The 288,358-nt window shown below is 37.8% G+C and overlaps 5 protein-coding genes across 11 annotated transcripts in view; 1 reads left to right on the top strand and 4 right to left on the bottom strand.

Moving 5' to 3' along the window:
- Positions 1-61,573, bottom strand: part of arid4b (AT-rich interaction domain 4B) — a 62,833-nt gene extending 1,260 nt beyond the window's left edge. The window contains exons 1-24 of one of the 2 annotated variants that reach the window (XM_055162389.1): positions 61,384-61,573; positions 59,298-59,340; positions 44,701-44,811; positions 35,566-35,631; positions 34,630-34,720; positions 32,918-32,997; positions 32,171-32,262; positions 25,732-25,873; positions 21,452-21,531; positions 16,828-16,904; positions 14,487-14,635; positions 13,904-13,976; positions 13,145-13,239; positions 12,969-13,066; positions 12,084-12,270; positions 10,299-10,486; positions 5,165-5,347; positions 3,892-3,976; positions 3,627-3,819; positions 2,378-3,556; positions 2,198-2,305; positions 1,812-2,039; positions 1,221-1,367; positions 1-915 (exon numbers count right to left, since the gene is read on the bottom strand). The exon at positions 1-915 is cut by the window's left edge and continues 1,260 nt beyond it. In XM_055162389.1, the coding sequence (XP_055018364.1) occupies positions 770-915; positions 1,221-1,367; positions 1,812-2,039; positions 2,198-2,305; positions 2,378-3,556; positions 3,627-3,819; positions 3,892-3,976; positions 5,165-5,347; positions 10,299-10,486; positions 12,084-12,270; positions 12,969-13,066; positions 13,145-13,239; positions 13,904-13,976; positions 14,487-14,635; positions 16,828-16,904; positions 21,452-21,531; positions 25,732-25,873; positions 32,171-32,262; positions 32,918-32,997; positions 34,630-34,720; positions 35,566-35,631; positions 44,701-44,811; positions 59,298-59,303 (3,804 nt within the window). In that variant the 5' untranslated portion in view covers positions 59,304-59,340; positions 61,384-61,573 and the 3' untranslated portion in view covers positions 1-769. The remainder of the gene's footprint in view (positions 916-1,220; positions 1,368-1,811; positions 2,040-2,197; positions 2,306-2,377; positions 3,557-3,626; positions 3,820-3,891; positions 3,977-5,164; positions 5,348-10,298; positions 10,487-12,083; positions 12,271-12,968; positions 13,067-13,144; positions 13,240-13,903; positions 13,977-14,486; positions 14,636-16,827; positions 16,905-21,451; positions 21,532-25,731; positions 25,874-32,170; positions 32,263-32,917; positions 32,998-34,629; positions 34,721-35,565; positions 35,632-44,700; positions 44,812-59,297; positions 59,341-61,383) is intronic. The other variant, XM_055162390.1, reaches the window with a different exon arrangement.
- A 427-nt stretch (positions 61,574-62,000) lies between these two features.
- Positions 62,001-87,581, top strand: ggps1 (geranylgeranyl diphosphate synthase 1). Of its 3 annotated transcripts, XM_055162848.1 has the most exons (5): positions 62,001-62,087; positions 62,165-62,285; positions 65,375-65,471; positions 68,587-68,657; positions 84,639-87,581. In XM_055162848.1, exons 3-5 carry the CDS (start codon positions 65,384-65,386, stop codon positions 85,440-85,442), a joined length of 963 nt encoding a protein of 320 aa, XP_055018823.1. In that variant the 5' UTR covers positions 62,001-62,087; positions 62,165-62,285; positions 65,375-65,383; the 3' UTR covers positions 85,443-87,581. The 3 variants fall into 3 exon arrangements, with proteins under 3 accessions (XP_055018823.1, XP_020777089.1, XP_055018825.1); XM_020921430.2 differs by having other exon boundaries at positions 62,001-62,285; XM_055162850.1 differs by lacking the exon at positions 68,587-68,657 and having other exon boundaries at positions 62,001-62,285.
- A 36,783-nt stretch (positions 87,582-124,364) lies between these two features.
- Positions 124,365-170,244, bottom strand: b3galnt2 (beta-1,3-N-acetylgalactosaminyltransferase 2). 2 transcript variants are annotated; one of them, XM_055162872.1, is made up of 12 exons: positions 169,980-170,244; positions 166,313-166,439; positions 163,105-163,205; positions 145,335-145,534; positions 142,516-142,626; positions 140,075-140,185; positions 139,921-139,999; positions 138,679-138,862; positions 136,011-136,136; positions 134,066-134,225; positions 132,469-132,525; positions 124,365-128,331 (listed from the first exon to the last, which is right to left on the bottom strand). In XM_055162872.1, exons 1-12 carry the CDS (start codon positions 170,086-170,088, stop codon positions 128,194-128,196), a joined length of 1,503 nt encoding a protein of 500 aa, XP_055018847.1. In that variant the 5' UTR covers positions 170,089-170,244; the 3' UTR covers positions 124,365-128,193. The 2 variants fall into 2 exon arrangements, with proteins under 2 accessions (XP_055018847.1, XP_020777188.2); XM_020921529.2 differs by having other exon boundaries at positions 142,516-142,611.
- A 9,257-nt stretch (positions 170,245-179,501) lies between these two features.
- On the bottom strand, positions 179,502-209,881 carry LOC110157143 (guanine nucleotide-binding protein G(I)/G(S)/G(O) subunit gamma-4). The gene is made up of 3 exons (XM_020921411.2): positions 209,782-209,881; positions 206,901-207,008; positions 179,502-180,091 (listed from the first exon to the last, which is right to left on the bottom strand). The coding sequence occupies exons 2-3, from the start codon at positions 206,997-206,999 to the stop codon at positions 179,963-179,965; spliced, it is 228 nt and encodes a 75-aa protein (XP_020777070.1). The 5' UTR covers positions 207,000-207,008; positions 209,782-209,881; the 3' UTR covers positions 179,502-179,962.
- A 951-nt stretch (positions 209,882-210,832) lies between these two features.
- Positions 210,833-285,297, bottom strand: lyst (lysosomal trafficking regulator). Of its 3 annotated transcripts, XR_008633309.1 has the most exons (53): positions 285,213-285,297; positions 279,634-279,832; positions 273,957-274,047; positions 270,403-272,497; positions 268,362-269,295; positions 267,272-267,433; positions 264,769-264,925; positions 260,843-261,054; positions 259,767-259,833; positions 258,972-259,081; positions 257,149-257,518; positions 255,641-255,797; positions 255,393-255,566; positions 254,139-254,299; positions 251,552-251,742; positions 249,839-250,084; positions 248,949-249,122; positions 246,819-246,968; positions 245,984-246,121; positions 245,325-245,523; positions 244,374-244,502; positions 241,443-242,052; positions 240,898-241,078; positions 239,920-240,089; positions 239,236-239,466; positions 238,255-238,421; positions 236,982-237,134; positions 234,794-234,985; positions 233,875-234,086; positions 233,185-233,394; positions 232,606-232,782; positions 232,456-232,532; positions 231,887-232,075; positions 231,335-231,480; positions 231,114-231,210; positions 230,494-230,555; positions 230,269-230,324; positions 228,960-229,112; positions 226,959-227,203; positions 226,332-226,398; positions 225,412-225,568; positions 224,112-224,252; positions 223,392-223,609; positions 222,659-222,889; positions 222,065-222,254; positions 221,050-221,186; positions 219,754-219,852; positions 217,054-217,193; positions 216,185-216,282; positions 214,785-214,941; positions 214,643-214,714; positions 211,917-213,320; positions 210,833-211,879 (listed from the first exon to the last, which is right to left on the bottom strand). XR_008633309.1 is itself a non-coding variant. In XM_055162362.1 (52 exons), the coding sequence occupies exons 2-52, from the start codon at positions 279,823-279,825 to the stop codon at positions 213,182-213,184; spliced, it is 11,283 nt and encodes a 3,760-aa protein (XP_055018337.1). In that variant the 5' UTR covers positions 279,826-279,832; positions 285,213-285,297; the 3' UTR covers positions 210,833-213,181. The 3 variants fall into 3 exon arrangements, 2 of the variants coding, with proteins under 2 accessions (XP_055018337.1, XP_055018338.1); XM_055162362.1 differs by having other exon boundaries at positions 210,833-213,320; XM_055162363.1 differs by having other exon boundaries at positions 210,833-213,320; positions 255,641-255,794.
- Positions 285,298-288,358: the final 3,061 nt, after the last annotated feature.

Genomic DNA, 288,358 nt, shown 5'->3' with positions numbered 1-288,358 from the left:
GCTTTACCCAAGTCATGAGTCCTCAGTAGTCGATTACAGACGATCCAGTTTGTTTAAATTCAGAATTGTTAAATATAGCCTGTCAGACTCATTCATACAGCATTCTTCAGTCTTTGTAAGAGACATTTGTCCAGGAAACCCTATGATTTGGGAAAGTGCTGTCCTTTCTCAAAGTGCCCCATGAACAAGAACAAGAAGGCACTACAGTTTCATTCCTAATATTCGTTTTGTCTGTGGGTGTGCGATGATTTAAAATCCTATCCATAAACAATGATAAGACTCAATGGGAGCATACAGGAGCACAGTCCTGTACTTTGGCCATTAAAAGTTGAACCACAGGAGAGGTTTTTCCAATGAGTGGACAGAGAAACGTGGCTTTGTTACACTGAGGTTGCCCTTGATGCCAATAATAAAAGGAGAGCACCAGCCCCCCATGTGAACACAGAGCACATCCCTAACCTCTACAACTTTATCAAATCAAATTATTGCTTGAAAAAAACTATTCTTATAAATGTTTAATTACGGAGAGTGAAAAAACAAATTGTTTTTTTTTTTTTGACAAATTGAATCCCATACACAATCTTCATAAAAGTGCACTTAAGTGCCATTAGCTTGCCAAGAAACAGTTGTCAATAGAAAATAGTGCTTGTTTGTTGTTTTTTGTCTCTGGTCTGGTTTTTGTGCCCCAGTAGTTACAGTTTGTACTTGTCAGTCTTGTTGGGTGCTGGTTAAGTGCTTAAGTGCAGTGTCTCCGGTGTGGGACGTCCTGTCACCTACACTCCACTGAGACCCCAGAAGTTTGAGAGGATGAGGAGGAGACGGGCGGGTCCGCTAACGTTAGCATCACCGCCGCTGTGAGTGAGCTGGAGGAGGGAGAGGAGGAAGATGAGGAGGACGAGCAAGCCGCCACAGCACCTGGAAATAACAAACAGAAAATCATTTCACATCTAGAAAATATGTCCAAACAACTGTAATTGCTGTATTTGGAAGACAAAGTGCAAATAACTGTTGTTTAACTAAAGTTTAACATTTTCTCTTTCATTTTTGTCACATTACACATCAGTTTGCCCCTTTATTGCATAATTTAAGTCTGTCAAAACCTGCCCATGTCTGAACAGTCTGAAAGAAATCAGATTACTCACATCAAATATTTGGTTTAATTATAAACACAGTTTCTATAGAGTTCCTGCTTATCTAAGTTACTATGAATTTTTACTTACTTTCCCGTTCTTTCTTTTTCATGCGTTTCCTTCGTCGGTCGATGGAGGCCACCTCAGACTTGAGCGAGAGGTAGTGGTTCCTGATGTCCTGCAGCTTCTCCTGAAGAAATGAAATCCTCTCCAGACTGCTCATCTTCTCCAGATCAGCTACAAACACAACAGGTACAAGGTTAGGCACAGTTATGAGCATTTCATATTTATAGCCAATGAAGTAAATCAGATTTAGGTTTCTTAGGCCTTGCTAATAAAACAAACCAAAAATAATAATACATATTTAAAAAACTGTGTGACAGAATAGCTTGCAGACATCATTGGCTGATGCCTCTTCAATTGACAGATCTACACAGCCAATACGGGGTAATGTAAGCACATGGTATAGGATATTCATTATTTAACCAATTTTGTTGCTGCTATATCAACCAGCACAACTGAATTGGCCCAAGTCTGGTGAGGTATATTTAACAAAATATCAATAAATATGTTAACTTTTTAAAATAAACTATCCAAATTTAATTCAAACAAGGAAAAACATAAAAACTTGTACTGCAGTATTTCAAATTTGCAAACCTCCAACCATATAACTTCACTTACACATCTGGAAGCTCCACTTGTAGACCCGTGGCGATCTCCCGTGGTGATGGTGCTCCCTCTGGTGGTGGGAGTGGTCAGTGTCACCCTGCTTGTGGTATTTATGGCTGGATGGAGGAGAGCGCCCGGGACACTTGGGTGAAACTGCAGCCTTCACATCCGATGTGGGATTTTTGGAGGCGGTTGGTTTGGCTTCACTAACACACTGGTCTTCACTGTCACTGCTATTGGCTGCAGAGGAGAAGAAAACAGAGCATTTACCAAATTTACACTTCCAACACACTGTGCAGTCTCTTAAAGTAATAATAGTGAGGTGAATGCAGTGAGCTCTGCTCCTTCTGAAATATGAATGGCCTGAGATGGTAGCTGAATGGACGATCAGATGTTACCTGTTTTCCTGTTCTTTTTGGGAGGCACGCCGAGGCTCTTTCGGTTTGGCTTGTGTTTCTTTGAGGCTCCGGGCTGAGAGTCTTTCTGCCGTTTCTGACTCACTGGTGCTAAAAATGAAGAGAGTTTAGAGACAGTGAGAGAGAAGAATTATACTCACTCTGAAAATGGGATGTTCTTACCTTTGGGTTTCTGCTCGCTCTCCTGCTGACTGCTGCTGCTCAGCTCCAGGCTGCAGCTGCTGCTGCTGTTACAGGACAGACTGGGGTCAAAAGGTTTGGAGGGGGAGCCCGCCCCCTCGTCCTGAGGCAGGTCCTGCTCTCCGCCCAGACTCTCCACTTCCACAGTGCTGCTGTCGGACTCACTGCGGCCAGGGCCCTCCTCTGCGGGGACACCAGGGGGCAGTGGAGCAGAGGCTGGCTCCTGGGGCAGGGCGGGGGGAGTGACGGGGCGAGGTGAGGGGGGTTGAGCGGGTCCTGAATCCTCCACTGCACTGCCCCCTCCTGAAGCAGATCCCGGGGTGGAGGGGGGCGTGTTCAGGACAGAGTTACTGCCGCTGCTCGGAAACTCCGGTTTGTCCAAGTCCATCTGCTCCTCTGACACCTCATCCTCCGGTCCACCCTCAGGATCCTGGGGCCCATCCAGGCAGGACGGGACGGGGGGCGGAGGGGGGCTGGCTGCCTCTGTGTCCGAGTCAGAAAACAGCTCTTTCAGAGTCTTTTTTGGCCATTGGGCCTGGATACTGGACCACACGTCTTTTTGGCCCTTAGAGCGCACAGCAGGACGCTCCTCTGAGCTTGGAGACGTCTTGGGCCTCTTCTCTGGGATCTCCCAGAACCCAGACTGGCGTGCCTTGTTCTTCTCCTTCATACCGTTGTACTTCTTTGAGGGGGGACCTTTGGTTTTGGGGCGGCCGCGCTCGCTGCTCTCTGGCTGGACATCTGTGTTTTCGTCCTCTGAGCTGCTGCTGTCCCCTCCTGGAACCGGTCTGTCCTGTTTACGGGGGGCTGTCCCAGGGAGCCAGTCCGCGCTCCTCGTGCTGCGGGTCTTCGCTTTAGTGTGACTTTTGGGGGTCCGCTCCAGCACCCCGTCAGACTTCCTTTTCCTACCGGTCACTTCTGGCTCAGTGTCATTCTGGTTCCTTCTCTTCACAGTGTCGGTGACCTCTGACCCCACAGCATCCTGGGACTTCCCTGGTGCAGGGGCAGGTTTGGCGCCCTCAGGAGGGGCTCCTGCCTCCCAGCGCTCTGCTGTGGGACAGGTCTCTGAATGGCCCTTCCTGCCCCGCCCCGGCCGCTCCTCCTCCGGGCGCCCTGCCTCCTCTTCCTCACGCTCACTCTCATCTGTCGACATTTCCGACGCTGTAAAGAAACAAACTCTTTTAGTCACAGCACAAACCAATAGCCCCTTCACATCACAAGTGCTCATTACCTTGCAGCCCATTGAGGATAGATGTGATTTCTATGGCCTTGGCTGCAGACTGCTGATTCACTCTGTCCTCGCTGTCGTCCATTTTGGAGAAGACGTCCTGACTCAGACATTTGGAACGAGGGCCACGACTCAAGCCCAGACCCTCCCTTTGATTGAGCCGCTCCAATCTGTCCCGCTCCCTCTCGCCCTTATTCTGTTTGTAAAACCACAGTCAGTACATCAAGTCCAATCGCTTTTCAAAGAACCCTTCTCAAAACCCTGTTACCTTTATTTTCCTGCGATGCTTTATTTTGGTTACATTCTTATTCGCTGGCCGTAAAATCTTGTCTGCTTTGACCCATTCATCATATCTAAAAGGCAGGTACAGAGAACAGGATTTTATCATTACTCAGTTCACAATATAAGCCACATGAAGCACATCTAAGCTTTTCACACTACCCAGTTGTCTCAAATCCACCAGACACATAATTAGCCTCGACAGCAAAGAAGGCAGTGGTAATATGAGGAAAGACAAACCTTTACAATGGAGAAACAATAGTACACCAACCACCACACAAATTATAGTCAACATAGTTCCCACAGAAGCAAAGGGCAGAGGGTCAAATGAGGAGAAGTGAAAGATTCACAACAGCACACACAACAGACAATGCAGAGAACAGCCCTGTGCCTTGTATAAAGGGCTAAAGGACACACCACAACAGTTAAGACAATGAGAAACGCTGTGTATAAACTGATTTCTCTAGTTGGTTCCCTGACTGAGTCTACCCTGACCCACGAGGAGGGGGGAGAGGGTTGAGAGGTAAAGGTGAGTGTAGCTGGCCCTTTAAATATCCAAGAAGTCTTTGACATTAGTAGATTCATTTAAGAAGACTGGATAATGAGAATGTTAACGCAAATTCACAGCTTTGATTAATTGTTTCAAAGCTCTGGTTTAAGAGACAGACAGGGGATTCAGTCTTGTTTCCACTGAAGCAGTAAGACATGGCCTGGGTCAATACGTTTTCATTTAAACTGGTGCAGTGCGCCCCAAATGTACTGTCCTCAACCAATTTAGAGACAGTCCAGAGCCAAGGGGCCAACAGAGTTTTAGCAAACAATGGACTGGGTCAATTTGGAAAATGAAAAAGTTTGACGCAAAGAAGAAAACATCTCAAGGGACGTATGCTTTCATGTTTGGTATTTAATTAAATTGCAGTCATTGTTATTTCTTCTATAGAACTATATATACTATAATTACTTATAATTTTGAATTAGTTATGCCATGGGCAAATGTATCTAGCAGAGGTTCCAGAGGCTTTAACAGAACCTAAACTGTGTCAAAGGGACAGTCCGTGCCGTACCCTCCAGTGGAAACAAGACTTCAGGTCTAGAGGGAGCTGAGGAAAGACTAGTTCAGTTTGACCACTAGATGGCCTTGTTTGAGATCAGAGGGAGAGGATGTGCTGCGTGGCTGCAGGGATCGCTCTGTGAGCTGAGGTTAACAGATGTAGTTTTAGGTGATTGTGGAGTTAGGTGGTTCTCCCCAGGCCCTGTCTTACCTGATGTTCCAGCCACAGTAGTGCACCAGGTAGAGCACCTGTCCCCCCTCCACGTCTGCCTCTTTCACAGTGGCCTGGTACGTCTTCAGAGAGCGGCCTCGCCCATACCTCACCTGCACCTTCATCCCCGGGGGGTAACACTCAAACTCCTCCCCCTCCTCCCCCTCCTGACTGCTGTCATCCCTGCAAGAAAAACAGTTCAGCACTTCCTGGCCCTAGGCTGAAGTCACCAGACCACAGCCCCCGCCCCCCACCCACTATCTCATCTCTCTACTCTCACCTGTCTTAAATTAGCAACATTGTCTGTGTTAAGACTTAATTAGCTTTCCATAAGCCTCAAAACTAATATAAGCTTCACCTAAACCAGTCAAAAGAAAACAACATGGAGAATAAACAAAAGTAAAATTAATATCTGTTCATGGCAAAAAATATCTTATGGTAATTGTATCATCAGCCTCTCACAACACACTCAATCCCACTCACTCACACAATATAGAAAAAGCCACAAGGGGGAGCCAGTGAGCGCCAGAGGGAAGGTGCATTGCCAGTACAGTACAGGCCATAGAAGGCACAGGGTCAGGTTAGCACAGCAAAGCATGCCTTGGCAAGCAGAGCAGCTGGTCTACAAAGAGTTAAAAAGAGGAGCACAGATGTAATGTCCGATTTGGTCCGGTGCCACAACAAACAGCTGCAAAACAGAGCCCCTCTCAAGCCTAACACAACCTTCCTTCTTTTGAACAGTACATTTTAAACAAACTATTGTCAAAAACTGTCGCCAAAAGCACCAAAACCCAAGCCACTATTTCAGTACAATACAAACTACATCATGGCTTTTGTGCAACGAAACTGCACTGAGTCACAAATCACAATAAACTCTAAACTTATTTTTATTTGAATTGTTTATGTAGTGATGGGCTTTATGCTTAGTGACGGGCTTTATGCTCACAATTTTCATTTGATTTGCTTATAATTCTTTTGGGCTTTGTACCTACCAGTATATATTATTTTTAAGTGACAAATTTCGCTTTTATCAGGTTGGACAGTTCAGATGGAAGTTTTCTGCGAGAGCGGTGTTCGTTCACTTGACCTGTGATGCTCATGTGCTTTTAGTCGGATGCTGGAAATACACTCATCTGTTTGTGACTCAGTGTTTGAGCAAAAAAAATAAATAAATAAAAAATAACAACAGATGTGGCTTAGTTCTTTAAAGCTTTTTTGGCACTTGATACAAAATATCTCGATTCAATCCATCTCATATATTGACTTAGACAAACTTTATTGATCCACAGGGGAAATTATTTGGACACAGTAGCTCACATATCATAATATATTACAATAATAAATTCACCAATTCCACCAATAAACCGTCCCTGCCACCAGAATTCCCATTTCTTGAGCATATGACAAGATGCAAATTCGGCTTGGAAAGAATTTACAATTTATCCAACACCACATGAAAGCAGCATAAAGCCAGCTGCTGTTTATGAATTTCACACTTTACTGTGCCTGGTTAACTGTCACTCCCTCGGCACATGATGAGGCTGGCCAATAGTTGCAGTGGATGTGGATAGTGTGTTTCAGCTTAGAGCTGTATTAAACAGAAAAGCACCGAATCACAGTACAACAATTGCAACATCATCAACAACACAGCAGATTGCAACAAGAATGAGATCATGATTTGATTTTAATCGCCGTACCACTCAATGTGGTTAGTGTGTAGGAAAGTGTACTTCAAGTCAGTGCACTAATACCAACAGAACCTTCTCGGAGTCCAGGCCTGATCCAGACTGAAGCTGTAAACCTCAAACACGACGATAGAATCAGAGAAAGTTATTATCAGATCATTATCAGCGCAAGGGCCCGTCTGAACACCAAACACCAAACTCAGGCTCCGGCAGCAGTGAGTGTGAGATACTGAGATCAGGAGGATTCAGTCACAGAGTCTGTCTATCGTCACCATCACACCAGCCTCAGGACAGCGATGCTCGCAGTCTAATACAAACTCAAATGAAGCACAAAGCGAGATCAAACTATGTAAAAGGGAGTCTGGAGTAGTAGTTTTTGTGACAGTTCAATATTCTGATGTGCAACTGAATTGAAACATTATTACATTACACAACATATCGGACACAAGGGCCGCTGCAAGATGTGTCCTAATTGAATCAAAATTGCAATCTAAAAGCAATTAGCAAATCACAAAAAATGCAAATATTTAAGTAACATTATTTCCTTAACAATGACAAAAGCACCTGATTTGAACAGACTAAATACTTGAACACTGTATAGTGGTAAATATAGCGCATAACGGATTCTATAATAAATGTATGGCTTATACGTAGATTATTGATAAAGTGCTTTTATTTCGGTGTTGTTACTACTATTGTCCGTCTTCATGTTAGAATGTAATGATGTTATTGAAAACACAGTTTGAGGCACAGTTGCCAAAGGCTGCAGTCATTTGCACAAAACAATCTAAGAGTCTTTTTACAGAAAAATCTTAGTTTGTAGTTTAAACCTTTACTAAAATGCCCTGAAATGTATACAGGATTGTTGTATTAAGTTTATCAATTCATAGTTTCAATCTTCAATCCAATATTAAAGCTGCTGGGTTTTTTACAATATGAAATGCGAACAAAATCCTACTTTTTAAACATACTGAAGGACTAAACCAGGACTACCTCAGCTCAACCAGGACAGTCAACAAGAACTACAAAAATCATATCCAGAACTAAACCAGGACTAGATTTTAGGACTCAATCAGGAATTTGAAAGCAGGTCTAAAGCAGGCAGGACTAAACCAGTTGAATCAGGATTATAGCAACAAGGACTCGAACAGAGCAGCCCGCATAGTGTCTGCAAAGACTAAAACAAGAAACTAGCCCACAGTGAAAGTCTACAGCAGTGCTCCACTCATCTCTGGTGTAATCCATCATAGACAACACTCACACACGTGTAACATTTAGAGAAGTCGAACATCAAAAGCCAAAGAACACAGAGAGGGAGGAGAAAGGGAGAAGAGAGAGGGGGGAAGAGAGAGCAGAAGGTTCAGGAAAAGGCCAGGAACCAACATGAGCGGAGGCGTGATGTGTACGGACAGTCAGAAAGAGAGGGGGAGGGAGAGAGAGAGAGCGAAGGGGAGTGAGGAAGATGGACAGAAAGATGGGTTAGAGAGTATGAGTGAGAGAGAGAGTGGGGGAGAGAGGGGAAGCAGGAGAATGAGAAAGGAAATGGCAAATGTAAGAGAGAGAAATGGAGAAAGATGGACCGAAAGAGAGGTGAGAGAGGAAGAGGGATAGAGTGGGAATAGAAAGAGAAAGAACAAGAGAGGGAGAAGGTAGGGATAGTCAAACAGAGTTAGGGTAGAAAAACAAAAATGTCCAGACAGACGGAGCAAAGAGGAAAGAGGACGAGGAAGAAGACAGTGAAAGACAGAATAAAACAAGACGAGACAAGAGACAGGACAGAAGAGAGATGAGTGACAGACAAACAGAAAACATGGAGGGAAGAGAGGAGGGAAGGTGTGAGAGTATAAGGAGAGAGAAAGAGCGAGAGTGAAAGCAAGGGTCACAAAGAGAAGGAGAAGAAAGATAAGATGAGAGACACAGGATGTGTGTGACATGTAAGGTGGAGGAGAGCAAGAGGGCTGAGGGATGTCTGGCCCAGCTGATGCCACAGAGAAATAATTATAGCAAAAGGGCAAAGCTCGAGACGGAGAAGCTTCAGGTTAGAGCAGAGAGAGAAGTGCACTACAATGTTTACTGAGGGAGGCTTTGTCAACACATGGTCCAGTAATACCACAGTTTATATTTCATTTTAAAATAGCCGTTCATTCAATATTTTTAAAGGTGCACTTTGTAACTTTACTGGTGGCCGCTTGTCTCCATGGAGGTATTATTGTTTCGCTTGGAATGTCCCACAGTATGGAACTGAACGAATACTAGGTTGAGTGTCCCCCTGGCTTGAAAGTCACAGCTCGAGCATCCCATTCTCCTGCCTCTGGGCGCCCCCTTCTCTCTATACCCAGGAGAGGGGGGACGTTGTCACCGGCCTTTAGTTGGCTGCGTCGTGCTCTGTGATATATTGAGTCAGAAAATTCTATATCATAATAAAATTAAATGTTAATGTAGTGAGACCAAATGTCGGGCCTTGTTTATGCCATTTTATTGATCTTTTTCATTATGTAATATCAGTATAACCCTCATTTGCTCGCAGAAGTTTAATATGAAATCATATTTTAAATATTTCTTGTGCTATAGCATCTGTAACTGTTGATTTGGGAAGAAATATTAATTATTTCTTACCTGCTTGCTATGAACATAATTTGTAAGCAGCACAACACAAGAAACTTAGAAAGCTACAGAATTTGTTAAAAAATCATTCACTTTTAGGAAGGTCTTAACTATATATTTAATGGAAATATGTAAGATAAAAACTGAAACAGTTGTGGCAATCACTCCCACTCACCAGAGGCGATTGAATTATGTCATGTCCAGGTGATGATGATTAAATATGTATATAGTTTAACTAACTTAAAAGTTATAAAGGTTACAACTCAGGGGGACTTTCCAGCTTGGGGACCTTCCAGCCAGGACATTCCAGCTGCCAATTAAACTCATCCATCTCTGACTGTGAGAATGCGTGTTTTTCAAAGTGTAAATGAATTCGTAATAGAGTAAATGAAAGATGGATAAATAATGCCATATTATAATATATTCCAGGCAATGCAATTACAAATCTCCATGGAGACAAGCAGGTAGCAGACCCTCTCCCACTAGAAGAGTTGCTTTGTGCACCTTTAAAAACACCTTTTGTCAGTTTTCTTCTTTGCAAATGATGCCCTGTGTATATTATGAAAAAAAAAAAAAATCTTATTATACATTTGTGTTCTATATTTCTTTTCTTAATTAAACCTTTCAAAATAATCTAATGAAAACAGTTCCTTTTAATATAGCAGCGGTAGACCTCTTGTTTATTTTCCCAAAACAGTAATACCATTGTGTAGATATATTTGGTATATTTGAAACCGTATAAACCTCTAACTACCTGCACATGTTGACAAAGCCTCACAGCGGTGTTGAATTTGGGGAAACCTTTTTAAACCTCATGAAATTCAACAGCCGCATCAGTGACCTACCCAGAGTTGTCTTTGGCTTCCTGCTCCTCGTCCGGATCCCGTTTCAGGTTTTCGGGTCCCAGTCGTCCCATCGAGGAGCCCTCTTCTGCGTCTCCTTTATTCGTATCTGCCTCTTCGTTATTATTGTTTTCTTTTTGATCAGATTTTGAGGATTCACTTTCCACTTTGTTGAGCACATCAGGCTTCTCCTTCCTGGATTTAAAAAACACATTTAGTTCACAGTCACAATGCAAAAATAAGAAATAAATCTGAATAACCTTGAATATTGTTGAGGGTAGATTTAATTGGATACAAGAAAATGACCCTCTAGTCTAGACATCGATTAGTGATAATAGTCCAGCAATCAGACAGAAAAACATCAAATTAAAGTGCTGTTTCAACACTGTGTTTACATTCCAAAACAACCAAGTTCTCTGAATCTGTGACCTCAATCTATAAATTATCTATGAATTATTTTAAATAGACAACATCAAAACAAAGCTCAACATGTTTAAAACTCCCAATATAAACAATACATTTGATGTTTAATAGATGGTGGGAGTGATGGTATTTACAGCTGGTTTTGCATCATCATATCGGCAAAACAAAAATGCTAAAGAAAATCTGCACTTTTTGTAGATATAGGAAGAGGTAAGAGATGTATTGAAAACAGGATTATAATGGATTGCTTGTTGTGTAAACATGACAAATTTGATTATCATCTTAAATTAATACTGTCTTTAAAAAACGTACTATCATTTTAGAAACAAGGGTATAATGTTAATACTCTGCAGTGACATCAAGCTGGGGGTGTTCTACTAGGGGGACCAGATTTGGTTTTTAATGGTTGGTAATAAACTAATTGTTAAATGAGTGCGTAATTAAGGAAAATGGTTATACACTTGGCACTAATGTGAGTCAGTATAGTCACATTTTCTTTGTGTTTTGGTTATTTTTAAGCAGCTTTTCTGTCTTTTCCCTAAACAAATGGCAATTTATGCCTCACTTTACTGTTGGCAGGGATCAGATGTGTCAAAAATAAGAACACCTGGGACAATTCTTGTATAAAACTGGGACAAATAACTGGTTTTGGATAAATCTGTTGGGACAGGGGACACAGGGCTCAAAACTTGGACTGTCCCGGCTAAATAGGGATGTCTGGTCACCATGTTCTTCATATTTCTCTACTGGCAGAATGTTCAGCAGTGACGCAATGCACACATTGGCAAATAAAGACAAAACATTTTTAAGATTCTGAAAACTCAAATAAAAATGCAAACTGGATTGGATTGGATTGATACAACACATTTTCAGGAGCCTGTGATCAATACAGGCATTCATGGCCCTGTTCGGGAGTGATTATCAACAAAAAGGTGACAGTGATTACTTTTATGTGCAACAGACTCATTTAAGAGTACAAATCAGCTCACATTTTATAGTTCCAACCAAGTCAGCTCTTTATGATCATATTGTGTTAAAATACAGCTCCGATCAAGTCTAACTTGTGTAACAGAGCTTCTAACAGTGTAGTGCTTCCCCCAGAGAATGTTGATGATATCAACTGCAAAGTCTCAATATCGTACTGTACTTTTTTCCCTCAATACTTGGACCCCAATCTTGACTGTCTCTCTATATTTTTTTGTCATTGTTCACCCCTGGCTATACAAGACTACGCCTGGAGTGGAAATCAATATTGTACAGGATGCTCTTTATGCACTTTATAATATTGTCCTGTCATACTCTCCCTTTGAGATAATGGCTATGATGTGAAAGAGAAAGACCATAATGTAACAGTACTGGACAGACTACCTTGCAGACCGTGGACTGTGCTGTTCCTTGCTCGTCCTGTGTTTTGTGCTCCTCTGAAGTGGACACGGGGGCTCCCTTCTCCCCCTCGGGCCTCCCCTCTGTCTTTGGCCCCTGTTTCAGCGGGAGGTCCATCCTGAAGCTGATGGCTGTGGAGTTACAGTACTCCTCAAAGCCGTACAAGTACCTGAAGGAAGCAACACAACGTTTTCATTTTAGTCTTTGAACGTGGAATCCTGTAGTGTTCTGAGAGAAAAGTAAGGCTGAAAGAAGAACCCTGAGGTGACCATAAGAGAGGATGAAAATGCACTACAATAGAGCAGAATTTTGAGCAAAAAAAAAAAAATTCACAAATCTAGCTTTGTGGTGGCCCTGTGCAAGACAATTTGGTGGTCTTTATGTTCCCAAATTGAGAGACCCTTTATCCTAAAGATCAATGTAATAATCAATACATTTGATAACGCTTTTGAAAAACTATTTAATTTATAATTTACGTTTTTTAAATGTGATGCCACTTCATAGTGGAGTGGCTGATGGGACACTAGTCAAAAACACTGCCTGCTTATGATAGAATATGTTGATCACTAAAACCAATACGCATGTATTAAAAAAATACAAAATTTGAATATTAGCATGTTTTATACATAATACGACTGCATGGCGATGGGATGTTCTGTTGTTTTCAGAGGATATTGCGCTGTAACTGATATTGTATAATTGCCTTTGTAATTTGTGATAACCATAGCTATTTAATTTGTTAGTTTGATTGGATCGCAATTAATCTTACAACCCCATTCTAACTATCCACACTGTTTACTCTCCATTGTATGAATTGATTTGAAATTAAAGTGGATGAAAGTAGAAAGATCCATCCTGCTTACGTACTTGCGGTAAGCACATTTGACATTGTAGCCAGCCGCAGAGTTGAGTATAGGGATGCCCAGATCTTGATAGACTTGTTTCCAAACGGCGCCGCTTTCAATCTGAGCAAACAGCAGAAGAATAAAGAGTCAATATTGAGCATAATTCAAATCAGAGCCAAGAATCAGGACAGGACTCACATTGTCAAAGCCACCCAGTTTCTGCACCAGTCTGTAGAGCTTAAACAGGTTCAGGTTCCTATAGCCCAGGACGGGGCGCTTGTTAATGGGGGTCCCTAAGGAGAAGAATGAGAAGGTAAAAACGTAAGAAAATCCCATAAGACTAAACATCACATTAACCAACCGTAGCAAAAGAAAATTGAATTCTAAAGAGATTAATCACCATGAGCTGGCAAAATTATTATTGCGCGCTTAGCTTACTCAATATCACAGGTAACATTATATTTCATGAGAAGATAGATTCTTTTACCAGTTAATTCATCATTTAACGTCAGGTATTTTGAATATTAGTAATAATCTTTCTACTATCCCAATAACGATGACATATTTTGGCAATTCATTAGAAATGCATTCAAATGTGTAAGTAAATGTTTTGAATAAATGTAGAACTTGTAATATAGTTGTATTCTCGCATCAAAACAACAATTTTTATGTGATCATGTACACAAAATATTGACCATCTGTATTGCCATTACTTTTTATGTGTGGTTTTATATGTAGGCATCGATCAATTCGCCCCAGGGCAGCTGTAATCACATGAGTAAGGAATGAATAATGAATCTGATGTAAGGTGGCTTTGAGTTTACATGTACTTTCTACACATTTACATTTTGAACTGGATGGCATTTTACCCCATAAAACCATTTTCAAACATGGCCTGGGAGCATGCATAATTGTATGACTGCACAGTGTGATGTGTAGAGCCCGTCTGCCGCTCACCTCGGTCCTCCATGAACTTGTAAAGCTGCTGCAGAAAACTGTCCCTCTCCTCGGGATAGGGCTCCACCTCCTCCTGCTCCCAGCACATACAGACACACACAGAGAAACACAAAGAGACAGACACACACACACACACACACACAGAAACACAAAGAGACACACACAAAAATACACAGAGTTACATGTTGTTTTACGTGTGCCATCTCTACAGTACAGAATAGGACCTAGGATTACACAGTTCATCACAATACTATTATTATTGCAGCTCATGCAATATACTCTCAAATGATGTAAATGAAATAATACAGGTAATGTGATTAATAACAAAAACATATTAAATTGAATACCTAGAGAAGCTTAAAATGAAAATGTGTTGCAACTTAAACAAATAAATAAATAGAATTTTTTGTTCTGTAACATACTCTACATTTAGTCCAAATGTAGAATGGCCTTGGATAAGTTTTGATTTCAACATTTTACTTTTAAATGGCATATTTAAGTACTCCAATCATAGTTATTAAATACATCATTTTTTGTAATATCGTGCAGCCTAAGTCAGTCCTAATGTAAACACAGTCTGTACCTCCTCTTCCTGTGCGTTGGCGTCTTCTTCCTGCTCCTCCTCCTCTTCGTCATCATCCTCCTCGCTGCTCGAGCTCTCCTCTTTCACTTCTGTTTTCCAGCTGCTCGGCACCACCAGCTCCTGCAGGAACTCCAGGGCCGCGTCCAGAGCTGACACACAGACACAGACAGAAGGCTTGTCACGACATTGAAATTTCAAATTTCCATTGTCAAAATGGAAAAATATCAAAACTTGTGACTTGGAGTCTGTTTTAGGTTATAATGAAGCCAGTTACTTCAAGTCAAAGGTCTTATATTATACAAAATTTACTCTTGAGCGTTTTAAAACCATGTTAGAATGCTGTTACCTCATCAAAAACATACCCAGGGTTGTGTTTTCTTTTATTCACACGTTCGAGTAACTCTTTATTATTAGTGTGTCTACATCTCCAAAGCTCAGCATGCCCTGTTCCTGTTTTTTTGCTTTTCATTTTTGCCAAAATAGCTACGAGACACTGCTGAATCCTTCATGTGTCATGCAGTGGCCTTGTTTGAGGGGTAGAGGAAGACAGGACAGGTCAATTTGGTATATAGTTTTTGATATAATTTAAGTATAATAAGGGAGTACAATGAAGTCAGTTCTATTTCTGAGATTAGTACCTGCCATCTGGGTAGTTTTGTTTTTGACAACCTAAACAGACAGTGACATGACCTCTGCCCATCACTGTTACTGCAGACAGGAAACTCCATTCACATAGAGATTATAGTCAGGATTTGAGTCACTTCAAACAGTAAACAAGAGGAGAGCTAATCCCCAGACAAAGACGGAGGCGACGTCGACAGATGTGAACAATTTTAAGGTGTCAATAAAAGGATTACCCTAAGTAGAAACAAGACCAAAAATAAATGTTTATTGTGGTGGATTAACACATTACTTTTAAGAGCTAAACTGACCAGACTGACCACTGCTACTATATCAGAAACATTACCCGTACTTATGTATTGTTTATTTGAATAGGGATAGATACAGCAAACATAGATTAACAAGTGGTCTGATGTGGGTATTTATAGTGTTTATAGCCAAGGCTAATTCGCAGCTCCAGTCCCCAGATGGGCTTTTAAACTATTCAGATTTCACTAAAAAAGCAGTGGGATTATTGGTAGAAAAATCTATAAATACAGTCATTTGTCCAGAGAATCAAATAGTCTTAAAATATCACACACTTAGAAACTCGCACACTCACATTTCACTCTTTCTCAGCCCCCTCTCTCCCCCGTGCCCTCTCATACTCTCTCTCCTTCACGCACACAATTACACTGGTGCTTTGTTTAATTTGTGGACAATTCGCTCTTCGGATCTCAATATTATCGCATTCGCTGCTGGTATAAAACATATGTAATCTATAAAAGCAGGATTCCTCTTTTTAAAGACCACTGCATCCACTATCCAGTTAAGCACATTTTGGCAAAAGGTCCTGTTATTTTGATCAGTTATGTTGACATTTAGGGCTATATTTATGATGACAAAGAATCACAGTGTTTCATTCACATCGTTTCTATTTCATCTGCATGCTAACCACTAGAGGGCTCTGCTGAAAACAATACATGCTCAGAGAATCCTTCATTGCTTTCACCAACGCAATCTAGCAGGCATTCGGAATTCATGGGACCTTTCGTTTTAACATATAAATATTTATTTGAACCAGATTTGGATTCGATTCAAAGCACATACTAAAAGGTTCAATAACGCTCGCCACCTGTCATTTTAGTAATCCAAATTATCTATAGAAATAACAAACCTTGTCCGATTTAAATTATGAAGACACCTAAAAATGAGCAAGCATTTGTTGTTTATTCCCTACAAATTGTCACCTAAACTACCGGTACATATAATGACTGCGTATTATCAAAACTATTTCTGCCACACATGAAAAGACTTGACAAAGCTGACGCAGCGTGAGCTCAAAGCCCCAGAGTCACAGGTGTTTTCAAAGAGACACTTCAGCAGATCCTCATTTTCAGCTTTTGTAACTGCGACGACGGTTCTACTGTGCACGGACCACCTGTGTGCTCCCTGACAGGAAAACACAACGCACTTTCTCAGTGTAATTATGAAAACTGCAACAGGGAAATTGGGTCACAGTTTTTTAAAAAAGCTCGTGAGGACTTCAAATAAAAATAGACTCAGAAATGACAGGAGCTCCAATGCGGCGAGAACAAAACAGAAATTCTCTTTTTACCAAATGCATCCCTCTTTGTGAAGAGCTTCTGTCTGGTGCATCAAGCAACCAGCTCACAGAATAGGTACACTTTGTGCTATAGCTCTGTGAAATACTGCAGTTTTTATGTATTCTTAAACTCACCTGGCTTGAGCGTGGCATCAGCCTTTGGAGGAGAATCTGGGTTGATCTCTTTCACATCTTTTCTTAACACCATGTGACTGAAAAACAAGAGCAAATGAATTTCCATCAATGATTTTAACATTTATTGAAATATTAAGGTTCTTTTTAAGAGAGAAAAAACATTAAAAGGAAGAAATCTCCAAAAGGAAGGAATCTCAAATTAACTACAGGTTGTCTATCTGATTTTTTCCCATAAACATTGGTACTGCATTAGACAGCGAACTAGAATATAAAATAAAGATTTCAGTTTTGTTTGGTCATGGTGTAGTTGTGAATTCTTCTCACAAAAATTGCAACACTAAAATGTGATATACTGACACTCCCATTTGAAACCATTATAAAATATTCAACAAGGGACATGGTGGGGGAAAAATTTATTCAGTCCTTCTCGCAGCGGTCATTACATTATAGCTGTCTGGTGTATGTTAAATATCACAAACATTTCCCAAACTCAAAATATGATATCAACTCTGTCACAGTGTAATCTGAGGAGCAAGAACAACAACTTCCTGAAAACCGCAGTCTCCCTTTCTGGATCTGACCTTACTTTGAGTTTGCCCATGTTTTTCTAAGCCATTGTTTTCAAAAATGGCACAGAGAAGAATGAATGGTTACCGCCAACAATGCAAAGTGAACACAGTGACCTCCAGTTCTGCACCAGGAGCAGAGGAGAGAAACTGCCTAGAAACAATAAACTAGGAGGGTCTGAAACTAAAGATAAAAAAAAGTACTTTACATGTTTATAATTAGAGATGTGTCATTGAAAGTAGAGATAGATTTGCAATATATATTTTAGCATAAAGATCATGAAACAAAGTGCTCCTCTAATGATATTTCCCAACATCTTAATGTAGTCAAACTAGTTACTTACAGTTTAACATAGAAAATTGAAGTGCATATGAGAAGTGCACATCTTTTTATAACTATTAGTTTAATAAATTTGGTGGGATAGTAACTGCGGTGAAAATTTTAGTTTTACATCAGTCAAGAGGCAGTTTGTGAAGAAAGACTTAGAAAAAGGTTGAACCATACAGGAAGTAGCAAGGTTTTCAGGAGTAGGCCATTTCCTCAATTTATGTCCATTAATACACAAAACTATATCCTAAACATGAGACCAATTTAAGCACATAGAACATGTTTGTGGCAGAAAATGTATTTAAGACAAAAACAGGTATCATACATATTGTTTTGTCAATTTAAAATTAATCGAGACAGGCTTACATGTTTTTCTTTTCTTTTTTTTTTACAGTATGGTTTCTTGAGCAACAGTTAGGGAAATAGTTTTACTGCCAATGTCCAACCAGGAAACCAAATTATAAACCAAAATTGGGACCAAAATATGAATTATGTTAACTGTGTTTTGTGAAGTCAGTCTAAACTGTTACACTTCAAATATTAACTACTAGAAACACTGATTTGCCACTTCTCACAATGAAAGAAAAAATCTTATTAGTGCTAGACCAGGATTTATAATAGTATTAGTATTATATAATAGTATAAACATTTAAAGGAGTAATTACTTCTGATATTACGACAGGAAACCTCAGCATCTCACATCAACCCCAAGGCTAAATAATTAGTTTGTCTAATAACTACATTTTGTTATAGGGCATTTTAACACATTCCTTCTACTAAAAAGACATCCAAATAAATAAACATTATCTCCCAAATCTGGTCCTTTTTGGGTAAATTTAGATCAAAAAGTCAAGCAATACTTTTGGCTAAATTCTTCCATCAGAAAGCAACACCAACACATAAACCTTATTTTAGCAAAAACAAGCTGTGATCCAAAACATAAGGAATGCAAATGTTGTTTCACACCTCCAATGGACCCAATATGGTTCCAAGTTTACAGCATATGGAAAAAACAAAGGAAGGTGGTCCAATTTGCGCTTGCACATAAAAGCAAACATTTCACAAGCTCCCACAAGCCTTTGATTTATCACCACTGTTTGTATTCCCAACACGCGTAAAAGAAAACGCTTTCTTTATAGTATTCATATTGGAAATTTTTGTTCCCCGCCTCCAGCATATCTCACATCTCCAAAAACATGCATCATAACTTGTACAGGTGTTTTTGAAGGTGAAAAAAAAATCTTGAAGTCAAACAGAAAACCAGGCCTAATGCAATAAGGTGGGCTTACAGTGAAATGTAAAATTCATGGGTTTCAGCATGACGAAAAGTTAGAACTGTTGCCATGATAATTAATTCAAAATAAAATATATACTGAATGGTCAACTATCCACAAAATAACCCCATATAACACAAAGCTAAAATCCATTAACAGATGTACCTAATTTTACAGTAAACTTTTGTGATACTTGAACCATGACCAAGACATTTGCACACGTTTAACACATTTTGGAATGCAGTAAAAAAAAAATAAAATAAAAAAAAAATCTGATTATAATTATCATGCAGAGTGGTAAAATATTCAGATAATATATTCATTTTTGTCAATATCAACCCAACCAATCAAGTCAGAGGGTCTAATGTGGGCTGTAAAAGGGTGCTGAAATTCTAGAAATTCAATAAAAAATAAAAAAAAACAGAAGATGGAAGTGAGGCCAATTCAGTACATTTTCTTTAGGTTTGTAGATTTGGCCTTCGACCAGTTAATGCACATTCAGTTTAGCCGAGGAAAAAACTTTGGGCACCTGCTCTATACTATAAAATAAAACTAAATGTAAAGTGCATTTTATGTGTCTGTTTATATCACATTTAACTTACTTTATCATTCAGAAAGTTCGAGTTCATAAAGCTGTAACAGATAATACTACCTACTACTGTATAACAACTCACCCTTATGTAACAGATAAGGTCCTGCCAATCATTTTATCATCATTTTCCTACGACCTCTTGTATAGCTGAGATTTTCTATTTTATATTACTTATTTTCTATTTTATTTTGACTTGTACATATACATTTATATAATTATGCTTTATTTAACACATGTCTCTTGCTATCTTTTTTGCTACTTATTATTATTACCATTTATATTCTTTACTCTTTGTTATTATATTATATTGTGATGTGTGAGTTACTGTGTCCAGATAATTTCCCTTGTGGATCAATAAAGTTGGTCTAAGTCTAAGTCTAAGTCTAAGTCTAAAGCTGGTCACAAACTAGAGAATGATTATCTACTAATATTAGAGAGTGTGAATGAGTGAATTAAGGATTTTACAGCTGTTTGGTCACAGCGTCGATAATCCTGAATAATTTTTAAATGGTGATGTTTCTTCTCACAATAATCACAAAACTAATCTTTGATATACTGAGCTTCTGACATCCCCATAGTACAACTATGAGTACTTTGGATATAAAAATCTTCCTGAATTCAAACAGACAGCTGGTGTAATCTTTGCACCAGAGGAGGTACAGTGAACTAAAATCTAGTGTGAATCCCCCTGTATAAAGATTCATAGACATGTCTCTATACAGTAAACCACCAGCAGCCACAGCAGAGCGCTCCTGACAGCTCCTATTCCTGCTCCAACCCCAGACAAAACAATCGGCTGCTCTGCTCTCATGCCGGGAGCAGGCTCAGGGGAACTACAGCGCTGATATTTCACAGCCCAAAGAGAAACACAACCAGGGAGAAACTGTAATGTGGTGAAATTGAGCCAGGATGGCCTTAAGTTTAAGTTAAGTATACAATTCAATTGAATAGTTAGAATCTCTGCTAATGTCAAAGAATAGATTCAGTTGGCCTGGTATTTACACCTGATATATTACAGTGTATCTAGCAACAACCAAAATAACTACTGGTAATTTATTTTAGAAAATGGTTACAACTGTACATATTGTTTAAGGCAGGGTACCAGGCCGTGAAAGCCCCGCTCCCTACACCGCGTGGACTGCCCCCCCTCCCGTACGCCATGTGGACCGTTCCCCCGTCCCGTACGCCGCATGGGCTGTACCACTAAACCAGAACTAAACCAGGTCTAAATCAGGACTAAACCAGGTCTAAACCAGGACTAAACCGGGTCTAAAAACAGGTCTAAAAACAGGTCTAAAAACAGGACCAAAAAACAGGACTAAAACAGGATTTAGCCAGGACTTAACCATGCCACGTGGTCCCCCAACCCCTTCAGTCCACGAAATATTGTCTGATATAAAACCGGTCCATGGCGCAAAAAAGGTTGGGGTCCACTGGTTTAAGGTGAGTTCCATAGAGTAAAAAAAAAACATACTGTGGAATATTGTCTTTGGTAAAGCATTAAAACATGCCTACTTTCATGGTGACAAATAGATGGTATCGGCAGGTCATGGTACGGATCAGATCTATGGAGAGCTCACCATGCTGTTTTTCAGGTAACTAATGTACCTGAATCAATGGGAGATAAATAAGCTAAAACTTTGTTAATGGATCTCCATGATTTTTTGGGAACAACATTAAGTTTTAAACCTCAGAAAACCCGAATAAGCACTGACAAGGCCTAGTTTCAATTAGAGTAGAGAATGAAATCTGAAGTAGGTTGAACCTGAATGAACCAAGGCCAGAAACACACTCAACATTGATAAACAGAATTCATTGTACGGTAAAAAAATGTCTGATTCTGCAGAAATAATGAACCACTCACAATTTTCCGTCCTTGAATGATCGGACGAAGACGTTGTCCTTCTTCAGGGTGACGTCATCGTGGCAGTCCGGGGAGATCACCTAGGCAACACAAAGAGGTCGGAGGTTACCAGGTGCTTTGAGCGAGTGGTGCTGGCACTTACAGTCAGTGAATGAATCTGATTGCAACCAGTGACCATTTGGAAAGATTACACCATTTACCGAGGCAAACAGCAAAAGAAGGACATAAGGTACTAATAACATGGTTAAATAAAATGGTCCTACATTGCAGATGTTGTTACCTCCTCAAAAACATGCCTGGAGTTGTGTTTTGTTTCATTTACACATGCTTCAGTAATCCTGGTTTATTCTTCACGTCAACATCTCCAAAGCTCAAAATTCTTTTCCACCTTGTCATGTCATGAAGAAGTAGGTTTCAAGTTAACAGCTACCTTTTACGTTTAGTTCAGCAGAGAGTAAAAATTCGAGGGCGGAAATCATCCAAATAATTCTAGTGAAGTGTATGGTGTTTAATAATACAGTGGAGCACTTCAGTTTTTGTATTACCACACATCAGAAGGTGGAACAGACTGAACTCAGCCTAAATGTAGGAGCTATTTGCTTATTCAGCTAATTCTAAAATTAGTTAATTATTTTTGTTTATGTCAGTTTACCAATTTAGTTTTGTTAGTTTATATAATACATTTTTGCTATGTTAATATTATGTTTGCTAATTTGTTAGGTTTAATTATATTTACTTATTTACCATAGCACTTTTTTTGTTTTTGGTTTAATCCATGGGGCGCCAAGGGGATAAAAGAGGGTGGTACAGCAGGACCAAAGTGCACCTGGGTGGGCCTATGGTTTTCTTCAGCTAGCAGGAGAGGCAGCAAGTAGGCCTGAACATGTATGCTTGTTGTTTACCTGTTAAAACCTCGAATAAATCTTGGTAAATGCATCTCTGGATCTGGACATTGAGTTTGTTTTACTTTACTGCATAAACCACATACCCATGGTGCCCAAAGGTGATTATTTGAGTTATGTTTGGTTTTAAGTTTGCTCACTGCTTTTGTTTGTTAGTTTTCATTGACAAATAGTCACAACACTAAATATACAGGGTTTGTGTGTCAAACATGTGTGAATGAAACAAAACAGAACTCCGGGTATGTTTTTGATGAGGAAACATTATTTAACATTATCATAAAAAAGCGTAATATGGGTCCTTTTTCGTTGACATTGTGTACCGGTAGAGCAATGGCACTGATGAACATGAGAATGAGTCACCTTATATATATAGAAAAATGTGGGAAAAGTCAAATTTATGCATTATAAAGTGATGAATGGTGAATCAGAACTGAAATCTGGGCGAGTTCTTATCCGTCACTGACTAAAGATGTTTTCATTCAAACAAAGGCCAATTTGATGAATGGCACATTTCTGTTTGTGAAACCGAGACGCACACATTGAGAGAGATGAGGAGACGGGTGTATAGCTGCTGCCATGTTCAGCCCACTCACAGCATGGGCCACTGCTGCTCACTGGAATAAAGACTACAACAGAGGAACAGGAGTAATGGCAGAGTTTAGCAGACAGGAGGCAGCAGCGAGCCCTATTCCCAATCCGACACCTGCCTCCTTGTCTCTACATGCATGATCCTGTTTTGCACATGTATGCCGCTTTTCATAGGCACATCATAGGCTTTGTTGTCAATGTGTACATTTAGGTAGCTTAGTTTGATTAATCCATCTCATTTATTGTTATTTAAATGTAATTGTTTGAGAGAGATCTTTTTGGCAAATGTTAAATAACTTTTAGCAAGTATTTTTTGGCAGTTTCCCAGTGTACCTAAAATAGTGTACCTCAATAACTCCACCACTGACAACTAATTACATTTTTTTTTAATTTAAGACCATTGCTGCTATGGTCTACTTACTATAATTTGAAGCTAAAATTAAATGAGGCACAGTAAGATAATAGAACGTCGTGAATATACATTTACAGAATATTAATGTTGTGCAGAAATACCCCAATATTGAAGTTAGTATTGAAACTATACGCACATTTAAGCAAGTATTAGTATATAATAGTATTGATACTGGAGACTTGATGAATTTTAGTTTTGGGGCAAATTTTGATACTAGGTCATAACAAATGGTTTGGGCAACATGCCAAAAAAAAAAAAAAAAAAATCATATAGCAATTTCCTACAGCGAATTTTATCATAATTTTTGCAGGCATGCTTGTATACGTTTTTAAGAAGTAACTAAAGTCATCTACCCTTTGAGAATCCATACTTCACTATGATTGGTTAAATCCACCTGTCACTCACTCAGGAATAAGCTGCATCTTTGAGCAGACAGCTGCAGAAAACAGACAAAGACTGAATCAACATATGACCAAAAATTCATTTGGTCACAAGGATCAGATCACAATTTGATTCTGGCCCTGCCCTGTTAAAAAAAAAAAAAAAAAGCTCCTATCACTTTGTGTTTAACCTCACTTCGGAAATATCTAAAAACATTTCCCCGGATGACATCATTAAATCATTCCTGCATTTGCTGCTTAGCCCAGAGACCAGCGTGATCACATTTCACTCTCTCCAATCTGCGTAGCTCTTATTTTAGTCTAGAACTTATTTGCATAGATTTTGGCAACAAAACAAACTGACAAGTGTTTTTTGCCAGCCCAGCCTGTATCCCTCTGCACACTGCTCCACCCTGTGCCTCATCCTCACTTACATTGTAAACACTGACAGACCGCTGTATTGTGCACTTCCCCTGACCTGTCACAGGGAGGCAGCAGCGAGCTCGATCGGACAGCCAAGAATAACACAGTGAAGGAGGCGGGGTCACACAAGCTACACTGTTAAAGAGACAGTTCCTCTGCACTGGATCCAACTTGTGCATGTTAGACTTACATAAACAAACAACGCCTGTCACTGCCTCTTGTGCTGCTAACAGAGGCTGACAGCTGAGGGCGGAGACAAGACACTCGCAAAGCTCTACGTCTGTGCAGATAGATTATTGCACTTGTTAGGAAAAAAATACTTTCATTTTTGAGTTTTCTGCAAGCAAAAAGTGGGTTGACACAAATGTATTTTAACTATGCAGCTACAGCACAACTATAGAACTGCAAAAAAGAACTGGAAGAACTATAAAGAAAGGTATTATAATGTGCAAGCCTAGACCTCTGCTAAGGCACTAGTCCTATCTTGCAATGGAAACAAGACAGTGTCCAAAGCTTGAACTCAAATATAGTCTAAAAGTCTAAATAAAACTTTCTCTTGAGGCAATAAAACCTATAACAAAACTGTACTGAAACAATTTGACATTTTCGACATTTAATTTTTACAACAAAAGCTACTAATGTTCTCTTGGTCAAAATATTTTTCACACCTCACCAAGCCTTTGCACTATTATACAATGTGAAAGAATCTAGTGATGGATGGAGCCAACGTTTTTGTTATTTTATTGAGTTGCTGTGGCCAAAGTAATGTTATTTGGATTGGCAGTCTGATTCATACAATGCAAACATGCACAACACAATCCTATAATATGAGAGTTCAACCATCTCTATATTCATCCTACTATCACCCATTTACTTTACAGCAGCAGTGGGCAATAGTGACAAAAATTAACAATTTTTAACATTACAATTAAAGATACAAAATAAAATTTAAATAATGTGCCTTATATGTAAAATGTGTAAACTTTGTAAATTTCTTTGTTGTGTCTGAAATATTGTAAAAAAACAAAACAAAACAAAAAACAAAGAAAAAACATGAATGGACCATAAAATTGCTTCTTGGGGACAAATAAAGTCATCTTGATCGGACTTGATTTAAAATGAACCACAACGGGGCAGAAATAACACATTGAAAGTGTAGAATCCCTCAGTCGTCCAGGTAGAATCCATGGCAAAGGAGAAATTCAATTTGTCAACTGGACAAATGTTTATTTTTCATAGTCCATTCATGTTTTTGTCAAATAAATGTTTGTCCAGGTGACAAATTGAATTTCTCCTTTGCCTATCACCTTAGATCTGTGTTTGGGGATGACACACCACATTTTAGTCTCTTTACATATATTATATACGGAACACTTGATGCATATCTCCAAAATGACACTTGAGATATTATCCATTTTCCTCCACTTGGAAGTAGGAGCATGCCATTACACTAGTACTGTGGTTACATAAGCACTACTTCAGATGCGATGGCACAAGGCACGGACTGTAACAGCAGCAGCAGTGGCCCATGTTTGAATGTGATAATGTAACTGTGCTGAAGAGAAGTGAGCTCACCAGCGCTGGGTACCACGTGGTCTTCCTCTTGTCTCCCGTGACGACGCCCTCCACACACACCACTTTTCCAAACAGATCCTCATTCGGTCTCTGGTCGCTGTCCTCCTCTTCACTGGAGGATGAAGACAGCTCCTCTTCTTGGCTGTAAATCAGATTATTTGGATTATAATAGTGCATTGATAATTTCACCTCAAAACTAAAATGACACAGTTCTTTTGTTTTATGTATTTTAACTTTGTTTAATGGGAAGGACCCTCTTCAAAAATTAGGTGATGCATTTTAAGCAGCTATCCAAAATAAATTAATGGTAAATATTCATGGCAGACCAGAGTTATACAATACAATACAATACAGAAAAGTCCACGCAATATACAGGACCACATTTTTCTTACAGTTTAAACATGAACTTAACAAAATAAGGAGCAAGATATTTTTTATTGGCAAATAATAACTCTTGTGTAAGTACGCACGCTATGGCCTTCTTAAAAGTGTGGTTGCTTAGTAGCAGTTATGGAAACACTTCTATGTACTATATGTAACATCACCAAAACTGTCAAACTAAAGAGAACTACATATATATATTTTTTTTTACAAAATATAGCCATGTTAACATGAAATTATCAGTCATACTCACTTTAACCAGTTGTATTTAGAACTACATCTGATCAGTCAAAACTAGGTTTAAAGGACTGAATCATGTCAAAATCAGGAAAACAAATCATTTTAAATCAATTTTGCTTTATTTGAAAAAAAGCTTCTGAGTACCAGTAAAAACTTTACTTATGGATATCTTATTATTAAATATCTGCACATTTGACCACCAGGGGGCCAGTACAGGGGATATGAATGTCAAACAGAGCTGAGTTTGAATGTAGAGGCTTCATGTGTAATTACAGAGCACATTGTTGGACACAGCACCGTTCCAGCTGAACAATGTGGGACAATTATGAAGTTCAAGTGGACAGATAAAAACACAAATTTGTCATAGTGACTTAACACTGACTATCAAACTAGTATTTTTATTCATTCATCTGCATGGCCATTGTGTCCATTATAGCAAAAGATTTTCTGTTTCTAAATGTCAACAAAGTGACCCAAACCTCTGCATTGTCTTCTCGATTAAAAGTCGTCGTTACATAAATAAATAGGCTTACACACATTTTAATATTCAATATTCTTTTAGTATTAAAATCAAGCAGTTACCAATTACTTGGTACATTGTATAAAGGTGCTTATTATGCTGTGTACTAATAATAAATAAAAACAGCTTCCATGATTACACATAATACGATTCTGAAAGCTCATAATGAAACCCTGTATCACATGTCTCCTGTGTCTTGGCTGAACTATTACCCAAAGACATATCCCACTGACCTACATCTGAGCCTCTCACACTGCAGCTGATCACAGACTGCACCAGAGGCTCGCCCTGCTCCTCAGCTCCTCATTAGGACCAGAGCATCGATCATGAGCGGCTCCTTTCTGCAGCCTGACTGACATACGCAACATACTACTCACACACACACACTCACACACACACACATACAAGTCTTATACTTATCCTATAGAGCAAAAATCGAACAACATTGTATCAACAGGCTGAGTTTTGGGTTAAATTTGTCAATTTTATATTCAGTCTTTATTATTCAAATGTTGTGTCGTACTTAGTTTAACTGCTGTACCTTTTTATTTATTGATTATATCATTAGAATAGTTTTATTGCTTTAAATGAGGACTAGTAGAATTAAATAGAGCTTATTTTGTATTTGCATGGCTTTTTATGTTTATTGTGCAGCACTTGGTTCATAAAATATGCTATAAAAATAACAAGTGGATTGGATGTTTTTGTACTCAGTTTATCTTGCAAATATATTTCAAGTAGTAAAATACAGGAAATTATAGAAATCTAAATTATTAGCCAATCCTAATTGTAGTCCTTTTCCACAATACAAATGGAAGGAGTTAGTTGGGGAAAAGAGCTCCACTAAAAACATAATGGCTCAATTATGATGTAACAATCTCTCATTGGCAGCTACAGGGTCACAGCACTTTTCCATGTAATGTTAGTTATATCACATGCCCACATTTTTGTGACACAGGGGCTTTACAGTTTTATGGTGTTAGAATGACTCCTCTTGGTCATGTCCTCAATATGTTCAGCCTATTCCTTGACATTTTGATGCACTATTTTCAAGTAGTGATGGGCAATAAAAAGGAGTTATGTTTCAGATGCCTGTCACACTGGGTCTAGTATCGTGATATTGATCCGATATCAGTGGATTTTTTAAAATCCTTTTTTATGCTTCTCACATATCTGAACAGCAAGTGAAAATTTTCGATAGTTTTTTAGATTTCGATTTAATTTTCACGCATTTGTCTCTGTAGAGATATTATAGTTTCAAGTTGTACAATTAAATTAAAATATAATGTATCAAAACACTGTATACTGACACATTTTAAGTATGAAAAAGTCTATGGAATTGATATCTTTCGATACCTCATTATCGAAATATTTTTGGTACCAACCCTTTTCCGGGGCTGTGACATTTTGCCCTTTGTATTTCCTGCATGTTTTTGTGGTGGTGCAGAACTGTGAGCACATGTCCACAGTTCCACAGAGTGAGCAGAGTACATCAGACAGGCTTCTGCTGCTGCGACCAGCACCACAACAAATAAGCCATGAATCAAAGTCATAAACAAACACTGAAACTGCTCAATGGAAAAACAACACGATACAACAGAGTCACACAGACGGGAACCACTGCAATCTGTCACACATTTAGCTCTGTGTCTTATTTAAGAATAATACACTTCTTTGTCTTTTTTCCTTGTTGCACACTGATTTGACAGTCTTTTTGTTTTTTTGTTTTTAAGTCCGATGCATTACATTTCCAACGAAGTGAAGTGTCTTGCCCAAGGACACAAATATATCTATCTCAAGTGAGTATTAAACCAAATACCAGTGGCAAATTGTTATGTTTTTGTTGTTGTTTTTTTTACCTTCATTCACATATAACAAGATATAACTTAGCTAATGTAGGTTAACAACGCAGATAGTTTTGCCCATAGTACACTCAAAGTAGGAAAGTGAAAAATCAGAGGCCACATGGTTCCATTTTTACTTAGACATCTGCAGTTTGACCCAGCACCTCTCTATTAATACTGTAGTAACCCAGAGAAGGTTTCCTGGCACTTAAGTGAAACAAAATTCACAGACAATTTTATAGGTGATTCAAAAGGCCTCCTGCTTCCCATAAAGTGTTTCTACGCATATTATTCACTGTAAATTCATTCATTGTTCATTCTCATAATCAACAAGTAGCACCTTAACACCTCTGTCTTTTTTTCCTCTTGAAAATTCAAAATTTACAAGCAGCTGTTTAACTGTGAAATCTGACATTAATGCATTGGTATTGCAAACTTCCTATTTCCTCTTTAAGACAGCAGCGCTTCTCAACATGTTCAAGGCTACAGCCGAGTCTGAGTCAATATTGTATCAATGTGTGGAGTAATATTGACTTTTGTGTAAGTGCCATTAGCCAGGTGTTCCCCCATAAGATTACGTAAGGAGCAGAATGTCGTTTTTCATTGCAGGGGCACGCTAAACCCTCCATACCCCTTCCCCCAAGTGGAGAGGGTCCCAAGAGGAGTCCATCACAGCATAAAACGCCTACATTTTAGAGGAGAACCAGAACTATGCCAGTGGGACAGTCCAATATAAATAGTGCGTTGTAATTGTGATATTATAGACTATAAAAACACATCTGATAATAGAAATAGATTGAATTTCAAAAACAATCTTTCAAAATTCCTGTACAAATAGAGTCTTAAATTAGATTGCATTGTTATGAAATGATAAAGACAAAATTGGCCACTTCAGTTATAAATTCAAGCCATGTTTAGTGTTGATTTTGACCGGCTTAAATTTTGGATCAGTCCATGTTAAGTCCTGTTTGAATATTTGGTTTATCACTAGTTTATTATTAAATTAGGTCAATGATGGTGAAGTACTGGTTGAGTCTAAGTTTGACAGTTTTTAGTGCCTTTCCTTGTTTAGTTTATTCCTACTTAAGTTAAAGCAACACTGATGGTGCGTGACTCCAAGTAAACAGAAAGTTCAAACTACACTTTGCAACTTTCTCCACAGAGATATATAGATTTTATGCCCTATGTGAAATATTTAATCTAACAGTCAAGTTTGCGGAGATGCAAGCCCATACAATAAGGATGCTTGTTTTCTAAAGGTTTGTGTGCAATAAAAACATCCATAATGCAAATATATCTTTTTCTTTCAGTCTTTGTTTTAGCTAAAATGTTACAAGTTGGATCTTTAAATTAGAACCTACAGAATAGTTGCGAACTGGTTTCTTTCTCAAAATCCTCAAAAATTGTTACTCTCTTTAGCACTAGTTCAGTTTTTGCAAAATGCCATTTTTCTGTAGTGTAATGCAGTTGTATCAGAGGCGGACTGTCTGCAGCCCACAGAGGCTCAGAGCGATTAGGAACCGGAGGAGGAGACCAGGCTCTCCTCTGCGCCTCGGGGCCGCTTTATGAAGAGGACGCGGAGAGTACATCTTTCATTTGGACGGCTTTCTGGGGGTGTCCTGCTCATCAGTTTGGGCTAGAACACAAAATCCTCTCCATAAACGAATTACTGGCTTTCCGTTCATTTCAATACAAGCTAGAGCCAACTGCAGAATCTACCACACAAAGCTTAAGCGTTCCACAGTCGGGAAACGCCAAGAGGGAAAGCTGGGAGTCTGTAGTTCAGGGGTAAATGCTACAAAACTATACATAAATGATAATATATTGTAAATCTATTCAACAGCGCATTGGAAATGAAGCTACTCACTCAAAACTAAAACTATTCCATTAAACTTTAAGCGTATTCCAGCAACTTCAGTATTTGGGTTCAATTATTCACAGCTTTTCAACTATGAAAAAGGCCCGTACTGAATTTCTTCGTATGTATTTGAGCAAAACAGTAGAACAGCTTTATTTTGTGATAATCTGGATGTGCACGGTTAGAATGTTAGTTGTTTTTAGCTTTAAAGTGACTGCAAAAACTGCTCTTGTCTCAAAAGTTGTGAGAAACAATTATAAAGTCATCGTGGTGAATAATTATGATTTTAGGAATGCATAAGGTAAGTTAGGAAAAACATGTAAAATAAATGAACCAGTTCTGCTTTTCACATCTTTAAGATAGTAAAAATCAAACACAATCCCTTTAAGATATTAAAGTACAATAGTATATCTTGAATGGATAAAACAAAAAAAACAAAAAACCTTCAAATAAGGAAGGAATCATTTGCCTAAAACCCACAAATAGAACAATAGTTAGCTGCATGCGGAGACATTGACAGACACCCACTTATTTTTACACGGTACTATTTGCAACTTTGGTTCCCTCTTTTGGTTGTACATGCACAAACAGCACAAAGCACTTGCTAACCACACTGTGTGCAACCCAATTGTATTATCCATCCAGAGTAATTGTATGTCAAATCCACTTTACAGAACGGTGGGAGGATTAAGCACTCTTTATATTCAATTCAAGCGTAAATTTAGTACTATTTAGATGCAGTTCAATCTATCAATCTTTACAATCGATTTAAGGATTAGACCTTGGGAAGTGAAAGTTAGCCCACAGCACTGTTCACAATCAGATATAGGATGTTCTTCTTTGTATCAAGCAACAGACCAAATATGGAGTAGTAAACAAACACAGGGGGAGGCACCGAGCAGCAAACAACAGTAACCACCTAAATGTAGATCCACTTAAGACTTTAATCTCAAATATAAAGTGAAATTAGACTTTAGGAAGACTTTAGGAAGTATTGACTCCAACTGCAACAGACACATTTTACGCCAAGTATCACTACCTAAATAAGAAAACACATTAACACTCAGATGGTGGCACAAGCAATCCTTATTTGAATCACTTTATTTTTTACAATTTTGTTAAAAGTTAAATATCATCTACTGCATCCATTTCAACCATAAGAAGTCCCTATGTTTATTATATTACAATGTGTACTTTTGGGTATTTCACATTTGCACACACATCACATCAAAATTGGGAGTAAACCAGGTATAAACACGGAACAAGACCTGGATTAGACCAGATCTAAACTGGAACAAGAGCAGGACCAAACCAAGCCTACAGCAGGACTAAATTGGGCTCATACCAGAAACAAATCAGGGCAAGTATGAGCGCACACTTTGTTACTTGTAATACTATATGGGAGAGGGGAGGGGGGGTCACCAAAGCTTTGATTAATGGGAAACACTGAAACTAAGAGCAATCTGAACAATCCAGGTCTAAACCACATCTCAATTCAAAGAAACTGGGTCTAAACTAAGTCTAAACGAGAAGTCTAAACAAGATTGAATGCAGCTCTTAATCAGGACTGGCTCAGCTTGGGTCAATAATACTCACATGGGGTTGGATCGGCGTCCGCGGTTGCCCTTCTTGCCGATGACAGGTGTGCCGAAGTGCTCTGGGTTTGTGAGAGGCAGTCTATCGAGCGTCTGCGGAGAGGACAGACCAAACAGAGGCTCAGGACCACTTTGTCAAACGCCAAATTAGACGACAAAAGACTTTCCCCAGACTAAATCTACTCCCCAGAATCTCCATCAATAACAGCCCTCTTTCCGACCTACGCAAACATGAGGTATACACAATCGCATTTGACAGTTTTGGTTAGGGAGAATAGGTTCTGATGTGGATGAATTCAGAATGCAAACTGGGATGGTCCTATGTGGATTTTTCTGACAGATACCGATACCCAATATTAGTGCTGCTGCTGGGCCAATAACCGATATTTTCTGTTAGTAAATATATTAGTTTTTAATCTTTCTACAGCAAGCTACAAACTGTTATGAAGTTCACAAATTACCATTTCTCTTTTGTGGCAGTGGGTATAGAGAGACAGTGGTAGTTTAGAAACAAAATATGTATAGTGTATCGTATCGAATCATGATGCCCAACCCTAGTGTTAATATTAGACCAATACCTGGAACCCCCGTTGATATCCCTGAAAGCACTAATAATTCAACCATGCCTAATTGATAGTGACAATAAAATGGTGATTCAGAAATGGGAGGAAGTGTGAATGACTGAATATTGCTCTTGACAGTGTAAATAAAGAGTATTAAATAAAAGTAGACATCGGGAAGTACTTGCCTCGCTCTCTGCAAAGTGGCGTGCTCCTTTTAGGCACAGAGAGGAGCGGCGCAGGGTTTTCTCATCGCCATCGTCAAACACTGAGGATAACACAGGAAAGCGCATGATTAGAGTCAAGTATGAAACATGGGCCGGGTTGAAACACGGTTTACACTGCCATTTAAAGCAATGGCACATCCCCCAAGAGTGATTTTCTCTCTCTTATTTGTTATACTGGAAAGAAGGTCATGCACACAATGTCTTATTTGACTATTCAAAGCAGTAATTGTTTTTTTAAATAAAAAATAGGAGGCTGGGTTATCTGTGTAGCATAGTATACCCAAAGATGACTGACAATACTGCTATGATGAAACTGTGGTATCAGTAATTCTCTGTTTAGTTGTGATAATGGGATGACCACTACACAAATTTAAAGGTGCATTGTGTAACTTTTCTGGTGAAGAGTCTGTCATCTCCTTGTTTCTATGGATATGTCATTGCTCTGTCTGGAATGTTCCACAGTATGACATTAAAAAGCTCTACCTTACATTTATTAAATTACTGGTAGTTTTATACCTCAAAAACACCTATAAAAATCGTGATTCTGATTGTGAGTAGGGACCTGTAATTTGGTCTGGTTTGGTCTCCATGAAGATAGAAAGGTTTAATGCCATACTGTGAAACATTCCACACAAAGCAATAACATCTCCATGGAGAAAAGCATTTGGCAGACCCTCTACCAGAAAAGTTATGCAATGCCTTTAAGGGAAAAGTGATATTAAATGTGCTACACAGCTGTATCTAAATGGTGTATTTGGCTGTAACTGTTGATTGACACCAACTCTGTCATGTTTTATTTAAAAATGATGACACTGTGTCCAACACTTTCTATAAGTAGTTTTTTCAGTCCTAGTATCATCATATCATATCAACACCTACAAATATGGTCTGAAGTGTGACCACAAGTGGGAAACCAAATTACGAGCTGTGGTTTTGGCCACAAAAAAAAAACGTATCAACCTGAGAGGCAAGCCAAGATGCCTTCCTACAGACTCGCAACATTTTAAGCACTTAAAACACTTGAATGCATTTTAACACAACAGCACAAGTCTCCTACACAAAATCACACAAAGTATGACAACATACCATTTAAGACATTTATGCTTTCTTTCTTTTTTCATTGGGTAAAATTGGGCCTCAAAAGGAAGATTTGAAACATAAAAGTTATAAAATAGCACCACAAGATTACTGCTGATACAATATGGGTATTGTACAACAGTTAATTTGTGGGAGCTGGACTCGCACTGCCACCCTGGGGGTCAGTGGATCAGACCGCTCTACCAATGATGTCAAGAGTGCAATTTGAAGCGCCAAACTTAGGATCAGAGAACGAGCACAAGCATCAACTGTGCCGCTCCCACTGTAATTGTTCGATTACTATTCAGTTCAATGCTGTAAATGCAGTCTTCTTCTCTACCCACTACTCCTTGTTAGTCAGCCTCTGTAATGCTCTGAATGAGTGACAGATGGATTACTGAATTACAATCACTTTTGTAATATCGCCCGCCACAATGCACTGAAGCTATTTCTGTTTTAACTTTTGAGCCAAATCTTTTTATACTTGTACACAGTGCTCTCAGTAGGACCAAACTCCAAACAAAACATTAAAAAGCTCATGTACCTGACACACGCAGTGAGTGCAAGGCAGATTCAATGGTGTGTTATTGACTTACCCACGGTGTATATACTGGCATCGGTCAGCTTATTGATCGTGGCCTCCTGGTAAACTCCGTCCTGATTCTTCACCTCCACAACAACTCCCACCTGCAGCAGAAAGGAACTGTTAACACTGAAATGGAATAACCGGTCTAATGAATCTGGATCTGAGTTAATGGTGAGAGTTAATAGGTGAGCTGTTAAGTAAACAGTACTAATGGAAATGTATGCATGTAAGTGCAGACACAAAATACATCAGTGTCCCAGTTTGTATATAGATACATCTTGAGGTATCAGTATAGTAGTCTTCCTAAACATTGTTATTCAGGGGTTTCAGAGTGTGTAATGACATATTTGCACTGTAGCAATTGATAATCTCTAACTAAATATTCCATCTTTTTAATCATAAAAAGAATTCAAAATGGTAGCTATAACGGTGCGGGGGATACGCACTTATAAGCCATTACTTCCGCCTACCCCATTTTGGCTCTATATATTAATGTGTACTGATAATGCACGTGCAATTTATTATGTAAAATTGTGCAACTGAGCTAAACATTAAACTAAAAACTAACACAAGTTAAAACTCATGTTTGGAGTAGTGTGTGAGAAAATGTAGTAGAAAACACCAAATTACTAAAATTTTAAGGAGTGTGCACATAAACTGTTTATTCAAAAGAAAAACCTAACAAAATCACAGAATCAAAATGTCTGTCTAGGATAGATTCCCCTAAAATTACAATTTAGAGCATATATTTATTAGTTTCTCTGCTCTGGTAAATTTGCATTATATTGAATGACTGCTGTAATGTGATGCAATGAAAAGGTTAGAACTATATTAATGAAAGAAGTCCCTACAATTGGCTGGGGGCTTTTTAAGGATAATTTATTTAAAAATATGTGTGTGCCGACAGAGTCCCAGCTGAGCCAGGTAGAGCTAGCTCCTGTCTTACCTTTAGCGGCCCTTTGATGCTGTCATCATGAACCTCGGCCGTGGACAGATCTGCTTTAAAGGTCACCTGAGGAAGAGGAAGCAAAGGGAACGATCAGTCACAGCAAACAAACATCTCCCTACAGGCCGGCCTGACTCACTGATCCCACACTCAGTACAGGAAAACAAGATGAGAAAAGGCTTTATATTATGATGTATTTGAACAGAAAAATAGGTGAAAATGTACGTACAGGAAGTATGCAAGAAAGGATTTGGACAAAATATGAAAGTATATATAAAAAAACAGTAGCCAGGAAGGTACTGTTCCCACTCCTAGTCATAAGTGTCAGCTCTGTTAATACTAGGGTTTCCAGAGAAAAAAAACATTGTCAAAGTTCTAGTTGTCAAAAGGTGCACAAATGATTCTCTCCATTCATATGTTGTTGGGATGCCTGGAGTATTCCACAGTTTGGCATTAAATGTATCCCCCATACATTTATTGAGTTACAAGAAATGCTGAAAGTATAGCTAATGAATATCTTTTGAAAAACATGACATAACTGTGAGCAGACTTGCCTTATCAAGATGATCTGCTTATTTAAGTTTAATGCCATACTGTGGAACATTCCAGGCAAAGCAACACTAACTCCATTGACGCAAACAGCAAACCAAAATGACATAGTGCATTTCTGTGTTGCACTGTGTCATTTTGCCCTAGTATGATTATAACGAACTTTGAATAGAAAGAAATGTTTGGGTTACATGTCATGAACAAATTTGTGGTTAATCATATTTGCATCCATCAAAGATAATTCACTCGAGATAGAATGCATTATGCAATGATGTATTCGCCAATGAGATTTTGTTAGGTCAGTAATTGACAACACTCATTAATCATTTCTGTAATCTTTAGAAAGAAAAGGGCATAGCAGTTTACTAGAGAATTTAACCAATAACTGAAGATACCCATTCGCCAGTTGCAACCATTCGTAACGTAATGCCTTGGTGGATGTCTATTACATTTTATTTCAAGTACCTTATTCTTTGACATCTCTGAGCTCTTGCTTAGATAAGACATTCAAACAATTACTCAGTCTGCTAAAGTGGGAATCAAAATGACAAATCATAGTTCGCACTGCTCCACTTGAAGTAGCGCTGTCACAATACTCAAATTTCAGCCTCTATCTGTCTTTTTAAAAATAGTCTTTTTACACAAAATAATGCTAAACTTAAATATAGCTCAAGATCATAGTAAATCTTTTTTTTCATTAATGTGATTTTTTCAGTAGTGCACAAATGAGTATCTAGTTTCGATATTAGTTTACTCCATTAGTGCCTGTATGGATTTTTTTTTTTTTACTGAAATGGCTTAGTTTGTACTTTGACATAATGTTTGAGCCCAAGCTTAGATAAGACATTCATAATTCAAAAATGGCTCTGCTAAAGTGGGCATCCAAATGACATCTCTTGGCTCATATTGCTACATTTGAGGTAATCATAAAATATTGCAGCAGTATCGCACACAGACCTCTCAGTGACCCTTGTTTGTCGGCCACAGGAGCTGCTGTCTGCTCTATTGTTACTGCACCTCCCCCCTCAGCATCTGCAGCCTCCCGAAGTGAACCACGCAGGGCTCATAATCAGATCAGAGCTTGGTAAGCTTACATTTGCACGGAGACCTGGCAACGCGACCAAACTCCAGCGACTCAAATATACTCACAGATTTTTACTGTCGCATATTTTCCAAGAAGCATGTGTGCAAAGTGAGACATGGCCAGAAACAGCGGAATCTGTTCAGTGTTACAAATATGTCTGTCGATATCGAGTCTCAAATGTTCATATGTTTTCTCTTTGCTTTGATTTCGGAAAAACAAGTAATGTAAGACAATCAGCCAGAGTATCATGACCGGCAGTCTATTGCATACTGTACTATCCTGACTTCATTTGGTTATATTTTGCATGTATAAATTTACTTAAACACACAAACACAAAGCCCTGTTTTAATTAAATAGCCGTTTTTAAATCTACATCGGGTTTGACGAGAAAGTGTCACAAATTACTAAAACAGGGTATCTCCAGGTTTGACTACCCCAAATCTAAGACTTTTTTAAGACCTTTATAAGACCACTTACATGGAAATTAAGACCAACATCACACTCATTATGTGGGCGAAAAACACCAGATCCATTTCTAATAATGGCCAACCAACTGCTATGTCTAGAATCTAAGAGCCACTGTGGATTAAACCTACACATCCCCATGATCCATCCAACGTCGTCCTCCACTGTACTGATTGTTTACTTATTGCCACCAGCGCAAGAAACCAAAATGTTGTATTAGAGATTCATTCACATTACATGATTTCACAATGTTGTTTTGTATATATTAAAAAAATAAAATAAAAATAGGCTAATGAAATTTAAGATCTTTGTGAAAAAAATAAAACTTGAACAACATAATTTAAGACTTTTTAAGGCCTTAATTTAGGAAAATGACATTTAAGACCTATTAAGACTTTTAAGACCCTGCGGCTACCCTATAATAACACAAAGTAAGTGAGGTCTATATTTTATCTACATGTTACTTTTCACAACAAGTAATTGTTTGAAATAATTGTGATTTCAGTTATGAGATAAGTAATAAGTATATTTGTGTTGTAATCCATCAGAACTAGATTTATTTATATATACACTATATTTTTATTAAGTATAGACAAATATTGTGCTTGTACTAAGATGATTTGTACTTGTACCATCTTAATTATGGCAATTTGAATAGGTGCAACAAGTCACGCTGCAATAACGTCCTCAACAATGAAATATTCTGTACTACATAAAAATGAATAACCCTGTAGTTTAGATCTGTACAGACATGTTCTGAAATGTGATTCTTGCATTGGTTTGTCAGTTCATATTTCAGTCTTTTAATTAATTCTTCTGGATGCTTTTAAAAAGGTGAACTTTGAACAGAATCCTTTAATTAAAACATAAATGGCAAATCTAATCACAATTGCAAGGCTCGTTATAAAAGTTGCAATTAGATATTTTTGCCAAATTGTTCAGCCCTAATTTGTACCAGTTTTGCTGTAGATTCTTGAACTTATTTTACTGCTAGTTTTAATACAGTGTTTGATTTTAGTTCAGCTTTTAAGATGATTCTGCTGTACCTTTTTATTGAGCCACTGTGATTTTCCTCAGTATAAATCATTTTTGTCAAGGTCCATGCCAATTACTGGTGATCCACTTTTGATACCGTGTGGCTATGGTAGATTGCCGGATTTTCCAGCTTGTGACAAAATGCGCAATGTCAATGTGGTAAACAAACACTAAAAAACAGGCCAATTTGTCAAGGCTACAAGACACTCAGCGCATCCTCAAAACTGTTGTTCAAATGTGGTATTGGTCTGTAGGGGACGGTATCCAAGGTTTGAAAAGACAAGGATTAGAATAGTGATTTATACGACATGTGGTTTGATCAGAATGCTTCATCGGTGTCATTATTGGTGTTTTTTAGATTTTAAAATGCAATAATGTGGGGGGTGTACTTTACCATGAATTATCCAAAAGGTAAATTCACAAATGTTGCACCTGATTATTTCTATAAGTGCCTAGACCCAAGAACTCTCTGTAGTAGATGAGATATTTTAACAATATTAATTTTAGCTGCCCTACATCGGTGTTAAATATTATTGGCCTATAAAATGTTTTGATGTCATCTGAAACTCAGCCATAGATTACATTGTACTTTGCCAACAGGTAAAGACACGGTCAAATTCGATTTCTGTTGTAATACAATAAATTTATTGGGTCTAGTCAATTATACTGATCAAGTCCAACATTTGTGTCAATTTGTATTAAATATTAATGGCCAATAAAATGTGATTAATTAAAATGTCATTTGAAACCTAATAGTGTAAAAAATATCCTTGATCCTAAGGTTATGGGCTGTCTCTAAAACCACATCTTTTATAGATTAATCTCCTTGACTGGCTGCATTTCTATTGCTTTTTATTTTGTTCTGATTCAGCAGTGCAGCAGGAATAAGACGCACAATATCCGAAACAACCCTCCAGGAAATGCATTTTAGATGAAGCACTTGAGTCATTTTCCAATTTACAACAATGCCAGAAACAGCTTTCAAAGTCACAAAAAGGAGCCAACTTGAGACAAAAAAGTGAGAGATACAGAGTGCTAAGAGATATTGGATTGTCAGTTCATTAAATAACATGGAACAAAGCACATCCCTTGGTGGTGTTTCACTCGTTTGTAGATAATAGTCGAGCTCCCAGATGGGTAAAACAAGTTCATATTTTCACATTGAAGAATCGCTCCACTCAGACACACTACGAGGAACTGTCAATAAAACCTGACCCCTCACCTCAAAGGTCCCCTCTTCTCGAGACAAGAGCAGAGGCAGTGTGCAAACAAGCTCCATCATTACACCACTGCTAACAAACACAGTGAGAAGTCAGGCTCTCATCTCTAGGCCACTGTGAGATTATAAAAAAGGGTGTAGTAAGTACTGGAGTGGTTTTTCAAAGTCAGTTTTTGCATTATTTAAAAGAGGCCATAGATTGAGTTTGCATTGTCTAATCTTGGCAAACATAATGTGTGTCATGTCATGTTTGTTTTGCAATGCTATATTGTAAAGTCGCCTTAAGTCACTTCTACTTTTCAGTGAGTTTGACCTTTTGCATAAATATTTATTTACCCTTTAAGAAATATGTCAATTTCTTTTTAAACTGTTTTTAAAGCTGGGATATTAGCTTTTATCCTTGTATATAAACAAGATTTGTTTCTTCCCCATAGATTACACTGTAAAAGCAGCACTCCTTGATTTTGATAGAATAGGTTTCAGAGGGTAGTAGTCATCTAAATGTTTTCTTTTTTTTAATCGAGACATTTCTGCTTACTATCCAGAAGCCAATATCAACCCAGAGTAAAGATCCTGATATCTCACTTATAGATCTTGTGATTAGTTGGGCGAAGCTGGTCTACCCAGTCATTGTCTATACCTGACGGAAAGTAAAAATGAATAGCAACACACCATAGTAAGACCTCTAGGAACGAGAAGTATTCAGAAATATACTTCCTCTTTTTGAGGTGTGAAAATTAGGCATTAACAGGTTTCATATTACCATTTTTACAATGCAGGAACATTATGCTTGTGTGCCAGCTTTGGGTGGGTTGTTCATATTTTTCTTATTAGATGAATGACCACTTAAAATAGCTGAAAACAGGAAAGTCATGTTGCTTATGAACCAATGGTTCTGTAAAGTGAGTCATACAAGATCATACATTAAGACTGTTTGAGATTTGCTGTTATACATTCTGTTAATAGGTCAGCCATTTCTTAGTCAAGCCAGACAACAGTAAAGTATAGAACCTAAAATGCATAAGCTTATTTTACTGTTGATCACAAAAGACGGAGCCAAGATCAGTCAAACAGCTGTGATACACAATATTCAATATGTTATAATAGAATTTACATTCTCCCCAGATATACTCCAGGCAAGATCTTATTAACTTAAGGCTATTAAACTCAGAGCTTTCAGAAAAATTCCAGTAATCCTCGCTCACTCGATGATAATCCATGTCTATTCCAATCATGTATCTCTCAGCTCCAAAGTAAGCACCCACATTTTTTCCATTTGACCCTTTTCATTCGTTCATCATAGTGACTCAAGTCAATACTAGTTCTAAATGACATATGCCAATAGTTCACTTAACATAATTTCACCTTAAAAACTCTGTAGCGAAATCCTATCCTCCTTTAATCAAGAAGATTAAAAAAAGAAAAAAATTGGATTGTTACCAAAAAAAAAAAAGAGAGTGATTTCATAACTATTGCATAACCCAATCCGTTCGAATCTTGGGATAAGACACTTAAGAAATCAAGTCTATTTTGGAAAGGAATTTACATTAAGAAAAAAAAAAAAAGGAAAAAGGAAATGGCAGAGTGGTTATCCTCATCGTCACCTCCATGTACTCTGTGTGTACACATACAGTATATATATATAGACTTGTTTACATTCAGTCTTTTCTTGAGAAAAAACATTTCTTCACAATTTATGAAGTGTTGTTCAAACTTGGCATGAAATAAAAAGAAAAGAAAAACAAAAAAACAAAACATTTGACATTAAAATCCATATTAATGTCAAGTCATTTTGAAAATTATTTTAAGAAACAAATGTGTGTTGAGCTTGTTACACTGCCTCTGGGCCTCCTCTGATAGAAAAATGTGATAACCATCCATAATGAGCAAAACTGGCATGGCGTTAATTCATTTTTTGTAGTTAAAATTATCGTTGTCATAAATAAAATATGCCAAATCTTTTTAGCAGGTTTTAAAAATCACTCAAAAAGACACTGTTGCATACGCTGCGACTTCTGACTTTGTTTAACAAGCTGACAGAGATAAATGAAGCATGGCGCTATAGAGAAATTGATTACAATGAAAAATTCAGCTTTGAATAATGGCCATGTTACAACATTTGAGACACAAAGCTTCAACAATACGTTTAGCCCAAAAGAAAACGAGTGCTTAATTAGTTTAGTAATTAATTTATGAAATGAGCCTGCGCCATTATCCTCCATTTTGTGTCTGTATGGTTTAGATCATTGCCTCATTTGTGGTGGAGGACAAATGGCTGTATCGCTTAAACTGACTTGGTAGGAGTATATATTATACAAGTGAAGTAATAAGTAGTATGGAAAAGAATTATAATTTTGTAAGTAAATCATGTTCAGTGTTTTATGTTTGTAGATTACGTAAAATGTAATCTATGTTTTTTTTTCTTTTATCTTCATAGTTAAAGGACCTATACCCAAGTCCACTGTGTACTATCTGCATCTAATTAGAAAGCATTTTATTGCTCAAGAATCAGGAAATGCTCGTTAGCATGCTAGTTGTTGTTAGCTTTACCATCACTGCAAGACTGTGTGGAGACTTGTGAAAAGAACTTAGAAACTCAACATGGTGAATAATTATGATGCTCTAAATGCATAAAGTATGTGAGGAAAACCTTTGGACCAGTGCAAATCATTTAAAACGAACTGGTTTTGTTTTTCACATTTTTAAAAGATCAGTTACAAAGTCTTTAAGTCTTTGCTAAAACATAACTCAATCATTTTGTACCTTGAGGTGAGTATTTAATGCAAAGTTAAGGTTGAATTGTATTGATAGGACCTCGAATAATATGCCAAGAGATTTTCAAAAGAACTTCTGTTTAAAGCAAATCTATTATGTGTAGATGAATAATGATGACATCTAAATTGTTACCTAAAAAAGGTTTACAGTAGTTGTAGAACTTGTCATTTTTCTTACAAGGACAATAACTTACCAGCTTCTACAGTAGATGTCGGTAAGTTATTGTTCTTGTAAGGAAAATGACAATGATCTCAACCAAAAAAGACACAAAATTAAGGATAACAGCACAGTTTCATTCAGTTAATTAAGTACTAAACTAATTAAGCTTGCATTTTCTTTTGGGCTAAATGTATTGGTTCGCTGAGAGTAAAAGCATTTATTAACAAAGATGGCAAGTCTTTGTTTTGATATCCTCCACCCGCTAATTTCTTTCAATATTTGTATCATATATTATTTTTACTTTTTACTTTACACCCTAGTTATTATTTAGCTAAACTATTCACTTGTGATATTTGTCATCTTTTACAATTCAATAAATGGCACGTCTCAATCATGTTTTATCTATTTTGAGTAGGGGGACTGTATATCAGTAAATGGTAGCAAGCAGCCAATCTGTGTCCCTCCCACACGCTGTTAGCAAAACGAAAGACAAGCCATCCGTCTCCATTGTGTTATCCAGATGCCGAGGCTCCACCGGGAGAACAGCCACTGCAAGACGTGAATCAAGCAACCCATAAAGACCACTGGGACATCGGAGGGAAACAAGCATCACCAGAGAGGGGTCCCCCGTGGAAGCGGGAGAGGAAGGGGAACCTGCTGGACTACGACAGGAGATTTACAAAGCAGCAGAGTAAAGCAGGACCGAAGAAGTTTGTCGGTAATGCGGTCGTCCAAACAAAACAATTATAAGTTATCTTGATGAAACATAAGCATCAGTGAAAACCCCAAAGGAAAAGACCATTTTAGAGAGGGAACATTGGCTGAAATAGATGTTGAAGATATGTATTACACAGCGGGGCAAGAATGATAGTGACTTTGCAGGAGAGAAAAGGCTGAAACTGGACAATTTGGGCTTTGATATAGTGAAGGTAGAGCTGCACAGTTTGAGAAAAATACCCAATTGTGATTTTCCTGACAAGCATTGTGATAGTGATTGTGATGGTTTCAATTCATAAAGTACAAATTTTAAGTAGAGTCCAGGAGAAGTGACAAAAAGACGTGAAATATGAACTGACAATACTAGTAATAATACAAGAATCACATGTATTTCAGGGTTATATTTTTATGCTGAGTAAGACTGAATATTTTGTTGTTTGTGGAGGAAATTATGGTACTTCAAAAGTATAAGCTTCGCAATTTGTTATTTGCTAATTGCGTCCATTCAAATAGCAATTTTGATTCGATAAGTATTCATCTTGTAGACCTAAAACTGATTTTATATAAATTGGTGTTAAAGGATGTTTTGTAAGTTGGTGCGTATAGAGTGATACTGTAAATATTTTTAAATAGTTAAACAATATGCTGATACAGAAAAAGTAGAAAACTAAAAGTACCAAGCACAGATTTCCATTAAGGCACCCAACCTCAATGTTAAAATGACCATTCAGTTCAAGGGTAATTAACTTTTTAATTCATTGAACTACAAGGCCATTAGTCTTATATGCTAATTGTAAATTGCTAGTCCTTTTTCTGCTGCTATTGACTGGACTTAGTATTTTTGACCTTTACATTAAATGCTATAGAATATTCTAGGATTAAAATATAAAATATATTAATCTGAAACTGATATTTTCTGATATACTGTATACTAATAGCCAAAAATAAATCAAACCCTAGAGAAAATTACAAAAATGACTAAGACTTCATCATCAAATATCCCATACTGTGCTTTAGCCAAGTGTCTTTTGGTCTAATTCAGTGAGTGATTCAGCCAAAACCCTCTTCTCTTCATCCAACAGCAAAGGACACAAAACATGTTTAATATTGGAGCAGCTGAAGAGTGACTTACCTTGGCCTTGACCAGTCTCTTGGCCGTCTTAATCTTGGCCTCGCAGAACGCCCCTCGGTACTTGGCGCTCACGTCCGTCCCTACCGTTAAGTAGGGGGGCTCCTCCAAAGTCTGTGAAGGGAAAATAAAAGTGTTAGGGCTGCTCTAGATGTGTTTATTTTGTTCAATTATAAAAAGGCAAGACTCACAAACATTAATCCATTTTGTTAATCATAACCCAAGTGACAAATTATACCTTTTTAAAAGCATGTCAAAAAGTCAATTATAATTGATCTATCTAAAAGTTGTCCATTTGGATATTTCTTATAAGCACTTAATGGCAAACAGTCATTTATTCACACTTAGAGAGAAGAAAGAAAAGTGATGTCCTGCCCAAAGAAACAATAGCAGCATAATAATCAAATCAACAACTCATTAGGTCAATATTTTCACTTTTTAGTATATCAACCTGCTGCCTAAAGAATACACACTAAGCTTAAGTTGAATGCTTGAGTGTGAAAAGATAGCTGCACAAATAGGGATGTAACAGTAACTAAAATATCGTGATATTGTATCATTAACGTTCTCACAATAATATCGTGGACCATCACAGTACATCAAATTAAAAGTCTCTTTGCTTAAGAGTTATGGCGCAGCAATAGCTAAAAAGACAGAGGGAACGACACCAACCATGATCCTTTGCTCCATTTCAGTGTATATTTCAGTGTAACTATAATAGATAAAAGTGCTTAGAACTGTTGTTTCTATTAAGTTTTAGTTCTTTGGATTTAATCTTGTTAAGGCAATTAAAGAGGAAAAAGTAGCATGTTCACAACCTCCACAAAATATCTCAATAAATATCATACCGTGAGATGTATATCATTAAAATATCGTACAGAGAGATTTGGATATTGTTACGTCCCTAATTGTGAGTTTCCCCACGATATCGCAATAAAAATCGTACCATGAGACTTGGATATCAACAGCTCTCTTGAAAGGGCTATGAGTGAGTTTATATATAATAAATGTAACAAAACATAATTTGGTGAAAATAATCTAAATTTACACTATATATGAGCACAAAACATAAGCAAATCTTATCTACTATTGATTCCATATTCTAAAGAATCTTTCACAAAATTCAACAAAAAGTTACAGGCTATAGGATTTCCCAAGTGTTTTATTCTAATGTTTATTGTAATGTGACTGTTGACTTCTCAAGTATAAAGACCCAAGCTGATCATTGACAATTAAACAAAATGACAGAATCTCAATCTCAATTAAAATTCAATTAATTCCCCAGCCCTAAATCTAAGACATCTGAATAATAAATGAGGCCTAAACAAACAGGTGTACTGAGTAGAGTCAGGGAGGACACAGGCGCACAGAGGCTAGATGTGCTACTCGCTCTCCGTGAATCATCCATAGAAAACTCATACCATCTGCTCCTGCTGCCTGAAAAACAAGGAACAGAGGGGCACTTAGCCACTGCTTTGATGACTGCAGCAACAGATGAAGCCTCCTTAGTCACATAACAACAGATCTGTGCGGGTAAAGATTTTCAAATGGAGGTTACCAGACGGCCAAATGCTGAGAGACCTATAGTCAATATGATGATTAATTAACGCCTTGTATTGATTCTTCCTTTTTAAACGGACTCTGACAATGACTGCACTTTTGAGAACACAATTTGCATTATACATATGGTAAATGGTAATGGACACATTTTTATACTGCGCTTTTCCACCTTCAAGGCACTCACAGCTCTTTACATTAAGGAACCACTCGCCCATTCACACACAATGAGCTACTGTTGCCATATGACATGAAGCAAACAGATAAAACGCTTCAAAATGCCATCAACAGCATTTTTAAAATTGACTTTTACTTTTTATTTGGTAGAAATCCCAATCAATGGCAGCATTAGGAAAAAAAAAAAAAAAGGTAACACTTTAGGTTAGGGACCACATATTAATAGCTATCTAATATAATAATAAGTGCCTAATTACATTTTTGTTAGTATTTATAAAGTACTTTCAATGCATTTTTGCCTAAGGCTGTATTTTGCAAGTATTATGAACCGTTTTCTTCCCATTACAGTAGTGGGGATTACAATGGATGTTTTGTACATACACTGAAATTTTAATAAGCATTAATACGTGCTTGGTAAATACCAACTTATAGCTAAGTAACAGCTTATGTGCATACAAATTACCACTTAGTTAGCAATTAATATGTGGTCCCTAAACTAAACTGTCACCAAAAACATATATATATATATATATATATATATATATATATATATATAGTAATAATTTGCAAGTCATTCCAAGCTAGAAAGGGTTTAAATAGTAGAGATGCACCAATCCAGTTTTTCAATTCTAGCTTTAATTATCTGCCAATTGCCGATATCGATACCAGCGCAGAGACTGAAAACAGCATTTAGACAAAACTGAGTGTTTGTACAAAACCAAGTGTTTGTATAACTTCATCATTATTATTACTATCTGCACTACTAACCTGCATACATACATTCAACTTTACGACATATAAACCATAATGACTCTAGAGCCACATCAATCCGTTTGAGATTATAATGTGTTTAACGCAGTTTTGCGCAAATCTCACAAAAACGAAACTTAAAACCGCATCGCTAATTTGCAGAAACTAAGCAAAGATAAAACTACAGCTCTTGTGTCGCTGATGCGGTCAACTTCTGTTGGATTAAAAGACATGACTCAGTGGAATACAGGTTAGTGTGACCATATTTGCATTTGTCAAAACCAGGACACCGTACGGGAGGTGGGAGGTGGGGACTCGTCATTGACATTGCGCGACTCTCACCTGTCAAAACTTTTTCCCACTGTGCTGCTTTATACACTGTGCACATGGACTCACACTTGTCCCGAACGCAACGGAAAGCGTGGAATTTCTTGTACAAGTCATCGTTAAATACGCATTTGCGTTGCAGACTGACCGACTGTTTGTGTTTGCTCGCTCCTTCTGAGTGCAGAGAGCTACATGTATGGACCCCTGTTTGGTCACGCTACGCACAGCAACCTACATTCGGTTTGTCGATTAAAATGAACGTAATCGATGAAATTCTTAATGATCAATTATCGATTAATCGATTAATCATGCCCATCCCTACTCTGAAGTAACTACAGGACAACTTTGTCTTAATAAAACTTTCAACATTACAAGACTTTATAACAAGAATGTATAAGCCAATCTAGGATATAGATTGAAGTAATATTTTTGAAGCTGAAATCCAATATCCGATATCCGTTATCTGATCCAGCAAATGTTACCAACAGAGCTGATCACATGTACAGACTATGGCACTTTCTCACGCCTGGTGAAACCAAACCTCCACCCATAATGTGGACTGATGAGTGTCTGGAGAGAGTGTGATGTTCTGGAGTGAATGAACTGAATGATGACTTTGGTAAGGATGATGATTTTAAGGTGCTGAGAGAACTGGGTGCGAACAATGATACAGAATTGCTATGATGCTTCAGTCATTATAAAAGACATTCTCTTAGTATGTTTGATTTTTATGAACTATAACATCAACCTGCCCAGGGACGACAGGCGGAAATTAGCATGGGCATTACAACCTGGTACAATGCATCTCTTCTGTTAAAGTGAATGTATATTGTGCACTATCCCTGTCTCATCAAATAAATAAACTAAATAAACTAAACAAATTTCTCAGTACAGGCGCCGATATTAGATGCCAGTATTGAATCAGTGCTTCCCTATTAAACGTAGCCATAAAGTTAAATACAGTCAGATAATCTAATCAATAAACTGTCATTCTGATTATCGATTTAAAAGTACTGGTTTGGGGTGTTGGCATTTATACTGCCCTACGCTCCTCAGAACAGTATCTGGATTGATAATGGCTCTCTGGATGACACCTGAAACATCTTGATTTCAAAAACATTTTCTCCCATAGATCATTCCTGGACGAATGCGGGATTACATAGATTATAGTTTTATGAATTATAGAATTATAGAGATCAATGCACGTCTCCCAGTGTGTACAGACAGCTAAGAAAATGCCATTATACCAATGTTCATCATCTAACACGATCACAATATCAATATTAACAATGAGCAGAATTCCAGAGCCTATAATAAATTCTCAGAGGATTTCAATGACTAGTGTATACATTTTGTCTTGTGGGAACTCTGCCTAGACACACAGCTCCATCCTCTCTGTTTGATTAGACTAAATAAGAAAAGCAAACTTGAAGCAATCTTTAAGTTTGCAATGGCATTCAGTACAGACAAAGTATCTCTCTGGTTACAATTACACACAGCAGAAATACCTCAGTGAGCTCTTTCAGACCTAATCTAATACAAGTGTGTCTAAACTGCTGTGAATGGGAGCTAAAGTGGGCCACACCTCCAAATGACACAACTCAATGGGACAATTTTCAAACCGGCTTCCATGATTAGTAGGTTAACTTAAAGCAACTCCAACACTTTGTAATAAAAAGCGACGTATTTCACAAGAATATTTTAAAACTTTGCAATTCAAGCAATGTTCAAGGACTCTGTAATTATCTGCTACACTAATGCCCTTAATGCACTCTTACAAAGTAGAATATAATTAATAGTAAAGTAGCAGAGTATTAATCAAAGAATAACCACTTTAATACATTTTTCTTTTCCATAAAGATATCTATAGGAGGTTTTCGTAAATGTAAATACTAACTGATTTAGACAAGAATTTTTCACAGTTAAGAATACAATACCGTGAAAAGTGTAACATGTGACCTGTTCCTAGGCATTGGCCCTACTTCGCAATGGTATTCCTTAGCTTCAAAAGAAAGTTTATCATGCTGGTACTCTGACAACTGCTAGTTCAATTTCATTTAACCATGATGTTGTACTACAAAGGCAAATATTTATCCTATTAGTTGATTAAATGCACTCCTAGTTCTATTGCGCCATTGACAAAATATTGACCCATCACTGACCTCCATTAACAAAAATCTCATTTCAGTCTGGCATTTCTACAAGGATAATCCTAAATGAACAGACAAACACTGTAAACAAAGCTATCATATAATGTGCATTTTAATCTTCCAGCGCTATTCAGACCCATCTCATTTGCTACCTGTTGCGTAATTGTGCAGCTTATCTAATGCAATTTCAGGTCAGATCTCAAAAACAGACAAAAACAACAGCCTGCCGATTCATTTCAGTTACTAACTGAGGTCGTACTGTTAAGCCAATGATTTGCAAAGAGAGTGCTAATACTAAACAGGTGTTACTAAAGCTATCTGCCAAATGATCATGCAAACGGCCTTGGAGACTGGAAGAATGATGACTCACAGAGTGCCAAAAATGGATCGAATCAAACATCAAATAAAGTGAGCAGGAAAAATAACGGCAAATTGGTTACAAAATTCATGTTACGGGCAAAATTGCGTCTTCGGTGAGAGGAAAAGTGGGACAGTGTGACAGATGGGGGTCCGGAGCCCACCTCTTCAGATAAACACCTCATTAGTCCTCAGAGCAGGCTGCCACAGACACGGCCAGGCTAACTCTGTGGAGCGGACTCTGTAGCAACTTCACCGAAGAGCAAAACAAAACTGCAGGAGTATATTATAATAAAGCAGCAATTTTCATTTGAAGAAACGGCACAAATATTGGAAAATAGAGAACTTATTTATTGACATTGTTAAATTTGTTAATTAGACTAAGACAAACTTTATTGATCCACGAGGGAAATTATTTGGACACAGTAGCTCAAATTTCACAATATAATATAATAACAATAAAGAGAAAAAATATAAATGGTAATAATAAATTAAATAATAAAATAAATGGGATAATATGGAGTCCACACTTGCATTCTCTCTCTGGTTAAATGTTTAAGTTTAGTCTTTATAACTATTAGAACTGCAAAATCGAATTGTGATTTACTGAAACATATTGCGATTCGATTTGTGATATATGTTTAACGTAGGATTCTGTTCAGAGTGCACTTATTGTTAATGTCTGGAGCATTAACATTCATTTAAGGTAAAATTACCACTTCACATTCAATTATAATGTCAGACTGTGCCTCTTTAAAATGTGTTTTTTTATTTTTATTTGGAAAACTGAAGAAAGTTGTGACATATCCATCTACACTGAACTATGTGCCTTCAAAACCGACTTATATGAAACCAAGTAAGACAAACAAACAGAGATACAGCTAGGGAAAAAAAAGTATATTGCAGCATTTAGAGTAGATATATTGTACAGCCGTAGTAACTATTATATAATGACACACATTTCTATTCAAATCTGACAATGGTCTGCAATGAAAGTGCATGTTTAATACTGTACCAACATAAGCTCTACAATATCAAAATTAATTCATGTATATCATTAGCGAATGTGCAATAAAATGTATGAAGAGGCAGACTGGTTGGAAATATGGACTAAATGTTGATAGCACTGAACAGCAGTAGCACCATTTTTAATAAGCACTCCACGTAAGTTAAACATTTCACCAATGTATTTTTATTGTTTGGTTTGAAGAACTAACATTTAAGTTTCATTTAAATTTGACTTGCCTTCCTGAAGTGTGGTTACTCAGACCTTTATTGAATGTGTAAATAAACCTACAAAGTCAGGCTCCAACCAATTGAATTAAAATTGTGGACGTTGCTAGCACCATAGACTTACTATTAGCACTCATTAGAACTTCAGATGTTTGGCGTCCCTTGGTCCATTACGTTTATGCTCATGACTCACTCACTTGAATGAATGTGCTCTTCATCTATTAAATACTCAGCTGCTGCTTCTGGCAAACTTCCACTACCTTTAAAAACAGGAGTGATAACATAGAACAGAAGCCAGATACACTTTCTCATTTTCACGTGCCAAAATAAACCAAAACATGCTCAAGATACTTTTTTTTGGCATCAATAGGACAAAATTACATTCTACTATCTAAAAAACATAGTGTTTTTTGTGTCACAACACCATAACATATTCATCATTCATTATATAAAAGCTGGAACAATATTTTTGGGGTCAGTATTTATTGTGTGTACATTTTCTTTGCACTACTGGAATTTTATTGTTATTTTATGGCTGTACGATAACATTTAAGCCATAAAAGGTTGAATAAATCTCTTCTATGACTCATTACAGACACAAACTACATATTTAAGTGTTTCATTCTGCTGTTTATTTATTGCAGCTCATATTTTTTTTAAAATATCCTACATTTAGAATAGTTTTTTGGGGGTAATTGTGCTTTAGGGTTATTGTGTCAGTGGCATAAACTAGTTTCAATATTATCATTTATCAGCTATATTTTCTTCATTAGTATATCGCACATCAAAAATTTGTTATCGTAACAGGCCTATTCATTGTATTACTGAAAATTGTTACACAGATTTCCATTACTTAGAATCTAAATTGAATTTGTTACAATACTAAAATTTCTCATCTGTTTATTTAAAACACTCTTGCTTCTATTGTACCACTGACAAAATATGGGCCAATCTTCCAGCTTGTACTAATTTTAACAACAGTAGTGATAACACAGAATAGATTCACTTTTTTTTCCGTGCTCACGTGCCAAAACAAACCAAAAAAATGCTAAAAGATTTGTCAATGATAGCATCCTGCCCCTGTATTCTACTAAACTATGAAAGAAAACCACGCTCAGGATTAGAAAGCACTTTAGCCCACAGCTTTTGTTTTCATTTCTGCTCAAACTCAATGACTGACTATTTTTTTTTCTCTCACTCAATGTTTGTGTCGATTTGTGATGACTAAGAGCACAGAGGCGGAATTCCTGCTTTATCGCGTGGTGCAACATCCTCTCGCCAACGCTAAAGACACTAGAAGGCAGTACAGAGAGAGTCAGTGACCGGATAGCATCATCGGTGTTTGTCATAAACATAAATGAGATGCATGCTGAACTGAAAATCTGCACAGCTTCTTCTTTAGGACAGTGATTCAAGCGTTTAAATCATAAACTCAAGATGTTACAAGAGCCTTTTTGATCGCTCTAAACCAGAACGAAACCATGTCTATATTGGGCTGCAATTATTTGACTATAAAAAGTAATCGTAATCATTCGGCGGTTTTGAAAGTGAAATTATTAAATCCAAATTTCAGTCAAAACTATTTCAGATTTTCTGATGAATACACTTTTTTGTAAACATTCTCTATCTACGGTAGAAGCTTTCTTTACCATAAATCAATTTAATATAATAATAATGATAATATATTTGGAAATTCTCAAAGTACAATAAGAAATAATCGTTTGACTAGTCGACGAATAGAAAAACGTATCACTTAGTCAACAACTAATATAATTGTTAGTTAAAGCACTCATCTACTCTAAACCAAAATAGAGAGACTGAAAATGGAAAACTTTGTAAGGACAAACTACAGTACACCAGAACTAGACCTGACCTTCAGTGAGACTATGCACTTGTACAGCTATAGGAGATGTAGTGAAAAAAGACTGGAGTTTAGGTTTAGCATTTTTTTTAGCACTGTTGATGTGGAAAACTCTACATGATTGTGTGCTTGATTGAACCAGTACCAAAGTGAAGGCAACAGAACGCACCTGCAACCTGTGAAGAAAAGAAGCCCAATTATTTATAAATTGCACATATGGCAAAGTCATAAAAGCAGACAAAATCTATTTTAAAAGTGCACTATCAAACTTTTTTTTGTTGAAGTCTCCACCACCTGCTTGTCTCCATAGAGTTGTTCTAGCTTAGTCGGTTTGCTTGGAATGTTCCACTGTAAGATATCAGCCTAATGTCCATGGAGACAAGCCAAGTGGTGCCACCAGGTCAGGTCTGGACTGTGGAAGAGCAAGCCTACATATATACTCCAACTTAATGCTGTAAAAAAGGTTTGGAGTAAGTTATTTAATGCAAAATGTTTGTACTGTATTCCAATAAAGTTGTTAATTCAATTTTAGTGTCCACAGCTTTAAAAATAACAAACTAGAGGCGCTAATACAACAAAAGTATTGGATGTGTAAACTCTGGTAACTTTACACACCCAATACTTTAGTTGTATTAGCGCAGCTGCCATTATAGACCCAACCAAAGGGCATCTAAAAGTCTAGGTGACATTCATTTTACTGTACATTTCCTCTGAAGTTTGTAAATGGGGCTGTTAGTGACTCAAAGACAACAAGCTATATTTATGAAAACAGCCCTATAAAGTGTCTGAATCTGGCTAGAACCGCTAGGCAAACAAAGCAGGTAAAGTTGCAGACTGTGCTTTGAACATTAGCAAAAGAAAACACTGGAATGGTGCTGGCAACCATCGAATGAGATCAGTTTCTGCTCAATAAAGACTACAGTCATGAAAAATTTAACAGCCGGCTGTGGAGATCGCGCGCTCAAAATAAGCTGCTACCACAGCTTATAGAGCATTTCTGAGACCCTGATTGAGTTTAGTATTTATTCTACAACTTCTAGAGAAAGTGCTGCATGGAGCAAATGACCAGAAATGAAAGAGGAAATACACTTTGATAACAGTGAGTAATGTGAAAGACGACATTCCTGGTTTTGACCTCCAACAACCAGACTATCAAATGCAAGTATGTGTGGCCGATCTGGCAAATCATTTATATCAGTTTTTTAAAGAATAAACCATAATTTCAATTTTATCTTATGTGGTTTATCTTATCTACAGTTAAAATGTGCCTGTCATTCCCTCCGAACTGACCAATAAGATAAGTAAGAGGAAAATAATATAGCATGTATTATGTATTTGCTTTCTAAATTGCTAAATTTCTAAATTGAGGATGAATGACAGACTTGATTAAATGCAAAATCACTGCACTAAAAGAAAGCACAATCTCACATTACAGCTTTAATAAAAACAAAAGAACAAAAAAATCAAATACACAGAATATACCACAAGAGAGAAAGACACACTAGTTTAGTTCATAGTGTGTCATCAGTGAGACCCTGATTGAGTTTAGTATTTATTCTACAACTTCTAGAGAAAGTGCTGCATGGAGCAAATGACCAGAAATGAAAGAGGAAATACACTTTGATAACAGTGAGTAATGTGAAAGACGACATTCCTGGTTTTGACCTCCAACAACCAGACTATCAAATGCAAGTATGTGTGGCCGATCTGGCAAATCATTTATATCAGTTTTTTAAAGAATAAACCATAATTTCAATTTTATCTTATGTGGTTTATCTTATCTACAGTTAAAATGTGCCTGTCATTCCCTCCGAACTGACCAATAAGATAAGTAAGAGGAAAATAATATAGCATGTATTATGTATTTGCTTTCTAAATTGCTAAATTTCTAAATTGAGCATGAATGACAGACTTGATTAAATGCAAAATCACTGCACTAAAAGAAAGCACAATCTCACATTACAGCTTTAATAAAAACAAAAGAACAAAAAATCAAATACACAGAATATACCACAAGAGAGAAAGACACACTAGTTTAGTTCATAGTGTGTCATCAGATATAGCCGCTTTAAAAAAACACAACCATGTCATTGTTCTGCATGTGACTACTATTGCCCTATTACTCTTTATGACAGCACACAGATAAAGCAGATTATTGTCTTGCACCGACTATGAACTACCGTATGCTAGTCTTGTTTTATTTGATTCTATAATTGCTGCTTCCACACTTGTTCAGACTTTATAGTCCAGATGCGAACCTCAAATCTTTTATCTTACCCCTGTACACTTCTCTCTGCCACAATTCTTGCAGATTCAACACAGTTTAAGACATAATAGTGTTTTCTTATTACAATACTGCACATCCTGGATCAGAGGAGATGCAATACAAGGATAAAAACAGACGCAGAATGTCTACTTTTCCTATTGGGAGGCTCATTTTAAAGCTTTCTAGATTTGTTACTTGACAACTAAGCCTATAAAATGCCCAGTATTTCTACATCAAAGGGGACATATGGAACTTTTCCCCATGTTATAACAGTGATACCTTACCATAAGCTTACTCGGGGTTGCATTTTGATTTGTCCTACATTCAAGCCTTGAGTACTCTGAAAATTGCCATTTTCACCTACCCCACCCACTGCTCTGTACTTATTTGTGATTATTAAAAAAATAAAAATCAGACTTCAGGTCATTCATGTTCATCCATTCACATTAACATATAACAAAATGTAAATGATGTTACAGTTTGATAGTAAATACCTGTGGAAAATTCACAATATGAGTTCTTTTCCCACTACAAGGGATTTGACTTTTAATGGACTGAGTTTTGTTGCATACAGAGCAAGCTTATGATCAGAACAAGAGAAAACACAAAGGGGTATACAGGAAAGACTTAAGCTCCATCACAGCAGCTCACACATCCCATAATCCCTCTGTGAATCACCTCTTTGTCCCAACTACTCACCTCCATCCAGGCACCACTGCTTCAAGCTGCCTCCAAACTACAACAGTAAACTTTAACATAAGAACTTTTAAATGCACTTGTTCTCATGCAAATCTGGGACAATTCGATAATGAGTATAATTAGCATCCATTTATGTGACCACTTAGGTTTGTTCTGAAAGAGCCGCCAGAGATAATATAGTGTTAATACATTAATTCAACTTTGGCTGCACACTGGAGACAAGCTGCTCCTCTTGTGCCGTATTAATGACTCATTTATGTCAATGACTGACTAATGCCATTTAAGTCCATGACAAATGTGTTTGTGTGACTGCCAATGGGCCCTCTCTAACTAAAACACTACACAGACAAAGGCCTGTCACAATCATTACCTATATCAACTTATCATTCAACACATGACAGATGGAACAATCATTTTTTTCTTTCTCTTTGTACTAGAGGACCTTTGTTATTTATTTTAATAAGCTCTGAGCTGTAGAGGCTCACATAAATAACTTTTATGATTCATTAGATACAAACTAACAACTTAAGTGCTGCATTATGTTTATTTATTGCAGCTCCTTTTTCAGTTTCAAATGTTCATGAAATGCCATTTTAGAACATTACAATATGACATCTTTTTGGGTGCATTCTCTCTAAATGCTCACATTTCCAAACAAAACAATAATTTTGTTGCACACTAGTAAGGTAGCACAATATTTGACTTGTGAAACAACTGCTGTGTCAACAACATGATTACACATCAAAATCAACAAAATAATCTTCAAATATAAACACTGTTATGGAAAGAATAGTAGAATAAATAAACAGTTATGCCATTATCTTTCAATCTATGAAATAAAACAGGGCAACGCTCTGTCCAAAATATGGGGTCAAGTGCAGCCACAAAATTAAGTTTAGTATGTGGTAAACGTAATCCTTTTTATAGAAGTCTAAATAATAGTCATTTAAGAAAAGTAAAAATATACAGAGACATTTGTCAAACATAAGCTAAAGTAACATTAAGTGCTTAACATCATGAATGAGCCGTCAACAGACTGAGCAGATGCTTCCCCAAACAACCCCACTGCTGCTGCCAGTCGCCGCAGACAAAGTAAATAGACTACAGTACATTTAAAAAAGAGACACTCCCTCTGTCAGCAGAAATGAAAACAGGGCAAAAGGAGCATAATAACCATCTAATAATATAGACCCAGTGCAATGATCCAGCTGCACTTTAATACACTTTACATATTAGGTTTTATTCAAGCAGACACCAGCAGGAGCAGAGGAGCCAGTGTAGCCCAGGGCAGGAGCAGTTCATGTGTTTCTAACCACTGTTGCCTAAACTCAACATTGTGATGTGCACTCAAACAATCAGTTTTATTATGCAAGCCTGATCCTCTGCAGCCAGAGAAAGTCAAATCAACAATGAGGCTCATCTGCACACTTGGCGGACTACTGAATAAATATTGAATTGAATATTGAAATTTTGTGCCACGATAATCATGGCTGAAATAATTGAGATTACCAATAATATAAATTTCCAGACGGTTTAATTATGCTAAGTAAATATATTCAAATTACTATACACACCAACTCATTCAGTTAGAATGCATATCCTATGAAATCCTAGTGAATAAATGTTGTGTTTTACTATTACATAATTATTACATTTTACGATTTACTACTAACTATTATGGGATTATACTTTGTTATAAGTCAAAACAACAAGAAGCTAGCTAACAATAGAACATAAGATAAGCATCTTATGTCTGCACAATCTGGTTGTTTAATGGTGATTATCTTTGTTGGCCATTATCACAATTACACAAAATGTACCCTTTTTAATCATGATTTACCATTGTTTATTGCTCCATCGCAACTGAACACTGGCGAACAGAGATGTTTTAAAGAAGAGTCACTGTTCAACGCTGTGTAATGTATTCATTCAGAAACAGAACTATACACCATTGATGAAAAAACAGCTGCAGCTCAAGGAATGATAAGTCTGTTTACATACAGTCTGACATAGTTCTCCAATTCTAACTGATGTTTAAAGTGTGAACAACTTTTAACACATTGCTTTTAATATCACACGACAAGATAGTGCAATTTGTTTTCCACTCAATACACTCATGGTTTGGCAATTAGAGTTACTACAAACCAGAAAATTTTACATAAACTTAAAATCATTTGATCACAGTGCTGGAAAAGATCAATTTCTGACTCTGGTTTACCATGCTGTTTTGGTCATGCATTTTCTATTTGTACAGTATAGCTGATTTCAAACCTGAATTCTGAAATACAATAAATGATTAATTAGAGCAAAACAAAAATCTGATTAAAAATTAAGTACAGTTGCATTCAGAAAACTATGCACACAGGAATGCATCACTTTATGTTCTCTCTAATGCATGTAATGTACGACATGCGTAGCTAGACTCTGAGTAGCAGTAGTTAAGTGTGTTGTGCATGTTAACCGACTGTGTTAGGCTCTGTTTTACATTGTTTAATTGGATACTTTAGTCGACTCTTTAGCTGTCTATAACGAGCAGTGGTATAGTTTAATTAACCACAATAAGCGTAGCACCATTAGCCGCAAAACAACAAATCATTACAAGAGCAGCCGCTAATTTGTCCGACTCTCTCCGAACTCAGAGTGCTTTCATCTTCCACCTGTTCTATTGATTTTCTGTGATTCAAACTAATGTAATGATATCTAGATATACCAGAACAGTACAGTATTGTTTAAAAGTGAAACAAGCTTACAGCCCATGCACTCCACATGGCTCTCATAGCAACAAATGACAAGCAGGACAGGATGCAACAGCCTAGAGGCACAACATAACTGCAGAACATACTGACAAATAGCTATCTATCACTCCCCAATGGAAACACAATATTGCCACTGCTTAGTGTACATTTAGCACATATTTTCACAGTGTAACAAAGAATTATGTAGCAGGAGTTGATTGTGAGCACGCCAATGTACAATGTATTATCACCCATCTTGGCATGTAATCTCATAACAAAGCATTAAATCAAAAATTACAGTTGTCAAACGGTGTTCGCAAATACAGCTGAAGCCACTAGAAGCCCAATATCATGCTTATCAAAATAGACTGTATGACTTTGGCCAGTCTCCAAAACACTTGTTCATTGTGTTTGAACAAATAGCAAATAATCATGAACACAAAACAATGAAGATAACCCAGTATGCTATAACACTTTAAGAAACATACCTTCATCTCTCTATAAGTCCTCTAGGTGTCCAGTGCCTTGAATCTGCGGGAAAGAAAAAAAAGGTTGAAGTTATAAGGCTTACCGATAGCGTCAAGTTGAGTCTGCCACAACAAGAGACAGGTTATAATAAGATGACATCACTTTTTCTGCTACAGTGCTCAAAGCTCTCAAAGACTGGGGCGGCATTCGCAACACTTTACATTGCTTTTTAGATTTCCCCAAGCTGCTCTGCATAACATAACCACATCGCGTGCACATGGTAGTTTATAATTGAATAAATGTATTACAAAAGACTATTGTAGCGCTTATGACAGGGGTTTATGCTCATATAAGTGCACTCATTATAAGTCGATTGCGATAGATTTCGTGGTAGATTCCCATAAATATCCGTGTTGCAAAGTAAAGCGTGGCACCCTCCATCGCGGAGCCCTAAAGCCGTTTATGTAATGCCCAATGTACTGTAGTGTAGCCAGTCACTCGATCAGCCAGCAGACTTAAGTCGTGGCCAGAGAAGGACGGGCAAACGTGAGAAGTAGCCGCTGATCCAATGCACGGCGCAGTATCGGTCAATGCCAGACAAAAGCACGGGTTTAAGACAGTTCAGGACACGGGGAGGACAGTGTCGACTAGTCTACGGTGTACTGTGTCTGCGAGGCACCGAGTAGCAGCACTACAGCAGAGGATGACGCCATTTCTGTATCTGACAGCGAGCTAAAACAAGAAGTGTTCGCGACAAAGGCTTCAAACAGCTTAAACAGTGTTGGTAATTCACCTGCTCGGATCAGAGACATAGATCTGTGGACGGGAGGACGTGCAGTCGCGGTGTACGGGGTCTTTTTCGCTTCGCTCGGGTCCCTTGTCTAGCCCAGTCGCGCTGCTCTCTGCGGAGTGCACTCGGCAGCAAAAATAAGCGATAACAACAGTGCTTGTGGACAGCTACCACACGACAACACTTATTAAAATGTCACGGGGAGAGGGTGTCGTGCTAACAAAGTACGAACGAGCGTTGCAAGCTCATTAAAAGTCACTTTCTTTCAATACAAAATGTTCCCTCTTTATGGACGGGGCTCTGGCATTTCGCTGACTGTTCACGGAGTGCCTGTGCAGCCGCTGCTTTGACAAAGAAACACGTCGACGGATCGCTTCACAACAAGGTCAAACAAGCTGCACTAAACACTCGTAACACGTCTACACCGCATTAGTACAAGATTTTATTGTTCAAACAAAAGACAAGGTCGGAGTGAGCCCTCGGTTGGACAGATCTGATCACCCGCCCCAGACAATTTCCAGAGTGAATGACTGACCACAAGCAACAATAATATCAACCACACGACCCGAACCTCCGCGTAAAACACCTGCCAACTCGTTTTAATAAAGCCCCAAGCGCTTTTAAACAGCTTTAGTGCTCATTTACGTCCATTTACTGTGACATCGACCGTGCACCAAGTCACGGAAATGGACAAAAACACACGAGTCACGCATGCACTACATTGAGAAATACGACTCTGGCTTCGTCAAGGCACAAATGTTTCAATAACATCGTTCAAGCTGTTTCAATACACTGTACGAGCGCAGAGTGAACCAAAGGGCGACCCATCATGACCAACCCACACTGGTCAATCCAGATAGCGACTGAGGGCACAATAGAAAGCCTGACAACGCAGTTTACCTGTTAACTACACCGTTTAGTCGCTTTCCGTGGCATCTATTAGGCAATCCGAGCGAATACAGTCGAAAATTACCCCGAAATATCACTTTTTGTCAAGTATCCATGCACCGTGACATACGCTGCTCGACGGTAGCTTTTGCAAAGATTCCTCAGCTCTACAACCCACTGTCCAGGCGTCAAAGTATCCAGCACCTTCCCATATGCCCTTCCACATTGTTCACGATATTGTTTGCAACCTATCCAACCAAACACTGTTCGTAAACTTTGCATTTCGTCCCCTTATTCGTCTCATTCATTCCCGAAACACCCCAAAACACACACCTCAATCAGTTAACAAGTTAGCGACGTCAAGGTTGGCAAGCGAGCGAGTGAAAATGAACAAAATAGCGACGGGTTGCAAAGGAAATCGGACTTACCAAAGCTGTCAGTGTGAAATATACTCCTATGCTTCGATAAAAGAGTAGTAGTAATCCATAGGAACATTTATGTAAGAAATCTGACAGGTTTTAGCGTCGTTTGGTTGCCCCTCGTTGATGTTGGATGCGGATGGGTAAAAGTCGTTTTCGCAGGGCTCTTGTTGAGTTGCCTCTCCAGCCCAGCTCTGTGTGATCCTTTCCCCGCCTCATGCAAATGATTGACGGGGACAATAAACCCGCCTCTACCCGTGTTTTGCTTCCCTATTGGATAAAAGAGGAAACAAAATGCCATAACATAATATGATTTGCTGCCACTGTGAAAAATATCTGTGGGAAGGCAAACGGAGGCGCGCTATTGGACGGTTTACGAACGAGAGACGCCTCATTGCTAAAAACTACAAATCCCAGGTGGTGATTTTACATGGGTGCGCTTGTTTTCTTCACCAGCGTTGACCGGGTGTGCGTGTTGTAATGCACGTACAGGAAAGGCGGTAACATCGGGAGAAAATGTGAAGAAAATTTCAGCATCTCCGATGAGTGACAGCGCCCAAATTGAGGCTCCAATGTGCGCATGCGTTTAGAATGAACACCACATATAAATTTAGCATAAAGGCTAACTGGCTTCAGCAGTGTGCAGCAGCGATAGCGGGTGTAGCTTAGCCTGGCATGTAGATTTCTGGGCGTTTTTGTACAGTATTAAAATGGTATAAAACAACGATCAACCAGTGACATAACGTGCCTTCTTGGATTGATTTTAAAAGCAAAGTTTTTATTTTTAAAGGGGGTTAATGCCATGTGGCGTTGTGTAGCTGGCGGCCATTTGTGATGTCTCATGCTAGTTAGCAGCCGTGGCTAACAAAAACATCGGAGTGGGTGACAGCAGCCGACAGGCAGCAGTGCAGGTGGGTGGAGTCAAGGAACCACAGTACAGCTCTGTGTTTTACTATAACAAAATGACAGCTTTTATGGCAAAACTTGTGCTGTGAATTCTTAATCATGAAGTAATTATTTTTTACATTTATTTATTTTTTATTGTAGCGCAGGCATGTCCAAACTATGGCCCGGGGGCCAAATGCGGCCCTCAGACAAATCTTTCTTGGCCCTCAGTCTTCCAGGTGAATTGGCCCAAATTACCTTGCATCAATTAAAAATGTACTTTTTACTGCAAGTTTTTGAAAATTTACCTTGATAAAGCAAATATTTAATATTTAGTGTGTGGTTTTAAGGAACTTGGCATGAATAAAGACTGATGCCTCATTTTAACATGTTTAAACATGTACATATTTCAGTTATTCACTGTATTGAGCTCCAGTCTATGGCCCTCGATCGGCCCTCTTCTTCGTCTGTGTTTAGATATGTGGCCCTTGAAAGAAGTTTGGACACCCCTGTTGTAGCGTATTATTTTGTGAAACGAGTGCGCAATTAAGGAAAATTGTTATGCACTCAGCACTAATGTGAGTCAGTATAGTCACATTTTCTCTTTTGTTTTGGTCATTTTTAAGCAGCTTTTCTGTGTTTTGCCTAAATAAATGACAAAATATGCCTCTCTTTGCGGTTGACAGGTATCAAATTGGTCAAAAATTGGGACACCTGGAACAATTCTTGTATAAAACTGGGACAAATCACTGATTTTGGATAAATCTGCAGGGAAAGGGGACACAAGGCTAAAAGCTGGGACTGTTCGGGGTGAATAGGGATGTCTGGTCACCCTACACAGTACATCTCTGTATATTACTATAACAAAATGACAGCTTTTATGGCAAAACTTGTGCTGTGAATCCTTAATTATGAAGTAATTATTTTTACATTTATTATAAGTACATTATTGTTTTTATTTTAGCGTATTATTTTGTGAAACAAGTGCATAATTAAGGAAAATTGTTATGCATTCAGCACTGATATGAGTCAGTATAGTCACATTTTCTTTGTGTTTTAGTCATTTTTAACTGGCTTTTCTGTGTATTACCTAAATAAATGACAATGTTTGCCTCTCTTTACTGTTGTCAGGTGTCAAATTAATCCAAAATAGAAACATCTGGGATATTCCTTGTATAAAACTGGGACAAATCAATGGTACTGGATAAATTTGCAGGGACAGGGGACACTGGGTCAAAACTGGGACTGTCCCGGGTAAATGGGGATGTCTGGTCACCCTACATACATCTCTGTTTATTTGTATAAGAAAATGACAGCTTTTATGGCAAAACTTGTGCTGTAAATCCTTAATCAAGAAGTAATTGTTTTTCTACATTTATTATATGTGACTTTTTTTTTTTTTTTTTTTTTTTTGTAGCGTAGATTTCTTTCTTTTTTTTTTGAAGAGCCTCCCACCTGCTTGTGCCCATAGAGATGTTATTGCTTTGCCTGCAGTGTTCCAGAGTATATCTCTCTTGTTGTTAATGAACTGCTTAAAAACATGCATTCTTTCAGTCTGGCCTGTAACTTGGCCTGGTGTCATCTCTTGTCTCCATGGAGATGGATAGGTTTAATCCCATACTGTGAAACATTCCAGGAAAGCAATAACATCACCACAGAGACAAACAGGTGCTGGGCCCTTCACTAGAAATGCGAGTGTTACACTGCACTTTTAAGCCAGCATTGTTATGTTTTTACACCTGTACATTCCTTGCCTTGACATTATTTTCTTAACATTCTTAACTAACATGAAGAACATTATTAAACAGCATTCTTTTATGATGCTGTGCATGCATTATATGTTGTCAAATTACTTTTCTTACTAAACTAAACTTTATTATCAGATGTCACTTTTTGTGGCCATATGAGCTTGTCAAAGTCTAATCCCATCAGATCTCAAAAGTTAAGAAAGGCTGGGCCTGTTTAGTACTTGGACAGGAGACCACTGGGAAAATCAGCTGCCACAGGGGGGCGTCAGTCGCATAAACTGTGGTTGTGTCCTTAGGCAAGGCACTTCACCCGCATTGCCTAGTATGAATGTGGTGTGTGCGTGAGAGATGGTGGTGGTTTTTAGGGGCCAATGGGTGCAGATTGGCAGCCTCGCTTCCGTCAGTCTGCCCCAGGGCAGCTGTGGCTACAATAGTGGCTTACCACCACTGGGTATGGCGTGGATGAATAATGCTCTGTAAAATGTCCTTGAGTGTCCAGAAAAGCACTATATAAAACTGATGCATTATTATTATTAAAGATGTCACAATATATTTGTATAGATGGGCAGACATCCGTGTTTGTCCACTGGTGACTCATCATCAGTAATGCAATTATTGTAACTCACCCAGTCATGTGATCAGTGTGTCACCATGCAGTTAGGGATTTCACAGTTCTGCACACACAGCAGACTGCACCACAGAACTATTTCATGTGACCTTCTGTTTTTCTCTACACTAACAGCTATATTTAAATTTGCAGACTCTGGTCTAACTGATAATTTTGCAAGCCGATGTTACTTTCAATTTGCACTTATCAGTAGAGCTATTGTTTGGTTGGTTGTTACAATGGTGTCTTTCTGCACTTGCCATTAGATAGGCATTAAACTTAAGATTAAGGTTCCAAGCCGCCAGTGCCGCCAAAACTATACCATTGCTATGGTATACTGTAGTTTTACACCGAAAGGCACTGTACCTGATTTTTACTGTTCTCAAAATGTGAAAGTTATTCCTCACTTACCATATGCATGCCTAGGATCCTAATTATTGAGTAGGATTTGTTTAAAAGTGCATTTCACAATTTTCACAGGCTAGGTCAGAGGTCTCTGCTAACAACAACTAGCATGCTAAGAGCACACTTTCTCATTCTCGGAGCATAAATTGCTTAATACTTTGATCAGTATCATTTCTATCTTAAAAGCTGCTGATACCACTTCTGTACTGGGCTAAAACACATTTTGCTCAACTGCGCAGAAAAAAATGTGTACAGCCACTTTAATATTATGTGTATATTTGATTGCCACGGTGTAGTATTTGTTGGGGTATTACCCGCCTTAACTGATAACATTTGTTCAACTTGTGTCTTGCAGAAAGTGTGAATGAACTGTACAATGATGGATAGAAACTCAGAATCAACCTCAGAGAGGATTCTCCTGGAGCCTTACAAATACCTGCTACAACTCCCCGGTATGTCATTTCTACTGCTGCTGGGGTGTGCTTACGCAGGGGGCAAGAGACAGACTCTGGTTTTCTGGTCATCTGGAATCACAACATACTACAGTCGTGTAGTGTTTAAATGAAATGTACAGGCGAGTGGACTGTTGTATTTATGGGGATTTTGATACATGGTAGATTGGTGCATAGCAGGATTAAGAACTTTGTGTTAACAGGTTCATTTATGAATTTTATATTAATCATAGAGCTGTAGTAGACATAGTGACTCAAATTAAGTAATACATGTCTTACGGCTGTTCTTTTCACTTTATGACAGCTTTAAGTGTTATTAATGGAGTGCAACAATGGGCAGGCATTTATTATTCGCAAAGTGAAATTCACATCTCTTCAGTTTCAATTATTAATATGTTCTATATAAGTTAACATGTACGATAACTGACATTGGGTAATGACAATGCTGCAATTTCCTTCTATCCAAAAGATATAGATGCTGTATTTATCACTGTGAATATGCTTCAAAAATGGATAACATAAATAGGAACCTAAAGGTGACTGATTGACTGATTTGTTTATTGTCATTGAATGAGAAACAATTAAATTACAATTAGCAACTCTCAGGCACAAACAAGACAACTGTTGTTTTTTTGTAAAAGTAATTTATATAATTTAGAAGTTTAGCAGTAACGCTGTCACAGATATGGTTAACTTTCTTTTTAACAAACTGCAGTGTTTTAGCCCTAATTATGTTGCACAAGGTTTGAGGTAGTTTGTACTAAATGAGACACCAGAATCTGTAATTACAGAGTGTTTGGGCTAATAATGCACAGTGTTCTACATTTGTCAAAAACATAAGGTCTCCTTGAATTCACAGTGTGTCACTGTCTGTTTAATTACATGGTTTACAATGAAACAATAGGAGACAGATCAATAGATAATCACTGGCCGCGCTGTTTGAGTTGTCATGGGGCAAATTTAGCAGTTCAGAGATATTAACGTCTTTTAATTTTGATTGGTCAATTTCATACAGTGCTCAAATTAAAGCTCGATCTTCTCATTTGGGTAAATAGGACAAGCCCTGGGGGTCTCAGCTAGTGGGGATGGTTTGCTTTTAGTGTTGTAATAGGCCTAAATAATGCTTCTCATGCAGTTAATTAAAACGGCTTGCATGATCTGTTTTTTACTGGTTTGTGTCAAAGAAAATTGGGTTACTTGGTCTTCCTCTTACTGATGAATGATTATTACTTTTTTAATGAATGTTTCATTTATATTTATATTTAAACCATATGGTCATAAGTTACTACAGTTGATTAGCCTCTATGTTACCCACAGTGTAAACTCATTGTTGGGATTCAGAGGACATCAACATTCAATAGTCCAATAATACTACAGATCAGGGACAGAAATGAATAATTTTGTTGTAATATACCAAGATGTAGGATATCTATTAGATGATTTATGACTAGGGATGGGCATTCGATAAAATTTTCTTAATTGATCGTCGGGAGAATTAACGATTGTTTATCAATTAATCATTAAGGTTTTTTATATTAAAATTTATCATCATTATTATTACTATCTGCACTACTAATCTGCATAAATAAATTCAACTTTACGACATATAAACCGTAACCACTCTAGAGCCACATCAGCCTGTTTGAGATTATAATGTGTTTAATGCAGCTTTGCGCAACTCTCACAGAAACTAAACTTAAAACCGCATGGCTAATTTGCATAAATTAAGCAGAAAAAAAAAAAAACAGCTCTTGTGCGCTGATGTGACACAACTCAGTGGAATAGAGGTTAGTGTGACCATATTTGCGTTTGTCAAAACCAGTACACCGGGGGGGGAAGGTGGGAGGGGAAGGTGGGAGGTGGGAGGTGGGGACTCGTCATCGACATTGAGCTACTCTCACCTGGCAAAGCTTTTTCCCACTGGACACCGAAACATATGTGCTGCTTTGTACACTGTGCACATGGCCTCCCACTTGTCCCGACCGGAATGGAAAGCATGGAATTTCTTGTACAATCATCGTTAAATAAGCATTTGCACTTTGGCATGTTGCAGGCTGACCGACTGTCTGCTCGCTCCTTCTGAGTGCAGAGAGCTACCCCTGTTTGGTCACACTACGCACATCAACCTATATTTGGTTTGTGGATTAAAATGAACGTAATCGATGAAATTCTTAATGATCATTTATTGATTAATTGACTAATCATGCCCATTCCTATTTATGACAGAATACAATGTAATCACTAGGAAAGGTGGCTATAGCCACTCATCTGACAGCATGGCATCATCACATTCTAGAAATTGAAAACTAGCATTTTCTGACTTTTCTGGGTTAAGTTTAAAGCACATTCCCCAACTTTTCCCCAAAGTTTGATCGTCACAGGTAATGCTAATCACTGCCAGCCTGCCAGCAGCACATTACAGCTGCAGCCTGGTTCGGTTCACTAACAATAAGAATTCTTTATAATTGGATGCAGACAGCGATCCACTTTTGTCAGTAAGAGCTGCTTTTATTGGGGCAGATATATAGTGTTACTACAAGAGACAAATCTGTTTGATACGTTTATGTGGAGAATGAATGGGATCAATTGGGAACACAGTATAACTTATGCTTTGAAACATCGTAAACCTTTACTACATTGAATTTATACTGTCATGTTACTTTCCATTTGGATAAAATATTGCAGCTTTTAAATGTTCGCCCTCATCAAAAGTGTAACTGCTTGTGAAGGCAGGTCTAATATTTTCAAATCAGTTTAGGGCTGTTTGCTGTCAGCCTCGTTGGACTTGCAAAGTAGTTGGATGCAGCGCTCTCCATCTCCGCGGCAATGAAGATGATTACAGTCTCACTTACCTATTATTATCTTGACTGAAATTGCGACAATAAGACTCACAGTAAGGGAGAAAATTACATATTTGTTACCGCAATGGTTTGGCTATGAACATTTAGCACGCACCACCCACCATCTGTGTTAATACGCTTTCGAAATCATACTAATCATTGCCAAAAGAGGTCATAATATCCCCTTTATTAAAACTGATGGAGTCATTAAAGGTTGTTTGTTGGCTGTCGGCATTCATTTCACATATTGGAGTAAAGTTTGTTGTTGTTTTCAGGCAAACAGGTGCGGACTAAGCTGGCCCAAGCATTCAACCACTGGCTCCAAGTACCAGAGGACAAATTACAGGTGAGATTGAACCCCTTTTAAAATGCAATGTCTGATGTTTTTGAATATCCGCAGACTCTTTCAGGAGAAGCAATTTATTCAGTAATGCAACCTGAATCTTTTGTCGGAGCCGTTTCTTTTCTGTGAATGTAAATGAGAGAATTGGCAGTGCAGTTTGGAGTTTGTTAATGGAGGAGTGAAGTGACAGGAAAACTATATGAAATCTAACTCAAGAGAAACGTAAATTGAGTTATTTCAGTAGCTGTCTCTTTCCTTAACTTTTACCTGGAACTCATTCTAAAAAGATGTCAAAAGCCCATGCAACCAAAGGTAATAGAATAACTTGTAAAATGTGTTATTTATTATTGTACAAGTTCTGTCAATATATTTATAAGTTTGCTATAAAATTCATTTGAAGTGTCTGGTTATATTATATCATCCTCTGCCGTGAGAGTTGCAACAGAAAACATCATTGAAAACTTAAACCTTTCATACCCTGTTCAGATTATATTAAAGGAACATTATGTAACTTGTCTAGTGGGGGATCCTCTACCTGCTTGTCTCCATGGAGATATTGCTTTGACTTTAAAGTGCGACAGTATGAGACTTTAAACAAACATTGACTAAAATGCTAAAAATTACTTTGTAAAACACGCATTTTTACTCTGAGCTGACTCGCATATCCACAGATGAGACTTGTAGCTTGGCCTGGTGATGTCACCTGGCTCTATCAAGAGTTTAAAGAAAAGTTTAATGCCATACTTTGGAAAATTCCAGCATCATCAGTAGCTATATTGATTGTGAATCCTGCTGACTCAAGTGTAATGTATTCAAAACAAACATGCGAAGTAATTGATCTATGAGTTTCAGTGGTTCAAAGGTCCTATTATACACAAAATGGATTCTTGTGAGCTTTAAGCCATGCCATAATACTCTCATCTCAGCAAAAACATAACTGTGTTTTGTTCATTTGCATATGTTTGAATTAGGGATGGGCATGATTATTCTATTAATTGATAATTGATCATTAAGAATTTCATCGATTACGTTCATTTTAATGGACAAACCGAATGAAGGTGTAGGGTGACCAAACGTCCGTGTCCAGGGACAAACGGGTCTGTACATGTAGCTCTCTGCACTCAGAAGGAGTGATCAGACAGTCGGTCAGCCTGCAACGTGCCGAAGCGCAAATGCTTATTTAACGATGACTTGTACAAGAAATTCCACACTTTCCGTTCTGGTCGGGACAAGTGGGAGGTCATGTGCACAGTGTACAAAGCAGCACATATGTTTCGGTGTCCAGTAGGAAAAAGTTTTGCCAGGTGAGAGTAGCGTAATGACGATGACGAGGCCCCACCTCCCGCCCCCCGTACGGTGTCCTGGTTTTGACAAATGCAAATATGGTCACACTAACCTGTATTCCACTGAGTCGTGTCGCATCAGCGCACAAGAGCTGTTTTTTTTTCTTCGCTTAATTTATGCAAATTAGCGATGCGGTTTTAAGTTTTGTTTATGTGAGAGTTGTGTAAACCTGCATTAAACACATTATAATGTCAAACAGGCTGATGTGGTTCTAGAGTGGTTACGGTTTATATGTCGTAAAGTTGAATTTATTTATGCAGATTAGTAGTGCAGATACTAATAATAATGATGATAATTTTAATATGAAAATGTTAATGATTAATCGATAAGCGATCGTTAATTCTCTCAACGATCAATTAAGAAAATTTAATCGAATACCCATCCCTAGTTTGAATAACTTTCTATTATTAGTCTGTCTACATCTCCAAAGCTCAAAATACTCTGTTATATCTTGTGATTTCATGTAATGTAATTTTCAAGATAACAACTCCTCAGCCTAAATATGTAGAGTTTTGTTTCATTCACACATTTTTAACACACAACTTCTGGTATGTTTTTAATGAGAAAACAACATTATAAAATAGATCAGAAAATAGTGTAATATGGGTCCTTTAATGTAATGCACATTCAGTAGTTTGAGTACATTTTTCAGACTGTGCAGAGTAAGTGTATTATAAGATTTTTCCTGACTTGTGTGAAAAGCACTTAGTAATTGCTGATATTGAGAGCATAGTAAACACTTTTTACACTTGTTGCTCAGGAGCAGTGTGTCCAAAGGCTCGATGTGCTTTCATTTCTCGCTCGGTGCAATTCTCTCCAGTGAGATGCAGACTGAAAGTGCACAGTCTGGGTTTGTGTCACTGGGTCAATTAAACTGGTGGACTCAACTTCAGTATCGTTTTATTAGAACAGACTGTTGTAACCATGACCTCCAAGGCTGCAAGATAATCTCAAGCAAATGGAAACTGTAATTTGAGCGGTCGCAATTAGCAAAATTGTGATTGCTCCAATTAGTCCTCCATGGGCTCTTATTATGTATAAAACCTGGCGTGTATAGACTTTTATGCTCTGAAATACAGGTTTTCTTGGTATTGGGTTAACAGTTATATTTCACTTCAAAGTTAGAAATGTGTTGAAACATGGATAGTATGAAAATAGCTTTGGGGAAAGTAGAAACAATATGAAAAGGTAGTAAAAAAAAATAAAATGGATAAAGAAAAGAAATATATTAAACTTGCAGTGTAATCTTTCAAGCAAAAATATATTTCTGCACTTTTTGTGGTTATCTGTTTTTATCCATGCTAGGATTGTAGGGCTTTAGTTGTTTTTGTTTAATCAGTCTATGGTGTATTAGTTGACTTTTTATTTGTATTGTAAGGATTTATCTGGGACAACGGCAAAAAAGGAGAAGAAGTTAGTGAGTGAGGTAGCTAAAGATTGATAAGATAGTTATTGTTTTTATTTAAGGCTACGTTTATATGATGACTGTCTGAGCAGAAAATGCAAAAGTGGTGTCGCGTCTTCACTTTTTATTCCGCATCCGAAAATCTGCATGCATACAGTGACGCAAAAGTGTGTGGAATTCACCGTCTAAATGGAAGGCACTTCCGATAGAATATTTTGTCATTTTTACCCACAAGCGTTCTCGTGTAAACAGGCCCTAAACGTAAAAATGCAGATTAATCCCAAGATTCACTAACTTAAAGGTGCATTCTTTAACTTTTCTGGTGGAGGGTCCATCAAATGCTTTTTTCCATGGAGATGTTATTGCTTTGTCTGTTTCACAGTATGGTATTAAACTTTTCTGTCTTCCTGGAGAACAAATCAAACAAAGTTACAGGTCAGATCTGTGGCGAGGCGATCCCGCTCAGTCAGAATGCCAGTTTTTCTTGGTATTTTTGAGCTATAAAACCACCTGTGATTCAATAAATGTAAAGTAACTGTTTGATGTCATAGTCTGGAGCATTTCAGGCAGAGCAATGACATCTCCACAGAGAAAAGCATTTAACGGACCCTCCACCAGAAAGTTACATAATTCACCTTTAATCTGAAAATTCAGTGTTATAAATACATTGTTTTCTACTTCTACTCTTTTTTTCTGCATAAATAATTGTTTTTGCATGAACTTCCATGTAGGTGTAGCGTTGTGACCTTAGTCTGGGTCAAATACATAGAGTTATGTAATAGTTTTGAGAGCTTCTGCCACAGCCCCATTTTATTCAACTAATCAATCAAGTCTTTAGTTAACCAAAAATGTCTTTAGTCAACTACAGCCCTAATCCATTCACTTTGACACATTGGTTCTTTTTTTTTTTTTTTTTAATCATTCAACTCCAACCACTACCTCCCCATTTTTGTAGCGCTCATCTTTGAATCACAATTATTAAAGGGTGTTCGTGTACTGTTTCACTACCTTGAGCTTTGATTGGCTCCTCCACACTCTGTCTCTGTATCTATTAAAAGGAGACAGCAGGAAATTGGTTCTCGGATGCATTCACCTACACGTTATCACAGGGGCATGGTTAAATAAAAAGCGATTGTGCCTAAGTATTGTTTGTCTTGTTAAAACCGTAATTTACACAAAGCGCACACTAATTATTTTCTTTGCCACAGGCGGCATCGAAGCCTGTTATGTCTATATTTGTTGTTTTGTTTTGAAATTGGATCACAGTCTGGATAGAAATTGTATATAGGGGGGCTTAATTCGCTGAGCAGCTCCAGTTACACATATATGGGTTTGTGTGTGCGAGACTAATATGAGGAGCTTAATAGCAGCTTTGATGAATTGACTTTGAGCACTGGGGTGAGTCTGCTGCTAACTCGCACTCTATTACTCAGCTATCTATAATGAATAACTACTGGATATTCACTCTGCTTTTTAAGTGTTCCACCCATCTGCTCTTTCTTGACTTTCTATCTTTATTTCATGAATTGCCACAAAGTTAGATTCTAATACACTTAATATTATTTGTCATTACACATTTCATAGTTTTTGGTTCTATGGGAATTTCATGTCTGTAATCGTTGTCAAGGCTTTATGACACGGATTAGTGGCCACTTCTTTAACAGTCTGCACCAGGACAGCTCACTTTGGCCACAGAAGTATCCTAGAAGCAGCTGAACAGAGCTGGGTATCATTAAGAAGTTGTCGATACAATTCGATTCAGTACAATTGGATATATTTCAAGTCAATTTGATACAGTTCAGTGAAAAACAAAGGCTAAATCCATTAAGTTTGTGCAAAGTTAATATGAAAAACATCCATTTTACTCAAAACAGCAAAAATGTCAACACAATTGTAGTTTTTACATAAAATTAATTTAGTAAAATATACCTAAAAATACTCTTGGCAATATATTGATACAGCAGCCCACGATATCAATACTGTATCATCAAATTAAACTATACGATATATCAATATTTCAGTATTTTTGCACACCTAGAGCTGAATCATGTGAGGAAAAATATCTAATTGTGATGAGATTTAGATATGTTTTAGTAATGGGATTCTGCTCAAAGTTCACATTTTAACACATTTCTGAAATGACAAAAATAAATCTATATATTAACAATCAAAGAATGTATTTCAGATCATGTTTGTACAGATTTATACTTCAGGATAAGCACTTTTTTTGCAGAGTAAAATATTGTATTCTGTAATAATTGTATTCTTTATTAATTGTATTTTGATTTATTACATCTATTAAATTTCAAATAATTTTGCAGCCTCAGTGGGAAGTGGCTTTATAACAGGGGTGTCTAAACATTTTTCACATAGCGGCATTTATCTAAAAATACTTGAAGCAGAGGGCCATAATCCAGGGGACAAGTTTTAGTGGTAGAATTTGTGTACATTTGCAATAAGTTCAGATCATTTGGGCCAGTTCAGCAGGAAGCCTGAGGGCCAGGGCTGTTTTTTTTTTTTTTTTTTTTTCAAATGCACATGCAAATGAACTAGAGCGCACAGCTGATTCTCACATGGACTCAGACTTGGAAATCCTTGTCGATTTATCATTAGTAATATCCCACAATGCACATACAGTAAGAGCATGATACTGTAAGCTGTAAGCTAAAGGTCATGCAACACAGTTATTTAAATACAATGAAAATAAGACAGATATACCGGTATTTTAATATTTCTGCAGCCTCCTACGGATTATTATTTTTTATTTTAGGTACCTTTCTGACTCACTTTTATTCACTTCATATTGATTCCCTGCTTATACCTCCATAACCCTCCCCCTCTTTCTCTTTATCTCCTCTCTCCCCCTCCCTCTCCTCTATAATCATGTGTCTCTGGAGCATTCACACAGCTAGGGTCACTGTCATTAACTGCTGCTGCTGCTGCTCTCCTCTGCCTTTTCAATCTCCACTAATAGAAGTTTATTAACAAATGCCCATTGCTTTGTTTTATCCTCTATGGAGCCTTTTAAATTACACTTGATAATATTGTGAGCTAATATTATACATGAAGACAGGCTTTATATTGAAATGAACAACTGCATTTTAATGTATTGGGTTGGCTTTTCGGTTTGGAAAAATGCACATAGCACAGATGAATATTTTTGGCTGCACAGTTGATTATTTCCGAATACATTTTCTAATATGTCTTTCAATCTCCTCTCTCGTTGGTTTAATCCGGGCTTTAAGATTAGTCAAACCCATTTGCTGAGCTGTCACCATGCTGTAACACATTCTTGGATTCTGTTTTTATTAGATTGCCACAGACGTATTGTAGCGCATACACAAGCTGACTGGCTCTGTCGCCTTTCTTAGTTCAGACAGATTAATTTTGAATTGGCTTGTGAACAGTTAGCGCTTGCATTGAGCCAGACAAGACTGCGTGCCCTTAGGAAGTGCAGACTGCAGTCCACTGACCTTTTATACTGATGTTGTTGTTTATGTTGATGTCGGATCTCCACTAGTTAAGAAGTGCTGCTTATGAGCATCTGTGAAACCATGTGATTAGGTATTACTGAGAGCTTGAGGCCAAAATGTACGATATTGTTACTCTGGCTTATTGATGTGTCCAAACTATAGAGTCCAGACTAGGATCTAGTGGTCTAATGTGCTCAAAACTCATCCCACTGAGAATTTCATCAGTTATGAGAGAAGTTGACATCCGTAGTAATTTATTTATACATAGCATTTGGACACAATTGCTTTACTGACAGAAGCCAGTGCCAACTTGTGCCATCGCCCATTCTGGCCACAACCAATTACTCAGTCACACTTCACTTCTGGACAATATGGCAAAAAATGAAACACTTTTTCTTCATATTGATTGATCTTGATTTTATATTAATTTTAATTAAAAAACACAATAGTTTCTTGTATTGATTTCATGGAAGTAAACAAAGTCAGCGTCATTTAATACAAAAATGTCTCTGTTTCTTTCCTCAATGTCTAAACTTGTCTGTATTGGCTGCGTCTTTTCTGCCTCATTGACCAAATTTAATTTTTTTTTTTTACTTGATATTTTTTGTACTTTAGAGCCGCTTGTGAATGAATTTGGTCATTTGGTCTGTCAAAGTTCTGTCAAAATGAGTTTAACAGTTGAACAGGTCTGCTTTTGTTCAGGTTGTTTTTATAGTTTATACAGAGTGCTGAGCTGAGTCTCTGTGGTCTTTTCATCTTCCGGCGTGTAGTCATAAACCCCAGTCACTTATGGAAGGTTGTTTTAACACTTCATAAAAACAGGTACACGCTGCAGAACTGTAATAAAGGTGACAGTCTCTTCAGAGAAATTATCCCCTTTTTTAAATCCGAGCTGTCATGTCCGCCCTGCCAACTGTTGCCATCTACAGTGAATGCCGGAGTTAAAGTTGCACTGTGTCATTTGTCTTGTCATTTCTGGTCCACCTGAGCCACCTGCCTGTCTAAATGTTAGACAATACAGCAGGAAATTTGCCTATCTCCATGGAGACAAGCAGGCGTCAAGCATCATCATCAGGTCAGATCTATGGAGATTTGACGCTGCTCCCAATCATCTTCTCTTTGTTTCCATGGAGATATTATTGCTTTCTTGGAATATTCCACAATATGGCATTAAATAAAGTGTATCCCTGGGCAAGGTGAGGCCCTGGACAAGGTGAGGCCCTGGACAAGGTGAGGCCCTGGACAGGTGAGGCTCTGGACAGGTGAGGCTCTGGACAGGTGAGGCTCTGGACAGGCGAGGCTCTGGACAGACGAGGCTCTGGGCAGGCGTGGCTCTGGGCAGGCGTGGCTCTGGGCAGGCGAGGCTCTGGGCAGGCGTGGCTCTGGGCAGGCGAGGCTCTGGCTCTGGGCAGGCGTGGGCAGGCGTGGCAGGCGGTGAAGATACAGGGAAAATGCCAAAGCCAAATTCAGGTCTAGAACATCAGTTTTTCCTGCCTCCTCCAAACCCAGCCCTGACAGGTGCAGCTCTGGGGAACATCCTTCATTCACAGCTTTTCAGCGGGTCTCATATCTCCAATAGAAACATCGTGAGCTCAGAGTAGCACACTCTCTATGCAAAGTGACACATTGATTATCTCCATGTTAGAAGCTGCCAGCATTGGTGACTGAAGCTCTGACATTTAAAATGGAGAGGGACGTGAGGCTCCTCGGGGCTGAAATCAAAATCATCTGTTCAGGTTTCTCTCCGCATTTCTTCTTGTCATTCATTTAAGCGTGCTACATCTCATAGTATCCACATCAACTTCTCATCAAAGAGACTCTTGAAAGGAAAATGTACAGTTTGGTGTTTTGCTTGTCACTTGTGGTCTTGGGTAAATTCCCTCTGTTAAACCAAGAGCTGTTTTGTTAAGCAGTTGTGGGACAGGGTGACTGAAATGATGAAATTGTACAATGCAGATTTAAAATTCTGCTTCCCTTGCTTCTTATGCCACAATGTAGAAGTTCATTCTTGACTTTGCACCCCCCTCTCCCTCTCTCGCTCTCCCCTCTTCCCTCCTTCTTCCTCTTCTTTCTTTTTCTCTCTCTCCCCCACTTGTTATTTCCCCTTCTCTCTCTCCTCTTCTCTCTCTTCTCCCTTCTCTCCCTTCTCTCACTCGATCTCTCTCTGTATAAACTCGGGCTGAACCCTCCTCGCAGACGGGGAGCTCTCATCTTGAACACGTTGCTGCCAGGGAGTCGCTGCCATGGAAACCCCCCTGGCTTCACATGGGCCCGGCCTCAGAGCCTCACGGTCTCGTTCACTCACTGATGCATTTTTCATCATGTCCCCTCTGCTGCACCCGAGACCCCTCTCCGCTCTACACCACACGACTGTAGGAACCCCCAGTGTTTCATCTGCTTCTCCACCTTTAGCTTTGAGTTTTTCAGAATGTTTTTGTTATCTTCTCCAGTTTTTATGATCATCTGCACTGCTTAGAGGGTTAAACTTGGGACTACTATTTTTCCAAATAGTAATGTGTAACTCTTAAGATGTAAATCTTACATTTAAAAGTTATAAATGTGGGGGTGGTTCGACATAATAAGGTTGTACTCTTTTAATTGTTTGCTTATGCCTTGTGATCTTTATGAAGGGAGTAGTGCTGTTGTGAGCATTAGTAGCAGTACTGGTGATCCTTGTGATCCCTGTAGGGAATTGTTCCTTTAATTCCTCTGGAGCCGAGCGGTGCAGTGACCTCTGGCTCCTGGGGAGGATTAGCCTACTGTGTGTTTGGGTTTACAGTTGCACTCATAGTTATAACTCAGGTACATGTGTCATTTTTCTGGTTACTTTAACTTGTGCTGTTACTGTACTGTCCATAATTGTTGTCATATCTATTGAGATATTTAAGATGCTTATTGACACTGATCACATAAACGTGGGATAAGTACACACAAGTTTTACAGCTGTGACATTTGCCCACAAACCCAAAGGTTTGATCTGGCCAGTGCACTGTCAATGTGCAGTTGAGTGCCCACATTACGTGTGTTTTTGTGTGTCTGTGTGTGGTTTGTGTGTGTTATTGAGGACCCGTAGGTGCAGATTGGCAGCCATGTTTTCACCAGTCTCCTCCAGTGCAGCTGTGGCAGAAGTGGCTTACCACTGCTGCGGGGAGTGTGGGCAGTGAAAGGAAAATAGTGAAGTGACTTTGAGTATTTGGATATGCCCTGTTACACTAATCCATTATTACATAAAGTGCTGTCATTTAGGTTCAAGTAAAGAGCACATCTTCTGGAAACCCCCGTGTGCTTCACCTGCTGTACAACTACCACACACTGCATTATGTCAAGATCAGCTTTGAGACAAAAGCCACAGTATTGTGTGCCTTTGACTGCTGTGTGTATGTTCCCTCAGGCTTAAGTCCATAGTCTGTGGATAATCTTTGTGTCTAAACTCTGAGTGTGCTGTAGCTTCCCCCACGACAAAACAAACATTTGTGTGCTTTCCTCTGAAACAATAGACTGTTTAAACCGGCCTCATCAGAGGTGCTGGTTTGATGAAGGATTATCTGTGGAGATCACCACAGCAGCAGAAGCACTGACACAATGGGACCAGACGCTGCATTTGTCATTATTTACATTCAAGGGGATTTCCCAACTGCTGCTCCAGTGATGCACAGTATTTAACATGGGGGGGAGACACATTTTGATAGTGCTGCTTTCACTTTCACCCACATTGTTTGAACTTGATACTAGTAATTTCTAGGTTAGAATATCTTTGGGTTGCTTGTGCATGTAGTGAATTCAGGATGAATATTGAGGTATATTTTTATTTGTCCTCTGCATTTGACCCATATTTCAATGTCGCTGGGGCATCCTGTCAGGAGCAGTGAGTGTCTATCTATTGATCTTGAGCCAAGCTTGGTTAGGACGACCTTTAGTTGGAGGAGTTTACCTATTTTGTGATTTTTAGGGTTGAAGGAGGCAAACTGGAGAGTCCTTTAGGAAACCCACCCAGACACTAAGAGGAACATGAAAACACAGAATGCACTTGATGTGAGGCAAGGCTGCTAAACATTTAGCTACCTAGATATATTTTTGTATACATATTTGTGTGTGAAATGAGATACATAGTCTATTGCGCAATTAAGGTTTGTATGTTTCACACATCTTTGTCTGGGTACTATAATGATCATTATTGTATTTTTATTATTGCAAAACATGCTCAATGCTTTGGAGGTGGTCTTCTGACTTGTTTCTAATTTTAATAAATTACTTTCTGATTGTGTTTAGGTTTTGTAACACACTGTTTAGCAAAATTACAATGGTGCCTTTAATTGAATAACATTATAACCTCATCATTGGCTGTGGTTACATGCGCACTTAAATTCTGATTATTATCAGATTTTTGGAGTTGTAAGACTATTAAAATGATATTTAAATGGCAAAATAATCTGGTTTCTTTCTGATCGTGGTCCCTCTGACTCAAATCAGATGTAGAAGTTTACGTGTTCTTTAAATAAGCTTTAAGGTCCAGAAATCCGATAATAATCATTTGGTTACTTCCAATAGTGATGTGCCTACAGAATATTGCAGTATGTCCAGAGCGTTTGTGCTGTTTATCAGATGGGGAACTTTAGCTGAAGAGGTCTGTGCGTTCCTAATGGGTCACTGATTGTAGATTTGGCAAACACATTCTATCTCTTCAGTTTCCCCCCAGAAAAAATCTATGAAGTCTGTGAAATAGAGCAAACACACTGAACACCTCCTGAGTCCTGACCTAAGATGACAAAGTCCAACACTCTGATTCCTGTGGACTGAAGTGACTTTGCATATTTCATTGTTCTATATCAGTGATTGTTTACATACATTTATTGGTGTTTTGTTAAATATGCTGTACCTCATTTCTTAACCATGAAAAACAAATGATGTTATAATTGTATTCCACACTTTTCTCATGCGTTTCCAGCACTAAAAATTTTTCGTCCTCTGATTTAAGGTTGATAGTTTGAATCCTGCTCTCAACATAAAAGCATTGATAGAGCGGTCAGACCCACTGACCCACAGGTTGCCGATGTGATTCCAGTTTCCACGGATGACTGCATCCGTTGTGTTTTTGGGCAAGACACTTGACCCACCTTGCCCCCATAGTCTGCGTACATGGATACATGAGAGTGTGTGTGAATTTGAGAGCCTTCAAGGTAGAAAAGCAATATTTAAATGCAACCACTGACCATTTCTAAGCACTTGTTTCAACTTTCAGAGGCCAGAATGGCATTTTGCCATAACAGTAATGCTAAGAAACACTAGTATGCAAGCAGCACACTTCCTGATTCTCTGGACAATAAAACACTTTATAATTAGATCCAGACAGCATTAGTTTTATCCTGTAAGAGTTGCATTTACAATTTATCTGTGCTGGGGTAAAAATCAGCTGCTTTAATGTAGGATTGGCAGCAGTGTTTATGAGAATGTCTCTCTTCATTTGAGCTTTGACACCTGTTGATCTGAAAACAAACCATTAAGCCTCTTGTCTCTATATAAACCAACACAAAATCACTTTTCTTGGCATGATCATTGAAAATCATGAACATTTATAGTTTATTGGCAGTGCTGTTGTCCCAAAATGGTCGGGAATACTGCATACAGTAACGTTTTTAATGTCATAATTACATCAACCATAACTTCTGGTGTTTCATTTGTAAATCACTTCTACTGAAGCCATTTTGGACTGGTGTGATGGACTGGTGTGATGGACTAGGGAAATGGGCCAGAACAGTTACTCAAACTAGGGAGGCAACGATCTCTTCTGTTTTAAATATATACTGCAGTTTGGTCTTTATGGAGCTATTCTGCACACTTAAAACTATGGAATGATTAACACACTGTAGTAGCACCATGAGTATGTTGAGTCACGCGTGTATTGTGAGGGTTGTATTGAACAATTCTATGTTAAATTGAGTTTTCTTGCGTCCCTAACTTCAACACCCTCAAATTATTTCCTGTATTCTTCAACTCCTAATGTGTGACAATATCTTGCCAACAAACCATCAGTCATCTATAAAAAACGTTATCCTAGTGTAGTTCTACTATTTACTGTATACAGTTCATCTGCAATTTTACAACTACTTCACCTGTCTAGTCAGTTTTAGTCAGAGGATGTTTTGTGTTCCTCATAAGACATGCCTCCATGTAGGGATGGGGAGTATTGACCAAAAAACTCTTTATTCTGACAAGGTTTGCCAATCCATGTGTTTTAAGGCACCAGTAAATGGAGTTCATGTTCAAAGTGCTGCACAAAAATGAACAGACCATTCAATTAACCAGAAATATCCATATCCCAGTTTGAATCACTGCAGCTTTTTGACAATAATATTGATGCTTTAAATTTGTAATGCACTTTCTAGGCTTGTCAAAGCCTCTTAAAGCTCTGCACTGTGGTCATTATTCATTCATACCATACGCTGGTGGTAAGCTTGTGTAGCCACAGCTGTCCTAGGGTAGACTGACAGAACTGAGGCTGCCAATCTGCTAAACAACAGCTCTTCACAGCAGCATTTTATTTTGATATGAAATATTCAAAAATCAAGTATCATTTCTTGTATCTCCAGTCTGTTTTAATCTCTTCTGTGGTACTTTTGGGGCCCCTCTCTCAGTAAAAGGTTGTGTTCGGAGGGTGAACTGCTGTAGCGTCTGAGCTTTGGCCGTCTGCCTGACCCACTGAGCCAGGCTTTGTGCTCCGGGAATCGCACCAGCAGCTTTCACTACAAACACCACACTTGTGTTTAAACCAGGGCTGCACTCCAGACTGGGTGTGCAGCCAACTCTGGACAGCCAAAAACACACTCTGATTGGCCATAACATTATGATCACACAGGTGAACTGAATCTGGAAAAATTTAGATTGACAAAGTGAAGAAAGAACAGTTTTCTAAAATTTTTAAAATTATAATTGTTTTACTGCATCAAGCGCATAAACAAAAATTGCAGTTTTTATTAGATTTGGGTTTATTAAAATTGTGTGTGTGTAATAAATCAGCAACATTCACTTTTAGTTTATGAGGTTAAACTAATACAAGAATCACTGGCATTTGAGAAAACTTTGGAGGTCTAAGCTACAGAGTAGGTTTTCTATAATAAGTTCCTCAGAGAAAAATTCGTCCACTGCATTTGACCCATCCTTTCATGACGCTGGATCAACCCGTCAGGAGGAGACTCTAAGAATCTTTTAATATTTGATTTATAGAAGACATATTTCTAAAATAATTGCACATATTTCGATGTAGTAATTGAGTGACATAGTGACAACTTCTCCAAAACCTGCAGCTGTTGTAGGGTGTCCTTGACTTACAGTGGTCAATATTTATCAAAAGTTGTCCAAAGAAGGAACTGTGTTGTGACATGAAAGATGCTACTCAGATTGCTTTAAGAAGTTAATACTGGTTCTGATAGAGGTTTGAGATGCGTGTTATTACTCACAGTGGTAGCATCAACTGCTTAGTTCAAGATCATGCCTCAGCAATCCCACTAGAACATATCAAATTACATTTTATCTTTTGCACTTACTGCTTTTCCATTAAAAGAATAGTTTTAAAACAATCTAAACCAAAAGTCTCACAAGTCTTCTTATCGCTTGTAGCTCTCCTGATGTGCATCTGCGCTTTATAAATTACCTCTTCACGTTCTCGCTGGTGCAGTAAATGTGCTGTAGATAGACTTGTGTTTTAATAAAGGCGTTGGAGTGAGGTGGAGCTCTCAGTTCCTGTTGTAAGTGTTGTGTCTGAAAAAGGTGAGAGTGCACTAGGCCAGGCTCTGTTGCTGTGACTGCCTGACCATGTGACCCTCTGATGCCCTCTGTCTGTGCTAAAGGTCCTCACTGTGTTTATACTGTAGTACATTTACTGTGAATGGAAGGACCTGACCAAGCTAAACCAGGCCTAGGCTAGGACTGTATCAGATATTAACCAAGACTGGGACTAAAACTAGACTCAATAAGGGCTCTTCTTGAACTATCAGCATTTTAAGTGCACTAAAACAAGGCAAATAAATGTAAAGGTGCACTACCTAACTTATTGCTTGGCCTGAAATTTTCCACAGTATGACAATAAACTTTCAAAAAAATATCTAGAAAAACATGCATTACTGCTGTGAATGGGGATTGTTTTTTCACAGATTTCACCTACAAATTGGGTTTTTGATGTCCTCATGTAGATGGGTCAAATTAATTGTGTACTGTGGAACATTCCAGGCAAGCAAAACATCAAGCTGTAAACCTGGACTAAATGGGGTCTACTGTTCATAAGGAGTAACCAGTTAGCACTAGACAGATCCAAACCATGACTAAACCATAAGTAAACTAGGTCTAGGCAGATCTATAGCAGGACAACATGGGAATGCTTGGTATTTGAAACATTGTGTTTACAGGCAGGCCATAGTGAAAGTGTCTGTAAGCTGTATTACTGTTCCTGTGCTCCATCTGTCTGTGAGAGAGTGAACTCTTGAGTCTGCTACTGCCGAGACTCACTCAACACAGCCGAGCAGCACGGTGTAATGGTGGCGCCCTCTTCTGGACAAAATGTGTAATGCACAGTCTAGTCACATAACAGCAATGGCGTAACTCATAGCATGACACTGTTATAATTAGACAAGTGCAAGTGAGGCCAGAGTCTTTAGAGATCAGCGCCTTTTTTGTTCACAAAAATCATAATTTCTATGCTTTGCTCAACTATTTTGACTCTATTTTTTTCTTTCAGTTATCAAATGTTTAAAATGGCAATTTGTTTTACTATTCTGATTTAAATTGATTTTGTAGCAATTTATGTTTCACAGTGTTTATTTATTCTGTTATACTTGTATACTAACTACTCTACTGTACTCTACTGTACTCTACTGTACTCTACTGTACTCTACTCTACTCTACTGTACTCTACTGTACTCCCTACACTTTAAATATCATCTATCTTTCATACCATTCAGATTTATTATCAAAACTTGTTTTAAAATTCCTAGCTCTAAAGCGAATGATAGTTTGGACTTTAAAAGTTTGCAGGGTCAATAGGTTGCTGCCTGGTCAATTAATGCCTGTGAATTATTTATTTGTATTGGTTGTAATAGTTAGCCTTTATGGTAAATGCTTGAATTAAAATAACTCGTTTTGGTTATCTTTTTTGTTTGGTTATATACTACTGGTCAAAAGTTTAGAACACCCTCATTTTTCCAGTTATTTATTGCAATTCAAGTCGTGCAAGTCCAATAAATAGTTTGAAATTGTACAACAAACAACAAAGTACTGAACAGCCACAGGTTAAAAAAGGATAAAAGATAACAAAACACAAGTCCAAGTTCTGCCAAAACTACCTCAGAAAAAAGAACAATATAGTAAAGTTGAAAACATGGAGTGGCCAGCACAGTCTCCAGACTTAAACCCATCGAGCTGGTTTGGGGTGAACTAGATAGAAGAGTGAAAGCCAAGCAACCTACAAGTGCTACACATTAATGAGAACTTCTGCAACAGACTTGGGAAGAACTTTCTGAAAAATATTTGATTTCTATTGTAAAAAGAACAAGCCACGAGTGTGTTCAGCTGTTATATCTGCCAAAGGTGTACACTTTGATGAATCAAAAGTTTAGAATACATTTTGGTCAACAGTAAACAGTAAAAAACTGGAAAAAGTGTGGTGTTCTAAAACATTTGTATATACAAATTGTGTATATATTTTTTGCCTTGTTTTTAAGCTTTTTAATCTGAAAAAGAAAAATGAAATGCTTTTTCTCTTTCTGCTTCCAGGTGATCATAGAAGTGACAGAGATGCTGCATAATGCCAGTCTGCTGATCGACGACATCGAGGACAGTTCAAAGCTGCGGCGAGGCTTCCCCGTGGCCCACAGCATCTACGGCATCCCCTCCGTCATCAACTCCGCCAACTACGTCTACTTCCTGGGTCTGGAGAAGGTCCTGACACTAGACCACCCCGAGGCCGTCAAGGTATTTACCAGTCAGCTATTGGAGCTCCACAGAGGACAAGGGCTGGACATCTTCTGGAGAGACACCTACACCTGCCCCACTGAAGACGAGTATCGAAACATGGTGCTGCAGAAGACTGGAGGACTCTTCGGGTTAGCGGTCGGGCTAATGCAACTGTTCTCTGAGTGGAAGCACGATCTTAAACCGCTTTTGGATACACTGGGGCTGTTTTTCCAGATTCGGGATGATTACGCCAACTTGAGTTCAAAGGAGTACAGCGAAAATAAAAGCTTCTGTGAAGATTTAACAGAGGGCAAGTTCTCCTTCCCGACTATCCACGCGATCTGGTCCTGTCCTGAAAGCACGCAGGTTCAAAACATTTTACGACAGAGGACTGAAAACATGGATATAAAGAAATACTGTGTGGATTATTTGGAGAAAGTGGGATCCTTTGAGTATACGAGGAAAACTCTATGGGATTTGGAGGCAGAGGCGTATAGATTGATTAAAGAGCTAGGAGGAAACCCGCAACTGGAGAGCCTCGTCAAATTGCTCAGTCAGATGCACCATGAGGCCACTGCTCACGCTAGTGCAGCAGGGGGCAGCACTGAGCAGCAAAAACCTTGACGATAGAATATACAGAGTACTTACTACCTGTTACAGTAACTAGGCATTTTTCACACTCCTCAAAACAGCTCGTGTTGTGTATGGAGTTAGTTGTTTGTGCACAAATTGCATATATATTCACTTCTCCATTCACAACTGCACAAGATAAAAAATTTATATTAATCTGCATATAATTTTGCTGTAATTATCACTTACAACTATAATAATAATAGAATAAAAAACAATCATGGGAGGAAAATGCACATTAATATTTAAACTGTATGATACTAATTGAGATATATTAAGATTGTAAAGCATATACAAAGTTGGCCTTATTTAGTGAGTTGAAAAAGTCTCAGGTTTATGAGTTTATCAAAATTCACTTAACTTATACTTGAAGGTAAAATAAAAATATTATAAAAAACGCTCCTAGATGCTTCCATGGTGCTTTTCCACTTGCCGAGTTCGTTGTGAAAAATAAATATAAATTGGATTCCCCTGGTAATATGCACAGAGAGAATAAATGAACCTGACTTCAAACACAAGTGGATCTTTTTGAATTGGTTAGTTTCATAGAAGCTGCACCTGTGTTCATCAAAACGCTGGAGACACTTCATATTTAAAGGTGCACTGTGTCGCTTTTCTGCTGGAGCGAAGTTACAGATCAGAGCTGTGGATGGGTAACTTCACTCAGAGTTAGGAATACGTGTTTTTAGCAACAAAACACATGTAAGAAAAGATTTACAGTGCACTTTTTAATTATTATGTTTTTTCTCATATTAATATAATGGAAGCAAATTTGCAGAAAAACCTCCAAAGGACAAAAACCCTCCTGTCTTTATGTGAATTGATCGTTACTGAGACTTTTTTCTGGCACTGAAAAACACCTGTACATTCCTGGACACTTGTTAACGCTCTGAGCTACACTTGAACCAAGAGGAAGCTGCTCTGAACATGGACTCCTTATGATGCCTTTGTCTGCGTGCTGTGGGCTTCTCACACTTTTGTACTTTTATATTCTAAACTGTATACAGAATGTTTGAAATACTCATATACATTTTAGTAGAACATTGTTAAATCCTATCTTGGTCCTGGTATTGTCCAGGTTTACTGTCCTAAACACTGATTTACTCGTGGTTTAGTCCTGGTTTAGCCCTGGATTAAACCTGTTATACTTCTGTTGTAGCCACTGTTTAGAACTGATTTGGTCCTGGTTTAGTCTTGGATTAGCCCTATATTTAATCTGGTTTAGTCCTGGTTTAGTCCTAGATTAAGATTGGTATACTTCTGGTTCAGCCCATGTTTAGAACTGGTTTGGTCCTGGTTTAGTCTTGAATTAACCCTAGAATTAACCTGGTTTAGTCCTGTTTTAGTTCTGATTTAGTCCTGGTTTAGCCCTGGATTAAGGCTGGTATACTTCTGGCTTGGTCCTGTTTTAGTCCTGGTTTAGTCCTGGTTTAGTCCTGGTTTAGTCCTGGCTCAATCTTTGATTGGCCCTGGATATAATCTGGTTTAATCCTGGTTTAGTCCCAGTTCAGTCTTTGATTGGCCCTGGTATAGTTCTGGTTTAGCCCTGGTTCAGTCCTGATTTAGTCTTTCATTAGATTTAACCTGGTGTAGTTCTGGTTTAGTCCTGGTTTAATCCTGGTTTAGTCCTGGTTTAGTCCTGGTTTAGTCCTGGTTTAGTCCTGGTTTTGTGCCCCGATGTCACAAATTCACAAATCTATTGCCGCTTCTGGAACAAAGTCTGACACTTTGAAAATGACAATATTGTTGAAGTAAACCCTCTTGCTTCACGGAGCATATAAATGTACTTTTAGTGACGCCTCTGAAGTGTTTGTCTGGGACTTTTTGACTTTTAAAAATAAGTTTTGCTTTGTTTTTTTCTTTTTCCCCAAGTGAAGTGAAGTGCGATTGGGGAGATCCTTAATGATTCAGCCGCCACTGTGCCAATCCTGCAGGAGTCACTCTTGTTACGTAACAAGTCTGAGATATGCAAAGCAGTTTCCACGCTCCACTGGCTGCTTTATTCCCTCTGGTCGCGTTATTCACCTTTTCTTTCTGAATCCAACTCATATTTTCTTAAGATGTATCAAGTTATATAAAGTTTGCATTGTCATTTCCATATGTTGAATAAATAAACATATAATTTAAATGCAATGGGCTGTTGTTTTTGCAGCGCTGAGAGTGAGAGGGTGGAAATCAATTGCAGAGGACTAGCACCATCTACTGAGCAGACGAGTGCAATTCAAATGATGACTTCATTACCACAGCGGGACAATTCATATTCACAAGTACAACTAACACTTTTCTTCTATATGGGTTATGTGGAGAGGCTCTTCTATTAAACTTGAAATTGCAAAAGTGAAAAGAAAAGTAAGTCATTTATTACAGTGGTTTTTAAAGTGAGGGTTGGGCTTTGAGCTGAGGGCATGAGAGGACTTGGAAGATATGGTTTTAAAATGATGATACACTCTAACGCACTATCATATTCAAATACAGTTCAGCCTGATTCTAAGTTTTGGAAATTAAAATGATTACTGATGTTGATTTGATTTTGCAGTGGGTGAGGGGGGTCCCTTGTTATTTGCGTGAAGTTGACCCCCCATCAAACGTGAACCTACACAAAAACAATCTCAATCATTTGTGCTTTGTTTGTGCCGTTTTGTGCTGCTTTAGTTTTTCAGATGGAGACAAACAAAACAACAAAACTTTTTGCAGCACAGTCAGTCTTTAGTAACTTGCTTTTGTTTTATATTTTTTATAATAATACATACTTTTCACAGCCTGAGATCATATATTTTGACTAGTTTTCCAGAGTTTGTCGCCATCAGCAGAGCGGAAATGACGTCATATAATTTACGCAAAAATAATAATTAATAATTTTAGAAATATACTAGCACAAATGAAAATTGTCACAGCACAAAAGAACACAAACAAAATACAAATGTTTTGTATAATTTTCTGCTGTTTTGAGGCTATTTAACATTTTCAAAGGCTGAATGACATCATTGGATAAAACTAAAACTGCTAATATCTTAAGAACCATAATAGCACAAACAAAACACAAACTATTGACACCATTTTTGGCTATTTTAGAGCATTTTTAAGCTTTCTGGGTGACTGGCTGACCACAATTTGACCTATGAAAGAATTGTTAATAGTTTTGCAGCACAAAACATCACAAATGGAGCAGAAATGGCAATTGACATAGTTTGTGTGTAGGTGTGTGTTTGATGGGGGGCCCAGCTTCACAGAGGTTCCCTTGTTGCCTTGTAATTTCAACCTGGAGAGACTCAGGCAAAGAGAAAGTATTAGTAGTTTTATTGAATGAGTTAGCTTTGGCACTCAGACCTCAGTAGACATTGTGATGAAGGACGTGGCCACTTAGACGACGTTTAGGAAATGTCTTCGCCCCGGGGTCTGGACGATGGAAGTGGTTGCGGTGATGCCGAGGAGAGTAAAAACTTTATTAGAACTAAAAATACTAAGCCCAACTTTTCTGGAGGAAGGATCTGCCGACGGCTTGTCTCCTGAGATGTTATTGCTTTGCCTTGAAAGCTCCGCAGTATGGCATTAATCTTATCGATCTCTGTTGAACCAAAAAGGTGACACCATCAAGCCAAGTTACAGGTCAAGTCTGTGGAGAGGTGTCCCCACACACATTAAGAATGCGTGTGTTTTTAAGCTATATTTTAGCACCTGTAATTGAATAAATGTAGGATTGTCTAATTTAATGCCATCACAATCTCCATGGAAACATGCAGATAGTGGACCCCCCAGCAGAAAAGTTACATAGTGCTTTTAAATCAGTGTTTCCCAAACTTTTTTTCTGGGGACTCATATTTTAAAAATCACAAACCTTTGCGACCCAAGTCAATAGACATTATTCGTAAATCACAAAATAAAGGTGGATTTGACCATTATTAAACATTAATGAGGATATTTTATTGTTGACTGAGTGATTGTGTCTCTCTAAACAGTTAGTATTACTCAGGTTTTAAACAATGAAAAACAGTCATTGAACCAACAATAAAAGGATCCATAAGTCGCCAATTTCGACAATAAATGTAGCCCATTTCTTTTTCTTTTTAACATTCAATTGAACCAGCAATATTGGAACAATAAAATAATTACAAAAAGATTAGAAATTATACAAAACATGTTTTAACATTTCAGCATTTCTAATGAGATATTTGGGCCTGTCTGTGTTTTTGTAGTGTGTTTCAGCTGCAGGAGCAGAGCTCAGCGCGCAGATCAGGTGCAGCATTCAGTTTGTTTCTGTGCTTTGTCTTCATTTTTGTGAGCACAGAAAATCCCAGTTCACACACATGTATGTAGTAGTGAAAGGAATAAGCACAGAAATACTGACCAGAGACCAAATGCTCATCCAGAATGATGATAAGGTCACAGATCCATGTATACAGCTGAATATTGCAGACCTACATGCAGATCGTGACAAGGTGACCCAAAAAAAATCTCTTGCGACCCACCTGAGGGTCATGACCCAGTCTTTAGGAAACAATGTTTTAAACAACCAAATAAAAAATGTAAAAAGTAACTCCTTAGTGCTTCAGATAGGCTTTTGACTGTCCATTTGTAATACATCAGATGTGTTTTATAACTCTTGCTTCCATTATGTCATCTTATTTTATTATGCAAAGTGTATACATCAAATATATATCAGGTCTACTGTTAAGAGATGCTCCTCTTGAGTAGCCTTGAAGTGGACCACACCCACACATCTTGTCAATTGTGCCCAAAACAGAACTTAATAGAAATAATGGATATATATTAAACTCATTATGCCATATATTTCAATTTGGTATGGAGACATTATTGAAGGCCTCGCACAAGACAAGGAAAATGATAGGCCACATTTAAACCTCTTAGCTCTACTTTAATACTACACTCTGCTCTTACACTAGTTCATATATAACCCTTCGTGACCTTCTCTTCACATCACTGAGCTCCATAACTCCTCCACACTGTTACCATCAGGCAAGACGTACAAAGTTCCTCTGGCCTGGAAAAACATGTACAAAAAATCCTTCATTCCAAATGCCACTGCCGCTCTGAACTCCACCAGATGAACACGCTGTAATTTTTATTTATTTATATTATTGTGGTGTGTTTTTGTATGTCTTTATGATGAATGTTGTGCCTTATCAAAGAAAAAACTCAGCTGCTCAGACAGACAATAAAGTATCACATCTATCTATCTATCACTATCTATCAATCACTATCACATCTATCTATCTATCTATCTATCTATCTATCTATCACTAGCACATCTATCAATCACTATCATCTATCTATCTATCTATCTATCTATCTATCTATCTATCTATCTATCTATCTATCTATCTATCTATCTATCGATCTATCGACATCTATCACTATCTATCTATCATCTATCTATCTATCTATCTATCTATCACTATCATCTATATATCTATCTCTTTATCACTATCTATCTTCTATCATCTATCTATCAATCACTATCTATCACTATTGTCTATCTATCTATCTATCTATCTATCTCTTATCACTATCTATTTATCTTCTATTATCTATCTATCTATCTATCACTATTTATCTCTATCAGTCACTATCGATCATCTATCTATCTATCTGTCTGTCTGTCTGTCTGTCTATCACATCTATCTATCATGTATCACTGTCTATCTCTCTATCATCTATCTATTTCTCTCTTTATCACTATCTATCACTATCTTTCTTTCATTATCTATATCTATTGAGTAAAGGTGTAACTTTGTCCTGTTTCAGATGTTTTCAGGATCGTGGAGCTTGTCATTGTTGGCTGTCTCTCTGTCTCTCTGTTTTTCTGTCTTTCTGTCTTTCTGTTTTTCCTGTGCATGTCCAGTTCCTGTGGGACACTGGTTTGCTGTTTGGAGTGAAACCCCGGGTATAAAGAGGGCAGGAAATCGGCACCAGGTGTTTGAAAGCGCAGAAGCATATGATTTTTCACAGTGTCTATAAATGCTCCATGTGTTATTATGGCAAAGGTGAGCCAAATAAATGAATTTTAACAACCTCACTAGATTATTTTTGGTTCTTTGGAAGACACGTGGGCTTAAAAACTTCTCTACACCTTCAACATTTAGTAGCTGTTTGCATGGGGCAAATTCGCCTCTACAGGTATTAATACTTGTTCAAATGAGTTTCAATCTAGTTTCAGTTTTGATATAGATTAGTATCTCGTACGTATTGATATTTGATGAGCCTACTACTGACTAAACTGTTGGAAGATCTGGTTATGTAATAAAAAAAATGTAAGATTTATATAAGCCAGTCCGCGATTCATAGTGGGTAGTATTGACAAAAATGGATCTCTCCTCATATATCTTTTTAATTATTGCAAGGATCAGCGATAACACTTTATTCCTTCATGTGAAAGATTACCCTGAACATTATTTTTTATCATTTTCACTGCAGACAATATGCTCTTCTCAATATTCCTTTTGCATATCTCCAAAACAGCATTTGCAATATTATCAGTTATTTCATATATCTCCCACCTTAACTTCAAACCCACATTAAATAATTCACTTTTCATGGCCATAGCTTGTAGCTGATGTAAAAAGCACTCCGCTGATCCCACTGTTTTTACCCATAAGCCATTGCACCATGCAGTCAGTCTATACTCTACAGAGTGAATCATGGCTAAACCTCCCACAGTGATGTAACCTGCTGCCTCTGTCTTCTCATGTAGAAAATACACTCTCATGTGTAAAATATTGTTTATTTCTGCTTGCTGAATGTTGGTATCCCTCTCTCAGAACTTGTATTCCTATCAATTAATTGGTGTTTTTAATAAGAAATGTATAGAAAGAAAACAAGCTTAAGAGTAATGGTGTGTTATGTAACTTTTCTTTCATTGTTGTTTGCCTAGAATGTTTCACAGTCAGAGTTGGGAAGTAACTAAATACATGTAAAGAAAATACATATTCTGAATACTAGTACAGAGTAACTGTATTCCAGTACAATTACTCTTTCATTTGATGGTGTTCACAACGTGTAACTTATTAAAGGATACATGATGGTGCCTCATCATGCAGTTCTGGCTGTGTATTAGTGTGAAAAAAATAAAACCGCTCTTGGAATGAGTGCATGTGCAATTTTGTAATCATAGTTTCTGTAGTTTATAATTATATGTCATTGTATTCACTATAATATAATTCAACTTAGTGTTAAACTATTCTAAGTATTCAGATTGGACTCTGATTGGACTGATTGGATGTAATAGAATGTTACAAAATACATTTTAATTTCGGGTTTTCAGTAATCTCTAACTTAATAGATTTTCTTCCCATCACCATCTACAGTATATACAGCCTATGTACATATATAGTATACCAGGGGTCTCCAAACTGTAGCTCAGGAGCTACCAGTAGCTCTCCGCCCCCTTCCAAAGTAGCTCACCGAGGAATTTCTGAATTATACAGATTGAGCAGAATAACTCCAATTTGATTGATTAAATGCCTATTTCCTTTGTGAATGTATCATTCTGATGCCTAATTTTGTGCATTGATAACTGGATAACGGGTTATGTTTTATAGACATCTAACTGTACCTCATCTTCAGTTTACCATGGAAAATCCAGATATGTTTCAACATGGTCAAGAGTTATTTCAACTATGACAGTGCTGTAGAGTAAAATAAGTAGTTGTTGATTCACAGTGTTAACGTCAAACACTTCAGATCAGCAGAACTTTCAGCAGAACCTGAACTCAACGAGCCTCAAGTCCAACCACCTGAGCTCTTACATCCCCAGGTCAGCTTACTTTACCTTTTTAGGACACTCTGTAGTTAATTTAATTCAAAGAAATACTAAATATATTTGGGCTAATGCTAGTAGTAGTATTGAGTAGTAGTAAGCTGACTAACTTAGCTGTGACAATCACTGTTGCTGTCACTGATGTCCATGAAAATTGGGTAAAATAGCCACAAATTGTACTAAATTAAGAGTAACGTTACTTAAAAAAAAAAAAAATTCTCAAGTCTAAGTAAAAAGTAGAAGTCCAAAAAATGTGTTAAGTAGCTAAGAGTAAAAGTTTTCAGGGAAACTACTCCTCAAGTCACTTAAGTTAAAAGTAACTGGACGAAACATCTGATTTGTCATTTAAAGTTAATGCAATTGTGAGGATGAAACATGAAATAGTACTCATGTCGGGTATTTTCACAATGGGAAGAAAGCACAATATCTGTAAATAGTGACTCAAGTAAATTTATTAGGTCATAATACATGAGGTCATCGTAATCCTTGTGACACGATGATTTTAGACAGTTATAAGCTATTTATGAGCTATTTCAAGTGACAAATACAAAAGTGTTGGTGGTAAAATAATGTCTCCTACGTTTATTTCATTGTTGTCACCTGTTGTCCGGGTTTTACATGTTTTTTTGATGTTTCAAACGCCTGGCTCTGACATACATACACATATACAGTATACAATGTATGGCATTAAACTTGTCCATCTTGCGTTCATCCAATTACAGGTGCTTTATAAAATAATTTATTGCCACACTGAGGAAATTAAGGCAAAGAAATACCATCTTTATAGAAACAAGCACACCGCATAACCCTCCATCTGTAATGTTATGTATTTCACCTTTAAACTGGTATAAGAAGTAATCCTTGTTTACTTGTTAAAGTAAATAAAAAGAGACAGCAAGTGACAAGTACTCAAAAATCTGAAAAATACTTGATTAAATAAAGATTACAGTACAATTCTGGCTGCCCACACCTCAGATAAACAATATATCAAACTCATTTACATTCATGCTAATATTTTATTTTATTTTATTGGCTCATTTATGTTGTATGCATTTAATGTATTACCGCAGCTAACAGAGCACAGATGTAATACTGCCTCTCTGCTGCTTTGTTGGAAAAACCTTGACTCGAAAATTCGCACTCTCCGTTGCCATGGACGCAGGGATGTTTTAAACAGAGTGTTGTCTCAAGTACGAGACGCCTATTGTTGAAATCCATCTCTTCCACTGTTAATGGTGTGGAGAGTGCTGTCAGTAAACAAACTCAGCTGTAAGGGAAACTAACTTTGAAAACAGAATGAGACTAAATAAAAACCTGTAAGAAATGTTTGGTAAGAAATTATTTTTTTCCACAATGTTTATATTTAGTTTTGCCGACGCTTTTATTTCTGTGAATACAAAGGAATCAACAAGTTGCTAATCCTAGAGTAATTAAAAACAGTTTAACTAACATCAAACAACAAAACCTAATTAGCGTAAAAATAAACATTGCTTCTTTTTAAAACAACAAATGAAAACGAGGGAAACACAAAGGATGTAGAGAAGTGGTTAAAGTCCTGCTTTGTGCCACTGAGCAATACACTGCTCTGTGATGGATTCAGGGTGACTGTGATGAGTCAGTGCAAAAGTTCCTGGAGCACTTCAGAACAGGAGGGACAAAAAAGACCAAAACAATACCTCCAACAAAAACATTACACATACTGTATATCAGTGTTTCCCAAACTTTTTTTCTGGGGACCTATATTTTAAAAGTCACAAACCTTTGCGATCCAAGGCAATAGACATTATTTGTAAATCAGAATGAACTTGGATATTAATGAGGATATTTTATTGTTGACTGAGTGATCGTGTCTCTCTTAATAGTTAGTATTACTCAAGTTTTAAACAATGAAAAACAGTCATTGAACCAGCAATAAAAGAGATCCATAAGTCTTATATTTGGACATTAAATGTAGAACACTTCTTTTTGTTTTCAACATTCAGCTGAACCAGCAGTACTGGAACAAAATAGTCAATAAAATAATTACAGAAAGATTAGAAATTATACAAAACATGTCTTAACATTTCAACATTTCTAATAAGATCGGTGGGCCTGTCTGCGTTACAGTCTGGGTGCAGGAGGAGAGCACAACATAGAGATGCATATCAGGTGGAGAAGCAGAACTGTGTATTGCAGACCTACATGCAGATCGTGACTAGCCAGGCTGGCGCCACCTAGTGCCTCCACTCAATTTCATTTCTCTCCAGTGACTAGGTCTGGAATCAGAATACACTAAATGGTTCGCAAAAACCCCGAAAGTGCAAGTTCGGGCACCAGTCAATCAGCGAAGAGCCATACATTCTGTGTTGGCAACGATTCCCGAGATTGAGGATTTAAAGCTGGAACAAAAAGAATGTTCAGTGAATTTTATCAAGGGGAAAGTCGTTATTGCCCTTCTTCCTATGGGATTTGGGAAAAGCTTAATATTCCAGTTAGCCCCATTAGCAGCGCATTACATATGTCATGACCAAATAGCAGCGATTGGTTAAATTAAAAAAGTACCTGTCTACCATCGATCTAACAAATTCTAATGCTGCGAAGTCAGACGGTTTCTCTGAAGTGAAACTGGCTGATGAATCAGGCTAGATCATGACAAGGCGACCCCAAAAAAATCTCTTCCAACCCACCTGATGGTCGCGACCCAGTCTTTGGGAAACAATGCTCTATATTACACATTTATTCATTCATGTATAAAAGGTCTCATAAAGATCTACTTACCTCTTTAAAAAGGACTTTTAAGAGCTTTTAATCATGTTATTAATATATTGATTCATACATGTTTGAGTAATCCTGTATTGACCTGCATTTTAGGTTTGAGTGCTAAGAAAATTTGTTACATTGAAAGTTGTTACGGTGAAATAAAACCACAATAAGCTTTAGGGTAGGCACAGCTTACCCTAAAGCTTATTGTGCCTTAAGGGTAAGCACAATAAGCTTTAGCTCCTGCCTACACCTGGTCAGTGACTTATTTAGTGTTCAATCTGATTGTTCTACATACTGAATAAGTTTTATTTTATGGCATCAGACTGAATATAATGTATGCAGACTATAATGAGAAAGCATTGACCAAATAAAAACACACGAACAATGGCACCACATTTCAGCCAGTCTGCCCCAGGACGCTGAAGAAGCAATGATGCGGCAATAAAAATTTCAAGCGGTTTGTGATTAAAAATGTAAAAAATAAATAAATAAATGTTTGTATATTTAAATGTCAATCCCTGATACAGATAAACCTGTATTTGTGCACCTCTGTGGATCTCCATTTTGACAGATAGAATCCATCAGCTTAGCATTTCACCACAAAATCATCTCACTCTAAATGTCAGTATCTGCAAATTTAGAGAAACCTACTATTTATTTAAGATGTCATGGTCAGTATCACGCAGCATCTTGCATGTGTAGTGTGTTGCCCACTGACGTCCAGCTCGATAATCAGAGCTTCTCATTTTCTTCTTTGCTTTTTCCTTCTGGTTTGGTGAGATCGATGTCCTCCGCCCACCACGTCTGAGCCATGTTCACAAAGGGTTTATATGAAGTGACAAGCCTCTCTCTGCTATACCGAAGAACTGCATTATATTATACAAGGAGGCAGCGCTTTGTGCTTTTGAAAAATTGACTAAAGTTATAATATGATGTGAAAGAAATTCTGAAATTTAAACAAAAAAGAATTATAGTTTTTAAATGGGAATAATACTTGGAACCAGTCAGGGTGGTATTTTCATTTACTTCATATTATCTTGTGTCTTAAAGGTGTATGTAACTTTCTTGGTGAAGGGTCGGTCACCTGCCTGTCTCCATGGAAAGTTCCACAGTATGGCATTAAACTTATCTTATCCACAAGTAGTGATGTATAATGCCAGTCTGTGCAACATTCCACACAAAACAATAATATCCTCATGGAACCTACAGAGTACATAGAAATCCTGGAAAAGTCATGGAAATTGAAAATGTAATTTTTCAGGCCTGGAAAAGTCATGGAATTTTGTAAATTCAATGAAAGTTCTGGAAAAGTCAGGGAATTTTAGTATCTCTTTCATGCAACTACAGCTTTCTGTTAGGTTATCCTTAGACGGTAACACTTTATAATAACTACACCTTACATAGCCTTAATAAAGCATGAACAAAGACTTAATTAATAATGAACAAAGATTTAATTAATAATGATTCACATTTAGTAAATGCCTAATAAAGCATAATTTGTCTTCACTTTAGAAAAGCTCTCAAAAAGACTTAACTAACAGATAACAGCTGCCTGAATTATCATTGCATTGTATTATTTGTAAATCATTCTCTCATAGTTTACTAATGATTAATAAATGCTCAAATGGTTAGTCCATGAGTAATTAAGTATGAAATAATTATGAGTAACTATTTACAGCACAGGCAAATTAAGTGCAAGTGCTAATTAAGGTAGTAATTAAGTAGTTACTAAGCGTGAATCATTATTCATTAAGCCTTTTTCCTGCTTTATTAAGGCTAAATAAGGTGTAGTTATTATAAAGTGTTACCCATTAGACTGTTATGATTATTTCCAAACGTATGTGCCTTTTGTTTAAAAGAGAAACAATAAATGCACTGACAGTATTTTGAATGTTTAACAACTATAATACCAAACCATAAGGTGAGTGGAAAGGGTTAACATTTCATATTTAGCCCTGAAAGTATGATCAATTCTACACATGTGGGTGTTGTAAAATCATGGAAAATTCAGTTTAGGAGATGAAAAAGTCATGGTTTTGAAATTTTGCCAGTGTTACAGCCCCAGGCCTGCAGTTCTGACTTTGTTTTGTGTGTGTTGTAATTTTCCTTGACCCCATGGATTCCTGCTGTGAGAGCTCTGGCCCCTGACTGGTGGGACACTTCTACACCTGGCCAATTCTGCCTCACCTCCAGCCTCCTCCCCCTTATTTAAGAAGATTATCCACACCGGTTCAGGGCTGCTGGTCTTTCTGGTCACAGTGCCATTTTGTGTGTCTCTTTGGTGTCAGTCACTCATGTTTGTAGTAGTACATGTCTGACTTTGTTTGTGTTGAGACACTTGTTTAGTTTAGTTCCATTTTGTGCCTTCTTGTCACTCGATTCTGTTTGTGGGTTTATGTGGTTTTACTTTTGGGCACTTGTGATTTTGTTTTTTGTGTCCCTTAGTTTAATCACTTGTTTTTGTATCGACCTACATGACCAGTTTTTTGACACAAAACTCGTATGTTAATCCGCTTATTTTATTTCTTAGTTTAGGTTATTTTCTGTAAATATTTTAGCCTGTTTTGTTAATTTACCTTTTACATTAAACATTACTTAATTTATTCCATTCTTCACCTTGGTTTTTTGTTGCTTCCCCGACCCTAGGGATCTGGATCGTAACAGTCAGTGAAAAAGAGTGGGAAGCCTGAACCTAACAGGTGGCTGACCTTCTACCAGAAAAGTTACATGTAGACACTTTTGTCTGTAGTTTTTATTATTATTACAGTCAGACAGTTTGAGGAAGAGTCTGAGATCCTCGGTCTAGTCCTGGTTTAGTTCCTACTCTTCCATCTTGTTTTGACCAGATTGATTTTCCCCTCCCACAGAGTCCAAACAGATAGGGCCTAGTGTGAGGTACGACATCTCTCCTCTGCCTCTCGAGCACCCTGGATTATTTATCACCGGGGTTCTGTACACATTTGGGAGATCTCTGTGGGATACTACTTCATAAATATTCTGAAACAAGAAACATGAAATTTATAGGGGCACATACAAATAGATACAGCACTTCGCACTTGTTTATCCGAGTTGAGCTGGAGGTGAACACAGCACATTTTGACTTTCCGTTTTAGTTTTAATGGGTGAAGTTTTTGTGCATTTTTTTTTCTGGACAGATGTGGTTGTGTAACAGCTGCAGGCTCCAGGGCTGTTGGCTTCACTGGAGCAACTGGCAGGACAATTTTATATGAAGGGTCTCAGTAGGATGAATGTATGAAAAGATAAGAACCATGTTGTGGTTAAAACTGATTAGTTAAAGTCACACCATGTAACTTGGCGCTGTAGTTTTTAATAAGCTGTATAGTACAAAAGGGGTATTTGATTTTTTAATATGAGCTGAGGAAATGCTATAATTTAGTTTTTTTTGCATTATCCACGGGTAAAAGAAAACTGTAAATGTACATTTGGCTGATCACAAACACACAAGTCTTTTTATACTGTCAAAATAACAATCTGTTTTTGTAATCTTTCTCTTGGGCATCCTCTAACTGAGCGCTATAAACAGTCTGTCATCACTTTTCATTTTGAACAACATTTGGTTTGTATTTGTATCATCTTAAGATCGTTCTGCTTCTTTTTAGAGTTTGCACTTCATGATAAAATCTTTACTTATCGGTTATGTGAGTTGACCGAGAGGAGGAGTGGGGGTGGAAAACTGGACAGCATGCGTCTGTTCTCTGTTCTGCTGTAAACTTTGTCCAGAGCAAGTTACAAGTCACATCTGTGGAGAGATGAATGCCATACTGTGGAACATTCCAGGCAAGACATTAATATCTATGTAAACACTAGAAGAGCTACACGGAGCATCTTTAAACTGTTTTGTTGTGTTTACAGGCTGTTTCTCCAACTTGCTGTTGTCCAATTTCCTGACCAGGAAACGTATATTTTGTTCAGAATGTTGTGAGAGTTTTGCAGAGGAGATAGGTTCCACATTTGAGAGACACACACAGGGGTGTAGTGAGCCTGATATGTGGGGGTACGCCATCCATCTGCTTCTACCGACGTGAGATATGAAAAAATAACAAACATTAAATAGTTACAACTTAAATGTCAAACTGGAGCTACTGGCAATGGTGAAAACAACCTGCATATGCTCATGATATCTCCAGTACTGTCCTATAGTGACCTGCAACATGAGGAACTAGGACTGAACCAGGACTGAATCAGGACTAAAAAAGGTTTAAACCAGGTCCAAACAAGAACTGAACCAGAACTGAACCAGAACTGAACCAGGACTGAACCAGGACTGAGTGTCTGGACGGGCCTGGAGGTGCGCCTGCGTAAACCGTCAGGTGACTGCAGGAGAAAGGACTGGACAGAGCTCCGCGCCCCACGGGGCTGAGCGCAGCCATCGCCCAATCGCGCTTTGTGGACACTCATCTCTGCAGCCTGTCTCACTCTCAAGTTCCCAGATTAATCCTGGTTTAGTCCTGGTTTAGTCCTGGTTTAGTCCTGGTTTAGTCCTGATTTAGACCTGATTTAGTCCTGGTTTTCGGCCTGTTTTACTTTTGGTTTACTCCTAGTTTAGTCCTGTTTTAGTCCTGGTTTAGTCCTGGTTTAGTCCTGGTTTAGTCCTGGTTTAGTCCTGGTGTAGTCCTGTTTTAGTCCTGGTTCAGTCCTGGCTCATGTGTGGTGGCTTATGATTTATGTTCTGTTCATGATTATGAACGGCATTAATGTTAATAACATGATTCTGAATCATTTGGAGCAAAAAACATAAAATATTACAGATTTTTACTGGACTAGCGCCTTTACGTTTGTACTGAAAGTTTTTTTTTTTAGGTAGGTGGGGGGGATTATCATAGCGATGACATCACTTAAAAAATCACTTAAAAAATCCCCACTACACTACTGGACACATGCTGGCAGCTGTGGTTGTATCGTCTCAAGTTTGGACAGAGGAGTTTCACACTCTGGCCCAATTCCAGACTCTTCTGGATTCGAACAGAATGTAGAAGGGACTGGCTGGTCAATTGTCCTGTCTCCCATAGACTGTGCCTTTTTAGACCACCCATGACTCCTAATCCTTGAAACACTCCTCCTTTAATTACCACTCAGACACATTATCGAGGCCAATGTCACTGAGGGTCAAATCAACATTTAAAACCTCCATTTCCAAAACCCAAACCATTATCAGAAGTATTTAATCGTCAAATTTATACCTCACACTAACATTTTCCTCTGTCTTTACCATCTCCCAGCTGTGTTCTCCCAGTGTTTGCGTAGAGAGGCCGTCATAACCCCAAATAGACCCATATCCACGCGCTGCTATGGAGATGAGAGGGGCGTGCGGAGTGCTCAAAACGCCGCGTCCCATTAGGGCAGAGTGGTGCGTCTATTAATACCCCGTCAGCGCGGTGAATGGGGAGCAGAGGGTTTGGATAGCGGGGGATATGAATACATGATTTCCGGCTGGTTTCGCTCAGAGGAGGGTGGTTTGATTGACAGTGAGAGGAGGGGGGGAGTCGGAGAATTTCACGTCATTTCAATGAGCTCAATGAGTTCGTGCAGATGGTGAAGAGCTAAGCAGCAATTTAATGTAGGCTATCTGTCTGAAACAGCTGGGGCCACTACTAAATATGTTACGGTACATTTTATTTTAAGTTAGGTTGTGGTCTCTGAGGTTGCAGGAGCAGTGGTGGTCGTAATTTTAAATGGTTGTGTTGAAGTGCATTTTACTGTATATTTGGGAATTGTGTTCTCAAACTGTGGGAAGAGTACTGCACTTCTTTCTGTTGGTTTTCTTCAGAGATAAATTAATGATTTTTAAACACCTTAGGGCCAGTTCTTGCAAGAGTTGCCTCAGGCCTGGTTTCGATGTGAAAATCTGGTTAGATCTGTTGGGATTCTGGGAAAGCTTGAGGTGGTGTTTGGTGAAAAGTCTGAGAATCAACGTTCTTGTGAATTGAAACCATAGTTGATGTTTTTTTTCACAGGTATATTCTGATATTATTCTCATATTTAACATACACAGACCAAAAAGGTGTAGACTGAAACTTGATCTCATTATGCCTTTACCCTTTATTCCTTTATTGGAATGTCATCTTAACACCAGTCCATCTTCATAAATACAGCAAGAGGAAACCAAAAATCACTAACAGTACAACAAAGTACGACAGCACAGACTAAGTCTCATAATTCATATATCTGTCCAGAGTTAAACGTTTAAACTTTAAACTAAAATGGAAGAGAGTGTTGCACAATTTTAGGTTTCCTGTACAGCTGTTCCAGAGCTCCACCCTTTAACTGATAAACAAAATTTCATAATGTTTGTTCTGATTTTTTTTTGATAAACATGGCCGTGCCTCTGAGCTCATATTGGCTATTTCAGATTTTGAACATATTCTGTAATGATTTTGACAAGAGATTGTTGTTTACTTTGAACATGATTTTCAAAGTGTAAAGGTCGACTAAACCATAAAATTTCACAGTTTGATGGTTTATAAATAAAGCATTGGTTGATTCAGTTGACAATGTGACGCACTTATTGCCTTTTTTGCAAGGTAAAGATTGGATTTGTATTAGTCTTTATACGTATTGCCCCATATTTCAAAACAATAGGTTATGTAGGGTCTTACCAGTGAGTTGTATATAATAAAAAGACTGTGTTTATCTAGGTTATCCAGTTGTAGTATATGAAATGTGATGCTTTTATTTGTGTTATAATGTTGTTACGTCCTCAAAAACAAACCGAATTGTGTTTTTGTTTTCATTCACACATTTGAGTAATCCTACATTATTATCCTTCCTAATCTCTAATCTCTAAATCTCTACATTTTACCTTTTGTTCAGTAAATATAGGCAACTCCAAGGCTGAAATTATCCAAATGATTCTACTGAAGTTTATTTTTCCTTTAGAGAGAAGAACACAGCCTAAATACTCAGGTTTGTGTGTTCAAATGTGTGAATGTAACAAAACACAACTCAACACAGAGATACGTTTTTGACGAGGAAACAACATTATAACCTAGATCAGAAAATAGTGTAATACAGGCTCCTTAAATTAGACCTACTTGACTTCTTGTGTATATTGTGTTGTGTAGTACTTTACATTTTAGTTTGGCACAAGGGTGTAGGTTTGGTCTCAGCTTTGGGGACATTATCAGCTAACCCCCATGAAACCAACTGATAGGTTACTCGATTAACAGATTAATTATATACAGTAATATTGTTTACTTTTTGTATGATGCACACTGCAAAAACCAAACAGCACATCTTTATAAGAAAGGGTAAAATGGAATGAGAAGTTGCTTATATGTTTTATGAATTCTTTCCGAAAACTGTCTTGGCACCAAAAACTGCTCAAAAAGGTCTGGGAAATGTCCAAAATATGTGAGAGGTGGTTTCATTTTTCAGTTCACAAAATGTACAGTTTGTGTCCATTGCCCTTCTAAGATGATTCTTTTGCGGATAACAGCGATGTAGAAGTTTGTAGCAGATTTCCCTTTGCTTGTTGGTGATGAGATATTTGTGAGGTAATGTCCAAACATTTTTCCATGGAATATTGTTAATAGAGTCCGGCTGCTCTATTGACAATAGAGTGCACGAGTAGGGCTCCATTCGAGAGGTGCACTAGTGGTGATAGTCGCTCTTTTTCCGCGGTGACTCAATATAAGGCAAGTTTAACTGAAAATGAAGCCAAGTAAGTTCCTTTTGAAAAGTTTTTCAAAGGTTTGTACGCAGCGTCTTCACTCACGCCTGCTCAAGTCGCCACCTTCGGGTGCTGGCCCTGTCCTGCTGCTTCCCCAGTTTAGGCTCCTGGCTCCACTAATGACATTCTGTTGCAGCCAGTGAAATAGTAACAGGGGTAAACATATCACTGAATACATCTCAGAACATCTAATAAACAAAATGTGAACTAATATGTATTCAATTAATACTATTGAGTTTGGAAAAATATTGGGATAATTTTATATTTTTGTTTATTAAAATAAAATGGCAAATATTGGTAGAGACTATTTTGTCTTCACCAAATATTGGTTGTGACATGTCCCCACTGTCCCTATGCAAACCTACACCCCTGATTTGCCAAATGTTTTAGCCTATGCCAGATGCCATTCCTTTATTCAGATTTATGACTAACCCACATTCACACTTTTACTTCTTTGTTTTTATGAGCCCAAAGGACACAAGTTTGCCTATATATTTATTCATGTATATTTTATCCATATACAAACTGTACAGCCCTGACTCTGAGCCGCTGTAGTTGAATTTAGGTTTGTATTTTATATCCAGAGGTTGAGTAGTGCTCCCTGGGTGTGCATTTTTGCTGTAGTTCAGTCCCTGATGATTTCACAGTTTGATTTGTGTTTGTTCATATAAAAGTAGACATTTTCACTGTTTTTATTGTCAGTTGTTCAGAACAGAGGTGTCTCAAGGGGTTTGTAAGGTGAATTCATATAAGGTTACACTGTGTCTTCTTCATATACTAAGCCTGTTGTTTATATATTTCTCTGGTACATCTTGAGACATCAACACTGAAAGAAATACAGAACCATAGACAGTATATATGTACAGAACACTGAGTCAGACCAAGGCAAAGACACTAACACAAGCAAGTCAACGCAAGTTTTGATTCTGACTAGTCAGCTATAGACCCTATACATCAATGTGGTGGACCAAACAGAAAGGCAAAGACAAGGCATAAAAATAAGCTTAAATTTAATAAAGTTAAAAAAAAAAAGACGTAATTTAACAAAGGCTCAAATTAGGTAAATTATTAACAAGAAGCCAGACCCAACTGGGGTAAATATAATCAAACTGAAAAGAACAAAACTAACCTAACCTGACAAAGGAACAGGGGTGTTTAAATATACAAGGACCAACTAAAACTGAACACAAGAGGGGAGAATTACACTAAATAATTAACTAAAACTACTAACTTAATCAAAGTAACAAGAAGGCAAGTAAGTTTAATACAGAAAATAATGAGTGCTTATAAAGTGACCTTAAATAAACTAGACAAGCTAACTTAAATAGAGCTTCCCCCTTTGTTCGGCGTGGATGGTCTCTGCCACGGGTCTTCCTTCTGGCAACTCAACAAAACAAGTGTAAGTAAATAATTCAGACTTATATTAACTAAAATGTGTGCACCCAAATTAGAATACAAGTGTAAATAAAGGAATTAAATTAAATTATGTCTGCTGTAATTAACTTAATGTAAATGAAATGAAATGAAATACACTGGAGTGGTGTCAGAGGTATCCACCACAATCACATTATACACAAAACAATAACATTTATGAACTACTAGTACACAAACAAATCAATTATTTTCTAAATAAAACCTTCATTTCTAACGATGATAAAACCATAAATTAACAATGGTAGTGAATTACAATAATGCATATTGCAACTCATATAGCACAAATGTCAATACCTGTGTCAAAACAAGACACTTGGGTCATTGTATTTATTTTGTTAGATTGCTTTTTTATGTGTGCAGTTTAAAGGTCCTATATTATGCAAAATTGTCTGTTATGAGCTTTGAGACATGTTATAACGCCGTTACATCCTCAAAAACACCTATGGAGTTGTGTTTTGTTTCATGTTCACCCATTATTGGACTATCTACATCTCCAAAGTTCAAAATGCTCTGTTCCACCTTGTGATGTCATGAACCTGTAGCTTTTAAGTTAACAGCTCCTTTTACCTTTAGTTCAGTCGAGATTAGCAATTCCAGAACTGAAATCATCCAAATGATTCAAGTGAAGGTGTATGGAGTTTAAAAACACAGCAGGGCACTTCTTGTATTACCACATGACATCACAAGCCTGATTCATCAGTTTGTGGAAACTGTCTGACCTCACAGCATTAAGATTTTTTCGCTCAACAGTAGGTGAGTACTTTTTTATTTAACCAGTCGCTGCTATTTGGTTGTGAAGAATGTAATAGACCAAATCCTGAAAGAAGAAGGGCAATAACGTCTTTCCCCTTAATAAAATTCACCAAACATTCTCTTTGTTCCGGCTTTAAATCCTCGATCGTTGCCAACACAGAATGTATGGCTTTGTCTACATCCACCTCAGCTGCTTTGTTTACTGTTGTGCTGTACTACAAAAGGGACCCAGACATCATAGCTTCACCGCTCTTCGCTGATTGGCCGGTGCCAGCCTGGTTATGACATCAGAAGGTGCAATAGAGTTTTCTGTTGGAGAGAAGAACCAGGATTTGTGTGTCAAACATGTTAGCGAAGAGGAAACAACATTATAAGATAGATCAGAAAGTAGCATAATATGAGCACTTTAAGTTGTCTTTGTTTGTGCAATATGGATTAGGAGTAGGTATATGGGCCTAGGTTATGTGAAAATTCAACTGTGAGAAGTGAGAAGATTTATGAATGGAGTGAAGAGAGACATGAAGTTCTAGAGGATTCAGAAAATACATCAATTTATTCTGATGTCACCTCTTTACTGCATCTCCACACAATTATCAATTATAAAGAGACAAATTACATTAAAACCTGAAATTGGACTTGTTCAGACACTTTGCGGAGCTAAATGAAGTTTCTTTGGGGAGAGACGCGTCGCATTTGTAACGTCAACACTCCGTAATCTATCTGTGAAAATAAGATGGGTTTCGGAGGAGAGAGGTGAGTCCACAGATGAAAACGACTTTTATAAATACAATTAGCTCTCCTGCTTCAGTCATGTGGGTTTTCTCTGAGCGCTGCTTGTCACTGGGCTAAACGGATGATTGCACTTTCTAAATATTAATAGAGTCAAAGGAAGTCGGCGGCCCAGGGAATTGTGGGAAAGATTACATAGGCTTCGGGGCAGATCTGAAACTGTCTGAGCTATTTATAACTAAAGATTGGTACTATACAGAGAAGAATTTGGTTAGAATATAAAAAAAGGAAATGTTGTAATATTTTCCCCATATAGATTGATTAATTATAGTTGTGAATTTCTTTTAATTTATACAGTAGCAGCATTTTTTGGACACAGTTGGAGTAAACTGTCTGAAGGAAAGCTGCTAATCACCTCCAAAACCATTAACTCACTCACCTTGTTCATAAATAAGTAAGGGGGATGAAGTGCTTTGCCTAAGGACACAATGGTAGTCTGCACTGGTTCAAGTGGGAATCAATCTTTCCACTTTATCTGTGAACTTCAATTACTGTGCCACTTTTGTATGTTTTGTTTAATATTTGGCATTTTTATTGTACATTCAGTCTAATTAAAATCTAACAAAATCACAATATTTAACAAGACATAAAAACACACACATCTACACTCAATGTTTTCTTCTCATATATTTACTTTTGGAATGAATACTTGCATCAGAGTACGCTTCTAGTGTGGCTAATTGGTTGTCTGCTTAGCCAAACTCTTTTTTTCACGTCTCTCTTTTTGCACATCTCCTAAATTTTAGTTTTTGGCCAATTTCAAGCTTTAATATCACTTGATGTACATGCTGGAAGAAGTACTCAGTTTTGATACCAGAGCAAAAAAAAAAACTCAAGTAAAAGTTAAAGTATCACATGAAAAATATATTAAAGTATCTTTAAAAATTTTACTTAAAGAGTAAAAAGTGTAAGTATTTCATGCAGATTTTGAGATCTAAAGCTTCAAATGTACTGATTTTGATACAGATATGTGCAGAAATTTGTTCAACAGAAAAAACAGATTTTTTTTTTTTTTTTTAGCTGTTTTTATCTGTCTGCATACTTTTGTTAACAGACTTAGATTTAGACAAATTTTATTGATTCACAAGGGAAATTATTTGGATGACGATGTTAAAAATAAACCCTGAGCTTTTTCAAACGGTCTCAAATGATAATGAAAAATACTTTTACTTTTGATCTTGTTTAAATGCAGTGAAGTAGAAAGTACAGGTCCCTGCTCTCAAATGTAGTGAAGGAAAAGTAAGAAGTATCCACATTAAGTGAAGTACAGATACCTAAAATGTACACTTAGGCACAGTACTTTAGTACTTGTACTTTGTAACATTCCACCACTGCTTGATATGTTGCTGCATGTTTACCTTATGCTTATTTGAATAAAATATACGGTTGCATAAATGTACTGAAATAGAAGTACAGGTCCCTGCTCTCAAATGTAGTGAAAAAAAAGAAGTATCCACATTAAGTGAAGTACAGATACCTAAAATGTACACTTAGGCACAGTACTTTAGTACTTGTACTTTGTAACATTCCACCACTGCTTGATATGTTGCTGCATGTTTACCTTACACTTATTTGAATAAAATATACGGTTGCTTCCTAGTAGTACTGGTGCCAGAAACTCTTTAGATCAGGGGTCTCCAAACTTTTTTCTCTGGTGAGCTACCCTTAGAAAATGAAAATGCCAGAGAGCTACTAAGTTTAGCAGTCACAGGAAATGAAGTATACATAAAAGTCTTAGAGGGGTACAGTTAGATAAAACATAAACCATGATTTAGAAAGACCAACAATGTGGCTGTTTGCTACAGGTGTTCCAATCAGTAGGAGCAAAGAGGGTGCGCTTGGAAAAAAGGATCAAGACTCAAGACACAACGGATTCCAGGCACTCCAAAACAGTAGAAAAAGTAAACACATCGCACGAGGAAAAATATAATTAAAAGGCCTTTATTTGAATGGCCAAAGCCAACATGTTTCGACCTCAACTGGTCTTCATCAGGGCTTAATTAAGAACAAAGCATAGGTGTGGCCTTCAAATAGAACACATCAACCAATAGCAAGACTGGAGTAAATTGGAGGCAGACAAAACAGGTGCACAAAAACAGGACATGGTACAGGCAAAAAAAAAAAAAAAAAAATCATAACCATAAGGTTCCCATTATAACTGTTACCAATAATTTATTAAAAATAAAATTAATATTTTTTAAATATTTATAGTCTAGATCATAATTATATAAAAAAAAAAAAAAATGTTTCTCACCTTCCACGGTGGTAGGTCTCTCACCCTCATTGAGCTCGGGTCCTCTACCAGAGGCCTGGGAGCTTGAGAGTTCTGCGCAGTATCTTTGCTGTTCCAGTATGCACTTTTCTGGACTGAGATGTCCGTTGTTTTTCCCGGTATCTGTTGTAGCCACTCTTCCAAGGGCGAGATGCGAGAATAAGGCTCTGTTGGATATATTATATATATATATATATATATATATATATATATATATATATATATATATATATATATATATAATATTTATATTATATTAGTGTAATTTTATTATATTCATAAGTTATATTTATTTGCCATCCTTATCAATAATAACAAATAATATACATAAAGAACCTATCAGCCTACAGTGGTTGTAAATGCAACATTAATAAAAAACATTATTAAACCTTTATATTATAAGAAAAAATATTATAAAAATAATATATATATTATCAGCGTTGTGCATGAACGAGTTCAAATGAACGCGTTCATTGAACACGTTCATTTTTCAGTGAACTTTGAACTGAACGCAACACTTTTGTAAATCAAGAACTTGAACGTGAATTTGTTCAAATTATGTGTGATGAACGACGTACGTCACTGTTGGGGTTCAGTTAAAGGAATTTGACGAGTGACGATCTGCTCGCACTTCACCTCGCGAAACCACAGCCGCGTGTCAACGCGAAGGCGACTCCACCGGCAGCTTTAGTGGAACGTACGGGCTCTTGTGTCTCTCAATGGGAAAGTCAATCAAACTTGACTGGGCGCGTTTAGCTGCCTTCTGTACAGGCTGACCACGGCAAACGCAAGGCACTAATTAACAGTCTATGTGGATCTGGGCTCTTTCACATGATACACAACTGCCCAGGGAGCACAATGTGCTGATGGTAAATGCACAAATACAACAATAGATACGTGCTTTCTGTGTATTTTGACGGGGATACGCGCCTACGCTCGTGTAGAGCGTCAAAAAATAGGATGGATCCTATTTTCTGAAATCTACACGCACAGGACGTGCTGCTCCGCGCGCGTATTATTTTACTTGGTACATATGTCAGTAACGCGCGTCACAATGCTTTTTTAACCTGGATTGAAATGGTGGGTTTTTCGTTTTTCTTCATACAAATTTGCTAAAATCACCGCGATATCAGCAGCGGTGAAACGCCGGAGGTGCGCCCGCGTAGACCGTGATCCTGAGCGAAAGGACCGACGCAGAAGTCCGCGCTCCACCGAGATAAACGCAGCTGACGCCCGATCGCACTCGGGTTCTCTCAGGGGCGGTCCTAGATTCCAAGTTCTAATCCAGGATTAGTCCTGGTTCAGTTCTGGTTTAGACCTGGTTTAGTCCTGCTTCAGTTGGTTTAGTCCTGGTTTACCTTTTAGTCCTGGTTTAGACCTCAGTTCTGAGTCCTGTTAGTTCCTGGTTCAGTCCTGGTTTAGTCCTGGTTCAGTTCTGGTTTAGCCTGGTTCAGTTCTGGTTAGTCCTGGTTTAGTCCTGGTTCAGTCCTGGTTCAGTCCATATACGGCGCAAAAGTTCAGCATCTTAACAGTTCTTTTGGTGAGAGTAAATTAAAAGTGCTGCAATAGTCATATAATGTTTTACATTTTAAATACAGTAATATTGTAATGTAACAAATGACTTTGAAATGACAGTAACAAGTCATAAATAAAACATTACAGTTTTAAAGTCACTTGTCCAACAGTGGATCTTGTAAAGTTGTTGTAAACTAGAAGTCAGTTTGAAAAATAAATGCAGCCTTTCATTTACAGATCTCATCTAAATATAAAATGAACTGAACTTTGAACTAGTTCAAATTAAAATTGTGAACTATGAACGTGAACTATTCACTTTGAACAAGTGTGAACTGAACTTTGAACTAGTTCATGAAAAGTGTGAACTTGCACAACACTGTATATTATAAAAAACAATTATAAAAAAATTATAAAAAACAGGACAGATCAAAGTCCTCATTTAAACCTGGATGTTCACATGCTCTCAGTTTATGAATCCAGAAAGTCTGTCTCCACCTCTTGCCAGTGGTTTCACATGTTCAATACCCTCAATACGAAGCAGAGTGTCATTGCTATTATGATTCTCACAAAAATGGCGAGCCATTGGGTAATCTTGATTCTTAACCCTGATCGCGTACTTGTGCTCAGCCAAACGATCTCGCATACGCCTTTTAGTGCAGCCAACATAGAAAAAGCCTTCTGGACAAGGGCAAGACAGACGATATACCACATGAGTAGTATTGCAATTAATGAAATAATTTTGTGTGAATGATCTACTATTGTGTACATCCATGAACGTTTTTGTTTGAAGGACATTTGGACAATGAGGACAATTCAAACACTTAAATGTGCCCATGGGTTTTTGTAGCCATGTACTTTTGTTTTCTGGAGGAAGATAAGAATTCATTAATCTGTCTCGAAGATTTGGAGCGTGTTTAAAAGAAAATAAAGGAGATTCAGGAAACACTTTACTTAATACAGGGTCACTTAAAAGTATAGACCAATTGTCCCTAACAATCTTTTTGATTTGTTCAGCACTAGTACTGTAAGTGGTGACAAACATAGGCCGAGATAGCTCTTTAGATCTAGCCGTATTATTTTTAGTGAGTAAAGTGCCCCGATCAAGAGATCGAGCCCTGTCACAAGCCTTTCTGTCCACTGTAGGCTGATAGGCCCTATCCAAAAACCGGTTAGACATAGCCTCTGCCTGCTCTACAAAATCCTCTTCCCGATTACAAATGCGACGTAGACGTTGGAATTGCCCAAAAGGGATGTTGCGCTTAAAGGTTGTATGGAGGATTTTTTTTTTTTGTTTCAAGTTGTCAATGATAGCATTATAGAGGTGCAGTAGCCTTGTAATTATAATGACCAAAAAAAAAGAGAATAAAAATTCATCAACTCTGGACGTGGTGGGGCCAGCTAAACATTTGCCAATAGATAACGACATTGCCTCGTTATCTGTCAATCAATCTCCCTACGTTTCTAGCGTAACTGACTTGCCTGCGCGCCGCCGGTACGTGGTTTACGTACGCCTGTCACGCAGTCCACAGACGCACAGACGCTGTTTACTCCACCAACGCAACAGTTCTTAGCGGCTTTTTTTGACCTATATCTTCCTCGCAGTTAGCACAAAGTTTGTTGCAATGGCAGACAAGAATCCAGGAGCAGTTAGCCGCAAAAGAAAGTCCGTTTTTGAGGTCGCTGAAAGAAGAAGACAAGGGGAAAAGCAGCGAAGCCAAACTAAGGTGATTCTTGAAGATTCATTCCAGCGATGGCGCGAAATTACTCAGACTGGACAGGTCTAACTTCTGACTTACTTATGAAAACGTACTTTATTTCCAAGAGCTAGTCAAACGTTTTTCAGGACACGAAAGCGATATCCTATGTCTGAAAACGTAATTTTCAAGGCAAAGAAAGAGTCCGCTTGCTGCTGCGTGTTGTAGCTAGTTCATTCGCACTGAATCTCCGCGCACTCTTCTCTGCACCCCTTTCCTGCTCCTGTCCCCGCTGCCCGTTCCGCTCTTCCCCCTGCTCCTCACTTCTCCGGGCACGGAATCTCCGCGCACCGCTCCCCTCTCCTCTCTCCTCTCCTCTCTCCCTGCTCCGCTCTTCTCCCTGCTCCTCACTTCTCGTCCGCGAACGAAATGTCCGCGCCCCCTCCCCCCGCTCCTCACTTCTCCGTCTTGCCTAACCAACACTGTAGTTAGTTGTTTACAAGTCATGTGCAGCGCACCGGCTGTAAACAAACCTGTTTCTGGCGTAAAGAGGAGGCGGGAGGAAGGCGTTTCTACGTAGGGAGCTGTAGGGGAGGGGGGGTGGTTTCACGCATGCGCAACATTTGAAAAAGGACAAACAGTCGCTGGATTTCTCGTTCCTTGGAAAATCCTCTATACAACCTTTAAGGTGTTGAGGATGAAATGAATCTGCTCTAAGGATAGTATTACGTGAGGTTTCTTTCCTATATAATGTAGTGTTCAAACAGTCCCCTTCCCCCTTAAATATGGTAAGATCTAAAAAGTTTATACTGTTTTGTGAATATTCCATTAATAATGTAATATTAGGGTTTATAGAGTTTAAATATTTATACAAATCCAATAGTTCTTGTAAAGTACCATTAAATAACAACAAAATATCGTCAATATAGCGACCATACCAAGTGATACATTGGAAAAATGGATTAACTGTATTAAGAACAAAGTTCTTCTCCCAAAGACCCAAATATAAACAAGCATAGTTTGGTGAAAAACAAGAACCCATTGGAACCCCAATCTTTTGAATATAAAGCTCATCCATAAAAATAAAAATATTATTATGAATAACCCATTCTGTAAGCTTTAACAAAAAATCACAAGAAGATTTGGGGATGTCACTCTCAGTAAGAAAATATTTTAGAGCAGATAAACCCTCTTGATGTTCAATATTAGTGTACAAACTTTCAACATCCATTGTCACAAGAAACTGGTCTTTAATGTTCGGCAAAGATCCAATCCTGTTCAGTACATCTGTAGTGTCCTCAATGAAAGATGGAAGTGTTCTTACCAAAGGTTTTATGTAGTAGTCAATGTATTTGGTAGCTGGCTCAGTGAGAGTGCCATTACCAGATATAATAGGACGTCCAAACCATGATTTATTTATAAATGATGGATTTACAATAATAATAGGCATTTAATTAATTCAATTTGAACTATTCGGGACAATACGTGTAATTCAGAAATCCCTTGGCGAGCGACTTAGAAGGGGGTGAAGAGCTACAGGTAGCTCCTGAGCGTCAGGTTGGAGACCCCTGCTTTAAATGCTCTCACTGACATCACAATAAAATTGGGCCTAAACCAGGACCAAATCGGGACTAAAATGCACTCACACCAGAGTCAAACCAGGACAAGTGAATGCACCCATACACAGTCTATTTATAGAAAACTGCCCTGCTTCACAGCCAACATATGGACCAGGCGTTTCTCAGATGAAGGTTTGTTTATATCTGGGCTTTGTACTTTTTGATTAGATTCCAGTTTCTCGCACTGAAAATGTAAACAAATATTGATCTTGGGGAGAACAGAGAAATATTTGAGGAGTGTTTTCTTTGACACTTGATTTCACACCAATGACTGCGGCTGGTGGTGCCACAAACTGATTTGACTGTGTGCAAATGCATTCTTTTGTAAAGTGGAGGCAACAGAACAGCGGGGACAGCCCTAGAAGAGGAATCCATTTCACTACACTATACTTTGGGGAGAGATGAGCTGCAGGTGAACCAGGCAGGGGTGTTGACAAGTGAGATCTGAAAGTGCATCTTAGTTTGACTGGAATAAAAAGTCCACATTGTGCTTATTTGAGTTCTTTCAGCTGCAAATGGATCAGAGTCAGAGATATTTACAAACTGTCCAGCGTCTAGAAAAAGTGAGTGGGCCTCTCCTCTTCTTCACCACTTCCATCTCCTTACATGTACTTAATTTAATTTATTTATTTTTTCTTTGCGAAGGGGGGCTGGGGGTGTGAAGCTAACTGAAAGCATTACTTTGTCTGAGGCTCTGTTACTCAAGTTAGACTAAATGTGATCTTTATTTTTCTGTTAGTCACTCTTTTTCACACTTTTCTGTTGAAAATGAAACACCTAAACAGAACCATGAATGCTCGTATTGATCTCATTCTCCTCAAAATGTGCTGTTTAAATATATTTTGTATTTTTTCTTGAGTTTTCAGGCTATCTTTTTTTTTTTTTTTTTATTACACACAACTGGGTAACATAAACGTGATACAACAAACTTGACTGTGTGTTGTCAGCAGTTATATGTTGGGATGAGGGAACATAAACACAACATATTATATAGTAGCAATACAATACAATGGTAATAAAACAACATTTTAAAAAAGTGCATTTAGGAAGAGAAAAAGATAACAGCAAAGGGAGTAGAGTTCATTCAGTCCATAGAGTCCAGAGGAATTTCACACATGTAGGAACACACTTTTTGAGCTTTAGGTCCATTCATATATTTCAGAGATTTTATATATAATTTGAGTTCATTTTTAAAACAAGCAAAGTTAGGGAGACACTTCTGAATTTTACATTTGTGGATGTAAAATTTGGCAAGACAAAATATTAAGTTTACACAGAGTTCTTCTTTTTTATTTTGAAGTAATAGACCAAAAATGATAACAACTCTATGAAATATGGACTGTATCCAGTGTTGCATCGGTGCTTTCAATCTCTTTTTCACAAAAAGTGCAAACGGGGCTAAACTGGTATATTAAGCTTTTCCCAAATCCCGTATAGGAAGAAGGGCAATAACGTCTTTCTCCTTGATAAAATTCACCAAACATTCTCTTTGTTCTGGCTTTAATTCCTCGATTTCGGAAATTGTTGCCAAAACAGAATATATGGCTCTTCACTGATTGGCTGATGCCCAAACTCACACTTCCGGGGTCCTTTCAAACTGTCTAGTGAAATGAAATTCAGTGTAGGCACTAGGTGGCCCCAACCTGGCTAATTTCTGGCTGCTGAAAGCTGGAAACTTTTGTTCACCATCTGCTTATCTCCATGGAGACGCAATTACTCTGTCTGGAATGTTTGGCAGTATGGCATTTCAGCATATGTATTGAGACTAAGTTATGATGCCCCTTGGCCATAAGGTTTGTTAAGAAAATCCCAGAACAGTTTAATGCCATACTATGGAACATTCCAAGCAATAACATCTCGGTGGAGACAAGGCATTGACCTCTTTACCAGAAAGGCTCCTTCAAAAGCACAACAGAAACCAGCAAGATGTGTCGGTCAGTGTAAAGTACCATTCACACAAACAGAATTAAAATAAACGATAACCGATTTGAATATCCAACTTTTAACTCAACTTACTGAATATTTACATACGTATGCCAAATATACACCATTATAATATCCCTTTAAAAGTCCTATATTACCCCAAATTGAATCTTGTGAGCCTTTAGCCATGTTATAATGTTGTTACCTCCTCAAAAACAGACCTGGAGTTGTGTTTTGTTTCATTCACACTTTGTTTGAGTAACCCTTTAGTCATGTTTACAACTTCAAAACTCAAAATGCTCTGCTGACCTTGGGATGTCACAAAGCAGTAGTTTACATTTTACCTTTTGTTTAGTACAGATAAACAATTCTAGTGGAGCACTTCCTGTATTACCACATCACAACAGAGTGCTTTCTGTTTGAGAGACGAGCTCAGCCTAAATATGTCAAACATGTGTGAATGAAACAAAACCCATCTCCAGATATGTTTTTAATGCAGCAACAACACTATAATAGATCAGAAAATGGCGTAATATGGGCTTTTTAATTCCAGTATCTTGAGCGTGTCAGTGCAGCCTCGTCATCGGTGAGAGCCATGTAAATTCCCGCTTTGTGAGGGCTGCATAGATTTGTCAGATTTCTTTCAGAACTCGTAAATCTCTCCAGGATCCAGCTGCTGCGAAGTTTGAGCTGAAATTCCGAGATGGATTTTCTCGACTTGAAACAGAAAAACACATCTGTTCTGAGCTCCTAAAAAAACATGTCCTGCCAATTTATTTGCAAAGACTGTAAACAATGAAGCTGCATGTGTTTGATAGGAGCAGTGATGTGTGCTATATATAAACATGCCTGATTAGAGATTCAAAGCTAATTAGTATTGGAAACATAGTCAAATGGAGTCCAGTGCACACGCAATTATTTAGCTAAACTTTTATTTAAAGAAGCACTATGTAACTTATCTGCTTGTCTGCTTGTCTCCATGGAGATTATCCATCTTATTATTCAATGTCAAGAAAAAAAAAAAACAACACACACACAGAGATTTTACTTGTGACTTTACTTGGTCTGATGGCAACACCTTCTTGTCTCCAGGGAGATAAACACGATTAAATGCTGTACTGTGAAACATTCCAAGACAAGTATCAACATCCCCATGGAGACAAGCGGGTGGCAAAACATCAGTGGTGAATGAAGTACTCAATTTTGTTACATAAGTAAAAGTATCACATGAAAAAAAAAGACTTATGTAAAAGTATATAGTTTATATAAAAATTACTTAAACAGTAAAAAGTATTTTGCTGATATTTTTTAGAACAATTAAAAGATGTTAAAAGATGAAATGTTGTGATTTTGATCTTTCTTTATTTTATTTTTTTTTAGCCGTTTTTGTGTATTTGGTTTGCTCAGAGTTGGGATGAAAACTCAAATTAAATGTGTTAAAATATAAAAAATAATATAAGTCTCAACCATTTCAGATCTAAAACATAGTGGAGCAGAAAGTACTGATATATGTTCTCAAATGTAGTGAAGTAAATGTAAAACGTATTCACTGTAAAATTTACTTAAATAAAGTACAGATACCTAAAATGTGGATTTACAGTAAGTATTGAACTTTTACTTTGCATTCTTTACCACCACCACTGCATATCGTCCACCAGGAAAGTTATGTGTGTAGCTTTACCGTTTGTAAATAGAAGTTTGTAATGGTCATTTCATTGTCAGGTTACACAAAGGACATGCAGAATTGCCTCTCACATCTCGGAATCAAACACATAACCTTCTAGCTGTGAGGCTTGAGCTAACCACAGGGCCACCAAATCTACTCCGGATGTATCATGTTTGGAAATTATGTTTGGGAATCATTTATTTATGCTTCACTGGACAAGAAATAACAAGTGAGTGATTCAGTTAGATCAGACCTGGGCATTGTCCAGCTCCCAGGCAACATACGGCCCTTTGGTTGACTCTGACCGGCCTGTTTAAGCTCATTTGGAATTACAAAATAAACATATTTTATCATTTTTCCTCATGCATGGACTAAAGCTGTATTTCTTTTATTTTAGAGGTGACAAAGACAATCTCACTTTTCATTGCTTAGTCATAACATAAACTCTTACCAGTCTTACCAGCTTGTCAAAACAATGCTATTTACTGCTTTTTTCTTTTCTTTTCTTTTTTTTTAAATAACGAAATACAGTTATGCAGAATTGAGTTAAGCATTTTGGCCCAAGCCTCCACATTATTTTCTGTTTCTCATGTGGCCCCATGAAAAAAATAATTGCCCACCCCTTAGTTAGATAATTTGTCTCCAACTGAATGATAACCAAATGTTATAACAAAGATCTAGGTCTAAAATAAAAGTGAAAAGAAATATGTACAGCTATATCACAACCCACAATAGACAGCAGGTGCTAATTATTTCTGTGAATCCAGTGGCTGCTTACTTTAAGACCAAACAATGCATCTTGGTACACTGGCCTTTTATTCTCACACCTTGTCTTGCTTCTTCAAATGTGAAAAATTGCCTGAAGCCAAATCCTTTACAGAAGCTGATGGAGTGAAAACGCATATCCTGATTTAACATGTAGCCCACTGTAGTGGAAACCAAGCAGAAAGCCCCAGCGAGAAAGACCCAGCATGCATCAGAGTGGAAGAGAGGGGCAAGACAACAACACAACAACAGCAACATCAATAACAACAACAACCACAAGAACAACCACAACAGCCACAACAACCACAACAACAACCACCACAACAACTACAACAACAACAACAACCACGAATCACCACAACCACGACACCAACAACAACAACCACAACAACAACCACAACAGCCACAACAACAATCATAACAACAACAACAACAACCAAACAACCACACAACAAAACAACAAGCACAACAACAACCACAACAACCACCACAACAACCAAAACAACAAGCACAACGACAACCACAACAACCACAACAACAACCAAAACAACAAGCACAACGACAACCACAACAACCACCACAACAACCAAAACAACAAGCACAACGACAACCACAACAACCACCACAACAGCCAAAACCACAATAACAACCACAAAACCACACAACAACACACACCACCACAACACACAACACAACCACACAACAGCCACAAAAACAACCACAACAACAACAGCCACAACAACAACAATAATAACCACAATAACAACAACAACAACAACAAAAAGTGAGGTGGGCTGCAGAAAAGACTGAAAATTAACCATAGGCTAAGCAACAACAACAACAACACAGCCACAAAAACAACGACCACAACAACAACCATAACCACAACAACAACCATAACCACAACAACAACAACAACACAACAACAACAACAACAACAACAGTAATAACCACAACAACAACAACAGCAATAACCACAACAACAACCACAGCAACAACAAAAAGTGAGTTGGGCTGCAGAAAAGACTGAAAATTAACTTTAGGCTAAGGTGCAAAGTAACTAATTACAAATATGTAATTGTAATTCATTAGATTTTTGGGGATTTTTTTTCTTTTTAGACAAGTAACTGAACTTGTAAATGAGAATAATCCTGGTCATGTAATCATGCCACATCTAAAGGTACATTGTGTAACATTCTTGTGGATGGTCTGCCTGCTTGTCTCCATGGAAATGCTATTGATTTGTTTGCAATGTTTAATGCCATACTGTGGAACATTCAAGACAAAGCAAAAACAAGTGGTTTGTATAAAAGACTAAACAAAAATATCACTAAAATTACCTGAAAAAGTAACTATTTTGAGTGGTGTTTGGGTACTTTATACATTTACTTAAAGGTGCATTGTGTAACTTTTCTGGTAGAGGGTCCATCAAATGATTTTCTCGGTGGAGACGTTATTGCTTTGTTGTGGAATGTTTCACAGTATAGTATCAAACCTTTCTATCTTCATGGAGACCAAACCAAACCAAGTTACAGCTCAGATCTGTGGAGAGGCTCATACTGTGTCATACTGTGAAACATTCCAGGAAGGGCAGTGACATATCCATAGAAACAGGCAAGAAAACAGATTCCTGACCAAATTTTCTGATGACATGGTCCTGGTGTCGCTGCTTTGAGGTAAACCATGTCCTTGCACTGGGGAAGTTTGTCCAGTGGTGTGAGGACAACTACCTGGATTTGAACATTGCTAAAACCACAGATTTGGTGATTGGTTTCTACGGTGATGATGTTGAAATTGTTGATAGTTGCAAATATCTGTGCACCGTGATGGACAATAAATTGATATATCTGACATAAACACTGAAAGCATTGTTAAACGAGGGCAGCAAGAGATGTACCGGTTGAGAAAACTGAACTCTTTTAATGTAAACAAAACAATTCGCAAGAACTTTTATTGTTCTTATTGTTCAAAAATCTGCTCACTTTTTCTTTCATTTGCTGGTTTCAATCCCTGTCCTTGAAGAATAAAAAACAAACAAACTGAAGAACACTGTTAAAACCTGCTCAGAAATCACAGGTGTCAAACTGAGAGCTGCATTCTCTGTGGGAGGAGCAAGAGCTGAACAAAGAAAAGTGTCTCCAGGCTCAGCCCCTCTGTCCTCTGGCTCCTGACTTTATCACGATGCCTACAGGGTGTTGGTTTTATGCTGCGATATGAAAGACAACCCACTTCTAAAACTGGGATCAATAAAGTTTTCTGAATCTGAATCTGAGGTGACAGACCCCCAACCAAAAAGTTACATAGTGCACCTTTAAGTACAAATTTGCAGCAGTATTTGAAGTACATTTTTGGTATATAGTTTCACAAATTGACAGTCTTTCCACTACTGCTTTTAGACCTAATTACATGAACAGATTTTTTTTTTGGCGAAAAGCACAGGGCTAAATAAAAATAATGACACGTATTACCATGCATTAGAAAATACCTTGCGTCATTTTTCATTATTTACAAAAATCTACAGCGAGCCAATTTGACAGAGGTGGATCTGCAGGTCTCATACTGAAATAAACAAATGATTCACGGACTGAAAAAGACATGGTAATTTTCAGGTTGTTTGGAGCTTTGCAGTTGGCATCGGTTAAATAACAGATATAACTTCTCTGCAGGCTTTTTATAATCCTGTTGTTTCCTGGGAGAGACGGCAAAGTGGAAGAAATATTTGAAAATGCTTCAGACTTTTTGGCTCAGTTCATCACCAAATGTGAAAATAAAACAATCGATTGGACCGAGGAGACAATTGTGGGGCTTGAGAGGAACAGAGAAAGAGATGGGGGCTCTGTATTGGGACAGATTTTGGAAAAAAAACAAACAAAAACTAAATTAATAAAAAATTGGTGACATTTATAACCATTCACAAATGTTAACATAATGACAAGGTGTAAGACTACATACTAAAGCCCTACTCACATGGGATTAGGGTTCATTGCGAATTTATAATAATTAAAGACGTCATCTCTATTTCTGGTCCCTTATTTGACACCAGTCTCTTGCTATTTTTTCTACTTATTTAGAATTTATTATTACCATTGTGTTTTTTCTCTTTGTTATTATAATATATTGTGATGTGTGAGCTACTGTGTCCAAGTAATTTCCCTTGTGAAGCAGTAAAGTTTGTCTAAGTCTAAGTACGAATCGTCCATGTCTTAAAAAAATATCTGTAAAATTTCCCGCTGAATTTTGCTTCCTGTAATTCTGCAAACTCAGAGCTCCTCGGGTAATTCTAATCCCTGGTGAACACTCATGTCTGTGCATTGAAGCTAATAGTGATTTAAAATGTCTCCCTGGCCCATTTTAGGTCCTGATACTAACTAAATTAACAATATTAATTCACCACGGACCAAATTCTAATCCGGTTATTGTTCTTTGTACAACTGAAAAGCAGAGGTGGGACCAAGTTGTTGTTTTGCAAGTCTCAGGAAAGTCTCAAGTCATTGACCTCAAGTCCAAGTCAAGTCCCAAGTGAAATACAGGCAAGTCCAAGTCCAAGTTTCTGGCTCATAAGTCCAAGTCAAGTCTAAGCCATCTGCTTTGAGCTTCAAGTGATTTCAAGTCTTTAAACCAAAGAACCAAATATAGCTTTTTTAGTTTTGCAATTGGTTCAGTTTTGTTTTAGTCCTGTTTTAGTCCTGTTTTAGTCCTGTTTCATTCCTGGTTCAGTCCATATGCGGTGCAAAAGTCCGGCATCGCACTTTAAGTCACGGAAACGACCATTATCTGTTTTTTTTATTATTCATTTAAACACAAAATCGCAAACTGAAAAAACAAATCATTATCTGTGCTTTTCAGTTTGGTTTTGGAGACAAATAATGAAGAAAATAGTTGTTTTTTTCATTTTCTTATTTTTGGTTTTATATTGAAAAATGAATAAACGAATGACACATGGATTTAGAAATGCTTCTTTTTCCTTTTTAAATGTCTTGACAAGAGTACAAATTATTACAGTCAGAACAGAAAGAATTAAGATTTAAAAGTGAAATTATTTTGTCAAGTTGTCTGCACTGAAATGGAAAGATCATGTTCTCTGTAGTTCCCTCTGTTTTACTGTCTTGTACTGTATATTACTGTAGTACATTTGAGGATACTACATCACAGTACTTCAGTTACATCCATAGTAATAAACAGAGAAGTGAGAGATACATGTTCCAGTTTGTTTAAAAGTATTTTCTAAAACATGTAGTTTTTTGGAGAAGCATGAAGTCTTCTCAAGTCACAGGCCTAAAGTCCGAGTCAAGTTCCGAGTCACTGAGCTTCAAGTCCAAGTCGAGTCCCACGTCTTAGTCCATTTTATCAAGTCAAGTAAAATGTTAAAAACAGTGACTCAAGTCTAAGTCAGTCCCCACCTCTGCAGAAAAGTAAAAAACACAAAACAAACTGCAGTAGACAGGTGAGTCATTTGACCCGCTGCATGGTGCTGGTTAGGTCAACTTATCTAGAGTATTGTGGGAAAGTCCAACTACCACTGACCTGTCTGTCCCTTATACATTCTGTAATTGGACTATAAAGCTTGAAACCACTGTCCTAACTTGCAGAACAGGTCAATGATATCTTGTAATTTGTATCACATGTATCTCAAATAAAGAAGACAAAATTATGGTATCATTCAGAATAAAATATAACTTCTTTTACCCGAGAAGAGTTTAGTGCATTGTTTGTTGGTTCTGCAGAAATCCACACTTTCTCAGTCCTGCTGTTGTTTTTCTCCTTTTACTAGTAAGCCACCATGTTTGTTTTGACATGAACAGCCCATGCAAATCTGAAATCATGGAGACAGGATACAGTTCCAGACCCACATGTCTTTGTAAAGTTTTGTCAAAGCATGTGGTTTTGGCTGACCAGATAACAGGTACCAGAGACCATTCTTAGTGAGCAGTAGCTAAGGCACCTTGTTTGCTTAGAGACGTTATTGCCTTTTGCCTGAATTGTCCCTCAGTATATCATTAAACGTATCTGTCTTCATTGAGTCGCCAGATGACGCCACCAGGCCAAGGTTAAATTTGCATGTTGTAATGTAATTGAATTTTAATGTCATACTGTGGAAAGCAATATCATGAAGAGACGAGCAGGCGGTGAAAACTGCAATTGGAAAAGTTATCTGGTGCATCTTTAAAGGTCTTATAATACACAAAATGGACTCTTGTAACAACATTCTGGTTTAAAGCTCACAAATCAAAAACATACCTGGAGCTGTATTTTGTTTCATTCACACGTCTGAGTAATCCTTTATTATTCATCTGTCTACATCTCCAAAGCTCAAAATGATTTGTTCCACCTTGTGATGTCATGTGGTGGTAGTTTTAGTTCAGTAAAATATTGACAATTCCAGGGCTGAAATGTTCCAAATGATTCTAGTGAAGGTGTATGCAGTGTTCCCACTCTTTTTCACTCAATGCACAAAATTTTAAAACTTTTCCATGACTTTTTCATGACCTAAAGTGAATTTTCCATGACTTTACGGCATCCTACATGTGTAGAATTTAGCAGACTTTTAGGGCTAAATATGAAATGTTAACCCTTTCCACTCACCTTATGGTTTGCATTAGTTTTTTATCATTCAAAATACTGTCAGTGCATTTATTGTCGTCTCTTTTAAACAAAAGGCGCAAACGTTCAGAAATAATCATAATAGCCTAATGAAAACATAACAGAACGCTGTAGTTGAGTGAAAGAGATACTAAAGTTCCATGACTTTCCATGACTTCCATGACTGTGAGAACCCTGTGTATGGAATTTAAAAACACTGTGGAGCACTTCTGTATTCCAGTGTTTTCTGTATAAGAGAAGAGCTCAGCCTGAATATGCAGGGTTTGTGTGTTAAACATGTGAATGAAACAAAACACAACTCCAGACATGTTTGGGATGAGGAAACATTAAAAGATAGATCAGAAAATATAATATGAGCACTTCAAATATCCCTATAAACACGTGATACATATAGAGATACATACGTTATACTGTGTAGTAGCCAGTTTTAAGGATGTGACTGACTTAAAGCTTGTGGTCAGTACAGTGTTTTTGGCTGAACTTCCTCTGCTCGACATGCTGGCGCTGTCCTCCACTCACTTCATCCAAAACAAAAGATCAAAGCGTTTTTAGGATTCCTTTCAAGTCGGAGAAATGCGTCCGTGCAACAGCTTGGCCGCAGTCTGTTGTGTTACGCGTGTTTGGGATGGAAGTCACTGAGGATTTTCAATTGATACAAGCCCAAAATAAACAACATTAATATAATTCATCGTACTTAAGAGGTCTTTATTAATAATTGAGAGGATGCGTCTGAACCAAGAGTCGTAATTTGAAGAAAAGTTTCACAGTTTTTCGTAAGTTGTTACATTTCAAAATGTTGTGACATAAAATACACAGATTTGTACATTTTGTGCAGTGAAACATACAGCGGTTATGTACAATAGAGCCCCAGTGATCCCTAGAAGTTTAAATGCAATTACAAAACAATATAGAAACAAGTGTAGCATTGTTAGGCAACAAATAAACAACAGATTTGACAAACTGTAACAAAAAATAAATCATAAATTATTCAAGCAATTTAACACAGTCAACATACATTTTCATATTACCTGTAATGTGGCATGAACCTAAACCATTCAATTTCTGTAAGATTTAAAGTTAAATTAATCTGAATTGCAATGATCAAAGGTCCACAACAAACATGAATATGAATATTAGGATATTAAATGAATATTGAAGTTGCACAGACTGTATCAAAAAGACACTCCTGCTTTTAATTTGCCCAAAATAAACAACAGTGCTGCATGAAAATAGAACTGCAATAACCTTATACTCAAACAATGTATTTGATCCTAAAAAAGAAATATATTGTGTCTTTTGATTTAACCAAAACCAGCTATTTAGATTTTCAGATGATCTACTGAAATGGAAAACTTTTACATGTATGTGTCAGCGTTTCTTTGTTTTGAGTGCACCAACAAACCACAAACCTGGAGTTGTATTTTAAACTTTGCGTGTTTAAAGGCATGTCATGAAAACTTTGTTTATTCAAGAATAATTGTCCAAAAACGCTGTACCAGGTTTTTGCTGTCTTAAAAAGGTGAAAAATTTAAATTAGTTAATTTTTAAAAGTTTGCAGTAGTCCAAAGTTATGCTGCACTTACCTTGGGCATTCCAATCATCCTAATTATTCATGGTGATTTTATTTTTAAAGTTTATAATAAGCACTTTTCATAACTCTCAGAGACCAGTGAAGAGTTTTGCTGCAACAGTAATGCTAATAATGATTATCTGACAAAAAAACGCTTTATAATTAGGTGCAGACAGCACGTAGTAGACATAAATTGACCTCAAGAATACAATATATCTGTACTGGCCTGACCAAGGGCAAGTTTTGATCGAATACATGAGAAATTAATCAGGTACAGAACGTTTAAGTACGAGCTAGTCTTAAAATAAGTCTGTATTTCAATCATAATATTGTAGAGAAGTAAAGAGTAAAATGTCCATCGTAAATCTGGGATTAACTGAGCCATTTTGGATTTTCTAAAAGATCCTAAATCCAACACAAAACTTTGCAAACATATTTCAGATACTGACAAAAAACATTTTAAAGATAATCCAAAAGTCTAATAATACATTAAGGCCACAGCACTTGTACTTGCACAATGAAAGCTACCATTCAAACATCTGTGTGAGAAAGCTCGTCGTGAATGTACATTGTAAAGTAAAGCTGAACGTTATGTACAAAATGGTGTCAAAAATACTTTAAAAGTTTGTCAAGTTTTTCAACAAATGAGCATAAAATGTCCAAGTTTCAGAGCAGCTATTAGACTTTTCTCTCTCTCACTTCTTCTCTTTGATTGTTCTGTATTTACACGTCAATGGCACAAAGCTCGTTCATATGTTACAGTTGAATGTGCATTTGAAGCTACACATGTTCAAAGCTACACATGTGAAAATTTTTTAAGTGAATTCAAAACAATTCATTTTACAACAAGAGAAACTGTGTGGTGATAATCGGTACAATTTACAATATTTCTAACAAAGCGTGATTCAAATGATGAGCAGCACTGATTGCAATTAACTGGGGCTGCACAATGTATCAAAAGCTGATTATTTTCTTTCACACAAATTCCCAATATATAGTGTTTCATTTCAAAGTGCACATTTTAACCTGAAATAACCCACAGGACCAAAATAGAAACAAACGAGAGCTAAACAAGACTAAACCAGATCTTAATCAGGTCTAAACCAGGACAAGCATCGTTAAGGTTAACTTTTCTGGTGGCTGGTCCAGCACCTGCATGTCTCCATGGAGATATTATAGCTTTGCCTGGAATGTTCCACAGTATAGCACTCATTTGACTGAGGGTGTTATTTTGTTTTCTTTTCTTTTTTGCGTCACAATACCTTTAAAATATGGATTTATGCTGTGAGCTGGATTGCCTCTCAACAAATCTCAAGTATAACCAAGATTGGTGACTCTCCTCGTTTCTGCGGAGATTTCATTAATTAATTAATTCAAGTGTAATGCCATACTCACCTAGTGCCTCTGCTCAATTTAATTTCTCTACAGTGACTAGGTCAGAAATCGGAATACACTAGACGGTTTGCAGGAACCCTGGATGTGCGAGTTCGGGACCAACCAATCAGCAAAGAGCCATACATTCTGTGTTGGCAACAATTCCCAAGATCAAGGATTTAAAGCTGGAATAAAGAGAATGTTTGGTGAATTTTATCAAGGGGAAAGACGTTATTGCCCTTCTTCCTAAGGGATTTGGGAAAAGCTAAATGTACCCGTTAGCCCTGTTAGCGGTGCATTACATACGTCATAACCAAATAGCAGCGATTGGTTAAATTAAAAAAGAGCCCACCCTCTGTCGAGCGAACAAATCCAAATGCTGCGAGGCCAGACCGTCTCCACGAAGTGAAACCGTGTGATGAATCAGGCTAATACTCTGGAACATTCAAGGCAAAGACGAGCATGTGTCATTACACTGAGTACACCGACATAAACACAAATATACCATAATTTCAATATACTGCACTGATTGGCAAACAAAGATGTGATGTATAAGCATGTCTAACTGGTGAGATTGTTAAAACAGATTAAAGTCTAACTCGAGTAACCGAGCTTCAAACAGAGTAGAGCCTCCAGTTAGCATCACCCCTCCAGGTAATGCTGATGACACCAGATGCAAGGTCTCAATTAGCCAGGTATTTCATGCTCCTATTCAGCCTTGTGTTGTCATAACTGTATTTTAACTACTGCCGTAGTTACAGTAAGTCTTATGCCTCAGAGAATAAGTCCTGGGTTAGACCTAAATTTAGCCCACATGTGACCTGGTTCGGATCTTGTTGAGCCATGGCTAACCCTTAAATTATTCAAGAGCCTTATTTTCCCTCACATTTTAGCTCAGAAGCATATTAGGATGGTGTAATATTGGGCAGTTGTTTTCAAGTTGTGGAGAAAAAACTTGGGGAAACCGAAGTTTGGAAAGGAAGGTTGAAATATTAATCTACTTACCTACCACAGATCATTAAAAATAATTTAAAACAATAATGTCAGGTCCATGAAAGCTGTGTGACAAATACACAAGTACTACAGTGCCAGTATTCCAGTATCAATTAGATATTTTAACTTGGCCATTTACACTACCAGTCAAAAGTTTGGACACAATATCTCAATCAATGTTTTTTTTTTTTTTTTTTTTGGACTACTTTCTACATTTTATATACGTACAGAAAACACACATTATATAGCAAAGAAAAGTTCTAGGTCTAAAACTTCAAAATCTTCGGTTTAGTTTTATATTTCATATTCAAATCCTCAAAGTAGCCACCCTTTACTTTGTAGTAAACATTTAGAGTTATTCAACTTCTTTCCTTTATTACATAATTCTTTATATCTTACTTCATATATTTGAGGTCTTCTGTATGAATTTAAAATGTAGAAAACAGTACTTATAGTTGTTTGATTATCACAAGAGTTTTTTGTGGAGCCCTAGTTAATTTATTACTAACCCATAGTCAAACTGGTATTGCCCGCTCTTTACCCATAATGCATTGCAGAGGTGTTGGTTAGTTCAGTGGCCCCAGGGACATCCACAGGGGTCCCCACAGGCCTGTTTCCGGCCCCAGAGCAGGTGAAGCTCCTGGGCCGAGTGCTGAGGTGAGGAGAGCATGTCCAGGTAACACTCCTTTTCACACAACCAGCCTGCATCCTGTTAAACAACAGCACAAAGGAGTTCAGTTTTGTTTTATTTGAATGATCAAAATGGATGAAAACAATTAGATTTTTGCTATATCTCTCTGGTCTGACCAGCATGCTAATGACTTGAAAGTCTGTCAATAGTTAGAGAGACAGAGTTCACTAGGGCTGCCAGATTAATCGTAATCGAAATCAAATTTGAAGGAGCTCAATTAGCAAATCACAAAGGCTAAAACAAAACAACTTATTCAGCATAAAAACAGCTAACTCTGTAGTTTAGATCTGTTTCAAAATATGCTTCTGGTATTGGTTTGTAAGTTCATAATTCAGTCTTTTTGTCAATATTTCTGGACGTGTTTAAACTTTGAACAGGATCCTATTATTAAAACATACATCACAAATGTAATCGCATTTGTAACCCTCGTTAGAAAAAGCACAAGAAGATATTTTTCCCAAAACATTCATGTAGAATTTGATTGTCATGATTTCAGATGGAGGACAGTTTTGAGAAAAAATACGAACAATTTGTTAAGGACTGGCTCCACACACCACAATTATTCTTATCCTTTCAACTGACAACAAATCATGCCTTTGTGTTTTAATAATCACCAACTTTCCGAAGCTATTGTAAAAAGGGTATTTCCCTGGATACAGTCAATTACAGAGATATTAACCTTAAACTAGGTCAACAAATCTGCAATCTGACAGTTTCACAGCTAATTCCAACAAACATTTCTGACCTGTCCTCCAGCTCAATTTTAAAACTACAGGGATTCAAAAAATATTGTGATGTTACATGAATATTACCTAGATAGCCTGCACCCTGACAAACAGCATCAAGTTTTCAAGGTTTCATAAATATAAATCGATCAATATGGAGAAAAGTGACGACATTTCCCCCACATCCCTCTGACCTACCTAATGAAACATGATTTGAGTATATCCGTCAATGTTGATGTATAATGCATTTTCTAGCAGCCTATTATTTCTCGCGATGTTCCTGCCTGTCAGTCCATAATAATCCTATGAGCTGTATAATAAATGTCAGAGGAGGATTGATGGAGAGACACAAACAGATTTTGACACACTGCAGGTATTTTTTTCGCTAAATATTATCTAGTATAACCTGGATTCTTATCGTGATCAGGCTTGCCTCTATACAGATCTGACTTGTAACTTGGTCTGGTAGCGCCACTTGCTTATCCCCATATTGACAGACAAGTTTAATGCCAGTAATATCTCTATGCAGACAAGCTTGTGGCAGACCTACACCAGAAAAGTTACACAGTGTTCCTTTAAGCCTGGCCTTTATTTGACCTCAGTATCTCTGCAGTCGCTTCAACAAGTTTGCAGCAGATCTTTGTAAGTTTGCTCAAGGTTACAGTCAGTCCCACTAGACAGAGATGGTTTGTTCAGCAAATTAAATGCACTTTCGTCAATTATTCTCAAGCCAAACTTAGGTACTGACCACAGCAAGAAAAGAAACTAACCACGAAGTTGTTTTAGGACAATTCAAACTGCGGTGTTCACTGACAGTGGCACTAGTGAATAGGGCTGGGTATCAGTAAGAAGTTGCTGATACGATACATATCTCGATACAGTGCGCTTTCGATTCGATACAATACATTTCAAATAAATTTGATACGGCGCAATAAAAAAAAAAATTCTAAATCATGGCTATGATACTAAAAGTCTTTGTGAAACCACTTCTTGTGCAAAGTTCATATGAAACACAAACATTTTAATCATCCAAACAGTGAAAATGTCAAATGTGTTGCATAATCAAGTTTCCTTCCTCTACATACAAGCAACACAACTGTAGCGCTGTAACAAAATAATTTAGTAAAATATACCAAAAAATACTCTTGGCGATATATTGATATAGCAGCGCACAATGTCGATACTGTATCATCACATTTAAATGATACGACATATTGATATTTTGATATTTTTGCACAACCCTATTAGTGAAAACATAATGCTTTTAAAATAAGGCTAAATTTTAATTCAAAGCGTCTACAATCAAAAAACTGTTGTATACTGTCAATGCTTTTATATTTTTAACCTTTTTTTGTTTACTCTTTTGTCTTTTCCTTTTCTTGCCAATTTAAAAATAGTCAATAAACCTTTTTCTTTATTGTCAGAACAAGTTTCTCTCTTGAACTCTTCATGAGTTTGGGAACCATCACTTTTAGCTGAATCTGCTTTCACTGTTGTTGAATATCCTTTTGCCTTGGATTGGGCACGTTTTTGGAGAATGTTTGATGCTGGTATGAATCACATCTATTTTGTTTCAGTTAAACAAAAATCTGTCCAAAGCCTTGTCTCTGCATGACTGGAGTTGAAAATTACACTGTTAGAGCTTTAGACCTGAATCTGTATTGATTGAAATCACCTATTCAGGATTAGCCTTACCTCTCAGCATACCTCCTGATTATTTAATCAGCCTGTTCTGCCCTCCCAATGAGAGCGACAGAGGGGAGGGCTCAACATGCGGCAAACTTAATTAAAGTTTAAGAGAGGTTCAATTAGGGAGCACATGCTATCTGTAATTATTCAGAAATATCATATAGCGCGGCTGCAACAATCAATCAGAGTCATATGTAAAGATCAGATCAGTTGTAACTAAAGTTGGGCAGTAATACGGTATTACGGTATCCTGTAATATTAGCAACTTCATTAAAGTCATTAAAAATCTGCAGTGCATAAGGACTTAATATAATATTATAATTTATTGATACCTACATTTGTTTGCTTAGTACAAATGAATGTGTGGTTGTATTTTAAATTTAATGCAATCACGATTTAAAACTAATAATATCAATATTGTTTCTTTTAACTGTGTGGGGAGATGATGTTTGATTAGTTTCGTTCTGTTGTCATGTGACGCTCATAAGGGAGACCAAGACAAGATGGCAAGTCAGGCCGCAAGCGAATTGGTCCTAAAAAAAAATAAAATAAATACTAGTTCTCCTGCAGTTTGGCAGCATTTTAGCTTCAGGCGCACATTTGTTTATGTTTTACAGAAACAAAACTTAAAACCACAGGGCTCATTTACATAAACTATAAAGTGCTGATAAAAACAGCTCCCTCCTTGTGCAGCTCATGCAGCTCAGCTTCTATCAGATTAGCCCATTGACACTGGATGTTGTCCGTTTGTTGTCCATGGTCAAGCACAACATTTTTGTGCTTGACCATGTTTATTTGTTACACGACATAGCGATATGGCACTTGTTATAGGAGCGTCTGGAACAGCGACCAGATCAAGTGGTTGAGCGCGTTCATGCGCTGCAGTAAAGAGCAACGTGTGTTATTTCAAACGCCAGGTCTTGATTGGAACATGTGCGGGATACATTTGGATTATTTTTCATTGGGGAAATAATGTAGTTAAAGGACATGACTCAGTGGAATATGTTCTTTCTGCGACAGAGGGTGTGCTGCTGACGGTGAGTCTGTTCTGAGCATGTATCACGTTGGAGATGGTTCATGTGAAATTTTTCAGAGATTAAAAATCTGCAGGTCATACGCATAGACCGTATAGCGGTGTTGCTTCGTAGCTTACCATAGTCGTACATTTTGGAAATATGATAATACTGTATACCCCGGTGAAATCCTGATAAGGTTTAATGGTATAAAAATTTGGATACCGCTCAACCCTAGTTGTAACTAATAAACTATTTGAAAAACATAAATATTGTGTCCAAGATTGTAATCTCATGCAAATTTTTTTTATTTTATTTTTTTTATGAAACTTGACACTATGACACAGTAAAGTAGTAAAAAATACATAATGGTTAAAAACTCTAGACTAGAGACTTACACACAATTACACACTTACACATTGCAACTAAAAATGACTAAAACAACTACTACTGCTTTTTAAACAGCCATTTAAGGGTTATATGGACTTGCAGACAGATTCAGCTATGCAATAGGAATCCATTAAACTCTCCTGGATCAAAGCAATGGTCTGGACAAGCACCAAAACTAATTAATTTGTCCATGGTCCAATACTCATCTTCTTTAATCTCGATTTTTTTATAGTAGAAAAAGTAAGACTGCAATGTGATAAACCACTCTAAATTAAAGTCATTTTTCACCGTAATGCAAATACAAAATGTGAGAGTCTGTCAAACTAAAAGCTCTTTACCTGATATTTCTGGGGTCCAACAGCTGCCATCCAGATGCCCATGCTCACATCCTCTCCCTGGAAACACCACACTCACTTTAAATAAATGAGTTTCTGGATTTACATAACTCTCTGCCTCCACAGATTTAAAGATGCACGGTGTAACATTTCTGGTAGAGGCTCTTCATAGAAATGGTACTTTGCCCCGAATGTTCCTTAAGTTGGTCTATGTTGCATTAATAATATTTCAGGTGTGAGTGCCTAAAAAACCCTTCACCTGCATAAATCTGTGGCCAGGTTCACTTTTCCACAGATCAGACACGTAACATGCTTGGTGATGCCCTGTGTTTGCATCCATGAAGATACATAAGTTCAATGCCATACTTTGAACATTTTCAGTAAATTAATTATAAATAAATTCAGCAATTTTGACTTCAATACTAACAAATACCCTCGATACTCAAGGCTCCGATACCACTAATGGTAAAAAACAAAGCAAAACACTAATTTTCAGACTGTAGAATTTTTTTATTTTTATTTTTTTGTAACTTTCAACACAAAATAATAGTACGTTCCAGAGGTGGGACCAAGTTGTTGTTTTGCGAGTCTCCAGTAAGTCTCAAGTCTTTGACCTCAAGTCCGAGTCAAGTCCCAAGTCAAAGACAGGCAAGTCCAAGTCAAGTCTCGAGTCATTGGCCCATAAGTCCAAGTCCAAGGCATCCGCTTTGAGCTTCAAGTCATTTCAAGTCCAAAATACCAAATATAGCTTAGATTTTTGAAATTTATATGAATTTTAAACTAAACTGTACTGAAAAGGTCATGGTATATTTATATATGAGTATCTACATAAGAGTTGTAGAAACGCAATTTTTTCTTTTTAAATGTCTTGACAAGATCTTAGTGTGAATCATTACAGTCAGATTTAAAAGAATTCAGATTTTAAAATGCTAAATAACAGACGTCTGCATTAAAATGAAATGACCATGTTCTATTTAGTTCCCTCTGTTTTACTCTATTGTACTGTATATTACTGTATATACTGTACATTTCTGTAGTACATTTGAGGATACCATGTCACAGTACTTCAGTTAGATCCAAAATACAACAAACAGAAAAGTGGGAGGGACATATTCCAGTTTGTTCCTATAAAATTCAGCACCACATGGATCAACTGTCTAAAAACATGTCAATTTTTAGTAGAAGCATCAAGTCTTCTCAAGTCACAGGCCTCAAGTCCTGAGTCATTGACCTACAAGTCCAGGTCGAGTTCCAAGTCTTAGTCTGTTTTATCAAGTCAAGTCTCAAGTCCTAAAAATAGTGACTCAAGTCTGACTCGAGTCCAAGTTATGATGTGCAAGTCCCCACCTCTGGTACTTTCTATATGTTCCTATGTGATCATCCTAAAAAAAACTGTTCTGATCGGTCACATTTTTATTGATAGTATCAATACAAATGTTCAAATTAATATCTAGTTTCAATACTGGTTTTAGCATCAATTAGTATCCGTTTTCCCACATTTGACAACCATACTCCACAGAGATAAACGAGAAGTGGGCCCTCAAGTAGAAAAGTTACACAGTGCACCTTTAGAACCACACATGTTATGTTACTTTCATACCTGGTACGCCTTGAGTTTCTCTGCATTACTGGCCAACCATTGGACGAGATCCTTGGAGACGACATATCCCGACCCACAGGCAAAAGCAGGATAGGCCGGGCTCGGGTACTCCAGCTCCTGCCACTTCCCGATACGGTCCACTGCCCAGCTCTGTCTGAAACTGGGGCACAGACAGTTAGCATCACATCTGCACATTCACCTGACCTTTGTGAAATATGCATGCACTTTGTCTAGCCTTTAGCTTCTATAGTTCACATGAGTTTGCAAATTCAATTCATAAATGCAGCAAGGGACTAAAGCTGGAGAGTATGAATAGGGATGGTTGAGACATTTGTATGGGTGATATCAGAGAGGTTTTTGCATGTACTGAAGGAGGTCTGATATTAAAGGTCTTATATTATGCAAAATGAACTCTTGTGAGCTTTAAGCCATGTTAAGATTGTTGTTACCTCATCAAAAACATACCCAGACTTGTGTTTTGTTTCATTCACACATTTGAGTAATCCTGCATTATTAATCTGTCTACATCTCCAAAGTTTAATACACTCTGTTCCACCTTGAGTTTTCATGTTAACAGCTAATTTTTACCTTTTGTTCCCACTCTTTTTCACTGACAAAATAAAAAAAAAATTTCCATTACTTTTTCATGACCTAAAGTGAATTTTCCATGACTTTACAGCACTGTACATGTGTAGGATTGATCATACTTTTAGGACTAAATATGAAATTTTAACCCTTTGCACTCACCTTATGATTTGGCATTATAGTTTTTAACATTTAACATTTAACATTAACCTTAATTAACATTTAAAATACTGTCAATGCATTTATTGCCGTCTCTTTCAGAAATAATCACAATAGCCTAATGATAACTTAACAGAATGCTATAGTTGTATGAGAGAGATACTAAAATTCCATGACTTTTCCAGGCCTGGAAAATGACATTTTCAATTTTCATGAAATGGAAATTGAAAATGTCAATTTCCATTTATTGGAAATGGAAATGGAAACTGACATTTCCATGGAGAAATGGGTACCCTGAATTCAGCTCAAATATACAGGGTTTGTGTGTGAATAAAACAAAGAGGAAACAACATTATAACAAATCATCGCAACTGAACTGGAGTCGTAATTGGAATAGACAGAGTTAGAAAATGTGTCTATATTTTACTAAATTGTTCTGCGTTACAATAATTATCAAATTTTTTTTACAAAAATGCCATAGCGCTAATGTGTTATTCCATGTTTATGTCTTTTTAACAGCCTTGTGGTAATAGAAGAGCTATTAGGCAAAATAAATACATAAAAACTGGACACATTTCTATGCAAACAAATTACAAATATTCCAGATACAGATTTTTTTTAAGTGAAAAGTAAACTATTGAAATTAAACTTTTAAAAATCTAGTTTGGCTGTGTATACTTTATTTATAATTAACATCCATATTGTATTTTGTAAAAGTTTATATTCTTCACAATTTTGCTTTTTATTTTACCCCTTCACATTTAAATTACTACTATTCAACTAGTGTACATAAGATTAATGGTATTGTCCCTCCATAAATTTATTCAAACTCTACACCGCAATTATAATTACCCAATAGCTCAAATTCTTCAGGTACACTTTATTTAGCCAGCAATATTATTTATGTTACTGTCGTGTATTTCTCTATGATATTTGAGCCAATCTAATTCACTTTGTTTTGTGTTCTTGTACATCAGATAATGAGTCATTCAATATCTAAAAGAAGAAGTATTTAGAGAAGTCAAAAATGTACATGAGTAAGAGTATTGTTACTTCAAAAATAATATTACACAGATGTAGAGGTTCAAGAAAGTAAGTACTTTTGTCAACTACTCCTCCAGGTAGTGTACTAAGTCTGAATGTAAACGTCTAATGGTACATAAGCCTGCCTAAAAGCACAAAGTCACTGTACTCTACTCACTTGCCCCACCAGAAGTTGCTGCGTTTTAGGGCCTTCTGGTCGATCTTTGTCAAAACTGCGTCCACATCGATGTAACAGTCATCGTCGGTCTTCAGCAGGAGGTTAAAGTCTGCATTTCCCACAGACCTGAAACACACGGGAGTTTGTGACCTTAATTAAGAAGTCCAAATTCACATTATTCCCCAAATCTCAGAGTGAAGTCACATTCAAATACCAGCCGCAGTAAAGGGCAAGAGGAGGGCAAAACAAATGATACACTCTGGGCAGTTCGCCGAGTCGTTGATATCTGAGGGGGGTACTTACGTTTGTCATTTACTCATATAACAAGGTTTCTCCATGAATATGAATACAGTACTATTAATTGAGCAGTATCTCGGGGTCTTTTTCATGAGTGAGGGGACGATGGAGCGTGAGATTGACAGGTGGATCAGTGCAGCTTCTGTAGTGATTTGGTCGCTGTATCAGACCGTTGTGGTGAATAAGGCGCTGAGACAAAAGGCAAAGCTCTCAATTTACTGGTCAATCCACGTTCCTACCCTCGCCTATGGTGATGAGGTTTAGGTAATGATCGAAAGGATAAGATCACAGATACAAGCAGTCAAAATCTGTTTCCTCCACATGGCGGCTGGGCGCTCCCAGAGATAAGAGTGAAGAGCTCAGTCCCACAGGAGGAGCACGGAGTAGAGCCACTGCTCTTCCACATAGAGAGGAGCAGCTGAGGTGGCTGAGGCATCTGTTCTGGAAGCCTCCCAGACACCTCCCTGTGGAGGTGTTCTAGGTACAACCCACTAGGAGGAGGCCCTGGAAAAGACCCAGGACAAACTGGAGGGACTATGTCTCTCGGCTGGCCTGGAAGCCCCCAGAAGAGCTGGAGGAAGTGTCCCAGGTGAAGGAAGTTTGGGAGCCCCTGTTTAGACTACTGCCTAAAAGCAGTACTTTTGTCAAATCTATCACATTAATAACAGTTACCAGTACTTATCAATTCAAAACTATTTTGAGGAATGAATAATTTGGATCTTGAATTTCCCAAACAAATCTGAAAAGAAAAACAACAATTTCGGTTTTGCAAGTACAAAAAAAACATTTTGTAGAAATTATGCTTACATTTAAAATTTATTTGGGTAAGGACCGTTTGTTTTGTTTAGTTTTTCCTAGTATTAAATTTATATATGTATGAATAACATTTTTTGTATAAATGTACTCAAACGCAAATTTTTTTTTTTGAAAAGTTACGCCTTTCACTTGTACTTGATGGATGCCATTTGGAAGTACAAATATTCTTACTTTTACTATAATTGACCTTACCCTGTCAGCTCGTGGCTTGTTGCTGCGATTGGGTGACTCACAGCTGTATTTTTTGGAGGTGATTGCAGTGCAGATTGTAACAGAGAGAGGTTTTTCACAGTGAACGCCACACTTTCATTTCAGACGGCTGATTTCCTCTGAGGCCCGGCCAATTCGGACTCAAAGAATAGGAGTCATTAGCACTAGGGCTGCACTGGATTTCACAGATTTATCATTACTATGGTGTATTCACAAATGCAATAACCAGAATTAATGTTTCTATTAGGAGACATTCATTTAGGACTTTACTGATAATATTAACTGAAAATGTACTCAATTCTTTAAAGATCTGGTAATTATTCCTTTCACTAATAAGTAGTCTTATTTAACTGCTGATATTGATTGATTACCTTTTGCTGTGGACTATTAAGTACAAGGACTGCTTTGTTTGGAATGAACTTTTATATAAAACAATAATATTCACAGTTATTTAATATAGCATGTTTGTGATGATCTGAAGTTAATTTGTGCTGATGGAAAAGATGTTGAACTCTATAATAACTGACCATATAAGACTGGGACAGTGATTTAAAGGTGCACTATATAACTTTACTAAGGCCCGGGAGCCAAATGTGGACCTCAGAGCCAAATTTGTTGGCTCTCAACCTTTTTCCTCAATTGGAATAAATGATCATAAAGAGATTTTTTTTTACTGCAAACTGATGCACATCTAAGTAAGTAAAACATAGTGGCATCTCGTCGTATTGTGACACAAACCTAAAATGTCCCAAACCTTAATAAAAGTACAGTGACTCTACAATAGGCATGTTAGAGGCACCAATCTGAACGAATCACTGTATTGACCAACTGTCTGCAGTTCTCCACTTTGAAAAAGTTTTCCTCGGTGCACACTCGGCCTAAATCTATTGTTTTGCTGCTGCAGTTCTCTGCACTCTAAAAAGGCAAAGACAACTCATAGCACAAGATCCTTTATGCATTTCATTTTTCATTGCTGAAAACCTGTATCATAAGAACCAAACATCATATACTAAAACTTAAATTTAAGTAAAAAAAAAACAAACAAAAAAAACCCAAAAAACTGGATAAAATTGGACCTTTCTTGAACAGTTTTATCTTCAGTTTTATCAGAACTAGTCCGCATGGTTTAATAAACATATACTATTATTTGGTATTAAAAATGATTAAAAAATTAGCTTTTAAAATTATCATTTGGATCAGAATTGGTATTGAGTAAGTCTTGAGTTTACTCTTTATTATCAAAATTAAATTTGAAATGTTGTAATTCTATCATACCATGTGAAAAATGTTATGATGATATTGTACAGTGAGATTTTTGAACATCCCACTCTGTGACGGGACTCACCACTTGTAGAACTGCAGTAGTTTGGTGGGCACGTTCCTGTAGGTGTCCACCACATCCACAAACACCATGTCTCCATGTCTCAGACTCTCCTGCTCCAGGGACATGTCCTCCTGCCTCAGCTCCAGAACGTGCTTCTCCATCCGGGCTGGACGAGCTCGCAGCAGCCCTGACAGAGTCTCAGCATCTGTGGAGACGAGAGGGGGAAGATGTAAATAAGAGAAATAATTATGAAGAAATAATTTTTGTTATTAATATTTCTGCTCACAATCTAATGTGTTTTTATATCTCAGGAAGGGCTGTTGTACTCAAAATGATCAGTACAGCAATATATCGTGACTTCTTGACAATATCGATATGAGAAGCTGTATTGTGAACAACATAAATTCATTATAAACTGATGCACTTAACTAATCCCAAATCCCAGCCTGATCTCAGGACCAGGGCTGTTTATTAAATCAATCAAATAAAAAAATCTATAGAAACTAAAACTAGTATTGAAACTATGACTATGGCTAACTTTGAGCAGGTATCGGGACAAGAGGGATTTGAACCATAAACCTTCTGAATTATTATATCAGATCCTCAGCCTTCACAATCTCTTGAAAGCACATTGAAGTACTCAATCACAGGATAGCTGAGTGAAGTGTTTTGCCCAAGGACACAACCACAGTAGTCAGTAGTGTAATTAAAATGATAAATTCACCACATTTGGTGTCATTTAGAGAGAATCATTTCTATTGGGGAAATACTTGTTGAAAATGTAAAAATAATTTAGTGATTATATCCAGACAACATCAGCTCATTGTTGTATAATGCGATTAATCATTTTTGCCATCGCCACATTTATGTTCCTCTAAATGGAAACACGGTACAAGCAATTCAATAAATCTGTTTGGCAAATAATACATAATAACAAGCGCTGGTGCAAAGAATGGGCCATTAGTTTGTATTCACTGATGGAAGAATTTAATTTCTTTGTTTCTCAATGACTAGAAATCCATTTCACAAAAGAGCTGCAAATAAAGGAGGCTAGATTACAATAAACACACAGGCTACGACAAGGGGAGAAATATCCCCCTTTTCGCTCGTATGCAAGAGCCCCTAACAAATAAAAAACAAGCTAATCTCTTAACCTGCCAATGTGAACAATGTTTTTGAACTCTGTCATGTGGGGTTGTCCTCAAACATTTGGCTAAAAGACCATTATCGTTTTCATGAATATCTCTCAATGAATAAACAAACCGTAAATATTGAACGTGAAGCCTCCAGCCAGACCAGGGAAGCCGAGTGCACTTCTGTGAGGCAGTATGCCCTCTGCTATCTGCAACGCACAGTCTGTCCTTTATAAATGAACATGCTTTATTTGACTTCCTGAATTAATTATAATGGGACTTACAGAGGAGAACTTCAGAACTCCTCCTCCATCATTGAGCTGCACAGACGATGAGTTGACTGAAGTTAATCCAGCGGAGTCCAGGCTCTCCCAAACCAAAGTCCCCTCAAAACCCTATGAAATACATTACCAGTCAAAGGTTTGGACACACACATTCATTTAGGTCTTTTAATTTATTTGACTAACTAAAAACCTTTTAGATCACTGATTTGCACTTTTGGCATTTCTTGACCCTGACAAGACACAGCTGTGAAGTGAAAACCATTTCATGTTAATTCATCAAAAAGCTCATTGAGAGAAGGCCAAGGGTTTGCAGGGCTGTCGGCAAAGCAAAGGGCAACTACTCGGACAAATTAAAGGGACAGTTCAGAATTTTGGGCATTGGCTAACTAAGAAATGAGGCCCAGAGTGTTGGAGACGTGTGGAGACACTTTTTTAAATACTGTATTTTGAGCATTATTAGGCGCTCTTGATTATAAGGCGCACTGTCATAGGATGGTCTATTTTAAAACTTTTTTCATAAATAAACGGCACTGAACTTTGAACGAAACACAACAGTTAGATGGCTCAGTCGGACTTTGTTTGGCACGGTCACGGTGATTCTCGGCTTTGTTCAGTTGTGGCATGTAGGGAGGGTGCTGTCTGGGACCGCTGGATTGTTGGCGTGTTCGCAGTGACTCAGTTGTTCAGTTGTGGCAGTGTAGCACATTTCACTCAATTTTTCAGTTCATTCCTCCATTGCATTTTTCGTCCGCGCAGAGTGATGAGTGTGGCTGCGGGTGTTTTTCGCTGCGGGGTCGCTGTCTGCTCCGTGTGTGTTTGCGTGCGCTGTGGGTGGTGCAGCTTTGTAGTTTACTGAAGTCGTGCTGGGACACCCGAGTGGATTCGTGTATTGGGCATGCAGTCGTTTTTTGATGGGGTTGGAGGCTTAAGAGCGTGCCCAATAGAAAATACAGTATTCCATCCAGTCTTGTATTTGCAGAGCTCGCTGGTGTTAGACTAGTGCATGTCAATGGCCATCCTGCCACTAAAAACACTCTTACCCACACCACAAAACACCCAAAGCAAAACTATTATTACTCAAGACCGATGTAAATGTCTGTGTTGATAGAATAATGTTTGAAAAAAAAATTAACCTTGCATCGCATTAATCGTCGCATGTTGAGAGACTATTTTCTCATATATCAGTACGCCACTGCCAAGCTTTCTATCAGGAAGTACAACTCGCTTCAAATGCAAGGTTAGTTTATTTCAAACATTATTCTATCAACACAGACATTCACATCGACAGTCTGGCGTAATAATAGATTTGCTTCGGGTGCTTTGTGGAGTGGGTAAGACTGTTTTTAGGCTATGGCCATTGACATGCGCTAGTCTAGCACCAGCGACCTCTGCAAATACAAGGACTGGATGGAATATTTTAAAAAGTGTCTCCACACGTCTCCAACACTCTGAGACCCTATATCCAAAATTCCAAACTGTCCCTTTAAATATTTAGTTGAGTTATTTAAGTTTTTTTTTCTTTGTTACATAATTCCATACATCCTGATTCATATATTTGATGTTTTCCTTGTGTAGACTATATAAAATGTTGAAAGTGGTCAACCTTAACAAAAAACACACCGAAAAAGAACTGGCAGAGCACCCTGCATCTTATTTAATTACAGGTGTTATTCTTATTGCTCTGGCCTCTCAGTTGGCTTGGTGCTGCCACCTGCTTGTCTCCATGGAAATAAATGCCATGCTGTGGAACCATTCCAGGGAAAGCAGCCATAAGTCTGAGCTGATGATTATATAATATATAATCAAATCTTAATGTTTTGCCATATCGCCCACTCCTAATTCAATCAATATGACTGTCTGTTGGAATTGATCACACAGAGCAAACACAACAGCCAATATATGCACTAATTAGAAGTATCCACATGTATACAGTGCTTTATATAGGCACTGGAGGAAACGGCATAACGCAAATACCGACAAGGATCAAACAGCAACTTTGGGTGTAATGAATTCAAACCTACTGCAAGCTGCAATGGCTGAAAAGATAAATAGTTTTTTTTATTAGAAGTGAACCATGTGGAAAAAGATGACAGTTTTCTGACAAGTATTGCAATTATGACAGAATTTGCAAGTTTTAAAAAAATCAAAATTCGGTTCACAGATGTAGACACGTTATGAAGATTACCACTAAAATATAAAATGATAATGATAATAATATTGATGTCTAAACTACAGGATTAACAAGCTTTATAGATAATAAAGCCCACAGCAGACAGGAAATGGCTATTTAGAGTCCATTATATTACTCAATTAACCAAGTCTCTGCGCTTTAAATAGATGTCATTAGAAAACCAATTCTGATTTGATTTTTCACTTGACCGGTCATAATGTTATGGCTGATCTCTAAGTGTTGTGGTCAGCAGAAGTGTTGTGAGTCTGACCTTAGGCAAAATGAACTGCTCCACTGGTTTGTACCACACTCCGTTCACCAGGGCCCCAGTGCTGATGGAGCTGAATCGCGCAGTCACCACAGCCTCCTGAAACACGTACAACTTTCACCCCAAAGGAAAACGTCAAAAAGACTTTCTTCTTACAAACTTTAGGTCAACTTTCAGCTTTTTTTGCCACACAGTATACTTGTCTTTACTCTCAGAAAATGAGGAATGCCACAGGGACTAAACTTTGTCCTGCCACAAACAAGTTCTTCAGTAAAGTTTGTTTTGACCTGTCCCTAAAAAAATCAATGAACAGGACTTAAATGAACTTTTCTTTTTGTCAGTAAAGGTGGCATAAAGTCATCCATACAAGGTGTTTAGGCTTTTGCTAAGACTATGATGGTACAGGCTAGAGATGGGCATGATTAGTCGCCTAATCAATAATTGATAATTAAGAATTTCATCAACCTCGTTCATTTTTAATCGACAAACCGAATGTAGGTTGTTGTGCATAGCGTAAGGAGACAAGAGTGCGTCTGACAGCGCAGACACTGGAGTTGTTGCCTCATAGTCTCACATTTTGTCTCTGGCAAACCTCCTTGGAGATCACTACACCACTCAGTGAGTGCATTTACATGCAGATCAGTATCCCGGTTATGATTGGGTTTTTTGAGTATCCCGGTTTCGTCATGGTGCATGTGTATGCAGTATCCCAACATAAAGTTGAGTGTGCATGCATCGAAAAGACGAACACTTTTCAGTTTTTTCATCACAACAGTAGCCAAAATAAATAAAGTGACCAACATAAATAATGTGAGTGAAATGACTGTTAAAGAGCTGCACTAAGAGCTAAGAGCAGCACTAATAGTTTATGCAAATGAGCCATGCAGTTTTAAGTTTCATTTCTGTAAGATGTAAACAAATGTGGCGAAGCTGCATTAAACACATTATAATTTCAAACAGGCTGATGTGGCTCTGTAGTGGTTATGGTTTATATGTTGTAAAGTTGAGCTTATTTATGCAGATTAGTAATAATAATGCAATAATAATGATGATAATTTTAAAATAAAAACGTTAATGATTAATTGAAAATCATTAGTTAATTAGATTAAGAAAATTTTATTGAATGCCCAACCCTTGTACAAGTAATCCTTATTTAAATAAGTATTGAATACAATTGTTTGTTTTTTTGTAGTAGAAGCAATGTTTAAAGATTTAAAGGTTATAGAGGTAATAAGATTATAAAAGGTATGCCTATATATTTATGATAATACAATAAGCCAGCTCTCTAGTATGTGGGGTGGGTTACGTGATGTGAAATGTTTGAGCGCCACTGCAATAAAAAGCACAATTTATAATACTAACTGATTGCTCAGTTTGTTAACTATGAAGAAAAAATATTAGATTATGAAAGACTCTTATAGTTAAATCATTTTACAATTTTCGGTTCATTTGTTACTGTATTTTGTCACATGGGGTACAAAGCTCCCTTTTAATATTTCTATGTTTATGGCAAGCGTTTCAGCCAGAGAAAAATTACGCCCATAACAGTTCTAAAAGCAGGATTTTTTTTATGTTGAATGACAAATACTAGAAATAAAAATCTTGACTCATTTCATTTTTCAAAAGTAGATTTAAAAAAAAGTGTTGGCAAAAATGTTGATAGTGTTCGAAGTTTGCTTTCACACAAAAATATAAGTTCCATATTCATTCCTCTTCTTGTTGTCTGTGTCTACCAAATTTGCCTATAATATCTCACTGAAGGCAATAAACTATATCCCCAAGCATCAAATATACAACATTTTACAAATACTGGACTATAAAATGTGTCTTTTATCATAGCTGAGCACTCCTCCACCGTCCATTATCCCAAATAGCCTGTTGTTTTGTATCTGTAAACAGTGCAGTAAACAGGAGCAGTGTCCTCCAGCTGCCCCCAGGCTCCGAGCGCAGAGCGGACTACATTACACCCCGAGGTACCTGCCGCGTTAACAGGCCCAGACAAATGCTAGGGGACAAAAAATATCTGTCTTTTTACAGTGGTCGTGATAGTTTTATACGCTGTTAAAGTATTTTCCCGTCATTTCAATTATTTCAGCCAACGCAAGGCATGCATAAATCAGAACCAACTACTGCCTGCTTCTGCGGATTTAGAAGCGGATTGAAGGCAAATGTAATGACAAAATGTAGATCCAAAGACTTTTAAGCCTGAAACGCCCACGATAAATACTTTATCAGCTGATAATTCAATATATGACAGATCCAACAGTAATTCTTGAGGGTCAATATATTTCGTGATACTTTTTCTTTGTACTAGTGGGAAACTTTTTTTTATTTTTCTTTACAACAACTAGATTTGAGCTCTTGAGGGTTGACTAAATAACTTCTATGCCTCTTTACAGAAACAAAGTAACTACTAAAGTGCTTAATTCTGCTGTTGAATGCATGTTTATTTATTTATCTTTTTTATAATATTGTACATTTATCATAGTTTTTGAGGATAATCTTGCCTTACTGTGTCAGTGACATGAATCAGTTTCAATATTACCAGTTATCTTCTATATTTTCTTCCAAAATATATTGTATTTGTTATTGTGATAGACCTAATTCATTTTGAAGAATCATTAAGTAAATTGTAATTATTGATATTCCAATTTTGTGGTTTTATGTATAAATTTTCCTAAGCAGTACATTAATTCTTGTTTACTTTTTGTATGGTTGACTGGCTACATTCAGAAAAGCAGGAAAACGGAGCTTGTTTCTTATAAAAAAATGATCAAGTTTTTCCTGCCCACATCTGAGAGCGTTAAATTCTTGTCTGTTACCTCTTGGTCAAGTTGGAGCAGCTTCACAGTCACATTGGTCTGGGGCTCAGAGAGGGTCCCGCTCGAAAACACCCCCAAACGGGTGATCACCACTGGGTGCAGCACCTTAAAGTCCAGAGCGATGACTGAAACATCCGAGGAGAGCAGAGCAGAGGGGTCCGACAGCTTCACAATCTCTATCTCTGAAGACTGCCCCGCGGCTGGAAAAAGATACACACACACACACACTTCACCTTAGATTTTTGGGAAATAGTTTTACACCAAATCTGATACATCAACTTTATCCAACTTTTTCTTTGTACTAATGGGGGACTTTCTTTTTTTTTCTGTACTACAATAAGCTTGAGCTATAGAGGACTGAATACAAAACTACTATGACTCACAGTATTTCATTCTGTTGTTTATTTATTGCACTTAGTGTTTTTGGATTTTTTTTTTTTAGGGATAATCCTGCTTTAGGGGTTTGTGTCAGTGGCATAAATTAGATTCAGTATTATTGTTTATTGTCTAGACTTCCTTCAGCAATATATTGTACTTCCAAATTTATTATAGTGACCGGCCTAATCGAAGGTTAAGATTTACGTGATTGTCCTCAAGGAGAAAATTGGTAGTACAGTATTATAATAACAAGCACCCAGAACCCTGAAACCCTAAACCCTGAATCCCAATACATTATTTTAAGATTTTACTGCACTGTGCTTAATGGGTTGTATTGTAACGTATTGTAGAGTTGTGTATGATCCCTTTTGGTCAAAAGAAAAAAATATATACTTGAAATATACTAGGCATAGTCAAGGTACAACCAAATGTCAAGTGGACTTTTTTCACATTTGGTCTCTAGCACTATTAAGCGTTACACACATTTAAAGCGCCTAATATTATAGAGGATATTTTTCACATAGAAGATTCAGAAAAAAGAAACTCATCATGGTCCAGTTTTGCCCTTCACAAGACAAAAATCTCTTTTGTACCTCTTGACCAGAAACACTCCAGGAGCTGCCAAAGAGAGGCTCTGACCAGGTCACCTCACTAACCACTCAAATCTGTCCCTCACTAAGATTACAAACTCTCTAAAATCCTAAGAGATGAAATGTTCCCTCTGTTTGTCTGTGTCTAAAAGTTAAAATAATGCTGGTGGTCACCATTATGTTATTATCTTGTAAAGGTCTGACGTTACATAAAATGGATTCTTGTAAGCTTTTAGGCATGTTATAATGTTTCTACCTCCTCAAAAACTTACCCAGAGTTGTGTTTTGTTTTGTTTCATTGACACATTTGAGGAACTCTTTATTCTTAGTCTGTCTACATCTCCAAATCTCAAAATGCTCTGTTCCACTTTTTGTTGTAATGAAGCGGTAGTTTTCAAGTTAACAGCTCCTTTTGCCTTTTGTTCAGTAGAGACTTGCAATTCCAGGACTGAAATCATCATTATTCAAATCAAAGCCAAATGATTGTAGTGAACGGTGCAAAGAACTTAAAACCGTAGTGGAGCAGCTCCTGTATTACCACATAACATCACAAGGTAGAACAGTTTTTAGTTTGAGGTACAAACTCGGTCTAAATATGCAGTGTGTTTGTGTTAAACATGTGTGAATGAAAAAAAACACACCAGGTTATGCTTTCAATGAGGTCACATCATTATAACACAGAATACTGTAATATAGACTCCTAAGTGAATCAGTATTCAAGAGTGGAAGAATCTACTCTATACGTGAAAATTGTGAATGTACATGTTAAAAAACAACTCCTTATTCTTAAGTACGACGTCTAAATCAACATTACCCCAGAGATCAATGCACAGATCAAGGCAGTTTTAAAAATGGTTCTAAACTTCATGTGCCTCCCACACAAGTTCTGCTGCTCGTTCTAAGTTTAGATGTCGCACCAAAGAAAAGGCAGAAGATATTTATGTTTTTCAGTCTGACCAAAAGGAAGGTAGAGTTAGTGTTCAAACTTTAAAGGTGTCCATGAAAATTGACAAAAACACTGAAATATGAACTGACAAACTACTGCATGAATCTGAACAGAACTAAACTACAGAGTTAGCAGTTTTTAAGCAGAAAAAGACACTTTGTTGGAGGGAATTATGGTACATCAAAAACCGCAGCCTTTGCAATTTGCTAATTACATTTTTAAATTTTATTTATTTAACCAGGAGAACCTAATTGAGATTAAAAATCTGTTTTCCAAGAGTGTCCTGGTCAAGAGACAGCACAATTTACAATCATCAAACAGAGATAGAGAAAAACCTTGGGCCAATCAACTGTACTCATCATCCAATAACCTCATTAAGACTGTTTTATAAAAATGGACACCTCATAAAACAACTACAACAGACAATTGTTCCTCCAAGTCATTTAGTGTCTTATTTAGCAAGATCAGATTGTCCAGTCGAAGTTCACTTTGCAATTCAGTTTGTAGTTCAATCCATGGATGTGGCGTAGCAAAACTGAAGGCCTGTTTATCTTTTTAAAATCCATTCAAATTGTGTGATGATGTAACAAAATAAAATTGTCATGATTTTTTCCTCACATTGTCCAAAACAAAATGGCTTTCAATATTCATTTGAACATAAACAACATAAACTTAATGATTGCCATGAAATAATCAACCTGCTTAATTCAACCTCTGATCCAAACCATATGCTTTTACTAACAGATGACTGTAGTGTGGACCCTCCATTAAAAATACCTAGTACCGGTATATAATTATTAGAGATGACAGAATCCCAATCGCGATTCAAATTCAATTAACTGCCCAGCCATAGATGGTATTAGGGCAAAAACTGACGCTTAAGCAGGTGACTGCAGCAAATTTGCCTTCAAGTGGAAAGAAATTTGACATTTTTGAACCAGGCAGTCCTCCCATTAACCTCTTCACATCAGTTTTGGGATAGGCACAAATAGTACCACTTGTGCATCTCACTCAGTAAATGTGATTAGGGACAGAACAAAATGTTGTGCTACGGACAAAACAAGAACAAAACAAGAACAAAAAGCCACAAAAAACAATGTCAAAACTTCTCGTCTTTGTGAAAAATTATCGTTCTGGCGATAATGGTAAATGTGGTATTTTTCTTTTTTTGTCCCCTGATAATGATTACATTACATCAGTCTGCATTCTACAACCAAAGCTTTTACCATAAATAATTAAAAGGTGCACTATGTAACTTTTCTCCAAGGGGGTACACGACTTGCTTGTCTGAAATATCATTGCTTTATCAGTTACAACGCTACCAGACCAAATTACAGGCCAGATCTGTAGAGACAAGCCCGCTCAGTAAAAATGCATCTTTTTCAGACATCTGCAACTGAATAAACGCAAGATAATGCTATACTATGGAACATTGTCTGCAAAACAAGATAATCTCTGACCTTCTCCAAAAAAAGTATATATTGATGAATTAAAAAACTAATTTGTTATGCAATAAAATGTGGAATAAAAATACAATAATAAACCAAATCTAATTACACAGGCTTAGTATAATAAACAATGTCAAAATCATGTCTCATTATCGGCTCTTATTGTGTGCATAGTCCCACCCGCCCCGACGTCAATCATTCTCAGATTTCAAACAAGATAACTCAGGGTAATTTCATAAATAGGCTATATTCTTACAGACAATGTTCTCTTCCTTTAATTGACTAGACTTTATGGCGCAGTAAAAACGAAATGCCTAAATTAAGAGTCTCTTTCTGCTCCTATTCTATCACTGACTGCATTTTAAGCTGAACAATTACGACAATATTAACCCAATCTCCTTGACTCAAAAAGCCCCATCCCATAAATCATGTTTGTAGAAAGTAAGACATTGATTTTCTTTGTATAAATCGGTCGTATCTTGTGCTTGAGTAAGATTCAAGTTCAATGACTGAACAAGGCTTTAAAAAAGTAGAACTTGACACTGCACTTTTCAGAATTATCTGCCGTTGATGAGTAGATTTACAATAAGGATGCTAAACTACTTGGGAAAAAACTAAACTGTGTAATCCCTCTTTCAACCAGGAGTGGTTCACTATAAATTTTCTTCTTCACTGACAAAATTTCAAATATTTTCCATGACTTTTCCATGACCTAAAGTGAATTTTCCATGACTTTACGGCACCCTACATGTGTAGAATTGATTATACATTTCGGGCTAAATATGAAATGTTAACCCTTTCCACTCACCTTATGGTTTGGTATTATAGTTTTTTAACATTCAAAATACTGTCAGCGCATTTATTGTCACCTCTTTTAAACAAAAGGTGCATTCGTTCGGAAATAATCATAACAGTCTAATGATAACTTAACAGAACACTGTAGTTGCGGCAAAAACATACTAAAATTCCATGGACTTTTCCAAAACTTTCATTGAATTTACAAAATTCCATGACTTTTCCCGGGCCTGGAAAATTACACTTTCAATTTCCGTGACTTTTCCAGGATTTCCATCACCATGAGAACCCTGAACGAAGGAATAAACTCAAGCCAGTTCCATCAAATTGAAAATGCCTTCTGGATGAACGCCAAAATGTTTTGACTGAAAAAAAAAAAAAAAAAAAAAAAAAAACAGTATCCAGATGACCACTATTGAAACCTTATCTAAATTTAGAAAGAATAATTAATGCAGTTTTCCTGACAAGAACGCACATTTTGTTTTAACAGTAGGCTTCAGTTCACAGCTTGCAATTTTATTTCATGTAGGTGCATAAAAACTTCAAAGACAAAAAAATTAAATGTGAACTGCTAAACCAATACAAGGAACCCAATTAGTTTAGTTTGTGGCTTACATGGCTAACAGGGTTTAAAAGGTGCACTTAGTACCTCTCGTCTCCTTGAAGATATTAGTGCTTCGCCTCAAATGTTTCATAACATGGCATTAAACTTAACCATCTCCATGGAAACAAGCAGGATACACCAGGAGAGGAGAGCTCACGCACAGTAAGAGTGCATACTTTTGAGCAATAAACACACAATTGAATAAATGGAAGATAGATAAGTTTAATATCAGCAAGCAGGTGACAGACCATTACTAGAAAAATGACAGTTTGCAGAGAAAATATTTTTTGTTACATTTCCAATTTTTGCGATTTGCCAGTTTCTATAACAGATTGCGTTGTTATTGTGCATAAAATAACTTTATAAAGCTCAAAACTGGAACCATGACTAAATGAAAAAAAAAAAATGGTCAGACATACTAAAAATAACCATGTTGTTTCAGCCAAGTGAACTTTTCAGTTAGTTTGCTTTCAATAGGTGATTTGATGCCAGTACAGTGCGGTGCATCACAATGACGAGAAATGGGAAAATGTCCAAGTTCTAAAAACTGACAATGACAGAAAATAACCAACCATTTCTGTGCAGATCAGAGGCTCCGTCCTTGTTGCTGGAGCCATGTTTTCACACTCAATGGTGGAATAAGACCTTGGATGACACTCAGTTCTTGGTGCTCGTTCTTATGTATAAACTATAGTGTGGTCTCTTTGTGAAGTGCTATTGCTGCGTGTGTTTGACCCCGTGTAAGCTCAACGTGCCTTCACATTTTTCCCACAAGAGCAAAGGAAGAATCAATTAAACATGATAGAAACATCTCTGGCTCCCACATAAAAGCAAAGCAAAACACTACAGTAATATACAGCAGGAGCACTTCTTAAACATTATAAAATGCAATCTTTTCTGTGTCATTTTCATTAGTCCCATTAATTGTGCACATCTATTGGGACAAATATTGTTTTAAGTTTTGAAATAGGAAGTTAAAACCTTACTTCAGAACATTCTCCATGGAGATTGTGGAATTTTATAGTCAAAGGAACAACATTTCCATGGAAACAAACAGGAAGAGATCCAGAGTGAGGAAGCGTGTTTTTCTGTTTTTCAGTGCATTAAAAACATCCATATAAAACAAAACAAAAAGTTCTTTAGAAAATAATTGGGCAAAAACGTTACATACTATGGCTTTAAATTTTACAGACAGTTTTTGTCTTTGTTACACTGATTGAAGCTGCTATGCGTGTCTGTGTGGTTTCTTGACACTTTAATTGAGAAGGACATCATAAATATATTTAGTTCCAAGTTTCAGCATCCTTTTGTAACTTGCATCTTCATTTCAAAGATTCAAGAAAAACAACAAAAGGACACACTGCCAACGGAGGAGTCAATTTGGCACTTTCACATACATTAGATGCGCTATGAGAGGTGCTGGGAATAAGTTGGCCAAACAAACAATTATTTATAGTTACAGTGCATAGTGAAGGTAATATTGAGAGTGCAATTGCAAGGAAAAAACAAGACTCAGCCCCTCAGATCGCACATTAAAAACAATTGCTAATTTGAATAGCTAGAAGGTCACTTCATTCTTAATTTTAGTTTTTTCTTAAGTACCCCCTAAATTGCATACTAGGCAAACAAATCTGTTTATAGTGTTATATTATCAACCGTTACAGCCATTGCATTTCCTTGTTTTAATAATGCTCCAAAACATTCTTTAAAAAAGGGTATTATGCAAAATCTTTTTTTTTTTTTCTGAGCTGTCTACCATGTTATAATGTCATTCCTTCATCAAAAACATGCCTGAAGAGGTTTTAGATGTCATTCAAGCATGTTTTAATTTAGCAATCTCTCCGGGATCCTATTTAAACCCTCTTTGCTGTTAGCTGTAAGATTCCGTGCAATGCTCAGCTCACAGGCCTTCATCATTCATGCTTCCACAGTACAATCCTCCATAAATATACAAAAGCATGATACAAAACTCTACACAACAACTTGACAAACCTCATGCGATGTGGAGTAGTTTCATTAGGAGGATGCATGTCGATTGTGTTCTGATAGCACTCTGAAGGAGGACTGACTTAGTGCGGAGAGCAAGAGGAGGGAAAACTCAAGAGTGCAGAGTGTAGTTTTTTCAATTAAAGGTAACATGGTGATCTAAATATGTTATGTGGAGTTCCTGTCAAAGCAGAGCATCTATGAGCAGGCCACTCTGCATCAAGCCAGTAAGATCCTACTGACCCTCTGCACGCTGTGATCTCAGAGTTATTACCTTCAGGAAGAAGGTTCAGGGCCTCACGCTGTCGCATGAACAGATTTAAGAACTCCTTTGTGCCAGTGTCTCTTAGGCTACTGAATTAGTCATTGTTTGTGCTGCATACAAGGGTTTAATCTCGGGACCCGGGATTCCTGGGAAATCTGATCAAAACTATATCTCGATTCCCGGGAAACATTACGACAGAAAACCAGGAAAACAGCCTAATAAAAATAAAAATCAATGGTCTATTTGTTGTTTTACAGTAACGTTGATGGAGGCACCAGTGCCGTGGTAACTATGGTAATAACGGTCACTTCATCAGCATGATGTCTGGGTCTGCAACCAGTTTTGTATGGGGCACTTTCAAAAAATTTACAATAATGCCAAGTGTATGTCTCCTGCGCATGTCTCCTGCGTCGCGGAGTTGCTCAGAAGTGACACCGAGGATGAAGAATTCAATGGATTTAGATAAACTTGTTATGTTGTAGTATCTGAATAATTTAATATGTTACAATAACAGCCTGTTGTTCTCTGTTCTATTGTTATTACTGTAATTTGCCTTTCAAAATGAAATGTCAGTTCTTAGTTTCTGAGTTTCTTAGTTTCCAAAAGTGTGACTTAAAGTCTGAAAAATATGGTACATAAGGCCTAATTGGGCTCAAAAAATGAACAAAAACAACCACAGTTATTTCCCGGGATTTTCTGGGATTCCTGGGAAATTAGTAATTTTGTCCCAGGATTTGGTTCATGTCATTTTCGGGAAAAATATTAAAAGATGCTGCATACTGCACTTGATTATGGAGCAATGGATTTTAATTATTGTTTTTAAAACTCTATTTTTATATATTGTACAGCATTGATGACAGCATGGGTCAATAGCCGAAGACAAACTTGTGGGACAATAAAGTTAATTAAATAAAGTCAATCTTGAACCTTGAATAGCAATGAATATCCCATAGAAATAAAATACCCCCTCTTTACTGCACAGCACATATTTACTGAGTATTAATTCACTTCTTTTCTAATCTAAAATCATTCCAAGTACCAATTGGTCAGGGCTTGTGTATCCCAGTATGGGAAACATTAACTTAATTGAATAAACAGACAGCTAATTGTTTTGCTGAATTGTCAGGCTTGGAAAACTCATTTGTTATATGCTATTTCCTATTGCATTGATTACACCGGACCACAGAAGCATACTGAAACTTCATTATTGCAACCACATCTTTTAAACAGGTGCAGTCTGCTTGCTGATACTCCACAACACCATTTCAATATTTAAACACACCGCACACCCACAGATACAGGCTCTTTTATACCACTATCTATAGCTAATTACCATTTTCGCTTTGGTCCAAACAATAGAAAAAAGTCGCTGTGATGAATGTGGAACAAACACGAACATTTCAACAACAATTAGCGGTTTGTTCCCTGTGTGCTGTGACCTGAATCCAAAGGCAGGTACCCACTGAGTCTAACAGCAGCTATTGTCTTCTCCTCTCATCACGCCCAGACTCTCCTCCACGCTCCTGTCGCTGTTACTGCTGCAGACCACAAACACTGTCACAATTAAAGACACTGTGAGTTCAAAATGGACAAATTAAACACAACATTGACCGAAAAGCCTATTGTTCGTAAAAAGGACTGATATTTAGTTGGCAGCTACAAGCAAAAAAAGAAAAGCAGCTGGTTCCATCAATGCAACAGATACAGTAGTGACTTGAATTTCGACAGGGCATCTGCTTACCCTGCAAGATTAATTCCCGAGGTATTTGTGAGTTCACAAACTCTAGTTCAGAAAAACAGTTCATCTTCTAGTTCAAGGGGAAATTCATTATTCACTGATGCATATCTCATTCACAGAGTTAAAGAATGCCTTAAACCTTGTAATGGCACAATAACATTTTTATTTAGCTTTGGTTTGCAAAGATCAAGAAAATATTTTGAGTATTAGAGGCATGTGACAGTAAATACTAACTAAAACAGCACTACCACTTTTGAGTATTTTTCATGCATTTGCAATTTTATACTTCTGTTTTTGTATGAGAATGTTTGTAAAATAAACTTTATAAATATGCTACATACTTATCATCAAAAAAAAAAAAAAAAAATCAAAAGTGCAATTTCTGTTGAACAAAACAAAACAAAGCAAACTAAACAAAAATAAAATAATGATCTGTATGTGACATAGTTTAACACATTATTTGATAAATACTCATATAAGGGATGATATATTAATTTTCTTAATTTTCCAAATATCTTTCACTTCTTGTTAGGAATCCCAGTATTGCTGGAATTACAAGTTTGCAAAACAAGAGGTGAAAAAACATATGAGACACAAAGCAAAGTGATTCCAAAAGTGTTTCTTTACTATTTTGTGAAGTAAAAGTTATTCCAAGTATCACAATAAAACAAATACCAAACTGAATTGAGCTATTTCAAAAGAAAAGTGTTTGACAAAATCTAATCAAAATTCCTTCCCATCTTACCAGATCCAACCAACCAGGAAAAGTCTGTCGAGTCCAACTTAGAAACACGATAAAAATAGCCATAAAAGTCTTTTCTTCGAGGTTTGTACATAACAATCACAATTTCAATCTGACACGCTACTATTTCACATATGGGCCATCAGGGTTCATATACGACTGTGGAGTGGTTTTGCACACGGCTGTAGCAGCTTGACTGTAAGGCACTCCTGCATTGGCCTTGAGAGTGAATGACGCGTCCTTGAGCTGTAGCTATACTTGAATAGAAATGCTTTACTTATGTTCTCAAATTTATTACCGCTTTTTCTTTCACCTCTGCTGTTTTTTCTGCCCACGCTTTAATCTGAATTTTAAGCATAGCACATGAGCAACACACAGCGCCTTGTACTTGTTGGGTACTAATGGTCTGCCTGGCACTGGCTTTGAAATATGTTTTTTGGCAAATTTACTATTAATTTGATTTAGCTCCTGTGCTTTTTCTTATTTAGGGAGGCAGGGTTGGAATGCCTCCCAAAATCTGGGTGCTACAGTTGCATTTGAAGACATTAGTGGTCACAGCACAACACATGACTTAAATATAATAATATATCAGAATTATGACTACTCAACTATTCAAATTATCATTATTAAATTATAGTAATTGTTTTTTTTTTACTATACAGGCTCATAAACACACACAAAAACATCCAATCATTTCTGAGGTCTTGAGGCATCTTTGTAGGAAGCTCATTAGCAAAGCACGTCTACACCAAAGTATAACGTAATATGTCATAGTTTGATCAAGGTACTCAGAAAAAACAAAACATTCAACTATATCTAGCCTTTTTTTAAATGGAAGCGCAGGCAAGACACATTTTTACATCCAATTATGAAAACTAAAGCAGTTGGGGTAAGTGATTATATAATTATCTGTATATCAGGAATAACTCTGTGGCCAATAAGTGTAGAAAGCACAGATCATTTTAATTGTGACACCTGCTGTGGGTGGGCTGCAGTGTATATGAGGCAGATTGTGAACATTGTGTGCTCCTCTGTTCTTGATTCATTAGAGACCAGAATAATGGGCCAGTCCACGGAATTGATCAAGTCTGACAAGAGCCAAATTGTGATGACAAGTCTGCTGCTCCTGGTCTGCAGCTGTCAGTATCCGTCAAAAGGAGGTTAGACAAAAATCCATATACTAATCAAAGTATCAAAGCCAGGGTTCTCCAAAGTATCACAAAGCAGATACTGATCAATACTAAAACTAGTATCGAAACTAGACACTCATTTGACACTCATTAGATACTCTTAGATACTCTAGCTCTTGTGGCTAACCAGCTGGCACACAGAGCAACTTTATAAAATGTTTATCTTACATTTTTAGCTTAATATTTTGGGATTTTGACTAAGTTTTGTTTGGGCTTTCTATCATTATTGTATTTTACAGCTCGGTTTATAGCATCTTTCAGGTAACCCAACGCACATTTCAGTGCATTATTCATTCACGCCATACTCCATGGCTCTATCGAACTTTTGCACAGTGTGGTCTCCATGTTATACCTGCTCCGTGCATGTGTATAATTGGGTTCCTTCCAACTGCTATTTTTATGTTACTGTTGGACCTTTATTGAACCAGGAAAGTCCCACTGAGATTGACAATTTCTTTTTAAAGAGAGTCCTGGCCCCATTAGAGACCTACTGCACATGTCTCTGAGCAGAAGAAAAAAGCACAGCACCCACAGGACACCTCGACTGACACTCTCACAAAAGCTCTGATTGGACTTCAAAACCACCACTCTCACAGCCAAGAGTCACTACACACTGCTACTGTACTGTGCTGCGCTGATGTGTACGCTATGAAGAAATATATAGAGGATTCAACTGCTGACTTGTAGATAGTGCTTAATTGGTACCACTTTATAATAACAACACTCTGATTAGTCTTAATGAAGCATAAAGACGTGTTATAGTTTATTCAGGCTAACTACTTAATTAAGAGCACCAATCCCAAAGTGGTATAGGATATTAGCGCTGTTCCTCAAAAATTTCCAAATATCTGTTCAGCCGATATCCTGGTTGGACAAACAGGTTGATGTAATAAGACTATTTACTGGTTGGGATAAAAAGGGATAAAAAAAAAAAAAAAACATCTACATACACATTTGGATCAGTTTTGTCTTATTTTATTTCTGAAAATAAATACTGTTTTCACTCTGCACTGGAATTAGTTAATATCACGTACCGGCAGATCCTTAAAGCTGTAGAATCGAAATCGGTATTGGAACAACTTCTATACAGGGAATACGGAGAGCTACAAATGTCAACTTGAAAAGTGTGCTTAATTGGGTATCATTTTATAATAATTAGACCTTAACTAGTCTAAATGAAGGATGAACAAAGAGTTAATTCATGATGGGCAAATAGTTTATTAAGAATTATGCAGGCTTGGCAACTGAGGGGTTAGGGTTAATAGTTTGGGTTAGAAGTTACTAAGCCGAGATCCTTCTTTAAGAACTGAAACCTTGACTGAACTCTCACAGGCTCTGATTGGACATCAAAACCAGCACTCTCGCTGCGGAGCCCACTGTGCTACACTTACTATATACAACTACTGTGCTGCTGTGTGGAGGAGAGGACACTGTGCAGTAAAGTAAAAGAAATACAGTATATAGAGGGCTCAAGTGTCAATCTCTGCCACTTAATTAAGGTGTCAGGGTAAGAGTTGTTTGGGTTAAGTTGCGTTTTTACTAAGACTGGAGAATTCGTGATAAACAATTTGTTCATTATTAATAAAGTCTTTGTTTATGCTTTAATAAGGTCAGTTAAGATGTAGTTATGGAGCTCAACAGTGACCACTCACTCTGATTTCTAGTTGTTTTATGTCCAAAAAGCAAAGCAAAAAATAAGCAACCAAAAAGCACATTTAAAATGCTTTAATAATTTAGGGTTTTTTATCAAGTAGAAAACAGATTTTAAATGAAATGCTATGATTGGTTTACTGGTAGTGATCACATAGCTGATTAGCCCTGAATAAGCTTTTGAATTTTTAATAAATATATTTTTGGAAAGCCTATGGGAAAGATTAATGAGAAATTTACTTCCAGAACCAGGGGGTGGGAGGTCAGTCACTGTTGAGCTCTGATATAAAGCAATTCCCTTAAGCACAACTCCCACAGAAGAAGAAGTCAACAGGTGAAGTCTTTTCGGTGTGGCTTATAAAATCTATAAAAACATAAATCAGAAATGGATATTGATATAAAGGATGTTTAGTGTAGCCGTATTAAGATGTCAAGCATTTCTTTCCATGATTTTTTTTTTATACATAGTTTATCAACATTCTTTTGGACAGATCAATACTGCCAACTGCGTCAACTGCGTCAGTGTAATGGGATTTTCTTCTCGTAGTGCCCAAGTGACATACCCCAGGCATAACAAGCGCACGGTGCAGCTTCTCTGGAAGATCTGCCACCTGCTTGTTTCCATGGAAATATTACTTTATCTCAATAGAGAAAAGCAGATGACCCTACCAGAGCTGTGGAAAAATATGTCCATTCACGAGAAGGAAAAAAATCTGTAACTGAATAAATGCAAGAGAAGTTTATTCTCAGACTGTCACAATTTCATGTATGCAGGCAGGTAGAGGACCCTCCACTGGAATTGTTCCATAGAGCACCTTTAGATATGTAAGCAACCAACTCAACTTCCATTTTCATCCTTATTTATTTGCCTAAAATACCAAAGAAAAGGCTGTGCTCGTAATAGCACCGTGAAGTCGTATAATTTTGCACAGGTTTTATAAGTCAGTGATTGCATGCCGAATATTTTGCCCAAAGGCGTGATCTTGGTGAGCTTTAAGAAACTGAAAGTCCAAGGGCAAGACTGAGCTCATTATATTCAACAGGTCACAGTGTCCTTTATAAAAACTATTATAAATACTTTATTAGAGGCAGAACAGCGCTAAAGTCGTGAATAGGTTTTAAAGAACAAAGAAGGCTGTGAACAAAGAGCTGCATTGTATTGATGTGTAAAACAAAATTGATCAAAATCTTCTAGTTCTGGGGCTAGCGTAGGTTCACATTTTTAAATAGTAAAATGCTGTAAAACAATTCTGAAGATTAACAGTAGCTATAGTTACATGTACAATCAAAATTAGATTATTATCAGAATTTTGAAATGATAAAATTATTAAACTGGCATGTAAACAGTAAAATCATCATCTAATTTCTTTTTGATCATCTCTGAATACGCACATCAGATTCTTTGGTTTATATGTTATTTAAATAATCAGGTGTTGGTGTGCATGTAATTTTTCAATTTTTAATTTTTATGGCATTAAACTTCTCCATCTTGCAGTTATTCAATTACTGTATTTTTCAGACTATAAGGCATACCGGATTATAAGGCGCAATATCAATAATAATTGAATTCTCTCATCTAGTTTCATACATAAGGCGCACCAGATTATAACGCTCTACACTATTATGCACTTTTAAAATACTATGCAGGGGTCTCAGACTCGCGGCCCGGGGGCCAACTGCGGCCCGCGGAAGGATTTTTTGCGGCCCTCCACTTGATTCAAAGAATAATGTCAGTGCGGCCCGCGGTAGATGTACACACAATCCCAACCCCCTACCGTGACAGATGAAGCTGCAATCGGTGCCCATGCAGATTCACAACAGATTATTAACGCAGTTTACATCCCAAAACTCAATTTACAGCAGTTGTGAAGCAACGAGTCTAAGTGGATCTGTTAATACAAGTACACGTGCACATACGGCGTCACCGAAGAACCAAAACAAACCACACATGGTGGTACACGTGTGCGCACTTCACTTTACGCTCCCACAACCACAGCATCAGAGCGCAGAGGAGGCGCTGACACAATTCCCCTGTTCATAAGTATGGGACCTTTATTGAGGGGCTAATAAGAAATAAAAAGACACTGACAGTCTGTTTACCTGCTCAACACTCGGTGCGTAACTTGCTGGCAACCCGATGACCAGGCTCCACCTGTGCGTCGCCGAAATCCACGCGCACTCAGCGGCAAACACAGCTGTCCCATCAATATGCAAGCACCACAAAACTGCAGTGATCTATTCCAGAGGCTTGGTGACATGTTAGCAAAAAGTACGAGGCAAAAACAAGCGTCTTCCATCCATGTTTGACATACGAGAAGCAGATACACTCCAGTGTGGCGCTTTCACACCGGCAAACGAACCAAAACTGGTCGATTAACGAGCCTCTGTATCCCGTAGGACAACGATACCTCCAGTAACCAATACTGATGTTCCCTGTTAATACCGCGGGCGTCCTCATCTCAAATTATCACCACGAACTCATAAAACAGCAACGCAGAACTTTCTACAAAACTCACCGCATCAGTTCTGAGTTCGGGTAACAGCAGAAGCCAACAGCGTTCAGCGTAGCGCGCAGCTCCTCAGGACGGCGCTGGAGTCTGGTCCTTGGTCTTCTGTCGTCCTACAAGCGCGTTGGTCAGATGGTCCGGAGGCTCTGTCCTCCATGTGCTGGTTCCAGACGGTGGCGAACAAGACCAGTGCGCAATGACTGGGTCTGAGCGGGTACGTTCCGCCGTCTGCGCGCTGGTTCCCTGTTCCGTGCGGGGAAAGTGAGAATGCGCTGTGGACTACAGGTCTGTGCTGCTCCGGTCCTCGCGCTCAAGAACCGCGGCTGGTTCCGAGGTGGTGCAAAGCATCCGGACAGAACGTGAATCCAGTTTAGTTGGTGTCCGCATTTGGTTCTTCCCGGGAAAAGCGCTTTTCACTCCCGCTCCACGTCATCTGAGCCCGGACAGAACCGGAGCTGCTCCCGCTGGTTCGGGACTCCGGTTTGGATCTAGTCCGACTGTATTTCTCACACTAGGCTAAAAGCAGGACATTTTTAAAGGTGAATCAATTGAATGGGCGATTGCCTATTGCCATAAAATTATTTGATTAATTAAAGCCTAAAAATAAAATGCTGGTTCCTACATGATCACAGGGAACAAAGGGACCTCTGTAGGTCCTGAACAGAAGTACAACACCCCATTTTTGACTCACTCTGGAGCCACACGTTCGCACGTTCTTGCTCTGATCTTCGTGTATTACATTCTCTGTATTGGCCATTGTTGGTAAAATATTTCGAAAATGAATCGCGGCTGCGTCTGGACAATCTGTTACTGCGCTGGAGTCGTACAGCGCGTCATTACAGGCAGGAGACGCGTTTCTCCCATGATGCATCTAGAATAGTTCGTTTGGACCTGCTGTCTGTGGTTTGGACCCGGGTTCGCGTTCACACCAGAAGAACCGCACCAAAGTTGGTCATTTGGTGCGGATTCAAGCGAACCGAGACCACCTCTTTTTTGAGGTTTCGGTCCACTTGAGTTGGTCCGGGTCAGAGTCCGATTGACGCTTTCACACCAACGCAAACGAACCGAGCTAACCACTTCTGGTTCGAATGGACCATTTGGTGCGCACCAAATACTGTCGGTGTGAAAGCACCTAATACAGGTCAAGGCTCACTGATGAGCATCTTCAATCTATCCTGAGGATCTGCTTCCTCCTGCAAGCCAAATATCTCTCAGCTGTACAAGATGAATCGTAGCCAGGTTTCAACCAGCAAGGAGTAGGCAAAAGAAGAGTAGACGGATTAGTTTAAACTTACGTTCTGAATACATTTTCATGTTCTGAACTGTTATTAAGATTAAGAAAGTGTGTTGCGTGTTGTTCTTTCTCTCTCCTCTTTTCCCGTGCAACCGCTATTTATCGAATACTCAATGCGGCCCAGCCTCACTCAGACTTTATCTAATGTGGCCCCCAGGTAATTTGAGTTTGAGACCCCTGTACTATGCAGTTTGTGTGATGCTCTAAGGTCATTTTGTTGTTATTTTATATGACAATGACAATAAAGAAACTGAACTGAATTGAATTGAATTGAAGGCGCATTAAGCGAAACAAATGGACGACACTTGAGACTGATACCTTAGTCCAGACATCCATGATCCATTGGCAGATCGTGGAGTAATTTGCCCGGCGTTGTCTCTCTGGCTCGGTGAATGTGTATTATGAATGTGAATGTGGGTGGATAATTTAAGTTTGTTTTTTTTATTTCCTACAATGAGGACTCAGATATGTGTTTATTGCCACTTTGAGCATTTGTTTATGTTTTACAGAAAATAACTTAAAACCACATGGCTAATTTGCATAAACTATAAGCACTGAAAAAACAGCTTGCTCCTTGTGCACTGATCAGTGCGTGGTCAGTTTCTGTCAGACTAAGGACCATAAATTGGGCTTTAATCCGCGAGGCTCCTGACTACGGTAGCCTTAATGCTCCGGCAATCCATCAAGCGATGCGGCTTGGTAGTTTACCAAAGTTGCACTAAAACATTTTGAGAGACTTTTGAGCGCCGTGTACCACATAAAATTGATTCGAGGTCAGTAAGCACAATTAGATTTAATACACAAGGTGCACCGGATTATAAGGTGCACTGTCGGTTTTTGAGAAAATTTAAGGATTTTTAGTGCACCTTGTACTTTGAAAAATACGGTATAAGTGTTTTAATTGATAAATTAAATACCTACAAAACTAGAAAAGCACTCAGAGAGCGCAGACCTCCGCCAAGGACTACCCCCATTTTTTATATAAATTGCGATAAAATCAGTCTTCTGGATCAGATCCGGATCAGCCTTTGGAATATGAAAGAGGATCCCATTGTCCATCCCTGAGTCAAATTTCATGGGGTTTGGTCAATAATTAACCGAGATATTGAGAAATCAAATTTTTTGGCCCCATTTACCACAATGTTAACTAAAATTTCAAAGTGATCCAGAATCCAGGATTTCTTCCGGATCACCCCCAAAATGAAATCAGTTCTTCCTTTTCACATTTCCAACAAATCCTGAAAATTTCATCAAAATCGGTCCATAACTTTTTGAGTTATGTTGCTAACAGACAAACAAACAAACAGACAAACGCCGGCAAAAACATAACCTCCTAGGCGGAGGTAATAAATGTCTAGAAAAGCATTGCCTTAATTGAGAAGCAGGGTCACTTCTCCGGAGATCTGACGGGTAACTTGGCCTATATTGCTGCCACCTGCTTGTCTCCATGGAGTTGATGCCACACTTTGGAACATTCTCCACTGAGATAAGTGTAGGGGAGTGCTCCTTGAAAATGCCAGTCTAAAAATAGTATTTCGCTCATAACAAAGCACTGTTGATTGACAGCATATTTACACTTTACTTAAAATTTGCATAAAACTTATATTGAAGGAAGTTGTTAGCGGTATTGTTCTTACGTGGCTCGGTGAAGTTCAGGAGGGAGCAGGAGTAGGGGTCTGCTCTGTCCTCTTCTGGGATGGGGCAGCCTTGTTTGCCCACAATAAACTTCACCCCCACCCTGAAAGAAAAACATTAAAAACATAAATAGCACGAACCAAGAACACACTCGGAGGACTTTGTTGAATCGGTCTTTTGTGCGGCGATATTGGACTCTAGAGATAGGCATTTCTAAAGCTTGTCCATCTCGACACCTCCGTTACCATGGCGACGCGGGTTGCTTAAAGGCCATCACACCTTATCAGAGCACACATCTGTGAAGGAGCCGTGGAAATGGACAAAAGAAGAAACAGCTAAGAACAATATCACAATATCGGCTGTCCAGGATGATAAAGCAGTCCACACGGATCCTGAGTAAGGAGCTGGGAGCGTTTTAGGTACAGGCAAAAGTGCAGGATAGTACAGAGAACAGTGAGTTTATCATGAACTCGAGACAATCTACATTATGCAAGTGATAAAAATACAAAACTATTAGGACTTGGCTCGTGCAGTTAATTTATTTTAATAGAATCGAGATCTAGTCATTTCAAACTGTCACTGTTAAGCTTGGGTATTTTGAAAGGTAAAAAAAAAAAAAAAAAAAAAAAAAAAAAAAAAGAAAGAAAAAACCCTAACATTGTTGATTTCTAGATGTATGCATGGTTTGGGTCCTTGTTTTAGTTTAGTTTTGGACATGTTAGTTTTTGATAGATGTTCACATATAGTAGTCTGAGATTTATTTATTTATTTATTTAAAGTTTAGTCTAAAATAATCCTGGTTTAGCTCCATCTTAGTCAAGATTTAGTCTCCCACATTCAGTCCAGAGTAAGACCTGGTTTAGGAGAACTTTCAGTAAAGTTTTGCATGTCTTCATATATTTTCAACAGAGTTACTCTACATCACTTGTTTTTCTTGTACAAAACTGCATCAGCCATCATCTTTTAGCTTCGAGCTGAATAAGACAAGCCTTTCCCCTCCATCTGTGAGTGTGTGACCCTTAAAAATGAACAGGATGGTCCATAACAGGAGGTGAGGAGGGACAGAGTGGGCACACTGTGCAGGTGACACTGAAGGAGGCCCAGGTAGTCTTAAACTAGTCACGATTTATTCTGAATTTGTCACATTTTTCATTCCTGGTTTAGTCCTGGTTTGTATTGCTCATGCTTATTTCTTATTCATAAACAGAGCTTCACATGGATTTACTTTCAGCAGATATCACTTAGGCTACGTTCACACTGCAGGGCTTAATGCTCAATTCCGATTTTTTTGTAAAATCCGATGTTTTTGCAAGGTCGTTCACATTTCCAATTAAATGCGACTTGTCTGTGACTTCATTGTGAACGGTAAACGGCCCGAAAGTGTCCCGCATGCGCACTGGAGGACACGATGTCAATCCCATGCATCAACCGCAGCGAGCGTGCTCTGTGTTTACGGAAGTTGTCCAAATATGGTCGCGAGCATTGAGCACCTGGCGATTTTACAGTTCCGGTTTCCGCCTGCTTCAATGCAGAATAGTGACGTTTGTCGCTTGTTAATGACGTGTAGGTCGGATGGATGCGCTTTGGCCGTTCAGTCTGAAGTCGCATGTCAAAAGATCGGATATGTATCGGATTCAAGACCACATATCCAAGTGGCCTGGGTCGCATTTGAACAATTCGGATCTGTGCCGTTCAGACTGTCATTAAAAGATCGGATACAGGTCACATAGAAGCCAAAAAATCGGATTTGGGTCACTTCAGGCTGCAGTCTGAACGCAGCCTTACTTGACTTACTTACGCACTATGTAACTTTCCTGGTTGATGGTTCACAACCCGCTCGTCTCCATGGAGAAATAAGGTATAAAACTTCTGTAGCTTTTATTTATTCATCAGTTTTTTATGGCTAAATAAAAAAGGAAAATGTGTATTCCTACTCTGAGCAGGACTGCCAGTTGACCACTATGGTGAAGTTAAATGTTTAATGCCATACTGCGGAATATTCAGGGCAAAGCAATATCATCTCTGTAGAAATAAGCAGGTGGCAGATACATTTCTAGAAAAGGTAGCAAGATTACTCGCCAAGCTGGCAACATCTAGTGCCTCTACTCAATTTCATTTCTCTCCAGGGACTAGGTCAGGAATCGGAATACACTAGGTGGTTCGCAAAAACCCCGTTCGAGTCCAGGCACCAGCCAATCAGCAAGAGCCATATATTCTGTGTTGGCAATGTTTCCCGAGATTGAGGATTTAAAACCGGAAAAAAGAGAATGTTTGTTGAATTTTATCAAGGGGAAAGACATTATTGCCCTTCTTCCTACGGGATTTGAGAAAAGCTTAATATACCAGTTAGCCCCGTTAGCAGTGCATTACATATGTCACGACCAAATAGCAGCGATTGATTAAATGAAAAAGGTACCTGCCTACTGTCTAAAGCTGCAAGGTCAGATGGTTTCCACATCTGTGAAACAGTCTGATGAATCAGGCTACAAGATTACTACTTGATTTCAGTTTGCAAGTACCGAGAATATTTATGAATTAAGTTGACCATCTGCAAAAGGATACACATTAATTATGATTTCAATGCCAAGTAGTCATCGTCATATTAATTACAATATCGACTTATCATTCAGTATATAAAAAGTGGAATAATGTATTTTGGGGCTCAGTATTTATTGCATGTATATTTTCTTTGTAAAAGTGGGGAGATTTGGGGATTTATTGTTGTATTACAATAAGATTAGAGCTGTAGAGGGTTGTATAAGTCTATGGCTAATTACTGCTTCATTGCATTATTTATTTGTTGTTTTTTATTTGCTCAGACCTTTTAATGATACTGCAATAAAAATGGTTTAAAGGGATTATCTTGCTTTTAAGTTATTGTGCCAGTAAAAAATAGTTTCAGTATTATCATTTATCATTATATATCTCTCTAGTAATATATTATGCTTCAAAATGTGTTATTGTGAAAGGCCTATCGTCAAGTTATATCCAAGTACCCCGCATGCTCTTTACAGGACAGGAGGGACAGATGAGATAAAGAGGTACAAAGAGGAGGTGAGGGACGACAAAGACGAGGATGTCTGTGTAATCCCTCAGTTGCCCAGGTAGGATCCATAGCAAAAGAAAAATTCAATTCTATCGTTTGTCCAGTTGACAAAATTGATTTTTTTCTTTTGCTATGACAGAGAGGAGGGACATTGGGGGGCCCACCTGTGCTGGAAGTGGGGGTGACTCTGCAGGTAGCCCAGCCATGTGTCTCTTATGGCCTGACGCAGCTCGTGATGGTGCCGAGCCGAGAGCACTCCCACCAAAACATCGTAGAACGGCAAAGCTTCGTCTGGAACACAATCAAATATTCATCCGTGAGTTAAGTACTGCTGCTTTTGAAATGGAAAATGCAGACAGTTACCTCATGTGGCAGAGAAACTGTGCCCTACACCAGTCAAAACAATAAAGGTTAGGATTTCAACACTCCAAATTTAACCTTCTTTCTAAGGGGTTTGGGCAAAAGCATCAAGACAGTTTTTAAGGAAAGTCTAAGAAGAAAAAAAGGAGGATTAAGTTACCAGAATATATATACAATTGCAGAAGCTGGAAAGGAGAAATCAAATATAGAAGCACTCAAGACAGATAGTGTAGAGAGACATTTGAAAAGACAACAGATACAGGCTCAAGATGAATGCTTTTCTAGGGATAAATGCCATCGCTCCACTCAGCCAAAAAAAAATGAACCATTTTTATAAGAAAAACGACTACATTATTTCTTCTTATGTTGACTTGAGTGGCATTAATACCATATCTTGAAACAGTGAGCTGAGTCAATCAAATTTTAAAGTTCTGTACCTGTTCCATTTCTGACATTTTCAGCATAAAATTATGCATTTACTTTTTATTTAAAGGAGCGATATGCAACTTTTCTGGTGGAGGGTCATTCATCTGTTTGTCTCCATGGAGATGTTATGGAAAATAGAAATACCTTAAGCATGTTTTCTTACTGTGAGTGGGCTTGCTTCTCCGCCGATCTTATCTATTACTTGGTCTAGTCGCTTCACCTGTTTGTCTCCAGGGAGATAGAGATGTATAATGTTGTACAACGGAACAATCCGGACCAAAAAAAAGCCTCTCCATGAAGAATACCCCCTTGTACCACCAGTAAAGTTACACAGAGCACTGTTAAGCATTACTCTGTGAAATTTGAGTTTCAGTAGCTTGGGGACTGGATACTGCAGACCCAAAAGAGGTACAGTTTTGGAGTTTGTCTTTTTTCCAAAATCATTCAGAACTTGGGCTATAACATTTCATCGACTAATTGTCAACTATTAAAAAAAGATTGTAGTCAAATTTTGATACTGATCTTAATTTTAATCATAATCTGAACTATACAGACTCTAAAATTAATATGAAACAACCATTTTATAACAAAGAGAGTGCCATTATTTAAAAAAAACAAAACAATTTCTGTTTTTTATTTCTTCGTAACTATTCTGTATGTAGAAGCTATTGGTCACCATATTTCAACCTTTATTTGGTTCATAATCTATTTTAAAATCTTAAATTGCCTATGACAGGTTGGACTACTCTCTTCACTGAAACACACTTAAGATTTAGCTAAAAACTGTATAATTCTTTTCCCACTTTGGCCATTTTCCAGGTTAAAAATTTGACTTCTTGCTTGGAAATCATGCACCTACAGCAACCACGCCTCTAATGTACACAAATATTATTCTTTAACAAACAAAAATGGAAGAATACATGTTTATTTGTTGAAATAATTCTTTAAGTTTCAGAAAAATGTGATTCTTGCATGTAAATTGTGCAAAACCTTTGGACAAATTCCCTCTGGTGTTATGTCATCAATATGGAACTCTCTGAAACAGAACTCATCACTTTCTGTAATTTTCAACATATTTTTCAACTTTTCTTCACAAATTGCTTCTTGATTTGTATAAAACTATCATTAATATTCACAGCAGATATCATCCCACCAAACTAAGTCAGAATCAGAGAATCATCAAAACCTGTCACACGTAATTTAAAGTAAAATAGAAATAATTGTTTGACTAGTCTAAAATAATCATTAGTTGCAGCCAAAACCACACCCATTTTTCCATTTTTTTTCTATCTATATTGGGGAAAAAAAATTATGACTTCGGTGGCTAAGATACTGTATCACGCCCTTTACCAAACAGGAGCTAATGGATCTTATTCACTTACTGCATTTAGTCACTGTTACGCCTGCTTGATGAATGTAGCTCGAAAAGGGGAAAACCTGACAAGAAGCCCCCTCATAATAACACAAGGAGAAAAATGATAACCACTCTGCCACAATGCACCTTAACCAGAGAGCATCTATAAGCAGATTAATACTGTATAATTAACAGTAGATCAGCTGAAAAAATGAATATTCATCATTACCTATTAAAAACATTTGACATCTGCCTTCATATAAACTCTTTGTGTAGAGGTTTACTTCTACTGCAACAACACAATGAAGGTTTTATGAGCAAAAGCAACAACTGCCACTATACGCAGTCAGCCATTTTACAATCTGAAGAGTCATGTAACACAAGAGACAGATTTTCCTTGAGGAGGTCCACTTCGAATATAAAAAATAAGCTAAAAAAGATCAATACTGGCTGCACTATTGTCACAAAATAATAGTACAAATAATGATTGTTTTGAAAGTCTTGCCAATGCTGCATGAAAAACCTTGGCATTTAGGTTGAGATATAGTCAAAATACATGATTTGGCAATTAAAAACATATAAATCGAAGCTTCATCGGTCGGAAAATCGATCGCAGATTACATCATTGCAAATGGCACAAGGCTTTTTACTCAACCTTTGAATCAACAGGTCTACAGACAGTTCTTTGATATTTAAAACTGAACATTAAATAAAACTGATTAGTTTTGTGTTTAATGGTGCTGAAGTGGAGTTCATTCAGCTGAGGTTTATATAAAAAGCCATAATCCTATAATTAAAGGCCAAATTTCAATGAAAAAAAAAAATCATTATAAATTGTGATGGATCAATAAGTGTTTTTACCATGATCTGACTGCATGTTTGTACTGTATGTGTAATAGATACTGCTATGCAACAGTTGACACTAAGAGAAAGTATCTTATATTCACTGCCATCAATTATTTATGCAGTACGTACAATCAATACAATAGAAATATCTAGCTCCTCTTAAGGCAACAGGCTGCGCCCTTGGATAATAAGATAATATTTAAGTGGTCTATGTGGAAAATAGAGAAGCAACGCAATCATTTCTAACACTACCATTAGCATTTAAAACCTCATCCATAGCTTAAGCACTTTGTCCTTCAATTCAGAAAATCCCACCCCAATGTTTCCAAGGCAATTAAAAATACCAGACAATGAGCAAAAACTCCATTACTAAACGTGCAGAGTGCCAAAATGTGGAAAAAATAAAACAATTAATAAAAAATGACGGGAAACAAGCTACATAATTGATCACAAGGCATATCTTCTAGGATCAAAAACTAAAAAATACACACGTATGCAAGAATTTCAAATTAATAGTAAGCTACAGCGAGGTTTCAGAAGTGTTGAGCAGTATGCAGCCCGTGGAGATGCACATTAAAAAAGCTTAACTTGGCTGAATCCCACCAACGCCCAGCACTCTTGAACTGTCACATTTTATTATTAGCTTGAAAAAATAAAGCACCACACGCACCTACGATCCTAAATGGATAATAAAAGATAGCTTTCGAGTCAACTACCTGTTTCCAGTCCAACTATCAACACCAAACAGTCTACCCAAATGCGTACGCGTAAAGTTAGCCAAATCCATGCTGGCAAAACAAAGTTATCTTGGAGGAAAAAGCCCCCGGGAAGAAGCAAAAAAGTACCCGAGGATGTGTTGCTGTCCAGCGGATCTGCGGAGCGTCGTTGGACCAACCACAAGTGCACCAGGAGGGCGATGGCACAAGGCAGCAGAGCGAGCGCTAGCCTCCGCATGGACAGCCTCTTCAGTCGGCGGGAGCAGCCTGGAGGAGCCGGTGGAGCCTCGTCTCTGTGCCCGGCTGTGAGTGCCTGTCTGCGGTCTGAGCTCCTCCGTGTGAGCGCCTCATTTCAGCAGCTCTCCTCCGGACCCTCAGCACTGCCTCATGTCTGCCTCCGCCGCGAGAGAGAGACGGACCAATGGGAGAACAGGAAATCCTGCCGCGGTGCCGTCTGGGAAATGGAGTTCTGGCCGCTCTAGCCAGTTACTGTCATGAAGAAAGTTTTATACAGAATATTTAATGAACAGTGCAATCAATATTAATTTAATCACTCTTAATGTAATCAATATTTATGTACCTATTCCTTTATTCTGCTGTACTTCTGAATTTTACAAGCTGACAATAAGATGAAATGGTTATATTATGGATAAAATAGCAAACTGCTATCAGAATATAAATTTGGCTGCTGTGGGGTTAAAAGCACTACAATCTGGAGTAAGCTAAAGGCTACTTCATTAACACCCATTTGCTGAAGGAAAGGAGTGCATCCACCATCTATTTGTATTTTATGTACCTATAACTGCAGTTGTGTGTCCCTAAGGCATTTCTGTATAACCTGGCTCGTTCTTGCTGCTGTTGAGGCAAAGGGAATGACCTTAATGTATAGCAGCAAATCAAATGAATAGTCCGTCTTACCTTTACAAAGACACTGCTATCCTGAGGACATGAAGTCTCTTTTTTGTGCCACTGTTAAACTTCTGGTTTTAAAGTGAATTGCTTCTGTTGGACAATACTGCATTGGTCTTATAAGGGCTTTTCCCCACTGCAAAGGTGCTTAAAAAGTGTGTGCATTTATTTATTCCACACTTGGTGGGGTTAAGTTATTGCAGTCACAGCTGCCCTGGGGTAGAACGATGGATGCAAGGCTGGCAATGTGTGACATTGATATTTCACAATAGCAAATTTTGATGTGTGATATACTGATATAGAGAGTATGATCAATTATAATATCAAAACTACTTTCTACTGACACATTAACCTTAAAGCAGGACACTCCCAATGAACACTTAAAAAAAACATGAGTTAGAAAGAATAAGTAGCACAGATAGTTGTATCAATAACATGTCATAGAAGTTACTCATTTCTATCTACAAAAAGTCCTCAACAAGTGCAAAGAAAATGCAACTATATATTACAACTCCTCCAAAATGTAGAGTTTTTCTAACACACCAGATTTGAGAAATGTCTTGAAATGTCTTGTCCATGGATGCAACCACAGCTTTCACCAGAGCCACTGCTCCCTGACTTTACCTCTGGCATTCCCAGGGTCTCTCACCCAAGTACAAACCAGGCCAAACCCTGCTTAATTCTGAAAAAGACTGCTGGTCATAAATGCAGAGTTAGCTTTCATGTGTTGCAAAAACACTAGATGTCCAGATGGTTTACCTTAAATTCCACACTTCTGCCCATAAACAAGACCATAAATGATCAGATGGTAAAATACTTTAAATTTAGCCTATATTTTTACTGCCCTCCAAAGTTCAGGTATTAAACTAAATTGCTTTTTATAGCCATAAAGTTATATTTTTATGAGATTTGGGCAACTTTTGCTCACATAGAGTTTACTATAAGATGCACACATTTGCTAAGCACTGCTGTGGCCTGTATATTTTTCATTTTATTGCCACATTAAAATAACGCTAGTCTGCAGTTTTGGACCAAAGAGCATTAAATGTGTAAACAGAATACGTGAGTGAGCGGAATACATAGTTTATCACATGTCCTAGAAGTAAATGAAAACATTAAAATACACATAAGAGCTCTGCATGCATTTTAAATGAAGTGGGAGAAAACATGTTCAAAGAAGTCTTTAGTTTGTTCTTTTGTGAACAGAAGCATACAGTATCTATGCTATTACTGTTGCAACTATTACATTGGACTATATTTTTAATTTGTGTTGCTTTTAGCCTATAAAAGTATGGTCTTACTCCCAAAAATGGCTTATAGAGCAGACATGTTAAAATACATACAAAGTTACATGACATAGTATCACATAATTCCACCTATTTTTATATAAAAGACAGTCTGACTATTATTATTTAGCATGAAACCATTTCTGTCCCCCGATAGGTTACAAATTCATCTTGAGGTTTAGACAAAGTAATGACTTATGCAGAACTGTTCAGACCCAAACAAGTGCTTTTATAGACAGATGCCAGAGAGACCTATTACACAGACAGAATATGCAGATATGTTCTCCCCCTCTCTCCCTCGCCCTCCTCTTCTCCATCTATCTCTTTTTCTCCTTATCTTATTGTTTGTCCCTCTCATATTTAGTCTTGATTTGTGTACACTTTTACCTCTTTACCCAGGGCACAATACATCTTTGTTATCTTGATCATTACATAATTGTTTTGCAGAGCCCTCATTACGCAGATTTCCATCACTGGCAGATTGTTTATTTGAAAGGGGAAGTCTGTTTGGAGCACACACTCTGGCTTCTGCATTTCCAACACTTTTCCCCCCAAATATTATTTTTATTTTTGTGTGTTTCATTGCACTGCGTTGCATGTCCTCTGGCTCCTTTGCTGGCTGAGGTTCAAACAGTCAATGTATGACTTCATAAATATACTGTACACATCATAATGTTGTTCTGGTAGTATCTGGTAGTAGTTTCAGTATTTCAAGACATATGTTAGGATTAAATTCAAAAAATAAAAATGTATTCCCATATTTAAGTTAATCCGAAAATGACATACATTTAAAAATATTATTATAACTATTCAGTAAAAACATAAACAAATAATAGCAATCTATATCGGCAAAAAGAAGTATACCATAGATAATAAAGCAGTGAATGAGCCATTAATGACAAGTAGCTCCTCAGTGCAAATGCCAAGTAGACGTTTTCTCACTTTAATGGCTGGTCTTCATAATTTGAGTCTAGCTCCTTCACATCTTTTTGCTGACATTCCTGCTGACACTATTGGAGATAATGAGAGATCATATTTTTTCCAACGGCTGTTTTTACCACTCATTAATTCCCTTTTGGTTATTTGGATGGGATCATAAGAAACAGAATCAATTCTCTAATTCATTCACTAGGGGCAACGTAGAGTCATCATCAGTTCTTTCACGTGCGCACTGAGAGACGGTTCACTGTAACATAATATGCAAACTACACAAAGAGATGGGGAGTTAGCACAAAATAACACCAGGACGGGATCTGTTATCTCTATAATGCAAGATATATGTTTTTTATATTGTTGTCTTGCTTCTCTTATGTGGCTGCTCATGTAATAACAATAGCTTTTTGATAATAACAGTATTATTTAGGCCATAATCACACTTTGCATTTTAGAATCTATGTCAGGAGTTATAGGTGGCAGCCTCAAAGCCTTAAGTGAGCCTAAATCAGGGCTATAAATCAGGTCTAAACAAATAAGAAGAGAGGTAGTGCGCTTCGCTGGGTCATTGGCATCCACTTATGCAATAAAGGACTTTTAATATAATCAATCACTGTGTCCCAGGTTTGTACCTTGCCCATTTTCTATTACTAAGAAGGGCCACATTTTGCTAAGAACTAAACCAATGTTGTAGAAAACACAAGACTAAAGTGTTCTGAAACTGTGATTAACCCAGGTCTAGGGAGAAAACAAAAATTTTCCATCTAAAACAAGGGTGTGCCAGCAGTTTTTCCCTTCATAAACAGTTTACGTGTATGCTGTTTGATGTCTGTTTATTTCAGGCATGTCCAACCCAACTGTGACCCTTGGATTCATTTTTGTAGGTTTACAAAATTGGCCTAAATGATCATGAAAGTACTTTTTACTGCGAGTTCAGAAACCTCTACTGTCTAAATCTCAGTAGGCAGAAAGTATTTCTTGGTTTCAGTCCTTAAAAGGAGAGATGGATTGGTCAAATTTCATCCTTGAATGATTCACCGCATTAATTCACTAATCTGTTGCCCTGTGCTTTATGTAGCCTCAGTGAAAAACGAACATCTTTAGTCTATCTATCTCCTATTCACTTATTCAATCACGGTCCATGGTCCATATTTATTCAGAGTCATTGTGACAGAAACACATTATAAACAGCATTGGTGAGCTGTCAGACTCGACTAAGCTCTGATTCAGGTTTACTCCCAGGTGATGCTGTCAGCGCACGCTCCACTGGTCCCACCACATAACACTCTATTTCCATGTTAATATCAAAGCATGAATTATGATCGCCGACTATCAAAACAACCCCCACTTATTCTTCGCTCGTACATGTTTTCTGTTTGTCTACGAATGTTATGCTTATGTTTATGTTAATGCTTATCCCTGGTTTAACTTGCACATCTGCAGTGCACAGATGTGGAGTTCAGCCACAGGAGGTCCCCAGCTCACACCACTGCTGAAGACCGGCCTACAGCATACTCAATACTATTACCAATCTAATAACAGAACTATTTAGCTGTGTAAACTTATGCAGTCACTCTAATTTGGTAATATTATATGGTTAAATAAATTAAATGTATAATTTTATAGGCACACTTGAACAACCCAGTGAATGAGAAGTTTATTGGAGTTATGTTTAATGTCAAGGTCATTTAAATTAACTGTGATGGGGAAATTAATTAATCAACAAGTGCCTCAAAAACATGTTTATGCCTTTGCTATAGGATTGGAATAACCAACCTCGAAAATATGACGTGAACTGAATGCCAGTGTTCTCAATAAACAAAGTACATAAAAATAAGCAACTTTATAACTTTATGATGCAGAGGTATTTCTATTCTTGTTAATTCAGGCTGTAGTCACATATAAATTGTTTAACTTTTTCTAATATAGCTTGTGTTTAGGATTGTACGGGCATCATTTGTCACATAATATAATATATAATGTTTGTTTGTGCAATTATGGTATATTATTCAGTGCTTCATTTGCTCCAAATATACACATATTCATATCCCCCTGGAACCCGAAGAAAAAAGTGCATTGCAATATATATGTATTTGGTGTTTTTCCTCTCTATTTGGAGGTAAATGAACACCTTAACATTTAGATTTTGTTCATTTTATTTATTTATTTATTTTTATTACATAACGTCCTCAGTAATGGATGCTGGGGACATTTTGGTGTTAAATCCACGTGAAGTTAATAACCTAACAAAAACAACTTTTTTGATGACCTACATCTCTGACAAGCTTCTACAGTCACCTCGAAATGTTTTTAGACTCCCTTTTAATTTCTTTATTTTTTATTTATTATTTTTTTTATCATAGTGCAGCCACAAACTAACTCCTTTTGAGTTCATTTTTTATCCTGGACATGATAGTACTCTATAATCCCCCAGCCCTATTTAGGCAGAGGAACCTAGTCCCCTCATTAAGAATCTAACTCTAAACACTTAAAAGAAAGACTGGTTAACTCAATGTTCACTCTAAAGGACACAAATGAATGGGCTGGGGCTCAGGAGGATATAGCATATTTAAGGTGCACTGCGTAACTTTTCGGGCTGGAGCCACTTCACCATTTGATGGAGAAGTTGCTGCTTTTCCTAGAGTGTCCCCCAGTATGTCAGTAAACTTATTTATCCCCATGGAGACAAATAGATGGCACCATCAAGCCAAGTTACAGCTAGGATCTGTGGCAGGGTGAGCCCACTTAAAAGTAAGAATACATGGTTATCAACAACAGTTTTACAACAAAAAAGTCAATGCAGACAGAAGTGGGTTGCTGTTTCCTTTAATTCAGTTGATCCTTTGGAGGATTTACAAAGCCTGCGATATTTAAATGCTGTTTTACCCTCAAAACAATAGTAACATCTTCCATTACACACTGCCCTGGGACTCCGAGGAGGATATGTCCAGCGTAGCACCCAGAAGTCGATATCACACCATAGTCTCTGTTATAGATAGAAATAAATCCATGCAATATTCATCTGTAGGCATTAGGTTTCTCATTTGGCACCATCGTCGTGTGGAGGTCAGAGCTCTGTTTCAGGAAATACAGACGAGGGAGGCTGCGTTCACACTGGAGACAGCAGGGGCCCAATACAATCACACTCTCAATTGTGTTAACTGTGGAAATTATGTTAATGTTTTCGATCTTGAGATGTAATTGTTCTGCCTGGAAAGTTACACAGTCTGGCATTAATTATCTGTCACCATGGAGATGACAGCAGGTCAGATCTGGGGAGAGGCGGTGCCACTCATGGTTAGAATCCTATAATGACATGACCTAATAATGACTAATGCCATACTGAAGGACATTCCGGGCAAAGCAAGAGCATCTCCATGAAGACAAGTTACATAGTGTAGCTTTAAGCACAAGAAGCCTATCATAATATTTTGTAAGAGTAATATTTATGTCACAGACGGGACTTCTTTAGACCTTGTGTTTCACCTTATTTCTGCACTTCTCCTGATTCGAAACGCCATTGACTCATTTGGGATTAAGATGAATATGTCTCGCTTTTACACAGACGAGCTGGAGGACACATCCACTTCCAATCTTTGGTAACACTTTATTTTAGGATACACTTATGAACATCTAACTACCTACTAATTAGCATAGTTGTAGATGGTTCATTTGTCATTTATTAGGATTCATTCAGCCCTTATTAATGTCTAATTCCCCATAAGCTTATTCTGCTTTTAGTTAGACACTTTCCTATTAATACACTCCTTAAAACTGCTTATTTGTCCATGAATTATGATTCTAATAAACTTTTGGTAATAAGTGTGTTGTTAAGGACTAGCTGCACAAGAAATGGATGGCAGCAGCTCAGTTGGTAGAGCGTTCGTCCTTCGAATTCCGCTCTCATGGATCTCAGTGGTTGGCTGGTGTGATTCCAGGTCCTACTGATGAATGCTGTCGTTGTGTCCTTGGGCAAGACACTTAACCCACCTCGCCCCCAGTGTCTGCGTACACTGGTGTATGAATGAATAAATGTGTGTGAATGGGTGAGTGGTTACTTGTTGTAAAGCGCTTTGAGTGTACTGAAGGTAGAAAAGTGCTGTATAAAAATTTGACCAAATTTATTAAGTGCAAGTAAGTAAAAACAAACAACACCCTTATTACCAAAAGGTTATTAGAATCATAATTCATGGACAAAAATGGCTTAGTATCATAGTAATAAGCAGTAATAAGGAGTGTATTAATAATAAAGTGTTTGTAAATGTCTATCTAATAGCATAAAGTTATGGGGAATTAGACATTAATAAGTGCTGAATAATTACGAATTAATGACTAATTAGCCATCTACAGCATCAACACGAGTGTACCCTAAAATAAAGTGTTACCGAATCTTTTATATCACTGCTATGATTACATTGATAAAGCAAAATGAATTAGGCCTATATGTGCAGCTAAATAATTGTATTGCATAAATGTATGACATGATCTTTTGATTTGTGTAAATATGAATTGTTGCGTCCGATTTTCTGATCTGTTTGTGTTTTATTAAATTTTCTTTAAAGTAGTCATAGGGGATTACAGATGGATCATCGAATAAATTACAAATAAATGTTGTTTCTATAGCCCGTTGTAGTGTAATAATATGGGTAATAATTCAGTGTTTATTACAGAACAGGAGTCTCAGTGCAAGCCAGGACACACCAATCCAAACAATAACTATATTAATGTTTACAATAGCTTACATATATCATTATTAGCCTCGTTCATGTTCTGCTTTGAAGATTAAATCTGAGCCCCTTGCAGTCAGTCTGAACACAGCCATAGAGTATCATATTTCTAATGTATAATGGCTATTCAAGTCCCAAGAGAAGATTTCCCTTAATTTACACGTATCACTCATAACGCCCAGAGATCTCATACCACGTTACACAAACCGACCCTACCACTGTTTTTAAAAAATATCAGATAGTATCAATAATTGCATGTATTTATAAATGTTTCATCCTAAATATCATACAAGCTCGTAGCACAACACGTCATGTAGCTGTCAGTGCTGTGCAACAAAGAGTCAATATTACTACTTAGAATAACAATAATGATAAGAACGATCATAACAATTCATTGTAAAAATTAGCAAATGCTATAATAATAATAATAATCATAATAATATCTAACATTTAAAGGAAAGGGGGATCTGACAGTGTGCTTTTTCTTCCAAAATTCAACAAAAAAGAGAAATTATAGAAGTCTGTTAGCAGTATAATAGACACCGCTGTATCAGACATTGGCACTGTAACATACTGTACATAGACAAAAACAGCAGTCCCATTAAAACGCATGGGGCGGCCGGAGGAGGAGGAGCAGAAACATGCAGGCCTGTGGTTTGGCATTAAAGTCAAAGGCCATGCCATTCACTCGTAGGACAGGCAAGAGCGCTCAGGAGACATGCCCGCGGACAGGACCAGGACCAAAGGCTGTTTGGGTTCATTTTATGTCCGATTTTAAGAGACTGACTAAAATTTATAAACAGGGGGAGTGGATTCAGAAAGATTTGATTTAAAGGTGCACTGTGTAACTTTTTATTGACTCGTTTATTTGTATTGGGATTTTAATGTGTCTTTCAAAAAGCACTTTCAATGACTTAACTTTTCTGGAGCGGGTTACGCCACCTGCTTGTCTCCATGGAGATGTCCTTGCTTTGCCAAAAATGTTCCACAGTACAGCATTAAACGTATCTATCTCAGACAAGCAGGCTGCACCACCAGATCTGTTGAGAGGTGACCCCAGGATCTTTAAAGCCATAATAATTACATCTCCCTGAAGACAAGCAGGTGGCGGACTCTACACCAGAAAAGTTACGCTGTGCACCTTTAAGTGATAAAATATTATGTCATTTTAGTATTTTTATTAATAGTACAGTCCATGTTTATTGCTAATTGTCAGCATATTTTTCATTGTGGACACTGTTTGAAGGCTTTGGGGACATTTATGAGACCAAATAGGTAAAAGTCAAATTGAAAAGAAATTTAGCAAAAGTAGTTAACTCATAATTATCTTGGCCTAGCTATCTGCAATCTCCCCCCTGCTAATGTTACAACGAACATTTTCTGATATGACTTTATCCTTTGAGTAAAGACGCATATGGGACTGAAGATTAGTTGATACATTTGAATCAAAATGTTCACAAAATGATACGTTAAAGATGTATAATAATTTACATTTATCTCAAGAACAGAACAGAAGTAAGAAATGGTCAAAGTAAGATTAAAAATGCGGATACACTAAGAAAATCTCATTGGTTTTAGTCAAAGTTTGATATGGCTAACCTTATAGACAATAGGAGGAAGATAATATTTTGTATTCATATAATTTGGATGTTTTTTGAACAGTAACTTTGACCTTCCTCATCAGGATTTCTGAAACAATGTACGATTACATTCTGACATTGATTTGAGTGAATCTGACTGCTTGTCTAACTTCATTGAGAAGGTTAATTGTCAATAACTTTGGAGGTTAATTTTTAAAAACACCAATTATGAAGTGTCATGTTAGGATTACGTGGCTTGAATGTAGACTGGCAATAATAACAGATCTTTATGTTTTAATCAAGGGGAGAATTATATGCAGATAAATGACAAAAATAATCCAATATTTAAAGACATTTGGGCAGATTTGTGAGTCCTGAGCCGAAATCTAGCACAAGAAAAAGGTAAACAAAAACATCTTCTCATTAAGCACTGAGCAAGGCTTCTCTAATACAAAGCATTAACAAACCTATTTAACAAGACATGGTACGCTCATACGGGTTGCCAGGTTGGGTAGCCGAACTCCCTCCAAAAACCCCCATCAGCCACCTGGACAGAGCCGCGTAATAACACACAGTCCGCCTGGTTCAACCCATCTCAACGGCGAAAAGGCCAGTGGCTTCAGGTGTGGTGAAGACAGAGGAGCACCGCGGACCCCCAGACAGAGACGAGGGTCCGATCAGAGGATGCTGCAGAAAAACTTCTTCTCCCTAAACGGGTTCTCGGAGGCGGGCACGGGGACAATCAGGGGGTCCTCGCGTATGTGGGCGTCACAGTAGGCCATCAGGTCGGCCGCTGCTTTGGACACCTGTGAGGGGCACAGAGGGAGAAAGGGTGAGTGAGTGTATGAGTGTGTGTGGTTGAAAAAGAGTCCATGGGACCACGTAGGCCTGTCACGATGATTACTATTGATACTCTACAGTAGGGGTGTGCAAAAATATTGAAATATTGTATCGTTTAATGTATATATATATTTTTTATATATATATATATATATACTAAATTATTTTGTTACAGAGCTACAGTTTTGTTGTTTGTTTAGAGGAGGAAAACTCATTTAAGCAGCACGTTTGACATTTTCACTGTTCTGATGATTAAAATGTTTGTGTTTCATATTCACTTGCACAAGAAGTGGTTTAACATAGACTTTTAGTATCACAGCCATGATTTATCCATTATTTTTAGTGAACAGTATCGAATCGATTTAAAATATATCGTATCGAATCGAAAGTGCACTGAATCGAGATATGTATCATATTGTGACCTATGTATCGAGGTATGTATCATTTTGGCAACTTCTTAATGATACCCTACAGCTACTCTGGTCATCAATGTTCCCTGACCAAAAGCACTGCTCTGTTAGACGCTCTGTTACTCACATTAGACTTAACCTGAGCTTTATTTTAACGCAATTTAATCAGAAAGAGCTGATTTGGTTGGAACTACAACAGGTGAGATGATTTGCACAAAACATAAGTCAGTCACTCTCACTTCTTTCTTGAAAATCAAGCACCTAAACAGGACCAAACAATAGACACTCTAAAATGGTATATTCAATTAGATCCACGTTTGAATCTGTTAACTCAAGAATACCAGCTCGAACGTCCCCCTGGCTTGAAAGTCCCAGCTCAAGCATCCCATTCTCGCGGAGCTCGGCTCACATCTCTGCGGTGCCCTCGGCCCCGGCGTCCAGGCCAGACCCGTCCGTGCTGGTTCTCGGCTCCTCCATGGTCCAGCACGTGAGAATTAAAAAAGGCCACACCTCCTGTCACCCAGGTGCTCTCGTGAAGGACATCATAGACTCCGCCCCCACCATCATACGTCATCACCCCACAGTATCAACGGTAGTTATTCATATCGGAACTAATGATCTCAAATTGCAACAGTCAGAATTACTTAAGGACAACTTCAAAATTCTCATCACCACAATCCATAGTTTAGACAAACAGTGTGTCATCTCTGGACCCTTTGTACCACCTCGTCTTGGAGATGAGAAGTTGCCGCCTGAGAGCATTACACATATGGCTCAAAAGATACTGTAGAGACAATAAAATCCCCTACGTGGACAATTTTATCACATTTTTTAAGAGACCTGAACTTTTTAAAAAGGACAGACTACACCCCAACATCCCCGGATCCCGTCTCCTCTCATGTAATATCGAACTCACACTAGCAGAAGCATGACAATATAATCAAGGACAGTTAATTCCCGTTATTATCAGCAGAGAGCGGCATCAGCATAAATCTTCTCATAAAACTACTGCCAACATCAATAATCTCAGATCCCTTCAAAAAGCATATCTACCACAAATTCCTGTAGTTTCTCAGTCCCCAATAACCTTAAACATGGCCCTTTTAAATGTCCGCTCTCTGCTGAACAAATCTTTTATTGTAAATGACTTGATTTTAGAACACAAACTTGACTGCTTCTTTTTAACAGAAACATGGCTGGGTACAGGATGCACCAGTTGTTCTCACAGAGGCCTCACCACCCACTTTTAACTTTGCTTTTTCAACCAGGAAAAAGTAAAAGGGGAGGTGGCACTGCTTCTATATGCACAAACACTTTGGCCACCGAACCTATTTTATTGAACAATTTTACAAGTTTTGAACATCACTCAATTGTTTTTAGCAACCCTCAGATTTTATGTGTCACGGTTTACAGACCACCAAAGACATGCAATAGTTTTATCAATGAGTTTTCTGAGTTTTTATCTATTTTACACAATTCTTTTAATATGATTATTATAACCGGTGATTTTAATTTGCACATAGATAATCTTTTAGATCCTGTTGCAAATGAATTTTTAAATGTTCTTAATTATGTGGATTTTACTCAACACGTCACACAGCCAACTCACAACAGAGGACACACTCTGGATCTGGTCATCACCTATGGCCTGACCACTAGTGTGTCCTCTGTTGTTGACCTGGCTGTGTCTGACCACTACTGCGTGTTTTTTAACATCACTGGTTTTATACAACGTGAGACCTCTGTGAGAACTGTGAGGAAGCGCCGTCTGACCCCTGAAGTGGCTGCAAATTTTATCGAAGTTTTAGATAAAAATCCCTCAATGGTTTTACCTGCCCCTTGCGATTTTACCACCGACTATTTTAACAGTAAACTACGGTCAGCTCTGGATCTGGTTGCTCCACTCAAAACTAAAAGCATAACCAAAATAAAACCTCCATGGAGAACTGAAGAGCTGACAAAATTCAAGAGAGAGTGCAGGAGGGCAGAACGGAGATGGAGAAAAAACAAAACTACAATAAACTACCAATTATTCAGTGATCAACAACGTACATACAACAACGCAATAAGAAACGCAAGAAACCATTACTTTTCCACAATAATCACCAATCACAAGAATAATCCTAAGGTCCTCTTCTCAACCATTAACAACATTTTAAACCCTGATTTTAGCACATTTTACTTGACACCCACTGACTCTCTCTGTGAGCAGTTTGCAGACCACTTCACGGGTAAGATAAACACTATCAGATGTGATATTTTATCTTGTCAAAGTTCTGTTTTTAGTACATCTGAGTGTTTGTCTGGACCAGAGGAAACACTGGACAGTTTTGTCCTGGTTAATGCTGAGATGCTTGACAAAGTTTTCTCCTCAGTGAGGCCCACCACATGTCTTTTAGATCCAATTCCCACTCCATTTTTTAAGTCATTTTATGGATCTTTTAGGGATGAGCTTTTAACCATGATGAACTGCTCTCTTCAGACAGGGGTCTTTCCCTCTGCCTTCAAAGCAGCGGTGGTGAGGCCCCTGCTGAAGAAGAGCAATTTAGATTTTAATGATTTTAACAACTACCGACCAGTGTCTAACTTACCATTTTTAAACAAAATTTGAGAAAAAACTTGTTTTTATCCAACAAAATAATTTCTTAGATGATCACAATATTTTGGAAAAATTTCAGTCTGGTTTTAGGGTGAATCACAGCACCGAGACCGCCCTGGCAAAAATTTTTAAATGATTTTAGATTAAATTATGATTCACAAAAGGTAACCATGTTGGTTCTACTGGATCTGAGCGCTGCCTTTGACACAGTAGACCACACTATTCTTTTAACTCGCCTAAAAGACCTCGGCCTCTCCGGTGCTGTTCACAGATGGTTCACATCCTACCTCACAGACAGAACATTTATGGTGAGTGTAGACACATGCTCCTCCAGGGTCCATAAAATCACATGTGGTGTGCCCCAGGGCTCCATTTTAGGCCCTGTGCTTTTTAACTTGTACATGCTCCCTCTTGGTGGTGTCATCAGGAGACATGGAATCAACTTCCACAGCTACGCAGATGATACGCAGCTTTACATCTCCATGTCTCCTGATGACACCAGACCAATGGATGCCCTTTTTAACTGCATTCTAGAAATTAAGTCCTGGATGGCAGAAAACTTCCTCCAGCTTAACCAGGACAAAACTGAGGTTTTAGTCATTGGTCCTGAGGCCCAGAGAGAGAAACTTTTACCCAAATTCCAAACACAGTCCTTTAACCCTTCTCCTCAAGTGAAAAACCTGGGCGTCATTTTTGACTCTGAGCTAACTTTTATCCCACACATTAAGAACATCACAAAAATTGTTTTTTATCACCTAAAAAACATAGCCAGAGTCCGCCCCATTCTCTCTCCGGCCAACACAGAGACGCTGATGCATGCTTTTATCACCAGTCGAATAGACTACTGTAATGCCCTGCTCTCCGGTCTTCCCAAAAAGAGTATTTCGGGTTTGCAATTATTACAAAATTCAGCAGCGCGTGTCCTGACGAGGACCAGAGGGCGGGACCACATTACACCGGTTTTAAAATCACTGCATTGGCTCCCTGTGTGTTTCAGGATCGATTTTAAAGTTCTTTTACTGGTCTTTAAATGTCTTAATGGTCTTGGGCCCTCTTATCTTTCAGAACTGCCTTTACCTTACGAACCCTCGCGGACCCTGCGCTCCTCCGGCAGCAGGCTCCTGGTCATTCCCAAAGTCAGGACACACACTCATGGAGAGGCGTCTTTTCAGCACTATGGCCCCCGTCTATGGAACTGCCTGCCGGAGGAGCTCAGGGCTGCAGAGAACGTTCATGTTTTTAAGAGCAGGCTCAAGACCCACCTTTTTAGCTTAGCTTTTGATTGAAATCTTATACTTTTACTTGTTTTTATTGTACACATTTTATTATATTTATTTATTTTAAGCATATTTTTAGGATTTCCAGTGTTTCCTCTGTAGGAGCCTCTGCATCGGGAGTGGAGGTCAGCTGTGGCTGCTGGGTCTGTCATGTGGGCTCCTGGCGGAGGGATGGTGCTTGGGCTTCAGGTGCCTGGGCTTCATCTCTCCCCTGGACCCTGTGGTGGTTCCTGGTGGTGGTGGACGTCTCTCTGCTCCCGGTGCAGACGGCTCCTCTGATGGTGCTTTCTCAACTGCTTCGCCTGTATTCAGCCTCACATTTTATTGTGTCCGGTTATGTATTTTAGCGTGTGAGTGTGTGTGAGTGTGTGTGTGTGTGTGTGTGTGTTTGTGTGTATGTGAGTGTGTGTGTTTGGGTTGTTTGACTATGTGGGGTTGGGGGTGCGGGGGTTGGGTTGGTGGGTGGTTGGGTGGTTGGAAATGCGGGACTGTTTTTAATCACTGTAAAGCACTTTGTGTTGCATTTTGTATGAAAAGTGCTTTATAAATAAAGTTTGATTTGATTTGATTTTGATTTGATTCTCTTGGGGGGAACATTCCCCTCATCCCTCCGGATGCCTCCTTGTCTTGGGCGGCACATGGGTAACTGCTGTGCCCAGGAGAGGGGGGACATTCTCGACCGCCTTTCAAAGGTCGTGTCAAGCACTGTGATGTACTGAGTTAGAAAATCAGCATTCTATATCATAATAAAATGAAATGTGAATGTAGCGAGACCAAATGTCGGGCTTTGTTTATGTCATTTTACCAGTTTTCGGCACACATTTTTTCAGTATGTAATATGAATATAATCCTCATTTGGTCGCAGACGTTTACTATGAAATTGTATTTTAAATGTATATAGATTAATTTAGTTTCATAAAGGGTACAGTTCAGGGGGACTTTCCAGCTGGTTCCCAATGACTCAGTAAGGAGATTGTGTGTGTGATTTGTGGCTAAAATTACATAATAATAATTTTCTGAACATGTTTTTCAATCAAGTGGAGTATGTGTCAAGATGATATTAAATTTATCTATCATGGAACTTTGCATAATAAGTGTTCTTCAAGAGATACAAGAAAAAAAAAACACTGCATTACACTTTGCAGTAATTTTTTTTTTTTTTATTCAAAGTTAATTTTTTTGATGCATTGAGTCACTTCAGTCACAGGAGAGATGATGTTCTTCTCTTCACTGCAGATTTTGGTCAGTTTAGTGTTTTGAAGACCCAGATGTGGTAGACCTTCTTGTAAACACTGGAATAAGTTGGAGCCATTTAGGTTTTCTGAAGATTGACCTGCTTGTGCTTGTTTTCCGAGGCTTAAATAACCTTGAAAATAGCACCCGGAGACGATGCGGAATCAGCCTGCCAAAGAAGGACCTAGAGGTTTTCTGGGTCAGTTGTTTAATCTCAGTTTCTGTAGCTTCTCTATCCTGGAATACCTTCTTGATGTCCTCCAGTATCTCACTGCAATCAGGCAGCTCCTTTTTCAGTCTTTCCAAAATGGGTTCTATGTCTGTCTTCTCAGTGTCTTCTCCCTCAACTATGGAGACTATCACACTGTTTTTGGTAGCCATGTTTTTTAGACTTTTGGATCTGCTGCAGTCATCTTCTTCAGACTGGCTCCTTTTTTCTCCGTTGAGAACAGACTCCTCATTGAAAGCCTCGCCTTCTCTTGGGAGGTCAGAGGATATCCAGTTCTATCCAACTTCCATTTCTGCTGGAGATTCTTTAGTGGACTTCTCAGAGCCGCAAAATGAAACCTCACCTAGAGATCTACTGAGACATTTGTTAGTGTTGCTACCACTAGTAGAGTCAATTAAGATGGAAGAACTTGCTATGAAAACAATGTGGTCCTCCAAATCCCAGGCATTGTCATCTGATGAAAATCTGACTGGTTTAGGAATTCTTAAATCCATCTCAGCTATTTCTTGGTCGGCCAATTGTTGTGATGGTCCAGACTCAGCCTCAGTGACACGCATTAACTCATGAGCCTTCTTTGTGTAGTTGTCACCGTCAGATAAGTGCTCCATGGTGATGAATGGGTGATCGAGGGCTTGTGATGGCATGATCCTCTCCTCAGCATCCAATTTAAACCTTTTACTGAGCAGGTCGTGAATTTGCTCCATATCTCTCTCTTCCTGATGGGAGACGAACCTTCTGGAACCTTCCTGATAAGCTGCTCCAGGGTTGTTGCTGAAGGCTTGTGAAGTGGCATTTTAAGATTCATCCCAGTGGTCTCCCTAAACTCCTGCAGAGTTTTCAGGCTCCACTTGGAGTTTTCCTGAACAAAGTACTTTGACCGTGAAACCAGTGAAGGAGAGAGCAAGTCAGACTCCACATGTCAAGAGCCTCCCAAAGTGGTAGACCCAAAGTTACTTCTGGGGCACGGTATGAAATTGGCTGCATAACTTGGCCAGTTAGTACTTCTCCAGAGTACATTGCCAATCCAAAATCTATTACCTTGACTTTGAATGGCCTCTCCTTTTGGTTGACCAGCATAATGTTGTCTGGTTTATTGTCCATGTGCATTACACAAAGCGCAACGTAGACCTTGAAGAGATATCAAGAGCTGCTTCGCCATTGGTCGTATTTGGCTCAGCGTGAATCACTTCATCTTTTGCTAGAGATGGTAGACACTTACATCTAGCATCTCAAATGCAAGAGACCCACAGCCATCATAGTCAAAACAGTCAACCAATTTGACCAGATTGAAGCTGTCTGGGTGTAGCTCCTCCTTGATGTAACTCAACATCTCCAACTCCCTGTGGAAATTTCTGGAGAAGGTTCCGTCATCTTTGAGGCATTTTAGAGCGACAAGTTCCCCTGTCACTCAGTCATGGCACTTAGTAGCAGTACTGTACCCGCCCTCTCCGATGACTCCCAAAACCTCGTATTTGGTTTCGGGGTTGGTTTGCTGGAAATCGGTGAAATTCACTGCAGAAGACATGTTGAGATAGTGACAGTATATATAAACATTAACTAACTTTGTTTCATAAAGGGTACATTTCAGGGGAACATTCCAGCTTGGGAACTTTCCAGCCAGGAGGAGATTCCAGCTGGTTCCCTAACTCAAATGTGGTATTTTTCCAAAGCACATTGGCTTAAGGCACATTGGTGTTCCTTGGGCCACTGGTTGAAAAAGACTAGATTCTATTTTATTATTTTGTTCTCTTGTTTTCTGCTCCTTTGTATGTAAGCAACCTTTACAAGTGAAGAGTTCATTTGCAGAAACAAGTAAGTGTCATTTTAAATGGCACTAAATGGCACTTGGTCATCTGATGCAGTTTGCAAAATAATGCTTATAAGTATTTTACTGCAATTGAAATATGATTCCATCCCTCCTTCCAATCCACTTGATATTATTTACATTCATCATCTGTAGAAGATGGTAACAAAAAGAAAAAAATACTGTGTGACAATTTTTCAGAACAGAGATAAAAGTTTTTGCAATTTAACTCTTCAAGTATAGCTTCTTGGGTTGTCAAAAAACAAACAAACAAGCAAACAAACAAAAACAATACCCTGTTACTAAACGGTAGTGTTGTAGTACTCGATACCAGTCTTGGTCTCAAGTGCATTTGGACTTGGTCTTGAAGGCGCTTGGACTCGATCTTGTCTCAGTCTTGAAGGCTCTTGGTCTCAGTCTTGTCTTGGACTTGAGGCCTGACACTCGATGAGTGTGTTCATATTTCATTACGGCTGGTAAATGTGCAGAGGCTGCTCAATATCACTGCAAAACCAGTGAGATAATGTAACTGTAAATGTTATGAACTTGAAAAAACCCACTTGATTCACTTGTTGTTTTCTGTAAAGTGGGACAAAAGTAGAGGTTCTCAAACTGTGGGTCAGGGTCCAAAAAAAGGCGTTTAAGTGCAGTACAGTTTGCTTGACCTATTTTAGGTCTAAATAAACCCTATAAAATGGAGATAGATTTATAAAAACATTGATATATATATATATATATATGAGCCAAAATAAACATAAAGTACAAATAAATTTAGGAAATGACAATGTCTCGACTTGGTCTCGATTAGTGCGGTCTTGACTACAACACTGCTAAATGGTACTAAAACTATAATTGAAACTACTCTTTTCAAGAAGTATAATACTGAGGGATCACACAGACAAAAGTCACACAGACAAACTTGTACCTTTCCTGAAAACTTTTCGATTTGTCTTGAAAAATGTGTAGAAGTCTCTCTCCTCCAGTGAACATCAACTCTTTTAAACTCTATCTATTTTTTTCAAAGTGATGGTTGGAAACTATTCAGGTCCGTGTAATAAATGTCAGCACCAAATGAAAAGCTGCACAAAACCATCACATCTATTTTTAATTACATACATTTTTTATTTTAATGACATACATGGTTCAAATGATCGATATAGTTATGGTATATCTTTATTTAAATCAGGTGACACATTTACTCTGAAAACTGACTCTGAGTACAGGTCTACCCACAAAACCATAATTACTTCCTCTTTCCATTACATTCAGCTCACAGTTCTCATGGCCCACGGTATCTTCATTTTAAACTTAATTAAATTAAATATTATACTTAAATATTAATTGTATAGAATTGCATTTTTAATAAACTACTGACCTTCAAAATACGGGAAGAATATTAAGACTTGAGGCAAAGTAGTTTTATAATCACTTCTCACCGCAGTGAAAAATTCTGGGGTGGATCTTGGATATTGTGTTCTAAAATAGATTTTGTTGAGCTTGCATTTTAGACTGCATGATAAGAATGACTATTGATTCTCAAGGGAAAATATATGGTCACAGCGCAGCATAAAAAAATTTTAGATACGATAGGCAGATACTAAACACAAGTCAGTATTAAAATGTAATTACTCCAGTCTGAGGAAAACCAGAGATAAAAAAATAACACAAAATTACTCCATTGCAGAGTAGACCTAATATTTAATTGGTCCTAGATTACACAAAATTGACTCTTCTGAGCTTTTAGCCACATTAGAACACTGTTACCTCATTACAAACATACCTCAAGTTGTGTTTTGTTTATTTCAGATGTTTGAGTAATCCTGAATTACTATGTTGTCTACATCTCCAAAGCTTAAAATGTTCCACCTTGTGATGTCATGAATAGGTAGTTTTAAGTTAACAGCTCCTTTTACCTTTTTCTTCAGTAGAAATTGGCAATTCAAGGGCTGAAATGATCCATATGATTCTAGGGAAGTTGTATGGATTTCAAAAAGACACTGGTGCACTTCCTCTAATACAGTGCTCCTCAATTATTTTCTGTCATGCCCCCCCTAGGAAGAATAAAACATCTCGCGCCCCCCCGCGTGACTATAAATAGTATCATTTGTCTATAAAATTGTTATATGTTATATGATGCCAACAACGCTTGCTGGTTTACTGAAGTAGCAGTCACAAAGCGGGATGATTGTCGGCAATATTCGGCACGTTTTCGCTGAAAAAACTCAAGCGGCTTATCAGAGTGATTGGGGTGTAATGTATTTAAGTGACGCCTTAATTTATTGGGCTTCATGCTGTCCGCTGCCAACATTTTTAGACACAGTAAGCACACCGGTCTTTCCTCGTCTCCCACCGTAGTCACAGTGAAGTCAAGCGCTACATACGCTTCGTCATATTTCCTCGTCTTAGCTTTTGGGAGATTTTCGTTTGTCTCTTTATCTCCGTCTCTCTCCGCCTGTCTTCTCATCCCTGTTAAATATTTTTTCATGGTGTCACTTGAGGGTCTGCTACACTTCGTGTCTACACTTCATACTCAAACTCTGTGCTGTGTGCAAAGCGCGCATGCTCAGTGCAAACAAAACTCCTACACCACCGAGCGAATGCTCCCTGCGCACACTCTGCCAATGAGAGCGCCACTGCCCCCTAATGTAGTGGAAGTGCAATTGCACTTTATTCTAGGACAGTAAAAAAAAAATCTAAATAAAAAAATAAAAAAGCATGTTCCCCGAGGTCAAACGTGCCCCCCTTGACGGAGCTTTGTGCCCCCCAGGGGGGGCACTGCTCTAATACCACATGACATTAAAAGGTGGAACAGAGTGTTTTCTGATTGAGAGAAAAACTCAGCCTAAATATGCAGGGTTTGTGTGTTAAACATGTGTGAAAGAAACAAAACACAACTCCAGGTCTGTTTGTGAAGAGAAAACATTATAACATAGATCAGAAAATATTTCAATATAGGCCCTTAAACATTGAACAAACATGTATTATGTATTTATTATGTAATTTTCTTAGAGATGTTGTTGAGTTGCCTCATATTATATAAATATATAATATACCTAGCATATGTTCAATTGTGGTTATTGTTGAAACACCTTGAAATGACATACAGTGCTGTTGTGTAGAATATTCCAGTCAAAGAAAGATCCATGGAGATTAGCAGGTAGTGGACCCACCTCCAAGTTACCTAGTGTACCTTTCATTTCAAAGCCTCATTTCCACAGCAGTTTAACCCGTCACAGACTTGAATGTTTTGTGTATGTAGTTCTTGGTTCACGAGTGTAGCCCTGTGGCACTGCACTGAGACTTACCACCGCCTCGGGCAACTGTCACACAACAACACAACTGCAGGCTTTTAGGGCAACATGTGCTGGTATTATTACACTTAAACATTCCTTGACACAGCTATGGTTAGAAACATGCTAACATCTTAACCATCAGTCCAAAAACATTCTTTGGGGTTACAGATGATAAGATGGCTATGCATGGTAACATCTTGAACCAGAGAGGAACAAACACTTAAGTAAATGAATTTAACATTGAAATTTTTTGCATTATACATTCTGCCATATGTTGGTTATGTGAGTAGTGTGAGAGCTGTCAAGGAAATGAATTTGGATTTCTACAATACTTACTTTAATACTTTATTTGAGTTTAGTTATTTGAACAATTATAATAAATGTGCTCTTGCTCTTATTAAGTATTTGTTAATATTATGCAAATAAAACAGTTTTCAAAGTCAAAGTGGAGACATTGTCATGGTGACCATGTAGTGTGCTTTGGAGTGTGGGCGTATGGGACAGAGGATGTGTGTGTGTGTGTATGTGTGTGGTGTGTGTAAAGTTAAGATCAGTCTCCAGAAAATAGATGCAATGTCCATGTAATGTCCCTAAAAAGGATGTGTGCATGTGCGTGTGCATACGTGCGTGTGCATACGTGCGTGTGCATACGTGCGTGTGCATACGTGCGTGTGCATATGTGTGTGTGCAGAAAGGAGCAGATGTGTCTTTGGGGCCGGGGCGTCCTGGGACCAGTGTGGACAACAGGGCCATCTGATCTCTGTCCCATAAGAATAAATCAGGAGAATGAGTTTAACCTTAAAAACACTGACTGTTAAATTCTGAGAGCAGAATGCAATGGGGACAATTTATTTTAATATAGTCACCAAGAGGAAACAATGTCAGACTTACATAGAGTTTGAGCATGTCCATAGTAAATATATTTGACATTCTGTAATACTGTTTGTGAACTAAAAGATATTTGGCAATATGATTTATAAGAAGAGCAGTGTCGAACTTGAGTTTGGGACCCTCACTATAGAGCACCGTTGTATATATATATATAAATATATAAAAAATATATATATATATATATATATATATATATATATATATATATATATATATATATTATATATATATATATATATATATATATATATATATATATATATATATATATATATATATATATATATATATATATGTCTATTGTCTGTTTTTGCCCATTGTTCTTAAGACACGCACATCTCTATTTATTTGAATTATGGTGGCTTGGAAACTTATTAGTTCAATAGCCTCCTAGTAGGGGCATAATAATAACTGAAATATCATGATATCGTATCGTCAAAAGTCGCTCAGTAGTATTATGGGCCATCACAATATATCGAATTGCTTCAAGTCTCTTTGCTTAAATGAATAATTATAGTGCAGCAATAGCTAAAAAGTAGAGAGAACTACATAGACCATGATCCTTTGCTCTGCTTCAGTCCAGACTTCATGAAGAAACAACTGTTCTAACTACGTTTAAAGGTTAGTTATTTGGATTATGACAGAACCAAGGGCATTTTAAAAGGAAAAATGATTATTTACAGTTTTCTTAGTCTCCAAAAAATATCACAATAAATATCGTTCCGTGAGATGCAATATCGTAAAATATCGTACTGATAGACATCCCTACCTCCTAGATAATCAGAACTGAAAGTAGTTTTATTTTTTGCTAGTACAATTACATTTATGTTTATTATTATTTTTCTTATGATTATTGTTAAAAAGTACAGTAAACTACTCTCACTTAATATTATATTGAGAGAAAATCTAATTGCTCTGAGGCCTTGGCAATTGGTTGGGGGCCCCTCCAGGTTTAGGGGCCCTAGGCAGCCGCCTACCTTTGCCTAATGGTAGCACCACCACTGAAGAAGTGAATAGTAGCCAAACAAGTTCAGCTATTACTTAAAGATTAACACTCTATACCCAATGTATAGCTTTGTCTGTGGGAGTGAAATATACTAAAATGAGGATCAATAATCAGAATATATTTTAGCAATGCAACTGAAATGTAGCTTTAAATGCATAAAGTGTAAATAATAGACAAAGGACCAAATAATTACTCACAAAAAATCTGAAATACTTTACCCTAGTTTGAAAGAATAAGCTTTTTTTGGAGTATTTTGAAACAGTTTGTATTGTAAACAAAATACCCAATACAAGCATTTCTTCAAAATAATATTCTAAATATTATATATAGTCCAATATCTGCCCAGCAATAATTGTATGGTAGTGGACGCAGTCAAAGAAATAGCCAAAAGAGATGTGATCAAATACTATGAGCACGACCATTGTTATAACTTTAAAAACTTTTAGACGGTACCCTGCTTGAACCAAGACAGAAAAATAACCAATACCTTTAAAGCACTCACAGCAACTTTGGACAAATTGCTTGCTTACAACTTATCGCAATAAAGACGTCAAACTTTGAAAATTGTGGTTTTTATGTTAGAAGTTTTGAAACATCTTCCACTTTTCCGCCGTGACCTCTCCGTGACCCCGCAAACCACAGCGAAACAATCTGTGAGAGAAAAGTCTAGAGCCACCTTTGAGAACGGGTCAACGCTTCATTTCAACAGGTCAAAAAGTTTAGGAAGCAACAAAGAGACTCAAGAAAAACCAAAACCCCAAACAGCAAACAAGCGTCCACGTAATCACTTTTAAATTAATCCAGTGCCCATATTAACAGTGTGTAGTGCTAATGAATCACGCATATTTGCATTTTAATTAGACTTTAGATGAAAATAATTTACAGAATGGATTATAATATCCCAGATGACTTGACAGTTTTATAGTATAAGAATATAGTTGGGCAAAACAACAACTTACTAATGATGGACTAAACCTAAACTAAAGTTACAGGTCAGATCTGTGGAGAGTAAGAATGCATGTTTTAGGTATTTTGTAGCATTAAAAAGCATTGCACTAAAGCTCTAAATGTAATTTTCATGTTACTTGTGACAAAAAATCCTTGAATCTTGATAAAGACATCTGTAATTTAATTGTAATTTAAGTTTAAAGGTATTGTATTACACAGACTCTTATGAGCTTTAACCCAATTTGATAATGTTGTTACCTCCTCAAAAACAGATGTGGAGTTGTGGTTTTTTTTCATTCACATGTTTGCGTAACCCTCCAAATGTTTATCTGTTTTATCTCTCTATATCTTCAAAGCTCAAAATGCTCTATTCGAGTGTTGGACTGGGTTGCAACCCTCAGAATTTTTTTTTATTTTTTTAAGTCGCCTTGTCACAATCATGTAGATCTGCAATATACAGAGCTACAATTAATGTCCAAATAGGCGACTTATGGATTCTTTTATTGCTGGTCAGTGACTGTTTTTCATTGTTTAAAACTTGAGTAATACTAACGAGAGACAACAATAAAATATCCTCATTAATGTTCAATAATAGTCAAATCCACCTTTATTTTATGATTTACGAACAATGTCTATTGACTTGGGGTGTTTAAAATATGGGTCCCCAGGAAAAAAAAAAAAAAGAAGGGAAACACTAATCTATTCCACCTTGTGATGTCATGTTGTGGTAGTTTTCATTAACAGCTGCCTTTTACCTTTAGTTTAGTCAGTGGTGGAGTTAGCATTTTGGGGGCCCTAGGCGATTGCTTACAAGATAACCAGAGCTGAATGTTGTTTGACTTTTTTACAGTTTACACTCACATTTCTGTTTACATCCACTGCTTTGACAGTCAGATCCTATTTTGAAGGTGTTTTCTTGTTTAAAACTAAACTACTCTCATTTAATGTCATATTGAGAGAAAATCAAATTATTCTGAGGCCATTAGTGGCACTGAAAGCAATTGGTTGGGGGCCCCTTCAGGTTTGGGGGCCCTGGGTGGCCGCCCACTGTTTCCTAATGGTAGCACCGCCTCTGAGTTCAGTAGAGATTTGGAAATTCCCGGGCTGAAATTATCCAGATGATACTAGTAAAGGTGTAGGTAGTTTAAAAACACAGTGGCAGAGAGTTTTCTGTTTCAAGGTGTATTAAACATTTTGTGAATGAAACATAACACAGCTCCAGGTATGAAGAGAAGAGGTAAAGCACTTCACTGGGTCATAAAAAAGTCAAAAGTAGTAGTGCAGGTGCTCTACGAGAGTTAAACTTGAAATATTAACAAAATGTAGCCCTTAATAAAAAATGTAAAAGTTGGCAAAGTACAAACCTGAGGCACACTGACTGTCACTTATGCCCTGACGAAGGCCATCTTGCTGGTCGAAACATGTTGGCGTCTTTTGATATATTCAGTCAGTGTGCCTCGGGTTTGTACCTTGCCCACTTTTACATTTTTTAGTAAGGGCTACATTTTGTTAATACAACTCCAGGTATGTTTGTGATGAGGAAACAACAACAACAATTACACATTATAGCTTAAAAATAGTGTAATAAGGCCCCTTTAATGCCATACAGCGGAATTTTCCAGGCATAGCAATTACTTCTCCATGGAAACTAGGAGGTGCCTTATCCTGCGCCAGGAACATTACATAGCACACCTTTAAACTGAACCCACAACAAAATTTTGAACAACAATGAAAACTTCTTTTATTGAGCAAAACCAAAACTTTTACCATTAACCCGAGAACAACAATTTCCTTTTCCATCAAAAATATGACCAAAATTCAAAGTGGCATATGTTCCAAAGCATAATAGTTCCATTGAATCATTTCTTTTCTTTCTTCTTTTCATGACAAGGTGACGACTTTCCTTCACCTCAGATTCAAAGTCAAACGCTCTGGTCCAGCCACACTCGACGTGATTGGACGGAACATCCCACAGAGAAAAACAAATTAACCTCCTTAAAATAAACATATGACAAATCACCATCACTAAGTCTGCTACAGTCCCCGCTTGACCCTTACTCGCTGAACTTTCAATACTTTTCTGATTCTGAAAAACACAATACAGTCTTCATCTTTTTCTGTCAATGCATGTGAGCAGTCAATGGTAAAAGCAAAAATAATTGGCTTCAAAAACAGCATGTGCGTTTTAACAGAGAAATGAGCTGTCAGTTTGGGTGTGACTGGAGGAACTGGTAAAATCTATTAGACACATCAACACACTTTAATATTTGCATCATATTTTACACTGTGAGCATAATTATTAGGCAAGTTCTATTTATGAGGATTCATTTTATAATTGCACAACTACAGTGCTCTAGGTCAATCCAAAATGTTCATAAAACTGAAGTAGCAAAACGTTTGATGGTTCTGTGATCACGCTTCAATATCTTTGCAATTTCAAAAGTGCTGCATCCCACTGAAAGACTTTTTTTTTTTAAACAATATTTGACTTTTCAGACTCAGTTAAATCTCTTTTTTTTTGTCCCATTTTGCCCTAATACACTCTATTCATGCTTACATCACAAACCAGGAAGATGTTTGGAAACGTGCGATGACAACTTCCGGTGTAGTTCCCGACACCTGGCTCGGTGACCAACTGTGATCAAACCCATTGAAGTAAATGTGATCAGTGGTAAAATGAAGACTACATATGTATATGCTGTTTGTAATCATCTTGAATTGGCACCTCATCTCTTCTAATCGCATGTACCCAGTGCACTCGGAGTTCTGTGTCAGTGGGGAAATGATGAAAACTGAGGTATGGTTGTAATTGTTGATTAGCCAAAAATAACGGAACAAAGGGTGTAGGTTTGGTCTCAGTTCGGTGGGGACATTATCAGCTGTAGAAGTTTGTAGCAGATTTCCCTTTGCTTGTTGGTGATGAGATATTTGTGAGGTAATGTCAAGACATTTTTCCATGGAATATTTTCAAGAGAGTCCGGCTGCTAAGAGAGCACGAGTAGGGCTCTGTTTGGGAGGGGCACTTGTGGCAATAGTCACTCTTTTTCTGCTGCAACTCATTATAAGGCAAGTTTTATTGAAGATGAAGCCATGTAAGTTCCTTTTGAAAAGTTTTTCAAGGTTTGGTGCGCTGCGTCTTCACTCACACCTGCTCAAGTCAACATCTTCGGGTGCTGCACTGTCCTGCCGCTTCCCCAGTTTAGGCTCCTGGCTCCACTATTGACATCACTCTGCTGCAACCAATGAAATAGCAGCAGAAGTAACCCTGTCGTCATATCACTGAATATATCTCAGAGCATCTAATAAACAAAATGTGAACTAAAACATGTTCAATGAATACTACTACTTTTTTAAAAATTAAAATAAAATGGCAAATACTGGTTGTGACATGTCCCCACCGTCCCTATGCAAACCTACACCCTTGAACGGAACGCTTCAATGACATGTAGATAAAGAAAACTGGGCTATTTTCTAATTTTTCTTAGATTCTGTCAGACTTACTAATGCGAACAGAACCCGTTGGAAGTTGTCATCACATCTTTCCAAACGTTTTCCTGGTTTGTGACGTAGGCGTGAATAGAGCCTATAATTCCGCACACCTTGATACAGGGTGTTGACCTCCTTCGGCCACACCCTCTCTCCTTAGACAAATACACGTCAACAAATCTACTTAAATCCAATAAAAATTCACGTTTATACTTGGAGTTGGAGAATGTGCATTAAAAAAAGTGATATGGTCAAAATACCCACTTGCGTAGTTACTAAAAAAATGTTACTGGTTGAAAATGGGATGAAACCACTGACTCTCAGATTGTGGAACTATCCTGGGTGACAATAACTCAGTTGGTAACGTGCTTATCGTTTGATCTGAAGGTTGCCGGTTCAAATCCTGCCCTTGAAATAAAAACATGACTGGTTGTTGAGCGTATGAATGTGTGTGTGTGTTTTGTAATGTAAAGAGCTTTTGAGTGCCTTGAAGGAAAAAGTTTGTAAAGTAAATTACCCTAAACTACCTTAATGAAGTAATAATGCAAAACAGGTCTGCCTAAAATATACATTATAATAAGAATGTGTAACCCGTGTGTATGTGGGACTTAAATGTAGGCCTATTAAATGTGGTTAAGTGGGCCATGGAGATAATTAGGAAACTGTCTTTGATACAGAGACTCAAAGAGCAGACTACAACAAAGCAAAAGTACAACACAAGATAGTCCGTCCAACTTTTATAATGGGGAGGACATGTCTCTGTGTGTGTTGTGATTAGCGTCCAACAATGTTACGAAAGAAGAGAGATCCAAGTAACAAGAGATGGGAGGAAAAAGAAGAAGAAGAAGAGCTCTAAAATCAATGAGGTTTATTTATACTGCACAGTCTGTTATACACCACATCTTTGAAGAAAAGTCAATGGCGGAGGACAGTGGTGTGACCAGCGGATAATTAACTGCACCAAGAGTCCAGTGTGGCCTCGGATTAGACTAAGTGCACAACCAACTAAACAAAACTAAACAAAACTAAACAGAAGTAAACTAAAAAACTAATTAGAACCAAACTAAACTAAATTGAACTGATCTAAACTGAACTGAACTAAACAGAAACAAACTAAACTAAACTAAACTGAACTAAACTAAACTAAAATGAACTGAACGAAACTGATCTAAACTAAACTTAAACGAACTGAACTAAATTTAACCAAACTGAACTAAACTAAACCAAACTGAACTAAACAGCACCAAGCTGAACCAAACTGAATTGAACTAAACTAAGCTGATCTAAACCAAACTGAACCAAACTGAACTAAACTAAACTAAACTGAATCAAACTAAACTAAACTAAACCAACCTGAACTAAACCGAACTGAACTAAACCGAACCAAACTAAACTAAACTGAACTAAACTGATCTAAACTAAACCAAACTGAACTAAACTAAACCAAACTGATCTAAACCGAACTGAACTAAATTGATCTAAACTAAACTAAATCAAACTAATATAAACTAACCTAAAATAATCTAAACTAGACTAAACTCAGCTAAATCAAACTAAACTAACCTAAACTAGACTAAACTAAACGGACCCAAACTGATCTAAATTAAACTAAATAACTATGCCACTGACCCATAACCCCACACAGTAAGATTAAATAATGATTTGAAGTGAACAGTTCCAGCCCTCGAGATTCCTCCTGTTTTAGGACTCAACTCAACTCATTTCAAACAAAACCAATACCACACATGAGAATATTTAAGGAATCGCTTATTTGTGTTGAAAGAAATATATTGTCTGAGATTTTAATTACCCTAAACTTAACTTAACTAAACTAAACTCAACTAAACCCACTCCTCTAGGGTTAGGATTTTTAATATTTTCATGACAGAACCCTCCCTATAACTGCGCAATCGACCCAGAACCACACACAGCTAAATTAAATAGATGCTCATTAATCTGAAGTGGCAAAACATAAAAGAATCAGGTGAAATTGAGTGTATTTGTGCAGTTTCATGTGATATATGATATTTTAATAATGATTTATAATTAATTATAAAGGGAGCATTACAGTTCTATGGAGTTTGTTAACACATACATTTAGCTCACCATGTTACCTTGAAAATGCTATATTCAATGAAAGCAGTTTATTGAAATGTGTAATGAGTTTCAGTTTCCCATTTGGGTGCTTGGGTTACAGAGGTTTGTGGGCTGAGTTTGGACAGAGAGATCACAAGATTACTCAAAGAGGCATGACATATAAAACCACATGGTCTGAAAAGTCAAGTTTGCATAATACATTAAGTACCATATTTTTCAGGCTATAAGGCGCACTTAAAATCCTTTAATTTTCTCAGAAATCGACAGTGCGTCTTATAATCTGATGCACCTTATGTATTATTTCTGGTTGTGCTTAATGACCTTGAACCGATTTTATGTGGTACACAGAGCTCAAAAATCTGTCAAAATGTTTTAGAACGACTTTGGCAAGCTACGAAGCTGCAAAGCATGATGGATTGTCGGAGCATTATGGCTACCGTAGTCAGTAGCCTCGTCGAGTAAAATCCAATTTAGGGTCCTTAATCTGACAGAAGATGACTGCATCAATGCACAAATAAAGAGTTGTTTTATTTAGCATTTATTGTTTATGCAAATGTAGCCATGTAGTTTTAAGTTTAGCGTCTGTAAAACGTAAACAAATGTGCACAAAGCTGCTTAAAACACATTACTACTCAATGTATATTCAAGTCTTCCTCGTCAGAAATTTTAAAATACTTAAATTATCCACCCACATTCACATTCATAATACACATTCACCAAGACAGTCAAGGAATCACACACGAGTTACGCCACGATCTGCCAATTGGTCATGGACGCCTGGGCTAAGGGATCAGTCTCAAGTGCCGTCCGTCTGTTTAGCTTGATGCGCTTTATAATCAAGTGCACCTTTTATTCTGAAAAATACGATAGTGCTTCCTGACCTCCAGTCTAGGGCATAAACTTCAACCAGCAACTACTTTACATAAGGCTTGTTGTTTTATCACGTATTTTGAAACATTCTCCTGACCCCTTTTAACATCATGATTTGGGAGACAGGCGTCAAAAAGCCAGCCAATTAAGTCGACAATTTCACATTTTTTTCAAAAGGAAGTATATAGCCTAAATGTTTTTTTTAATCTGCATTCGGTCTGGGTTCCCTGCTGTTTCGACCACTTCCAAATGCTTTGATTGATCTGAACTTGTTTGAAGATTTGATGATCACGATAACAAATTATAATGTTTAGAGTAAAGCAAAGATAAAGCAACATTTCTCAGTATTTTCGTCTAAATGTCATCAGATTAACAAGAGAGAGGGAAGCTTTTTATACGATGTGTTGTGGTTGACAATAAACCAACTTTGTGATTTCGACAACAGCAGATGAGCAGTGTTAAAAGGCACTTTGAAACAAGACTCATTAGCTAATGTACTGCATATTTATGTATTATTTATTGTCTGTAATGGCGATGTGTCTTTTGTTGACATCATATGGCTGCTCTGTGAACTGTGAAAGGCAGACCAGATAAGACTGTTTAATAACGCTATAAGTTTATGAGTCATCATACAGTGTAAACCTGAGACCCTATTTAGCATCATTAAAAAGTAAAAAATATAAAGCATGTCACAATCTTTAAAAGAGTCACATTTCTAGAAGGATCTTAAGCTTTTTATTGATGGATACTTACAGATTTAGTGATACTGGGCATGATTTTTTTTTTCATTGAGATGTAATATGAGGCTATGGTTTTCACAAGCCCTTATAGATTTAGATTTAGACAAACTTTATTGATCCACAAGGGAAATTATTTGGACACAGTAGCTCACACATCACAATAAATATAATAAGAAAAAGAAGAAATATAAATGGTAAAATAAATTCTAAATAAGCAGCAAAAAGGATAGTAAAAGACAGGTGTCAAATAAGACACAGTTATATAAATGTACAAGTAAAAAATAGAAAGATAAGTACTAACATTTTCTTTATAATTATTAAGATCATTAAGAATGTATTACTGTATTTTCTGGGCAATAACATAAAATGACTGTGGGAGGTGTAGTCACTCCCTGAGCACATGAACCACTGGATACAGTAACTAAACAGACGCAGTTTAAAAAGCTGTGGGTTTTTTTTTCCCCCCCAAAACATTATTTACTTATTTATTTATTTAGTTGACAGTTATGTGTATGGAAATAATGAAATACTAAATGAGCACAAATACTGAAATCTATCTATAGCTCTCACACACTTCAATTAAGTTCCAGAAGTACATTTTCCATTCATTTTTCCCATAGATTTTTCATAAAATTAAAATGTTAAGAGTTCAAAAGCATCACAAAGGCTAACCAGCTACATGGGACTTAATTTTTAAAGAGGCATAGTGTAATTTTTCTGGTGGAAGGTCTTTCAAATGTTTTTTTTTTTTTTTTTTTAATGGAGATGTTATTGCTTTGTCTGGAATGTTTCACAGTATGATATTAAACCTTTCTATCTTCATGGAGACCAAACCAGACCAAGTTACAAATCAGATCTGTGGAGAGGCGACCCCGGTCACAGTGAGTTGTTTCATTTAGTTTTTCTATTTCTGAGCAGTAAAACCACCTGTAATTGAATAAATACAAGGTGTTTAATGTCACACTGTGGAACATTACAGGCAGAGCAAAGACATACTGTATTCATAAAAATAAACAGGTGACGGCAGACCCTGAAACAAAAAGTTACATAGTGCAACTTTAAGTCCAAAAAGCACATTTATAACAAAGATTTGCTTTACGAACTTTGCGGTTTACAAAGTTCTTGTGCTCATTAGCTCCCCCATAGCTGAGTAACCCTGAGCAAGCATGCAAACTTATATTGAATTATTGCTAAAAGATGTTCCACAGTGAAAAGATCTTCTACAGCTCAAAACAGTTTATGATGTTTTTGGACACTTTTAGCCTTTAAAGGGCAGGAAAATTGAAAACGGGTGGACAAAAAAAGCTTTGATAGTTAATTTATACTATGTTTGTTTATTTTTTTCATCAGCATAAACTCTACCACACGAGGCAAGGGAATGGTTTGTATATTTTAAGTTCAGATATTGTCTAAATATAAATAGATTGACTGCGTGCCTGTATTTACATAGCGAGATTTCCCCCATTAAAACTGCAATGAAAACAGAGTAGATAGGTCCAAAGTCAATATGTAACCAGCGTGATGCGATAATGACACAGTGATCTGCGTGTTGGACCAAAGGTTGAGGGCCATAATGTAACAACTCACCCCCATTATCAGAACAAGAGCTGGATTTAAAATTAGAAAGATCATACGGCTTTGGAAACATGAGAGGAGCAGACGGGCCGCTGACCTTAAACTGTGACACAGACAGCAGACGAGTATATTACACCATTATATTATTATATGGGCCACAATGGACTCAACTGTCAAAGTGGCAAAGTTGGGTTGTTGCAAAATAGATCAAAAGGTGAACTTAAAACAGTGATATAAAACATTTCTTCTTATACACGATAAAAGAAAACCAGTACTATCAGCAGTCGTCGTCGTAGTAGTAGTAGCAGTAGTAGTAGTAGTAGTAGTAGTAGTAGTAGGAGTAGTAGTATGTATTGTTTGTATTATGATTTTTCTATTTGTACTTTGTGTACGAATTGTGCTATACAAATAAACTTGCCTTTCCTAGTAGTAGTACTCGTAGTAGTGGTGGTAGTAATAGTAGTCGTAGTAGTCATAGTGTTGGTAGTAGTAGTAGTAATAATACCAGCAGCCGTAGTAGTAGTAGTAGCAGTAGTAGTAGTAGTAGCAGTAGCAGTAGCAGTAGCAGTAATAGTAGCAGAAATAGTAGTAGTAGTAGTAGTAGTACTAGCAGTAACGGCAAAAGTAGTAGTAGTCATAGTCGTCGTTGTCGTAGTAGTAGTAGCAGCAGCAGCAGTAGCAGCAGCAGTAGTAGTAGTAGTAGTAGTAGTAGTAGTAGTAGTAGTAGTAGTAGTAGTAGTAGTAGTAGCAGCAGCAGCAGCAGTAGCAGCAGCAGCAGCAGCAGTAGTAGTAGTAGTAGTAGTAGTAGTAGCAGCAGTAGTAGTAGTAGTAGTAGTAGTAGTAGTAGTAGTAGTAGCAGCAGCAGCAGTAGTAGCAGCAGCAGCAGTAGTAGTAGTAGTAGTCGCAGCAGTAGTAGTAGTAGTAGTAGTAGTAGTAGTAGTAGTAGTAGTAGTAGCAGCAGCAGCAGTAGTAGTAGTAGTAGTAGTAGTAGTAGTAGTAGTAGTAGTAGCAGCAGCAGCAGTAGTAGCAGTAGCAGCAGCAGCAGTAGCAGCAGCAGCAGTAGTAGTAGTAGTAGTAGTAGTAGTAGTAGTAGTAGTCGCAGCAGTAGTAGTAGTCATAGTCGTAGTATTAGCAGTAACAGCAGCAGCAGAAGTAGTAGTAGTAGTAGTAATAGCAGTAATAGCAGCAGCCATAGTAGTAGTAGTAGTAGTAGTAGCAGTTGCAGTAATAGCAGCAGTAGCAGTAGTAGTAGTAATAGCAGCAGGCATTGTAGTGGTAGCAGTAGTAGTAGTAGTAGTAGTAGTAGTAATAGTAGTAGTACTAGCCGTCATAGTCGTAGTAGTAGCAGTAGCAGTGGTAGAAATAGTTCGTAGTAATAATAGCAACAGCCTCAGTAGCAGCAGCAGTTGCAGTAATAACAGCAGCAGTAGTAGTAGTAGTCATAGTAGTAATTGCAGACATAGCAGTAATAATAGTAAAAGTACTAGCCGCAGTAGCAGTAGTAGTAGTCAAAGTAGTAACTGTAGACATATTAGTAAAAGTATTAGTAGTAGCAGCAGTAATAGCAGTAGCCGTAGTAGTCGTAGTAGTACTAGCAGCAGTAGCATTTGCACAGGGCGTAGCAGAGTGGTAATAATAGTCATGGATGCTGATTCACAAATAACATGTTGGCTGATTGTGCTTTGGCCAAACACACAGGCCATTGGCAGCGTGTTTCAGTCCGTCCCATGGTAAAAGTGAACGCTGAGTAATTCACTATAATTACTGCTACTATTACGGATTAGCAGAACCCCAGTACGGTGAAAGTTATTACTACAATATATCACTATTCTCTATTCTCTATTATTATCTTCCGCTGGGGTAACAAAAATGCAAACTTTTTTATGACAAAGACCCGGAGAAGGTCTGTGTCAGCAGCAGTAGACAGTGGCTCTGAGTCAGGGCAGAGGGACGTCCCGCTGTGAGACTCCGTGGACTCTATATGTGACAGTAAAAGACAGTGTGGGGCGGGCGGGGGGACAGGGGGCTGACAGGAGGAGGCAGTCAGGTCAGCTCCTCTGGTGAAGTCACCGCTCTCAGGACTCACGGTGATTACAGAAGCACAAGATGGTGGGCAAATATAGACTGGTTCGCTGTGTTTTCGAAACAGATGATCTCTCAGTCTGGTCACCTCTTGCTCACGTGCGTCTAAATTCAGATAGAGTGGCGTAATCGGGTTTGATCATTTCAGTGACGTACACAGTAATACAATAAAAAACTGGTCATCTGTCATTTCAGTCAAGATTAATAGTGGGTACATTTACATAATAATCAGATAAACCAATAATTTGATCTGATTTTGATGCGTGTTTACGTGCACAAGATCTAAAAGCGGAACTATGCCAGGACTAAACCAGGACCAGACCAGCACTAAACCAGGACCAGACCAGGGCCAGACCAGGACCAGACCAGGATCAGGACCAGACCAGGACCAGCCCAGAGATTAAAAGAATAACAAATCAGATCTTCACCAGCAATTTACAAAGGCCAAACCAGAACCAAAGAGGAGTGTGAAAGCAGTCTAGGTCTCCATTTTCCTAGTAGCTCCAACCTTCCTTTAGTCAGGTTGGCGCCACCTAGTGCCTATGCTCATTTTCATTTCTCTCTAGCCAGTAGGTCAGGAATCAGAATACACTAGATGGCTTGCAAGAACCCCGGAAATGCGAGTCCGGACACCAGTCAATCAGCGAAGAGCCATACATTCTGTTTTGGCAATGATTCCCGAGATGGAGGATTTAAAGCCGGAACAAAAAGAATGTTTGGTGAATTTTATCACGGGGAAAGACGTTATTTAGTTATCAGTCGGTTTCACTTCATAGAAACCATCTAACCTCGCAGCGTTAGAATTCGCTCGCTCGATGGTAGGTGGGTACTTTTTTAAAATTTAACCAATCGCTGCTTTTGGTTGTGACGTAATGCCGCAATGGGGCTAACTTGTATATTAAGCTTTTTCCAAATTCCATAGGAAGAAGGGCAATAATGTCCTTCCCTTTGATAAAATTCACCAAACATTCTCTTTGTTCCGGCTTTAAATCCTCGATCTCGAGAATCGTTGCCAACATAGAATGTATGGCTCTTTGCTGATTGGCTGGTGCCCGAACTCGCACTTTCGGGGTTCTTGCAAACCATCTGGTGTATTCTGATTCCTGACCTAGTCGCTGGAGTGAAAAGAAATTGAGTGGAGCCACTAGGTAGCATCAGCCTGGCTAGATGTTATTGCACTTCTTCCTACAGGATTTGGGAAAGCTTAATATACCAGTTAGCCCCATTAGCGGCGCGTTACATACGTCACAACCAAATAGTAGAGATTGGTTAAATAAAAAAGTAACCGCCTACCGTCGAGCGAACGAATCCTAATGCTGCGATGAATCAGGCTAAACTTCCTTACCCATATATTCACTATTCCTCCTCTGCACATGTCCAAACATCTCTATCCTTATTTATCATTAAAAAACGCTTAGTATTTATATCTTATTCCTCAATTCCTCTTCCTTAAATTTGCTCTAATCTGAAAGTGTGCAGAGCGTCACAACTGACTGAGATGATCTGATGCGTGTGATTTAATCCCAGGAGAGACGTCAGACTAAACAACATGTTTTGTTTGGATCATTGATTTCACAAAATGTTTAAAGAAGGGAAGATATTTGCTGTGTAATTACCTAAGCCTAATTTTGTTTCTTTATAAAGGGATGACTAACCTTGCTTTGTTATGTCCAGGTGATTATAGGTATATGTCATGGTTATGTATTATCACTATAGAAGGAATCGATAATCACTCTTGTAACTTGTTCTAAATTAAACTGGATAATTAGCATCATTCCAACTATATAATGTGTAAGATTTTGCATAGAGCTGCTTAATTTAGGTAAGAAATTGCTTTTTTCTGACATTTTTAAAATGTTTGTTATAAGATTTGCGATGCAAGTTTAAAAAGTAAGATTGATCCACAACTCCATGAGCATTAAGATTTGAGAGAAGACAAAATATGAATTCCACGTATTTTAAAACAAGTTTATAGAGATCTAAATTCCAGGCATGATGCAATTTTTCTATAAAAGCACAGGATATTTTGTTCTTTGTAGAGGACATCCATCTACATAATTGCAGTCTTTGCGGTTTAATATTTGTGTGAACCCAAATCGGAATTTTGAATTTATTGCAGTATATTGTAATGTGCAGCCTTATTTAGTTTTATTTCCAATTCCACACTTGCACAGCTGTAAATCATGAAAAATAATATGTCTACTTTAATAAAGATCAAATCAAAATGAACGGTACCTTTATCCTATCCATGCAGGCTTCCATCTTGAGTTGCTCCACGGCTTTCCGGGCTTGGGAGATGCTGGCCGTGCTGTTGTTGGCGATGCTGTCCTTCATGTCTCAGTCCTGCACAAAGACACACAACAGGAGCCCATAGAGTCAGTGGATCCAACAGCATTTTGTCCTGAAAAGACCAGGTCCCTGAAGGCATCGCGACAACCTCCCAAAGAGCAACCACTATGGGTTTATAAAGACCTATTATAACTGAGGGATATGTTCAACAGTCAACTCTGACCTATTTATTATGAAGGGGCAGACTGGGGTGGTCACTTAGCAGCCAAGAGGAGGGCAATAGTGTCAGTGTCGAATGGAGAAAAGGCGAGTACGGCTAAATAATGGGACTACAGGGCATCTGGAGGGCGCAGAATCATATGGTGCTATTTATGGATTTCAGGCAAATAATACCTCCCCGATATGAAGGAGTTTGTCTCGACCTTTCATCACAAGGTTTTCTTCAAGGATTAATATTTTTGTTTCGAAACATGAAACATGGCAAATATGTAGACTAGTGTTTTTTGTTAATTTGAAGTAGAATCTTATAGGAATTTCAGAATAAGTTAAATGCAGCAAATGAGCTAATTGACTTTCAAAATGTGATTATTAATGGCTCAAACTCGTAAACATAATTGTAAAACATAATTGTAGTTATCTTTATCCTATAGAGAGAAAGAAGTTGTAAAGTGTACTTTTAAAATGTTGAAAATAGGCTAATCTATTGAATAAATGTATAAGTAGTGAAAAAGTCTTAATAAGGAGAATAGTTATGAGGTTATGAAGAATGTATAGTTTTATCTTAATGCATCTTAGTTTCTTTATGGCCAGGTAACAAATGACAGCAATGCCGATTTAACAATCTACAGAGATAGGGCAAGGTCTAAAGGTGGACTTAAAAGAGAAGTATAGTGTATAGAGCTGAAATGAATGCTTTGAAAAATAAAATTATATTGATTGATTGGCAATGCATTTCCAATAAGCACAAGATCTGTTTCAGCTTCTTGTTACATGCAACATTTTAAGGACAATTTCCCAGTCTAAAGATAGCCTGATTCATTAGATAGTTTCACTTCGTATAAATCTGAAAGTCTGACCAGCGTTAGAATTCATTCGCTCGATGATACGCAGGTACTTTTTTATTTAACCGATTGCTGCTATTTGGTCATGGCATATGTAATGTGCCACTAACGGGGCTAAGTAGAATATTAAACTTTTCCAAATCCCATAGGAAGAAGGGCAATAGATTTTCCCCTTGATAAATTTCACCAAACATTCTCTTTGTTCTCTTTGTTTTGTGCATAAACTTGCACTTTTGCAAACTGTCTAGTGTATTCCGATTTCTGACCTAAGGTTACAAAGAGAAACTGAGCGGAGGCACTAGGTGTCACCAGCCTGACTACTCAAAAGATATTATATTTCATTTTAAACTGTCACGCCCTATGGCAACAGCTGAAATGTTTCAGCGTTCTGAAACCCATGGATAGGCAATAACAGTGAATTAGGGATGGAACTATATTCAGAAATCTCGGTACGATATTATCACGATGTACATCTGACGGTACGATATTCATTGCGATATTTTGAAGAGGTTTTTTGCTTTTAAAATACCCTGACAAGATTTTGGTGTGAATTATTACTGTCATAATCTCAAGAATTCAAGTAAAAAACTTATAATTTCATGTCCTCTGTGCTGAAATGAATCATGGGATATGTAGTTCCCTGATGTTTATTCGCTATTGCTACTATAAAAATGCATTTAGGCTGAAGGAACTTGTAATTCGATATATTGTAACACCCCACGGTACTATTGTGAGACTTTTGACGATACAATATCACGATATTTTGGATATTGTTACATCCTTATAGTGAATACATCATAGGCTACTTATTGAACTTCATGAGCACTTGATGTTAGTACCTCGGCCAAAAACACTTGCTTGCTTATTACAATAGGCCCATTATTCACCATTATATGATCTGCAGACTCTATAGAAACATTGTGTACGTTTCATGCATGTTCTGATTCAAAAAATACGGGCTTTAGGAGACCAAAATACATGCAGTAACCTAAAGCCTTAAGATATACAGTATTTCATATAGCATATAGTCACTGAGCAGCTGTAGGCTAGTCCTGGCACTGCAACCATCAAAGCATACACTATCTCACTAAACCCACTCATATTGCTTTTATTCTGGGGCCTTTAATGACCCCCTGAAATCTGAAATGTCCCAGATTTACTTGAAAGCAACATCCATCAATACCCTCAGTAGCGGAGACACCTGACCACCGCTGTGTGCTGTATGATCCACACACAAACACGAAGAGGTGGGGTGCTGTTGAATCAATCGCATCCAATTGTTTATTTATTTAATCCCTTACAACGCTACAAGGCGATTAAAACTGATGTAAATTGCAATTAGGAGGCATATGTTGCGTGTAGTGAGCGCATATGGTGGATTTGACGATGAAAATCCCTTTCCAGTGTCGCTCAAAAGACAATTTATGGCCATAATCACACCCTCTCTTGAACACCAGGCCTTGTTCCATTTGGGTTTCCCCTCATCTTCCTTCACCCTCAACGCGCACACGAACACCTCACGTCTAAAAGAAGGGTTATCACAGTGTTTATAAAAGCCTGTTGTGCGAAAATGTTAAAAAACGCGGTGATTTGAGGTGGAAAATGGATGGAGCTTTGGACACACCGTGCAAGATGCGGCCCAGCTCCTTAATAACAGCCATGCACGTCCAGAAAGCTATACCGCGGGCAAACCGAGGGATCCCAGTTGAAATTACGCACAAGCCTTAGTGGATAATATGGAGATGGATATAGGAACATAGACGTACCTGAAATGTGCCAGCGCGTATCCAATTTAGAGGATTCCGGATTGACTCCACCCAACACACACACTCACACACGCACGGATCCGGATCTGTCAAATCTCAAAGCAGAGGAAATCCCAGCCTGGTTCTGGTCAGTGTAAACCCGACGGAGAGCGATGGATCCCGGGTTGGAGTCCGTGCGTTATCCGTGTGGGAAGAGGAGGAAAGCGGAGGAGCGGCGGAGGTTTGGTCGCGCTCCACGAGATGTTACGCACGCATGCAGCAGGGGGGGAAACCTCTGTGACGAGTAGACACGGGCTGTGGGGCAGGGAGAGCTCGATGAAGCGCCCGGAGAGATGCAACACTGGCGTTAACGCGATGCACAAAGCGACCCTGAACGCACCACCATCGCTATTAGTCAAATTGACGAGTGTTGCTTTTTCATTTGGTTTATTGCATCCGCAGAAGACACAAGAGATCTACAGGCTTCCCCCATTTCATTTTTACATCAGCTTTGACATCACTGGGTCCCCCTACAGTAAACTACGGGCCTATCCATCGTTTTTGAGCTAAATTCAATAGCATAGTCAGCCTTTAACATATACTTCATTTAGGCTACTGTGTAACTTGGTCTGGTTTGGTCTTGATGAAGATAGAAAGGCTTAATTGGTGTGTTTACAATTACTATAGACAAACAGATCTTAAAAACATCTGATGCCACATGTGAGTTTATCAACTTTTTATAGCAACTGTTGCATTTGCAAGACAAAGTACAAAGAGTTTTAGAGTATCTGTTTCAATCTTCAGCATTTTCTTTTATATTGGTTTAGTTTTTTAGGTTTAGTTTGCCCATTTTGCCATAATTTTCTTCGTAAAAATGTACACAGAAAGCTCAGAAAGATATAGGTTACTCACGTCATAGAGGTTAACATCACATTTCAAAAATCTGATAAATCCGATAATGGTCAAAGTTTTGTCATGCATCTAAACCATAGTGTCTACTTCTATATCTCTGATCTAAACATAGTCATATAACTAATCAAATAAGGTATTATGAAAACAAAGCACAAGAGTATCAGTGTTGTAGTAACTTCAAATATTTATAGATATTTATATATTTATACATCTTTGTCATACATTCACACATACATGTATTTACAGTAACAAAATACATACAAGACTTTCAGAGCTCATTCAGGAGGTCAGTAAATGCAACAAACACAACAGAGGCAAAACCTAGAGGATAAATTATGCATAGCTTAAGTTATTAACAGAAAAATTATATTTCCTTCAGAGAAAGCATAATATATTAGCAATTCCTTCCAAAAATCTCATACAGTTTCATACAAACGGATGCTACAGGAGTATCTCACAAGCAAAACACAATCTTACATGCAGCATCAGACAGTAACTCAAATCGTGTCCACAAATGTGAGGAAATTAAGACGACAAATAAGGAATGAATACTGGACATCATTTTCAATACAATTCCCTTTCTTGTAAACAATTTTCTAGAGTGAAATGTCCTACCATTGGTTTCACAGCTTCCTAGCTCCTCCAAAATACCACTGTATGTCCGATATTGCTTTTGTGTGCAGTTAGTGGTGATTCAATCCTATTCAGACAGCAAATCATTGGCTTTCGTGTAATTCAGTAACCAAAAAAAACCCCAAAAAACTAAACAAAACAAAAAGTGCTCTGAGCATTTTACATTTAAGAAATAAACTCAAAAGTGCAGCATGTTGAGAAGTGGGGAATGTAAAAAAGCTGCGCGATATAGGATACATTGGTGGATGTAGTGTATAATATTATTAAACAATTAAGCCCAAGTTTATTCATATTAAAGACAATGTGAAAATGGTAGTGAAATATTGAAAAGCCCAGATCTAAACCACCCGATTGTGAATTTATTCATGGAACTGACAAGAATCAATAGTTTAACATAGTGTAAATAAAAATCTATGAAAAAAATGTGACAGAAAAATTAAATTCATGTGAAAAAAGTAGTGACAGATCAACAGATTTTGAAAAATTAAATCACATTATTCATCCTGTGTGAATGAACAGATTTGGGCTCAATAGTATACTTATTAATTCTGTAATCTTGGCCCCTGTGCAGAACCTGTTACTCAAGTGAAACTAAAATTTGTGTGTGGAACCTTCATTTTTGCACCAGTGCTTCAAGCTTCATAAATTCTTGCAGCAAAATGTAGTAAACAAAGAATTTTCCGACGTACACAGAAGAGGTTATGACGCCTGGCCAGTCACCCAAATTTAAATCACAATATTTAAGAATTCATTTGGTCCCAAATACTGATTCGAGTAGGATTTAAAGGGAAATATGCAATTACTTCTTGTTTGAATAGAACTGGATGGAAATATGGAACAAGTTACAGCAAAAAGGGACCTATGCACTCAGTTAGATAATTTTGATTAGTCATGAAATAGATCTTGAAAACAAAAGGACACACTTAAATTTGTAAATAGTGTGTCCTGGCCAGGCTAGCACAGTTTTCAATAAATACAATTATGAACGGATTTCAGTGCGTTAAGACCTGAAATAAACAAAAAGCAAGGCAGAGCTTCATTAAGGAGTGTTGAAAATGGTAAAAAAAAAAAAAAATCTCTCATTCTCAGAGTTCTTAGAGCATGCAAAGGTAAAACTCAACAGGCAACATCAGGGAGCACAGTCCATTCTTCTGCCCCCCCGGACTGGGACACTGGTGATGCGCCCCCGTCTCCCCCTCCTCCCCTCGCAGATACGCAGAGGGAGGGGCCATCTTTGCGGCGTCAGCATTGATCCAATCGTTGATCTGTGGCACCGACCTGTCCCATGAAGCGCAGGATGTCCACACTCAAGAGACAATAGGGCACTGTGCCTTTCTGACTTTGCAATAGCAGCGTATCGGAAAATAAAATTGGAAAAATATATTGACAACTGCAGGAAATGTAAAAAAAAACAAAAAAAACAACAATTTGCTGGGAAATTATAGCTCCATTTTTAGACAACTTGCCCAGATCTTGCCTGCTGTATGCCACTGATTTTCCTCTCAAATGAACCCAAAACAATATGCATTTAAAAATGTATATAAAGTGTCTGCACATTTTTCTCCCAGCCAACGCAAACATCAGTCCTCCAAATATCCACCCACAAACTATTTATAAAATCGTCTCCATATAAACATTGGATTTCCATTTATGGTGGTGGAGACTGGGGGATACAGTCTGCTCAGCTTTAGACAGTTTTAATTAAGACTCGGGGAGGGTCCAGGGAGTTGAGGCCATGCTGACTCTTCCTCTCGAGTGCTGATGTAGACGAAGAGGAGGAGGAGGAGAAAGAGGAGGAAGAGGAGGAGGGGCTGATGCTCTTGTCAAGGCCAGAAATAAGATTGAAAGCACAAACTGGATGAAGAGGAGCGGGGGTTCAGCCAGCTGCGTAACTGCTCAGGAAAGAGTAAAACATGGGGAGCTTCATCCTCTGCTGATCTCGACGACACCAGGCCATGACAGTGCCCTCGCTGTTGGCTGTGTACAAGTGGTGCCCATCGCAGGAGTAAGTTAAACTGTAAATTAAATAGGACATGGTTAGATCAATGGGTCATTTATTGGATTAAATATATTATACAGAAAATAGAACATTACAAAAAGACATTAAGTTAAAAGCATCTTAAAATGTGATAAACAGAACTATTTTAAATTGTTTGCAGCACTCCAAATGTATTATTTTCCTAAAGACATTCCTAGCATCCTAATTATCCACCACAACTTTCAGAGTGGACTTTGAATGTTACAGCACTGCTAACAACTAGCATGCTAACAGCGCACCAGCATTATTTCCTGGTAAAAAAGACATACTGTATTTTCCAGACTATAAGTCTCACTTTTTTCATGGATTGGGTGGTCCTGCGACTTATACTCCGGTGCAACTTATATATTAAAATTTTCACACTGACAGCCACGTGTGTCAGTATCTGCTATTCCTATTACTCCTGTACCACTGTCTGCCCACGTCTCCTCCAGAAAAAGCCACTGTCCTGCTGCAAGTAGCAAAATAAGCAGCCGAAAATGGTAAGCAGCAGAAAGAAAGTTTAGAGTGCGCGAGAAATTTGTGAGGGACTAGGGGAAAGCAGGGATGGAGAACACAGGTAACCAGGAGGTGTGTGATGCAACTTTCCTGGAAATCACTGGATGGATCGACAGACTCGTCAAAGCCTGGACTTCAGTGACAACCAAAACCATCCTGTCAGGATTCAGAAAGGCTGAAATTGATGCCGAGTCTGACGACAGCTACACAGAAGATGAAGTGGCGCTCTGTTTACCTCTGGAGGACACGGAGTTGCTCAGAAGTGACACCCAGGATGAAGAATTCAATGGATTTAGTGATTTGGAGTGAGATGGAGTGTTTGGTAAACTTTTTCTGTTGTTTATGCTATAGTTATCTGAATAACTGTTCATATGTGACGTTAACAGCCTGTTGTTCTCTGTTCTATTGTTATTACTATAACTTGCCTTTCAAGATGAAATGTTGGTTCCTGGTCTCTGATTTTATAAAATAAATTTCCTGAAAAAAGTGTGACCTATAGTCTGGTGTGATTTATATATGTTTTTTGTCTTCTTCATTATGAATTTTTTGGCTGGTGCAACTTATACTTTGGAGCAACTTATAGTCTGAAAAATATGGTAAATATGGTATGGTATAAATCATCTTTTCTTTTATAAGATGAATGTGCTTGTATATCATTCCTGATAAATAGAAAATATAGAAAAAAGAAGCACAACCCCCCCCCCCCCCAGGTAGAACGGACAAAAAAAAGTTTTGCAAAGACTTTGTTTTGATTTTAAGTAGCACTTGATATGAAAGAAAGGTAAACAACTATGTTGATACCTGATAATAGGTTTGCTCGACTTCGGGAAGGTGATCTCTCGCACAGGTTTCAGATCCCAGGTGCTCCATAATCTAAAGTGAAAATCTCTATTAAACACACACACAATGACACAGTAGTACATCTTTATTGAAGGCACTGTACCTGACCACTCCATTCTCCAGCCCTCCTGCGATCACATTGACGGACACGCCCTCCGTCTGGTTTGAAAAGGCCACAGAACAGATGATCTCTCTACAGTGAACGTGTCCGATCAAATCTCCATTCACTGTCCACAGGCGCAAGTCACTGCCTCCTCCAACTGTGAACAAAATGATGAATAATAACGGGATGAACTCAGTGGTACACTCTGCAAAATGGCATATATTAGTTAAAGGTCCCATATTACACAAATCTGACTCTTATGAGCCTCAATCCATGTTACAATGTTGTTACGTCCTAAAAAACATACATGGTGTTTTGTTTGATTCACACCTGTTTGAGTAACCATTTATTGTTAGTCTGTTTTTTTTCCAAAGCTCAGAATGCGCAGAAGTGATTGGCAAATCTAGGGCTGGAATTATCGAAATGATTCTAGCAAAGGTTCATGGAATTTAAAGGGACAGTCCGGAATTTTGGACATAGGACCATATTTCCTAGTGCGCCAGAGTGTTGGAGACGTGTGGAGACACTTTTTAAAATATTCCATCCAGTCCTTGTATTTGTAGAGGTCGCTGGAGCTAGGCTAGTGCATGTCAATGGCCATAGTTATCCTGCTACTAAAAACAGTCTTACCCACTCCACAAAGCACCCGAAGTAAATCTATTATTATACCAGAGTGTCGATGTGAATGTCTGTGTTGATAGAGTAATTTCAGATGTAAAATTAAACTTGCATTTGAAGGATTTATGTTTGAGCAGCAGCAGCGACTTGTACTTCCTGATAGAAAGCTTGGTAGCGGCGGACTGATATGACCTAGCACCTATCTTACCGGCAAAGTAAAATTTCGCTGCTGCTGAGAAAATAGTCCCTGAACATGCGACGATTCATGTAATGCAAGGTTAATTTTATTTCAAACATTATTCTGTCGACACAGACATTTACATCGACAGTCTGGTGTAATAATAGATAGTGAAGCACCGATGTTTCATCTGTGTTATTCATTTGTCACTAAGAAATTTGGGAATCAAGGTTAAGGAAGTTATTTATTTATTTTTATATGATATGATAATACATAAAGCAGCATCTCATACTGGTTTATACAAGACTACGGTGACACACAACATCTTTAAATAATTTTATTGAATACAGCTTTGGAGTAAATTTCACTTATTGCCTTATTCATTTTTTTAATTCCAGTTTATTCCTCATCTTATTTATGAGGGCAATAATTTTACTCTAGATTTGTAATGCCAGTGTACTGTCCAGTTTGTTTTTAGGAGCATGCAGGGAGAATATTTGACTATTAGGGGTCATCACAGTGTCCTCTGAAGTGCTGTGAACCTGATAGGTAAATATTGTGTAATGATGTGTAATGTAATATTGTCCTGGCTCAGAGACAGTACCTGAGTCACAGACTGTGGCGATGTCTCCGGTCGTCTCGCTCGCAGACACAGCAGTCACTGGGCTTTTGTGACCTGTCAGGCTTTGGACATAACACAACCTGAAAACACAGAGGACGATTACAAACAAAATACACAACACTAATGGATTTATTTTTTGTGGTTCCAACTTAAAGGGCGCATATTACACTATTTTCTGATCTGTGTTATAATGTTTCTTCATCAAAACCACACCTGGAGTTGTGTTTTATTTCATTTACACATATTTAAACACACAAACCTGCATATTTAGAGTGAGTTCAGCTCTCAAACGGAAACACTCTGTTTCACCTTGTGATGTCATGTGGTAACACAGGAAATGTTACTCTGGTTTAAAACTCCACTTTCTCTAGAATAATTTGAGTGATTTCAGCCCTGGAACTGCTACTCTCTACTGAACTAAAGGTAAAAAAGGTAGACGTTAACTTGAAAACTACCACTACATGACATCACAAGGTGGAGCAGTGCATTTTGAGATTTGGAGATTAAAACAAACTAATAATCCAGGATTACTCAAAAGTGTGAATGAAACAGCTATGAGGTAACATCATTTTAACATGTCTTAAAGAAGAATCAATTTGGTGAAAAACATAAACCACTCACCAGAATCACCAATAACACATTTGGACATTTGGATTTAGGTCTGTTTGTTTACAAGAGTTATTCATCTTTATGCTGTTTTTGTACTTTGTCTTGGCACAGGTGGAATAGGTTCTATTATCTACTAATACTAGAGTATAGTCCATTTCAACCTTTTATTATGTTCTTATGCCAAATAATCTCACACGAATAAACAACTGAGTAAACCGTTTAAAAGTTTAGCTGTCTCTGACCTGTTGAGGTCCCAGAGGATGCAGGTGCCGTCTCTGCTGACGCTGATGAGGATGCTGTAGGGTTTACACACAAACAGACTGGTGACCTCTGCGCTGTGTCCGTACAGATGGACCTGCGACTCCACCTCCATCTCTGACGGCTGAGGAAACATAACACATGCTATAGTGTACTAGGTATTTAACCATAGTTATTTTTCAGCCTGTAGTGTTTGTTGCATGTCGTATGTTTTGTTTTGTTGTTGTTGAGCAAGTGAAAGAGTGAAATGGAAGTGAAAAGAGGAGAGAGACAATCAACAAATCGTCAAAGCTGAAAATTGAATTCAAGTCAAAGCCAACTAAAAATGGGCATGGCATTGGGAAATGGTCTAAATGTCTTGCCAAGGAAATGCAGAATATCTGTATTTTTTTACAGATTGACTCTGATGCGTCTCAAAACGAACCAAGTTGAAACAAAGTAACTCATTGGTTGTCCATCCCTACCATCAACAAATTAAATGACTAATCTACAAAATGCTTACAACTAGAGCTACAGGAAACCATTTTCTCTACTGAGATAATTATATTATTGTGACATTTTAATATATATTTTAGCACAGTGCGATCAGTTAAATTAAAACAAGAAATGTGCATGCTTTCATTTAATAGTCAAACTCGCTTAAAGTTATCATTTAACAGAAACTAAACCGAGACTAACCCAAGTAAAAGCTAAAATGGAAAATCATGAATACTATCTATCTTTTTTATCAATTTTCTTTCAAAAACTCCTATAAAACCTTGCCTTATTGTGATATATTTATTTTCTTGCAGTATCGGTTCTTGCGTCAGACAATTTAGCATTTTATTTTGCAGCCCTACCTACAATCCTAGTGTCTTATTTGAACAACGTTTTGAAAACTGATGGAGACAAAAATATACTACTCTGGCACAGCACTTGAGTTATATTCATCCTTTGCACACCATCTCTCGTGCTAATTTATCAACTGCTTTTCAAAATCCCTATGAGTGGGTAGAAACCTGCGCTCGGCTCTGATGACTGAACTCCGCGACCCCTAATCCCACTCCTGAGTCCTGAGCTGTTGAGATGCGTTTCAAGGGCAGCTGTGATGTGCCTAATGAAGAACCCTGCGCCTGGGTCAAGAGAGCAGGGAGGGCAGGCGGCTTTCAGGTGACGACATAATGTTTCATAGGCCTGCAGTACTGAGATGAAATGGAAGGTGGGTTGCTAAATTTGCTCTAAAATACAGTGGGATTGTTAACCTTGTCACTAACCTACACAGTAAATAAATTAAGGATGTCCTATTTAAATGTTTTCTGTACCTAATGATACAGGAATACTAGCTTCTCCTTACAGTCCTGGTTTAGTCCTGATCAAAGGCGTAGGTTTGGTCTCAGCTTTGGCGAGGACATTATCAGCTAACCTACCCCTCATATGTTTTATGAATTCTCTCCAAAAACACACAGGTCCAAAATAAGTGAGAGGTGTTTCATTTTTCAGTTCGCAAAATGTACAGTTAGTGTCCATTGCCCTTCTAAGATGATTCTTTACTGGATAACAGTGATGTAAAAGATTTCCCTTTACTTGTTGGTGATGAGATATTTGTGAGGTTATGTCCGTACATTTTTCCATGGAATATTGTCAGTAGAGTCTGGCTGCTAACAGCGCACGAGTAGGGTGCCGTTTAAGAGGTGTCATGTGGCGATAGTCGCTCTTTTTCCATGGCGACTCTTTATCAGGCAAGTTTAATTGAAGATGAAGCCAAATAAGTTCCTTTTGAAAAGCTTTTCTTGCCTCAAGCCGCCATCTTCAGGAGCTGGCCCTCGAGGTCCTGCCGCTTCCCCAGTTTAGGCTTCTGACTCCACTAATGATATCACTCTGTTGCAGCCAATAAAATAATGGCAGGGGTAACCCTGTCGTCATATCACTGAATACATCTCAGAACATCTAATGAAAAAATTTGAACTAAAGCATGTTAAATTAATACTAATGACTTTGGAAAAATATCAGAATAAATATATATTTTTGTTTATTAAAATTAAATGACAAATATTAGTAGTGACTATTTTGTCTTCCCCAAATATTGGTTGTGACATGTCCCGTATGCAAACCTACACCCTTGGTCTTAATGTAGATTTGGTTTAGTCTTGTTCTAGATGTGGTTTAGTTCTGGTATAGTCTTGGCTAATTAAAAAAAATAAAAAATTCTAGTTCACTTCCTGTTTCTATGTTATATGTGTGTACTCTAACGTCAAAAACTTCAGCAAAACTCACTCCACACATTCTCCTTTTTATTGTGATCCATATATATCCTTGTAATCCTAGTAAAATAATTAGTCTACCAATTAAAAACGTGGTCAACCAATTAATTTACTAAAGGACTTAAGGGATTTTGTCTTATTTAAGTGATTTCGTTAGTATTGATATGCACCTGCTCAAATGAGTATCGAGCTGTAATACTAAGAGTTGAATCACTTAGTATCTGGGACATTACTGCACTCTTGCTTTTCATATTTCTTTCTAATATAATTCTACAAACATGGCTTTCTGCTTGCCAAAAAGCGATTTCTCCCATAACATTGCTTTAGTGATGCATGATCCCGATCTGGATAAGAGGAGCAGAGGGGGGTGATGGGAGGAGGTGGGTGGACCGGTGGCGAGGAGCGGGCCGCGGGTTAAAGGGGGCCGTTGCCATGGAGACTCACCGTGGTGCTGGTGAAGCGGTTGCTGTAGGCGGTGATGACTCCACACTTGCTGCCCGTAAAGAGCTGGCATCCATCGGGCACCCAGGCACAGCTGGTCACCTGGAGCAGAGAGGAGAAAGAGGAGAAGGACTTTCATTTGAACTGGGGCTGAGTGAACACCAAATCATAGGGACACGACATGGTGTTTTACAGACTGTGTAAAAGGGAAGGCTGTAATTTAGCACAGGTGCAAAAAAACAACCCAAAGTTCACAAAACATCTACTCTGTTGATTTTACTATTCTCACTTTTAAACCATTTTGAGGTGATTTCTGGGATTTTTGGTTTGGTTGGTTTGAATGCCGCTTTCTCAATAATATATAAATTTGACATAGGAAAAAAACTTGTGTCGTTTTTATTTCTCAAAAATACCTTAAAACTAACATATCAAAAATGCATAATGAGAAACATTCCAGGCAAAGCAACAACATTTCCATGGAGACCCGTCATCAGAGAAGTTACATAATACACCTTTAATGCAAATAACATATCTTATAACATATTTGCTTTTTTGGTTAAATGTATAAAATGAGATTTGGAAATTTACCGCCAAATGAATAAGTCTGATACCAAACTAACAACAAATAAACAATGGAAAAATGTAACCGTAGTTCAAACGACTCAATGTTATTGGGGATTACATCCTCCAGAGGATAAGACAGTCTGTCATTAATATGGAAATTAATTCTAAGCCGTTCTTATCAACACTCCTTGCAAATACATTGTACTTATCAGCGCTAAACTTGAGTGGTGCTTACAATAAACATAAACAAAACACTTGTCCTATTCTAAGGCTTGCTGTATTAGCAAGAGAACAAAGTCATGGAGGATTTACAAGTGAAAATGTGAAATATATACATTCATATACCTTTTTTGATAGATCAGAAAGACCCCTGTCCAAATTAAGATACAAGTTAACACTTTATAATAACTTCTAATAGTTTTAATAAAGCCTTAATAAAGACTTAACTGATAAGGACTTTTTTTTTTTTATTAAGAGTAAGAGTAATTCAGGTTTAATAACTACTTAATTACTTTATTAATACTCTAACTCTGTTCTTAGTTTAGTATACTTTAGTTTAATTTGTTCATTATGAACCAAGTCTTTTTTTCATGCTTCATTAAGTCTAACTATGGTGCAGCTATAAATTAACTGTACCTGATTTGTTTCAAGTCACATCATATTTTATTCCCATCTCTCCCTTTGTGTTGAGCTACATCATCGGTTATAATAACATAACGCATTTTCAATAATTACCAGGTGAAGTGGGGAGCACTGGATAAAGTTGATGGGTGGTTCACTCTGTTTGCTCTTCAGCCTCAGTATATTGTCTGCGTAGCCCCAGCTCAGTATGGCAGACCACTGGATGTCTGTACTGTGCATGCTCCGGACCCCTTTAAAGAGAAAAACAAAACAATGTTACTTAACACAACAGCAAAATCAGGATAGACTTTATAATGAATACACCTTAATCAGCCTTAAAGAACACATATTGTGCTTGGGCCTGCTATATAATTATAATCTACGACAGCTGTGGACCGCTGTGTTATAATTTGCACATTTTAAATTGCAATATTCACGTAAAACAATAATAAAAGAAAAACATCTGCTGACTTCCATGTTAGAAAACCGCAGCGCCCAATGGGAGCAGATATTGAAAGTCATTACAATAAACAACACGCTACAGAGCCATGGATTTTTATTTAACTTGTACTAAAATTACGATGTGATGCTGAAAAATCATAGTGTATCAATGATTAAGAAAATATAATTGGAGAACAAAGTAAGTACAGATTAAAAAATTGAGCACAGAGCAGTGGCTGTATGTTTTATTACCGATAATATGTTTGTTATTATAAAGTATTACCCCAAAACTTAACTTATCTTCTTAACATTTAAATGGTAGTAGCAGTAGATAAAATTATTTGAGTATTGAGTGTAGATTATTTTTATCTAGATGATTAGATTATTCAAGATACATCTGATTTCTCTCTATACATTTGGCCAATGAGATAAGAGAGAGAAAGATAGAGAGCAATAATTTGAGCAAGATACTTTATTGATCCAGAGGGAAATTCAAGTTTTGCAGCAGCAAACTGTTGCCTTTGATGTTGCTGCAACATTTCCGCTGTGCGTCTCAGTCGCAAAGCAGAATGCAATTTTACAGCTTTTGTAGTGTGGTCGGATAAAGAGCAACATAGTGCAGGTTAAACATTGGATCTGATTTTATTGATTGCTAGCATAACATCTTGAGGCTCAGTGGAGGTCTTACCCTGCTCCTTGCTGTAGATCATCATGAGGCAGAACTTGCGGGACAGTCCACAGATGGCGCGGGTGGGCAGGGCGAGCAGGGACCCAAAGCGCTCCCCGTGAGGCTGGCTGAAGCACACCACAGGGTCAGGGGCACTGGGCGACCCCACGTACTCCCCCCATTTCAGCCCTTTGATCCAGGGAAGAGGGCTCTGTGGGAATAAACCGACTGGATAAGAAACTGGACATTTACTGGCATTATATTGCAGAATGTTATATAACGCCAGACTGTAGTTTAAGAAGTAGCCTGCACTAGATTGTTTTAGCTTTCTTTTATTTGTACATTTATTTGTCTACCTTGTGCTATTCTTAGAGTAACTGTGTCTGTAAAAATATATTCACTATTAACTATAAATCCTTATGGACCAAATTAACCATTTCAGTAAAATTAAGTGGGTTCAATATTCCAAGATACACTAGTTTGTTTCTAATACCAACTATAGCATAACATAAAATAGTTAAGAATAAAGACTGAGTTACTACCATGAACAATGCTAAATGGTTCCTCATCAACTGTGCTAAATTATCTCGGCAGTGGCCAGAGCGGCGTTCTTACCGGGCACACAATCTCTTTGGCCTGCTCCCTGGTCTCTCTGAAGGCCAGCTGCACCAGCAGGCCCATGGCAGCGGGCAGCTCCCCTTCCATTATGAGCCTGGTCCCGGCGCGGCTGATGTGGGACGCACTGAAGAGCTGTCTGGGCGTCTGGCCGTATGTTTTGATCATGGTTTCCAAGGCACGACGCTGCACTGGATCCTCCACTGCCGACACGTCCACGCCAAAATAAGTCTGCCAAACAACAAATCATCAGAAAACTCTAACTAAAGGAGTGCTTTCTGAAACTGTAAGGACTACACACACACACATAATCATACTCATACTTTGAAAATCACACTGTTCACACTTGTGCTGGTTTGGTGATTGCACTGTTGTAGTCCTGGTTTAGTTTTGATCTAGTCTGGGTTTTATTTCCAGTTCAGTTGCAATTTATTCTGAGTTTAGACAGGGTTTGTGTGCAAGTGTGAACGCAGCCACAATATCTTTTATGACTAAGACAGCTGCATTACATAATTTATGATTTTTATCAATAATACACTTAATCCAAACATTTTTTATGTAGAAGCCTTGAGTCACAATAATTCAACCTTGATCAGATTAAAAATACACAATAGAAATAATGGTATGACTAGATCACTAATCAGAAAAATGCTGACTAGTCAACTACTAAAGTATTGGTTAGTTGTAGTCTTTGTCTTTTCATAATATTCAGTGCAGAAGCTGGGATCCTTACAGCTGGGTGGAATACATTGATGGCTTGTACAGCAGCTTTTCCTTTCTGCTTGAGGCCGAACACTAAGTCGATCCACTGGCACAGCGTCTGGGACACGTGCTCCGACTCCAGAGCCTGGCGGTGGATCAAGATGAATAGTCGAGGGTCATTGCGCGCCCAGGGGGGTAGGTTTACGTGATTGACCCTCTCCCCGTTCTGACGGACTCCAAAGTCAAAACCTGAGGGAGAAATGAGACCGTAAATTAATTCTGTAAATGTGCCAGTATCATCTATGCAGCTTGTTTCCATTTGTAGCCATTGGGCGAGGTGGAACATGTAAAAACAGAATGTACCAAAACTGCACAAAAAGTATTGCATTGTATTCTATTGTGGTGAAAGATAAACGGTACACTACGTCACTTTTCAGCTGTTTGTCTGCATGGAGATGTTATTGCTTTTCCTGGAATGTTCCACAGAATTTACATTTTACTTTTATTGGTCCAAAATACCTTACAAGCATGCATTCTTCTTCTGATCAGTGTCTCCTCATCGCAGAGCTGACCTATAACCTGATGAATTACCCCTTTGTCACCATGGAGTTGGATAAGTTTAATGCCGTAGATTTTTGAGGTAAATCAATAACATCTCAAAGGAGTCTCTAGTGGGGGTGGACTCTATACCTGAAAAGTTGCACAGTGCACCTTTAGCTTGTTAGCCGATTACACTTCACAGTAAGACTACCTTCTCTGTTGACGAGGAACTCTGGGAGGTAGAAGAATTCCGGGATGAGCTCCTTGACGTCGGTCATGGACTCGTAGGACGACAGGCGCCACGTGGTGTTCATGGAGTGGAAAGTACGGTCGGGAATATCAAAGCTCTGATCTGAACCGGGAACAAAGACACAATATTAAAGATTCACCCACTGTCTGATAATTGCCCCTTTTAAGACCTCTGCACACACCCTGAATATATTCCTGAAATGATAAAAAGACGTCCCAGAAGATCAAGGAGACTTAAAGACGATTGAAATACTAATTAATCTGATGGGAGTTTTAATAGAAAGGGCAAGGGCGGATCAGAGGTAACACTTTTAAAAGAATAAGTAGGTGTTCTGAGGGCAAGTGACATAATGTGGTATTGGAGATTCAAATATTTAGCATTTGGTGCTAAAAGCCCCCCTCAAAATGGAGGCAGGTGGCACTCACTGCAGCTAAAAGCTTTTTGGAGGTCTATGGTAATTGCCTGCTATTAAAAACCCACAAAAGACCACCCAGTTGACACAGGTATAAGTATACTCAAAAACATCATAAAAAAAGATGAAAAAACAGGACTAACCAAGGCTGAGATAAATTATGCAAAATGCATTAAGAAATAAGCACACGAACAGTGAAACAGACCAGTCTAAGATGAACCTAAACAAAGCTAAGTTAACAAGTTGTAAACCTTGACTAAATTAGGACAAACCTGAGACTTAAAAAGAGCTAAACCAGGAAAAAACTGAGACTAAACTCAGTACTCATGTACTCATGACTAATGTAGGGCTGAACCAAGACTGAACCAGGACTGAGCAAGTACAGTACAGACATAGGACTAAACCAGTACTGGACCAGAACTGGACCAGTGCCAAACCGGGACTGACAAAATTTCTAAACTTTTCCATGACTTTTCCATGACCTTAAGTGAATTTTCCATGACTTTACGGCACCTACATATGTAGAATTGATCAGACTTTTAGGGTTAAATATGACATGTTAACCCTTTCCACTCACCTTATGGTTAGTTTTTTTTAACATTAAAAATATTGTCAGTGCATTTATTGTCACCTCTTTTAAACAAAAGACGCATATGTTCGGAAATAATCATAATAGCCTAATGAAAACTTAACAGAACGCTGTAGTTGCGTGAAAGAGATACTAAAATTCCATGACTTTCCAGGCCTGGAAGATGACATTTTCAATTTCCATGACATTTTCATTACTGTGGGAACCCTGAGGACTGAACCAGGGCAAACCAGGAAAAGCACTGATTAAGTTTAACTCACCTTGATAGGCCAGGAACATTTTGGTGAAAGGGGGCATTCGGACCAGGAAGTGTAGAACGGTGCCACTGTTGGAGTAGTGCGAGCCGTAGTGGTAGGGCTGCACCGGGGGCATGGGGTCATCCTCACGAATACCCTTTTTGTACTCCTCCTCAAGATACTGCACAAGAGAGAGACAGAGAGACAGAGAACGAGTGTTATGTTTTAGGCCCCATGAAGTTTGAATATTGTAAACCAAATGTAGATATGTAAAATAATCATGTCATATTAAAGGTATACTGTGTGATGTTTCTGATAAAGGGTTTGCCACATGCTTGTCTCCATGGAGATATTACTTCTCTGCACAAAATGTTCCACAGTATTGTATTGATCTTATCTATTTCCATGGACAAATGCAGGTAGCAAAGTTAACGGTCAGATTTGTAAGAAAACACGTCATTAAGGTATTTTCAAGCAATAAAACCATCGGTAATGAAACAAACGATTTGTAAATAAGTTTAATGCTATATGATGGAATGATGGCAAAACAACAAGGCTCACCCACCTCCAACCAGAAAAGTTACACAGTAAACCTTTATCTATGGCAACAAAAACGTCAATTAAGAGTGCTAAACTTGACACTGACAACAGACACATGAGGGGAAATAATTGTGTGTCAGTGTTTGTAACTAGATGAGTAGGAATATTTAGATATACAGATTTATAGCCCAGCCCCATTTGGTTCTAGCGAAGTCACTGCAGCCAATTTAAATCCACAGTAAAATATCAACGGTAAAACATAAATGAGACGTCAAGAACCAAATACATAATTTAGTGCCTGTGACTTGCGGCGTCATGTAAACGAATAGTGCTGTGGCTGCCAGATAGAAGGTAATCTAACATTGTGTGTGTACCATTTCATTAAATCAAGCAAGAAGACTTACTCTATAATTATCCACATAGCGATCCTCTTTCTCCTTTGACTGAACAGCAATAGGTTTGACCAGGTTCCTGCAAAGAAATACACTCATGTGAACCAAGAAGTTTCATCAGTAATAAAACTAACTGCCCTTGGTTCTTCTGTGGGTTTTAGGCACACATTTTTATGGAAAAAAATTAAGATACTTTTTATGCCCCTAAACAAACGTACAATGGTTTCCAAGATAAAGTAAAATAATACTAAGACAGAACCAGGATTTAACAAAGAAAAAGTAGATTCTGGATTCTGAACAAAAACTTGGAACATGGATAAAATATTAACAAAAAAGTAATTTAAAGTCTGAACCTCACAATCAAACCAGGGTTGTATGATTTTGGAAAAAATGTGGATGTGATTGTGATTAGATACGTTTAAAAAGTTTAGAGTGCACAATTTAAACAACTCCAGGAGCATTAACATTTGAGAGAAGACTGAAAAATCCCATGCATTTCAGAATATGTTTGTAGGTCTACAGGACAAGATTTTAAGGAGATTTTAAGGCTTTTGCAGAGGACATTGATTCTATTATCTATAATGCAGCCTTTGCAATTTGCGATTTTGCTTTGATTGTGACATATTGTGCAGTCCTGACCTGTAGATGGTTGGATCCTGCAGGTCCAGCGTCTCACTGGTGTAGTCTCTCAGAATGAAAGGGAACACAGGGTACTGCATGAGGTCATTGAAGGAGCGCCCTGCGTGTTTGTTGAGGTGAGTGAGGTACTCGAAGTTGGAGATCTGTCCGGACCCCCACAGCTGAGTGAGGGCCGTGATGTTCCCGTGTTCAAGCAGGTTTGGGAGGTCAGAGGTGAGGATGTTGTGGTACACGTCGTCACGGAACTACAAATAAGAAACAAGAATAATATAATGTAATGCTTTTTGGGTTTTTTTTCTGCATGTTGGCCTGGTAGGATTTAATGATAAGCAGTGTAAAATGCAGGTGAAGACATTTTAATTACAAATATAATGATATCCTAAGTTTGCTCTGGTATTATCTTGTCTGATTATTTTGGTCAATATTGAAATCACGCCTATTCAAATGACTATTTTTTAGTTACACAATGCATTTATTCAACCTTTCTCTCTCCCCCCCAAAAAACAAACACTTTGTAATTGATAATTTACACAAAACTTTCAAATTGAAAATAAATATAGGCTACAAATATGTATCTTCGAGCAGTTTTGCAATGTATAAACAAAAAATTAATAAAATATACTCTGAACCTGAAATAAGGTTATAGAATAATAAGGCATAGAAAAACATAAATGTATCAAAATAAACTCTATATCCAGCTGTTTTGCAATCTATATTTAAAAACATAAATAAATATATGTATTTTGATTTTAAAAATCCCAAAATAAACTTTGTTAAGCTTTCGTTTCAACTCGATTATATGAGTTTGGAGATAATTTGACACACAAAATTTAAATCGCGATCAAAATTTGATTAATTGCACAGCCTTACTAAGGGGCTTAACAAAAGCTGTAATTGATTAAATACAAGATAGATATGTTTAATGCCAACTTTCAAGGCAAAGCAGTAACATGGATCTTTACCTTTATGACCAAGTCAAGTGGCACACCTATGCCAGAAAAGTTACATTATGCCCCCAGCCATTACAGATACCATTTGTAATTAGATTAGGTGACCTGCCCCTGGTGTATTCTCACAGATCACCACAAGATGCAATCTATGTTACTGCAGTCAGATAGTTGCCAGCTTTGGTCTGACAGAAAAATATCATAGGGTACAGGTGAGGCTGAACAAAGGACAGGTGAGAGGACGGAGGAACAGGTTTCATATCTGCCATCTACTGGTGAAAAAAAATCAAATAAACACGCAGATAGTGACTTTAAAATGTAGCTTTTGACACAGGGCATAGGTCAAAATAATAGAGTTGTTATTAGAGTGTTAATTAGCAGTAAATTCTTCATAATGGCTGAATCTAAACAATGCCTCATGGTTTATGCAGTCATCTTTGCTTTGGGCCATTCCACGGCAACAAAATAGTAAAATTACTGCTTAGAAATTTGCAATTCAATATAATGCATGAATGTATAACAGATAATAGAGATACCTTCATCTAAATCTTTGTAAAATCTTGATCCAGGAAACTAGTCATTTATTCCTCAGCCCATTGGTAAATTCAGCTGAAAATCTAATCAGAATATGGTAATTTTTTTTTATCTTTCTAAAGGACAAAGAAGCCACAACAAATCTAACACAGGCTTAATGAATGTAATATAGTGGATAAAAAAAGCTTAACAATATGAACTATTAGTCATTAAAATTTTTAGCATTCCCCTCGTACAAAAATACAAGCCATTTTTCTTTCATTCTCTTCCAGTCTGATTATCTTGACTCATGCTTTTCCAGCCTCTGTGGAGCTTTTTATCTGGTAGTTTTTTCAAAATCACATATTTTCCATTCACCCATATTTCCATATTTCATTACCGCAGAGAATAGCTTGTTTGTAGCACCTGCCCATTTCAAGGAAAACCAATTTTGTCTTTTTGGCAGAACTAAATTAAAATATCTGCAATAGTAATTTTTCAACCCACAAACAATTTGAATAATAATTTGTTTTTACCATACCTTGGTGGTGTCAAATGCTAACAGTAGGGTCCGGCCGTTGGTCAGGAATATTTCGACTGCGTTGTCTCGGAGTTGCCACCAGCGTTTGTGCACTTCTTTGATCTCTTCATACGTCCAGGAAAAAGATGGGGCTTCAGTCTCGCCATGAAGGCTCTGTTCAAAACAAAATACAAGTGTAACAGGTGGCTGGGGTTTTACACAGCAAATATAAAGTTATGCAATAGAAAACTAAGACAATCAAGACAACACATGGGATGTAGCAAAAGTAGCTCTGATTTCTAAAATTTCAGTCAATATGCTGTTACATTTAGCGATAAAACTGAGATAAATTTAAACTCTGAGTTAAATACAACAAATCATATTTTAGCCCATGGAACTTACAGAATAACTGTGACCTTCAGTTATATTTATATATGTAAGTGTATTTATAAACCAATAGGTATAAATATTAACATGGACATGGTCACTGTGTGTGTGTGTGTGTGTGTGTATGAACATCGACGTATATTGGATTGTGTTCAGTATTGTGTATGTGTATACTAAAAGATTTAGGGACATTTTCTTTCCTGCACTCAAAAGATGAGTTTTGTGTTGTTTTCTGTAAACAGTTCTGCCGTCTTGTATTATGTTCTATATGTTAATAGGGTTAGGCAAAATAAGTGTTAAACTTCAGCCTAAACCGCTTTGGTCTGTAGAATAACCTTACTGCATAATTTTTTTTGTGTTAAATCACTGTAATATGATGTATGATAATGTTAAATGACTGAAGAAAATAAACTAAAAAAACTAAAAATAAAAAAAATAAATAAAATAAACTAACTAAATTACATAATCATCCACACGCAAACCAAGCACAAGTAATATATATATATTTTTTCTTTTAATCAAAACTCCAAACAAATGCAGTTAGATACCCCAAGGTTTTCAAAAGATAAATTGGCCACACTTCTAAAAATCATTATACATAAGTGACCCTGCACAGACAATTCATAAAAAGTAAAAAAATTTAACCATAACTTTCTAAGGTGTGGCAGAAAACAAAGCAAAGATAAATAACCAACCAATGAACAATTATTTCAGTAGTTAACTATTTCTTCTTATTATTAAGTATTTCTTTAATTGCCTAAGGTTTATTTTTGATTTGCTAATGCTGCTGTTTTGGTTGTACGTCTTTTGGCATGTGTTTTAGTGTCCTTTAAGGTCCAGATGACAGTTTTCAAAATATGATTACAATGATTTGAATAGTCCATTCAAACCAGTGCTATCAAAAGCATGACTTTATAGATTTATGTCTTAAGATTAGTATTACCTGATTGTCATGGGCATCTGATACATTATCCTCCACAAAGTACATGCCAGACTTCCCTGTGAGGCAAAAGAGAGAGATTTGATGAACTAAGATTTAGACAAACAGAGCTGTCCCTTAGTCCCTCAGAATAAAAACACTTCTATGGGAGAAAAGTGGCTGTAATCTCCTCTAATGGCTGACACAGTATAACTCTGGTCCTTTGGTTTATTATGTGCAGAGTCTTACCCAGAAGCAGCTCCCCCGCAGTCTCTCTGGAGGGGGCGACACTAATGCAGCGCCTGGTGAACCTGCCGACACAAAAAGATCTGTTTTATAAGAGAAAATAGAAAAGTACAAACCACCGTGGAGGGAGCACCAGTTTATAAGACATTTATATTCCTCCTGTCGCCTCTTCCAGACCAGAATATAAAGACACATACAGATCAGGTAAAACATTATGACAGCCTGTCTATAGAGATGGGCATCGTCTACAAGATGGCACTTACATGGCAGTTTTAAAGGTATGCGATATAAAATAGTGAGAGCATTGTCAATAATAGTAAAACTTAGGGATGAACCAACACCAGTGTAGGAATAGATGTCACTTATTCAAACATTACTGAACTGCAGAATGGCATATGATTGCTTGAGGTTGGCAGTGAAGTATTGCTAATCATGCTCTTATTATATATATTGTCCAAATAAAAGTGATATGTTCAAAAGCTGATGATGTTGGTGGTCGTTATGGCTGATCTGTGTACTTTCTCATCTTCTTACAAAACAGGCAAGAAATGGATTAAATATAAAAAACAGACAGACAGAGGTAGACAATATTTACAAAGACAAAATAAGAAATATATTTGTACCTGATGGGTTCACTTGTGGCTTTGTCCTTCACGGTGGAGGAGAAAGAGGAGTGTGTCTTTTCCTCAAATAAAAACGAAAGAGGGGACTTGACGGGGTCTAAAACACAGTGCTAGAGTTACTCAAGGTGACACAAGAATAAATGTACCTCACAGAGTCAAGCAGACAGGTCTCCAGGCATCATAATAAGAGTACTTCACAGAGTATATAACCCTAGATGCACCTTCAGGTTTGCGTCGGTCGCTGAGCAGGTATTTGTTGGGGATGGTGAGGTAGCATCTCTGCAGCCGGCGCCGCTCTCGGTTTGGGCCCTCGGTCGGGTCGAGCTGCCAGGACGTGGGGTAAGAGGTTGGGTCGTACCATACAGCTCTAGAAAATAAAAAAATAAAACATATTATTTTTGTCATGTTGTGAAGCACCGTTTGAGTTTTTTTTTTTTTGAAAATAAAATAATAAATTAAGACTGGGCAATAAAAATGTCAAATGATTTATTTCCTCATATTGATCAATTTCAATTTAGATTTGATCTAAATGTCAGAATGTAAAAAATGTGTTTGAGTATTGATTTTACAACACATAAACAATTCAGACTTTTAATCAATGAGATTAAACACAATAAAACTGTCACCTTATTTCCTCAAACCACATGTTTTTTTCTGACAGAGGGTTGTTGTATACCATAACATTGATGATTAGACATGATGCAAAATAGAAAAACTATTTCTGCTTAAAGCCCCTGCAGTACAGAATCCAGTACTAAAAGTAAAATTCCCACCGGTCGTGTGTGTGTTGCTGCACCAGCTCCTGCCAGTGTCTGCTGGCGCTCAGGTCGGTCTTATAGAGGCCCCTGATGTGCTGGATCACCTTCTTCATCTCCATGCCCTGACGCAGAGACACGTTCTGAGTGATATCAGCCGCAATCTTTGAAATGTCCTTAGACTTCCCATCCAGCCTCTGGATAAGACTGTAGCAAACAAATAAGAATTGGGTTAGAATGACCTTGCCATTATACAAAAAAAAATCTGTATTACTTTTGAAAAACTATGATCTTATCAAAATAGTCAGGAATTTCAAGCTCATTTAATAAAGTTCTTAACTGATATTCAGAAATTATTGATAAATTAAATCTGTTTAATTTCTGAAGATTTCAAATTATGTTTTAACTAAGCAATATATTTGAGATGGAGAAGAGGAAAAAGCATCTGATTTGCAAAGCTGACATCTGTACTCAGTGTTTACTTGTCACATCTCAAGTGAATCAATGAACATTTGCATGTGTCTAAAAATTAATCATCTTAATTTTAAAGGTTTATTACTAGTCAAAGGTGATAAACAATTACTTACTTTTTCTGGGAACTGGCCATTTTCTTTTCCCAGGCAACTTTGCTTGTTTTCTCTTCTGCTTCGTACTTGAATTTTTCCTGTTTAAATAAAGGCTCCATTATTGACACATGTAAAACTTATGTAACATGTTTACAGTGGTTGTTGTCTAACCTCCTTTATGGCCTTGAGTAAGTCTTTCTTATGTGGAGAGTTGGGAGGGATACAGCGATGACCACAGAGCTTCAGAGATGTCATGAAAACAGCCACTGCGTTTTGTTCATCTTTGGTTAAATTGTCTTTGTGATCGTGAAGCATCTCGTAAAGGTACAACGACAACTTTGGACCATGCTGAAAAACAGAAAGCAGACATGAAATCAAAGTATTAACTAAATCAATTAAAGTTGGGCTGGGGAAATAAACAAATGTGTTTACTTTCTTATTTTGAGCAATTTGAAAAAGCTAAGAGCCTAAGAGCTGAAAGAGTGTTAGAAAACTAGTTATTGCAGTTTCATAAATATTAACATGAAAATAACTTGGCACAGAACAAGCAGAAAATTAACCAAAATACGGTATAGCAAGTCTATGTGACAATACAAGCTTAAACTATGGGGCACTATGTAACTTTTAAGGTTGCTGCTGCTATTGGTTTGCCTCGAATGTTTGGCATGCATTTTTTTTTTCAATAAAATATCTAACCAACTTTAAGCACAGAACCATTAGCCAAACAAACCAACTTCTTCATTTACTTACCTCTAGACCAGGACTGAGACTCTCTTTGAGGATGTCCAAATGTCTGTGATCAAACACAAACTCTAGCGCCTCCTTTCTTTCAGACAGAGGTAGTGCAGGGCTGAGCGTGTGGACCAGCAGACGCCCGATTTGGACCCGAAAAGTGTCACGACAAGACCAAAGGATCCTCCTCCATTGGTGATGGGGGGCTCCACCTCGACCCGTGCTGCCCTGTTTAGAAATAGAGACGTTATGCTGTTTATTTACACATTTTGCTTAATTACTAAGGTTATAACCTGACCATCCATCTTAATTTTTAAAAATCTTGTCTTAGTGTCTTAATATTTTCAATAGTTTCATTTCCAAGGAGCAGGCCAAATGACCAAAATGCACTGCAAAAATATAAAATGATAAATACATTCATCATGATTTCAGCAGCTTTTACTTGTAAAGAAAGTAAACTAACTTCCATGGCTTACTTGACTACATTTAAGTAAATTTCATGTTTTCAGTTTTGTAGCAATAACATCATGAAGTACTTTGGCTATAAACATACTAATGAAATAATGTTTCTAATAGATTCTCCAGACTAAGATCTCCTTCAGAGCACCCAAATGACATTGAAGGATGGATCAAAATACAAAGAGCAAAATTCCCCCCATGATCAATAAACTGCACTTTATCCTTGGCTGTATGAACCTAAAGTCTTACCAGGCCGATTTTGATGCCGTCCATCATCAGTTTGAGTATATCCTTCTGCAGGCTCTTCTTGCTGGCGGGTGGGAGGGTGAAGGGGGTGGGGGAATGAGGGACAGAGGAGGGGCCGCTCTCGTCTGGAGCCGTGTCTCCGTGTTCAGGGGTGTAGAGCTGGTGGTCCGGGGAGTCAGGGATATTCAACAGGTCAAACAAGTCCTGACTGACATCTGAGAAAAAAAAGCAAGAAAGAGGATAAGACCAGATACAGTATGTCCCACCTATACATGCAGATCTAATATTACAATATAACCAATTTTGAATTTGCATCCCACACATCATGGTGACAGTACAGCTTGTACTGAATGAAAAATGCCAAAATTTGTCTAATAATTTGAATAAACTTTTTCCTGTTGTTCAAATTTTTTGGAATGTTATCGCTACAACCTTCAATTTATTTTCCATTAACTTGCCGGTCGATATGACTAAAAATTAAACATGCTGTTGCTCATATTAATCAATTCTGATTAACTGAACGTAACCAATTAAGATTTCATTTATTCCTGCAAACTATGAACCAAACAGCATGCTTTTACTGACAGAGAACCGACTGTTTACCTTTCCCTTGAAAGGACCCAAGCTAATCATTGACAAATATAAATGACTGAATCTTGATCTGGATTCAAATGTGATTAATTGCAACACCCTAATTCTCAGTGTTTTCTCATTGAACATAAAAGTACACAGAAAAATTACAGAAGAAAGCTTTTTAACAAACACAATTCACAATTCAGACAACAAAATAAACCAAAATTGTATAAAGAAACCCTTCAAGTTGTGCCTGGCTTTAAACTGGAGCTACATTTGGACTAAGCTGCAGTCATAATTTGAATTCCTAACCACACAGAGCTGGAGCAAAGAGTGGGCAGATTTGTACCGTGGTAAATGAGTCTGTTGACGGCCAGCACCACGATCCTCTGAAGTCTCTGGACAAACTCGGTCTCACTGGCTCGGATTGGGTTTTCCTGGCTCATCCTCCTCTGCATCATCTGGTGCAGCTCGTCACTGGCCACAGAGCGCATCCGCATCAACAGGGAGTCGACTTGGGCAAGAGAGAAGCGCCGCCGGCCTGCGAAAATACAACAATATGTGGGTAATTCACAGAAGAAACACAAGATAACACACTAACTGATTTGAGTAATTCATGCAAGTTTAGAGCAAGTTTAATCAGATGGACCATTGACTAGTGAATGTGATTCACTGATCAGAAAACCATCTGTGCTGAAATGCTTAACAGTTGTTTGGTTAAGCATTTGCAAAAGTACACACAAAAAACACACAAAACAGTAGATGTTCTCATGTACTGGGCAGGTTAACTAGAGATCTAGAAAATGTAGGTATCAAAGAAGTATATACTGATTAACCAAAATATAAATCTAACATGCCAAAGTAGTAGAAGAAGAAAGAATTATACTGCTACATAAGGTCTAAACAGGGATAAAAAGCAACACATTTTTAACAACAACAATTTGTAAGTAAGTATATTAATTCAGTGATTAACTACAAAACCAGGAGCTCTCTAATGAGAAACAAAACCACATCTAAACAGCAAAGTATAGTTCTGCACTGACTTAACGCACACTGCCACCGTAGCCTTATCGCCGTCGATTTTGATTTATGAATCTGCGTCTAGGTCTATGTGCCACGAAGTAATTCACCGCCACAACGCTAGTGTATACCAGGGGTCGGCAACCTTACATACTCAAAGAGCCATTTGGACAGTCTCCCACAGAAAAGAAAACATCCGGAGCCACAAAACCCTTTTGACATCTAAAATGAGGATAACACTCCATATTTTTTTTTTTTTTTACCTGTATGCAATGTATAAAAGATTATACTCTGTTTCCTTTATGAAATCAGTGAAATGTTACAGAGAATATATTCATATATACAGAAAATGTGGTCTAAACTAGTGTCTCTAAACCTTTTACACAAGTATCACCTGATCTAAATCAAGAATATAACAGGACTATTCCAGGGTCAAACCAGGTCTAAAAGTGGAGTACATCATTTCCACTGTCATTCTAGACAAGACATTTTCCAAGGGAGGACAAAAAGCATATAAAATTAACTCTAAAACACCAACTCTTTGAAAATGCTAGCCACCGCTGTGATTAAGTCATTAAAAACACACACAAAAAATGCTCCAGTAGCACAACAGTGTACTGGGCAAGTTAACCCCAGAGGAGGGTGAGTCAGTGCACTGCAAAACAGTCAGACATGTCCCCGGTAAGAGGTCACTGTCCTGGGCTACCTGCGTCAGAGTGAAACATGTAGGACGGAGCACCCGAGGGTGAGGGGAGAGGGGAGTCCTGGGAGAGGAAGCTGAAAGAGGGAGACATGGGGATCTGGCCATAGGAGCAGTAGTGTTGCCGGGGGATACGGGGGATTATGGAGTCTTTGGGGTTGGATCCTTGAGTTTGGGATGAAGATGATGGACAAACAGGATGAGGTTAGACAATGAAATGGGAACATAAAAGACATGTACATGTGGAATTATATTACATAAAACTAGGGAGGAACAATGAGACACTATTGAAACTACATTATATGGTGCAATACATAACATTTCTGGTACTTTTCTATGGATAAATTGCCTATTGCTTCACCTAAAATGTTCCACAGTATGACAAAAAAGTTACATGTGTGTTTATTATTCATATTATTTATTTATACTTAGATCTTACTCATTTTAAATAAAGAAATACATTGAAGAGAGAAAAAAAAAAGTGTAGCTTGTTTTGTAGCCAGTGCAATTTCATAGTTTGGACTTGGTCATTACATTGTTGGCAGGATTAGCACTTTGGACTAAATTATTTTCCAATTATTATGCAAAAGGGAAATGACTTGAGAACAATAGTCAAGAGTCATGGCCAACACAAATCATTTTACTGCTCTAAGCTATTTTTATGATTGAAATAATAAAAAAGACAAGGATGAATCTAAACTACTGGCATATTTATGGTGACACTGCTTGCTGACACATTGAATAATATGCACTGTCATAATTCAAATACTAAAATAAAATAAAAATATAAAATAGAAGTATGATCATTATAACTTACCTGCGATGCTTTTTCGTTTCTGGTAGATGGCGTGGTGCGGCGAGCTGGGGGGGTTGATGGAGCTGCTGAGTTTTTGAGGCTCCTGATTGGCTGTCGTCTTGATAAACTCTATGGCCGACTGAAGGACCCGGAACTGCAGCGCCACAGCCATTTCTACAATTATTATAGAGATATTTATATTTAAAAAGGAACAAAAGGTAAAAAATAAACATAAAAAATGATGTATATTAACACTTAGAGGCTATTTTTAGAGCATTGTTTCCCAAAGACTGGGTAGTGACTCTCAGATGCAAGAGATTTTTTTTGGGTTGCCTTGTTACGATCTGCATGTAAGTCTGCAATATACAGTTCTGACACATGCTGAAATGTTAAGACATGTTAGGTATAATTTCTAATCTTTTGTTATTATTTCATTGACTATTTTTTGTTCCAATACTGCTGGTTCAATTGAATGTTGAAAAGAAAAAGAAATGGGCTACATGTAATGTCCAAATAGGCGACTTATGGATCCCTTTAATTGCTGCTTCAATTACTGTTTTTCTTTGCTTAAAATTTGAGTAATATTAATTGTTCAGAGAGACAGGATCACTCAGTCAACAATAAAATATCCTCATTAATGTTCAATAATGGTCAAATCCAACTTTATTTTGTGATTTACGAATAATGTCTATTGAATTGGGTCACGAAGATTTGTGACTTTTAAAATATGGGTCACCAGAAAAAAAGTTTGGGAAACACTGATTCAGAGGTTCGTTTGTGCAATTTTGTTTCCAAAGTGGAAAATTCTGATTCATACTTTTGATTAAAGATTGACTGTCAAAAATAGTAGGAATAAAACATTGAGCATTTTCAAGAGTTAATATGTACAGTCTTGCAACTCTTTTAGTACAGAAAATGTCATAATTACGCACAGCTGAAAGATCAACACATTACTGCATCATGAAATATTCTGTGTTCTATTACTGTCAGCAAAGTTATTCTAAAATATCATAAAAATGGCAATGTGGATGGAGTGTTTTGCCAAAGAACAAAACAGCAGAACACATTTCAGGTAGTACAGATCAAACTTTCAACCTTGAGAATTGTGGGCACACCATCAACTCCATCAACTAAGCTTTCTTCTTTTTCTTTCAAAACTTCCATGCCACCATAACAACTATATACACACACACACTGTCTGTTCTAGTCTATTGGGATTCCCCTATAGCTGGCACAGGGCTGCGGTTCCCTTTGATTACACAGTGTATTGAATAGGACGTCTTTCACTGGTTACCTTGAGTGCGGCGCATCTTGCTCGTTTGCATAAATCCGAGCAGAGTAATGAGGTCTTCGATGATGCGGAAGTACTGAGACCCCGAGGAACTGCAGGAGTGGATCGTCACGGCAACCAACAGCTGCTGTATGTCGCACACCAGGAGCTTGTAGTCGTTCAGAGGGATGCTGAAGACAAGATGAACAAGAGAAAATCATATTAGGCTCAGGAAATAAACCCACTGCCACCGTTAGTCAGATCAATGAACAGAGAGGAGATTAATGATTTTGTAACACGCCTTGAAGCACCATGACAAGCTTTTAAACTACTGTGTGAAGAGCTCTTAGCTGGATCTGATGTTACATGAAGCAGATCTTGTCAAAAATGAACAAAACAAATAAGAATTCTTAGACCAGTTTGCATCAAGGTGGTCCAATTGGGCTGTAGTTGACATTTAATACACTACACTACAAATTCACTCCCAAATCTTAAACCAACTCACCCCAAGTTCTCTCCTGTCTGCTTTGGTTAATATAAATCATTACTATCTCAACAAAATGATGTTAGATGTCTAGGACCCTATCAACCAATTAATCAAATAAAGGCCTACAGCCCTTCTAGGCAAGATGTAAGTAATTTTATTTAAATAATAAGGATTTAAATGAGACAACAGCAGAAAGGAGACGTGAAAGTGAATGAGTGTATTAGCTGAAGAATTAGTATTTTTTGGTATCTATACATAAATCTTCAGAGTCAATTCAAGATCCATAAATTTAAACTGTCTTTAAAAAAAAAAAAATCTGTTTCCTAGTACTTATTTCTGCATAGTTTCCATGAACTCCGGTGCAGGTGTAGTTGTAAGATTTTTTCCATGCCCCTTTTTATTTGCTTAAAAAAGTCGACTAATTAGTTCATAAATCAATCGGCAGGACGCCTAGTTTAACATAATCCCAGCTATTGTGGCAGTCTTGCCCCAGCTCCTGTCCGCAGTAGCAGTCTTACCCGTTCTCCATGCCGTTGAGAGTGGACAGTGTATTGAAGAGCACATAGAGCAGCCCGTGGTCCAGAAGGATGTCGGCCAGTTTGGGGCAGGCGTTGATCAGCTGCAGCAGCATGCACAGGATGTTATGCACCAGGGAGTTTTCATAAAGAGAGTTTTCTATGAGGCCCAGAACTGGAATGATACAGCGCCGTCTGAATGGGGAAATGCTCTCCATCTCCTCCAGGTCCAAGCTACAACAGATCACAAAATGGGACTAAATATCTCTGCTTCCAATTTATTCACATATTAGCCTTGGCAGCATTATCGGATAAGATTTTAGGATGTGCTATACGGTTCAAGGTAAGGTCACTTTTTAAATCATTAAATTTAGCAATAAATGTCAAATTAAAATCTCTTCTAATTTTCACTTGGTTTCAACCTAAAAATAACACTCTATGATCTGTCTCCTCACTACCTAAACCCCAGCACCTAAAGACAATCATGAATCAGTGCTAATGCAGCCTCTGCAGCTCAGTGAGGCGTGGCCTGTCCATGTACTGAGAAGGAGAAAAACTTGTATGCAGGGCGACGCACTACCAACCCAGGTGCACATAGTGATTGTAGCAGCTTTTTTGAAACACTAAGAGCGCTAGCTACATAAAATCCCTTTAAATATATTACCCTATTCCAACATTAACACTTACTCTTCCTCTAGGCCCACAGGTCGCCCAAACAGCATCTCCAGAAAACACTCGAGGAGACCCTGGTTGCCCTGGTGAATGTACAGCTGATTTGCCAATAGTGAGAAACCGTGATTCTTCAGAAACTTTTCCTTCTGCTCTTTCTGGGCTCGACTGAAATATGCATCCAGTAACTGTAAAAGAGGCACAAAATACATCAGCCATTTTGAAGTATGTCTTGAAAATGGCCATAAATTCAACTTTTGGTAATAAAACCATTGCCCCAAACCACATATCATCTATGAGTGAGCTAGCTGCCTGAAGGAGAGGCCTGTACAATATATTCTAGGTAGGACACTTCGGACATTATAGAGATTGAAGATATCTCTGCTGATGTCATTATTATTTTTCATGTGTAAATAAATAAAATCTATCTAAATAATATAATGTGATTTAGGACAGTGGTTCTCAAACTATGGAAAGCGACACACTGTTGGTTGGAATGCTTTTTCTGATTGTAACAGGTTCAAATGAAGATGAACATTTAGGTTGCATAAAACTGGGCAACACACCTTTGTTTCTTGTAACATTGAGTATATTGTCTAATGTTATTGTAAAGGATTTTTTTGATTGCCAACCTGGAATACAGGTAGCTTTAAGTCCTGGCTTTGGAATGTTTAGTTTAGTCACAGTATGTATTGTCCTTATTTCTGTGTCCTAACTTTAGCCCTGACACCTTTATGTGTAATATACAACATTTATTATTAGTGGCACTGCTGCCTTAAATGGCCGTATGATGTATTGAATATGTGTTTTTACTTGAACTCCTTAGAGCCCTGCACAAGAATTCCATGTGCATGGACTTTTATGTGTGTACAAATGGCAAATATATTTCTTGAATTTATTTTAATTCCTAGTTCAGCTGTGGCCTGGGGTACCCCATATTAATACCTACATGCCAAGTAAAAAAACATTTGAGAATCACAGGCTTTGGGGGCATACCTTCATGACTCCTTGCTGGATCAGAGGAGATGAGTGGTTGACCAGGACGATGAGAGCCTCTGGTTGGATGACTTTGTCCATGACCTCCTCTAGCATCAGGTCTGGTAAGAGCAGCAGCACGCCCCTCAGCAGGTCATACAGGCCACAGCAAATCAGCACCAGGCAGTCCTCTGTGCTAGACCTGGACACAGGTTTGAAAATCTGTCTCAAATGTTTCAATGCTGTCACATAGAGAAAAAGCTCATTAGGAAGATTGGTAAAAGACTGAGATGTGCAACATTTCTAGTGGGTTGACCACAGGAGGTTGAAACTCCATGGAGATGCCATACTGTGGAACATCCGATCCAGAAAACACAGTAACAGCAATAATATTATTTTGGCTGAAAAGTTACATACATGGTGGAGCATTAACTGGGGTGATGACCACATTTGCTTAAAATAAAACAGGTTGGTGATTGGTTTCTTTTCATTGCATAACTTCTGAAGTAAACTCTGCAGTTACCAATGTTTATGTTACTTAATGAACCTATCATTAGACTTTTTACCTGTCATTGGACTCTGTTTTGCTGTGGGTGCGCTCATATCCCGGTGAATAGGTGTAACTCTCCCAGTCTTCTGGCATTGATCCCCTGTCTGCTGCACTGGGCCACCGTCCGATTGCTAACGACCCATTTGTAGCAGGAAATGCTAACCCCAGACTGGCCAGGTTGCTATGACTGCGTTGAAATGATTGGATGCCCTTTAAACTGTCTGGCCTTCTGGGAGCTTCGTCACTGGCCCAGTCAAAGCGATCTTCGGACTCCGCGACCCCAACGCTGCCCTCTGCCAAACTGTCCACCTCTGCCTCATCCCGCTCCTCCTCTATGCTGATGGAGGGGGTCCGCGCTCCGCCCTCAGCCTCTCTGGAGTCACATATGGTTTTGGCAGATTCACAGCTGCTCAGTAACTGCTCATCGCCCTTCTTCAGAGTCTCAGTGCTGCCCAGAGCCTGCTGGGCCGAAGGGGAGACGCCATCACTGTCACCAGACACAGGGCCACCTCCGTTCCCCAGGCGAGGGGTGAGGAGCGGGGAAGAGTATGGAGAAGGGGCGATGCTTGGGGGCCGTAAGGACTGGTCGTCTCCTCCGTGTTCAGCATAAGAAGGATGAAGATGGCCTGAAGAGAGCAATTTAAAATGTCACAACTTCAACAACTTCAAACTCCGATGAAAAAACATTAGTAACAGTCACAGAATATTATCATGGACATTTACAACAATTGAAGTCATCTTTTGCATAAGAAATCCATTATTTTGCGGCAGTCCTATGATAAATCAGAGACGTCACAATACATCACCCTTTTTTACAAGGGAAACATGACGATAATGATGCATTAAGGGTTGTTCTGAGAGGGAAAAAAATCCTAAATCCTAAATTCCTAACCACAATATTGAAATACTTAAAGGTGAATTAATCTATCTATCTTGCATTTTCAATTTATCAATTATTTTTTTATCAGTTACCATGTTTATTGCTTAAAATTACCTTGGAAAACAGGCTTTTTATTGTAGGTTTCTGTGTAACTTCCCCTGGTGGTGTCAACATCTCCATGGAGACATGGCTCCTTTTTAGAGCTTATACAAAGTCAGTTTAAAAACACTTTAAATGTCTGCTTCTGAAACACTGCATTTTCCTTATGGCATTTCCTTTTAAACCTGTTGTGTAACTCTTGTATTGATGTATTTCATCGTTTCTCATAAGCTATAAATATGAATTTTGCACCGTTTTATTAGAGCCTTATGCATTTTACCACGTTTTGAGCCATCTTTCACATTCTATTGTATAAATGATTTTTTACCAAGAGAAAATAAATAAAACAAAAACTAAACAAGCCAGTGGCAGACCAGAAAAGTTACTGCACCTTTAAAACTGATAATATTGTGATACTGTGCTGTGAGACTGCATTGATATCAAACAATACTCTATTACATTTTCATGACACAAAAGGAAATCTGAAGAACAAATCGTACTTCTGATCATTAGCATAAAGCATTATAATACCAATGTAATGTTCCCAACAAAAATAGGATTTGTAAAGACTATTTGCAGACACTGATAAAAGAGGCTTAGTATAGCAACATTTCCATTAATTAAAGTTGTGACAGTACTGTGATACAAAGTGACACCGCTCTATGGGGACGGCGGCTAAGAGCATTAGTGAAAAAGACGAAATGTTTTTGAAAGCGAAATGGGTGGGAGACGACACGCACTCTATGACCTCCTGTTTATACATTTCATCCCCTGGGACAAGTGTTTGCATTAGCTACTTAAAATATAACTCTTGTGACCTTCTGTCTACATCAAGGGAACCGTGCTGCAAACAACATGTCTTTATTAGATGTTTTTCCTGCAGATTGCCATGCTATTAAGATGTTTAAAGAACAGACAGTAGGAAATAATAGCCCAGGAGACTGCAGTCAACCATATGGAGTCACAAAAGGTCTTATAAAGCAGGGAAAGTTTTGAAACTGAGATAAAAGAGGAAGTTAAAGCTAAATTATCAGATGATGTAATTATAAAAAACTTCAGAAAAAGACTGTTCCAGCGCACGACATCAACCTGCCACCCACCGTTGTGATTATAGTCTGACTTCAGCTAAAGAACCACTTTAAGGTTTCGAGAAGAGGTTATGGAAAAGTGCATAATTGGACCTTTCACTCTAAATCACTTACAGTAAAAAACAAGAAAAAAGATGCGACATGTTATTTATCAGAAACAGTAAAGCACTATAGATTTTTCTCTTGGCAGATTTAGGCAGCATATACGGGAAAAATTAAGAAATTATGGCATATTTTTTGTTTCTTTGCCATACCACATAACTTTTATGTCATTCTAAATCATACAGTAAGCACTTAAAATGCTTAGAAGGAAAATAACACTGTGCAGATTGTGTGTTTATAGTATATGCTATTAATTGACTAGTTTATTTTGATTTATACCCCTAGACAAGACGTGGGTTCCTTTGACGTGACTGCTCTTCCCATAATCCAGTCATAAGTGGGAAAAGACGGATGGATGAAAATACTGCTGAGCTAACATTCATATCACATTTGAACTATAGGACAAGGTTAAGGAAGTTTTAGGTACATTTATAGCTCCAATAGGTAAAATTGTCCTCTGCAACTGAACCATTCGTCAATGCCAATAGAATAACCTGTCAGGAGCAGTGAGGGACTGCAGGGTCCTACAGTCAAACCCTGAATGCTTAATAGTAGCCACTCAACCATAACCATGCTGTAAATAAAACAGAACTGAATATGATAAATTCCAGGTAATTCTGACGTACCCCCTAGACAAGCACACTGAGGAAAGTTTATGAATTATTGCTAAGAACCAGCCCCGCAAAAGTGGTAAATGATGGACTAAGTAATACATATTGCTGAGCCTAAATCCAAATATCCATAATACTGTACTACACTGTATATAAAGCAAAAGTACCTTCATGTTGTGCGTCAGTGAAGACAGTGGGAGACAGGGACACCACAGAGCTGCAGGCGGACTTCCCTCCACTTGTTGAGTGTCTCAGGTGCATAATAGACTGGACTTTGTCATGGTATAATTTTCCATCTGACAAAAAGAAGGAGAAAATAAATAAATACATATAATGATATCTGCCCCACTTGCATTAGACTCATTCGTCTGTTGATTGTTGTTGAGAGAAAATGTCAAACTCGATTTTGATACTAAGGAATTCATTTAATACTTGGTACTGATTACAATACCACAAAGGAAAATAAAAAATGCTCCTTTTTAGTGTTAGGATGTATTTTTGTACTCTGATTCATCAGGTCGTTTCACTTCATAGAAACCGTCTGACCTTGCAGCGCTAGAATTCGTTTGCTCAATGGTAGGTGGGTACTTTTTTATTTAACCAATCGGTACTATTTGGTCATGGCGTATGTAATGCGCCGCTAATGGGGCTAACTGGTATATTAAGCTTTTCCCAAATTCCATAGGAAGAAGGGCAATAACATCTTTTCCCTTGATAAAATTCTCCAAACATTCTCTTTGTTCTGGCTTTAAATCCTCGATCTCGGGAATCGTTGCCAACACAGATTGTACAGCACTTCACTAATTGGCTGGTGCCCAAATTGCACTTCCAGGGTTTGTGTGAACCATGAAATAGTGTATTCTGATTCCTGACTAGTCGCCAGGCACCAGGTGGCACCAGCCAGGCTAGTATTTTTGTCCTGTTAATGTGATTATTTGCAGTATTGATACATGCTCAAATGATTTTCAACACTTTTGACCTACATCCAACTAAAAGTTTTCAATTTCAGAATTCATTCAACATAGTGTGAATGAATAGACAGATTTCCTAACATATAAAAGACAAGACCTAAGTCAGAGGAGAGTAAAAGCTATTACCATGCCTTATATATAACTTACCGATGTGTAGCGAGAAATAAAAGCTAGATGGTGTGTGGCAGACATAAGTGTTGGTGGGAGGGTGAACAGCCAGGAGAAAGTTGTAGATCAATTTGAGCAGATCCAGGTCAGGAGGAGACCCCAAAACTTCTTGAATGATTTTGACGAATGATAAGCAGACGTCTTGCGGAATAGCAGTGAGGTGCTCATCCCTATGCTCCTATAAACAACAAGATACAGTTAAGTTAGTCTAATGTCTTACCAGGGTGCATTTTTGAAGAAATGTTTCATATTACTATTTATGTTTATATATATATTAAATTGCACTAGCCGTATCAAATAAATATTAAATTAATGTTTAGGGTTCTCACTCTGTATTATTACGTTTTTTTTACAGCTAGTGTCATAATTCTCCAGTCTTATATTTAAAGAGAAAGCTTAAGGGCTGCCAGATTCTACTACTCAAACCAATTTATTAAATCCAAAATCGATCTCTATGACATGATGTATCTTCTGTATAGGACACAGGCGTTACTGTATTACTGTTTTTGAAGAAGCATCAGCAGAAGTTACAACTTTAAATTAAATTATTATCAATTATACAGCGCTTTAAAGGTTGCGTGTTGATAAATGCAGACCTCTCTCTGTGGTCTTCAACGTTTATTTTCATTCATTTGTACCTGTAGGACTTGGCAGGTGAGGAGGAAGCGATGCACGACTTCAGCCTTGAGGAACTGTCGGATGTTGAAGACTTGATGCGGATGGTGAACTCTGATGAGGATCTCCAAGGCAGCGAGCAGAGTTTCCCACACACCACACTGGAGACAACAGAAAGTAATTATGTATGACACAGGGAGCAAGTGAGTTTACATAAGAATACAGATAAACATGTTATTATTTTTAATTTGCATGACAACAATAATGATATGTTAATGTTAAAATAATGCACATTCCAGATATTCTCCCGATTCACTCATCTGAATAAGTTTCTATGATTTATAATTAGGCTCAGGCAGCTACTACGTGTCAGCCTGCCCAGGGAATACAGGTGGAAATTAGCAGTAGTGTTACAACCTGGTACAATGCATCTCTCTTTTTAAGGTTCATGTATATTGTGCACTGTCCATGTCTCATTTAATAAACTAAATTAAACTTCAGCAAAACATTGATATTATTTGAGCTTTTGAACAGATTGTAATTTGTGGTGTTTTGTGAGTAACATGGAGTGATCATGACCAGTCAACTATAAAAAAGTTGGAAAGTCTGAATAGTTTCTTGATCACAATCATTATCTGGACTATATAAACTCTATATAAACATAATAACAAAGACAGCTGCATTATGAAATCAAAATGTCAAAAAAGAATAAAACATTTTAGATTTTCATAAACATCCTATTTCTTCAGCAACATATTTCAAACATTCATTTTGGTCTCCATGTACAATAAAAATAATCGTTTAGTCGTCCACTAGTTGACAATTAAAATAATCATTAGTTGCAGCCCTGTGGTATACCTCAGCTTTGGCCCATATCTTCCAGTCCAGGAGGATATCTGAGAGCAGCTTGATGTCCTGCACCACAGCGAGGGACTCCGTGTCCAGTCGGAAATGTCCATCTTCTCCCAGGACCAGGATGGGAGCACTGCAACATCCATCCAGCAGAGTCTATAGAGACACAGTAAGCCCACAACATCATAAAAAAGTCATTTATAAAATACCTACTTGCAACAGAGATCCTCCTGATATGTTGCCCAAGAGCCTCGTAATCACCACCTGCTCTGATTTTCCCCCACACAGAGCAAACCCAGACAGGAGCAGAATCAATACAAACGTCATGACTTTTTGGACAAGAAATAAGTCACTGTCGAAACCAATGCTATTAACGCTAGCCTCAGGTCTGTCACTATTGATCACAGTCTATCACCTGTGACCATCCGCACTGCAGCGCCCATAAATCTTTAGGTTTCTCAAGCCAAATTCTAAAGCAAAGCTCCTAGATCTGTATACTATATATAGGGCCACTAACAATTACAGATAGCATATAGCAATATATGAAATGTAAGAGTTTAATAACCACTTACACTTTGAAACCTGGAACAAAAAACAGAAGCATCGTATCAATTAGATTGGTGCTATTTAAAGCCAACATGAATTACAAAACCGTTTCAAACTCAGAATTGAAAAAGCTGTATATGTAATGTAAGTAATTAATACTAGTGGTCCATTATAGAGTTACAAGATATATTGCAACTGATTTAATGCTATCTGAATGGTCGAAATTAGCCAGTTTCAAACAATTTCCATTGAAACAACTAAATATCTTGGATTATTTAGATCTCTACTACTTCTACTTCAGGCAGTCAACATAATCTCACTATTAAAACATAAATGGCAAATCTCAACGAGACCTGTCACCATAATTAATATATCAACTCAAAACATAAGAAGCCATAATTTTAGGAAGTCTATTTATTGTGGGGATTCATTACAGATACAAACTAACTGCTAAAGTGTTTCATTCTGATATTTATTTATTGCAGTTTGTGTTTTTTAACCATATTAAATAAACATTTAGAATAGGGATAAGGGATAATTCTACTTAAGGGTTACTGTGTCAGTGGCATAAATTCATTTCTATATTATAATTTATCATCTATATTTCTCCAGCAATATATTGTACTTAAAAATGTGTTATCGTGACAGGCCTAATACACTTTACAATGCTGTAAGACAAAACCCCTTCTTACTACAGTACACTACAGCACCACTTTTTATCACAAAGACAATCCGTTCTGTCATGAGACTCTGCTGGAGCTCAGTGTTTCATGGAGTCAGACAGAGTCCATTTCAGTAGTGAGTCTTCACACGGCTCGATTACAGACACAGACACAGGGTCAAGTAACAGCGGGCCATTCCCAGGAACACAGGGACTACTCTGACATACATCAAATATGTGAGGGAAAACTGGACACAGAATACAGCTTAAAGGACTATACAACTCTTTACAACAACTCATCAGAAGAAATGTGGGTTTGCAAGCTCCTACTTCAAAAGACGGCAGTATAAGAATATAAGAATATAAGAATATAGAAGAGTGACTAAACCAGGTTTCAGCAAATGCATTGGTAACACTTTATAATAACAACACCTTAATTAGCCTCCATAAAACATGATCAAAGACTAATGAATATCTAGTTCAAAATGTGCTAACCTGTAACCCTAACCAATTAAGTCTGTCTTCATGTTTTATTAAGAATATAAATAGTGATAAATAGTGACAAAAGTTTCACTGGCTCAGACAATTAAAAAGTTAAAAGGAAAATTAAGATAAACATTATAAAATAAACTGTAAATTTAAATCATCTCTCCGATATCAGAAGACGCTTTTGTAGTTGTTACTTTGGCTCCTACATATCAGCAGAGTGAAAAGGGGGTGAGGAGCAGGGGGATATTTAGCTCATTGTTGGAGCCAGGAATACATTTTACTACACTGAGATTGGCCCTGTGTGTCACAATCAAACCTTTAGACCACGGTGGAGTTCATGTACCACTAGTTGTACCAGCACCCCACTTTGAAAACCACCACCACATAATTAACACATCCAGAGACATATGTGAGAACCAAGACTGGAGGGCAGGACTCACTTTGAGCATGTGATATCCCACGATGCACTTGGACTTGATGAGGACCTGGTGGATCATGGCGTATCCATGGTAACAGTTCATCTCATGGATGCGGTGCTGGTTGTTTTTGGACAGAGACAGGAGCACCCTCAGGGCCAGAGCCTGGGTCTGCTCACAGTCGCTCAGCTCCACCGTCTGGACATCAGCAAAGGAGAGAAGACCATTAGGATGGGGAACACAAGTCATGTTTAAAAAAGGCAAAGAATACCATGTCAAAATTCATTAGCCATGGGTTTCAGTATCCTGGTATATGAATTGATTTCAGGATTTTTCCCCATTCGAATGAAATTATATTTTCTATTTTTTAACTAATTGTTAATCGCTATAGCCTTTCTCATCATTTTTCATCATGCTGAAACCCATGGATATACCAATTCTTTAACTTTGGTGAGAGTTTTTTTTTTTAATATATATATTTTAAATTGAAATAAAAATGATAATTCTATAAGAACTCTTTGCTATTTATGTTATATTCATTAGCACATTTGTATTTTTGCAATAATCCATAACATTTCCATGAGATACACTGAATATATTGAGGCATTCTCTACATACAATAAATATAAATAGTATATATTTATATAAATATAAATATATATATATAAATATACATATAGGACAATTTTGCACTGTTAAGAGCTTGTTGTGGTCTTTATATGTGCAATTGTGATTAAATCTATTAAGATATAGTAAAAATAGAAACAGTATTTTTAAGGCAGAACTACTTCAATTAGTGGAAAAGTGAAGCTAAGAATTTTGAAAACTCTACATACACTAAACCTATGCTGCCATAAAACAGTACATTACTTAAAATCAGAAGAAGACGTAATATTTATAGTGAGAGATCGAACCTGTGCAAAGAGGTACACAAACGTCCCTGTCCCTCCGATCTTGTGCAGGACGCTCTGTAGACCCTGTGTCTGTGTGGGGAGCAGAGAGCGGAGCGCAGGGTGCTCCATGGACACGCTCTGCACCTCTTTGGAGCTGAAGGGTCTCTGCGTTACAACGGTTTTGGCCTGGCCCTTTAACCTGATCACAGGCTCATAGATGGTGTAGACTCTGGGGCTGCTGGGGGCATAAACAACGGCAAGGCTCTCCTGGAATGGAGACAAAATACAAGTAAATACCGTATGTTATTGTGGACTGTGACTGTAAGGAATGTAAATCTTTTTAAATCAAGGTTAGTTTAGTTTATTTTCCATTTGCAGTTAAAAAACACATTGGAAAAACGTGTGCAAAAAGCTCAAAGTGCGCCATGAGACAACAAAAACAACCACATAAACACAACAAAAAACAATCATATTGTTACATAAACAAGCTACAAAATATTAAGTAGCCAAAATATTAAGGTACTACATCAAAGTTCAAAGGGCATAGTTCATAAGAGCTTATGGGAAGAAGCTGTTAGCATAATGAGAAGTCTTACATTTAATGGGGTCACCCTATTGTATATCTCTGCCATGTCTTTGTCAGAATTGCCAGAGGGATTGTTTATGATCAATGTAACAACACAATACAGTGATATAGATACGATGGGAGTTTTTTCTGTATATCTCTCCATTTCCAGCTAATAGTGATATAAAATAATGACTGGGAGACATGCATAATTGGTGGATATTTAAAAGTAGGTGTAACTGTGTATATATGGATGTATAACGTGTGTGCAATGTGTGTGTTTGTATGTGTATGCAGCCAATTACAGTACAAGTTTTTTTCACTTACAGTATTCTGTTAACAAGGTCTACTTGCATTTCTGCCTGCAACAAATGTTACAGTAGTCCTATTTTCTGTCTTGACATAAAAATCTATAAAATGATCTATAAAATTTTAGGGTCAAGGTTTAGACTAGGTTTTAAATTGGAACTTTAATTGAGATTCAGTCATTTTTTAACTAAAAGGTCTACAGAAAATCCTGTCAGTAAAAGCATGTTGTTTGAAGGGGAGTTCAGACTTTGGAGGAAGAAATTTGACTATTTCAGGTGGGTTTAATTATTAAAAGTCTGTGTTGGTAATGTTCGGAAAATTAATATTGAAAGCAAAAATCAAAAGAAAAATTGTGATTCATTATTTTAGCATATCACCCATTCCTAGTTCAGATTCAGCAGGGCTAAAAAGTAGAACCCAATTATTTCTAAACAATTTCTTTATTTATTAGTTTGGGTTTACACACAATAAAATATTATTAATTCATAGGTGGTGTGTCTGATACAGAGAAACAAAAACACTGTACTGAATTAGCAGTCAAAATAGAAAGTTCATTCTTCCTGATCACCTCCTCCACTTCCTTGGCCCACCCACTATCAACAATGTCATTAGTTTTTAATGTGAAAATAATATCCATCTGATTGAAATAGCAGCAGCTAAACTGTAGTCTATAGTTGAAAAATTACTTTGGCAGCAGTGTGGGCTGTCATCACTGAGAGCAACTAATTGGGAGAAAACATTGGTTAAACACTGCGAAATAAGATGGTAAATGAGAAAGATTTTGATGTTGTAACAATGTACTTAATTAACAAAGCCTAAAGACAAAATCTGATTACCATAAATACAACACAAAAACTTACCACCAAAGCTGTAGTGTCCACATCTTTGTTTTTGGTCAGAAGGTCTCGGACATAGTCACACTTAAGCCCCTCTAGTGTGACGAATTTTGAGAATGACACACTGGCCTTGCCGTACTTGCAGGGCATTATGGAGGTGAGGTCGGGCCCACTGGCGTAAAGGTAGAACGCCTCCTCTGAACCTATTCTTGCTCCTGAGAATAAACAATTCAGATTAGGGTGATTGCTTTCTTAATTCATTCATGGTTAGAGGCTTAAGCTCTTAACAAACATACTAAAAATTAATCATTATGCTGCATAGAAAAGAAATTATTACAACAAGCTGTTTTCCATTGATCATGACCCATAATATTTGATGGCACTGTATAAAATGTAACAAAGACATCAACTTTCTAGTTAACAGTTAAACATTTGATAAAGTGACCAAATAATTGATTAAATAGCCTATAAGTTTGTAGCATGAGTGAAGAATATTCATCAGTTACAGTTTTATGAACCACCATTGTAAGAAGGGACGTAGTAGGTTTAACTACTACGTCCCTTCTTACAATGGTGGTTCATAAAACAATTGTCTGTGATAGTCAAAGACAGATGCTTTCTTATAGTTCTCATCAAACAAAATGTATCAGCATTATCATTCAGTCAAACTTTTTCCCAAATAGTTGCATTTTCTAAATGAAAAGAGTTGAACTTGATGGACTAAAAGTCAGATACAGGCCCTTTTTCACTGAGTTTCAAGGTTATTCCAGTTCTCTCAGAAGACCTCAAATATCTCTGCTTCAGTGTCTGCAGCGTAATTCAATTGAACATTAGATTGGTTTGACACCAAACCAGAGGGAGCATAGATTTGGTGTGAGGAGTGCACTAGACACTCCAGCTTTCAAAAAGAAACTTACAGCCTGGAGATTCTGACCAGTGGTGTAGGATCACAATTAATGTTTGTTAATTCTATTTCTAATAAGTTAACTCTAAAAGGCAAAACATTCACTGGTTACACCCCCAAACCGGCCCGACTTCAAGGGGAGATTGTTGATATTCAGTATGATTGTCAGCTGTCATAATTTTGAGCATTTTCATCATACCATAAGCTAACAATATTTTTACAGTATAAGTGTTCATATTCAGGCAGCAGACATCAAAGAGTTATATTAAAATATTTAAAATAAATTCAACACAAATAACAGAATAATAATAATACACTTAGAAGGATCATTCTGCTATAGATCCTGACCTAATTCTAACACTATTCATGAAAAGGGCCAGTCATGTCCTGTTGATTTTCTTTCATCATTAATACTTGTTTCACTTCTGGTGTTAGTATCGATTAGTATCTGAGTTCTGAGTATCTGAACCACCCCATCATAGTACCATAAATACCAAAAGGAAACCACAATCTTATATATCTTGCTGTTCTCAAAACAAAATTCCTCATGCATAAATATTTGACCATAATGAGTCCCTATGGCAACAGCAAGTCTAAAACCGTCAGCTGCTGTCTTAAGTTGACAAGCCTTAAGCCACTCACAGTCGATTAGAGACAACAAGAGAAGTATTGAGCCAGCCTCACAAAGAATGCCGAGAATCCACAGCATGCCCTACATCACTCCAGCTACAGCCATTTACAACAAGACAAACCATCAAAACACCATGACACCACAGACCGGGGAGGAAAACATGAGAGACCACTGTAAAATGAGTGGTGAGTCTCTTAGGTGAAAAATGTTTATTTTTTCAGACTTGTGTATGCAACACTCTTTCATAATCATACTACTGTTCTTTAGAGGATAAGGAAATTACGTAAAAACCTCCTGCCAAGATAGTCCAGACCAAGCCTAACTCAAAACTCAACTCTGAAAATGTTTTTTTTTTGGGCAGTGCTTCTGACACGTTGCCCCAGCTGCATTGAAGGATGAGTCAAATGCAGAGGACAAATTTCCCTACAAAGATAACAATCAGAATCTTAACTTAATCCTAAAACCATATTTGAGAAATTAGAGAACTAAACATAATAGCTGGAACATTGATTGGTATGCATTCATTCTTTTATTCAAAACAAATCCCCTCAAGTTTGGTCTGAGTGGCAAAGCAAACTGCCCGTGTGTGGAGAAAAATAATAACACAATTTATTTATTTTATTCATAATTTAAGGTGCATTTGACAGATTCATATATTTTTAATTATAGTATAGTACCTGAAGTAAACATTCATCATAATTTTACATCAGTTGAGTGGCAGTTTGTGAAGAAATTGAGTAAATAAAAACGTGAAAGCAGGAGCCGTATTGAGCACAAAAAAGACACTTGTTTAATTGACTAGTGTTAACTGAAATACTCTTGCAATTTTTGTGCAGCTTAAGGCTTTTCATAACTTTACTCAAACAGTTTTAGATTCCCTTTATAACACTTTTCTGTGACTATACATTCAAAAATCACTATGTGTGATGAAATGCATGCAAGACCGAATCTGTAACTAATGCATCAGTGGGGGAAAGCAGTGACGCCAAACTAATTATACAAGAAAATGCGGGTTACACTTCAAGTAATCTAATATAACTGATGGTTTTTAATATACAAAGTGGCAGGAGACTTACCATTAAACAGCAGCACAGTGCCCATGTTCCATCGTGGGCTTTGCTTCATCTGCTCCTCTGATATCAAGAGGCAGTGTCCCAGCATGCACAGAGTCTTATTGCTGTCTGAGGATAAGCTGGACTTTCTGGGTAATGTATAGTCCAGAGAAACTTCACATTTTCTGTAGAGATAGCAGAAAAAGTTAGCTGCATATTGGATCTGTAATAAATATTTTGGTTATGAAAAAGATATGAACTATAATATTTGACAGCTACCCTCAGCATTGTAAAAATTTAACTAAAATTGAAATTGCAAACATAAAAATCAATATATAAGAGAGACCAAGGTCTAAACAAGCAACTTTGCAGACTTGTACTGATTATGTTGGCGCTAAACTTGCTGATTCCGTGCAGTTTAGTAAGTTTGATGGTAGCTGCCATTGTTTTAGCTTGATTCCAACTTCCAACTTCACTCTCCATTGCAGATGCAGTCCTGCACCCACCAGTGCAATTCTATACCAAGTAAAGCCTGGATGTGTAGACCAGTCACAATAATTACTATAACTTCAACAAAGTGAGTGATGAATAATACTGTTTGGGGGTAAATATTTATACCAGGGTTCCCACTCTTTTTCACTGACAAAATTTCAAAAATTTGCCATTACTTTTTTATGACCTAAAGTGAATTTTTCATGACTTTACAGCACCCTACATGTGTAGAATTGATCAGACTTTTAGGGCTAAATATGAAATGTTAACCCTTTCCACTCACCTTATGGTTTGATTGATATTAGAGTTTTTTAGCATTCAAAATACTGTCAATGCATTTATTGTCATCTCTTTTAAACAAAAGAACTCATACGTTCAGAAATAATCATAACAGCCTAATAATAACTTAACTGAACATTGTAGTTGCGTGAAAGAGATTCTAAAATTCCATGACTTTTCCAATCCAGGATTTCCATGACCGTGTGAACCCTGTTATACTCTCTGCTTTTTGTGATAGTTCAGATTTTTTTGGAATTCCCTTGGGGTGCACTACGTAACTTTTCTGCTATCAGCTCAGCAGAGACAACTAACTAAAAGCAGAACCCAAATCTGCCTTATAGTTCAGGTTCATAGTGATATTAATACATCACACAAAAAATGTGTTACTTGGAGGTATTTTCCAGACATTAATAAGTTACATTACATCAACTACCAAAGCCAAAAAAGTCCAAAGTATTGAAAAACATTGTATTATGCCTAATGTAAGACCTTGAGATGTTGGTGTACCTGATTCCACACACCCACACCACCACAGAGCCATGGATGTTCTTCTTGCCCTCCGGCTGCTGGCTGTAGGTCAGACCAATGTGTTGCCACTGTCCCGGCCGAAGTAGTCCTTCTGCAGACTCTGCTTGTGCCAGGAGTCCTGCCTTTATCTCATCATTCGGGTCAATACACATCCTAGAGAAACAGTACACAGCCTTATGATAAAACATGCACTTCTGAACAGTGGTAACTTGCTGGAGGATACTCACCTGAATGTCATAGAGCCTGTGGAGAGGTCTGCCCACACTTGAAGCATCAGTGCCTTGGAGCCCATGGACAGAATATGAATGAGGGACTCTTCGCTGGATGTCGTCCCAGGATGAGTGGCACCGTGGTGGGACTCGGCGGTGGAGAGGTGTCTGTCTTCTGGAAAAAGTGATAGCTGAATTTCAAAAAGCAGTTCATGTTTATGGAAGACACAGCAAGCACCTACATAAATTGATATATCCTCGACTGTGTGTCTATACCAAGAGAAACTTTTTCCTCCATAGGGTCATATAAGTCCACTATGTAACTTTTCTGGTTGAGGGTTTGCCAATAGTTTTTCTTATGATTATTCTACTGCTTTGCTTGATATGTTCCACAGTGTGTCATTACACAAAATTTGTCTGGAAATGTCTTTAAAAGAGAAAGAATGTAGTGTTTTTGCATTGATATCAAGGAGAAATTATGAGCACCTACATAAATTGATATATTCTCGAATGTGTGTCCATACCGAGAGAAACTTTTAGGATCATATATAAGTGCACTATGTAACTTTTCTGGTGGAGGGTTTGTCAGTTGTTTTTCTAATGATTATGCTGCTGCTTCGCTCGATATGTTCCACAGTGTGTCATTAATCTTTTGAATTACAGGCGTTATTATTGCTCAGATATCTTGAAAAACATGCATTCTTACTGTGAGTGAGGATACCTCCCCACAAATCTGATCTGTAACCTAGATAGAAAAGTGTAATGCCATACTGTGGACCATTTTAGGCAATGCAATAACATCTCTATGAAGACAAGCAGGTGGCTTAATGTCCACCACAGAATTTACATAGTGTGCAAAATACTACTAGGTTCAATATTAACAATTTACAATACTACTATGGGCTTATTATGGTGATCTTTTTGTGTATTTTTTAAAGTATCTTTTATTTTGATAAAAGCCAACAAACATTCCCCTCTAAACAGCTGAACCACTCAATTTCAGCAATTTTGGACATGAAATATTAGGGATGTAACAATAACCAAAATATCGTGATATCGTATCGTCAGAAGTCTCTCAATAATATTGTGGGCCATCATAATATATCGAATAACAAGTCTTTTTGCTTAAATTCATTGTTTTGGTGCAGCAACAGCTAAAAGAAACAGAGGGAACTACATAGACCATGATCCTTTGCTCTGTTTCAGTCCAATGAAATTACTTAGTTTGGCTTATGACAGAACCAAAGGCTTGTCAAGACATTTTAAAAGGAAAAAGTAGTATATTCACAATTACGTTAGCTTCTGCAAAATATCGCAATCAATTTTGTACTGTGATATCTTGAAAATATCGTCATCCCTATGAAATATACTACAACAAGTAGAAGTATAGAAATAGAAAAAATAGAAGTAGAAAAGAGGCATTTGAAAATAACTGGAACTATCAAAAATACAATTGAAGGAGTGTGTCTGTAGATTCAAGATCTTTATCTATTGATTCACAAACCCAGTACATTTTTTACTCTCACCTGTGTCTTTCTCATTCTCTTTGTCTTCCGATTCGACCACTCTCACCCACATGGAGGCGCTGAACCCAGACGCCATGTGAGGCCAGCAGTTCTGCCCCACGAGAGGCAGGTGCAGTGGGGCAGCGTGCCACGGAGAGGTGTGTACAGTTGTCATCCGAAAGTCCCCCTCCCCCTCTCGTCGCCCCGGAGACAGTTTACCCTTCCACAGCAAACCTACACTTTTGCCCCCAGCCGAGCCATTCTGTCTGACGCCGGGGGAAATCCCACCAGGAGTCACTGCCCCAAGGATTATGGGAAATGTCAGGAAGTGCAGAGGGTCCACGTCGATGTTGGCCTCTACGATCTGCTGAATACCTTTTAGCAAAATTTCCTGTAGGGAACGATAAAAGGGAGATGTGAGGGAGATTGCTGCTGCCAAAAACGACATAATAAAATACAGGATACATTTGAGTATGAAAATAAATGAAAGTGAAAACTAAAAGTAATGGAAACACTTCAGGAAGCACAGGTGACCGACAAATAAAGGCTGTTTATCTTTATCTCAAGCAGGTGACATCAGACTAAGTTACAACTCAGATCTGTGGAAAGGCAAACCCATCCCCATTAAGAATTTATGTTTTTCAAGTTAATTCAATATGTGCAAACTGAACAAGTTTAATGTCATGATGTTGAAAACCACACAAACACTTTTAGACTTATTTTTAGAGCTGTACATTGGGGTAGAAATGTAACCAATCTAATGCTGCCAGAAAATAACAAATAGGCTTATAAAGACAATCATATGTTTAGCAAATAAACAGAAATCAATCGCAGTGCTGCCAAGAAGTCAGCATTTGTGAGTGATGAGAGGTAGAGGTCACATGTCTTTACTTTCACATGGTCTGACACAAACTCCTCTATGGCCTTCAGGAGAAATATTTCCAAGAAAAGGTCATTAATGTTGCATGACAGATCTTGTTGAAGTTTTCAGTTCATCACATTCTTTCTGCATAGCCTGACACTACTTGTTCTGAGAATGAAGTCGGCACAAGGGACCGTCATGTGTTAATGAGGTACGAGAATGAACAATGTAAAAAACAATACATCGTAAGGGTAGTGATTGTACACATAAATTGGTATATTGGAAGAATCAAATAAACTCAGCCAAGTACTGATAACTTTCTGTTAATACACTTATCATGATAATAATCCCTCATTTAGCATTTTCTCAAGGATCCACAGCGATTTTGTCACTTTATTTAAGCTGCTTTTTCCAACAAACACAAAAACACATTTCGCAATTTCTCCTTGATATCAACTAACTTCTTTCTCTTTTAAAGACATTTCTAGACAGATTTTGTGTATTTAGGCATCTAAGTCTATGCTGAGTCACAACTGAAGCTTAACTGATGTTGCTGACATGGTGCTGCCCCAGAAAAAAACAAAAACACAAAACTGATTGTTCTGTGGATGTTAAAATAGTGCAGGCAGTCTAGCATCACAGTAGCATGTAGCCCACAGGCCCAGTTAACATTTTTAGATGTATAAATTTGGGTCATTGGACCACTTGCATTTCTCCATGTCTTCATATCTGTATTTGGTAACATAAATCTCAAAGTCTGCATTATTTGTTTAGCAGTGGGAGATGAAGCAGTAGTTATTATTAGTACTTTTGTTTTTGCCCCTCAGAGGAGTTTAAACCTTCTATTAGTGTGTTTTTCTCTCACACGCCGACTGTCTCTATGCTATGTACTCCTATATTCCAGTCCTCACTTGGCCTCAGAGTCAACAGAGTGAGTTAACATAGCAGTGTTTGTGGAGTGAGACATAATAAGTGTATTTACTGTGGGTGGGGTCTTCTCCAGGAACAGTCGAATCAATAAAGCCAGTTCTTCCGCTGTGATTCTCTGGGTCACCATGGACACGAGCAGCTCCACCAGGACAGTCTGACAATCTGGAAAAATAAAAAATAACCACGAACAACAGACGGTTACGTAAACAAGTCACATTAAAACACCACTGGCCAAGAAACAATAGCTATTACTGCTGAGAGCAAGAAGGTAAACATAATTTAAAACCACCTGAATATAATTTTGATAACACTTCCACTATAATGTTTGGCACAGTAGCTAAGTTGTGCTAGTACATGCAATAACTGCACAGACATCTGGCTAATTTTAGAACCAACCTAATGTAGTAAAAGTAATTTATAAGGTAGACTGACTTTCTTTTATTCTATTAGGTGGATAAGATAATAAGAAGAAAGACACAAAAAAATCCAGGTTTAGCGTAAAAGTGGACAAGTTGAACTCACTAGGAGAAATACTAAATTAATGTTTGTTCATTAATTTACAGCATAATAATTTCAAAATCTAGGGATATGTAATTCCATAAAACTGCAACAGTTACATTAGAAGGTGAAAAAAATCCTGCTTTATTGACATAATGTAAATAAAATGTTGTAAAATACCACGATATGTGAACAATTTCAAAAACATAGAAAGCTTATCTAAACTAAGCAAGTAATTATAAGTCAATACTACAATGCATTAATTAACTTCAGTCAAGTGTTCTTCATATTTATCTACCTATGCACACCATGAAGCAATACCAACAGTGTAAATACTGCAGATGTATACCTTTAAAACTTGGTTCTGTTTGACAAAGGATGTTGTGAAAGCCAGACAGGATGATTTTAACTCCTCCCTGCATTAAAGAAAAACAACAACATGGAGTAATTTACGCAACAGCCGATAACAGAATGATTACATAACCACAGTGTATCAGCTACTTGTTTTCAAAAGTCATCACAACGTTTTAAGGCCTTTTGATATGGGGAAAGGCCAAATTACTATTGTTAAAGGTGCACTATGTGACTTTGCCGGTGAAGGGTCAGCCACCTGCTTGTTTCCATGGAGATGTTATTGTTTTGATTGACCGTTTCACAGTAGGGCCTTAAACTCCTTGGAGAGATGCCAACCACACCACCAGGCCAAGGTAGTAAAGGTCAGCTCTTTGAAAAGACAGCCTGCTCACAGTAAGCATGTATGTCTCCCAAGGGAACTGAATAAATGCAAGATGGATACATTTAATGCCATACTGTGGACTGGAGTGAGAGTGAGACTTAGGAGACGCTTTCCTGTTGTGTCTCAAGACTTCACCTGGCTCCCTCTGGACATTGCTGTGATGATGTGTTGCAGGACACAGAGGACACGGAGGAGGGACACTTTTGTCCTGAGGGCAGCTATTGCCCTGACACAGGATCTGATGACTCTACCTGTTCAGCTGCACTGACACTTTTGTTTGAGCTTTTTATTATTGTGTTTTACTGCTTAATGTGCTTAAGTTGCCTCTCAGGGACATATAAAGTGATACTGATTGAGTGATTCCTGGCAAAGCATTAAAATTGCTGCAGAGACAAGCAGGTGGATGACCCCTGAGCATAAAAGCAGCATAGTGCACCTTAAATATGCATGTCTGATAAATATAGCAGCATAATTAATTTACTCAACAACTGTACATTTATTTTTTTTCTTCTAATACTTCATAAATAACATGCCACACCATAAATAATATTACTAATACCGGAATAATGTTATTTTTTGTATTAATTTTCCTTTCATCACATTCTAGAGTTAAAATTATTAACACAAATTATTATTAATCTGATAAAAATACTATATGGCCCATTAGTAAAAGTACAAGTCAGTCTAACCTGGTCGTAGAGCAGAGCAGCGTTGCGGCGGTTGGCATGGACTGCCCCGAGCAGACTGTGAAACACATGGCTCAGGACGTCCAGGTCTGGAGAGCCCGAGGCCAGTAACTGCAACTCCATGGTGCAGATCTCTGGGAACAGCAAGACCCCTCTCCTACCCCCCTCCACCACGGACCCCAACTCATGTAGTGCTGTAGACTCCACTTTCAACCCTACAAAAAAACAACACAATGAAAACCACTTAAAACATAGCAACATAAATAACATGGAAAAATCAGCTTACACCATGAAAAAGATACACTAAAAAGCTACGTTGATTAAAATATTTGATGATCCAAGTGCTTCTCAAGCTATAGCTATTTCTTTCCATCACCAAGACAGCTCATAAAAGTGAATTAAACCAGTCAAAAGCTCAGGAGCAGAGCAGGAGGGGAGTCCCCATATGATTTACATGGAATAACAGTGGCTCGCTCTCAGCTTCTTGGACGTACTTTAATTTATCAGACACTCTGTAAATGCAGTCCACAGCTAATAAAGAAGAGTCCACTATATTACAAAGAGGAAACCTGAGCAAAATGTACTAAGTTAATTAATTATATATTAATTTCAATCTAATTGTCTAATTGTCTGTAATTTGAGAATGGATAGAGTAGAAACGGTAGAACACACTGTTTACAGATAATGCTCTAATATACTGTAAATGTATTGCTAATTGAGATAATAAAATTATCCATATGAAAAATTTTACCATTATTATGAATCATAATGATTAACATAAGATGTAATTTGGTTAAAGTATTACTAATATATGCAATTTAATAGTTAATTTCAATATAAACCATTTTAAATTAAACCATAATTGTAATGTTATAATCTATCCAGATATGTCGTTTTAATATTGGTTGTTATAAAGTGATGCTAGTATATTTATTGTAGTATATTTTATGATTGTTGTTTGGGTTAATAATTTGATAACAATAATGAGTGTTTAAACTGGGATAAAATAGAGATTAAACCGTTCACAAAAATCCAAAATGTGTTTGACAGATTTGTATATTTTTCTGATCATTGTTTGGTTTTGTTAGACAGTATATAAGGTAAATATTCATCATTTGTTTTACATCACTTAAGTGGCAGTTTGTGAAGAAATATAGAAAATAAAAAGTTGGAGAATACATGAAGTAGTAGTGATTTGTAAAATGCAATCTCTCTAATAATGTCATCAATTATGTTGTGTTGCGGTAGCCAGGTAACATATCTGCTCTCTGTGTCGAACCAGGAAGTAAAATTATTTATGACCTTTACCAAAATTACAAAACTATAAAATAACTAGACAAAATTTAATGACATTAACTATGTGTTTGAAAAATTTGTAGTCTAACCTGTTATATGCACTTAAAGTTAAGTCACAACCAACCTACATCAACATTATATAGAAAAGCATACATCAATTTTGGGTAAAACTTCTCATAAAGCCCATGTCCATAAAGAAAAAGCAACATTGACTAACACCCACAGTTATGTTTTTGTTATGTTTAAAATTGGCATTTTACAATCCATAAAATTTTATAAATCTTACACAACCAAGTTTCTGATAGCAGTCACAAAGAAATAGTATAAGAGCCGCATTAGTTACAGTACAGATGTTACTTATGCACAGGACGACAATTATCCAGCAAGTCTTCACCTGATGTAGACGTAAAAGTCACAAGATGTGGCTCATGAGTCAATACAGAGCAGCTCACAGCTGTAAAACATCAAACAATGGCTCTATTCTGAATGAAAGGGTCTCATAAGGTCAAATTCATAACCAGTAGCAGCACATGAGAGATCAGATAGAAGTAGCCGATTCTGCCTTGTCAAAGAGAATGTCAACAACAAGATCATAAATTGCAAAACATCTACCACACCAGAGAATGTGAGGAAGCAAGGTTTGCACAAGTGTTGAACCACCAATGATACAGCAAAAGTGAACAATGCACAAAATCTAGTAATTTTCCACTGCATGCCAAAAAATGCATCAAGGCCCAAAACAGTGAATGATAAATGGGAGAGTGGGAGAAGTAAACACTCTCGGTTTCCCAACAATAAATCACTGAGTTTGGAGCTGATGCAAAAATATGGCCTCTCCATCAAACAGGCTTTAGTGTGCTGACGTTTAGTATTAGGGATATTTGCAGAAAGGGACAAACTGAATAAATTGGTAAATGCTGAAAGTGGGATTTGGGGAAGTTAAAGATGTACACTATGTAACTTTTCTGGTGTATAGGGTACATCACATGGTTGTCTCATGAAAATGTAATTGCTTTGCCTCACATTTACTCAATTACATACATCCTTATTGACAAAAAAATCTCCATACAGTCACTTACTTGCTTACTTGTATGCTATTTTATGATTCCAGGCAAAACAACATCTCCATGAACAATAGAAAGCTTCAGATCCTCCACCGAGAAACTTTCATAGTGCGCTTTTAAAATTAAAAATTATATCAGGCTAGCAAGTATTAAATATTGGAATAATCAAAAAATACACCAAAAGTAATTTTATATGAGGTATGATGTACACAACAATGAAATATCTATTTGTATTCTCTCACAAACAACAACAAAAGGAAAAGAAAAGAGGTACAAAGCCGTTGTAATCTCTCAGTCATCCAGGCTTGTTCAAACGTAACAAAAGGTTTCAAGAAGTTGTCAAGTTGCCTTTGCCACAGAATTGCCTCAGAATTGAAAAAGGTTTCTGAATGAAAGCTGAAATGTTGTGACCTTTCTTTGTTACTATAAAGGCACAATAGTTATACACATTTGACTAGCTGACTAACTGAATAGTAACATTTTAAAGTTAGTTAATCTAGAGTAAGTAAAGGTGCAGTATGTAACATTTCTTCATTGATGCGCTATGGCTTTGTTTGGAATGTTCCTTTAAACTTATTCACCTTCACGGAAACAAGCATGTGACGCCAAAAGGGAAAGTTACAACTCGAATCTTTGGAAAGGCGAGACCACTAAAGGTATCAGAAGGTATTTTTGAGCACAAAAACACTAAAAAGCAAGTACATTTCAGGCAAAGCAATATCCATTTGAATAAAAAAGTATGTACAAAAAAGCTATACATTATGAAATTACTATTGATATTGCACTACAGGCTCAGTTTGTGTGTACTCTGCTGAGGTTAATAGGAGTCAAAGAGAAAGTAGCTCGTTTGTGTGAAGTGATGTGTTGAAAGCTTTTGAGTAATTCTAAAATGAAAGTCTGTGAAAAAAAAAAGAAAATGTTCTTCACTTAACAAAAGCAGAAAATAGTTGAAGAAAGAATTGTCAGAGCTGTGCATTTAACATGAAAGAAATTATGTGCGTAGTTACTGGAATGTTCCACAGTATTTTATTAAACCTTCATCCAACACAAGCAGGTGACTCCATCAGGCCAAGTTACGGGTAAGATATGTGGATAGGCAAGCCAGAAAGTATAATAATTAATTATAATTGATAACTGACCTAATAACTGACCTACACCTAAACACCTAAAATTTAATCAGTGCAGGCTAGATAGTTCAATGCCATATGATGGAACATTTCAAGTAAAGCAACTGCATTAATTGAAAGAAACAGACAGCCATAAAAGTTACATAGTGCAACCTTAAAGAAATATTTGCAAATTGTGTAAAAAATGCTGCATTTGGCAAAGTAAAACGCTTGAGATGAAAATGAATTCAAAATAAAATTATACTTAAATATAATTAAACAAAAAGAGACAAAAGCAAAGAAAGAATTGCAGAGAACAGTAAATGAAGCAGACTTAAAATGACAATAGTTAAACATTGGCTACCCATGTTCAGCTTAGAGAGGTTAACAGTGGCCAGAGAGAGGGAGGGGATGTAAGTTAGTGTGCATTGTAGCATGTTAAAATTGTTTGGAGTGGACCTACCCTCTTCCTGGCGGGACATGTCCTCTGGGTTGCTTTCGCTGTCTGCGTCGTAGCCCTCCTCCTCTCCGGGGGGCTTCACTCCGCAGCTTTGCACCTCATCTACCTCTTCAGACAGATCCCCCGCTGGGACCACCCCCTCCACCAGGACCTGCAACTTCTGACAACATAAAACAAAAACTCAAAAACAGGAAACTCTGTATCAAAACGGTTTTGCAACATCTACTCACCCATATCTTGGTAGAACAAAAAGACTAAAATTAATAAAAAGTTTGACAAGAATGTGTGAGACAAGCTGAGGTCTGACCACTAATGCTGCAAATCAATTGCAGACTAAATGTTTTCAAGTAAGAGGGGAAAAAGTACAAGATTTTGGTCATAAGACGTTTCTCAGCTGACTCACACTCACACAGGCAGTTCCTTGATGTGTGGAAGTAAAGCCAGTCATAGCAAACACTTACATACTCAAAGCAAATGTGAAAAAAAAAAAAATACTAGTAGCACTACACTATACACCCTTTTCAAACAAGAATAGGTTATTTAACACTGACAGAATAACAAGTAGTCTAAAAGTGATATATAAAGTGAATACCACACTCTAAAGGGCTCATTGAGAAAAACATTAGCTGTTAGGAAATAGGTAACTCTATTATATAAAAGGTAAATCCTCTAATGTACGAACAGGATTAGGCAGACAGGCATTTTAAGACTTGAATGGAAAACATAATGAGGAGACAGGAGGAGAGAGGAGGAGACGTCACCAGCTAATTAACTGGTAAATTGAGTGAATACAGCCGAAACGACAAGATAATGTATGGAAATAACTCACTGACCTCTTGTATCTATTAGAGCAGTGTCAATAATATCCTAATTAAAGTTTGTCTACATGGTTTGTTCACAACATGGGAGTTGCAGTCAGTTTGAGGCCTTTCTGAAGTGTCATTATTACCAAGTTTACAACTACAAATCAGATATTAATTAAAAGCTACACACCATCTTACAGGTTGTAGTAATAAACAGCACTCTCTGTGTAGAATAAAAATAGAAACGGTTTTAAGCACATGTATATAGGATAGGATATTACAACTGTATACTCTTTTGCTAAATTATATTTTCATTGCAATTGTACATTGGGGTGTCTTAATAGACTGGAAAATTGACTGACTAAGCCAGTGGTTGAGAGTTGTCAAAAACTCATATAGTAAGTAATTTGGATAAGTATATATTTTATTGAAAAGCTCAAATAAACGGGAATAAATTGATCTGTAATGAATAGTTACAGAATGTTCCATTTCAAAACATGGTCATATTGTGTTACATTATATTGTTTTAAAATTTGTGTTTGTATTATTATTGTGGTATCAAAATGGATATTGAGTATCAAGTCTGTTTAATGTCAAAATTGAGTTTAAATTTTAGTATTGAGACAATGCTATCATATTTTATAAGGGTAAAAGGTTGTGTTCTTTCTCTAAAATTTGTGTTAAAAACATGACCAATGGGACAATCATGATTTTGAAATAGCTTTGTTTAAGTACAACTAGGTAAAGAAAGAAAGACTAGCACAGGTCCAGTGGTCTTCTAAACCTATTGTAAAACACCACAGTTGCTTTCTTCTCACTGTAGTGGTCATGAGTCATTAGTCGATACAAACCCACAAGGCAAAGCAGCTGCTTGAACTGTGTATGCATGTAGGAGGTGCACAGTCCCTATTAGCCCTAAAGAAAGCCTGACATTATTTAGCTCTGCTGCTGTTCTGTACATCAGACAGATAATGGCTTCTTAGCAACGCATTGTGAAGGTCGCCAAGTACACACAACCGATTCAATGGAAAAAGCTTTCTTTTGTTTGTGCTGGTTGTGTCTCGATAAACAGCACTTCTCATTATATTTTGTCAGGCATAGATACAAAGAGAATACTTAACACTGACTACGTCAATGTAATCAATAGACAAAGGCAGTGTATCTGAATGGACAGGGGAGGATGAAGAGTGTCACAGGGACATAGCGTGAGGTGTCATGTTATTACTAGACTGAGCTTCATACATGAATAAAGCCAGAGACAAATGTAAAACTGGGATATTACAAAAAATATTGATTGGTTATTGTATTTACAATAAATAACTCAGGCAAAGAGGTTACAAGAAAACAGTATGTGTGTTAGTCCCAAACCAGGCTAAATTGTTCAGTATATCAAACAAAAACTGTCTAAGGCTAATATGAAATGAGTTTTTCTGCACTTTAGGGGGCAGTGGCGACCTAAAAATGTAAGACAAATGGAACAATTTTAATCAGATCTCTTCGATCTTTAAAAAACACAAAAGATAGGAAGCTGAAACCAAAGTGCCATATTATATGCAACATTTTAATTTTTAAATGGAAACAGTCTTAATTTTTCATCATTCTGATCAGAAATCTACAGATAGGAATAAATAGGCAAAAGTATTGCTTAAAAAGAGTTAAATAAGATAAAGATAAGATGATTATAGAAGTAACACAGGCCTTACCTTCTCTGGTTTCTCCTCGGGTGGGTCTGGGGAGGGGGAGACCTCGGCTAAAGCGACCCTCAGAAGGGAGTTGAACAGTGGGATGGCGAGGTCAGAGTTCACTACTCCTGAACGAGCCAACTGGTCTCTCACCTCGGACAGAGTCTCTTCAACAGATTGTAGCTGAAAACAAAGATAAAGAGACACATTATTTACACTATAATCAAGTATATAACTGTTGTATTTTTATCCTTATAAATATAAATAACAAGGTGTGTATGCATGTATTAGGTTACAAGGTATCCAATTCTGAAATGATGACTATGGTAAATGGTCATAGACTAAATAAGTGTACAGTATTTTTTTCATTTTTGCAAAAAGAGAGGCTGTTTTACTTTTATCTGGTATTAACTGCTAACACATAACATATTTAGATCATGTTACCTTTTTTGTTTTGAAAATGCCAAATTCTCCAAAAACAACATATTAGCATGTTTTATAAGTTTCAATTTCATGTTTGACACCCCAACTCAAAAGTCACTCAGGCTACACAATTGGCATTAAAGAAAACAACTGCACACATCACATCAAGTTTGTAAAGCCGTAGTGTGTTTTTTTAATATCATGCTTTTCCATAGTTATGGAGTATTGTCATGTGGTGGCATGGATGATGTAGGCTTGTGGGTGGAGCATTGCACAAATATTACAGCTAACTGTAAGACGGGTTTGAAAAGGACCCAGTAAATATCGCTAAAATACTTAAACATGCACAGACGACATCTAAAAAATCTTTTTGATGACGGAACATTGTTATAACATGGTAGAAGGCACCAAATATATAATAGTTAACAGATATAACAGATTTATGGCTTGACATTCATCCTCTAGCTTTTTGCTAAGTGTGCACTCCTCAGTAGTGTTTATTTATTTTTATTTTATTGGTCTTATTGTACTGCAATTTTTATGATTTAGTATTTGTTTGATATGGCTGGTTTTATTGTTTTATGATTAGTGAGATATATTTTCTGTTTTAATTGTGCTCTGTCTACAGCAATGTGGCTTGTTTATAAAAAGAGCTATATAAATAAAGTGGATTTGAATTTGGACCTACCTGGAAAGACAGCTCAGGCTCCACTCTCTGCAGGGCAGTGTTTGCGCTGTGCAGACAAATGGCCAACAGTGCTTCGAGGAGCCGTATGCTCTGAAGTTGCCACTCTTCCTCCAGTTTTCTGGCTGGGTCTTTGGCCTTCCCCTCAATGTGTGCTGGGCTGTGGACCTCTGCCTCCTCCTGCCCCACCACAAGGTTAGGAGCAGTGGACTCCGGACTACATTTACTCTTCCCGTCGCGTTTCTTTTTGGCTTTCCCATCTTTGGTCTTGCATGAGAGCTTCTGGATAACCATAGCCATGAGACGTAGGCAAATGTCTAGTCCCCCTAATCGGAAAAACTGTCTTTGGAACAAGGGGCTAGTTAAGTAGATCCATCTGCACACGGACCACACGTCGGCAGCCCTGCGCACCTGCTCTTTGGAAGGTAGAGCCACGCTATCTGGAGACAGGTATGGAAGTCTGCCCCCTAGAGGTTCACTAGCGGTACTATCATATCCAGAAGTGTCCTCTGAATCGTTAGCCGAGTCTCGATCTGAATCAGCCTCCTTGCTTACACATAGAAACGCTAAACATAGGAATAGATTGATAACATGTAAGTGTGTCTCTGCACGACTACGTCCTGGACCGCGCCCTTGAACGCTCCTGTTTTTATGACTGGGATAAGCTTCTTTTAGCCCCTCATAAAATTTACTAAGACTTTGCGGACCCTCGCCAGCCCCTCGGGACCCCAATTCTTCGGCCAAAGCGAAAACAGCCTCTCTCTCCTCTGCGTCGGCGTTCTCCAGCTCCTGAAGCACCCCTTCAGCCTGCTTATGCCCAATACCGATGATCAGAGTTTCGAACACTTTCAGAGCCAAAGAACGGGTCTGATCCAAGTACACCAACTCAGTCACCTGGTTCAGGCCATTACAGCTCACAAAGAGGTCCCGAATCACCCTGTTAAAAATAATATTGAATAAATTTATGCAGCACATTTAAAGACTATAACATATAAAATACATAACATACATAACAAACATAAAACAAGGACAAATATATAAATGTGTTTATGTTTACTGTTGTGTTACTGTTTAGTATTTTTAGTTTAGTCTTGTTTTTGCGAGGCACATTTGTTCAAACAGTTCTCACAGTGGTCCAGTCTTGTTACTGGCAATAATGTAGTCTTGAACAGATGGTGCTATGACAAAAATACAGAACATGAATACATAATATTTTTTGTCCTTTTGTGGTAAGCAAATGTTTATGATAGAAAACTGTTTTTTTTTTTAAACTAAATAAATAAAAAGGACAAATGTATTAGTACATAAATCATAAATAAAATTCAATACCTGATAAACTACACATTATGAAGTATCATGCTGTCATATCACATGTCCTATAGACGTTTAAGAACTGCTACATTTGAAGAACTTAGATGAGACAAAGTTCAAGCAAATAATTACTTTTCCTCTTTCGAAAAATTCCCTTGAAGACTTCAGATGTCCAAGCACTGACCCACTAAATTTAGATCATGAAACTACAGCTGACAGAGTGTTGTCAGGACAGCAGGGCATAAAGGTACCAGATTTTCTCATGCACAATTTTATAGCCATATATTAAAAAAGCATTCAGCGTCCAACCAGAGGAACTAACACAACTATTTCAAAGTGATATGTCTAAGACCTGTAACTATTGGGACTTACATAATCAGTTCAGGTCCCCCTATCACCGTCCACGACTGCAATCAATTATTGACTGGCATTAATTAGCAATGAGCTGCAGAGATGGCTCTAATGACACTGACACTGTCCAAGGTGGATTTACTGTAAGTGGATATCAACAGTACACACAGAGCAGTTTTAATGAGTTTGAGTTATGCAAGAGGGCTGGCTCGGGATTGGATGTTCATTTAATTTTTAATTGAATTGAAATGTCTCTCACAGCTTTCTTGTTCTAACCTTTCAGGCAAAATGAAGGGGGTTGTTCTGTGTTTGTCATTTAAATGTCACTTGTATTAGTGACAGACATTTTGTCTGTGTATGAATATGTGGTCGGATATCTCACCTGGACTTGAGCAGGGTGGGCAGAGTCTGCAGGTACACTAGCAGCACCTCGATGGGCAGGCAGTGTGTGTGGTAGGTGCAAACCTGGGTGCAGACAGTCGACACACCCAGTTGCTGCGCATGATGGGCGAGCTCCACCCCTCTCTGGAGAACTGGGTTAAAGATGTGAGTGTACAGCTGCCACTGCACGATGGCATTGCCACGCAGAGTTAGGTGACACACGTGGCCCGCCACCTGCTGGCTGAGAGTCCAGTCTTCCCCAAACACCAGCTCCTGATAGGCCTGCAGCGCATCCCACTTCCACAGCATGTCCTCAGTGCCTCCTCCACTGGGCAGGATCCCCTGAGAGCGGTAACACAGCCCACTGGACACTGTGTGCTCCCCCTGCTGGAGGGTCTCCTCCAACCCGGGCAGCTGGCTGCTGTCCAGAGTGCAGATGTTACAGGAAGCTAGTTTGGCCTTCTCCGAGGGCTGTCCCCCTCCCAACTGGTCCAAGATCAGCCGGCCCAAAACACTCAGGACATGGGACTGGTAACTGCGCAAACCTGGAGCTTTGAAGGCGTGGAGCAGTGGTCCGACCACAGACCGGGGGTCCATACAGCAGCAGATGCCCACTGCCTGGACCCCAGCCAGCACCTGTAGAACGGCTGGCCCGCTCGGAGAGAGTCGCTGTAGCAGTCGCAGGCACTGATGAGCACAGGCAGCTAGACAGCAACAGCGCTCTGGGTACCTCCCCGTGTCCCCCTCTCCTTCTTTCCCGTCCCCGTCCTCCTCAAAGGGGTTCCGTCTGGCCCCCTGCTTAAAGGCTGAGACAGGCAGACCTGACAAGTCTCTGTGGTGATGCAGAAAATGTGAGTACTCGCAGCGACGATGGCGTCTCCGGGCACAGACTGACTGATGCAGCTGCTCAGACTTGGCCTTCTTCACAGCACTAATGATCTTAAACACACCAGCGATGAGGCCGCGCAGTCGCTCTGCTGCCTCTCCTCCGATCTCAGAGTCCCGTGCCCGGCACAGGCCCTCCAAACGCAACACTGTGGCCTCAAACAGCTCCAGGCCACGGTGTTGCACAAACTCGTGGATAAGCTCCAGAGCCTGGCTGAAGAAGAAGGGGTTCGGAGTGGAGGCCTGCAAGCAGCCCAGCAGCACCTGCAAGACCCCCTCCAGCAGTTCAGGCAGGAGCAGTGCCCTGTGGCGATACCGTGAGAAGGAGAAGTCGTCCTGGACTTCCTGCAGGGTCTTCTTGGGGCGAGGGGCAAAGGGATTGGTTTGCCGGTCTAAACAGCTCCTGATTTTGAGCGTGGCACGAAGTAGGTCAGTGAGGCTGCGCCGTAGACTGTCAGGGAGGGTTTCGCTCTGACTCACATCCACAGACATCAGGTGCAGAATGGTGCGCAGGAGCATCCTCTGTACCAGAGCTATGGGCTCCTCTGTCCAGCCCCCTGCCAGCTCCTCTGCCCCAGCTCCCACCATGCCCCCCCCACAGCACTCCCCAAACTCTGTCAGGATCTCCGTCAGAGTAGGCACTACGCTGACCGCCAGGCCGGGGTTGTGGTTGATGCTCATGTCAAACTTGCAGACCTTCTCCAGGAGGGACAGCAGCACGTGGCACAGGTCAAATGGAGAGTTCTCCATTCGGTTGAAAATGGAGATGGCTGCGGGATCTGTGAGAGTTTCTGTGTCTGTCTGGGATGCGGTGGTCCGGGGATGGTGGTAGGGGGCACTCATGTTGTCGGTGATGGTGCTCGCGTTGGATGTTGTGGTGTGGGTTTGTGGCTCAGATCTGTGATGCTGACAGCTGACTCTTAACGTGGTTCCATGGGGTCTCCTGCTCCTCACACCCCCTGGTCCCGGGACAGGCCTGTCTTCAGAGTTGGCTTCAGAATCGGACGTCGACACTTGGGATTTGCGAGCATCTTTCACAGAGTATCTTTGGGCGGTCCTGCGTGAGCGGCGGGACTTCCATGTACCACTGGACACTCGCGGTCTCCTCCCCGGCGTCTGCTCATCTGTCCCAGCCTTCTGTCCCACTCTGAGAGGTACGGCCTTTACCTCCCAGTTCAGGAACACCTCCAGTAAAGATGGCAGCGTGAAATCTGTTGAAATAAAGAATACTGTTACTCCTACAGTCATTTCAAATCCTCTTAAATCATAATTTATATTTTGAAACACTTTTCACTAGAGGAATCCATGTCAGGTGCACTTCATTGTTTGTTAAGACTTTCTCAGTTCGGAAGAATTAATTAAAGTAAAAATGTCTAGGCTCTATGTTAGAAAAGATAACGGTAATGTACTAAATACCAGTGTCATTCTAAGGTCACAGGGCCCTGCAACAGCCAAAGCTAACCTGCCAAAATACAGGTTTAGACAGGATTAATCAGGATCCCATTAACACAGCAGTACTAGTTGTAATGTGATGCAACACCAAAATGCACACAATATTCGTTAAATTTATTGAGGGGGGAAAAAAAAGAAAAAAGCATTTAGCTTTTAAAAATTTAGTAATGCCACCAAGCACCAAAATACCTTTTATAAGTGACAAATGTAATGATTTTAAGTTAATACTTTTTCTGATGCCTTGTTATTTATCTGTGAGAATTTGAATTGATAATAATTTTGTAATTGTGTGTAACATGGCAATCATGGACTGCAGATGTAAACTCTATTTAGTTATAATTTTTGTGCAAAATATCCTTTTTTATGAGCCAAATATCTTAAAAAAATAAAAATAAAATTTAGCACAAAGCTTTCATAATCTAGACTAGGGGTGTCAAACTCATTTTGGTCCAGGGGCCGTATCCAACTGACTTTGATCCCAAAGGGGCCGGATCAGAAAACTCATGTCATATAAACCCCAAAAATAACAATAATTTCAAATATTTGTGCAGAGAAACACAAATATAATACAGAAATATTTTTTAAATGATGAACTCTTTCTTTTACAAAATATTATAATATTATGAACAACCTGAAACTTTAAGAAAAATAAAATTTTAACACAATGTTTTAACATGAAATTGTTTAACATTAACTTGTATATATAGGAATAAGTAAAATTTTCTTGGAAAATCCTGCACTCGCCTCCACTTTTCTCATTTTTGACATTTTGCTGATGAGGGTGTCACGGTCAACAGTCAAAACGATCGTCCTTTAAGAGTGTTTGGAAAGAGACAAGTCTTCATTTGTGCTGCTCTGGTGGGAAGGGCCACGTACAGAGAAGCTGGAGACGCTGCTATGATAAGCACCACAGAAAATTAACAATATTTTAATAAAAAATAGAATTAAAATATTTTATTAGAAAATCAGCCGAGGGCCAGATTAAAAGTATTGGAGGGCCGGATCTGGCCCCCGGGCCGCATGTTTGACACCTGTGATCTAGACCAAGACATTAATGATCTATAATGAGACAGGAAGAGTCCACGGTCGTAAATGAAACATGTCAAATCACAACCTCTGATACCTCCAATAGTAACAATGCTTCTCATCAGCCAGATGGGTGGAGGTATGCACTGTTATAATCCATATTATTTCTATCGGTTGCTATAAAGCACTAACCTGGGGCTTTTTCCTCCTGAACTGGGATCTTCCAGACCAGTGGTAGCAGTGACAGCAGTAGAGTGAGCAGCTCCTCTCGACAGGTCAGCTCCTAAGAGAGAGAGGGGGGGGGCAAATGTGGAGAGAGGAAGTTAAAAGAGGGTGAGAGAGGGAGAAGGGGTAAAAGAGGGAGAGAGGCACACAGAGAGAGGGAGAGAGAGAGGTAACGCCAAATGGATGTGGTATGGTCACAGCTGGATGCTACCGCAAGTCACTCCCACCACTCGCTCACAGGACATTATGTCTCAGTCATATTTGGATTATCAAATAAGCGACACAGCATCATTTCAAAGAAGACATGCCTTGTTCTGGTATATAGTTATGATCTGTGATCCATATATGTATTTGCATTTTACATTTTGTTAAACTCAAAAAACACATTATTTATCTAAAAAGACTAAATAATATAAATTGGACCCTTGACTTTCACATGATGTACATGTGTTAAGGTTTTTTATTGTTTGTTTTGGTTCAGAACAACTAGTAACAACTATAGACTAAGTTTGCAGTAGCCCAAAACTGCTCTATGATGGCCACAGTAAATTACAGCAAATATCAAAAATTTGCCAATACTGATATTAAGCTTTTAAAATCCATACTCATCTATCTATCCAATATGAAGTCATAGTTATAATGTAATACTTTTCGCAAACAAAATATCTGGTATAAGAAATTATTTGTTGCATGATTGTCTAAGCATACAGCTATATTTATATATTTGTATTGATAAAGACAAATTGCAAATGACATGTAGAAACTGGGGGCGGAAAAAAAATGGTCCAAATATCTGCACATTTAAAAAAAAAAAAACAGATAACAATAACTAATCCCTACCAGAAACGCTCTACAGTGGTTTCATTGGTAAACTTTGCAATATAATTATACTAGTTTGTCTTCTGCTGATTGAGTGGTATAACATGCGCACATATAACATTACCAGTAAGTCTGCTGCTAGCTACTACTACACATGTCTTAGCCGTCATTTGGAGGCTAGGTATGAAAAGGTTTTCTATTTAATCACTGAGTGAGTTTCTGATGCAGAGCCAGGCCAGTGTCAGTGTGCAATGTGGCGTGTGTTTGACAGCCACACTTCCCAGACTGTGAGGATCTCGAGTCTATTCAGAGCATTCCTCACCACAGAGAGAACCAGCTCTGCAAAGTGCTAATTAAAAACAATCAACATCCTGCAACAAGTGTGAATTAAAACATATCAACTATAGGGCTTTGGAATAGTGAGCCAAGTTAACCTTTTAAATAGACTGTGTAATGTATGATAAGTTATACTAGACTTGCCCCAACATTAGTGAAAAATACTACTAAAGAAAATGTATAAACTATAATATTGACAGCCATTTGATAACACTCCTGTAACCCCACTCACGTACATATTTAATGGATGGATTTCACGGATTTTGAATAAAAATATATGCATTTTTCACTTTTCACAAATTAGAAAAAAACTGCGCTAAAGTACCCTTGAAAAAAAGTGCTCAAGAAAATGTTTTGATTACTCTTCAGAAGCAAGTAACATTAGTAACAGAACTATTACCTGACTTCTGTTGCCATTTAGAGTTAAAAAAAGAAAATGTACAAATGTAAACGTATTTACCTTAAAGCATAATGAGCTCCAATAAACACAAAGCACATAAAATAACAAATAACAAGCACTACCTAGGACTACCTAGAGTTAATGTACACACTATTCTGCTTATACACACCATGTAAAACACACAGTGAATAGTGTGAATAGATTAAAAGAAATTAACCTTAAATATAAAAACAAATTGGAAGTTCTGCCACTGTTACAGGTTAGGGCATATTTTCAAAGCAGTAAGGGTTCTTAAAATGCAAATAGGTTTCAGTAAACAAAAACAAGTAGATATTTTGTCATAGCATTTTGCTGCTTCTGTTTCAATTAAATAAACCCAGAACCTTGAAGACCCACATTACCTTGTCACATTACCGTTCTAATTTTCTAAAAGTTAATTTGTGCAGAAATATTCTATTAGCCAGATGAATATAAAACAAATCATAGATATTTGATGTATAATGTAAATTGTACAGTCTCTAGCTTCCTTTGGCTCCATTTAGAGCTATGCAAAGCAATTTCAAATTCTGCTGTTTCTCCACTTTGCTTTCACGAATGCAGACAACCATCTAGTACAAAATAAATTAGCTGCTTAAAATATAATACCACCACCACCACATAAAATGTAACTCTTTTCAAGTGTTCCATTGACGCACAATGATAACCTGCTGAAGAAAATAAATTACTTGGTTACTGTAAAAAACAGACTTTCTAAATATAAAATTACATAATCACCATGTGTTTTGTATCTGTGGTACAATTTATCCTTGACTTCTTCTCAACTGCATAATAATAGTATGATATTGGTTTACAATAATATTTAGGGATGGTCTGATACGGATTTTTGAGCCGATACCGATATCCAATATCCAGTATTTGGCTTGCTGCTGTGGTAATAACCAATATTTGCTGATACCAATATTAAGATACATTTGTGGGCCTTGCTGTGGATTTTAAAAGCTTGAGTTGAAGTCAAGATCAAAAATAATAACAAGGGCTGAGCCTGGTTAATATGGGAGACCACTGAGAATACCAGGTGCCACAGTGGGGCAGCAATGCTTTAGTGCATGCTATTGTTGGGTACAGGCAGCATATGTGAAGTGAAGTGTCTTGCTTACGCATGCAGTGAAAAAGCAGATGGCAATGGTTGCAGGGGCTGATGGCAGCCTCAGTTCTCTGACTCTACCCCAGGGCAGCTGTGTCTATAGCCGACTAATGCAGTGTAAATCTCTTTCTTGAAAGGCACTAAATAGTACATTTAGGACACAGCTATTATGATGAGGACAATATATCACCCATGTATCACCTCACCCACCCCTTCCTTGTTTAGTTGAATACAGAGCTCTGAAACTGCACAGCCATCCCACACAATCTCAACATCAAAGCATTGTGAACTACTGAGGATAAAAGCTTGGTCCTCCACTTCACCCTAAACTCCTACTCCTGTTGGTTACATGAGTGAAGGGATCAATACTGAGCACAGTGAGAGGCCTGGACTCAGAGCATCAGGGTAAAGCAGACGAGCAGTGGAGCTGTCAGAGCCTGGTGCCTTTAATAGAGACACAATAGACCTCTGTCTGCAGCATGCTAACTGCTAACACACCAATACTGCTAACTTTCATGCATATGTCACAGTACAAATTTGGATATGTCAGATAACAAATTTTGAAGCACAATATATAATGCTATAGAGATGTATTGTGATGAACAATAATACTGAATCTACTTTATGGCACTGACACAATAACAAGGTACAAATCCTTTTTAAATATACAAAACCATTAAAATCTAGAGCTACAAATAAATAGCACAATACAAGCCCATGCACTTTTTATTTTATTTCTGTTTGTCCAGCTTCTGAGAAAAGGCAGCTATCAATCTCATGGATAAGCTAAAACGCAAAGCAATACATTACAGATGGAAATCTATAACCCACTTCTTTTATGTCAAATCATCCATTCTGAGAAGGATCTGGACCAGTTTGTACTCCAAACCCAATAATAAAAAAAATAAACCAAAGATTTAATATGAACTTCACATGAATTCCAATAAATAGTCTGAAACAATAAGGAGATATTAAAAAAGAAAAAAATGAAACATTTTGCAAAAGATATGTACACAAGACAGATAATGAGCCACAAAAATAGTGACGCTATTGTAATTAAAATTACAGACCTAAATTTGGAGCTCTAAGTCTACCTGGTTTCCACTCTGCAAACTGTGAATGTAAGTATAGATTTTTTAAATCATAACATAAAACAAAAAAAATTACATTTTAAAATCAAGCCTCTTTTTGTGTCAGTGGCATGTACTTAACCTGTTGCTAATAGACAATAGACTAGTAGCCTACATGAAGAGTAGTTCAGCCTGTTTTTCAGACTAATGGCAAAGCATTTTTATATATACCTCTTGACATGTGCTGCTGCCTTATAAATGTAAAAACAAGCTATAAAAGTAATTCTGTATTATCCATCACTCTCTGTGCCCTTTTGTGAAATGTGGTTAGATTAGTTTTTATTTCATATTTTACAGCATCTCAAAATCATGTTGCTTTAATGAAAGACGAGACAAAAAACAACATAGTGAGCAGATGTACGGGTCTGTTGACATTGACAAACCAGAGCATGGTTAGGCTCAGGCTGTTGTAGCAGCTACAAACTTAAAGTGTATACAAAGCATGGCAATTGCATTTAATGGTGTTCAGAAAAGAGAACAAGCATTCATTTTTAGAGCAGAGGCAAAAAAATTTCTAGTTATGAAACAAGAAGGTGTTAGAGATTACACATTTCACAGGATTATATAAATATAAAGATTTTTAAAGGTTTAAGTATGGAAAGTAAATTATTAGCAGATTTCAGACCATCTGGTGCTTCTTCTGGCTCGTCACAAAAATATGATAAATGATGATTGCCACTGATACAATAACTCGAAAGCAGGATCATTATAATTCATAATAAAAGAATAACTGCAACAAATGAATGACACAAAGAAACATTCAAGTAGATTTATAATGAGTCACAAATATGTGTGACACAAGAAAAAGTTCCCCACTAGAAATATCATTCACCTAAAATCTACTGAATGATAAGCCGATCTAGTAATTATTTTGACAGGCCTGGCTAAGTTTGTCAGTAGATAAAAATAATATGCAATGCAAATTTACAACTGATCTGAAGTGGTATAAAGTATATTTGTACTGTTGTACCCTTATGTCTGAACTGTATTGTCATTCTCATGCTTTTGATTAAACTATGTGCTCTGAGCAAACACTGCGCAATTTCCTTTTGATGGCAGAGATTAAGGCCAGCTGAGGTCAGAGGGGCTGATGGGAAACTGGCTGTACTGAATATATTGAAGAGCTATTGTAAATAGTCAGTGAGTGTGACATACACAATATACAAAATAGATAGAAAAAAGTTATTACTAGAAATAATTTGCACAGGCACACAATAGCAGAAGCCACATTGATATGTGTGGCACTCTCGATTCTATTTCTTCACAGACATTATCTGGGATGGTTTTCACTAAAAGTGATGAGGAAAAGGTAGAACATTCAGACAAATATCCAGTGTCACAACACAGTGTTTCCCGTAGCGCTTTATGGTTAAGGCCTTAAGGCCTTGACAACAAGTGGCCCCTGCCTGGACTCCATCCCTCCAAACGTGAATCACAAAACTACAGTCACTCACATTTTCACCAGCATCACCCTTGCCTAACCTATTTTCTGTGGGAAACACTGCAACAGTGGAACAAGTAGTACTTTTGATCCAGTTTTAAATCCAGTCGAGATAAAAGTAACTTTCCTTCAGCATGTTTTTCTGGTGAAATAAGTCAAACTACATCCCCCAGTGCTGCCATGTTTGCTCTGGTTTGCCTTTCGCTTACACCCAACCCATAATCCTGCCCTGTGCTGTGATTGGCTAAATAATAAAGTGATTTTATTTCTCATCAACTCATCTATTATAAAGACAATTGTGGGCAACTGGTTTTAGTAATAAAATGTAAAATATTGCAATGATATCTCATTACAGTAAATGATTTGTGACTGACCTGGTCAATGATGGAGTCCAGAGTGCTGAGCAGCAAAAAGCCCCGCCCCCGAACCAGGTACTCCCCCAAAGCAACCATGTGACTCTCCTCTTCATCCTCGTCCCGGGCCTCTGCCCTCTGGGCCACCGCGCTGCACAGCTGATGTACATCTGTCAGAAACTCCCTGGCCAGCGTGTTACTGGCCCCACTCATGTCTGAGCTGAAACAGGTAAAACAAGACAAGGGATATAACAAACACTATCAAAGTCACTGCTGTATTATCATGATATTACCATCACAATACAAGGTTGTACAATATCCCAGTTTTAAACACATCAAGATCTAATCATTTGAAATTGTAAATGATGGACCTTTTTAATCGGGGGTTTACAGTCAATCCTCTGCTCCATGTTTACTGAAAATGTGTGATATTGACAAATTGAAAAATTACATTTGGTTTGCAACAACTAAAGAATAATTTTCAGGTCCACAGGCAAACCAGTCATCATTATATTCTAAAGTAAATTATAAAGTTGTATGTATCCCTAGAACAAATAGGCCAAACCAAATCTTTGAGCAAAAACACAGCAGGCAAATGTAAGCACGGGTGGAACAAAATTAACATCTTACTATAGAACAGGCACAGAGTAAGGTAGTTTAAGTAATTTAAGTAGTGAAAATAAGTGTTCTTACATAAGTGAAGCGGCAGCTAAACAAATATCCCTCTAGTGACAAAAAGTCTACTATCCAGTTTGTAGTTTCTAGTTAGCATAAAGTCAACAATGCTTTCTCCTCCAAGCACGTTCACACTCCTATCGGTCATATGAGTAAACTCAACATTCACGACACACTTTATAGACTGCCAAGGCTTTAGTTACCTCTTGCAACTACAATTTATATTATAATTAAGGACTAAATGTTAATTAATTTGATCTACAAAACCCTTTAATATCAGCAAGAATAATATTAGTGTCTTCAGTCCACATGGCAATGGTGAGCACTCCCTAGTCTTATCTTATTTGGAGCAAAATGAATGAATTTGGTTGTACCATATTTTGATTTTGCCTGAATTTTTAGTCAACAAAAACCTCTTAACTTTATTGATAACTTAGGAAATCCCCCAGAGTTAGCTCAGCAAATCACCAAACAAACAACTGTCCACACATCTCTCCCTGCTAAATTGCAATCTTCAACACAATAGTCAGCTTCTGCTAGCTGTGGCTTTACAAACAATCTTTTATCTCACCAAATGTCTGTAATCCTGAAAGTTTTGCTCCCGTCATGTTGTGTATATTCCGGGTTAAACTTGAGCTCAGTCGGCTCTGTCCGCATACCTCCTTGCACGATGGCTGACTGAATTTTCTGTTCTGCAGCACAAATTCCATTAAATTGGAATTTCAAATGGAAGCCTTTCAGATTTGCAGCAGATCAGCGTATCACATGAAAGCACATGATGTCACATGGCGAGGGGACAGACCTCGGAAACAAGGCCAAGCCCTCCCTGACCTGTACAGGACCTACACTAAATGTCAGATGCTATATATTTAAAGGTTAGTAGTAATAAGCTAGTAAAACATATGTATATTCAATGAAATTTATCATCTGAGAAAATCTTTTGTTCTATTAATTATTAATCTATTCAATAAGATTTACAAAATTAAATGGAAATTATTTGATCACAATTGTGCCCCCTGCGTTTTCTTTTTTGGAATTGGAAAATACATTTAAAAAAAGAAAATCTAATCTAAATTTCAGGTGTAAGAGCAATACAAAAGGCAGATCACTTTGTTTACTGGAACATTTGTAATGGAACAAATATTAGTGTTCAGATCTGTTTGTCTGTGCCTCTGGATACACTAATTACATTTGGAGCTCTAAATTGAATCATAAGCAATATCAAAATAACAGTAATTATTTTAACCAATCATTTTCAGTAATTATAATTGGATTCTCTCATTACCGGGGACTTTGAGACTGCTTGCATTCAAAATGTGTGGAAGATATCTGACAAACCCAATCAAACAAATATGTATTGAATGGGGAAAATATTTTGTTAAACTAAATTGGCCATTTTTAAACAACAGAACTTCCCTAATGTTACATAATAATTTCATTTTATTTTGCCTGAAACTGAATTTGATTATCAAATTATTATTGCATGTTTTGAAGTGAGTTTGAAACACTAAAGTAGATAAACACGAACTTCATAGAGACTATAATTACAAAAATAAAAAGATGGAAAAAATAGTAGGATATGGGAAAGTTATTATGTAATCATCTTGATGCCTCACACTGTAGGTAATGTAATGTAATAGTCCACTGAATACAACTTATTTAAGACATTTTGAGATACGATCAGACTGCATTTCTACGGACAACTAGGGCTGGATATCATTCAGAATTTGCCGATATGATAGACAGACAACGCGATGTATAGGACACGATACGATGCATACTTCGATACAGTGCACTTTTGGTTCGATACGATATATTTCAAATCGATTCAATAGGGTTCAAGAAAAAATAAAGGCTAAATGATGGCTGTGATACTAAAAGTCTTTGTTAAACCACTTCTTTTGCAAAGTTCATATGAAACACAAACATTTTAATCATCAAAAACAATGAAAATGTCAAATGTGTTGCATAAACAAGTTTCCTTCCACTAAACAAACAACAAAACTGTAGCTCTGTAACAAAATCACTTAGTAAAATATACCAAAAAATACTCTTGGCAATACATATCAAAGTGATACGATATATCGATATTTCAATATTTTTGCACAGCCCTACTGACAACAGCACAATTTAATTTATATATTTATATTAAAAATGACCACAATTTTTGGCATCACCTACATTTTTTGTTTATTAGAAGAATTTTGTTTATTATTTTAAATCTCCAACAAATTAAAGGGCTCGTACCTGATTTTGAACCACATATATTTAATAATTAACTGCATGTCACACACACTTAGTCCTTTCTCAGTCTAACAATGAACCAACAGCATAAGCAGTTGTGCCCACACAGTTTTCATCCAACATCTTCTCTGATTAGATACAATTAGCCATCCCTGGCCATAGCTTCCTTGGGTTCTCATCCAGCAAAAGGTTGCACGAGTGAATCAGCTGCAGGTTCTACACCAGATGTCCTTCATTAGATGCTATATAACTTGAGTTGGCAATTTAGGTGAATAGGCTCTATTCACGCTTATGTCACAAACCAGGCAACATGCAATGACAACTCCTGGTGTAGTTATCGACACTAGGACTGTGATAAAACCCACTGACGTAAATGTCGTCAGCGGTAAATGAAGAGTGCATACGTATGTGCTGTTTGGAATAATCTTGAATTTGGCCCCTCATCTCTTCTAATCGCATGTACCCAGTGCACTCGGAGTTTTGTGTCAGTGTGGAAATGATGAAAACTGAGGTAAGGTTGTAATTGTTGATTAGCCAAACATAACGGAACGCTACAGTGACATGTAGATGAAGAAAACTGGGACATTACATTTTCAAATTTTTCCTAGATTTTTATTTATTTATTTAAAAGGGACAGTGCATATTCATGAACATATACTTGTAAATACGCCAGAATTAGCCCTAAGGCTACTTTTCATCTGTAGTCCCTGGCAGGTCAGAGAGATAGAGACATAAAACATAAGAACATAAAACGCGTCACAATAGACAAACACACAAGCATGACATACAACACTGACATTTACATAGGAGCATAACATTAGTGATCACAAATCTGGTTTCTCTTAAGACATCGCTTCAGATTAGTTTTAAATGAACTGAATGTGGTGGAGTCTCTTATAGCAGCTGGGATGTTGTTCCAGATTTCTGTGCCCTTGACTGATAACACCTGTTGACTGAAAGTTGTGCGTCTATAGGGTATTGCACAGTCGCCTCTGATAGAGGCTCTTGTTACCCGACCACTAGTGCTGGACCTGGGCTTAATGAACTCACCCAGAGCTGGTGGAGCAAGTCCATTTAAGATTTTGTAGACTGAGCAGGCGAGTTTACATTTTTGAAAATTTCCCAAACTTAAGATATTATACTTCTGTAGTATGAGACAATGATGAAACGATAAAGATTTCCTATCAAATATCTTTAACACTTTTTAAAAAAGTGATTCTATTATTTTTAAGGTTGTCATGCTTGTTAGTGACCAGTTAGTAATGCTGTATTCAATATGAGAGAGAATCATGCTGTGGAGAAATATTTTAGCTGCATTTTCTGGCAATGATGCTCTAATTTGCCTAAAATTGTGAATATTAAAATTAACAATTTTTGATATGTTTTTTACATGTTTTTTAAAAGTTAAAGTGGAGTCCAAGGTAACACCAAGATACTTAAATTCATCTACAAACTGGAGTCCCTCACCCCTCAGCAATACATTTAAACAAGACTTTTGTCAAACTTATTCATAGAACTTTAAATGCATGGCCTTACTACCGCGAACAGAGCCCGTTGGAAGTTGTCATTGCATGTTACCAAACATGCAATGTGTGAATTGTCTTGCCTTGGGACAGAAAAAAACAGTATAGCTCAGGTAAGGCTTGCCTCCCTGTCTCACACTGCCCCTCAGCATCTAATCCAACCATTGCTTTTGATATTTTTCTGACAAAACCAAAATTCCAGCAAAAATGACTGGAGTGGCCAATTATGCTGTTTTATTGCCAAGAAAATTAAATGATTTTTTTTTTCTGTTTGGACACAAGCATTTTTTTCTTTCAACCATTTTAACTGAAGCTGTCCAAAGTCATCAGCACTCAGCCGAAGACAGGCAGATTTCATGAATGCTAATGTGGCTAACTCCAGGTGCAGTGTGCGTGCATTACTTAAACAGCTTTGAATACAAACAAGAAGCTGGAGAGGTGCTAATGTCCCTAAACTTTCCCTCATCAGTATGGAAATCTATGCAGCCAGGCCCTCCAACTCTAATGCAGCCAGATTGCATAATATGAGAAACCTTTTACTCCAGAAAAGATAGAAGTTACACTGACAAGAAAGTAGTGCTTAAAGTAGTTTAAGTAGTTTTGGTCAGAGGTTGCTAATGTGTTTCTTTTTTTTTTTTACTTGAATAAATTGAACCCAATTTTGGTCACATAAAAGGTCAACAATGGCTTAAAGCAGCTCACTTTTAAAAGGAGACATATTATACAAGATCAGCTTTTAACCATGTTATAACTGTTTCCGCTTCTCATTTATGCACTTGAAGTTGCAGTTTTAAGTAATAGTTATTTGAGGTGTCCTTGCTTCAAAAACTACAGTTTTCCCCTACCCCCTATACATGGCCAATTGACCACTGCTCTAGACTTATTTTCTCTAATCAGCAATCAATATTGCAATTTAAAAAGGCTAAAATAATGATAATGTGTTGTGTAACATAGATAGCTACATAGCAGACAAAAGCATACTGTAAAATTATTTTCAAAGCTGAGCCACAATTTTTAATATTTGTAATTTAAACTTCAAAAACTGAATATCAGTGAGCTTTTATTATTCTTGTCTGATTACATGAAAGCTTATAAGGCTTTCAGGGGGTTTCTTGACACTAAAATGTTGATGGAATTCAAATCAAAATATCAGCGTACCAGAATTTCAGTGCATCTTTGGTCTGGTTGGGGAGATGCTGGACATAGTGGAAAAGGCAAAGGAAGTTCTCCAGACTCTGAAGTGTGACCTAAGAGAGAAAAATACAAGAAAAAAAAAAAGATTTAATTAAAAATCTCTCCCAAAAACAACACATCGCATGACAGTGCACCATCCCGAGAGGAAACAATGTTAGGAATTTCCAGTAAATCTTGGTAATTGTCACACATGATGCTACACTGATTTAATTAGTGATGTAACTAACTTCATTACAGTTTGTGAAGTGATTTACAGGAAAGAAACAGTGCTAATCCTGTGTATATATTACTTATCCTTACAATGAAACTAATACATAATTACTAACAAACTTTAAAGGTTGTATATTATGCCAAATTTACTCCAGTGCATTGTGTAATTTTTCTGGTGGAGGGTCCATCTAATGCTTTTATCCGTGAAGACCTTTCTATCTTCATGGAGGCCAAAACAGATCAAGTTACAAGTCAGAGCTGTGGAGAGGAAACCCCGCTCACAGTCAGAATGTCTGTTTTTGTAGGCATTTTTGAGCTATAAAACCATCTGTAATTAAATACATGTATAATGACATCTCCAAAAAAAGAAGGAGCCAACCAAAAAGTTACACAGTGCACCTTTAAGCATTGTTAGAATGTTTTTACCATGACAAAACCATGAAATTGTGTTTTGTTTCATGCTTATGTTTGAGTAACCAATTATCAATAGTTTCCATCTTGTGATGTCCGGAAACAATTGTCCTTTACCTTAAGTTCAGTAGAGACTGGAACTTCCAAATTATCAAAATTATTCTATAGTGAATGGAGGTTAAAAAGTGGAGCATAGTAGAGCACTTCCTGTATTATCACATGACAGACATGTGAATGAAACAAAACACAACTCTGGGTATGTTTTTGATGAAGAAACTACATTATAACCTAGATTAGCAAAGAGTGGACCCTTTTATACAATCAAGAGACCGTATTTTCTGGGCTATTAGGAGCTCTGGATTATAATACGCACTGTCATTAAATGGTCTATTTTCAAACTTTTTTCCCCAAATAAACCGCACTGACTTAAAACAAAACACAACAGTTGGATGGCTCAGTCGGACTTTGTTCACGGTGACTCTCTGCTTTGTTCAATTGTGGCACGTAGGGAGGATGCTGTGTGGGACCGTTGGATTCTTGGCGTGTTCGCAGTGACTCAGTTGTTCAGTTGTGTCTAGAAGTGGCACATTGCACTTGCTTTTTCGGTTTGTTCCTTCGTTCCGTTCCTCATCCGCGTGGAGTGATGAGTGGTGGCTGCAGGTGTTTGTCACTGGGCGGTCGCTGTCTGCTCCATGCATGTTTGCGTGCGCTGTGGGTGGTGTGGCTTTGTAGTTTACTGGAGTCGTGCTGGGACATCCGAGTGGATTCGCGTATAGAGCGCTCTGGATTGCGGGGCGCGCAGTAGTTTTTTGATGGAGTTGGAGACTTAAGAGCACGCCTAATAGCCCGGAAAATACGGTACTTTTGACTTCTCTGGAGAGCAATCGATCGTTTAGTCTCAAAGGTGAAAAAGACATTATTTAAATGTGCACTATGTAACTTCTCTGATAAAGGGTCACAGATAATTCACCAGAAAATGTAAGGTAAAGTACAACTTAACCACAGTTAAACGTGGTGGTAAAGCTTGTGGTTCAAATTACAAAGGTTATCATAGAAACATTTCAAGAAGTGTGGTTTGGTAAGTGATTAACCATATAGAAGCACACCAAAATAAAATTTATAGTGTAAAATAACTCATGTAGTTTTAATAAATTGTCACAGAAACCAAATAGACCATATTTGATGAGTGAAAGTACATGGTAATTTATGAGATACAGCCAAAGCATTACAAGGGTATGTGCAGGAGTGTGTGTAGAAATAAAAGTAATAGTAGATTAGATTATTTAACCTGCATCTCAGATTGTACACGTCTGACCACAGATTCTGCACTTTCGTAACAACCCCCCATCTGACACCTTTAACTGCATTACTGACCCAGGAGAGTGCGCTAATACCTCCCCAACAGACGTGTGAGGTCATAATCCCGCGCCTGTCACATCTCAGCCCACACAGGTCTGAGCTGCAGCTAATCTGACATCACCACCCCCTCGTTCATTTGGGTCTGATCCCTGAAAGAGGTGACAGCGTAAAATGTCTGGGTCAACCACAATAACACGGGCTGAAAAAGCAATAGTATTAAAAGAGCAGGGAGAGAAAAGAGGAGGAAGGGTCAAGTCTGGCTACAGGTCCAGACACAGACTATTGAGTATAAGCATTCATAAGAGTTCATAAGATACAAATCCAAAGATCACAACAACAGCAGTTTCTCATATCACAATTTCGAAAATCCCAGGCGGGTTAAAAGTTAAAGTTAAAGGTCCAGTTACTGCTTTTTTTCTGTTTATTTCAGCAACATTTGCCTTGTTTCAATACAGATTTATTGTAAAAGCAGCTTTTGAGGTCAAAATATGTCCAATGTGTGCTGCCCACATCTAGTGAGAAAGCAATTTTCTGGCTGACAATCAGGAAGTCCCGTTAGCATGCTAGATGGTTGCATTACATTCACTGCAAATCTCCTCACTGGTCTCTGAGAGGTGTGAAAAGCACTTATAAACTATAAAAAATTGTGAAGAATCATTAGGATTCACACTGTTTCTATAAAATCTAGATTTAAAATGCAAAACTAATTGTGATGTATTCATCTACAAATTGATATTGGCCATAACATTTTGAGTTTTACTAACTGAAATAGTAATAAAGAAATAATAACCAGAAAACGTCAGAAATATAAACAGCAAAATATATGGGGCCACAAAAAAACACAGTGGATTTAGAATACAAAAAGGTATTTGTTGGGAGTAATGTCACAGATCAACCATAGAGAATCATTTGGTCACCAGTTTACACACATTTATATGTAGGTCATTCCCATATTATATAACTACGTAAAAACCTTTACACTGAGAAAAGTCTGTTTAAAAAGTAGATTTTTAACTACACATTACACACCTTTGTATAGGACTACCAGTGTTGGGAGTAATGCATAATAAAAGTGAAGAATTACTGTAATGCATTGCTTTTTGCTGTAACACAGTAATGTAAGGCATTAC

This window comes from Boleophthalmus pectinirostris, unplaced genomic scaffold, assembly GCF_026225935.1.
Source record: "Boleophthalmus pectinirostris isolate CB_2022bp ecotype Guang Dong unplaced genomic scaffold, ASM2622593v1 HiC_scaffold_5, whole genome shotgun sequence".
Lineage (NCBI taxonomy): Eukaryota > Metazoa > Chordata > Actinopteri > Gobiiformes > Gobiidae > Boleophthalmus > Boleophthalmus pectinirostris.
Note: the sequence above shows the minus strand (reverse complement) of the source record. Positions and strands in the feature narration are given on the sequence as shown.

Excerpts from the sequence above, each read along its gene's own strand:
- ggps1 (XM_055162848.1), top strand. The coding sequence starts at position 65,384 with ATGAACTGTACAATGATGGATAGAAACTCAGAATCAACCTCAGAGAGG. Across the intron at positions 65,472-68,586 it reads ATACCTGCTACAACTCCCCG|GCAAACAGGTGCGGACTAAG; the intron begins GTATGTCATTTC and ends TGTTGTTTTCAG. Across the intron at positions 68,658-84,638 it reads TACCAGAGGACAAATTACAG|GTGATCATAGAAGTGACAGA; the intron begins GTGAGATTGAAC and ends TTCTGCTTCCAG.
- b3galnt2 (XM_055162872.1), bottom strand. The coding sequence starts at position 170,088 with ATGCGGAGGCTAGCGCTCGCTCTGCTGCCTTGTGCCATCGCCCTCCTG. Across the intron at positions 166,440-169,979 it reads GGACAGCAACACATCCTCGG|ACGAAGCTTTGCCGTTCTAC; the intron begins GTACTTTTTTGC and ends ATTGTGTTCCAG. Across the intron at positions 132,526-134,065 it reads AGAAACTCAAGGCGTACCAG|GGAGAGGATGTGAGCATGGG; the intron begins GTATGAAAGTAA and ends TGGTGTTTCCAG.
- LOC110157143 (XM_020921411.2), bottom strand. The coding sequence starts at position 206,999 with ATGAAGGACAGCATCGCCAACAACAGCACGGCCAGCATCTCCCAAGCC. Across the intron at positions 180,092-206,900 it reads CCTGCATGGATAGGATAAAG|GTGTCCAAAGCAGCGGCCGA; the intron begins GTACCGTTCATT and ends TGCCCCTCACAG.
- lyst (XM_055162362.1), bottom strand. The coding sequence starts at position 279,825 with ATGAGTGGGGCCAGTAACACGCTGGCCAGGGAGTTTCTGACAGATGTA. Across the intron at positions 264,926-267,271 it reads CCGAGGAGAAACCAGAGAAG|AAGTTGCAGGTCCTGGTGGA; the intron begins GTAAGGCCTGTG and ends TTATGTTGTCAG. Across the intron at positions 232,076-232,455 it reads ATGGCCAGTTCCCAGAAAAA|TCTTATCCAGAGGCTGGATG; the intron begins GTAAGTAATTGT and ends TGTTTGCTACAG.